The 288358-nt window shown below is 36.1% G+C and overlaps 1 long non-coding RNA gene and 1 pseudogene across 1 annotated transcript; both read left to right on the top strand.

The window, feature by feature from the left end:
- Positions 1–74299: 74299 nt before the first annotated feature.
- On the top strand, positions 74300–220382 carry LOC116663262. The gene is made up of 4 exons (XR_004319483.1): positions 74300–74611; positions 201568–201712; positions 219373–219459; positions 220120–220382. It is a non-coding gene; the product is annotated as an uncharacterized LOC116663262 (long non-coding RNA).
- A 12945-nt stretch (positions 220383–233327) lies between these two features.
- Positions 233328–239593, top strand: LOC116664031 (annotated as a pseudogene).
- Positions 239594–288358: the final 48765 nt, after the last annotated feature.

Here is a 288358-nt window from a genome sequence, read left to right as displayed (position 1 = left end):
TTATACAACAATTCTGAAAAAAAATTGAAATACTATTTATTTCCCATTTTATGGTCAAATTCACATTTCTAAGTTAATTATATCTCAAAACATGCCTTCTGTAGGCAGGCCGTATCTGTTTAACTAAGTGGAAAAACAAAGGCATAGCAAAATTCTAATTTTTGTGTGCTTCTAATTCAACGCTTAGGTTAGAACTGATGTTCAATAAATGTTTTCTTAATTTTAAAAAGAATTTATTTATTTATTTATTTATTTATTTATTTATTTATTTATTTATATTAATTTGATGGGAGGAAGGAATTAATTAGGTTTATTCATCTATTTATTTAATGGAGGTACTGGAGCTTGAACCCAGGGCCTCATGCATACTAGGCATGCACTCTACCACTGAGCTATACTCTCCTCTCACCTTCTTAATGTTTAATAGTAATTTTTTGACAAGTAGTGTTGAAATAACTCATTTGGTTGGTTAGAAAGTGTTGTAGATATAATTTATCCGAATTGTATAAGTATTTAAAAGTTATTTTAGCTGAAAGGTGGAAATATCTACTGGGAAATAATACAGTTATGTATCTTGGTAACTGTCTGAATGCTGCTTCTTAAGGTCAAAATAGAGGCCAGACCGCTGTTCTTCTTGGTATTATTTGAGTTTGCATTTTAGTTAAAAGAATACGTGAGTAAGTGAGAGATGTAAATTGAAAAGGACATGCAAACAATGGGGCTGTGACTATGTGGGGGAAGAAAAATTGTCCTCTACTCTTTCATGGTTTCTGAATGAGCTTGAGAATTAAATTGTTATAAAACAGATTAATAGGAGAAAAGCACACAAGATTTATTAAAATTTTACCTGTACACAGGAGCCTTCACGGGAGGTTGGAGACCCAAAAAAGTGGCCAGGGCAAAAAGCTTTTATGCCTTTCAGGCAAGGAAACAGTAAGTTTGTGAAGGATTGATAAGACAAATGGTTTGAGCTACGGGTAGTTAGTTGTGGAGAAGTGACTAGGAAGATGGGGCTAGCTTGACAAGGTTTTTTGTATAGATTTCTTGGCCTTCAGTCACCTCTCTGGTGAAAGGAATATTTTCCTCTCTCCAGGTACAGGGAAGGCACCTTCTGTCTAGGGGTTTTCTCTTTTGCTTTTAGGAAGAAAAAATAGGGGTCAGAGTGCTCTTCTTGCATCTGATATTTCTCAAGTCTTTGAACTCAAAATTGTCAATATGTCAAAGCAGCATATTTTGGACGACATGCTCCGAACCCCTTTAGGGAGAAAGAAAAGAAAGATAAGGTGTACCAGTGATGTATTCAATGGCCACATTCAGGATCTCAAGAACTATTAAAGTCTTTGGATGAGAGGCTAAATCTAATGATGAAATCTAATAAGAATCAATATACTTTGGACCTAAAAGTATCTACTTTTGAGGAGTCACAATTCAGAGTAGTACATGTAAAAAAGTTAAGATAAAATAAACTATAGATTATAGACTCAATGAGTCAACCTTTTTAATATGATTTCTAAAAATGCTATTGCCGCTTTAAACTGCTGATTCAGTAGAGGTATGGAGTTCTAGTTCAACTAATGATAACCTTATTGCACTTTGCATAAACAAATAAATCACAACAATATTGCTAAAAGCATAGAGAGAATTATGTTCAGTTGTAGGCACTAAAATCAAAGTAAATTAAAATGTCCAAGAAAATATTAATAGGATGATAATGGTGATTGAAAATCATGCTTTGATTGAAAGACGATGACATTAGAGATATGTGTTCTAGAGATGAAAAAACTCAAAGATGGAAAATATCATGATTTAAAATATTTGAAATAGAGATTAGCTGTGTTCTTTGTGACTCCAAAAAGGCAGGATGAATTAGATCTGCAGAAATGGACTTTTTAGCCGGATAGGCAATTTTTTTTTTTTTGAAAATGTGAGTTTTCATTTGTCTATCAAACTATCAAAGAATGAAATAATGCTATTTGCAGCAACATGGGTGGACTTAAAAAGATGATCACATTAAGTGAAGTAAGTCGGAAAGAGAAAGACAAATATCATATGATATCACTTATATGTAGAATCTAAAATAAGACACAAATGAACTTATTTACAGAACAGAAAAAGACTCACAGACATAGAAAACAAATTTATGGTTACCAAAGGGGAAAAGGGATGGGGAATAGATAGATTAGGAGTTTGTAATTAGCAGATACAAGCTACTGTATATGAAATAGATAAACTACTATATATGAAATAGATAAGCAACAAGGTCCTACTATAGCACAGAGAACTATACTCAGTATCCTGTAATCAACCATAATGGAAAAGACTGTGAAAAAGAGTATGTATACATATGTATAACTGAATCAATTTGCTGTTCACCAGAAACTAACACAGTATTGTAAATCAACTATATGTCAATAAAAAATAAAGTAAAATAAAACAAACTATCATTTATTGTGCAAAGATTGGTGTGAGTTCCTGGTATAAGTACCAAACTAAGTAAAACATGCATGTTGCCATCAAGGAATTCATAGTCAAGAAAGGAGCTAGTCTTGTGTTTATAAAATACAGCATGAGCTGATTCTGGAAGTAACAAAGTGGCTGTTAAGGAAATATTCAAATATATGTGTGGCAGGCAGAATTCTAAGTTGGCCCTCAGTATCTTCAGTTACTAGTTCTAAGTAATTAATTGCATCAGTTATTTAATCAAACACTGATTTAGGAGCTGTTGTAAAGGTATTTTGCAGATATAATTAAGGGCCCAAATCTTTATGAAAGGAAATAGGAAATTTATCTGCACCTGACGTAATCAGATGGGCTCTTAAAAGGGCCTGGGCTCTCCCAAGAGGGAGAGATTCAAAGCTCTAGGAGGATTTGACACACCATTACTGACGTGAAGTTGGAGGAGGCTAAATGTCAAAGAATGTAGCTCCTGCTGACACATGGCAAGGACACGGGGGCACAGTCCTCCAACTGCAAGGAACTGAATTATGCCAATAAGAAGAATGAACTTGGATGCAGATTTTCCCCCAGGGCCTCCAACTGCAGATTTAGACTGGTTTGATACCATGATTTTAGTCTTCTGATTTCAAGATGAGAATCCAGTTTTGCCATGCCCAATCTCTGACTTACAGAACTGTGGGTAAGGATGTGGAGAAAAGAGAACTCTTGCGCACTGCTAGTGGGAATGCAAATTGGTACAGTCACTATGGAAAACCATACAAAGAATCCTCAGAATCTTAAAAAAATAGAACTACCATATGATCCAGCAATTCCACTTCTGGGTGTATATCTGAAGGAAATGAAATCGCTGTCTCAAAGAGATATCTGCACCCCCATGTTTCAGCATTATTTGTAATAGCCAAGACATAGAAACAACCTAAGTGTCCATTGATGGATGAATGAATAATGCAGTTCCATATACATATATAAAAATATATAATGGAATATTATTCAGCCTTGAAAAAGAAAATCCTGCACTATGCAGCAACATGAATAAACCTTGAGTCATTGTGCTAAGTGAAACAAGTCAGAGAGAAAAAGACAAGTACATATGATCTTATTTATATTTGGAATCTAATGAAACCAAACTTGTAAAAAAAAGAATAGATTGATGGTTCCCTACGTCAGAGAGTGTGGGTAAGTGGGTGAAATGGGTGGAGGTGGTCAAAGGGTATCAGTTATAAGACAAATAAGTTCCTGGGATGGAATGTACCACATGGTAACTGTAGTTAACAATGCTGTATTTTACATTTGAAAGTTGCTAAAAAAAGTTGACCTTAAAAGTTATCAAATCTCTCTCTCTCTCTCTCTCTCTCTCTCACACACACACACACACACACACATTATAACTATATAAGATGATGGATGTGTTAAGTAATGTTATTGTGGTAATTCACAATATGTATATATATGAAGTCATCACACTGTATACCTTAAACTTATGCAATGTTACGTCAATTATATCTCAATGAAGCTTGAAAAAATTCCTGCAAAACTTAAAAAAAAAAAAAGAACTAATACAATATGCTGATTAGCAATTATCAGGTATTTCCAGACATCAATTGAGGAACTGCCAAGTCAGGCTTTGAGAGTAAAGATCCTCTCTTCTTTATCTCTGAGTTGTAGAATGGAAGTCAGAGTCACATAACAAAAGAAATGTATTCAATTTCTTACAAGAGTACAGTAAGATCTATCAGAGCCTCAAGTCCAGAGATGCACATACAAAACTATTGACAGCATACAATGCCTGGAGGCACTTAAATATCACACCCATCTCAGGTGGCCGCCAGAAAGAATAATACATATATTAATGAAATACGTAGCTGGTAGATTTTCAGATTAAACTTCTCTTGCTCTATGACTGTAAAGAAAGTAATTCTGATCAGACACTGTCTTATATAGCACTTTCATAGGACAAAAGAAGAAAGTATAAAACTCTAAATCCATAGAAAATTTGCCCTTGAACTATGATTTCTGTCTTTATTTCATACATTTATAGAACATGTCTGATTGCCTAGAAATGAATGCAGTATTAAGATCTTCCTATTCCTGACATAACTGACCTTCATATATAACTTTATCTGTTCTTTTAAACATTTTTTGGTTTAAATTTAAAAATACTAAAAATATTAATCCTGGCTCTTTCAAGAGGGAAATGTCAGAAAGAAACCAAAAGGATCCTTTTAACCTGCTTCTCCAAGATTCTTGTCTGATGGGAAATTGTGTTGCAAACCCTTTAGCTATGCTACTGTCATTCCAGTGAATTCAGTCTGAATCTGTGAGCATAAAAGAGCTCATGTCAGATATACTTTCAAAGACCTCAGACCAAACATTTGTAATTATTTTCTATTCTCTGGGAAATTTTTTTCTTAGAAGGAAGTGACAACCAAATGCCTGACTCAAAGAAGATCCCTACCCCCACCAAAAAATTCGTGTTTCCCTGTCCCAGTTATCCAAGTTGTAGAAGAAAGGGTCATTTTTAAATTTCGAGTGATGTAGAAATACTTCTATTATGAGAAGAGAAACACTAACTATAATAAGGACTTTCATTAATCAAAACAGTAAAAATGGTTTTATTCCTTGTTACTTGGAAAAGCATGTATATTTCTATATAAGAATATATATGAATACATACATATGTAACATATATACACATGTATAAGATTTTTTGGTAGTATGAGAGGTTGCAAATGAGAGCTTCTGAAAAGTCTTTTTATCAATTTCTATTTTATTCAACTTTTTAGGGTGTATTAGAATATAATAATATACTACCCATTGTCAGGCCTGCATTTTGCATAATATTCTGCAACGTGAATTCTTTTGCCATGTTGGGCATAAGTTGTGAGTCACCAACTCCATTTACAAGGTGAGATTAAGCAAGTGTCTCTTACAAGCACACTACTCATAAGCAAGCATTCAGCATTCCTCTTCTCAGTTGTGTGCTTACCCCAAGATGAATTTCCATTCAGTTTGAAATGTTTTGCTGTTTCTCACTTTGCTCGTTAGCCTGTAGAGATTGGCAAGTTACCCTCCAGCCAGCACCATCTTCTATGCGTCGATTTAGGAGCAAGCACCCAATAAAGCATAGCCAAAAGGAAATATATAAATCTGTTTTGAAATTCAATAAATTCATAAGGCACACTACTCACCAAGGCCTGTGGGAGCATATACATCGTAAAACACCACTGTAAAACCATAAATATTTCAAGCAGTTAGTAACGGCTGAGAGCCCCCATCTGAAAGCCTGGGCAATGCACGATGCCCTAGTCAGAGATGTTGCAAAGTCTTAGGAGGAGCAGTTTGTTTTTCCAGGTAAATGCAAAAGCACAATCCCAGCTGCCATGTGGCACTCCTTTATTTCAGGTGGCAGTGGCACTGGAAATCATCTCAAGCTTAGCTCCCAGTTCTGTGTGCTCTCTCCTTCTTTCCTTCTCTCACCCACTCTGTGGGTCCTGTTTTGCACCAGCTCAGATACAAGGAAGCAGTGACCTAGGCAGGTGTGGTAGGTGGACAAGGACACAGCAGGACTGACTTGAGCAGTTCTTGGGTTATTGTGTCTCCGCCCTCAGCTTTCAATCTAGAGCCACCACATTCAATCGCTTATTTTATTCTTGGATACTTTTGTGTTTTACTTCAGAAATATTTGCTCTTTGTTTTTCTTCCTTCTGCTTTATGTGGATATAGTTGGATTCTTTTTCCAATTTCTTAATTCATCTATTCCGTCTTTTTTAATACGAGCATTTTAGGTTTCAGCTCCTTTTTATGAGTATATAGTTTTTTTTTTTAGCATATCAAATCTTTTGTGTTACTGAAAAGATCCAGGCTTAGTTTATGATCAGTTTTGTAAATTTTGTCTATTTTCTCATCACTTTTTTGGAAGTTATACACTTTCTTTTAGTATCTTTTTTTAGTATTGTTCTAGTATCATTTAGCCTATTAATATTCTTTTAGTGGTTATTATAGAAATTTTGATACACATTTAAACAAGATCTACAATTAAGCACTATCATTACTATCTCCCTGAATAAAACAAAAATCCAAGAGTATTTTAACTTCATTTAATTCCTTGCAATTTACATGCTATTTTGGTCAAATATTTCTTTGCTATTTTTTTCTTTGCCCCACAAATTATACGTTATTGTTTTATATTATTTATGTTTGTTAAGGTTTAACCAAATAAATAATGTGATTTTTGTTCATTATTATTCATTCTTGAATCTTATATTTTCCTTTTGAAATCTTTTTCCTGAAGTACTTACTTTAAAAGTGTCTCTTAGTGAAGGTTTTTTGATGGTAAAGACTCTTTGCAATTTTGCATAATAATGTTATAAAAATAATACGTCCTCTCTTCACTCTGCACTTTAAAGGTTTTTGCTTATTGTTGATATTAAAAAGTTAAGTAACTGTCAAATTGCATTTTCCTTTGGTTGCTTCTAAATCTTGACTTTGCTTTTGGTCTGCATTTTCACCCTATTGTCTGGTGGTGGTCTCTGTTTTTTTCTGCACAGGACACAGAAATCTTGAATCTGATCATTGATGTTTTTCATCAGTTTCAGAATTTTCTTAGCCATTATTTCTTCTAATATAACTACTCTGTCCTTAGATCTGTGTTGAATCTCCTAATCTGTTTCTCTGTTTCTTCACCTCATTTTTTCATATATTTCATTTTTATTTGTTTGTTTCTGTGCTATTTTCATGTTTAGATATTTTTTCCAGTGTTTTGGTGTCATGTTCACCTGTGTTTCAATATGTCATGAGACATATTTTTGTGACTATATTAGTATTTCTATTTGGTAAATGGCTAGGGGTGGGATTATGGGGTCAGAGGTAAGGTAAATATTTAAGAGTATGAGAAACTGTCTCATAATTCTCTTTAGTGTTGATACTATTTTGCATTCCCATAGTAATTCTCTGAGCGTTTCAGTAGCTTTACCATCCTATGGTGCTTAGTATTGTGATTACTTTTTATTTTAGGTATGCTAGTAACAATATTTTATTTCATTGTGATTTTAATTTATGGGTCTTGTAACTGAATAACATTCAGTACCTTTTTTGTGTATATTACTATTTTTGTCTTATTTGGTAAGTGCCTATTGAAAACATTCACCTATTTTTATTGCATCATTTGTTTTTTCATCATTGTATTATTGGTGTTCTTTATATGTCCTGATATTACTATACTCTTACATATACATATTGTATATATTTTACCCAATATTTTTGTTTCTCTTTTCATTTCTTAACATTGTCTTTTGAAAAGAGAGTATTTTTTATTTTTATAAGGGCCAATTTATTGATGGTTAGTGCATTTTGTGTCCTTAGAAATCTTTCAATTTTATTTTTCTTTTATAATTTTGTTGTGGCTATTATATGTCTTTAGTATTTCTATCTACATTTTTAAACAATTTTGCTATTTTCTACCAAAAAAGTTGCTTGAATGGGCATGAAACCTACAAATCAATTATTGATGATTAATACATTAATAATATTGAGTCTACTAATCCATAAACATTGAATATCTCGTTATTTATTTAACTATTCTCAGTGGTTATGCTGATAAATGTTTAGGACACACAGCTCTCATGTGTAGCATTTGCCAATTTTCATGACATGAATTCTCCTATGATTCATTTCTAGTTACTGATGTGGTGTGACTGAGCATGAGGTTGGGAAGGGCAGTAAAGTAGGCTTTAGTATATACCATGAGGGTTTCACTGATCTAGTGGAGTGATCTACTTGTTTGTTAATTTATTTTGCTAATAATTCTGTGTTTTGAGGTTATCATAAATGGTATATATAATCTAATTTCATTTTGCAAATGTTTGTCTCTAACATAATAGGAATATTATTTAATTTTACATTCTGTTTTCTGTTACTTTGCTTTATTCACTTATTAATTCTGGCAAGTTTTTCTATAGTAAGAATTCTTCAGGTATAACAGGAATTACATAATTAGTCAAGACATCTTTATATCTTTTATATCATGTTCAGCTTTATGCTTTTGATTTTTCTTGCCAAAATTAATCCTTACACACAGAATTCACAGTTTTTATCTATCCAAGAGTAAGTCCAATAAAAACTACCTTCATTGTTTAAATTAAATTTTTATCTTTTTTTGGGGGGGGGTGAAATACAGGTAGTATAATTTCTAACCTCAAACATATAAATGAAAATTTATTATTAGAAGTTGCCAAAGAACACATGTACTTCTTTAATACTTCCATTATTTTTAGTAATACTTTCATTATATTGTACACTCATCATAACTGTCTAATTTTGGAATATTTCCATCACCCCAAAAAGAAACTCTGTTCATATTAGCAGTTAGTCTCAATTCTTGCCTCCTCTCATCCCCTGGCAACCACTAACCAACTTTATATGTCTATTGATTTGCCTATTCATTTCACATAAATGGAATCATAAAATATGTGGCCATTTGTCTCTGCCTTCCTTAACTTAGAGTAATGTTTTTAAGGTTCATCTGTGTTGTAGCACAGAACAGTACTTCATTCCTTCTTATAACTAACTAGCATTCTATTGTATGGAAGTACATGTGTTTTTCCATTCATCAGTTTATGGACCTTTGAGTATTCCCACTTTTGGGATATTATGAATAATGCTGCTGTGAACATGCACGTACAACTTCCTTGAACATGTTTGCAATTCTCTTGGGTATAAAACTAGGCTTGGAATTGCTGGGCCATGTGGTAATTTTACATTCAACATTTTGAGGAATTGCCAAACTATTTACTACAATAGCTGCACCATTATACATTCCGACCAGCAGTGTAAGAGAGTTCCAGTTTCTCTACATTGTCACTGCTATTTGTTATTTTCTGTTTTGTTTTTTTCTTAATAACCATCTTAGTGGGTGTGAAGTTGTATCTCATTGTGGTTTTGATTTGTTTTTCCATAGTTAATAATAATGTTGAGTGTCCTTTCATGTGCTTGTTAGTCATTTGCAGTTTATCTTCTTTGGAGAAATGTCTATTTAAGTCCTTTGCTCAATTTTTAGTTATCTGTCTTTTTGTTATGAGTTGTAAGCTTCCTTTATATATTTTAGTTATTAAACCCTTATCAGATAAATAGTTTGCAAATACTTTCTTCCATATTTTTTTTTTTTTTTGCGCTTCCTTGGTCGTGCTCTTTGAAACACAAAAATTTCAGTTTAGATGAAGTTTAATTTTTCTTCTGTTGTTTTACTTTTGGTGTTATATCTAAAAGACTGCTGCCTAAATCCAAGCTAATGCAGGTTTTCACCCATGTTTCCTTCTAAGAGTTTATAGTTTTAACATTTACATCCAGTCCTTGATCCATTTTGAGTTAATTTTTACACATGATCTGAGGTAGGGCTCCAAATTTATTCTTTAGCATGTGGATAGCCACTGGTCCCAGCACTGTTTGTTGAAAAGACTGTTCATCCCCCATTGAATGGTCTTGGCATCCTTCTGGCAAATAAACTGAACTTAAATGTATGAATTTATTTCTGGACCCTCAATTCCAGTCCTTGTGCCATTGTTCTGTATGTCAGTCTTAGTGTCATCACCACCTTGTTTTGATTACTGTAGTTTTGTACTAAGTTTTGAAATTGGAAATGTTAAGTCCTCCAACTTTGTGTTTTTCAAGATGGTTTCAGATAGTCTGTATCAGAGGAGACATATGCTTTTAAAAATTCTGTTTTTCTGGAACTGAGACCAAGGCTGAAAAATAATGCCACTAACTTTCTGCTGGTTGTGTTTTTGTCCTGGCTAACTCACCAGGGAGTGCCCTTCTGTGCCATATGTCTGACCCCCGTGAGGCCCAAGACTTTTGCCTCCTCCCTGTCATATTGCCTTTTAAAGCCCAGGACCTGTATGTATGAAAACTCAATAGCACACTTCATGCTTCATGGTGAAAGACGAAGTGGTTCCCCACTGCATTCATTTCCTAAGGCTGCTGTAACATGTTACAATAAATGTGGTGGATCACAACAGCAGAAATTTATTCTTTCTTAGCTTTGAAAGTCAAAGCCTGTAATCAACATATGAGCAAAGTCATGCTTCCTCTGAAGGTTCTTGGAGGAAACCTTTCTTGCCTTTTTCAGCTTCTTGTAGCTCTTGACATTCTTGGGTTGTGGCATCATAACTCCTGTTTCTGCCTCTGTCTTCACATGCTTGCTTCCTTGTGTGTCTCTCTGTGTGTCATTTTCTGCTTCCAATAAGGATGCTATCATCAGATTCAGAGCTCACTTTATTCACTATATTTCATCTCAATTCTTATTACAAATGCAAAGATCCTGTTTCTAAATAATGTCATAATCTGAGATCCCTGGCGGATACGAATTTTGAAAGGACACTGTTTAACCCACTACACACCCTAAAAAAAACAAGAACAAGGCAAGATAAATGTTCATTATACTAGGGGTCCTAGCTAGTACAATAAGACATACTAATTAAAAAGGAAAAATAAAATTGCTTTTATTATGAATTGATCATGTATATGAAAAACATAAAGAATTCATAAAAAGAAAATAGAGTGAGTAAGTGTTTAGGAGAATTACACAATATAAATCAGTACTTTCAAAAATATGTTTCTGTAGTATAGCGATGAACAATTGGAAATTGGAATTAAAATTAACATTTACAGTATTATAAAAACATGATAAAAATTAACATTAAATTTATCAAGCATATTAGGTTCATGTAGTGAAAATTATGTTTCTTATACTTAGGACTAAACATTGAGTTTATGCAAAATATTCAGCATTCAGAGTTTGGTAAATGTTGTTAATACCAATCTCAACACATTTATTAAATATTTTAGTATGTTTGCTTTAGTCTTTTTTTTTTTCCTTAGGTTACTTTTTTTTCAATCTCTGTTGATTTCCAGTAACTACTAATGCATTAACAGAATCAGGTGGCATTATTATTTTCCACTAAAATAATACCTTGCCTAGTTCTAAATGTGAACTGAGTGTGAATGTGAACAGGGCATAAATAAATATATTAAAATACTGTGTAGAAAAAGAAACATAGTATGATTTTCATTAAAAATGTGTCACTTAAATTTTTTTCCATCTGTATTGAGGTATAATTGACAAATAAGATATTTAAATGGTGTAATGTGATGATTTGATATGTGTATGCATTGTGAAAGGATTCCCTTCCATCAAATTAACACAACCATCACTTCCTTCCTACCTTCCTTCTCCTTTTCTTTTTTCTTTCCTTTCCTTTTCTTTTCTTTTCTTTTTCCTTTTCCTTTCTTTCTTTCCTTCCCTTTCTTTTCCTTTCCTTCCCTTCTTTCTTTCTTTCTTTTTCTTTCTTTCTTTCTTTCTTTCTTTCTTTCTTTCTTTCTTTCTTTCTTTCTTTCTTTCTTTCTTTCTTTCTTTCTTTCTTTCTTTCTTTCTTGAATATTGAAGTCCTACTCTCTTAGCAAATTTCAGTTATTCAGTAATATTATCAACTGTTGTCACCATGTTATACATTAGATGCTTGGACCTTATTCATCTTATAACTCAAATTATGAACCCTTTCACCAACCTTTTCTACTTCCCTCACCTCTTAGCCTTGCGTACTTTTTTACTCTCTGTTTATATAAATTCAAAAATGTTTACATTTTTATAGTTAGAAATGCTATTTTTGATTGTATACTATCAAAGAAAGAACATAATTCTCAGAAATTCATGAATTAAATATGTAGTTATTGCCTCCTATATCCTAAGCACTGAGCTAGAACCTGAGCATTCAAAGGTAAACTGAAGGAGGTTATAGGTGAAAAATTCAGTATATAAAAATAATGTCATTAAGTTTTATTTTAATGAGAATATACGTAAAATAGAAAAACTGTGATGGGAGAAGCTGAAAAAAGAGGTGAAAAATATAGTTCTTCCTAAGCAAGGTTGCAGACAAAAGTATTCACTTTAGTCCTCTGTTTTATTCCATAAGTTTGGTAACAAGTAAGTTAAAATGAAATTCTCTTTACAAATAAGTAGCTAGCATCTTACCTTGAAATAAAGTGGATCTTGGAGAAAAGAAAAAGAAAACAGATCCAAAGCATCTATTAAAATGCCAAGAAAAACTGGAGAAACAATTCAGAGAAATGCTTTCCTATTAACTGAGAATTTTCACATTACTGGACTTCTCTTGAAGCATATGGATAAGCTTGCCCATTTTAGTGCTACCCCATCTCAGCAATGTCAGTCTGGCTTCCAAAATTTAGGATGAGAACAGAAAAGACAGTTCCTGAGCCTGAGCTATAACTTCCTACAATTCCTCCGGAAGCCAACTGCCTCATAAAATATTCTTAAGATGACAGGTTGTTTGTTATGACACTTTTATGAGCTTTAGTGTATCAGGTTACAGGTACACAGGCCATTTGGATGACCTGGTCTGTCAGTCATAGATTTTAATTGCTCCCTGTACTTAAACTGAATTCCTCTTTGAATTGGTTAAGAAAATCTTTTTTTTTTTTTTCCTTTTTGCTGTTTTACATAGTCATAGATAAATGGCTAGTTGGTGAATCTTTGACTGAATTGATTCTAGGCTTCATCTTAATGTCCTGAAGTGTGATAAGCAGGAACAATTGTAGCACTTAAAATATTGCAGAACCACTTCTCTAAATGTGTCATTCGTTTAGTTGGAATCTAGAAATTAGACGTAATTTTGATAAAATGCTCAAATTACAATAATAGATTTTATTTTTTATTAGTCACCTAATAAGAGTACCCAGTTGTTTCCAGTTCTCACCATTAGCTACTTATTACAGAAGTTGGTAACGTGACAAAATTTGGATTCTTGACTCCTTTCATCAGTTTTCAGTTTTGATAAATCTCTCCCATCTTGGTTCTTTTTCAACCAGATTGTTAACAGCATTTTAGGCTTTCTATGGAACATTTTGCACATCTGTAAATTGTTCCATACTTTGCGTGATGTCAGATGTACAAATGTGTGAAGCATGTAAATATTTTTTGTAAATCATTTTCAGGAGGCAATGCAAGCTGAGTTGTATTTCCACTGTGGTTGATGGGATTAAAGCTGAAATACACATTTAAAAATCTGCATCCTTGTTAGCTGATGCATACATTTAGTGCATGGCAAATTGAAGGTGGAGCAGCATTCACAACGAAAGGTCAAAAAGGAGTGTGGTTTGATCAGTCCCTTTTACTGCAGACCTGATCCTAAGGAAACACAACTCCTCACCCAGCACCAGGGCAGGCTGAGAGCTGAGTACATGTGAAAATGGGAACTCCGCCCAACTCCTCAGACTCCTTGATTTCAGGAAACAGTTACTGCCCTGAAACTGGCTCATGTGGGCTAGCAAGTTGTCTTTTCCTGCTTGTCAGTGACTGCTGTGGACCCTTATTTCTAATATTCACTTCTGTATGTGTCGTGAAACAGAATATTGGGATGCACACAAGAAGAAGTAAGGAGAGCACAGGAAGACATTCTGTTTAGTCAGAGCTTGTTTGGCCTTATTCTCATCTCCAAATGGTGTCAGACAGAACTAATATTTAAGGTTTAGAAAGTGAACTGGTTGGATTATCCGTCCGGGACACCATTACTTTTTCCCCACCATGGGCATAATAGATGTGCCTAAGCAGATTCTCAGTCACCTCTGGAAAATCCTTACTAGCAGGAATTCCATACCCTCTTCCCCAAAGTTAGTTAGACATAGATGAGGATATTAAATTGTTGGCACAAGACACATTATTTACACAAATTATGTAACTTTAGAAATGATACAAAACATGACTGAGGACTGAAGGCAACCACAGGCACCTTGTTATCTGTCTCCCAATAATAATACAGAAATATACAAGAAGAGAAAATTCAAGCTACACAAAAATCATCCCCTTTGAATAGCCTGAGGTCAGAGAATGCTGAAACTTCAAAGTAAGCATGAATAAAAAGGAAAAAAAAATCACCAAATCCTGGTCTGTGACCTTTCACATTTCTGACGTATTCCTGTCCTGCTTCTAGGTGTTTTGATGAGCAAAGGTAAACCATGGAAAACTGCAGGAATAACAGAAAAAGGAAACGAGAGAAGGGACCCAAAGTTGATCTAAAATTATTGTATGAACGACTAGCGCACTCTAAGCCTGTGATTACTGAGAAGACTTCTGGGCAGTTATGAGCATGAACTGTATAGGGAAGGGGCCACAAAATATTCATGAATTAACAGAGTATCTTTGAAAGCTGAAAGGTACAGCTTCTAGGGGAGAAAAAGTAAACCAAAAAGGGAGAAATACTTTTTAGCGATTGGGTGGTGAAGGGAGAAAAAGCAGAAGATGGAAATGCAGGGATCTGTGGAAAAAAAGAGAACTTGCCAGCCCTTTCCCCACCACCAAACAAACAAAAATCTGCTAAAATATCTAGATGTTGCTGAAATAGGAAACTTAAAAAAAAATAACTGGGTACCATAGGAAAGTAAATAAATCCATATAGAGCCCCTGGTTCTCATGGGAGAGTGTGGTTGGCTTGTTTGAGTAATTCCTCCGCCTGGCAGGGAGCTGCACCGGCTCCTTTGGTGAGGAGATCACTTGGTTAGAGCGGAGGGTGAGGAGGGAAACTTTTTCTTAGGCTCTTTGAGTCATCCTGACTTCACCGCAGGTCAAGGCAATGCATAATATTGGGCCTTACTTTTAGGTTGTCCACCACGCATACCCACATCAGAGAGAGGTGGGAAGACATGAACTAACCTAGAAAACTTTGGAAAAGAGCATTTTGACTCTTATACTCTAAGACTAAAAGAAACTATTTCAGTGCTGCACTTGAGGAACTAATTTTTTTCTTTGTAAGGGTTCGGGTTATCAATTCTGAAAATATTTTGTGTATAGTAGGGCTGAAGAAACAGGCAAATTTATTGTAGATAATGAGAACCAGGTATATCTCCCTGGTGGAAGAAGATGATATATATAAATAAGGAAAAGGAGAAGGCTTGAAAGAACTCTGATGAATTGGAACATGAGTGTCAACTCATAGGATATGTAGATAGGTTGATAGGTACATAGTTACATAGGTAAAGAATTAAATGCAGATGTAGATGCATGGCTTGGTTAGTGTGTATACATTTATTTATTAACTTTCTGTGGGAAGTACCTAGAAGCAATGCAATAAAATCTCTGTAGTAAGGAGCGTATTTAGTGTTGAGATTTTTGCTTTCTAAAATCCATTCTCTAATAATGGAAACCAGTGCTCCTTGGAGAAATGATTGATTCCAGGACTAGGGTGAAAAAATATGAGAAGCTTGGAGTATCTGGTAGTGCCAGAAAATAAGGACGTGTTGAAAAAGGTAAAAGATGGGGCATTCTGAAAGGAACTTCCAACTGCCAAAGTTAGAATATTTTGAGCAACAGAAAAACAATAATGATAGTATTTGTAATATAATTATAACATGTAATATAACTTTACAGTGGAGATGTGGTAGAAATGGTCCTAATCAAGTGACAAAGGTTAACATGTATTGACATCATCTACATTATATACCTACAAGTTAAATAAAATAACAAGCCAGTACTCTTCAAATGTATCAAGGTCATAAAATATAGGAACTACCAGATTTGGGGACACTAAGGAGGCACAAGTAAATACAATGTGGAATCCTGAATTAAATACTGGAAAAGGGAAAAAAGGACATTTGTGAAAAATTAATGAAATTTGAATAAGATCTGTGTTTAGTTACTAGTGTTGTATCAATGTTAGTTTCCTGATTTTGATAATTTTTTGTGGTTTATATAGATGTTAGCATTAGAGGAAACTGAGTTGAAAGTATACAGCAATTCACTGTACTGTATTTGAAACTTTTCTGTAGGCTAAATGTATCAAAATAAAAAGTAAAAGTTTTTTCAACTCTGTAATGAGTTTACATAATGTCTCATCATATAGTAAGTATTTCCACATATAGAAAATAACTATTTCCATTAAGCTTGTCACAAATATGGGAAAATTTTTGTGTAGGGGGTTGTAAGTGTTATTTATATAAATTACTACTCTGTAAGTAATATTATTTCACTAAAACTATAATTCTCCTTCAAACTAAGATAAAAGCCAATATGGAAAGGAAAAGAAAAAACCAGCTTTGAGTCTAAAAGTGGACCCTTAAGCTCTGATAAATCCATATATGTATTAGAATTATAGAAGAAGCTCTTATCACTTGCAGAGATTAGTTTAATAATTGTACGTCTATGGCATTGCCTCTTAGGTTGTATTTTTTTCCAAAATAGCTTATGATAGAGGTGTGTCATCTGTCTTCATGATATTCAAAAGTTGCAACATATCAGCCCCATAAAGATAGTGAGTGGTGGCTAAATTTAAGAATTCTACAATGTTGTCGCTTTCTATATGAGGCCAGTAGTAGAGAGTAGATTTTAAACTACCCATATATCCTTCCTATCTATCTATCTATCTATCTATCTATCTATCTATCTATGTATCTATCTATCTATCAGTTACCTTTCTATCTAGGTGGATAGGATCTACATAGTATGTAGACAGATGATAGGATATATGGGATAGATAGAATATAGATATAGATTGCTATAGATATCAATGTATATAGATATATATATCTATAACTTTGATGTATGGTATAGTCCTCTAACTTTTCATTATTAAATATCTCTGTGAATCTCAATTCTTCAATTTTTCCTCCAGGTTTTTTAAGAAAATCATCATCTTACTTGCCCTCTATAACAGTGCAGTAGGCTTTTTATTACAGCTCAGGAAATCCTTCAAATTACTGTCCCAATCCTTAAAGGGTTTCACCAGCCAGTATCATTTCAAGCTCTTCTGCATTTGTTGCTTGGCATACATTTGTACTGATACTGAGTGAAAGAGCAAGTGAAATTTAAAGAAAATGTAAATGGCTCTTCCTTCCTATCCTTCTCTCTTCTTTGTCATTCTCTACTTCACGATCTCAAGTTGTGCGGCAACGTTAATGACACAGGAAGACTCCTGAGGGTTACTTTTGTCTTTATCACAATACAGAGTACCCATTACTTTGCATGTTACCAGTCATCACAAGTTTCTGGAGCACAGATAATTAGGGTTACCGCTTTCTGTTACTAGACCAGTCCAAAGATGTAGATACTGTACTATGAGCCTAAGGTGGTGTTGGCATGTGGAGGTATGTCAGTTCCACCAGGCCCTCCTTCCTATGAAATGCACCAAGTTAGAATTCTTTCCAGTGGCCTTGTTAGAGAAAAGGTTGGAAATCTCATTTATTCATTATATGCTAGGCACATAGTAAATGCTCAATCAATGTCAACAATAATGATAAGCATTGTTATAGCTAATAGAGGATCACAACCCTTGTCTAATTGTCTGCAAAATTCTACAAGTGATACTAAATTCTTTTAAATGTGTTGGATGGCAAATACAGCAATGCCGAATTGCCCAATTTACCTTCTCAGTGGATATGTCATTTGATAGTTTGGTCATCCTTGTTGTGATGGACAGTAACATAGCAGATTAACTTTTCTCTAGATCCATGTCCTGACCTTTAATGAAGGTATCATTCTATTTCTTTTGATCTGCCATAGTAAGTATCTGATTCCATGGTAATGGCATTTTTAGAGTTTCTGCTATAATGATAAGAACCAAAAATCTTAAGGAAATCTTTCTGTGAAAAACCTCTCCTTTTTTGGAATAATGTAGTAATAAACATCATTCCTCTATCAAGGCCATCAAAATGTGTCAAGGGAAGGAGTAGCCAATATTTCATAATTTAACTTCTGGTGAAGTAGAAATGGTGAGAATCTAAAGTAAAATAAATTCTGTAGAATAAAACTTTGAAAAATTCATGTTTTTAAAGCAGGTCCTTGAATTACTTTTAAATATTTCTTCATTAGATTGATAGGATCTAAAATTCTTTGCAAACAGACTTTATAGCAGTCTCATGTAATTCATCATTGCTCTTGCTCTCATTAATCTTTTTTTTCTCTTCTCTGAAATAATACCTTCTGCTTTAATTCATACATTTTGAAAACAATGAAATGATGTTCCATCAAATTGATCTATGTGTCTCAAATGTGTTTAAGGTACTTTAAAGTCTTTGTCATCTATCTATTTTATGAATGCTTTTTATCTAAGAGGATAGAAGAATATATATTCTCAGCTACTTTTTTTTTCAAAGGATGATTATTATCTGATTTATAAAATGAAAGATAGAAAAATGAAGAAAGGGAAGAAGGAAACTGAATCCCATTAAAATAGAATAACACTTTTTAAGAAGAAAGAAGGAAGTGAGTGAGAGAAGGAAGGAAGAAGGGGGAGGGAGGGATAAAACTTGAGCATTAAATTGAAATTGAGCATTAAAATAGAATAGTAATAGGAAATGAGAGGAAAGTACCCTTTTACAATTCCTTCTGATTGAATAGTTATGGAAGATAAACTGCTTGAAGATGAATCATTTAATAATTTTTTTCTTGGATATGATGTTAGTACTTTAGAACTATTTTCTGTATGTTACATTTGCACATTAAGAAGAAAAAAATCAAATTTTTGTTCAAACTTGTGTTATAAATTTGCATACACACAAAGTAGACAATAAGGTCCTCATAATTAGGTGGTAAGAGGGTGAGCAGTAAGACTTTTGTGCATGCTCATTTGCATATGGTGATCTTTAATATAATTAAGGAAAAACATTAGAACAGTGAATTACAAGTAGACATAAGGAAAGCTTTACTGTTTAAAATTTTAAAACAATCATTTCTTAAATATATGTAATTAATTTAGACAAATGGGACGTATGGTCAATATAGTTGTCTCTAGGTATCCACTGGGTGTTGCTTCCAGGACCCCCTCAGATGCCAAGATCTGCAGATGCTCAAGTCTCTTATATAAAATGGTGTAGTATTTCCTTATAACTTATAACCTATGCAAATCTTCCTGTATACCTGAAATCATCTCTAGATTACTTATAATACCTAATATAATATAAATACCATGTAAATAGTTTTAAGTACATTGTAAATACTGTATAAATAATTGCCTATATGTGACAAATTCAGGTTTCACCTGTTGGAACTTTCTGAAAAAATTTTTAGTATTTTCTATCCGTGGTTGGTTGAATCCACAGATGCAAAATACGGGAATACAGTGAGCTGACTGTATATAAACAATTCTCACAAATTAAAAAAGAAAAGAATAACCTACTTAATATAAGAATAATCACAACAGGTAATTCAGAAAAAATTGAATGCAAATGACTAATTAAAGATTACCAGCAGGCAACAACGTTGTTGCTGTGTTCACTTTTAAGATAAGCAAAAATGAAGAAAATCATGCAAGCATTGCTGGAGGGTGTAGGAAAATGGCTCCTCTCATGCGCTGTCAGTGAGAATGCAAGTCAGCATGAGAATTTTTGGGAAGAATTCTGTCAACATTTAAATTAAAATTTAAACTATCATACTCTCTCTAACCCAGCAACACCACTTTGAGACTCTAACTTGTAAAACTAAAAATAAGATATATAAAGATATAGGATAAGTGTAAAAAGATTTTTCTTTAAATGATTTTCATACCATAAAAACCTGCAAAAGTCTGAATAATAGTAAGTAAGGAATGGTTTACCAAATAATATATTTCATAATTTCTCCACCTCTCCAGGTCTATATCTCAATCTCTAGCTAAGTATATATTAATCTAAAAAAAAGGCAAGATATTTGTAATCACAGAAACAAATTGAAGTAAATAGATTGGGATATTATCCTGTTATTGTCAAAACCAAATATGTGTATTTGTACAAAAGATAATGATCCTCACTTCCCACATTGAAGTATTTCTCATAGTGGGGTAGACTGCAGAGAAGTATGGGGAAGGGTACCAAGTTTTTCTTTACACATTCCTATATTATTAGATTTGTCAAATGAAACATTATTAACTTTGTAATTAATTTTAAAACCTGACATTGTTTAAAAGCCACAGGCTTTCTCATCTGCATTCTCATTTCTTTGGTTAATTATTCCTATCTTAGTCTTCTGCTATCCTAGAAGCTACATAATGACTTCATTTGAGAAGGCATATTCAGGCTGCACCCTGGAGTAGGTTTATCTCTAATTCTGCCTGTTAGGGTCTCTTCTGATTGCTTGGAAGTTCTTTCTTTGACACCTTTCCTAGCCTGTATGTTTCAGTAGGTAAATTCAATCTATAATAGCAGTTCTCAACATGGTGTGAGAAGGACATATCAGAATCACTTGAGGAATGTGCATGCACATGTATCCCTCTCTGCATTTGACACCTGACTGTCCCAACCCATAGGCGCACATACTGTCAATACTTTATTGAGCCACTGTTAGTAACAGGAATGTGCTTCATGACTTAGTATGTTGGGTTGGGAAAAGTTTGGGATACACTGGTCCATAAAATGCTCTTGCAGAGCATCCAGTGTCAGAGGTGCTCAGTTCTCTTCACAGAATTGATCCCTTCACTCCAAATATAAAAACATCAAATTTAAAGATAAGAATAATTTATTGCTTACTGCTATTTTAAAGCTTTCATCAGACTTTTGGACTGAAAGAGAACTCTTCATTTTACAAAGGACAACTGTAAGTCAAGAGATTCAAGTGACTTGGTCATTTTCTCATAAATTAATGTTTAACTGGGATATGATGTGATTCTAGAAACTCCCAGGACTTCCCTGAAGAAGATGTGAGGAAGATTCTTTTTGTCTGAAGAGGAGGCCCAATCCAATCACAAAGAGGAAGGAGGACCCTTTAGTTACTCAGAGTGGTCTTCCTTAGCTGTATCTTCCTTAGCTGTTATCTTTACTTCCATTGTTTTTTTTTTTTATATATATGTATATAATAGGGAATTTCAGGGAATTTCTGTTTGACAGGGAAACACTTGGTGAGCTGAGTGCTCATTACCTTCCTCCCTGATGCTGTTGGAGTTTAAGAGCCCAGGCAGTGTGACACAGGCAGTGTCACTGTGATCCAGACATTCTGTCATTAGTATGGTCTGTACCATTTCTAGTATGTGAGCTGCTTCTCGAGAACCAGTAATCCACTAGAACTGCTCCCTCCACTCACACCTGTGCCTTTGTGCATGTCTTAATGTCTAGGATTTGAGTCCCATGAGAAATGTATTCCCAGTGCTGTGTTCTGTGTAGCTCAGAGTCTTGAGACCTGGAGCAATGCAGACTGTGGCAGGCAAGGTAGATGAACCTTCTGGCCAGCTGGTGTGGATAGAATTCAGTGTTATTTCAGGCATATGCAACTCAAACAGCTCTTCACTGTGGAGACCACAGCACTGAAACTGGATTCTTGGCAGCTGGCATTCCTACATTTAACCCCATGGATGTAGAGAGACAGAAATGTTCAGTTTACTTTCCATAGCCTTCCCCTGGCCAAGGGTCTGGGGTTGGGTTAGTAGTTGCCTAGTTGGCAGGCAGAGTATTGTCCCAGAGCTGGAGCCAGTAGAGTGACCTTGTGGGTGGAGTCAAAGGTCAGCCCATGAACACAGCCTCCTATGGGAGTGTTGAGTCTGAGTCACAGGGAGCCATGTGACATCTGCTATTGAATGGGATGGGGCATGGCAAAAGATAGGTACATCAAGGCACAAAGTCAAGAAAGACCAGACATAAGGGCAGATACTGACAAGGGGTTATACAAAGAAGGAGGGAAGAAAGTCTAAAACAAGACAGAAGCCAGTTTATAAATGTCTGTAGCAACTGGGTGAATATACTCCATCGCATGCAAAGGAGTATTGACGTTAGGAGTCCTTTCACTCTTACCGTCTCATTTTGCTTCTCCCAGAAACCCTTCAAGACAGAGCAGAGAGGTTGGGTAACTTGTCCAAGATCATCCAGTTGACAAACAGAAAACAAAAAACCCAAAGCCTAGACCTTCTGATTTCAGGCAAACCCCTCAGGGTGCAGTTCCCATTTGGGGACATTCTTCTTCCTCTCTTCCTCTAAAAATTTTCTCTAACTTTTGATTAAGAAAAAACTTGATTTAATTTTTTAAAAAATTCTGCTCTTTTTTGGACTTTGGGGTGGAAAGAATAAGGAACAGACCCTGAATATGCTCCAGGTCTGTCATCTTCCTGAGGCTGGCTGGTTGTGCAGTAAGTTGGACAGTTGTGATTACAAATATCTGTGAGTGTTTTAGGGAAGATATCACACTGCTTATAATCTCCTTAAGATAACACATTTTAGCAATATATGAAACAAATAGGTTTTCTTCCTCTAAAAATTAAGCCTGCACATCTATTTCTTTTAAACTCTCTTGACCAGTACTATCCTATGTCTATATCCCAGTGTCTCTGGCTTTTAAGTTTTAGATCCAAATGTTCATGTTCAGAGTTAAGCAATGGGACTCTGAGTAGATTTGATCCTCAGTATTCTCACAATTCTATCAGCATAACCCCATAGGGACCCGCAGGGAGGTGTGCGAGCTCGCACAGGCATTCCTACATGTGTTTCTTCTACCTGGTAATCAGAGCTGTTAATCATCTCTGATATTTACTGAGCGTTTTATCTGAGCTAGACCTCACGCAAAGAAGTGTTCATATTTTACCTCATTTAATCCTCGCAACTGCGCTATAAAGTATTATTTTCCATTTATGTATAAGGAAACGGAGGCTCAGAGATGTGACATAACGAGTTACCAAGTAAGAGAGATTAATTTGGCCAGACAGGTTTTGAAGCATATCTGTTTAACTGCAGTCCATCTTCCATCATGCTTTTTGAAAAGAAAGGAAAAAAAAATTCACTATCATAAAAACCAGCATTATATGCAGAAAGATACTTTAAAAATGTGGGAAAATATCTTGAGACGCAAGTGTCATCTTATTCTCTTTTAAACAACAGAATAAAAGAAAAGAACATATACATTACTTCCTTGGAATGTTTTCCTGTAGTGATCTCTGATGATTTCTCCCTGCCTTGTGTAGAGAATTAGTCTGGTGTCCTAGTCCCTGGAGGTGTGGTTTTGCCTTATGGTTTTTTCTTTCTTCTTTCTCCTCCTTCTCCTCCTTCTCCTCCTTCCTCTCCTTCTTCCCCTTCCTCCCCTTCCTCTTCCTCCTCTTCCTCCTCTTCTTCCTCTTCCTCCTCTTCCTCCTCTTCCTCTTCCTCCCCCTCCTCCTACCCCCTCTCCTCTCCCTCTCCTTTCTTCCCCTTCCTCCTTCTTCTCCTTCTCCTCCTTCCTCTTCTTCCTCCTCCTCCTCTCCTCCTCCTCTCCTTCTCCTTCCTCTCCTTCTCCTCGTTCTCCTCCTCCTCCTTCTCCTTCTCCTCCCTCCTCCTTTCTTGTTTAGAGTAAATTTTATCCTCTAGGTGAATGAAGTGATTTGTAAAATAGCAAAGAGCTGTGCGACATTCCAGAACAGCAAGGGAATCCTCTACATATGTGGGGATTTAGTGTCTGTGAGTGAAAATAAAATAGTGTCTATATCAGCGTTTGTGTGAAATTGTGAGATGATCATTGGACCGGGAAATTCCAATTCATACTTTCTGGTTTTTTTTTTTTTGAATACTGAAGAAAGAAAAGAAATAAATTAGTATTTACTGAAGGTTTTCTGGGCCTGGTATTATACTAGATAATTTTTACAAAAGTTTCCAACTTACTGCAGTCAAAAAACCTTTTGTGAAATGCCTTTTTACCACTCTTTTATCAAAGAGGAATGCAACATTTTGCAGCTAGAATATGACAAACCTAGGAAACAATTGTATGTCTTTCTGACCTCAAAATTTGAAATTATTAGCCATGGGAAAACTTCACAGATGCATAATCTGACTCTCCTTCAAATTATATCAACTTCAGACTTCTCCTAGACCTTGCTATCCTGAGAATCTGAACAACTAACAAAAAGAAGTTATGCAACATTCTTCCAATTTCTCCAGAGTTATTTGGCTGAAATATGACACATAGAAAACTATGCATATGGCTATTGATTTTGTTTATTACATTGATAAAACCCAAACCATTACATTGGTAAAATCCAGTTTCAACAGTGGCTCTCTCCATAAGTTTTAGACTGCCAGTAAGATACTCAGGCATGTAGAAGGTGAGATGTCAGTGTTGTTAAAACTGAACTGAACACAAAATTTCTATCTTCTAAGAACTGCTAGTCTCTTTGATAAAGGAAAGATTTGAGAACCCATGTGTGATCTGGATTGCAATTTTGACTTCCTTTCTAAATTCAGTCCATCTAACAGATTTCTGTTGCTCTGCAGTTTCTTGAGTTCCACACTTCTCATGCTACTTCTTTATTCAGAAACTGATAATGTTTGTCTTCTGCCTAACTACTTATGTTTAAACACCTTTTCTTAGATTTCAGTCTTTAATAATCTATCCTACCATAACCAACCTGAGGATAGAAGAATGAAAGGAACATTTGGGTGAGAATAGAAGGAAAAAGAGAAGCCTAACACTACAATTATGGAAGTTTTGTGGCTCTAAAACTGTTGGTATGAGTCATGGATGACTGTTTTTAACTCTCTGAGTGATATTTCTATGCCTTGTTAGTCTGTAAGAAAAATTTACTGCTTTTATCATTTACTCTCCCTCACTGTGTCCATCTCCAATCCCGTACTTGGTCACTCCCTGTGGATATCCTGCCTGAGCTCCTGTCCACTAGTGGAAGGATCCTGGTCTATCCCCAAATTTGTCCTTAGATTCTCCTCCTGACTCAGTTCTCCAGTATCCTTCAGTCAATATGCTTGGTCTATCTGGTCCCTGAATGCAGGTTATAAAGAATGGAGCTTTCATAAACTCAGGTGTAATATAGGTAACAAAAATAAGATGGAGAGATACCATTGCAGTAAGAATGCAGTGCTGTCTACTCAAGAAAATATAAAGCCAAAATTTAATCCAGAATTATTTTTAACTCTCAAAGTTTCTTTAAGAACATTAGTTCTGAAACAAAATTATTGGTTCCAAGAAGCATTTCCAGATATGTATCAGGAAAAAAATGAATGAGGCTGGAGACATTCTTTTTTCTGGTATTTTTGTTTTAACAGTTATCATGAAACATTAGTGTAGTTTAGCCAACAAGTCTACCCTGTTGATGCAAGTCGCTTTCCATACAATTGCAAGTTGGTGTTCATGTGGTAAGATGTTGGATGGAGGCAAATAAAAGAACACTACTGCTTGGATCTACAGCTCCATTGGTTGTCAGCATGGAGTAAACCAGCAAAGTGGCTTCTAACTCATATCCTCTTAAAATGCCATCCACTCTGGCTCTTTGTGCAGTGGATTCTAGAGTGATTTCGTAGCCACGACATGTGGGCTCCTTTAACTTCTTTTCTAATTTCCTTCAGAGGCCTTAGGTATATGTGGAAGTCATCTATTAAACTACTCACGTTTGGTGAACTTTAGGCATTACCTACACTATGTGGTTCATCAAAATTATATCTCAAAGTATCCAAGAATTAATAGAAATTTCCTTGTTGAAAACTGTTTTCATGGATCATTTATCTCCTATTATTCCTGCTTCCTTATAAATTTGACCTTTGCAGAGTCCTTCCTTTTGTGACGAACTCAAAACCATGTTTTTTAATCTAGCATTTTAGGATTTTAGTTAGGGGAGTCTTTCAGAATTCCTATACTGCCCTCTGCCCCTCCTGGAAATGGAATCTGGGTTCCCTTGATGCTTCAGTGCCTGAGGGGTGATTATTTTGGACCAAACTCTATCTTAGGACATTTCAGTAAAGTGATTAATAATTGGTTTCTCTAGTTAGAACATCTAAATTTTAATTATGGCATCACAGATTCTTGGCTCTTCAACTTACGGAACTGTTTTATTGAAAAATCTCAGTGTCCTCATTTATGAAGTGAAAATAATAATATTACCTTCATTAGAGATATGTGTAAAGGCTAGATATGTGTAATGGGGAATGGGTATGGGGAAAGAAGCAGACTTAAACGAAATTGTATCTTGTTTTTCAAATGGCAGCACCGTCATCTTTCCCTCTGGAAAGAAAGCAACAGACAGGCTTCCTAAAGCATAAGGGGTCCTACTCTGCCCCTTCATTCACCATGGGAATGACTCTACTTAAAATAAGACAGAAGTTAAGAGAGAGAGAGGGAGAGAGAGAAAGGACACAACTAACATTTACTAAATGTTAGTCATATGTCAGAGTTCTAAATGTTTAACAATAACTATTACTAAGTTCTCACGACAGTCCTCAGAAGAGATATGTTCTGTTCTTTCCCCATTACAGAGATGAGAAAACTGAGATTCAGGCAGGTTAAGTAACTTGTCCAAAGTCACACAGTTAAAAATGAATACAGACAACTTGTTTTTTCAAGCCTATACTTCTACTTAACATACAGTCCTTATGTCTGAAGTCATGGGTCATACAAAGAATTTATGTGATTAGTCATCTTTGAATGTTCCTGCTCCCTGAAAGTCATCCCTTCCTCACCATGTTGGTATTTCACATTCCTATTGAAATTCCTTGTTTCTCTGAAGTCTTTCCCAAAGACTGCCAGAATTAAGTATTCCCTGTTCTCTGCTCTCAGAGCATAGCGCACAATCTGATAAAAAAACACGCATCACACTGTTTAGTTATTTCTCCCCTGCCCTCCATCCTGTGACCTCCTGAGTGCAGAAGTGTTGCCTGATTTCCTAACAATCGTTTTTGGTCATCATTATTACTGTTGCTGTTACTGCTATTACTTTAATCATCAGAGATGAACACAATAGCTGGTATCTTGGAAGGGTTCAATATTTGCTTTTTAAATGGACAGTCTTTTAACATTATTTTTCATACAACTAATAGTTTATTGAAAACCTAAGGACTTCTGGCTTCGAATTTTTCAAGACTGACTGTGGATTTCTGAAATGTGTTTGCTTTTGGGTCCACCCAATTCTGCTGCCTATTGGCAGCCTTTCAGGATGCAGGAACCATGCCTCGTCTATCTGTGTTTCATTGGTCCCCAGATCACCATAGGTTCTTAATAAATCTTCTTTCTAATCAGCTTTTGAAAATGGAGCCTCGTGCTTTACTGCAGTCAGTTATGTAGATGGCTGTCACCAGGGCCTTCTCTTTAGCTACCACCTCCTTCCCAGAATTGCTTTTCATTCCTCATCTCCATTTATGAGACTGCAGCCCTTCAGAAACATATGTTGCAGCTGAATTGTGCTTTCTGCTAGTAACAGATACCGTTTTTTTTTTTTTTAACACCATGTTATTTACCGGTCCCTTGGTTATACAAGAAAACTAGGGATCTCACACATGTTAGCAATTGTAGCTCCAGTAGCTAAAGATTTACTACAGGCAAGCATACGTTTACAAGCCAGTTTTCAGACTTCATCCTGGTGATGTAGCAGAAGTATAACTCGGCCTGAAACTAGTGCACACTCCAGAGCTGGACAAGCGTGTGTGCGTGCGTGTGTGTGTGTTTGTGTGTTGATCTGAATGGGCAGATAATTGGAGAGAATGATGCTTTTAAATTTAGTTGTGTCTTTAATATTGTTACTGGTGTTACATGTCTGTGATCATTTTCCCTCTGGAAAACATAGCCTTCATTATACAATCCAGTCATGCAATATGCCTGCTTTAGAGATAAGGCTGAGGCTCTGTCAGAGCACTTAACCACAGGTGTAAAAATGTTGTGATTAAAAAGAGACTGCACATTTAAGTAGGAATAATTAGAAGTGAATTCTTAATTGCAAAGTTACACAAGCATTTATGCTGTGCTTTGCGATCCCAAGCCTTTGAAAGGTGCTATATAAATGCAAATTGCTTGCCACATCATTCATGCCATGTCTTCATGACATTGAAAATGTGCATTTATACTGAACTAAGCTTAATAGTAAAATATGAAATATAAAGTATCTATTAAATAGAGCTACATTTCCATTAGCCAAGAAAAGTGCATTTCTATATTTTCCTTTAGAACATGTACCTGGGCTGATGAGATGCAAGTTCTGGCTTTACATCTGATTAAGAGAATGAAGTATAAAAATAAAACTCATCAGACTGATTAAACTGCAAAACTGTAAACAGTTTTTAAAAATATTATTATTGTAGCTTAACAGCATCTTAATGAGCTGTTTTCTGAATGTGAACTCACATGCTAGTTGTAGTACATTCATTGCCTGTTGGTGACCTAAAGAAGACCTTTCAAGACCCATGGATATGGTAATTTATGAGTTAGTAGAATATTCTGTTGCTATAAGTATTCCAGCCTTCATTTTGACCTTTTGATATAATCCTGGCATCAGAAGTTTGGGTTGTAGATTAAGATTTGTAACTTTTATGAATATCACGGTATTTTAGGATAACAATCTTTGTTGCGATGCAGGTGCTATTGGTCTACAGACTATGCTGGGAATAGTAAGGTTTAGGGCAGGGGTTTGCAAACTTTCTGTAAAGAACCAGATGGTAAGTAGTTTAGCTTTCGCAGGCCATCGGGTCTCTGTCACAGCTAGTCAGTTCTGCCGCTGAAGCACAAAACTGTCATAATTCATATATAAATATATAAGCGTGGCTGTCTTTCAGTAAAACCTCGTTTACAAAACAAGAGGCAAGAGGATTTGGCTCCAGGGCTGTAGTTTGCCCATGCCTGTTTTAGGGGAACTATGGGTGTTCTAAAAAATCCATTTATATTCTAAACTTGCTCCTCTTCAGAGTTAACAGAGGCTAAATTAGATTCTTGAAGGGTCTTCAGTGACAATCTGGCTCTGTAAGTTACAAATATAAATTTATATAAGCCCCATTTACATTTATCGATCTTCCATTTTCTTCTGCGGGGATTGGTTCCAGGACCACCACACCCCATCCCTCCACCCTCCACCAAAATCCATGAATACGCTCGTCCCTTACAAGTATAAAATGGCATAGTAGAGTTGGCCCTTCTGATCCTCCAGTTCTGCATCCACAGATTCAGCCAACCATGAATGGGACCAAAATTGGTTGAATCTGATACTTGGTTGGTCAAATCTGAGGATGTGGAAGCTGCATATCCAGAGGTCTGAATATAAATATCAGATGGTGTTTAATATACTCAGAATCCTCAAAAGTCTCCTCAAAGAGCTGTAGAGTAATAGAGTTATTTAATTCATTGGGTGATCTCTCCCTTGTTCATTTTTCCACCTGCAGTAATCCAAATTCTCAAAGCCACACAATAAATTAACCAGGCAGTGTTGGATACAGATTTGAACTGCCCAGTCAGATTATTCACATCCAATTATTTTTTTAAATTTCAACCAAGATTAGAGTCCTTCTTCTGGACAGACCTTTCTATCTTTCCAATTATCTAGTCTCTCTCAGTTCTTCCAATGGCTGTGTCATTTGACATCTCCAGAGTTGACATTTCATTAAACTGTTCAGGTAGGCGGGTTTACTGTATCCCAGAGTGAGCAACCCCATTACTGATGTCTAAAGTTGCCCTATTTTATTTCTACATTTTAAGGGCAATAACATTAAGGAATGTGCTTAAGTGAGTTAGGAATATTTAACACTGTTAACTATTAAGACTTAATACTACAGTAGGATACTAGGCTATTAATGTGGCATTTTCATTAATTTGCTACAAAATAGTTAAGAATTTTAAAAGAGTTTTATTAATTTATCTTTCAATACAAGATATAACAATTAAACAATTTTAGTAGAAACAATGTATTAGAAGGGAGTTAAACAAACACTAGCCTGAGGGCCAAATACCACTCACTTCCAATTTGTGTGTGGCCGTCAAGCTAAGCCTGTTTTTGTTTGTTTCACTTTTTAAAATGGTCGAAAAGGAAATCAAAAGATGAATAATATTTTGTGACACATGAAAATCAAAATAATTCAAATTTCAGTTTCCATAAATTAAATTTTATTGGAACACAGCCACAGCTATTTGTCTGTGTGTTGTCTGTGATATCTATGTCTACTTTTGACTAAAATGGGAGAAAAAATTCCAGCAGAGACTGTGTGGTTCTCAAATCCTAAAATATTTAGTACCTGTCCATATACAGAAAAAAAGTTTGGCTACTCCTAAGTTACATTAGAACATAAAATGTCTTATGACTTGTATCTATGTACTGCACTAAAAGCTGATTACTCCTAACATCAATTAGTTAAAACAAAGCAGCTAAAATGGTTGAGTGGAGGTGGTATTTGGAAGAATGGAAAAATGAAGTTGGTTGAAGTATCTGAATCTTGTCTAGTTCACAATATATTAACAGTTGTATAAAAATTAACATAACACATACTCACTGTTTCCAGGCTTATGCCAGAACTTTGTGAGTCTTTTGGTTTATATCACAACTAGTCAACTAGAATTATCTCACAACCTTCATTACAGTTTTAAAAGCCCCATTGTTATTGTCATTTTGGAGATGAGAAGTTGAGACTTAAATAACTTACCCAGTGTCACCCAGCCAGCAAACGACAAAGTTAAGATTTGAACAGAGACAATTTAACTCTTGAGATCACTATTTTAACCGCATAATAGAGTCATCCCTTGGTATCTGTGGGGAATTGGTCCCAGGACACCCCCTTCCATACAAAAATCTGAGGATGCTCAAGTTCCTTATATAAAGCAGTTGATTCTTGAACAGTTTGGGAGTTAGGAGTGCTGACCCTCCTCACATTTGAAAATCTGTGCATAAATTATAGTTGGCCCTCCATATAGTTGACATCCAAGGATTCAACCAACTGTGGGCCATGAAGTACTGTAATATTTACTATTGAAAAAAAATCCATGTATACGTGGACCCGAGCAGTTCAAATCCTTGTTGTTCAAAGATCAGCTGTATTTGCGTATAACCTATGCACATCCTCCTGTATACTTTAAATCATTTTATACTACTTGTAATATCTAATACAATGAAAATGCTACACAGATAGTTGCCAGTGTGCAGAAAATTCGAGTTTTGCGTTTTGGAGCTTTCTGGATTTTTTTTTTTAAATGTTTTTGATCTGTAGTCGTTTGAATTCATGGCTGTAGGACCCACTGATATGGAAGGCCAATTGTATCAGTTTTCTTATACACGTATTGATCATTCAGTAATATGTATGTGGGAACTATCCATTTGTTCATTACCTTGTGATCTTCTGGCCTGAATGTGGTCCTGTTCAATTTGAGATGAAGTGGAACTCCTGAAGATTACTATTAATGTCACTGAGGTATACACTTCTTTTAAAATTGATTCTCCTGTTTCCCTTAGTGTCTGATAGACTGTGAAGTAAAATGAAAGAAGGCAGGTTGAAGTTTAATCCAGGTAAGATGAAAGCTTTTGGAGAAGCTGAAGAGTATTTTCTTTACACTGAATTAAAGTCTTCACAGAGCAGAAGTGATTTAGGACGGTGCCTCAGAAAAGAGAAACTTTGCATTATGCTTTGTATAGCATGTAAGTTGTGACCTTTTTCTTTACTTGGTGGCCTCATTACAATTCTCACAGGCTGATAACCTTTACTTAAATACATTTTTTACAGGGCCATGTTTATGCATGTATGCATACGACGTAAAATCAGGTGAGCAAGGGAGCACAGTCAGGGCTCTCAAAACTGAAATCAGATGTATCACCAGCTTTTTCCTCCACCAAAAATTTAGCTAGCACAAATGACAATAGGCCATGTGCAGAAAGCAATAAGTGAGATCAAGGCCTGGGCAGTCACCTAAACCTGTAGCAAGCTGCTTTAGAGGGGATTATTTATTTACCCTTGCCTTACTTTTACTGTGATAGTGAGATTTCTTAGGGCTTAAGAGAGCATTAATTCTGCTGGTAGTAGACATGATCTTTATGAAGTTCCACTGTTGGAATATCTATTGGAATAAATGTGGGATTAATTGTAAAAAGTTTCTTTTGTTTGGAGCTGAGGAACTAACAAGATGAGTGTTTTTAATTCTCTGTTTGTTTGTTTTCCTCTTGCATTACACACAGACTTCCACTGATGACTTCAGGCAGGTCTCTTTATAGAGGCTTTTGCCTAAGTGATTTGCGGGGGTCTTTCAGATGGGTATTTGGGCATTCAGTTGGAAGCTTTATTTTGACAGTAGGCTAATAGGTTAATTCTGTATTCAAAAATACACCCCCTAGTGTAGACAATGACTTTTTTTTAAAATAGTGAGTTGTCAAGCCAATTCCCAATTTCCAGGCATTTTACTTTCTTCGTATGGCAGGCACTTTTGGTGAACAGATCATATTATTTAACTGTATGCACTTCTTCATTCACAGCAGAAACCTCATTTCTCCTCTTAAGGGAAACTAAAATGTGATACTTACGATTCACATGAAGGCTGTGGGAGCTAGCATCAGGTGCTTATGATTATATTCAGATGATTAAAAAATGTAATGAAAGTCTAGTAGATCTTGCTTATTACCATTGGCTTTAAGTGCAGCATCATTTAAATTCAAACAGCACTGCTCTCTGCTCTGAAAAATTGTCCAAGGAGCAAAGAATTGTCTCCTGGGGTATTCAATGATGTACATTAAACCTTGGTGGAAAGCAGATTTCCATTGACAGTATGAAAGTGAAAACCAGAGTGTTTTTTGGAAAACTACTAATTTCAATAAATGATTTCCAAATGATTTCATTAGATAATTGAGGCTTTTCAAATACAAATATCAGAGAATTAGGACAGAAAGACAAGTAGTGACATTTAGTAATGCCTCACCATGAAACAGCCTTGGCTACCACTCTAAAAGTGAACATATAATTATTAAAGTCCCATCACTGTATTTTACTATTTTATTAGGGGTCATGGTCAATTAAGTTTTCTATATCCTGATGAAAACATGAATTTTTCCTTAGCAGTACTGTGAATAATGCAAATCTAATATTGCATTTCATTTTATTACAAAGGAAAACAGCAAACACATAAACAGACACACACACACACACACACACCCCCACATCAAAATGCTCTAAGGGGAAAAAGTCAGCAAACAAAACAAAACAACTGAATAAAGACATAAAACTGGAAGGGGAAAAAACTACTGATTTCTCTGCTTCTATATTTCTTAAATATTGATGAATATCTGTATCAAATGATATCTGACTTCTTAGGCAAAAAGTATACACACATTTCTTGGATAATGTTAGGAAACAGTTTTGAAAGTATAGGTGGGGTAGTAAAAAAACAACAATTTCTTCAGTTTTTCCCCTTGTAAAAAATATTAAAATGACATTTTGTCACTGACTTGATAAATGGTCATGAATATTTGTCATTACGTTTGATTATTTATCATAGTTTTACCTTAATTTCCTTTAAAATGAAATGTGGACAATGATAGTTACCCTGTTTACCTCATGGGATACTGATAGCATCAAAGGAAAGGTCTCTCCAAATAAACCAACTTTATTTCAATATTTTTGCAAGCTACCCCAAAATATTTCAAATAAACTAAATATTGTATTTTTTAAGACACACAGACTTTTTTAATAGTGGAAGGAGAATGCAGGTAATATTGACCAGATTCAGATCAATTCAGTCAAGTGATTATTTCTGATCCTCACTCAAGGGAAATAATGTAACAGCAAGAAAACAGGTATTCCCAGTTATATGCGATTTAAGAAAAATGGGTAAATTTTCCCCAGCATTACAGCACTGCTCTTCAGCTCCTGACCTGTGTCCCCATTATCTCTATGTGTCGCTGAGTCCCAGTACCATCCAAAGAAACCAAATTTCCCTGTCTTCCTTTAGTGTTTTTGCCCTAATGCATTGTATCCCATTAGACTATTCTTAGATAATTAGATAATTCCTTACTTATTACTACCCAGGGTTTGATTTTCCTTCTTAGTCTGCATCTTGGTTTTTCTAGTTAGATCATCAAGCTTCTCTCTCTCCACCCCTCCTTTCTCTCTCTATTCCCTGAAGAACTAGCCCATCTCTACCCAGTCAGATCTTCTTCTCCATCAGTTAACTCAAAAATGAAGCACAAATGAATGCAGTGAAATAGGCATCTTGGATAAGCCAGGTACTTCTTCCACTTGATAAAGTGGGTCTTCCATTTTGAAATCTAGCACACTGCAAATAACAGAAATAAAATGATAGAAGTTAAAAGGAGGTAACACAAGCACAGTGTTTTGATGTACATACAAAATGTGACTTTCAGTCTGTTGAAAACTTTCCATTTTTAAGTAAGTTTTCCTATGGAACAACACCTACAAATAAAATTGTTCACTTTGGTTTAATAACTTATCCTCATTTTCCTTAAAATGGATTTGACATTTGTCTTTCTGTAAACCATGTCATTACTTCAGCATAGTAAATTCCTTTCTTTCTCCCTCCCCTCCTCCCTCCCTTCCTTTCTTACTAGTTTCTGCACTCTCTGTTTCTCTCCTTCTCTGTCTGGAATAAAACTTCTGAACAACAACAACAGTGCAAACAGTTGTGAAGATAATGCACATGTGTAGACTACAAACAGGGAAGGTGTGGGAGGGATTTAAAATCAAATTTACATATTTATCACTTTTGTTACATTCACAAATGAATTTACTTAGCTCATTAAAGGATAGACAAAACACATACTGAGTATCTGTTTTCTACTTTAGCTTTTAGTTTTAGTTTTCATTTTTGATGAAGTTTTAGTACCTAATTTAATTTATAACAATTGTACAATGTGTCACTAACTAGTTGGAAAGGTAAAATTAATTTATATTAATTCATGAGATGAATTCATTGACCAGAGGAAATTGGATAGTCATGTTTCTTAAAACCAAAATATCTATTCCACTGCCTTTTACAATTTCACTAGGTGTCTATTTATATGAAACACCTTAACACCAAGTGGGTAAGAAGAATATATTTGGTTAATTTCTACTCTAACTTTCTTCATTATACATGAATCATCCTAAACTGTTCTCCAAATTTACTAGTCTCTGCTTGAACAGTTTTAGTTGTGAGAAAACCATCCTCCCATTTTTTAGTAACTTAATCGTTAGAGATATTTTTATATCAATCCAAAATTAACTTCTTTCCTATCCCTGGTGATACCAATCATGTTGCCAAAACTAGATGGTGGCCATATCTGGTGGATTATTTTTTCAAAGTTTTCAGGAGCAGATTTTTCATGGGGAGCACTTTCTGATACATTTTAATGTTTCTTACAGGCATATATATGTTTCAAAAGTGGTATTTGTTAGAAGTATTTAAAGAAAGGCATTGCTCCCTGATCTGTGACCAAGATTTGGACATTTACTGCTGCCAGTGACTTTCACTTCATTTTAAATAACAGCAGTTGAAAAGAGGCTCTCACAAGTGTTTGCTCTATTTATCATTCTTTGCTTTTTAATTGCCTATTAGACTATAAGCTTTCTGCCAGTAATGCTCCTGTTGGTACTGCTCAGGTATATATATACATACAGATTTTTATATATATATATAAACTGTCCAGTATGGTACCCACTAGCCACATGTAGCTATGTAAACTTATATTTAAATTAATTAAAATCAAATAAAAAAATTTAATTTCTCTGTCACACCGATCACACAGCAAGTCCTTATTAGCTACATGTGGTTAGTGACTACCATGTTGGATTTAGAACAGTTTCATCACTGTAGGGAGTTCTACTAGTTAGCATTGTTTTAGAGCCTAGCACAGTTCCTAGAGAAAAGAAATACGTATAATATGAATTAACTTATGAATTAATCTTTACGGAGCAGCAGTCCCATTTAATTTGTCTTCATTATGAAGAGGTAGATTTTGGATGCCAGTATAGGAATATGTGTACTTCTCAGGGTTTTGCTATTGTTGGTTTTGTTTCTTTTTCTTTTCTTTTCTTTTTTGTGAAGGAAGTCTTAATGCAATCCCCAGTCTTATATAATGTACTTCCTAGACCAGAAAGGCAGTCAAGAATTAGCACATTGTAAGAATTAAATTTCATGAGTCCTTGTGAATATCAATAGATATTAATGAAATGGTGGTAATAGTGGGGACCTTTCTTAGTGTATTTGGGCTGCTATAGCAAAAATCACAGACTAAGTAGCTTATAAATGACAGAAATTTATTTCTCACAGTTCTGGAAGGGAACATTTAAGATCAAGGTGCCAGCATGGTCAGGTGAAGGCCAGACTGCAGGCTTCTTATATCCTTGCATGACAGAAGAGGCTAGGGAACTAGGTTATGCTTCTTTATAAGGACACTAGTCTCATTCATGAGGGCTGCCCCTTCATAACCTGATCACATCTCAAAGGCCCTACCACCACCTAATGCCGTATCTTGGAGGTTATGTTTCAACATATGAATTTCAGGAAGACATAAACATTCAGATCATAGCAAGACCTTTTACAAATCATACTTCTGATTGAACTGCATTGAAAAATCTCAGCAATGAGAATCTGAAGTTTCAATTGCATAATGATAACTTCTTCAACTAACTAAGATTGAAGGAAAAGCTTTGAATCAAATAATGTGAGTTTAAGATAATAGCAAAGGGACTATAGAAAAATAATTGTTAAAAAATTTGCTTTTTGATTAAATGCTCTTTCTTTAACTTTCTCTCATTCTAGAATTTTTTCATTAAGCTTCCCAAAGCTAGATCTAATTTTAGGCCTGTCACTCTATCTTTGGTTCATATTGTTAAGATAAAATACCACCCTGTGGTACACAATATTGTGCACTGACCACAGATCCCATAAGAATAGAATTTATTGTTTTCTTGTCATTGATGAAATTCAGCCAGACATTGATGTCTATTCACTGTATACAACTGTTTCCTTTTGGGATACACTATTAAAACACAGAGAAGAAAGTGATAAGATTCTTTCAGAACGGTACTTGTAGATTTAACTGAAATGAAAAGAACATCTTAAAGCACAGATTAAGGAGAACCATGATTAAAGCATGACAATTTGAAGGAAAAACACTCATTAGTCTTTCTCTCAGTGTTCTTTTATCTAAGGAATTCTCTAATCTAGCAGAATATTTAAAATTAGACTAAATCGATAGAATAGGAGCCCTGAAGTCATTTAGCCAAAATGCCTTTTAGGTAAAAAGGACGTGGAACCACCAGAGATCTTCCACCAAGTCTCAGCAGCTAAAATTAAAAATCCTTGACACTTAGTGGATGCTAGATGAAAGGGACCTTTGAAATACATTCTTTTGTCAGCAAATATTGAGAATTTATAAATGTCAAGCCACTGAGAGGTTTTATTCAAAGATGAGGCAGACGTAGTTTCAGAGAACACATAGTTTAGACGATTGCATTGATTTCCCCTGTCTCAGAGACATACTCTTTAGAATCTACTCTTATCAAAGATAATAGAATTGTTTGACTTAAAAGAGTGTCGTCTTGATTCTATTTAATTGACATTTTATAAAGTAATACTTATCAGACTTCAACGATAAGGCATGATATTTAACTAGCAATTGCTCTAAACACTTAGCAAAAACATGCCCTAGAAGAATTATATTCATTAATGTCTCCCTGGTGAAGGATTGGCCAGTCAGAAAAGTTACTGACTCTTTACACTGCATCTCTGAAACACAAGGTCAATTTTGATTGGAGAATGTGAAGATGCTTTCATTTATCAGTTCTTTCATTCAACAAATATTATTTCAGTGTCTGCTATTTAGGCTCTGAACTAGATGCTTGGGATTCAACAGTGTTTGTTTTGTTAAACAAACATTCCTGCTCTCCAGGAGCTTATATTTTAGGAGAAAGGTTATAAAATTAAATATATATTTTATATATATATATATATATATTATATATATATTTTTTCTGGTGTGTTAGAAGATGATAACTGGCAAAGTATATATAAGTGGAACAAGATGAGGAATATCAAGAATGGTGAATCAGTGGGGGGATGATATTTAAATAGGATGATCAGAATTAACATTATTATTATTTTCTTCTTGCCAATGCTTACAGAAGAAGAGGGAATCAACCATAGTGAAATTTTGAAGAAGGTTCTGGACAGAAGGACCAGCCGGTAGTAATGCCTTAACATAGGCTGGTACCTAGTTTGTTTGAGAGGTAGCCAGGTGGCCAAAGGAACTGGAGCAGAGTAATTGAGAGGACGATCAGCAAGAGCCAAAATCAGAGAGGTAGCACATGCTAGTTCGTACACGATCATCGCGAGGACTTTGTCCTTATTCAGAGTGTGATGCAAAGCCATCTTGAGGTCTCACGCAGAGATATGGCATCATCATGACTTGTATTTCTACTTAACTTTTGTTGGACAAAATTATCTTTATCTGATCATCCAAAAAAAACCTTACGTAAATGTTTTTTTAAAACAGCTATGGAAGAGTTGGACCTGCATTCAAGTTAAAGTCACAATGCTCATTCAGTAATAAGTATTTATCAAACACACTCTGCATGCCCTAGTAGTGACCTCCTGGTAGAAAAACTTTATGTCAGATTTAATGCTTTTCAAGCATTTTCTTCAAGTTTAGATATTCATATTTCTAATTACTGACTATTTGTGTGGAGCTATTTAATAAGCATGTCTCTAAAGAAGACAGATGAGATCCAACAAAAATCAGGCAATGAGCTCATTGCTGTTCTTACTTTTCCATAAGAATCTGTTTCAGATGAAACTTTGCAAGAATTTAATGTGAGCAGATTTTCAATGCTTTCTTTATGTCCACTCCAAAATAAACTGAAGAAAACTAGTCAGATGGAAAGATACCTTTAGGAAACATAGGTAAAGACAAAGCTAATTTTTTCTTAAGAGACCTATCTGCAAAGCTGGTTTGTATCATTTCTACTGAATACATATTGGGGGAAAATTATTCACACAAAACCAAACCATCACCAACAGGGCAATCTGATAAAATGAGTCTGTTCTGAGACATCTGCAAATTGTTTTCATCTTGAATTTTCTGTCAAACCGATCTGAGGTAACTGGCTATCATTAGCATGACCACATAATTCAGGAAAAGGCAGAAGCAACTTTCTGCAAAGGAAATGTGGATAACACTAACACATCGTTACTCAACAGTTTTATTCCTTATAAATGTGTTGTGTTTTCACGGCACTGTTTGATTTGATCCGATTTCCTTCACGTTGTCTTATAACATTCTTTTATTCCTCTTTATTTTTACTGTAGCTGCACAGTAGAGAAACTTATCACAAAACACCAGTTTTAATTAGTTGCCTCCAGAACTCTGGCCTACATTTAAATTCTGGCTTATTCATGGGCTAGTTTGGGGATCCTGAGGCAATTTTTGAACCTGTCTTAGCCTTATCTTCTCCCCTAGAAATATGAATTATTATAATAGCAGTCTTTAAGTACTTTTAAGATGATACAATCCATGTTGGTCACCTAGCACAGAGCCTATTACACAATAAGCGCTCAGTATACTTAAAGTATACTGGTGGTATTATCTAACCATGTTACTTCTCATATCTAGATTATCTTTTATAACACATTGCCACTTCAGATAAAGCATTTCTCTCTTCCCAAAGATAAAATGCTTTTTCCTTAGACTTGTATTACAAGTCCCTATGGACTAACATGTCCCTGTGGTATAGAATGACCTAAATTCTGACTAGCTTTCAGTAGATATTTCCTAGGGTGTTTTTTTGTTGTTGTTAAAGTTTATTCTGGCCAGATGAATATGTATGCTCTTCCTAAACTAATCCCCTACGATGTGCCTTAATATCAGTTCACACAATTATTCATGCCTAAAATGGATTTTTCACTTTCCTATCCAAGTTTGAATTCCATTCATCATCAAGTGATGATTTTAGGTAAATATCTTGTATGAAATAATACTGTACTTGGTTCCTTAAAAATCTACAGTACCCTATTGCCTTTCTATTCATTTGTCATGTATCATTTTGCTATTTGACTTTTTTGTTATGTTGACCATTAATTTCCAGATAGTTTGAAATCTCCTAAAAATGAAGGACCATATTTCTCTGTATAAACTATATAACCTGGCACAATATTAGACTCAGAATCAAACTCAAATTTTGATCTATCTGTTGTTCCCTAATACCATAACCTGCATAGTATGTACGTTAAATATAACCTTGGTAAAATGATGAGTGAATTATTCTGAGACCAGTGTAGTATGTGTCATAATTAAAACAAAGGCACTAAAGCATTCAGGCATTGATGATGGAAGTCCTGGAAAAGTTGTTTCACTAAAGAGACAGTAATTTTTTTTTTATGGATACTATTTTAGGTATTATTGCTACAACTTTGGAACCAGGCAGATACTGATAATCTAATCTGACTGTGACCTCTAGGATAAATACAATCATTATGAAGCTTGATGTATGTATGTATGTATGTATGTATGTATGTATGTATGTATGTGTGTGAGGTAGTTGGGAAAGATAGAGAGAGTGAGATCGATCTAAACTTTTCTTCCCTCATTATGTGTCTGTGGTGATAAATACATACAAAACAACATGCACTCGAGTTTAATGCTTGCTCTTCCAGTGAAGAGCATTTTGAAATGAAACCCACATTCTCAAAGAAGTTCCATAAGGAGGCGTTAAGGAATATATTTTAGAACACATAAGAATTAAATCTTAAAAAATCTGGAAGATTACGTATTATGTATTTTCTCATTTTCAGAAAAGTCGAACACAGATGGGCTTCTTGTACATGTATACCTGAGGTCCAAAGTTTCCCGGTTTTGGTTGTCTTCCCATTTCTCATATTGATTGCCAGAAAATGCAGATCTAGTACATTTGTTGATCCTGAGCATAAGAACTTTGATTACTACACAGTGATCAGCTAGCACTGTTTACTATAGATCTCAAATTCTTCCGATTGAAAAGATATTTTAAATTTCTCTATCTAAATAGAAATATGAAGTAAGGATATCTAAGTCTCCCTCCCTCCCAGTAAGAGCAAATGGAAAAATACAGTATGTCGTTGAATCACGTTTGTTTGATATCAACAGAAATCATTGGGAATTAGGAGGTATATATCCACTTTGTTCAGTTACTGACCATTTTCAGGGATTTGTGTGATTTTAATGGCTTTAAACATGAAATCATTCAAATGTTTGGCTGATTACTTTCTGCATTGATGACAAATATGTTGTCTTATTTGGCATTAAATAATTTTGTTTGCTTTTATGATGCTGTAAATTTAGGAAATAACCACTCCCATTATTAAGGTTGTTCTAGTAACTTACTAACCTAAAAAAAAAAAATTAAAAATAAGTAAACAAATAAAAACAGTTTTATTTTTATTTTAAATCTTACAGACGAGTGATTGCTATTGTCATTGTGTTGTGCTCTTCAAAATTCAATTCCAAGGTTGATCACAATTTTTCCCAAAGAATTTTCTGTATTTAAGTTTTGTTTTGATTTGTTTTTTACAAAGTTATCATTTATCTTGCGGCCCATTGTTGATTAACTTTAAACTCTTAAAATGGATTATATCTGGACTATATTAAAAATATATTTTTAAAAATCTGAAAATATGTATATGTATTATATTTATTATAACATTATAAATTAACTACACTTCAATAAAAAATAAGAATTAAAGACAAAAAATCATATTTAACTGATTTAATTTAGTCTTAACTAATTTGACTTATAAATATATACATGCTTAGACATAGAAATTTCCTTGCTAAGAATTTACCCTACAGATGCATTCACAGAGGCATGCAATATATATACATATATATAATTATATTATTTATGTAAAAAATTATATATAACCATATCCATATATATATACCATTATGTCAATTGTATAAATATGTATACAATGATCAGCCATAAATCATTAATAATGGATTTCTCCATTTTAATCAGACTCTCCAGATGACCTCGAGAATAGGAATTAGGCAGCCAAGGCTTGGGAATGGAGTCAATTTTAATCTTCAGTTTCTCTCATATTATTAAGTATTTTATGAGTATAAGTTTTTTATAATTAAATGACATTAACATTTTTATCACTTTTCACTATTTTTCTAGGTGTAAGAGATTTCTGATAAATATGAAGTAAACATCCTAACCTCAAGAAGTAAAAAGACAGGAATTAGACTCTAGAATTTTTATCATTGTTTGTAAAAATAAGAGACGATTACATTAAGGATATGAATTTGTCAAATTCAGCTGTCAGAGAAAAGATTATGGTTAACACTTTTGACATTTTCATAGGAGGACTGTAAAAGTATGCAATTTCATAAATTTAGAATGGCATTTGAAAATATAGCCTTCTGTGTAATTGTGTGGCTTTGTTGTCCTACTGTCAGTTTTGAATGACACTTAATAATTATGTGTGGAGATATAAAGGATGGTAAGGTTTTTTTATTTTTTAAGTAGCTTGGATACAGGTGGAAATTGTCAAGTCTTTTTATCAGAATGCGAGTAGAACATCAAGATCATAAACTATCTTTTTACAACTGAGTAAAAGAGGTCTCTATATTACAAAGGCATTTTATTAAAAAGTAAGAACACCAAATCCCTTTGAGTATAAATTAAAGAGCACACCGACCAAAACATTGGTTTACTCTCCTAATATTTAACATTTAGAAGCAAAGTTTATTCATTTTAATGAGACTATCCATATGAACCTATTCTACTTTCATAAATACCTTATTAATGCTGAATATATTATGTAACAATGTTAAACAATGTCCATATTATGTAGAAAATAGGCATTTCTGTTATTTCATGAATCTAAAGAGGAAGAAATCAGAATACAAACTTGAATGTAAGTGAGTTTTTAACACTTGTACTTAAGCATATTAAGCTAATAATCCTTAAAATTCTTATAATTCTATTTCTAAAAAATGTATTTTGTGTATTTTTGGACAGCTCTGTAATGTGATTATGTGGAGAATTCTATTGATGGATCCCATTTTTTTCTATCCAAAGAAAAATAATATTTTTTACTATTTGAAATCTGAGGAAAAGATTTTTTTGATGGGACCATTTCTAAAAGTTCCCCTAGCTTATTATTTTAAGACCCTAGTTAATTGGATTTTTCTTTCGTTCTTTGGTAAAAGAAACTTTACTAAAATTACCTTCTTACTGATTTTTAATAACTTGCTATTTTTATTGGCTTTCAAAAGCCACAGGAAGTACCTTGATTATAACATTTCTGTTATGGTGACCACCTCATATTTATACATTTCAAGTTTTCAGGTTTTTCACTTTCCTTTCTTTATTACTGCATTAAGTAGATTGCCTTTATATTACTATTTTCATTTGTTCTTGATATCTTTCCTAATATTTCCTAATAGTTTGCCTAAATAGTCACTAGGAAAATATTTAGAAATTACTTTAATGTTTAAAAATCAAATTTGCCTAGTAGCATTTAAAAATCTTTTTATGCGTAATATGTAAAACTGTGGTGATTTCTTTTCTGTTGGGTTTAAATCAGAGTTTAGACATGTGTTTTTGCTAATCATTAATATTTGGAAATTGAGAAAGATAAATTATATTTCACATGAGGTACATTGAATACATATTGCATATAAGAAAGCTAAGTTGGATGAATCAGGGGAGAAAAGAGAAAAATGAATTAATAGATTATGTGTCTTTTGTTGAGTACTGGTTGGAAAATCAGAATGGTATCTGAAGGTAGAAGTAACATGAAGTTCAATTAAGTGCAGCAAAAAAGTAATGGCAGTTTTAATTTAAAGCTTAGTTTTTTTCTTAACTCCCTAATATGAAAATAATTGTTGAGATTCTCTCACCGTATTCCAGATTTGAAAATTAGTAAACTTTAATTTGAGCTTTAATTGAAAAAAATCTCTTGAGGATGTTGTGCTAGAAAACATGTTACTTCTTTTTTTTTCCCCCGCTAGATTTTATTTCTAGAGAGAGCCAAAATAGTATAATAATGACATATAGAATTGTGTGAAAGAAAGGATTCCAACCTGGTTATTGAGAGGTTTGGATTCTGACACAATTATGCAACTAGTTAGACTCTGTGCCTTTATGTACTCATTTGTAAAAGAGGTGGCTAGCTCAGATGATTGTCAAGGCCCCTTCCAGCCCTGAGATATTATGTCTCTATAATGCCAGATCTCACTGGGAGTCAATGCAGTGATTAGTATATTCTCATTTAGGTCTTGTTTAAATAGTATGACTTAATATTTGTGGACAGATTACTGATGCTCTTTATGTAAGTAGGAGTCTCATTCATTCATCAATAACTATTTAATGAGTACCTACTAAGCTCTTGTCTCAGAGCCATGGGGAGCTGTTGAATGAAGCATGTATGTTCATCTAATTCTATTACCATCTCACAATTATAATGAAGGATGAAACTTCACATGCCACATTAAAGTCAGAATGATTTAAAGTCAGAATGATACATCATTTCAAAGAATGATAAAGTCAGAAGAATTTTGAATTAACACTGATTACTAAATTATGTTCATATACTAATTTGTAGCTTAGAAAAACACTTTTACATATTAAAACATTTCTGTTTTCACAATAAGCCTTGAAGCATTCATAAAACATGCCACACACACATGCACAGACAAGAAATAAACATACAGAGCTTGCCTTACATCATATGATTAGAAGGCACCCTGATTACCTGCCCTAGGTCACATAAAAGACAGTAAAAATAGAATTTGAACCCAGGTCTTCTCACTTCCAGACTAGTGCCCTTTCGAAGATGTAATATTAGTTGCTTCTCATGAATATTGGGAAGAAGAAAAATGTCCCTGATATGGCTTTCTTTCACTATCCCATAGAATTTTGTAAGACTTGACAATATTTGCTTTGTTAAAAAGTTAACTTGTGCTATACAATTTAGTGATGTTATTTTGTTTCTTAGTGATAAGTTATTTTAAATGAGTTTGAAGATAATACACAAATCTATCCTTTATTGATATAATATATATTTTACGTATGGTTAGTGTATAGAACTATAACACTAGAAAGACGTAATGTTAATTGAATTGAGCTCCTACGGAAAGGCTTAACAATTACATTGAACTTCTTTCCAGTTTACTAATGTCCTTTTTATGCTGTAATGTACTAAATGCAGCAGTGGTGTAGTAGACATTGTGACCCCTCTTTATGAACAAAGGGCTTCCTCCCACCCCAGCTGGTGGAAGAGATGTAAGCTGAAAGCCCTCAGTTATTAGTTCCACTCAAGTTGCCTCAGCTAAGAGAGACACCTCACTCGAGAGCACATCCCCCTCCCTGGGCAGCCTGTATCCAATGACGGGTCAACACAGAGGTGTAAGATTCTGGCTATTTTGCCATGACTTCGAATAACTCTGAAGGGTTATCAAAGCTTCAGAGCTCCCAGTGAGGCCAGCTGAGATCTGTTGTGAGAAACCATCACAGTCCAAGTTTTCCTTCCATACTCTTTACTTTTCTACAGGTGTTGATTTTGAGAGCACTCCTCAGTAAACTTCCTGCTCGGAAATCTCTGTGTAGAATCCTCCCCTTGAATGTCCATTTACTCAGGAAAGGGAGTGCCCAACCATCTGGACTGTTGGACATAGGATCTGAGTTGACACTGATACCAAGGCACCTTCATACTCTCCCACCTCTAAAGACATTTGAATCATCTGGACATCATACTAAACATCTCATTAGTACATTATATTGATGACATCATCTTAATCAGATTGGAAAAGCAGGAAGTGACAAGTATGTTGAGGGTGTTTGCAAGACCCACACATTACAGAGGATGAGAAGATTAGGGGCTTGTTATATACTCAGAGGTTTGGTGGTCAGGGACATGTCAGTACATATCCTCTAAAGTAAAGGACAGATTATCACCCCTGATATCTCTCACCATGAAGGAGGAAACACAACACCAAGTTGGCCTCTTCAGGTTCGGGAATCAGCATATTTCTGGAAAAACTGCTCTGCCGGTAAAAAGTGTGACGTGAAAAGCAGCCATCTTTGCCTGGGTTTCAGAAAAGCAAAGGTTTCTGTAGGTCTAGGCTGTAGGACAGGCAGCTCTGCTTCTTGGGCCTTACACTGTATTGGAGGAGTCTGTGGTGTAAAAAGTCAAGTGGAGTATTTGGGAAGTCCTGGTAAAAGAAACATACAGTTTATTCTGGAGCACAGCTTTGCAGGAAACTATATGCCTTTTAGAAAATCTCTCTCTCTTTTTTCACCACTCAATAGTGGTAGATGTAGAATGTCTCACCATGGAGTCATCAAGTGACTGTGTGGTCAGAGCTTCCTTCAGGAGTAGATCTGTGATTGAAATAAGTAGCCCTATTAGGAATCCATTGTAATATGGAAGTAGTACACCTGAGATCTGGTATAAGCATCTAAATAATGCCCAAAGACACAAGTTAAGCTTGTATCTTAAGCCAATGGCTGAGACCCTGCTCTATCTCCACTAGCACCATGTCATTAACTCCACTATCACTACCACACCTCCACCTCACCCACTACCGTGTCTTTCACCTTTGCACCAGAACCTCTCACTCTGCTTAAATTTATAGAAAAACGGAGATTTGGAGGGGAAAAATCAGAGTTTGGTTCATATAAATGTTGGCTTAATTGACCACGCTATATCTAGGGGAACAGGCACAAATGTGAAATGGTTTTCATTGCATCCTGATGCCATCAGAGAACACCCTTCATGGAAGAGGCACTAAACAACCAAGTAGATAAAATGACTGTCCAATTGATGTCAGTCAGACTGTCATTGTCCACTCCAATGCTTACAGAATGGGCCCATGAATGTAGTAGCCATGATGGCAGGGATGAAGACTATGCATGGATCAAAAAGTATAGGCTTGCACACATCAAGGCTGATCTAGCTATGCCATTAATGGACTGTCAGCCTCTCAGCAGTGAAGATGAACGCTGTCTCTAATAGAGCACTGTCCCTCAAAAAAACGAAGAAGACACTTGGCAAGTTGATTGTATTGAAACCCTTTTACCCAGCAATGGCAATGATTCATTTTAAGAAGAATAGGAATATTTTCTGAGTATATTTTCTGACTGCAGATGTCAAGCAGCACCACTATCTGAGGGCTTACATAATAATCCACCAGATAAGGATCTCACTTTATATCGTATCACATTGAGGCATTGAAACCCCCATTTTACAACAAAAGAGGAGTAGGAGTGGACACATGACCATAAGATCCGCAGGCCACATAATACCACCCAGAAGCTGTCATTCTGATAGAGCAAAGAAGTAGACTTGTCAAGGCAAACTGAGGTGCCAGCTTGGAGATGATTCCTTACAAGGATGGGGCACTAACCTTCAGGATGCAGTACACACATGAGATCAAGTGTTGGCAAACTTTTTCTGTAAAGAGACAGATGATAAATATTTCAGGTTTTGCAAGCCATGTGGTCTCTGTTGCAAGTACTCAACTCTGCCATTCTAGTGTGAAAGAAGCCTTAAGTAATATGTAAATGAGCATGTATGGCTGAGTTCCAATAAAACTTTATTTACAGAAATAGGCAACAGGGTAGATTTGGCCCTGGGGCCATAGTTCACCAATCTTGACACTGTATCTATGACCTCTCTATGGTATTGTGTCCCTAGGGACACAATATGAATTCAAGAGTCAAGGGGTTGAAGGATGGGAAGCCTCATTTATTCTCACTCCTAGTAATCTTGGGAAATTTGTGCTATCTGTCTTAAAAATTCTGTGACTTATGGATTTAAAAGTCCTGATACCCAAAGAGAAACACTTTTAGCAGGGGACACAGAAAGAGACCTACTGCATGTAAGCTATAGCTGTCACCTGGGCTAAGGGATAAACACACAAAAAGAGGAATCAACATCCTGGCAGGGAACTGACTCAGATCATCAGGAGGAGGTAAGGCTGCTGTTACTCAATTAGGACAAGGAGGTCTGGTTGGCTCCCACATGATCTAACTTGCATACCTCTTAGTATCCTGTACCATATTTTAACAATAAATAGATGAGTGCAACAAAAATGGACAAGCCACAGTCTGGAAGGACATGGTGCCCACAGACCCAAAACTACCAAGAAGTGCTTTTGAGATGATAGAGGATCAAGATGATGAACATTAATTACAGCCTTCAGGTCGGCTACAGTGGCATGGACTTTATTCTTCTCACCAATCTTTCTTTCTTTCTTTTTTTTCTTTTTTTGATTGTAGCCTAAAGTTTATTGTTCACTGTTGCTCTTTTCTAGATTCTTTATGTATACTTTCTCTTACATGTAATTTTGTAAATAATTTTATTTAAAAAGATTACACTTTATTTTTTCCATTTTAAGAAATTGAAGAATAGTTGATTTACAACATTTCAGGTGTACAGCAAAGTGATTTAGTTATACCTATATATGTGTTTGTGTGTATCCCTTTTCAAATTCTTTACCACTACAGAATATTACAAGATAGTGAATAGAGTTTCCTATGCTATATAGTAGGTCCCTGTTGTTTATCTGTTTTATATATAGTAGTGTGTATCTGATCATCTCAAATTCCAAATTTATTCCTTAGCCTCTTTCCCCTTGGGTAACCAAAAGTTTATTTTCTATGTCTGTGAGTCTATTTCTGTTTTGTAGGTATGTGTATTTATATCATTATTTTAGATTCCATATGTAAGTGGTATCATATGATATTCGTCTTCCTTTGTCTGACTTACTTCTGCCAATCTTCTTCTGATGAGTCTGACCTAGTAAAAAAGATCCATTATAACCGCAACTCTGGCTGCTGTCAGTCAGAATATATATGCAGGAGTAGATCTGACCAGTACAACCAATGTACTGTAGTAGATGCTGTTTTGTGGGACCTGAGTGCTCCTTCAGAACTGAGGTGTTTATTCCTACATCTTCTGGGACTACTACCAGCTGACAGACCTGACTTAGCTTTTCTTTTTTTTCTCCTTTCTGTAATTGCCTTGGGTTGGAAAGGGCTCCCTAGTATAATATCACATTCCCTTCTAAAAAGCAGCTTGCATCCAATGGCTGGTCAAAGGAAGAGGATTGAGGTCTGGCATCCTCACCACAATGCAGAATAACCCTGAAGGGCTCCGTGGTGAAACTGCATGCAGCCTAATTTCCTTCATTGTCCAGTACTGCTTTTTTCCCTTCCTTTCCCTATCATCCATTCCTTCCACAACTGTTGATCCTAAGAGCTCTCCCTGATAAATATCCTGCCTAATAATACCTAATCACAGAACCTTATTGACAAGGAATCCTACCTGCTTCAGGGAGATACAAATGCCTACAAGTCTCCAAAATTATTTGGTTTGAATATGGCAGAGAAATGACAAGAGTTCCCTCCTGGCTGTTAGGAACTTACTCTCTTGAATCTGCTAGTCTGGTTTTTTATGTAGTGTTTCCTGGTGGACTACCTATTAATGATACTGCACCTGAGAGTGCTAGCGGTGATTTAATGAACACCATCCTTGTTCATATGTGGAACTGTCAAAATGTAAGCTCTTCTGGAGGCTAGCTTGCTTCATTACAACTTCACTGATGGTCTCTGAGTATACCAACTACATCAAGATTTAAAAGTCTCTCCAAATTGGGAAACTAGATAAGGAATACATAAGGTGTTGCCATATTATTTTTTTACAACTGTATGTCAATCAATTAAAATAAATTGCTTAATTTAAAAAGTTTCTCCAAATAGGTTTCCCAGGTCTCCTTCCCCCTCCTCAGCTCCCGAAGAGAATGATATACTTTTCCTAGGAAATGTCTTCTGTGTTGAATGGCTAGAATCCATCATGGCTGAAGACTCTGGGGCCTTTCCTGCAGCTTTGATTGTCTTCTACTTTTCACTTGAGGAGAGTCAGGGGCCCTCTTCTGCAAGACCTAACTCTAGATTGTGCTTCTGGAACCTCCATATCTGTCCATAAGGTACTGGATATTGTGCGATTAAGTAAGAGGTTCTAAAGTTGCATACAATCACCCACTTAAAATTTTTGCTCACATTAGTATTCTGTTTAACAGTTTGTATGAATGAGGCCTACTTTGGAAACATATGCTGCTTTTGAGGGTCATGCTTGTTTAAGATATTCCATAGAATCTTCTTAGTTTGACTCTCTTGAGGCTGTGTTTTAGAGGATGAGACTGATAATACTGCAAGAAACTGAAACTTGGGCAGAGAGTATAGCTCAAGTGGTAGAGTGCATGCTTAGCATGCATGAGGTCTTAGGTTCAATCCCCAGTACCTCCTATATAAACAAACAAACAAACAAACAAACAAACCTAATCCCCCCCCAGAAAAACCTAAAATAAATTTAAAAATTATTTAAAAACTGAAAATGGATGAAAAACAAACTCATGAAGAACATATTCACAATCTGATAAATTAGGCTGCAAATCCCAAAGTAGTAAACAATCCTTGTGGATGCATATCAAGTTTGATCCACCCCAACTCTTAAAATCTATTTTTCGGCAGGAAACCAGTGGGGTCTATCAGTGCATGGGAGGAGAGGGGCAATTTAAGCATAATGAAACTCAGTGTTCATGTGGAGCTCATTGCAGGCTCCTGAGTGCAGGGGAAGGCTTTGAAACAGACTGGTATCACTGCCTGCTCAGAAGAGCATTCCCTTTGAAGAATTGGTGCACTGTTTCCCCCAAGATATTTAACACCACTCTCAGGCTCAATACTTGAGGTTTATTGTTTGCATTCAAAATCTGGTTTAAACCACTGGAGCTAAGGTTGCTAGGAAACCGGCATTATTTTGAGGCTGCTTTACCATCTCCCTCCTAGTCACCCCCTTAATTAGGAAAAACCATCAGGCTACAGAGTTTTGACTCATGCATTTCCCCACTGAGGACTAAAGACCACTTTTCCAGCATTTTCTGCTTTTCTATGTCCAAAAACCATTTGTGTAATACATTCCTTTGTGGTTTTGATTGTATTTGATTTAAATTGTATTTATTAAATAGATCCCTATCTCTCCCATTGTACTTAGCATTTTTAAAATTCGCCCAGTATGGATTTCCACTGTGAACAAAGCAGTGCTCATTTATAAGAACAACTAAAGGGTTAACATTTACACTTGGCAATTTAAATACCAGAGACCTTTAAAGGAGAGTGAATTAGTTAAATAAATCACAATAATATGCTTTTACTGCTTTTCTCACATTGACAAATTTTAGGTCTATTGGATAGATACTTACTATTTCCAGTCTGAGGTTTAGGATAATTTCTTTGTTGCCATTTCCTCTTTTCACCTACCCTCTAAAATAATGTTATTTTCTCAAGTTATTGGGCTGTGACACTACCAATTTCCTGAAATGGTGGGAACATGATCTTCCAATTCACTATTCTTAAAAGGTTAGGCAGAACTTAATAGCCTGAGAAAATAGTATCAGCAAATTATGTATGTTGTCATCTACACCAGTTACACAGATTACAGAATCTCAGATTAGCATTTACCCAAGGCGTAGATGAGATTATAAAGATATGTAATACTTTTCACATCTCCTTACCATAAACATGCTGAATTTTCAAGAAAAGATATGTGAGAACGTGTTCTGAGACCACATCTGTACAGGGCAAGTGACAGCAGAGCTAGGCAGTCTGCGAGTGTTTCAGGGGACCAGAGAATAGTTCATTTATCCAACTAGTATTTGTTGGCAACTAACAGGAGCTTTGCTAGTGGCCAAAGGTAAAACAAAAAAGTAATTTTGCTACTTTTTGCTAAAGGAACTTTTACTCCAGTTAAAGGAGAAACAAAGACATGTATACAAGAAGCATAACAAAAAATAACCCCAAGAATATATTTATTGAGGGTAAGGACTGATTATTTGTGCCCCTAAGCTAGAGGACACTATGGGAATGCCCTGCTTATCCTGGACTGCCATAGATACAATCACAACCTAATATAATCATTTGGGCACAGAAAGAATGAAAACTATTTAAGCATTTATTTTCCTCAAATATTCACCTTAAGAGTTTGTATGACTCTTCCTGTGATATCAACATTGCTCAGAATATTTCTGAGCACTTCTTTGTAAATTATCTTCAAAGTCTGTCCCACTCTTTGAATATCCTTTATCATGGCATATCTACAGACTGAAGTTGTGTTTGGGTATTGGAAACCATTGAATATCATTTAAAGATGAATCTGGTGTATATTATGGATCACCCTTGTGTATGATTTTATTGTAAAACTAGTACGTGATTTAAAGTAATGGTAATGAAATGCTAAAGAGTTTTCTTCTATGCCATGAAAAGCAATCTCTCCTACAAAAAAAAAAAAAAAAGAATTTAAGATCTTTTTCCAGTTGGTAGCATGGTTTAAATAAGCACATAACCTCCAAAGAGTCAACACTTTTATGTGTGTATCAATTGTGCTATTCCTGACCAACTATATTTAATCCCCTTACAGACGACTCTCAATTTAAAAAATAATAGTATTTTCCATTTTGTTTTGTCTATCAGGAAGCTCACAGCAAAACTGATGACTTACATTTAAAGGAATTTTGGTATGCATTTTTGGGTAACCATACCCTGAATCTTATTTTCTGTTTACCTTATTTTTCCTTTTTTCCCTCGTTCTTGTTAATCTATTTCTATGCCATTGCAGTGTTTAAGTCTTATAAATTATTTTAGATCTCTTTGAAAGAAAGTTAGATATAAACACATATATTCTTCAGTGTTTTTTCTTTATAGGTAACATCTCATAATAATTTATGGATCATGATGCATTTTTCTTTTAAATAAGTAACTTAGGAAAGTGAGGATAATTAGATTATTCAGTGAAAAATCAGTGGAAGGGTCAAGGAAGTTAATGCAATCCGTCAAATCTACCTTAATAGTAAATGACTCTATAATTCCTTTGGAATTTATAACAGATTTACTAAAACTGGTAGCATTAGATTAAGTAACAACAACAAATGGATTTACTAGATTGTAAAGATTAACAGTGAACAAATAGATGTATTTCTTAATTTCCAAAACATGAATGTGTTCTGAAAGGCATAAGCACTATTTCACTTGCTTCATGAGTAAAGACATGATTTGAAAGGATCTATTTTCAAAGTAAGAGGGAAGAAATTATACACACACACCCACATGCACGCACACACACACACACATACTCACTTTGTTATACACACACACACACGTTTAATCAGGAGAGCAAGCTACTATTAACCAATTTGGCACAAAGTGATAGGGCTTAGTCTCCTCGAACTTTTATGAAGTACTGGAGTTTACACTTGAATTAATGAAGTGAGGTGCTATCCATGGCAACGTATGATGATGATGATGCAGTATTTGCAAATGATGTCTTTCCAATAAGTTTCTTTGGGATTCAGAAAGTAAATCCAAGTTCAGATCAATATTCGAGATCCATTTTCATCTTACTTAAGAAGATAGTGTTACATGTTGGGGCCATTAAACACTGGAATCCTCACATTTTAAGTTTTGTGCAAAACATTTGCATCAATTGACAGACCTACCCTAAGATCTTGGGTATTAAGATAGCTGATTATACATGATAGCATGAGGATACATTCTCTCTTACTTTCTGTATTCCCCATGGTGACCAGGAGCATAGACTTTAAAGTCAGATAGATCTGGATTCATTATTTAACAGGTTATATAATTTCTTTGTTATTTAATTTCTTTACTGTGAAATGGGGACAGTTATATTCACATCATAGATTGTTCTAAAAATTATACATATGTAAATTGCTTACCTCAGTAAGTCATCAGTAAATATTAACTAATAATAATAGGAGTTTTAGCAGTAGAAGTAGTAATAAAAGTAGTAGTGATAATAGTGATTATTCAAGAAACAATTGAGGATTGCATATTACATATGAAAGTGCCAATATTAAACAATATTTGTCATAGGCAAATGCTATTAATCTTGTAGTGCTATGAAACATATTTAATAGTTTGCCTTATAGGTTCAGAGTATGAAGCACAGGTATACAAGGAAGTGAAATGAAAAGGAAACAGAAATGAAGTCTTAGTAATTTTGATGACATTAACTGTACAACCAGTCTTAGCTAGTAAAACCTGCTTGAGACCAGGGCAGCCATCTCCCACTTCCCCTTCCCTGATTTCCTTCCTTGCTAAGAGAAGTTTGGTTATAGTCAAGAAAAGGAAATTTGGGGAAAACGAAGGTGGGTATTGTGGGAGTGGAGTGCTCACCTATATGTCTTTACCTCTTTTGAGGGGAAAAAGGAAGCTTAAAGATATCTGTGCTTTCATTTAATCCAGTTCATGTGGCCAGTTTCTGTACAGAGCTGTTAGCAGAGGGGGTCTGTGTCACTCTCTGGCCATAGCACTAAATTGCTAAGGTGAACCTTTAACACTCTCTACCTTGTTTTGCCGTCAAGGAGGCTAAGTGCTTCAGATGGTGCAGCTACAGGATGGTGCGTCCCCTTAGTGCAAGTAGGCTTATTATTTTGGAGATTTTCCTGGACCTATAGCAAGCCCTGTGTGACCAAGAAATTAATTTTTGTTGTGTTAAGCCATAAGACTATTTTCTGTTATTGCACCTAGCATATCCCAGTTAAATGCAGGTGGGTAGAAATGATTTCAATTCTCTGTCTCTGTCTCTCTGTCTATGTCTCTCTATCTGTCTCCCTCTCTCCCTGTCTTTCTCTTTAAGTTATATTTTTAATATTTCCTGTGGGGAAGGAAAAGGAAGTTGAAAGGAAAACCCAATTGATATAAAAGAAGCTTTTTTTCCACTTTATAAAAATGAAAGGAGAAAAACAGAAAAAAAAACACTTTAAGAAAACGTGTAGGCTGGTTTATCCTGTATTCTGCTCTTTCCACATACATTGAAGTTTCTCAGTAAAGCATGCTTTTATATTATAAATATAAAGTTACAATCTTTTATCCACTATAGACAATCTAGTGTTTGTCTATTAGATAACGTCCATTTTGATGTGAGTTACCTCAACCAGTAAGAGAAATCCTGAAGGACTTGAAAAGCAAGGAGGCCTCCCACATACTGCCAACTAGGAAGTAGGTAAATTAAAGAAGAAAGGACAGTAGTTAGAGAGAGGGTTAAAGCCCTCCCTTACCTTTGAAAAGAGAAATGACCTAGCTCATAGTTCAAACATCTTTTGTCTGATGCACAACCTTCTGTTACTCGAGAAGTCTGAAAAAAAATGAAATCCCAAAGGAAATTTGAAATGAGTCCAATACAGTACATTTAGAAAGACCCTAGCTTGTCCAAAGCCCACTAATTATAAAAATTTGTGAAATTATTTGAAACTTGGCAAGATAGAACACTGTAAGATGGAAGAATTTAGGAGAGACAGGAAACCAGTTAGTGATACATGGCCAGTGCATGACACTGCATTTCTACCATTTCACCATAATGATGGCAGTTAGTTAGATCAGTGTGCACAGATTTCACAAATGTCAAATAAACATCTTTTTTTCCCACTAGTACCTTTTTACTACAACTAGAACAAGGCAAAAACCTGGGCCCTCAGTCCACTCAATCTTATCTAATAGATTCAGCAAGAAGGTAAGCAGGATGTACAGTTTTGAAGAGTTACTTATTGGATATTTCCTTTTATTTTATATCTCCAAGAAGAATGCAGACATTTCTTTTTAAAAACTAAGCTAATCTAAAATGTTTCCACCACATGACTTTATGTGTAACTGGGCTAGACCTATCCAATGAAAACTTGGTCCTCTCTGAACCAAGACCTGAAGATCCAGGAATCCAGACTCTTCTATGATCCTGACCCTGTGACAATCTCTACATCTATTTCAGTTCTGGATCATAACAGTGATAGGGTAATCTCATAGAAAAATCCAGTTAAAACCCTTCATCTCTAAGTGTTTTTAATAAGTATGTGGCTGAAGAGATCATGTAATTGGCAGAGTGAAGTAGAAGACTGATATGCATGACAAAGAGCTATTTGCAATGATAAAGGAACAGATCTTTGTGTATGTGTGTGTATGTTCACACACGTGAATGTGTGTCTGCTCTGCAATCCAGAATTGGTGATTTAATCCCTGAGATTGCCCATGTTCCTAAGAATACAGTAGAGGATGCCTAATTGAGATATACAAAAACCACTTTACTACAAGTAGAATGGTACAACTAGAAAATTGCAACTGAGATAATTATCTTTAAGATGGAAAGTTGTTTAATGTCCGTCATATTTCACACAGTTGGGACATTTGCTATCTTGAGGGGAAATGATGCTGAAGGTGTACAAAGGAGCCAACAAACAAATCATTCTGGTACAGAGTGGGCAGGGATCCGGGTGAGGGATCATAAGGATGGCAACTATTTGCCTGAACACTCCCTTTATCATCTCTATGTACTGCTTTCTGAAGTTCTTTGTTCTCTATTGCTACAGTGAGTTTTGAATGGCCTAGATAGGAAAAAAAGCCTTGGGGATTCTTAAGAGAGAAGCTTTCATAAAAAGTGGCCTCTGTGGTCGAACCCAACAATCTTGCCACACATTCCATCTTTCTGTCAAGAATACCTTCTTTCACTGAAGCTGGTAGTAAGCTTGGCTGGCAAATCTGGGGGTAGGTCTTCTGAACAGATTCTGAGAAAAAGACAGTGACATCTCCCCCAGTACCTCTACTTGCATTAGAAGAGACATTGGATAGAGCACTTTTCTTTTGTCCTCGCCCCTCACCAGTGAGAAAGCTTCAATGGTGTGGAACCCTGCCTGATTCCTCTATCACTGTGGCTGTGGCCATTCTTACTCTCCCAGCCCCACTTCTTCAGCTGCTGTACATATATCCTTATTTATCAAGGCTTCCTGATTTTATAGGAAATCTCTATGTATTTCTTTGTATGGAATAGTGGCAGCTTGCTGTCAGTACTTGTTGGGATAATTTGCTGCCACCTCTCCAATGGTAGTGCTAGGAATCATGGATAGGAGGCCAGTGCACACCCCATTTCATGAGGTGTCTTGATACATCTGTTTTAAACTGTCTATTGAGCTCAACTTTATGGGCATTGACCCCTAGAGAGTCTTGGTGCCTAGTTAAGTGCATTGACCTAAGATAAGCCCAGAGACTTCAACTTACTTTTATTTCTCCTGATTGAACCTGCTGACCTCAACCCAGGCTATGGATGTCTCCCCATGCTTGATTTTCTCTCAAAGTGGCCACAGATCTGATACATAGATCTACAATCCATTGGAAGTTCATATGTTTACGTTTACTTAAAAAATACTAGAGTGTTGCTTCTAGTTTCTTACCTACAGATTAAGCTCAGAAGCCCTAGTAGGTGCTCAACACATATTTATGAAGTAAATTATTGATGGACTTTTAGGTTGGTGCACCTGTGTTGCATGCCTTAGTTATATTCCTGGAAAATGATGGGTATTTGTGAACAAGAGTTTAGGGATGCAGCCCGTGGCTGAGGAACTGACATACAAAACCTGAATCCATGATCTTGCCATGGTGACTACAAGATAAGATCCTGGCAAAACACTTTATTTATTTATTTATTTATTTATTTATTTATTTATTTATTTATTTATTTATTTATTTATTTATTTGCTAGTACCAGTGCCAAATGCACCCAAAGTGTACTCATCCCTGAGACCCCCATGAGATTTCTTCACCTTGACCTCTTTGGGTTCCCAAACTATAGTTTGAGTAAACCCCCTACCATGGAGTCATATGATCACAGAAACTGGTATAATCACAAGAGGTCAGAGTGTTCTGTTTTGTGGCTGAATTTCAAAATGAGCTGAATAATTTTATGACCAGCAGTAAAACTAGTAGTTATGAGAGCTAAAATAAAAAAGCTAATCAGATCTCATGTTTCAGGACATAAACTTGTCACCATGAGCATTAACGAGATTTTTTTCCCCTTAGATGGCCAAGCAGTATGTTATAAAGGATTTTCACTTTTTAGTCATCTGTGCCATATGTTTCGTCCTGGGGAAATTTAATTTGGCATGCATTTATTAGGTGCTCACTGCACACAAAACACCATCCAAGGCAAGATTTTCGTAGAGTTGAAAGACTTGAAAAACAGAAGTAGACATAATCTTATTGCAGAGGGAAATTTGTGCAACCAGAGCGTTCATCAATGATTCCAGGGCATTGTGTCCCAGGATTCCTAGGAATTCTCATTGTGAAAAAGACCTAATTTGCTCGGAGCAACAGTAAATGGGATATTATGATCAAAAGTCAGTTCTTTTCAAATATTAAAATCTTCATCAAAGATAAGTGTGTCCACCCAACCCGGTGGAGGGGGTTCCCTGTGACAAACCTAAATGCCAGGGAATATCTAAAGAACCAGATTTGAGAGTAGAAGAATGTTAGGAGAAGCCTTATTTGCCTCAGCCTCGTCTGAATTTCTTATCTAAGGGAACTTTAAATCTAAAAAAGTAAATATCTCTTTAGGATATTTTTAAAAATTTATAATATCTTAGAGGTGAATCCATCTGTGTGAAAGCTTTGTCATAGCTCAAAGAAAATTTTCTTCCTTCTGTGGCAGAAGGAGTCATGATTCTAAATGAGAGTTTATCAGGAATACTAGAGAGTAGAGAGGAAAAGCAGTGCCAGGACGCTCAGGGATTAAGAGAGAGAGGTGGAGTAAATCAGAGGCAAGGTCAAATTCTGGATGCTGAAGGGGACCCTGCTAGTGAGAAATACCACTGCAAACATCCTGAATCAAGTTACCCCTGCTGCTTGGAGGGAGACAGGAAATTGTGGGCAATTCCACTTTCAATAAAGCAGCTAGGGAGGAAGAACGCTTTCTAAACTGGGGTGTAGACTAGGAATTCTAAAGGAGTGGGGCAGGGGCTCCCATGTTGCTAGGTTAGCCTAAACTTCAGCTATAAACAAAGATCTTCTATAGAAAGCAGAGTGTCATAGTTGATACATGATAGAGGAGCAATGATTGGGCTGTGGAATTTCAAAAAAAAAAAAAAAAAGCAGCTAGTTTTGAATGGCAGGGCAAGGGAAAGTTTCCAGAGAAGATGGTATTTTAACAGATTTCAAAGATAAGTAGGATTTCAAGTGATGAAGGATTACTGTGTGGGGCATAGGCAGAGAGCACAAATAACAAAAGGAAATAGGTTAACTTCCTGTTTTTCAGCAAAGGACTAATGCTACAGTGAAACTGAACTATGGTGCTCTTTGTTGGAAAAGATGAGACTGGAAACAATCTCACGTTTGTAATTTCTTTAGTAGACAATAGGGAATCTATAAACAGATGATGGCCATGATCTGAGGTATTTTTAAGGATATAAATCTGTAAGCACTGTGCAGCTTGGCACTGAGAGTCAAGAGACAGGAAAGAGGTCATTTCCCTTGCATGGAAAAATATTCCCTCTTTTCTTTTGCTGAATTAGGGAAGGGGCTCACCACTGGGTTTTGGCTTAGATAGCCACTTACTCCAGGAGCATTCCTGATCCTCAGCTCTGGATTAGGGCTACGTTGTAATTATTTGTCATTGTCTACATTAGACTATAAGCTCCATTAAAACTGATACCTTGTCTGCCTTTTGCTCCATTCACAAGTTTCTTTTTTGTGCCTGGCCCTAGTGGATACTTAATCCATATTTGTTGGATAAGTTAATGAAAAAAGGTGTGTGAATACTTTGAACAAATCAGTTGTGAGACAGAGACATCAAAATAGTGATGATGGAAATGAAAAACATGGGAACTATGGAAAATACCATCCGAAAGATTGGAGACAGGGAAATGTGGGATGTGGAAAGAGAGATTTAAAGGTGTTTCCAGTGTGTCTATCCTGAGCTGGATAGTGATGCAGGTAATAGTTTTGTTTCCTCTCACAGAGAATCTCTTAACTGTACAAAAATTTTGTTTGAGGTGTGGTTATGGCCTCCCCATACATGTACCCTCGTGATTCCTAGGATGGGAAGATATGAATAAGATCCTGGTGCCAACTAAATAGGGTCTGATACTCCTCTTGGGAGTGATTCCTTATCATCCCACAATTCTGATGGAAAGAGAAGCCAGAAATTGGGATGCTTAGATTTGATGCTGTAGACATCTGCAGCCCCCTAAATTGTCACTGGACCCCTTCTCTATATTCAAATAATATATCTGAGAAAGGTAAAAATATTTATTGAATCATTTCCTATAATAAAACGGTTCTTGTCTATGAAAATCTGTAGCACTGACACTGTAGTAATAGAAGAGTTGAATAATCCACTGAGATTCTCATTCTACAAAACAGGAAAGTGGTTACTCTGTACCCAGTTCCATGGAGTTAGTTATAATGCCTGCGCTGGAAGTTAAATCTTCCAGGTGAAGGTACCTGTTTTGAAGCAAAATAACTGAATGGGATGAATATATAATGTAACATGTTTCAATATTTTTATTGTAATCAAAATTCATTGTTTCAGGAGAGAAGAAAAATAAAACTCTAAGTATTATTTTAAAAAGAAAGATAAGTTTTATTGAAAAAACATCTGCCTAATTTGGTAGCCAAATATCAGGATGAAAAAAATAAAATTCTCAAAACCATGATTCAAAATCTGAAATAATTAAATTCTTAATTTAGAATGAAATTATTGTAACTGGTCATATTTTCCTGCTCATCAATCTAAAAGAATTTTGTATTTGGATTATTTACGTCTTATGTACCCAGCCACTTGGCGATTTAGCCATTGAATATGCACCTGCTTCTCAGATTGGCAAGGCAACAATTTACTGTGAAGAATCAGTTGTTTTGAATGGTTAATTGGTTACAGGTGCAATAAATTAACCATCTGCCTTTGAGACTGACTCAACTATGGGAAGGAAAATCCCTTTCCTTTCTGTCACTTTGGGAGCACATCAGTGAGATGTGATTCTAACATGGAATTTGTGGATCTTATGGTGGGTGGGGTGAGGTGAGGTAAGTGAGAGGAAAAGAAAGCAAGTTCAGAGGTTAATCAGAAGGATATTATACAGTCATATGTGAGACTAGTTCATTAACTTTATGAATAATCTTACCATCTTTTGAGTTAAACAGATCTCCAAATATCTCAAAGTATGATGTTTTGGGGTAGGTTTTTATTTTCTAGCTGTTCTTTCTTGGTTCAAATAAATTTTCAAAATGTTCTGAAGATTTGTGACATTAATCTAGTGATACAATATTTGAAAGCAAAATTTGAATTTAATCAGGTGACTTTCTGATTGCTCAGCTGAAGAGCAACTTATAAGATTTTTTAAATAGGCAACAACCATTTTTTTTTCCTGGATAGTCACAATCTCCTGACTCCAGCAAGGTAAAATGAAGCTCTTCTTAACTAGGAAAGGCAATCTGCGTTGGGTGACTAGGTGGGAAATGATGTTAGGTAGTTTGGTCTGACTGTACTTCTTTGCCTTCAGGTAAGCACTTTATTTTTCTTGCCCATAACTGAATTTGTGTTTTAGATGTTGTTTAGTTTACTATGCCTAACTTAATAACTGTTAAATATTTAAAGGTTCCATTTGGCTTAACATGTTTCCATGTAACACATTTTCCTCAGTTAGCTGTCTGAGATTCAGAGTCCTGCAGTCTCTTCTGATTAGGGATTTTTCTACAAGCCTCTCTGCCCACCTACATTTATCTTGAGGAACTTTCAATAGAAAGTTATTTTAATTTCCTTTATTCGTTTAGAAAAATACCTTGATGAATTTTACATTCTCTTTGAATGCATATAAAATATTATTGCAGTGAAATCTTTGTACAACAATGAAATAGTCCTGACAAAAGCTCACTCCTTTCAAATACTATTCAATGCATTTTATCCAACCAAAACATTTAGTCCAAGAGTTCTTGAGAGCATTGTAAACATCCATGGTTAATATTATACCTAATAAATTGCTGTAGAAATAATTTGAGTCATTAATTAGCCTTATAGAAGTAATGTTTTTTTACTTTCATAATTTTATTTTCTCATGTATCCCATTCAGAAGGAAAGTTATCAAATAGTAGCATTCTTTTCTACTTGTTTCTAAATGAATACAAATGCTCGTAATGACTTTCTCTTTTAACAAAGTGAAGGCCCTTCATGGCGTATCTCCATCATATTCCCTTCCTTCATTTGTCTTTTAGTGATGCCCATTCTCTGAGGTAAATTTGTGTTGTTGAAAATCCTGTGTCACAGAAGCTATGTCTACAGAGGTTACTTATGGCAGAGCTGAGAATTATATATCGTATCTAAAATACCTATTCCATAATCAGAGCTGGAAGTCACTTTGGAAATCCTCTTCCAGACTAATTTTTCAAGCATTTTACAGGACTCCTTTAAATGAAAATGTAAGATGCAACAGAAAATGCAATACTGCTCTAGCTGATGTAAGGATAAAGTGCTCAGCTCCGTTTTTTTATTGCTTTCCATGTTGTATTCTGTAATTTTTAATGTTCTGTGTAAAATAGTCCTTTTCTAACATATATATTTTTTTCTACTGGGAGACGGAGGCATAGAAAATTTATTTGGCTTATCCAAAGGCAACTAGTGAGTTGTTAATAAAATCAGAAGGAAAATTAAGTTCTCTTGAATTCTAATCTAGAGTTTCTCCACTGTTAAAATATAAATTTTAGTGTTTGAATTATACATATGGTTTCTTTCCATTGGTTAAAATGCCCTGGATCACTTAGCACTTTACTTGACCTAACCTCTGTATATGAAGTCACTGTGCCAACTCCTTCCTAGATCTTCCCTTCTCTGAGCTTGTGATAACCTTAAATCCTGATACTTAGTACTTTCAATCTCTTAGACAGTAGATTATACCAAATGCTTAGCACAGGGCCAATAGCTGGCTCCAGGCTATTGATGATTTCATTAAATCTTTCCCAGTCTATTGTTTACACAATTTCAACTGGAAAAAAAATGCATTGAAATGAAACATCTCATTTCCAGTACTGTCCTGAGGTGAAAAGAGACAATGATACATATCCCCAATTTAGACTAGATGAAGCTAGCCACATTTCAAATAGGGAAGTCGCATTGTAAGTTAAAACCAAGTTAGCCTGAAAGGAAACATTTTCTCCCTGTATATCTGTGCAAACTTGAATTGATATTACTATGAACTGTGTATCTGAACCAAAGGTCAACATCTTTTCTAAAGACACTTTAAAACTAGTGAATTGGCTCAAACATTGCCTTAGACTTTCCTCCTCTATCCGTCTTCCTGTAGTGGTGGTTTCGGTGGCATTCACTGGTGGCAAACAAATGAAAAAATTTCTTATTGAATTATCTTGATTGCCATATTGATAAGTTTTTTTGTTCTTAATTAAGCACAACGGTAAAAGAAGGTAGTCAAGCAAGGTTTCACTTTGACGAAAAAGAAAATAAAAATAAAAAAAGATTTCAAGAAAAGCAATTGGTTCCAGTTAAGAATCAGTTAACAATTTTTTTTTTAAATTTGAAAGAATAGCTTCTGTTTTGTAATGAGGACTTTGCCAGTTAGTCACAAATGAACTTGAGCACGTTTTCTTGATTATCATGCAGCTGATGACTGAATGGATGAGCCACATATATTTTATAGTTTGTCTCTCTGTACTATGTCTTTTCTCTACCTACTGTGTTCTAAGTAGTTACAAATATTAAGCTGTTAATAACTGATCAACATTTTAAAAGAAGGTTTCACAAGAAATGTAATTAGATTTCATAATTGAGTGTTAGCTAATGTGTGTTTCTACAAAAGTTCAGGTGCTTAGATTACATTTCAATTTATGCTTGCCATCTGCTAAAGTTTTTTTCCCCCCTCTCTCTCTCTATATATATTCAACATCCTGATCAGATCTCCAAATTTCCAAATCAGCTTTCATTATTAAAGAGTCACTGTAAATTTCAAATACCAGGTTGATTATTTTAGTCTCCATGTTCTCCATGTCTGCTTATGGTTCTATATAAAAAAAGCTGTTTCTTATTTGCTATGAACAGTGTATTAGGATTTCTTTACTATACAGTATTCTTGTAGTTAATAGCATACTTTTTTAAAAACATCTCATTGGAAATATTTATGCTCTGAAACATTATTTTTTGAATTGTTAAATGTAAATCATTTATACTGCAATGCTTTATGGGAGAAGCATATGCTGAATTTTAATGGTTTTTAGTTTGCAATCCAAAATTCTGAATGCATGCATCCAGAATTATGAAATGGCTAATGAAATGTTTCCATCACTTGTAAGCTGGCTATATAAGATTCTTTCTTTCTTCCTTTCTTTCTTTCTTTCTTTCTTTCTTTCTTTCTTTCTTTCTTTCTTTCTTTCTATCTTATCTATCTATGATCTACATATCTATACAGATATAAAACTTTACAGAAAAAATTCTTTAATTATTAAGTAAATAATGTTCAAAACCCCAAGTAGTATTCATGTAGATGGTACAGAGGTTGAGGTTTTGAGAACACTACTCTAGTTACTAGACAACTTCAGTAAGCATCAGAATTAGAATCACCTAGGGAGCAGCTTGACCCCACCCTGACTTTCCAGACTGAATATCCAGGAATGGGTAGTGACCTTTTGCAATTTGAGTGAGCTGTCCAGGTGACTCTTATACTGAAGTTGATCTAGAGAGATTTTTCTACTGCAGTTGTTAACCACTATATATAAAAATAGGTAAAAACCAAATTTCTTCTGTATAGCACAGGGAACTATATTAAGTATCTTGTAGTAACCTTTAATGAAAAAGAACGTGAAAATGAACATAATGTGTGTGTGTGTGTGTGTGTGTGTGTGTGTATGTGTGTATACACACACATGACTGGGACATTATGCTGTACACCAGAAATGGACACATTGTAACTGACTATACCTCAAAAAAAAAAAAGGAGAAGAAAAAGGAGAAAGAAGAAGAAGAAGGAGAAGAAGAGAGAAGGAGAAGTAGTGAAGGACTGTGCTATGATTGTTGTTTGTTCCTGGATACTCCACATTTTGGTGCTTTAAAAATCATATCTGGTCATGGGTTTTTGAAACAAGCCTTTAAGGTTTGGAGGAAGATAGCTAAATTGACTTTATTTATTTCTACTTGCTTATTTTTTTCAATCATAGGCCATTAATAATATCAGCAACATTTCCTACAAAAGACCGTCCAGCACTCTTCAGGAGATGGACCTGAAGGGTTAATTGTGTGAAACCAGTATGTGTCTATGCTAAAATGTGTAAGATATCAGTATAATACTAGCCTCTGAGATGCCTCACGTGATATTCTGATACCCGGAATTTAGACCTCAGATAAAGGTACTATGTTTCATTACACTTTTTCATTATCTCCCTAGTTTAGAGTGTACTTTTAAAATTTTTGTAAAGTAATTTATTTAATAGAATTGTAAAATAGGAATGAGTTTAAGGAATGAATATCTTCCTTCTATTTGTATTTTCAATATTAGATAGGAATTTACCTAAAATATAAAAAAATAAGTTTAGAAAGTTAACCAAACAAAACTTGAAAATTTCTCCTGACTGTAAATCCATAGACTTATGTACTTTTTTCCATCAAGCATTTCCTTTTCCCTTTGTTTTGAGTAGAAAATGAAGAAAAATCTGTCCTTCGTATGCTGTCTCTGACACAACTCATTTTTTTTCCCCTGTACTTTGTATCATGCAACTTGGTGCCTTCAAGAACATCAGCTTCGTAACTGGTTCTTCCTCAGGAAATTCTGAATCTTCAAATTGTGTAGATATGAGGAAAGGTAGTGAATGGGTTTCCATCGGATGGCTCACCTTGGAAAATTTTAGGGAGTTTCCACTTCCTGTTATTATTCTCATGTTGTGCTGCTGCACGTGAACAAAAGCAGCACCAAAGATATTTATTTGTTAAGTGGCAGTGTTGGCATTACTAGAGACCAAAAGCATTCTTACAAACTAACAGCATCATGTAGTGTAACAAATACAGATTCTAAATTCAAAAGGTAGTTTTCCTGTTCTTAATTGAAGTTAGTAGTTGTGTGGGGTTGAGTCTCAGTCTCCTCCCCTCAGAGGAGAATGTTGGCTAAGAGTACTGATTGCACTGCCAAACTAAGTTTAAATCCTAACCTTGCCATTTAGAAGTTACGTGACTTTGTGAACATGACTAAACTTTTCTATACTTCTGACTTCCTGTGTGTAAAATGGATTCTTATCTCAAGGGGGATGCTGCGAACAATACATTGTTTTAATGTGAGTAAAGATTTTAGAGTAGCCCTTGACATAGTACACATTAAGTAAAAGTTATCAGTATTCAATTCAGCCTCCAAAGTAGAACTTTACAGTTTACCTCATGGGAGATCATATAGCAAAGAAAATGGCCAGATTAGCAGAAGGTAACCTTGGTATCAGACCTAGGCCTAAAAGCATCTAACAGTTTAAGAGTCTGGCTGCCAAGCTGTTCTGATGATGGATCAAAGGAAAATGCTTGTGTTGGGAAAAGTCTGTTTTCCCCAAGATTTTTTAGGGCAAAGACTGCATGAATCATCTCCATCCTGTGGTCTGAAGGGGACTTAGGCCAAAGAGAGTCACTTGGTGGGGAGTTGGCTCAATAGAATTTGTCTGGAGTAAAATGCTCAAAACCAGAGTGTTGAGAGAATATTTACAAAAGGTTAGATGGAGGAGATATTATTTGAATTTAAGAAACTAGACCTTAACCCAAGTTGGAGGCAAGAGTTGAGGACCGTAAGGGGAAGACTAAGTTTGAACCATTTTCCAAGCCTAGCAGGTCAGATATAAACAGATGCACGCAAAGAGGACCAAAGTCAGAATTCATTAATGCTGGACAAATATCACTTCTCTTTCCTCTCGCAACCCCTTCCTTCTCCCTCATCTTTTTTTTTTTTTTTTTTCGCCTCCCACGACCCAGCAGCAGCCCCATTAGTGGAGTGGAGTAGGAAAAGAGATGGGCAGGAAAAAGAAGTCAGCCACACCCACCCTGTGCCACAGAAGCATTTCCAAAGCTAACGTGGGTCAGAACTGGGAGCTTTTCATCATCCACAGAATGACATTTTAATGACTGAACTGGTACTTTTTACAACTAAAGTGATTGGAAAAGTTTTTCTCTGCTTCCTTTTACAGCAGAACTCAAAAGGGCTGAAAGTATCTGCCAGCTCATTCCTTGAATCCCCTCTCCATCAGGATTTTGCCAACACTATTCCACAAAAACTGCTCTTACCAAGGTCGCAAATGACCTCCAGACATTCACAAATCCAGTGGTCTCCTCTCAGTCCTCATCTTATTTGATTCTGAGCCAGCATATGACACACCACGTTTCTTCTTTGTTCACTTTCTTCATTGACTTCCAGCACATAATTCATTTAGGTGTTTTTTTAACAACATTTTCTTAGTCTCTGTAGCTTTTCCAAATTCCTTACCTCTAGATTCTGCAGTGCTTCAGGGACTGATCCTTGCAGCTGGTTTCCCAACTACAGTCACTTCTTAGGAGAGTTTATCCAGTCCCACAGCTTTAAAAAATATTGAAATATAGTTGATTTACAGTACTATATTAGTTTCAGTTGTACAACATAGTGATTCAAAATTTTTATACTTTATACTCCATTTAAAGTTATTATAAAATATTGGCTATATTTCCTCTGCTGCGGAGTTTATCTTTGTAGCTTATTTATTTTACAGACAGTAGTTTGTACTGCTTAATCTACGACCTCCATTCCCCACTTCCCACTCTCTACTGGTAACCATGAGTTTGTTCTCTATATCTGTGAGTCTGTTTCTGTTTTTAATATTCATTCGTTTTATTTTTTAGATTCCACACGTAAGTGATAACATACAGTATTTTTCTTTCTCTGTCTGACTTATTTCACTAAGCACAATACCCTTCATGTCTGTCCGTGTTGTTGCAAATGGCAAAATTTCATTCTTCTTTATGGCTGAGTATTATTCCGTGTGTGTGTGTGTGTGTGTGTGTCTGTGCATGTGTGTTTGTGTGTGTATGTATACCACATCTTCTTTATACGCTTATCTGTTGATGGACACTTAGGTTGCTTCCATAAGTTGGCTATTGTAAATAATGCTGCTGTAAACGTTAGGGTATATATATATATATATTTTTTTTAATTACTGTTTTCATTTTCTTCAGATATATACCCAGGAGTAGAATTGCTGGATTATATGGTAGTTCTATTTTTAATTTTATGAGGAACCTTCATACTGTTTTATATATACCAATTTACATTCCCACTAGCAGTGTACAAGGGTTCCTTTTTTTCTACATCCTTGCCAACATTTGTTATTTGTGGTCTTTTTATGATAATCATTCTGACAGGTGTGAGGTGGTATCTCATTGTGGCTTTGGTTTGCACTTCTTTGATGATTAGGAATATTGAGCATCCTTTCATGTGCCTGTTGGCCATCTGCATGTCTTCTTTGGAAAAAATGTCTCTTCAGGTCTTCTGTCCATTTTCAAATTAGATTGTTTGATTATCTCATACTGAGTTGTATGAGCTGATTATATATTTTGGATATTAATTCCTTATTGGTCATTGGTCAAATATTGTGATTATTTTATCCCATTCAGGAGGTTGTATTTTCATTTTGTTATGATTTCCTTTGCTGTGCAAAAGCTTTTAAGTTTAATTAGGTCCCATTTGTTTATTTTTGCTTCTGTTTCCTTTGCCTTAGGAGATAGACCCCCCCTAAAAATATTGCTGTGTTATATGTGAAAGAGTGTTCTGCCTCTGTTTTCTTCTAGGAATTTTATGCTTTCCGGACTTACATTTAGGTCTTTACTCCATTTTGAATTTATTTTTGTATGTGGTATGAGAATATGTTTTAATTTCATTGTTTTACATGTAGCTGTCCAGTTTTGAATATAATTTATAACTCCTAGATGACTCAATTCTCTTGCCTCCTATATAATCCTAGACAACTCATATGAACTCCATATGTATATGCAGTGTATTCAGCTTGTTCACTTGGATGTTCTTTAGCTCCTCAAACTTGACATGGCTAGAAATTAACTCCTGATTTCAGCCTGCTCACTAAACTTGTTTCTTGGTCTCCTTCTATCCCAGTGTATAGCAACTGCAGTCCTCCAGATGTTAAGGTCAGAAAACTGTGAAGTCATTCCTGATTTGTTTTTTCTCTGACATTTCACATCCAATTCATTAAGAAATCATGTTGGCTCTACTTTTAAATGATATTGAGAACTTGACTACTTCTCAGTACATTATTCATTGACATGCTCATCTAAGTCGCCATCATTTCTCACCTTCGCTCATTTAAAAGCTTCCTAATGGTGGTCTCCTTATTTTGATCTATGTCGCCTACCGTTTACTTTTCAACACAGTAGCAAGGGTGATCTGGTTAAAATAAAAACTGGATCATGTCCTCTCTTTACTTAAAACCATACAAATGCATTCCTTTTGTCCATAGAAAGGTATTAATTTTTTAACCTGACCTACAAGGCCGTACATGAACTGGGGTCCTGTTACCTCTTTGATGTCATTTTCCTCTGCTCTCCTCTTTGCTCAGTCAGGTACTGCCTCCCTAACTTCCTCTCTGTTCCAAGAACACAGGGAGCCTGCTCCTCCTGTACAAATTTGCATTTGCAATTCCCTCTGTCTGGAATGCTTTTCTCCCACCCACATGTTCTGGCTTTCTGACTTGCTCCATCGGATTTCAGATAACAGCTTTCAGGGATACCTTCCCAGACCAACCCATGTGAAATGGAATCCACATAAAAGTTATTCTTTAAAGCCAGTACTCTGGGTCACTTGTTTCCACTGTATTACAAATCTTTTATAAAATTATTTATGCTTTGTGTTTTGTTTCCTATTGTTTCGCCTGGCATATAAGTGATACTTAAGAGGTATTTAAATAAATGAATTATTGTGAGCTGTTGGAACAATCATGGGATGAGTCAGAGAGCTCACGGAGAGGAAAGGAAGAATGTGTTCCCCAGAGCTGGTTTGAAAGGGCACAAAATGGGGAGAGGGGGAATAAAGTTATTTTCTACTGCATCCTTTGGACTAGCTTTTTAGGTTAGTGGATTCATATATATTAAATAGCTATTTGTAATTAAAGCACTGTATATTACTATTGATTAAAGCACATTCACTCAAACAGAATAAATATACCTTTATTTGTACTAATATCTGTTCCTTTATCTGAGCTTTAAATGTGCTCCCCCAACATTTTATGTTTTTGGTTACTATTAGTTTTTCTTGGATCTTATTTTAATTATTTGTTGGCATACTGTCTCCATTCTTAGACTATATTGTCTGCAAAGGTAGCTTTGTTTTGTTTTGTTTTTTAAATCTTGGCACCTAACAGTATTTGACAAATAGTAGCAAAAATGCTTGTGAAATTTATTTTTGATAAATATTCGACTCAATTATCTCTTTTAACATAAATAGTATGTACTACAGGATTCTCAGAACATATGAGCCAGAGATTTTATATACAAGCAAGTTGTTCTCTGAACATAAAGTCTACAAATGCTGAATTTTTATGTAAGAACTCTGAGAATATTTTTTCCTAAGCCCTCCTTGAGAAAAGTCCTTGAGTGCTCCAGCAAATCAAGGATGTTTTAGCAAAAGAACAGCAATAAGCATTGAAGAGATTTAATTGTAAATCTAAGCCAAAAATACAGTGAAGATAAGGATAAAAAGTGAAACGTAAATTTTAAATGCTCTCAGACATATAAATGATGCAATAATGAAAACTGGGAGAAAGGGAAGTAGAACAAGCTTACTGATAACTCACCTGTGAGGATAGGGTTCAAAGAATGTCATTTACCTTTTTTCTTTTTTGGGGGGAGGAGGTAATTAGGTTTATTTACTTGTTTATTAATTTTTTAAATGGAGGTACTGGGGATTGAACCCAGGACCTCGTGCATGCTAAGCATGTGCTCTACCACTGAGCTATACTCTCCCAAGTCTCCAAAGAATATCATTTAAATTGCCTAGTCTAGTAGTGAAAGTGTTAGCACATTAAAGAGAACAAAAGTAATCATTCAGTAAAAAGATAATTGTATGACAAAGGAGCAGGAAAGGATGGGTGGGATGAGGATTGGAGCTAATTTTATTGGTTTTCATAAAAGATAACATGTTTGTTATCTAAAGGAGGAAGGTCTAAGGGTATTATTATCACAGGGTAAGTGTAACATTAACCAGTAGAACAAAAATACAAGACCTCCAAAATTTCAGAGGAACTACAAAAAGAGGCATAGAAAACAAATCATACAGACATGCATGCACACACATACATATATACATATATGTAATTTATACATGTTTACATACACATTCACATGTATGTAAATTATATAATGCTCATATATATTATGCAATACATGTCATTTTGCATGCTAGCTGTTATATAAGATTCTGAAAGATGGTCATGTCTTCTTCAATAAATATAATGGGTTTAACTATTAAAAAGGAAAAGATTTTTAGCATGAGTTGCAACTCTTTGCTTTAGAAAAGTAATACATCTACAACAAATTGATTTGGAATGGTTAAATATAAAAAATGGTCTAGGTAGGTCAGTCAAATATAAGTTAAAGAAAATAACAGGGAGTCATCTTAATCTCAGGAAATGTAGAATCTAGGCCAAAAAACATTGTAATGCCAAGGTACAGGATCCAGTAGGGTCTAATACTTGGAATATATGTGTACAAATACTATAGCAGCAAATTTCAAAGAGCAAAAGTTACAGACGATATGAAAAGGGACTAAAAGAGTAACTTCACAGTGTGGAAATGGAGCAGTCATCGCTACAGCCATGCAGGAAGCTTCCCATCATCAGTGATAAGTCAGGTCGACAGCCTGTGTCTCTGATGTGACGTGATGAGAATGGCAGCTTCCCTCTGTGGTTTTCCTCCCCAAGACTAGTCTAATCATTAGAATCATAGTAGACAAACCCAAAATGAAGGACATCCTTCAAAATGCTCACTAGCACTCCTCAGAACTGCCAAGGTCATCAAAAACAAGGAAAGCAGGAGAAACTGTCATGGCCAAGGGGAGCCTGAGGAGACATGACAACTAAATATAGTATGATATCCTGGATGGGATTCTGAAACAGAAAAAGGGCAGTAAGTAAAACCCAAGGAAATACTAAAAATATACAGACTTTAGTTAATCATAATGGATTATTATTGGCTCCTTGATTGTAACAAATGTGCTACAGTGATGTAAGGTGGTAATAATAGGGGAAACTGGGTTTGGGGTATATGGAAAATTTCTCTGTTATTTCACAATTTTTCCATAAATCTAAAATTGTTCTAAAAGTAAAATCCAACTAAAATTCTTAAAAAAAAAAAACAATGCAGGTTCGCTAACTTAGGTGGAACAAGAGAAATTTATATTCATATTTGCTTGTGTTTACATAAAGAAGGCCTGGGAATTTATAACAGAAACTAATAAAAGAGGCTACCTATGGAAGAGGATGGTGATGAGGAAAAGGCTAGGTGCTCCCTGAGGTGGGAACAGGCCTTCTCAAAAATGTATCCTTTATGTAGTTTTTATGTTTGAAATTTGTGAATGTATTAATTTTTTAAAAATGCACATAAAACAGTAGTAATTTACTCTTAAATCTCTTATTAAAATAGCTCAAATGTCAGCCCACCATATGACAGTTATGCAGATTCTGAAAATATTGATTCCCCAAATACATATTTTTAGTTGTCTAAATTCTATTAACATGTCTGGGCAGCAACTTGGCCAAGTCAGAGTAATTAAGCATATAATAATGTACTCCATTATAACAGTAGTCTTTAAGTTTCACAAAGTGCTTTTACATGTATTATCTCTTTTATTTACCTTTTTAAATAAAGAATAACAAGTAAAGAAAAATTTTTTCTTCCTCCCTTTCTTCCTTCCTTCCTTTCCTCCCTCCCTCCCTCCCTTTCTCTCCCTTACTTTTTCTCTTTCTTTCTCTCTCCCTTTCTCTCTCTCTCTCAATCTGAGTCTTGAAAAAGTAAAGGGACTTCCTTACTGATGTGGAGTGGCAGAGGAAATAGGAGATAAGAGAATCAAATTTCTTCCAGTTCCTACTTCAGTGCTTTCCACCGTATTTTACCATCTATGTAAAGGTATAGACCTTAGGTAACTTACCCTAATGGTCATAATTTCTGCAATAAATTGTTCTCTTGAGAGCGAAGATTGCAATGTAGTTACCTGCAGTCTAGAAATGGGTTAAGTAACATCCCTATGTGCTCTGAGCAGATAAAAGAGAAAGAGTAATAGTTTTTAGATAGGATGGTCTAGATTTGAACCAACAACATGACCACAGGTAGATCAATAATATATTTACCTGCCCTAAGAATTGTCAGGCACTTAATCATAACGTCTGAGTATTTCCTCTGCTGTTTTTTTTTCCATTGTGAAGGACTTCCAGATAACTTTCAAATAAATCATGACTTGTGAATTTCCATTGCTAGCTTCCCTAGAAAGTGTGTGACTAGAGAGCACCACTTCAAGGATAAGAAATCATAGAATCATATAAAGCAGATTCATTTACTCAAGCCTTACTCCCTTTCTTGACTATATTAAATGACCACTATTACTTTTACATTTTCAAGTTGTGTTAAAATCACTGGATGCATTTTCCATTTAATTTCCAGTTATTCATATTAAGATGATATATATATTTTATTTATATTTAAGTATTTTAACACATTAAATGTCTCTTGTTTTCTTCCCTGATAAATATTTTGCCAACCATTCCATTTCTTACTGTAACCACTAGAGAAAAAGTCATTCAAGTTCATCTTTCAGATATTATTTAAATTTTATTTAAATTTTAGTACAAAAAGTATTAATTTGCATAATACTCTACAAAAGAAAGGCTCTACCTCTATGAAGCTTTTAATCTTTTGGAAGAAAAATAAAGCAGACATATGAATAAACATTTTTATGTAATTGCAAATAGTGGCAAGTGAAGGAAAACAATCTTAAGGGACAAAATTAGTATCTGAGATGGAAGTGGAACTGAATCCTAGTAAATAATTAAGTGTGAGCCAGACAAATAGGGACAAGAGACAAAGATCCTAGCAGACCTTCAGCTCTCACTGGAGACCTAACACGTGAAGAGCTCTGCATAATTAAGGAAGCAAAACAAACGTGAATCCTGTAGTTGAAACTGAGTGAGTGAAAGAAATGCTTCTTTTCTAAAATGATCTAGCACTTCCAAAATGTATTCCTGTTAACAGATCATCAGTACCTTTACAGCTATATTCTAGTACAATAGGAAACCATTAAATGGTTCCTAGAAGGGTTGTGGACTGATTGAATCTGTATCTGTAAAACACCCACTCTGGCTGCTCTATGGAGATCACTGCAGAGAATTTCTTGAAAACCAGGTAAGTGGCTCATGCATTAGTCCAGAAGAGGGAAAGAGCATTGGACTAGGGTGGTGTATTAGATGAGCTTTTTGCTGCAGTAATGTCATGTAACAATGATCTCAAAAATCACAGTAATTTATTTTTATCACTCATGGTTTTGCAGGTAGACTGAAGGCTCAAGGGCTCACCTCAAGCCTTGGGTGCAAGTTTGTTCTGTGTATCTCCTCTTTCTTGTGGGACCAGCAGCTTCCCCAGGTATGTTGTTTTCAAGGCAGATGGGCAGAAGTACAAAAGGCTAAGGCAAGTTATGTAAGTATATTAAACTTTCTTTCAGATAAGGCATATATTATATCTGCCTACATTCCATTAGCTAAAGCAGATCCCATGACCAAGCAAAACTTTGGGAAGGGAAATAAAGTCTGGCTACTCTAACAGGAGTTACTACAATATTATATTGCAAAAAATATATACAACCGTGAGTGAAGAATATAATCTAAGGGATTATTATAATAGGTTGGATGTATAATACTTTTTGCAGATAATTTTAAATTACATATGAGGGATGAGAGAGGAAGTTGTAAATGATGATTCCCTCTGTTTTGGCATAAAAAACTGTGTAGATGCAAGTGTCATTTACTGATAGAAAGAGACAGAAGTCAGAGTTGAAAAGAAGACCAGTATTTCAGTTTGGGAGTTTGGGACATGTTGATGAAATAGAAAAATGATAGAGGTAGGTAACTGTGTATTCATCTTAGTAGTGAAGTATGGTTAGGGCTAGAGTTGTTGGCATAACAGTGGTCTCTCTCTCTCTCTGTCCCTCTCTTTCTCTTTTTTCTTTATTTTTTGTTTTTTGGTTGCTTCTTTTATAAGAATAAGGAGAAGTAAATTGTAGAAGCAGTAGTGGGGAAAACTGTGGGCCTCAACTCTGTACCTTGAGGTATGAAATGTTTGGGAGAATAAATGCCTGTAATTAAAAAAGATTTGAGGGGAGGAAAGTGCTCAGGACCAGGCAGTCAGGCCAAAGTAGAGGGAGTTCCAAAGAGTCAATGGAAAGATTTAGGTGGACTGAGATTTGGGTCAGATGGCTTTATGCAGCAATATGGAAATGAGATTTTGATAAACACACGACCAAAGAAATTTAGAGATCCGGTTTTGACAAACTTAAAGAAAAATGTAAGACATCACTCTTTTGTTTATGTTCCCAACTTTTAAGATACGTATTGTAAAAATGCATGACACTTCAAGATACTTGTAAAAGAATAGTCACCATTTTCATTTTTCAGTAACTTTTACTTTATTCATACGCATATATCCCCCTCCATTAGGTTATTATAATAATTGAAATGATATGAAGATTTATGAGGAAAATTAGTTGTATTCTATTTTTTATGGTAACTAATGATAATATTTTGTGGATTCTTTTATAACTTTATGCATGTGTATATGTATGTTTATTTATAGGGCTTTTTATTTCATTCCTGTTTTTCTCATATGAATTTGATTTATTCACTTAACAATGTATCTTGGAATATTCCTCTAAGTCAGTAATGTAGATGTATTTTCTTGTTTGTGACAGTTGTTTAATGCTGTATTATTTGTACAACGTTAGTTCAATTTTTCTCTTAATGATGAGCATACATGTGTTGCAAGAACTAGTATTTTTACTTGTTACTGTTTTTATTTTCTATTTTATTGGCCACTACAAACAATGCTTTTAGAAATGCTTTGTGCATAGGTATTTAAATACTGAAGCTTTTATGTTTGCATGATAGATTTCTGAAACCTCCAGAATTACTGCTCCAAGGAAAGTGGATATGTTTGTTTTTTTTTTAATTTTAGTACATGTTGCTAGGTTTCTTAATCTGAAAGATTGTAACAATTCACATTTCCATCAAAAATACATAAGTATTCACTTATCAGTATCATTTCCATCATTGATTGTGATTTCTTTTTTTGTTGTTAATTTTCTCTCTCTTTTTTAAAACTGATTTTTGATGACTGCATTATTCATTTATTCAAAAAATATTTCTTATGTTCTTAGTGTACTTGGCATTAAGAATACATTGGCAGGCAAGGTAGAAATGATACCAGTCTTCCTGGATTCTAATAAGCTGAGAAATTAGTTTATTATTAATTAACAAATGTGTTAATTGTGACAAATGCTGTAAGAAGAAAAAATATGATGCTAAAGAACACTCTTTGCTAAGGTTTCACAGAGGAAGTAATACCTAAGCCAAAACATAATATTTAAGTAGAAATCAGCCAGGTGAAGGAAGAATGGGATGGGGAGAATATTTCCATGCAGAGGAAGTAAATCAAATGTAAAGGCCCAGAAGAACTAGAGAACCTGGTTAGCACATAGCATGAGAAGTAAAAGAGAGCCCTGTAGTGAACAAGTTTGCCTTTTAAGCCAAGTTAAGAAGAAGAACACAATAACTGTAAGAAAACACTGGAAAGATTTATGCAAGAGTGTGACTTGGCAAGATTTGTATTTTAGAAGGATCTTTAGGTTTGTACTATGTAAAACTGACTGGCCAAGAGTGAATGCAATTGAAGCAATTCAAGTGAGGGACTTCTGGAGTAAGGCAATAGACTAGAAGATGGAAAGAAGCAAATGGAGTTGGTAAAGTGAAGAAAGCTTTGTGTTAAATTGGATGAGCCAATTAAATAGTGAGAAGGGATTCCATGTTCCCAGTTTTCTCTTTGTAAAATTGAGTGGCTGGTGGTTCTGTTAACTAAGAAAGAAAATCCTCTGGCTAATAACCAGAAACCAAGTTTAATGTGTTTAATTTCAATCATACTGAGTTTGAGAGCTCCCAAATGCCCTAGTAGAGCTGTCTAATTGGCATCTGGGTAAATGTATCTGGAGCTCAGGGTTGAACCTTGAGTTGAAGATGAAAGTTTTTCCTTTCTTTGGCTCCTTTGTTGAGAATAAATTCCCAAAATGGGTCAAACAGTCATGAATATTTGTATGGTTCTTGGTGTTGATTACTATAACTTTTGCAAAAACAATTTCTCATTTACATTTCTACTAGCAATATATGACTATACCATTTTCATCTCATAATTCCTCTCATTGAATAATGCTATTAATATAATTTTTCTTTGAATGAGTGACTGAAGACAAATTTGTCTTAATTTCTACTTCTTCGGTTTGTATAGTAAACAAGATATGTTCAATTAGTTGTATTTCCCCTTAGGTGAATTGTCTGTTCCTCTCCTTTACCTAGTCACCACTTGTGCTGTCATCTATGCATGGGAGCTTATTCAGTAAGTAATCGTTTGTTGTGTGTTTATCACCATGCATTCGGCAGTTAAATAACAGTTTTGAGCTCAGAATAAAAATGCATAGAACACTTTCTTTGCCTTCTTGTCCAGAGAAACAGAAACAGTAACTAGAAGAAGATTAAAATAATGTGTATCAGTGCCATGAGAGAGAGATGTCTGGGTTGGTATGGAGGTATCTTGAGGGGTGCCTGACCCAGACTGAACAGTGGTGGGAGAGAGAAGCGAACAACATATGAGCTGGAAAAGGAAGGGTAACTGAGCTAGGAAAAGGTGGGTTGCAGGGAAGGTTGGGGCTGTGTCGAGAGTGAGGTGGGTCAGGTAGAAGTAATAGCTTGTGGAAGGCAGAGAGAGGAACAAGAGGTTCAGGTACAAAAATTATTTCAATGAGATTAAGGCATTGAGTGGGAAAACAGAGAAAGACAAAAATAATAGATAAGTAGAGGTCAGATTACAAGGTTAGCTGTGTGGTACAATTTATTTCCTTGATAACTTCATGTCAGAAACTATTCTATTATATACAGAAACCACACTTATGCCTTATTTCCGTAGAATGGAGTTTGGTACAAGGCATTACATTTTCTGCCCATTTTGACCCATGTGAATGGAGACATCAATGAAATAAAGTGAAATTTTACTGCTCATGGCATAAATATGAACAAAAAATTGAAGCTAGATTATATTCTATTCCATTTATGTTCCAAACTTTTTTTTTCAAAACTCAATGAGTTTGTTCCGTGATTTTTTTTTAAATGTTTTAAGATTGATTGCCAACATACTTCATAGTTTCACAGATTTTTTGATAAGCTAATACAAATTTGGAAATATGGGATTAATAATATAGAACATTAAAGACCCTATTCATGAAGTCAGAATTTACAAAAATGAATATGAAATTTGAAATAAACAGCAAATGAACTGATAGTTTCTTAATCTCATACTTCGGATATTCCTTTATTTTCTTCTAGGAAGTAATAAACACATAATTTTTAGACTGTGATTATTTACCACGAAGTTTGTGAGATGCCAAACATGCTGCCAGTGAATGAAAAAAAAAAAAAAGAAATAAAACCAAAAAACAAAGCCCCCAAACCTCAAATTCTACTCTCTGGTCAGCACAGGAGAATTAGTTGTTATTTCCTATATAATGGGCACATTTGCTTAGACTGGGTTTAATTTTGTTCAAACTCACCACTGATAGCAAAGTCATCAATTTTACCTGGAACATACAGTTTATAAAGTTGAAAAGAGCAATAAAATACCCAGCATTTAAATAGAAAACAATGTTTTAGGATCTTTGATGGCATTGCATCATCTTTTAAATTTGTAACATAAAGCCAAATACTTTAAATAGAAAAGTGTATTTCTGCATTACTGCAAACCATATTTTTTGTGGGAATAAGTTTGGCAACATTTGTTTAGTTCATAATTTCTACTGAATAGCAATGAATTTGACAGCAAATTCCTATTAACTTATTTGTCATGCATCCTTCATGTATGGTCTTTAAAGTGTTTGCAGAAGCTATTTTTTACCTCAGTAACGTTGACTGATAGACAATCCAATCCCATTCATACTCTTAGATTGAAGCATATAAGTGAAAACAAATTATTCACTGTAAAAATAGAGGCTAAAAACTAACAAAATATAATTAGTCATGCAAATAAATTAAAACAGTGTAGCCTAAATAAATATTTAGAAACAATGTGAGGACCTAATGATCATCATTCTAAGTGAAGTAAGCCAGAAAGAGAAAGAAAAATACCATATGAGATCGCTCATATGTTGAATCTAAAAAAAGAAAAAAAGAGGACACTAATGAACTCATCTACAAGACAGAAACAGACTTGCAGACATAGTAAACAATCTTATGGTTACGGAGGGCAAGTGGGTGGGAAGGGGTAAAGTTGGGAGTTTGAGATTTGCAAATGTTAGCCACTATATATAAAAGTAAATTTAAAAAATAGATTTTTTTCTGTATAGCACAGGGAACTATATTCAATATCTTGTAATAACCTTTAATGAAAAAGAATATGAAAACCAATATATGTATATGTATGTGTATATATATATGCATGACTGGGACATTGTACTGTACACCAGAAATTGACACATTGTAACTGACTATACTTCAATTTTAAAAAAAATGTGAAAATCACCTATACTTTGCCTAAAAATAATGCATGTGACCACATTATATGTGGAAGGACAGGAGTTAGAAACCAATGGCATATACTGATAGATGCTGCATTGTTATGCATACAGGTGAGTTGTAACCTTAGGTTCTTTCAAATCTCTATAAATGTTCCAGTTTAATGAATCAATGGAAGTCTCACTAGAATTGATGAATTGATGAATACTAGAATTCAAGTCATGAAAGTATTATCTAAGTGTCCTTGAGCAAGTATTTCTTAGTTTCCTCTGTATGTTAAGTACTCTTTTAGGTGCAAAGGATACAGAAACAAACATAATGGACAAAAACCTTGCCAGAGAGGGCTGTATTCTATTAAGGGAACAGGATAATAAGCAAATAAATAAAACAATAAATAAATAAGCTTATTTCAAACTGTGATAAGCACTTTTTAGTAAATAAAGTAGTGTGATAGGATAGGAAGAATTTTAGATAGAATGACTTCTCTTAGAAGTTAACATTTACAATGAGTCTTGAAGATAAGCAAGAGCCAACAATACCTATTATAAATCACAATGGAAAGGTCAAGTAGACAAATGAATGTATTAGTGTTGTGCTGAGGGGAACAAAACAGAGCTATCAATTTTGTAGTGATAGTTTGTATATGGTGCTGTTTAAATCCATGGAAATATAATTACCCAAGAAGAAAATATTACTAGACTAGAAAACAGGGTTCATAACCAGTCCCTGAAGCACTCCAGTGTTTTGGGTAAGCATATTTTATGTAGTAAAATGCTAAAGGGCCACAAGGAAAAGTTAGGAGGGTATGAAGTCTTAACCCAAAGAGAGGGTAACTTCATTAACTGTGTCGTCTGTAACAGAAATTTAAAACAATAACAGAAATATTTCCACTGGATTGGACAATAGGGAGGTATTAGTGATCATTAAGGTAATTTCAGTGGAGAAGTGAGGAAGAAAACCAAATCAGAGTAGTTTGAAGAGTAAATGGTAGATACAGATGGATTTACTACTTAGTCTATAGACAATATCTTTTAAAAAGGGCTTTGAAACAAAGAAAAATATGTTGGAGTGATAACCGGAAGAGGATATAGGCGTAAGAAAGAGTATACTCACAATGCAGAAGAGAAAGGAGATAAAGTCCTTGAGCAAATGAGAGGCAATAGGATCTAGTATCCAAGTGAAGGATTCAGTATTATATAGGGACAGCTCATATGAAATAGAAGGGAAAAAGATATGAATGCATATTGGGCGATGGAGATATGAAGTAGTATTATGTAATTACTTCTCAGTGAATACGAATTGTTCTCATAGGTTGAAAAAGCACAATCTTTTGGTGGTTTGATATTACCTTCTTATCTTGAAGACTGGGAAAACAAGTTTGCTGGTGAAATGTAGAATAATGGCTAGGTACTGCTAAGTGCCCGCTTGCAGTCTGGGTTCAGGGATATAGAGTGAGTCTAGGCAATAGGTTCTGTTTTCTCCATTTGTGTTCATGTGTTGGGGTATGGGCATGGAATAGGTTGAATATGGGGTTTAATTTGTGTTATTTTTTCAGGTATATTCAAAGGGGGAACTGGGGGGTGTGATAAGTAAATTGAAAAGTATGATTATCATGATGGATCACTGATCTGTAGCTGAATAAGGAAGAAAGTAAGGACATTGAGAGGGGCAAGAAAGCAGTTGGACAAATAGTTTGTAAATACTGGTGAAACTGAAGTTGGAGAACAAGTATTTAGAACCTGTAAAAATAGATGGTAGTTCTCAAAGAGAATGGAAATCAGAATGAAGTAAGAATGAAAATTTAGTTAAATGGTTACTAAAGAACAGTGTTTTCTATCAGAACCCCAAGCCCAGAGATGCACATAGAAGACAGTAAACAATATGAAGTCCTGAATACTTTTAAAAATTACCTCCAACTAAGAACCTAACAGATTGAAATAACACATATCCTAATGAAACAGGATGGTAGGTTTACAAATTAGATTTTTATGTCTCTGTGATGACAAAGTAGGTCATTCTCAAACACAATTTTATAGACGAGACTATCTTACAGCAAAACTATAAAATGACAGAGGAAAAATATTTTTAAAAGACTGAATTTAAAAGAATATTTTGGCCTTAAACACTGAAATCTTTTCTTCATAAACTTACAACATACATGTTGTGACTCTCATAAATGAGTCAGAAGTTTTCTTCTTATTCCAAAGACATAATTGTCTTTATAGATAACTCAACCAATCCTTTTTTTTAAAAATGTATGTTTACATTTAAAAACACTAAAAATATGGATTCTATTTGTAAAAGGAGAAGTCTGAAATAAGTGAATATTTTCACCCACTATCTCTGAGATTCCTGGCTAATCGGTAATTGAGTTAGAAACTCCTTTGCTATGCTGTTGTACGTTTAGTGAATTCAGACTGCTTTTGTAAATATAAGAAGGCCTAAGTAAGATATACTTAGAAACATTAGACTGAATATATGATTGTATTTCTATTATCTGCTACATTCTTTAGAAGAAAGTAATAACAATATCCCTAACGGAAAAGAGATCCAAATACTAAAATCCATTTCCCTATACCAATCACAAGAAGTAGAAGAAAATAGAGCTTTCAAATTTCAAGTAATATAGAAGTGTTCTAATATGAGACAAACATCAACCATAAGGACTTTTGTTATTAACCACAATGGCAAAGATGATTTTATTCTTTGTTACTTTGTAAAATATATTTGTGTGTGTATGTGTGTATATGGTGTGTATGCACATAAATAAGATTATGTGTGCTTGGTATGGAGGAAAAGAGAGGAATGGTTGCAGATAAGTGGTTCTGTAATTTTTTGATCAATTTCTATGTTTGCATCAATCCACTGTGATTATTTGAATATGGCTGTCAGGAAAGTGTTATGCTTGAAACAGATTTCTCTGTGAAGAAACTGGGAGTTTTAAGACTCTGGATTCAATTAGAGAGGGTTTATCATGAAGAGTATTAATGAAGTAAGAAGCAAACTTTGTTGAACATGTTTACAGGATAGTAATTATAATAATGGATTTGGATTTCAACTTTCCTTCTTTTCTAATATTAGCATTTAAAACTGTAATTTTCCATATCTGTACTCCTTTCATTACATCCTACATATTTTGTTGTTTCATTTTAATTATATTTTATTCAAAATACTTTCTAATTTATTTTGGCATTTCTTCTTTAACCTATGGTTACTTAGAGTATATTGATTAATTTCTAAGTATTTGGAGACTTTTCAGATAACTTATGGCTTTGGACTCCTGGTTTAATTCCCTTGCCATCACATTACATACTCTATAAAGTCTATTCTTTTGATCTGTATTAAAACATATATTTCGCATATAGTCTATTTTGATTACCATTCCATCTACACATGGAAAGAATACATATTCTACAGGTATTGAGTGTAATGTTCTCTGAATATCAATTAGATCAAGACAGTTGACAGTATTATTCAGATATTCTCTATTCTTACTGATACCTTTAAATAGTTATTTTATCAATTACTAAGAAAGTGTTAAAATATCTCATTAGATTGTAGGTGTGTCTTTTTTTTTCTACTTCTAGTTCTACCAGTTTTTGTTATAAGTATCTTGAAGCTCTTTGATTAGGTGCATACCGATTGAGGGTTGCTATGTCTTTCTGATGAGATTGACCCTTTTATTCTTAGAAAGTGCCCCCTCTTTATCTCTGATAATATTCTTTATTTTAAAATAGAAATTTACCCATCAGTAAAATCCATAACAACTTGCTTTCATTTGTAAGTCTATTTTGGTTTATTCAGTTTTCTCTTGACTATGGATCACATTTTCTTTTGTATGGCTAGTAAAATTTTATTGCATATTGGGCATTATGGATGATACGTTATACATACTGTATATTTTATTATCTTCCTTTGAAGAGCATTGATTTTGCTCTAGCAGGCAGTTAAATTAAAGGGCTATCACCCTGAACATGTGAAAGATTGGCTTCATGTGGATAAGTTTCGAATGGAAGGATAGCTTGTTTGATTTTGCTCTTAGTCTTCAGGATATCTTTAGTCCTGGGCTGGTATCTTTTCTCTTAAGGCTTTATCTGTTTGAAGCTTTAATGGAATGCCCAAGCTGCTCATGAAGGTCTTCTAACATAAAAAATTGAAACTTCAAAACTCTGTCTCCTTTGTTGTGTACATCAGCTGAAATACATGCTCAAGGCTAACCAGTTGGTAAGTACAGGGTTGTGATTCACAGTCACTGTCCTTTATTTCAGATCCTACATAGTTAACTACTCCTCTAAATTGTTTCAAAGTAAATAGAAAAACACAAATGGTTTAAAAGAGGCCAGTGTTTATTAGACATGAATTTTAGAAAATTTCGCTTTATGGATGTATGGAAGTTCACAGAGGAAAGAGATTAGAAGAAAAGTTACTAAATTCTATACATAACACTTTATAAAGGTATTTAAATTACCCAAAAGTTCATTGCTGTTTGTGGGTTTTATGGTACATAAGGAGACAAATAACGGAGTCTGGAAGGTGGAAAAAGATCAGGGCAGAAAATTCGTATGTCCTTAGATTTAACACCATAATGCAAGTGTCTTATAATTCCTTGCTATTATCCCTCCCTCTTCTCCCATCCCATTTTGTAAAATGCTACATAATATACATTAGGTAGGGAACATTCTAATTAGCCTCAATGACCAAAGATAAATTTTGCATTGTTAGCTATTTTCAGATTAAGTTTTGTTCTAATAACTGCTTCTTCCATCATCTTCCTCAGCCTCGGTGATCATACATAAAGTATGTATTTAGAGGCAGGTTATGTGTCAGTCACTACCTTTGGAGGCATTTTGTAAAAAAAAAAAAAAACTTCAATGGTGCTATTTTTGGACAGCACTGATATAGATCCCAGCTTTTTACACAGTAGGAATGGAACTTAATGTGGCATGAAAAAGCCAAATAAAACATTTAAGAAGTGATGTTTTAAGTCATATACCTAGTTTGAGTCTACTCACATGATCCAGTGGGTCCCTGCTTCAGTTTAAATAACTGTAAAATGAATGTAGCATTTTATGTTTTGGGCATTATTATATTTATTGAGTTCCATCTTTGAAATATTCTTTTTAGAAGATTTTCTGGATAACTGACTTTGTACTTTCCACTTCTTGAATAATGAAGTATCCCAGATGACATAAAATGAATATGGTTAAAGCAATTTTGGTTCAGAACAGACTGCCTAGGTTTGAATATTTTGATTCATCACTTCCCAGTTGTGTAGCTTTGTGTTAATTTTCTTACCTGTCTTCTTAAGTTTCTTCATCAAAATATTGGAAATAATTAGAGTGTTATCTTACGAAGTCCTTGTAAGGACTGAATGAGGTGATAAATGTAAAAAACATCAAACATTGTGAATGTCCTAATACTATAGGTTAAAATGCTTGCAATTTTCTGTGAAATTTACCTAGAGATGCTGAGTTTATTATAAATCTATTCATTATTCGATTACACTTTCACAGATTTTGTTGTTGGAAGTTTCTGGTTCTAGATCCGTAAGATCTTATAATCATGTCAAAATATTTTTTATGTTTGTCTGAAATTTACCTTTTTCAGCAGGAGAGTCACTTATGAAGCTTTTATTAATTTGAAATACCAATTTGAATGGAGAGAAGTCACTTTAGACCCATTTTGAAATAAATTGGGTTGAATAACTCAAATAATGTATTTTTCTGTCTTAAAGGGAAATGTTAATCTGCCTGTGTTCATTTCCTAGGGCTGCCATAACGTATTATCACAAATTTAGTGGCACAGAACAACAGAAATTCCTTTCCTCACAATTCAGGAGGCCAGAAATCTGAAATCAAGATGTCACCAGTTTGGTTCCTTCTGGAGAGACTTTTCCATGCCTCTCTCCTCGCTTCTGATGGTTGCTGGCAATCATTGGAATTCCCTGGCCTATAGATGAATAAATCCAATATTTTTCTCCACCTTCACATCATTTCCTCTTTGTAACCAATCTTCCTTTCATTTCTTTAATAAAGATACCAGTCACTGGATTGAGGGCCAACTCTAAATTCAGGATGATCTCATCTCAAGATCTTTAACTGAATTACATCTGCAAAGACACTATTTCCAAATAAAGTCACAGGTACTGGAGTTAGAGCTAGAATATAACTTTTTGGAAACCACTGTTCCACCCACTACACTGCCAAATGCTAGATTTGAGGAATTGTTATAAAAATATGAATATTCTGGTGGCAGCATAATAATTGACTAGGCACCAAAGATACAGGAATTAAATGTAAATTGTCACTACTGCAGTTGAGTTGTAGAGAAAATAAACTTTATGTATAAAATGATTTGCTATTCAATAGAGCATTTAATAGTACTCTAAATTATTTAGGCCAGGGAATTACACAGTGGGATAGGTGATGTTTTCCACGCAGGAGTCAAAATAGAAACATTCAAATTGAATTTATAAATAACATTTATTTCAACCTAATTCTTGATCTTATCATGGGAGCTTGTGTAAGAGAAACAATTCTCTATATTATGTACTGCATTTTGTATTATTTTAAATCAGCTTGCATACTTGTTTAATGAGCAGAATGTGGACCCTGCACTTCACCAGAATCGGGTTTGAATCTCATATCACCACTGTTAGCTTTGTGATCCCAGGAAAGTAAATTGACCCGTTGGTGTCCTAGTTTCCTCATCTGCAAAACGAGTGTGATAATGCCAATTTCCCAGGTGATTCTAACTTGCTATTTGAACAAGATTGAGAAATTGTATCAAGGGGGCCTGATACAGAAATGCTCATTAATGTGAAATTCTTTCCTGCACTTGGTTGTTCAAGTGGTGCCCAATCTGATCAGGCATTAAACTAAACTAAACTAATGAAAAGCAAAAGGCATTTTTAATTGATATTTTTCATATTTTCTCTGTCCACTGCCACTTGGAATAGTTGATGGATGACTTCTCATTAATCTTACTAACATCTGTTTGTACATGTTAAATATAAGGATGCAACAAAGCATTCTCTCTCTCTCTGACACACACACACACACACATCCTCACACACACACACAAAATCTTAATTTTTCATGAGTTGGGTCACAACAAACTACAATCACATACTATCTATATATACTATCTATATATGGTGATCGCTCTTATTGTAAAAAGTGAAGTCCAATCCAGTTGCTGTACTTATGACAGTTGACTCCTACTGACATTTGTTTTGTTTGTTTTTATAAATGGGAAGCTCAGGCATCACCAGAATAATCATACCTGGACAATCTTAAGTTCTCGTAACAACTCTTGCCAAGTTGGTAGAAACATTTATGTATGTTCCTTTTCAGTCCAGGCTGATGGTGCCTTGTGACAGTTAAGTTCTCAGGAGTGTGTAGAGACTGACTAGCTGCCAGAAAGACTTAGAAGGAGGCTTTTATGTTGGCGATTGCAGAAACTCAGGGTGTGGTCTTTACTATTTCAGGTGCAAAAACTTGATCTTGTTGGTGATCCAGAAATCAGGCTGAGGAATCATGATTCATACTTGTTTACTCAAAAGAGATTGATGTGTATGAACAAAAAGACTAATTCACTGAGTAAATGGGCCATAGTGCTTTTTGATGAGAATTTTAATTGTAAGAAACTTAATCATATACATTTATTTATAGTTATGTGTAATAAGGAAATGAGAGACCTACACTTTCATATAATCATGTTTCTTTATAATTGTATGTGAATTTATTTAAGAATATTCATGTTTATCAAACATTTTTATAACAGAAAACATTAAAGCTTCCAAGTGTTCAAACATGACTGGAACCGTGCTTTCCAAACTATGAGCTTTAGTCCATAATGGATTGTAGAAACATTTTCCTGGATTGCAAAAAGCATATTTTCACAAGTTACCCCAATTTATTAATGAGAGAATTGAGGCACAGAGATACTAAATAAAGTGTCTAAATCCATGTAGTTAGCCAGAGGAAGCTGAGTTTCCTGATTTGGTAGAGTTGGTTGCTTTGGCAGTTCTGGGTATTTTGTGATTCCATATAAATTTTAGGACTATTTGTTCTAGTTCTGTGAAAAATGTCCTGGGTAATTTGATAGGGATCTCATTAAATCTGTATATTGCTTTGGGTAGTATGGCCATTTTCATGATATTAATTCTTCCAATCCAAGGGCATATGATATCTTTCCATTTCTTTAAATCATCTTTAATTTCCTTAATCAGTGTTTTACAGTTCTATGCATATAAGTTTTTCACCTCCTTGGTCAGGTTTACTCCTAATTACTTTATTTTTTTCATATGAGTTTAAAAGAGATTGTTTTTTACTTTCCTTTTCTGATATTTTATTTTTAGTGTAGAGAAATGCACCTGATTTCTGTATGATAATCTTGTATCCTGCTACCTTGCTGAATTCATTTATCAACTCAAGTCATTTTCCTGTGGAGTCTTTAGGGTTTTCTGCATGGAGTTTCTTTCTTCCTTTCTTCATTTCAATATTTATTTCCAACCTTTATGTCAGAAAAGTAAATTATATGAAGGCCTGTGTTTCAGGTTTTGATTTCAGGACAAAGAAAGTTTATCTTCACTGTTCTTTATAATTAGTATGTGTATGTGTGTGACAATGTGTGTTTCTGTAGGGAGTATGGCCTGACTTACAGATGTCCTCCTTTAGAGCTAAACCTCAGCTTTCAAAGCTTCTTTTATATACATTAATGAATAGGCATGAAAAATACCTACATTACCCATACTCTTCTCATATATTCAGAATCTTAATGAAGAAATAAAAATGTTACAGTTGCTTCTAAGTTTTGAAAGACAGGAGGAAAATACTTCCTTATGATGAAATTAGAGAACTTTTTTCCAGTTAAACTTATGTAGGTAAGAGATATGGATACATCCCCACAATCTGATAACTTTTGAGGTTCAGCATTTTTTGGCTCAATGAATTTGCTAAAATCTTACTACAATTATTATAGCATTCTTAATATATTCAAAATACCATTTGACATGGTGATAAATAAGAAACACGTCTCCCCATCCTGAAACTTGCACTAACAGGAGTGTTAAGGCCCAATATAATCTATCCCAATATATTATTTGTTTGTTTGTTTGTTTAAACCAAACAGATTGTATCGTTTATGGAGTTAATTGCTGTGTCAAATTAAAGGTTTGGGCAATTTTAGATAAAATGATCAGGAAAACCTCCCTGAAGAAGTGACATTTAAACAGAAACTTTAATTACTTGAAGGAACAAACCATGGTAGATCTGGGAATGAACACTCTAGAAGGAAGGTTCTGGAATAACCGGTATAAAGGCCTAAGCTGACTGTTTAGGACAGGGCAAGGTGAGCTCTAACAGCCGGGTCATGTGGGGCCTTGTAAGAAGTGTAAGTAAGGAGTTTATACTTTATTCTAAGTGTGATCAAAATCTGTAGATAATTTTGAACATGGAAATCACATATCTGATTTAAATTTTAAAGAGATCACTCTATGTGCTCCAAACAGAATAGATAAAAGGAGGCTATAGGCTAGTGCAGTTGTTCTAGCAAGGAATGTTATACGTGAGTTTGGAGGGGACAGTGGCGGTGGTAGGATTTTGGATATGTTATTAAGATAGACTATTTAGGACTTGCTCTGATTAAGGTAACATTTCTAATAAATGTGAAAGAATAGACTATGGAGGGAAGCAAACTGGATACCCTTCTCATTGACAAAAATAAATGTCAAATGAATGAAAGAGCTAGATGTTAAAAAAAAATCTGTAAACATATCATAGGGAAATATAGAAAAATATTCTTATATATTTGTGATTAGGAAAGCCTATCTTAATTAAGTCACAAAGATCAGAATCCCCTCAAAAAAAGACAAAAGTATTTGAGATTACATAAAATAAAACAAAGGAAAATATTCTGAATCTATGAAGATTACCTATAAGTCAATTAAAGACACAATAAAAGAGTGGCCAAAACATATAAACAAGAGCTTCAGAGAAGAAATATGATCAAAGGATAAGAAAAATTCTCAACTTTATCTCAAATCAGTGAAATACAAATTAGAACAAAAATTTATGAATCATTACAGTAATAGACGTTTGAAAAGTGGCTAATACCAGGTGTTAGTGAGAAGGTGGGTGAAGAAATACTTTCATACTTTGTAGATGTTCATAAATTGTGGATGGGAGGACACACTGGCATAATCTTATTGGAAGGCAACTTTGGCAGAGTCAATCAGAATTCAAAATCCTTTTTTCCTTTAACTGTAGGTATCTGCCATAGGTGTGTAGAAACATGCACAAGGGTATTTATTTCAGCATTAATAATAGCAGTGAAAATCTGGAAACCTTAATGTCCAACAGAAGAGAACAGTAAACTGAATATGGCACATATATGCTACATAATGCTATGTAGTGGTTTAAAGGAGTAAGATACCTCTGTATGTACCTTCAAAGATCACTAAACCATTATTGAGGGAAAAACCCAAAACCAAACAAAACAAATTATAAAACAATTCTTGAAGCCTGACCCTATTTATGTAAAAAAAAAAAAAAAAAAAAGAAAAAAGAAATAAATAAGAAAAGAACTCTCACTTAAGTATGTAATTAGGTAGTAGTATATTTTGTGTTTACATTTATGTAAATGCATAAAGTCTACACATATGTACATAAAATTGTTGACTTGTAGGGTGAGCAATGGATTTGGTGAGGGAGTGAAAAGGTAATTTTAGTTTTTGCTCTGTATAGTTTGTACTGTTATAAATGTTCTTTGAGTATGTACTCATGTATTCATTATCTAATTAAAATTAAATTTTATGTATTCTGATTAGTCAACTTGGCAAGTAATAAAAGCTCATCATTTTGACTGAATTATTTCCCAAATGAGACTATCTCATTTATGTATCTCATTCTTAAGTCTTAACTGAGTACATGGTTTCTATTCACCAATCAAATGTGTGTCTTCAAGCTCACCTGGCCCTCAGCCCTGCCAGGCAGTAGCCACCCAACTTTCTCCAGCCTTTGAGGAAGAATTCATAACCTACATTCTCCCCAGTCTCCAAATTCCCCACTTTTCTCTTCCCCCTCCACGGATGACCTCTGCTTGGAATACAAAGAAAATACATTAATAGGCAGAAGTTTCTCATCTTCCTACTTCTCCTACAAAATTTTCTTCATCATCACCATCCTTTCAGCCATTACGCTTTGTTATGAACCAAGTTATGCCTCCCCTCCTCCCCACTGCAATTTTTTTTTAATTTCAAAGTTGAAATCCTAACCCCCAGTACCTCAGAATGTGACTTTATTTGGAGATAGGGTCTTGAAAAAGGTAATTATGGTGAAATGAGGTTGAATGGGTAGGTTCTAATCCAATATGAATGGTGTCCTTATAAGAAGAGGAGATCAGAACAGACACATACTGAGGAAAAGTTATGTGAAGGCAGAAGGAAAAGGACTGACATCTGCAAGCCAAGGAGAGAGACCTCAGAAGAAACCAACTCTGCTGACACCTTGATCTTGGACTTCTTGCCTCCAGAATTATGAGAACAAAATATTTTATCTTGTTTAAGCCACCTACCCAGTCTGGTATTTGTAATGGCAGCCCTAGCAAGTCAATACACACTTACACTTGAGGAATTTTTCCCCCTCTCTAAATTAGTCCCTCCACTAGTGCTCTCTGTCCCATTTGTTCCTTTCTCCACATATCACCTTTCCCTTTTGTATTTTCTAAATCTCTTTTCTGTTGATTTTCCCCTTCTAACTATAGATGCATTCATACATATATATGTATATATGTTCTGAGATTATACATACACTCATAGTTCCTGCCATTGAGAGAAAAGAAAAAATACTACCAAAAAACATATTTGACACTACATTTCCTTCTTTCTTACCCATTTTGATACTTCAGTCACCTTATTGAATTAGTAGCCTGCACTTTTTCTATCAGCTTACTAATATTTCATTTCCTTTTCAACCTAACTCAGTCTGGATTATGCCCTCCCAACTACAGCTTTGACATTACCCACTCCAAGATGACTAGCTATCCATTTTACAAATGAGGAAAGGGAGGCTTTATAAGGTTCACAGAGCTAGAAATAACCATGCCAGGTTTTGAACCTAACCAAACTCCAAAGCTTTGCCCTTAAAACATTATTTTAATGCATGATGAAGCTCACGCTTCAAGGAAGCTTCAGCTCACAGCCATCTACAGGAAGTAACAGCATTCATGGTGATACAGGGTCAGGGTTACTGCAGATCTGGGAGATAGGAGGCAGCTTGAGCCCTTGCCTGTCCTCTTTTGTGAATACGTGGGAAGACCCTGATTCTGTGAATGCAGTGGGCATTTCATGCCATCTGTAGAATGACCAGTTTAGCTGAAACATCAGCCTTGAGAAAGGAATGTGAGGGTGTTGTAATTTAAAACAGAAAAGATTTAGAAATGAGGAACATTTTATCAAAAAAAAAAACCTGGACTTTAAAGTCATGAGGAATTACTGTAAAAGAAGCAGTATGTTACAGGGCTTTTATGAAGATGTCGTATCATTTCAAATTAAATAAAATAGAAGATGCTGAAAAGATATTGTGAGAAATTATAAACTTCATATAAGACAGGATCTAATTTTAATAATAATAAAAGAGTACTGAGTGCTTGTGGTGTGCTGGGTGCTGTTCTGGTGTATTGCCTGTGTTGTGTTGTGTGCTTTAACTCTCACAACAAACCTGTGGAGTAGATATCGTGTCTAGATGATTCTTTCCTGTATGTTTTGTAGTTAGCAAGTTTGCATAGATAATATATTAAGAAATCATTTAACCTCCTCAAAAATAAATAGATGGATGGATGGATGGGCAACAGAAGAATACATCAAAAAGTCACAGTAAATCTTAAAATCAGCCTAACATAAAACTTTAACCCTGAAACACTTTCAAGACAGAAATATTTCATTTAGCAAAAAGAGAAGCAATGAAAAAATATGCTTGTAGGACGTCGGACCTTTTATTGCTCATTCAAATTGAGTATACTTTTATGAGAAATTTAATGTAAAAAAGCTTATCAAGTCATAGCAAAAATTGGTCTAGAAATTACATATATCAGATGCGATGATGTAATGTATTTTACTTGTTTTGAATCTTAGAGGAAAAAATGGCTCTATTAAAATTTTTGTCTCTAATTAAAGATATTAAATTGCTAATAAGTGGGTGGCAGGCAATTTGGCAAAGGGGTAGAATAATCACTCTAGATAGAGTATTATCCATATGTGTTATGTACAAAAGGTAAGAAGATAAGTACCTAAATTAAAACAGCCAAAGTTTTAGAATTCTGCCTAGGAAAACAGACAGTTTAGCTCATTTGAGGAACAAAATAGGAACTGTGTCTTGGGTCACTAAGGAAAATTGGGTTTCATCAGACAATTTATAGCTTGCCATAGCAGTGACCAAGTAATTATATTAGGGTGCAGGAGTAGATGTAATTTAACAGGAGTTCAGATGGGACTTTTGACAGTCTATCATAGAAAAAGTTAATGAGCAAAATGCTAAACTTCAGTCTAAGTGCCAACCTAGCTAAAAAACTGATTGTAGCCTAAAATATATAGGATAGCAGTAAATTGTAGCAAATCCTCATGGAGAGGTGACAAATGGAGTCCTTCAGGACTGATTGCCAGACCCATTACTTTTTAACACACTGTATGAGTTACGGCGTCTGAATTAGTTGATAATATTAAGAATCCAATTTTATCTTTTGGAGAAGGTATTAGATAGAACACCTCAGTTGCTGTGAGTTTTTTTCTAAGTTAATGACTATTTAGAATAATTTAGAGTTTAGAATAGAACCTTCACATCCTTTAGGCTTGACTTAGAGAATTTCAAGTTTATACCTAGAAAATATGGTACCCCTTCATTACTGTTGGTAATTATGTATGAATTTCCAATTATTGAAAATGTTGGTTAATAAATATTTATCGAACATTTATTACATGTAGGAACTGCCAACAAATTTTGGTAAGAATGCATAGGACAAGGATTATGAGAGTGCAGACAAGGGAAGCCTACCTAGTCCAGAGTTCAGGACAGTCATCCTTAGAGAATATTGGCCTACTCTTGTATAAGTGAAAGTCATTAGGGAAAAGGAATGGTCAAGATGCATAAGAGGGCGCTGCATATGTAAAAACTTGGAAGTAAGAGAGAGAACATGGCTTTCTCAGAGTGCCAAAGTGTATAATCTAGAATCTTGAGTGTATAGAAGATTGTGAAAATGGCTGCAGTTATTCCCCTACCTGGATTTGTGACATTAACAATATGACTTTTCAGCTCTTCTCATCAAGAAATTGAGTCTGTTTACTCACCGTTTGAGTCAGGGGTAGCTTGTGACTTACTTTGGCCAGTGGAATGCAGCAGAAGAAATGGACCAGTTCTGGGCTTAGACTCAAGAGACCTTCACTCTCCCCGAAGCCTGTCTAGCCACGATGTGAGCAAGTATGAGCTGAGCTGATGGAGAATAAGAGACCCTGGGGAGCAAAGCCAACCATTCCAGCCGAGGCCATCCTAAAACAGGCTGCTTCAAGGACCAGGCAGCTCAACACAGATGTGTTGCTGAACCCAGCTGAGATGAGAACTGGCCAACTAAATCCGGTCCCAGTCACCAGACTGAGCGATGCAAATGATTGGTGCTTAAGTCATAAAGTTTGGGGCCATATATTATGCAGCAAAAGTGAGTCAATACAGTAAAATAGGAGGGTGAATAGAAGATCAGGGACAAGATTATGCTGTCTTTCAGACTCTATGCTGAAGGCAGTAAGGACAGGTAGTCCCTCAGATTTCGGGCCTTGATTCTTTCTTCCTAAGCTGATAGTTTCAGAGAAGTCTAAATGTATCCTGCAAGGACCTTGAAACATCACCATCTTTAATCACTTATTTATGGGTGCCCAGAAGAAATGACCATATTTAAATTATGTCTACTGATTGAATCAAATAGCTTTCTAGATACCTAATTGTACGTGTCTAATTCCCAAGATGAACTCCACTGTGCCAGTAAAACTTAACCCTACCCCATGTAAAGGCACTCAGGAAAGTATATTTTGGGGAAAGCAGGTTAGTCCATTTCAAATGGTGTTCTGAAGTCTGTCATAACTTGTGGGTGGTACTGCTGTCCAGAATTCCCTTCCCGACCTTGTTTCTGCCAGCACATCTTTATCCTGCTTCTTCATCCTGATCTGCATGTTTCTAGTAATCTTCTGGTCAGTCTGAAAATTGTAAGTTGTCATAGAGAAGCTAACATGTCTGGCTGATGTATGGTGGTATATGTTCTCTAAAGGATAATGCAGCAGCTACTTTTGACTGAAGCGTGTGACACAGTCACCAACAAGCTATGGGTATACAAGGTTGAACAAGCCACCCCTGCTTTATAAAGCAAATATTGCACCAGGCTAGCATATGCACTCCTGGGGAATTGCTCCTCTGCTGAGTCAAAGCTAGAATGATTGAATGTGGCATTGTTTGATTGTAGGACAGAGGTGAGGCTCAGGGAGAAGAAATGCTGCTTTTCATCTTTTTTTTTTTTTCCCAATGAAGAGGAAGGATCACAAGATGTGTGTCACATGTTCCTGTGGGCTAGGTCTCTATTTGAAGGGTGCATATGTGTCACAGGGTGTATGTATGTGTATTTCAAGATGTTGTGTCATATGTACCCGCAGTATTCATGGATTTGAGCCTTGGCCTCAGTGTCATGTTTAAATAAGTACCAGCTATTCACAAACAATTTATCCTCTTCCCAGTATGATACTGGTTTTGAGATGGACTCAAAAGTAAATAAGGTAGAGTCCCGGACAAGGTACTCATTCGCTGGATAGCAAGGCTAACCCACATAAAGAGAATTAAAGAACAGCACAGCACACTTCAAAGGTCCCATTTTATGAAAAATATAGTAAACTAAATTTGAACAGAGCATTGCCTGGTGTGCATGTTCTGGAATTTTCAAAAGCTTATTTCAGTGCCCAGTTTGGTCATATTTCATACTTGACCTGTTGTGTCTTGTATGATTCTAATATGGCAAAAATATTATCGAAAAATTATTCCCCTTCAGAGGTATTTTTTTACAAAGGGACTAGGAGGCAGGAAACCATTAGAGGTTGTTCACTCAGCAACCTTACTTCATGTCTAGTTTCTGCATCCCAGTCTTCCGTCCCTCCTCAGATAAAGAACTGTGACAAAGTTCATCAGTGGCGAAGTTAATTGGGTTCTCTTGCTCTCTTTAAAATGCCTCCTCTCCTCAGGGATTCTTTAAGTTCCTGTCAAGAGCCCACTTAGCAAAGCAGTCTTCTTCAGATGTTTCCTTCCTCACCGGAGATAATATGTATGTGACTAAATGGTGGTGTTTACACATCAGGGGGCGGTGAGCAAAATTATAAAGCAGGTGAGGTTTGTCTTCGTCTCCCTCACCTCCCCTTTCTGAAGCCTCATCCCTCCCAAGGGGTCCCCAGCATGTGTCCTGGGGTCCTCACTCTGTGAGAGCTTCTTCCTAAGGTGCCCTTCCAGATCTACCTGCTACGGGGGTAGCTCCTGACCTTTCCCTCCTGCTCCTCCTTTCCCAAGCTTATCTAAGCATCAGCCCATTTGCCTCAGGCCTGTCCTATTTTCTGTCAGAAAGTGATAATCCAGCTTAAGGTAGCAGGAGGTTTTAATGAGAACCCTTCATTCTGCCCATCTACCCACATAACACATGACATTTCAGTAGGGGCTGGGGACAGTGGTTTAACCTAAGAGAATGATTTCAGCCGTGATGTGGGATAATTTGGTACCTTTAAGCAGTCATCAAACACTTTGGGAGCCTTCTTTTTGTTACAGTGAAAATTTATTACCTTTCTTAGAGTTGTAGGGAGTCAAGTGCGTTTAATCCTATCTGCAGAAGATGTAAAAATGCTGGAGTCCCAGCTAATTGCCTCACCTCTCTTCTATTCCCCTGTCAAACCCGGCAGCAAAATTTTGAATATAGTTTTTTTTAACCTTTTATCCTAGTAAAATAAAACCACACTGCCTTTTTAAAATTGCATATTTTTGTGCTTTAAAGGAGAAAAAAAGTGAGCATGTGTGAGTATGAGCAAGGTTGTCTACATGTGTGTGTTACTGGGGGCTTGTATTAGATTTCTATTACTGCACAATGAATATATTGCCTACTTAGCTGCTGAAAATAACACCTGTTTATTTTCTCACTTTTCTGTGGGTCAGAAAGCCAGGCATGGTTCAGCTGGGTTCTCTGCTCAGGGTCTTTCAAGGCTAGCATCAAAGGTGTTGGCCAAGGGTTCTCATCTGAGGGTCAGGGTTCTCTTCCAAGGCCATTCAGGTTGCTGGTGGAATTCAGTTCCTTTTAATTGTAAGACCAAAGCTCCTGTTCTTGCTGGCTTTTGACTAGGGCTGCTCTCACTTCTTAGGATGTACCTGTTTATGCCCCCCTACGTGACTGTCTCTGCCACATTGCCGTTTGCTTGGTCAAGGCCAGCAGGAGAATATCTCTGTTGCTTTGAATCTCTGATTTCTTTCTCTTATTTCTAAGCCCTCTTTTATTTTTTAGATTTTAATTTAATTTAATTTAATTTATGTTTTGAAGCAACAATAGTTTAATGATAGGTTGTTGGGGATTGGGATAGTGGACTTCTTCAGGGGCTTGTGCATAGTGTTAACCAAATCAAAATGAGTAGTTTGTTGGAAGATGGAGTTGTCTAAGAACCAGAAACTGGGTTGTCAGTCATCATTTCAGATAAAGAAACACATACATGGAAAGAAATTTATAATAACAAACATACTGAAATATGAATAGACCTGCTTTAAGAGGTAGATTTAAATTGAACTCCATTTTCTTGTCTAAGCCCTCTTTTAAATGGGCTCACTTGGTTAATTCAGGTTCACCCACACTCAAAGGGGGAATCATTTTAGATGCACATATCAGTAGTGGGGATTTTGGAGACTCTCTTAGAATTCTGCTTACCACAGAGCTTTTACTGGTTTTCTTGTAAATATCCAGTAAAACGAAAATATTGAAGGAGAAAATAAATGAATAGACGTAATAGAAGGAGAAAGTAGAGACTCTCCCTGAGGATCTGAGGCTAACCACAGATCCAAATACATGTAGCACCCTACCTTTCACTGGAGACAGCACTGCCCAATAGAACTTTCTGCAACAATGCAAGTGTTCTGTACCTTCTTTCTCCAATAAAGTAACCACTAGAAGCATGTGGCTATTGAGAATTTGAGATGTGGCTAGTAAACACTGGATTTTTAAATTTAATTTATTTTTAAACGATTTATATTTAAAATTAAATAGCCATATGCCTCTGGTGGCTACCATATTGGACATCACTGCTTGAGAGCAATATGTAACTTCCAGTTCCTCTTCACCTTCCTGAGTTACAGGATCATCTCCGACATGCTGAAGCAGTCTGTCTGGTGTTTATGTTCTGTCTTTATTCTCTACCTGTACTTGGGGTTTTAGTTTAAATTCTAGTTACTGTCTTTATATCTATGTTTTACATCTGCCTCTGGCTTTCTGCCAAATTTGCAGTTTCAGATAATGAGTCATTTTGTATATAAATTCATAATTATAAAATGTGAATCTAATGTCATCTAGACTACTATCCTAATCAAAGTAGGAATCCTTTCCCCTGGCTACCTCTCTCACACACACGCACACCAGAATAATACTTGTTACCTTCACTGAGTATTTACTTTCTGTGCAAGACACTAAGCTCAGTGCTTCAGACATAGTCTCGCTCAATCTTCACAATAACCCGTGTGGCATTATTATGATTCCTATGTTATAGCTGAGGAAACCAATAGTGGGAGAAGTTAAGTGACTTCCTGAAGTCTCACAATTACTTGCTGCTGAAGTAGAAATCAACCCCAAGCTCCTTGTCTACAGTCACCCCTGATTTTTGTCTCTAAACTACATCACCATTTCTAACAAACATTCTTGCACAGTGCAATCATGTCTTCTAGTATTATTAGTGACAGTGAGTCCATAAACTTGGAAGATAATATATTCCATTTATAGCTTTAAGAGAGATTTGTTCCTTTCATGGTCTTGTAATGGTTCCTCGAGCAAAAAAGTGCCTGTCATTCACTACTATGCATACTCTCCCTTAGATTTGACCTAGGTTTTGAATGTTGGTTCCCAAACATGAGCTTTAATGAGTTATTCTCTGATCTTAATTGCAAATCTGTATCCCAACAGTTTTTACTCATGGTTCTTTTTTTTTTTTTTTTTTTTTTTTTTTACATTTTTTTAAATTGAGTTATAGTCAGTTTACAATGTGTCAATTTCCAGTGTAGAGCACAGTTTTTCAGTTATACATGAACATACATATATTCATTGTCACATTCTTTTTTGCTGTGAGCTATTGCAAGATCTTGTGTATATTTCCCTGTGCTATACAGTATAATCTTGTTTATCTATTCTACATATGCCTGTCAGTATCTACAAATTTCGAACTCCAGTCTGTCCCTTTCCACCCTCCTTCCCTCTGGCAACCACAAGTTTGTATTCTATGCCTATGAGTCTGTTTCTGTTTTGTAATTACGTTCTTTTTTTTGTTGTTGTTCCACATATGAGTGATCTCATATGGTATTTTTCTTTCTCTTTCTGGCTTACTTCACTTAGAATGACATTAATTTACTTCTTGAGCTGTTCTAAACAAATGGGTGCCCTTAGACTACAGGTGAGAGATTAGGAGCCAGGGTTTGGAATTCAGGCAGCTCTAAGTTTAATGACTGGCTTCAAACTTTATGAGTTGCATGACCTTCTACTTATGCATGCCTCTCTCTTATCTATAAAATGGGATAAAAATACCTATTTCAAAAAAGATTGTTTCAAGGAAGAAGTGAAATGCAGCTGTTGAAGCACCTGGAAGAGCATCTAGCCAATGGCAGACTCTCAGGGGCAGGCAGCTACTCTTATTTTGTCTTGTTACAATAGAAGACTGTGTTCCTGCCCCACCTCCCCTAGTTTTCTCTATCTTAGGCCACAAATAAGACGTAACCATTACAAATGGTTACGTCTCTCACGTGTCTGGTGTTTCTGATCAAGATTCGATCTGGGTTTTAAGTGTTGCTCCACAAATTGTGAGCTCTAAAAATGGATATATTCCGTGAGCTCTCATAAATTCTCTGCTTATACCAAAGACACATAACTTTGTGCCATGTTTGAAGCTAAACCAGACGAATAAGATCATCCCTGCAGTCAGAGTAGTGAGAGCCGCAGAGGCTGTAGTAGGGAAATATAGTCTGTGATAGAGAAGCAAGAATGAGATTCTGACGTGATGCAACAGATACCACTTCTATTGGGGAGGATTTGACTAGGCAAACTTCCAGGTATGGTGCAAAATGAAAACATGAGACCACTTTTTCAAAAAGCAAACAAACTGCTGTATTAAAATTAAATTTAAAGAAGCTTCTTCCTTCCTACTGCAGTTTCTCTTGATTTATCAGGGTTTGTTGTATTTCCTATTTAATATTGTTTTAAGTTAAGAGAAAGTAACACTTTAAATTTTAGTGTAACTTTTGATGTTCATATTTATATCATGTGATGCTAGTCAAATGCAAAAGTTAGAACAGTTAACTCATATCCAGAGTCACCAAAATTATGCAGTTCGCATTTAGTAGCTCACACAGGCAGATGTATTTTCCTTCTGACCAGAACAATAGAAATGCTGCAAAAACCAAAGTCAGCTGTTCTAATTTCACTTCTTGGTATGTGCACTTTCTAATGATGCGTTCTACCTTCAGCTTGCTGAGTAAGGGAGGTTGGGAGGGAAAAGGATCCGTTGGTTGCCCTATTTTTCCTTTTCCTCCTGTGTCATCATTCTCAGCATTAGTCAGTGGTTGGTTGATACAAAGAAATAACATGAAAAAGAAGATATAATAGGATTCCTTGATGGTTTCTGTTTCTTGGAATGTCATTACTGTGGTCAAACTGTGGGCAATGATTAAATTGCTTACTCTGCTCCTTCTTCTGATTAGCTGCATGGATGTCTCTCTCTCTCTCTCTCTGTTCTTTTCAGCATGTTGAATATATATATATATATTTCTATATATATATAGAAAAAACCCTCAAAATTCCATCTAGAATATATGTTTAAAATTTCTTAGGAGTCTATTTAGAACCTTTTACTTACAAAATCCGAAGAGTTTTATTTCATATGACCTCTTTCTCCCTATATCTCTTTCACTATTTCTTTAAAAAAATTCTCCAGATATAAAAAGCTTCTTACTTATATCTATGCCTTTGATCGAAGATTTCCTAGCTGACACTGGCACACATATCTTCTAATTCTTTTTTTGACTCCCACAATTTGTTTTAACATGAAGTAAAGAATTTTCAGTTTTCTTTTTTCTTTGTATTAATATCTAGCAACATCACCTTTGGACTCATCTTTCCTTCCTCCAGCCATAAATAGAACTTTTAAAAAATGTGTGATATGAGTCCACTGTGACATTGATTAAAAAAAAAAAACTCAGCCATTTATGGGGTATCTACCATGTGCCATACACTGTGCTAAGCTTTAAGCTATTTCTAAACTTTTATACAATCTTATCCAATGTATATAATATTGAAGAATCGATAAGGATCCCAGTGACTGACTGTGGTATAAGAAATCACTTTACATAAAGTTCAAAACTATTCTTTACCAGGAAACACAGCCATAAAATCAGAATTTAAGTTGATTGCTTATCTTTTCCTTAAAGAAAATAAAATTAAACAAAAATAAACAACAAACAATACTAGTGACAAGATCCTCAGATTATAGAGGATTTGTTACCATCCCCTTAGATGAAGGTCCTGAAAAGAAGAGACAATATCATTTTTTTTTTCCTAGCTCCAGATGCTAATGTTGTGCTTGGCATATAGCTGGAGCTCAAAATACATTTGGAGATTAAATTCAGAAAATTTAATGAGAATAAAATAAATTGTTATTGAGGTTTTCTTTGTTAAAGAAATGTATTTTAAAGCGCAATTTTTCATTATCTTTTCCTGCCAAAGAACACATAGCATCATACTATTAGAACAATCAAGTTTCAGTTTGAATACTTTTGAAATTTATCAACTTCTCTCCTTTGCACAAAAAAAGAGGCAAAGGTCATAGAAAGACTGCAGATTTGTAGTGCCATAGACTTCTTTACGTTCATAAACACATTTCACTCTGTTCTGCATCTTCATAACCTAACAGTCTTGATTGGAAGCTGAAGTGCTGTGGCAAGAACAATTGTGTAATTAGAAGACAATCATTCACTCTGGCAGCACCTCGAAAGTATGGGCTTTAAAGAACAATTAAAATTTCTGTGTGTTTGATTGGAATGTGTTTATCCTGATTAATAATTTACAAATATTCCTTTCTATAAACCTTCTCTGGGAAAATCTCAAAAACATTTTAGACTTCTAAAGGCTTTTAATTCTAAAATAATCAAAGGCTTATACTGAACGTAATAACTCATTCCATTTTATTTCCCCCATGACAGGAGAATTGCTTTAAATAAAACATTCAATCTATCTATAGTTCTACAGAGAAATGATAAAAGTCAAAATAATTAAATTAGAAGATGAAAGTTTCAAAGGTGACATAAATTGAATAATCCTCACTTGCCAAAGTTGAGAAGTTTTAAAATCATGTCACTGATATAAAAGAAACAGGTCCATATTTGCTCTTTAGGGAAGACAGCTGCAGAGGTAATAACACCCAGCTGCCTGCCGTTGAGAGCATCTGCATTACTAGGACACTTGGATAATGAGATTCTGTACAAAAGAAATAGATGTTTTTTGAGAGAAGTCATGATGTAAAGTGGACTCTTAGCAAGACATGTAAGAGAAGCTGAAATAAAATCCTTGTGGATTGTAGTGGTGAGGATATTTCTGGAATTAGAGCTCTCTAGTTGATAAATTTTTGGAACCTTTTTTAGTTGTAGTACTCATATGTCAACTTATATTTTTTCTGGGACCTATCATTTGCAAAGTGTTTTTAAATTTACCAAAAAAAAATCCTATATGATAAACAACTCATTTCTTCATTTCAGACATTAAGAATTACAGGTTAAGAATGTTGCTTACACTCTGACAAAATTTTTTGCAAAAATAAGGGAATACGTGCCCATCTTCTTAATTTTTTTTTATTATGGTATTATTTCCTGGGCCACAAATCCAAAACTTCACAATCACATTTCAATACCCTTTTACTGTAGAACAAACTAGTTAACTCCTTCCTAATTTCCCTTCATGAGAAATTTATGAATCCCTTTCAGTGAGTGCAGACTGATTGCTGTATCTGGAGATCTTGAATCCAGGGATCTATCTGAACAGGCATGAGGCAGGCTGAAAACACAAAGTAAGATTTAAGTTTAAATACAGTCTTTCATAAGTATGCTCTTAAGGGTTGTAATTCACGCAAGAATGGTGTTGAAAAATTTCTTTTCTTTTAGGTTATTTCCATGATGATAGATTTGGTGATAATGTATTTGGTTTTCTGCACATATGCATTTATAACTATTTATATGTTCTGTATTTATGAATGAAAAATTGAGTTTGGTTTTTTCTTTATACTCACGAGCCTTGTAAATCAGATCAGATGCCTGTTAATCAAATCTCACATACTCTATTCTATTCTACCTCCCACTGCTCTATTGAGAAATAACTTTTAAAACTCTTCTTCCTAATATTGTTCTAATAGAACTGGGGTTGCAGATTTAACAAATAAAAATATAGGGTACCTAATTAAATCTGAATTTCAGATAAATTATGAATAATTTTTGGATTAGTGTGTCCCTAACACTACTTGGGATATAATTATTACAAAATAATTGTTCATTGTCCATCTGAAATTCAGATTTAACTGGGCGTCCTGTATTTTATCTGTCAACTCTTAATGGAACCAATGGGGAATTAAAATGGTTTTGTCATTGGTTCCATGTGTAATGAGTAATAGCCAGAAATAAGAGCAGAGTCACTGAGATGAGAATAAATTATCCCTGAATCTGATTCAGAATACCTTAATGAGTGAGTGATTATTTTTTTTCCACATAGCTAAAAAATCAGAATAAGAAAAAAACAAATACAATATGATCAAGAATTCGGTAATGTCCCCAGTGACATGACTTCCTGATTGCTTTCATCTCTCTGCTGGGCAGCTCTCGGGCATCCCTTCTGGTGTGCAGGTAGCTACGGTAGTTCCTGGGTCACATCAGGAAGTGGCAATGTCCAGAGGCAGAAAAGAAACAATTTCTGCGTTTTTCTCTTATGTGCAAGGAAGTTTTCCCCAGAACCCCTGTGAAGACGTGACTTCGTGACCACATGCCCTCCTCTCCTCAAAACCAGTCATAGACGGGGGTAAGGGGATCATGCATTTTACTCTAATCCTGATACACCTGTGAAAGTCAGTTTCCCTTGATGCACAGGGAAGAACAGCAGACCTGAAAAAAGTATCTTCTATGAGAAGATGATAAAAAGATAATGACACAACCACTATTTTCTGTTTCCTCTGTTGTGCTAAATTCAAGCATTCTCACTTTATATAAGAGAACCTTCAGGGTTCCTACAAAATTAGGTTTGACAACACATAAAATGGCCAGTCTCCTAGAGAAGCTGAATGTTTCCAGCTTTGCTGGGGTATCTTCCAGGGATTCTGAAGAAAAAGGGAGTCTATACTAAAAAGCTGAGCTCATCGCTGAACCATTATTGTGAGAAAGGATATGTTTTAATGACGAGGGGAAAAGGAGACCAAACTTTCTTCCTGTTAGAAGTCTTAAAGAATCTTTCATGTTCCTCTAGAGCGGATCTGGGCTTATTGTTTAAGATCTTAACTTCAAAGACACCCACACAGAGCTGCAGGGAACTCAATTTATCTCAGTGGCAGCATGAAAACAATGAGTCACTGGTATTTGCTGAGAATCTGTGTTTTGAGATTAAAAAAAGAAAGAAAACAAAGACAAAAAGATATTCTTCTTTGTATTTCATTAACAGTTATTCTTAATCGTAAATAAGACTGTAAGTTGAAATTTGACAAAATAGATTGGAAATTGCATTCTTATACAGTAGATAGTCCTACTTTATTTGAGCTGAATGAATATTCTTGGCATTTGGAATAAGTAAAGTACCTATAATGAACTTGACTTACGAATGAACTGTTGTGTTTTTCTTTCTGGCTTTAGCTTAGTATTGAAAGTCCTTATATTGCAAGTACGCGAGACTCTCATACTGCATTAATAGCCTAGTGGTGCTAAAGTGGTGAAAGGCACAGAATACGGAAAGTGAGCAGACACACACACATACCCTTGGGAAATCTTTAATCTAGCTACAAAGGCATTAGCCCTTACTGCTGGGAATAAATCCACTCATGACCAGTGAAAGCAAGGTTGGTTCTGATCCCTCACAATAAATTCCATCAGTTGCTACTCTGGAGGCGGGGGTGAGACAGAGGTGTTTTCTTGTGAACCATCAGGAAACAAGTAGCCTCACTTAGAATCTAAGTAAAAGCTGCAACCTTGGGAAATGCATCATGTTTTAGAAGTGGGGAACTGGGAGTGATAGGAATGTTGCAATGGCACGTATCAAGAGAATCACATTCTAGAAGAGTTTTAGAAATGAATTAAGTTCTCAGGCTCTATCCTACACCACCCCAAAAATTACAAGTTTTAATACATATTTCTTTTGAGCTCAGCAACAAGAATATTAAAGAACAACTATGGCTTAATGGTAATGTTCCAGAGCACCATTCATGTCTCTTTTTCTCTGAGTCTATATTTAGTAATTTTTTCCTTTATTTACTTAAAAACACTTTTATTATTATTTTTTTAACAGAGGTACTGAGAATTGAATCCAGGACCTCCTGCATGCTAAGCATGAGCTCTACCCACTCCCCTATATTTAATAATTTTTAATTTTGAATGTTTTAAAATAGTTTTTCCCTCTAGTGTGGACTAAGTATCAGGATGACTGTCAGTTATATTTCTTGTAACAAATTAATGGATTAATTTGGCTTTTGTTGATTTCTGACGGTACTCTAGCCACTAGAGACACAAAGGAAAAAGAGATGGGGTAGAACACAGAAGTGTGGAATGACAGTACCTTGTCATGGCTCTTCTGGAAGAACGATTGTTGCCTTCAGGGAGCTTACGTTCTTGTAAACATAACATGATTGTATATTAGTAACTGCAGTGAAGGGGACACACTTCCTTGTAACATAAATACAGAGAGAGAAAAGCACCACAGTGTTACTAAGTATAACATGGCCTGGAGATTTTGTGGGGCTTTCTGGGAAGCCTTCATACAAAGTGTAATGGCTCTGGAGGGTGAGGGGACTGTTCTCAGGGAGAGAAGGTAACAGGAAGAAATGTGTGAAATAAAATATTCTGGTCTGTAAGAAATTCTGTATGACTGGACTGTAAGATATGGGTTGTTGAGCCGAGCTTAAAGGCCTTTCTATAATCCAACTGAAAGATGACAAGACTATTGATTTAGTCAACAAATGAATGGAAAGTAGAAACTGAAATGAGTTGTCAATGAACAGAGTGTGGTCATCAAGGAAATGTGAACGATGAGGAAAATGGTAGTTCTTAGTATGGTTTAGTAAATATTTCCCATGTTCCTTCTAAACACTGTTTTTTTGTCATCCCCCTGAAGTGAGGTGTGGCACTGTGACTTGCTTTGGCCAATACATGTGATGTGCATGTATTGCAGAAGCAGAAGTGATGTCCATTGCTTCTAGGTGTACGCTTGTTAAACATGTTGAACTTGGCATGCTTTCTTCCCTTAGCTGTGGTGATCATGGAGGTGTGTGTCAAGGTAGACCATGTGAGCTCAGGCCCCCAGTCGCCTATGGAGAGCAGAGACCTCCTGCCAGCTCATGTGGAACACGTTTTGTGAGCAAGAAATAAACTTTTGCTGTGTAAAGCCACAGAGATTTGGCAACTGTTACTGGCACAGTCTACCCTGCCCAACATGCATATCATCCAGAATTCCAGAGCACACTGTTAATGCACCAGCACTTGCTGACCTGAATAAACTCATTATGTAGACTTGATTCCGTGCCTACATTTAGATTTTGAACAAGTTCTATACATCAAGTCTTACAGGCTAGCTGCTTATTAGGGTCATTGTTAGATGACCTTGTTGGAAGATGAAGGCCCATTTTTTTGCTGTTTTAAATCAGATTATAGCAGTAACAGGTACCAGCAAGAGAATATTTCAACAACAGAAGTAATTGGTACACCAGGCAAACCTTTAAGAACATATGGATTCACACCTTAAAATCATATGTGGAATCTGCAATACTGGACACAGGGGATATGTAACAGTTTCCAGGAAAGGGCAGAAAAATGTTCCATTCTGATTGGAAGATGATAATTGTTGAGGTACATTGAGGTACATTGTCTTTTGTGTCTGCGCTGCAAGGTCAGTGAAGACGCAAAGAGCTGTGGAAAAGCATATTTTGTAGTTAACTCCTGTTCGAAAGTGAGTCCTCACTTTCGTAGCTTTTTCCCTCCTTTGGAGCTTTGTGGACCTGAGGTTGAGTCTGTCAGAGTAGAACACTTTTCCAGGGCTTCAGACTGTTCTTCAGTCTTGTCAGAGGATCACATCTCTTAGAGCAAACCCCTCTCTGAACCCCAGGAGTTCTGTCCCACAAGTTTCTTCAGGGCACCAACCAGCCACATTCAGCATGACTAATTTTTGTTCTTTATTGTTATTGTTAACATTGGCCCTTCCCTGCTTGGTTGCAGCACACTGCCACTGTTTTACAGTATTTTTGCTTAATCTTCATTTTAAAAATGAATTTTAAAAGAGCAAAGAAGTCAATGGAAAAGAAAAGACAGTTTAGTTACTAATTGAAGTTAAGCCTTCAGTGGCCCTCTTGGGACCCACCCATGATGTTGTCAGATCATCTGAAACAGTGTATTTCTAAATTATCTGATGAGGTTCCACATATGAAATAATTTTTATCATCTACACAAATATAAACATATACTTAGATCAAAAATATGTTTTATTAAGCTGTATTTTTCCTTGCTGTATGTTATAAACACACACACACACAGTCGTGGAGATCTTATGTTCAGCTGGTTATTGTACTTTTTTGGAACGAAGAGGGGAAAGAAGCCACTACCTAACTACTCAGCATCCACCAGGTGACCCTGTCATCTGAATGGTTAGCACTGCTGTCCTGGAGCCACGTACTTACTTCTCCTTCTAACATAATCTTTTACATAATACTAGAAGCTTCTGCCGTTTGATTATCTTAGGACATGGAAACTCTGGCAAGGTGACAGTTTTATTGTTGCTGCTGTTGTAGTAGTTTTTGTTGTTACTGTCTTAGTTAGAAGAAATTTCTGTGTTCACAAGAAGAGGTAGTGCTACAGAGTGGACTTGCAGAGTTAAAAAGAAATCTCAGAGCTGTGAGAATTGTCAGAAATTCCAAGAGTGATGTCTAGGCACCCTGTTTCCCTCTTATATCCTGGAGACCTTTACAGCCTGAGACTTATATCCCAAGACTCATTTTTCAAACTGTGGGTCATGAAACAATAATGAGGCATAAAAAATTAGTGGGTCACGATCAGTTTTTTCCAGGAAATCTGGAAAACATAGAAGAATAAAATAGAATGTATTGTTCATCATAAGGTAATTATTATATGATGAAACTTTTGTTTTATTATGCATACAGAGTCACAATGTTAAGTGTGTCCTTATTATTGTAGTAAAAATAGTTTAAAAATTACTACATTTTAACAGTGATTCTTACCTGCCAGACTTTATTCTTAGTGGCTATATGTTAATTCACTTAATCCTCAAACCTGGTCTTACAATTTTCCCCAGTTTATACACTGAAGCACTGGGAGGTTGAGTGATTTGCCTGACTTTACAGAACTATTCAAACCTAAGTAGTTTTGCTCCTGAGGCATCTTAGCTCAGGCTGTCATAACATATCACCATAGAATGGGTGGTTTAAACAACACACATTTATTTCTCACAGTACTGGAGGCTGGCAGTCTGAGACCAGGATGATTGGGACCTTGGTAAGTGCCCTCTTTCTGGTTTACAGAGGACTGTCTTGCTGTGTCCTCACATGACAGTAAGAGAGCTCTCTGGCCTCTTCTCATAAGGGCACCAATCCCATTCATGAGGGCTCCACCCTCATGACCTTATTATCTCCCCAAGGCCCCACCCAGATTACCCAGTGAGATGGTATTTCATCACACTGGGATTACATTTTTGACATATAAATTTGAAGAGGGACACATATGTTCTGTCCATTGCAACAGGCTAATTTCATAACCTGTAAGCTATCCGTATTAATCTTGGAGGACATTGAAAACGTTGTCCTAGGGGACCATTGACATTGGGCAGGAAGGAAAATTTCTTTGGAAAAAGAATGAGTGTAGAGAATGAATCATATGGGCAAAAGTGGGGAATTCCAGGCATAGGTAAAACATGTATGGAGAAAGAGGTGATGGAAAAGGGGAAAAAATGGTAGGGAGAAATTGCAGTGCAGAGGGAGATATTTATGTAAAAAGTGTAAATGGGGATTGCTTGCTTAATTCAGCTGTTAGGAGAGGTCAGTCCATTCTAAACAATCGTGCTGCATAGTCTTTAATTCCCAAAGCAGCTTTGAATATGATCATCCTTGCTTCTATCTGATTTGGAATTTAGATCCTAGAATTTAAACGTCCTTCTTCCTTTGGAAACACTTTCACAATTTTAGGTTGGGGAATATTTCCAGAAAATCACTCTACCCTTATCAGTTCATTTTCCCCTTAGTCCTTTATTTATACCATTTAAAACAACTTCTCTGAAGTCACATATTTGCTGACCATTATCATCCCCTCTGGCCAAACTAAACACATTTCAGTGTTTTCAGACGAGTTTATGAGTCACCCTCCTCCTGACATTTAATCATCCCTTTGCTATCTGTGGTACACAGCACCCCAAGGACCACTGCTCTCACCACACTGGTCCATGTGGTTCAGACTCGCACAGACTCTGCCCAGTACTGCCAGTAACTGTGGAGCAGGAGAGAGGGTGGAGGAGAGGGGCCAGTGGCTGCATGATAGGGAGGAGGGACATTTGTGCTTCCAGTCTCTGGGGATCCCTGGGAAGAGTTACTACCTTTAAAAAGACTCCACTTTAGCTGTCTCCCTTGAGACCAAGAGTTCCCAGCTTCTATCATCGAAGTGATTTCAAACAGATAGTGTTTCCTGTGGACTTTCTTGAAAATGTCTCATTTATTTGTCCTCCAGGACAAGAAGGGTAACTTGTTTCATCTTCCGTATATTTTTAAAAATCAAGTTAATTATCCCATTAGTAAAAACAGGTCATATTCACATCTATTTAGAGACTGATTTCACACGCACACACACATGTGCACGCACACTAAATTCCAGACATAGTGGGAATGTATAAATTTCTTGGCATTGCCTTTTCTTAAATCGAAGAGAAACTTGCTAAAATTGTTTCTTTTATTAAAAGAAAATTTCTATGCTGAGTCCCTTCAAGAATGATATAATTGCATTTCATTGTGCTTTTAGAGATAAAACTATGAAATAAATATTGCGTGACTGAAAAATGTAGCATTTCTATTTCCAGAGAATTTATGGGAAAAGCTGAAGCTCTTTGGTTACCGAATATAGTGGAAACAAACCACATCTCTTCCTAACAAAAAAGGACTCCAGCCGCTGCACCAGCAAAGCCACTGCAGCTGACTGTGGTTTCCCGGGTGTTGCTTATTCCGGACACTAGAGGGCAGTGGCGATTTATTCAACTCTCCGTGGTAACAAGGTGCTTAAAAATTCAGTGTATTGCCAGCATCTTTTCAACTTTCAATGGGCAGGAATGGAGTGGAAAATAACTGTTCAAAAGTCTGTATTTTGAGAGAGAGAGATTAAAAATTTTCTCTGCAGAACCTACCAGGAGAAAACTAGCCAGTCTCTGTTAACATGCTGGTTAACGGTCCTCGTCCAATTGTCCTGGGTTCAGACTTCATCACTTGTTAGAATGAATGCCAGAAATGAAGTGTAAAATAGGAGATGGTTGGTTCCAATCCAATGTTTGAACACACTGTTTTCCTTTTGACTCTTATTTTTGCTGTCACATAATGAAATGGTTCTGTCTGTCGGAAAGACATTCTAGGCCACAAGCACTGATTAAATGGAATATGTTCATTTAGGCATAATGAGGCCAGACAAAGGATTAAATAAACAAGAGCAGTGAATGTGTAAGACACCTTCACAAACAGAGTTTAAAATAAAACAATAGAAACCCTAGTTATCTGTATGATCCATGTTCCCAATGCTTTGAGGCACAGGGGAAAAAATTACATCAGCGGCAGAAATAACTGAAAAAAAATGTACAGAGACACCAATATTTGATGTGAAGCATTGAGGAAAGCTACCAACTGAAAGCACCGACAATGAATCGATGAGATGTGGCCAGGATAATCACAGCAACAGTAGTCAGCGTCCACTGTGCAATCTGCTTGGTCCGTCATTGTTTAATTGTTTTCCCATCACAGGTTTTTTTTTTTTTTTTAAAGTAATACATCCCTGAAGCTTATAGTTGGAGAATTTAGGAAGAGGAGCCTGTTTTCCTTTCAGAATTTCCTCTTGCCCAAATATGGTGGTTCTTACCACACACATGGAGAGAAGAATGAAAGGGAAGGCATTGCATGTCTCAACAGGAAGCACATCCTGAGGCCAGAGGTGGCTGTCTTCCTGCCGCAGTGGGAATGGGACCCCCTGAGGAACTGGGTCCCTGTGGCGCTGAAAGGCTGCTTGGTCCCCAGCCCATGCATCACTGCCGAGAGTAAGTCCACTGCAGTAAGATCGTCTTCTGGGATACTGTACATTGTATGCTGTGCGGGTATGTAACGGTGAAGTTTATTGGGCAAAGTCACGTGGAGTCACGTGGGAAAGAGTGTCTGTCTGTCCAGGACAATAACTACTAACTCAGTGCTGCCTCTGGAACTCAGGTGCCACCTTCTTGCTCTCTAATAAATTAGTTTCTCCTAATCCCAATAAGCTTCCTTTGATCTAAAGACTTACTTGTTTTGCTACCTGGTTTCTACTTCCCGTCCAGATGACTGCACTGTTTGGTGACTTTCCCTCTGGTGTCAGCTTGAGGAGATAATGGTTGTTTACTAACAGTGATCTTGGAAATAGTTTAACCACCCAGGAACTTTCACAGTTTATAGAAAGGGGTGGAGCAACTTACTCTACGTGATGTTATTAGCGAGAGGATTTACCTTTCTTCTCATTAGAACGTATCTTCTGAAAAGTAGGTTGATGAAGAATCCAATATTATTAAAATGCACAGAGAATTATATCTGTAGTATATAATAGCTTAGTTTATGGAACACTTTTAGGTGGGTTTAGGCTTTAAACGGCGCGTGTACATACATATCATTAAAATCTTGGAGACAGTGTTATTGAGGATGCCAGGATCACTGTAGGCTTGGAGGTAGTGTGACAGTTATGTTTTGACTTACAGTGTTTACATTTCTTTTATAAAGTGGCTGTACATTTCTATTATAAAATGAAAATCCTCATAACTGTTTTATAAGCCTCTGCATATTCTTGTACATTTTTATGTTCAGTCACACACACACATTTATGACTGGAGCCAATTTCTAATTTATTTTTCTGGAAAAGAGCTAATAAATTTTAAGCCATTTTTTTGTTTGTTTCTGAAATGACTTGACTTTAGTTTGTCATGATGAAAAGTGGAATGGAGCTTATAAATAGCAGACTTCTTTCTTAAAATTCTCCTTTCTTTGAATAACACTATTTTAACTCTGTGCATATGTATTACTACACACTATTACATACCTTACATATTTTAAAACTTTTAGAATTTATAATTTAAAGCACCTTAGCTCCCTTTAAAGACTTCTTCACTATTTTGTTTAAAGGTAAAATTCTTTTTTGAGGCAATCTTTTTTTCCAGTGGTAACTAGTTTAGAAATTGGGGACATTTTGAGTTTCTCCTGTTTACTATCAAAGATTTTATAGGACACATTTAGGACATGATTCTTCTCTGATGACGGCTACTCAAGCTTCCAAATTCTACATACCTCAGGGTCAGAAGGTGGTTCCTTCTCATTTCTCCCAAGTGCTATTTTAAGATCATTACTCTCTTGCAAAAAACAAAAGAAACAAACTCTATTCTCTCCAAGTATACACTATTGGCACCATCAGTTTCTTCCCTGTCTTTTTTCATGGTCATCCTGTACCATTCTGGCATCCAGCTCACAGTGAACCTCTCAGTTCCAAGTCCAGCCCTGAGGCCAGGGGACTGAAATTTCTACTTGGGCTCACTTTCTTGAATGCTGTATATCCAGGACCTTCTTTCACCCTTCAGTTTTGGCCATCCACTCCGTTATGCTCTGGACCTTGCGTCATACGGAAATAGTTGATGTGACCTCCTGTTTCTTGACGGTGACCTCTTATCTTTCTAGTCAGTCAAAGATTCCTACTCCATCTTTCCTTCCTTCTGAAATTTTCAACTTTTTCTTTAGCCATCAATCTCCTCTTATTTTGACTTCCATCCCAAATCAGTTTTGATTCTATAATCCACCCATGAAGTTTTGTTTGTTGTTGTTAATATTTTAGATTCCTTGGTTGGTTTTGTCCTTTGGAAGCCCTTCTTCAGTCCATTCTTTCTGCTCTTCCCTCTTCCTGAAAGACTTTCAATTCTTTCACTATCCCTCTCTGACACATTCTTAGTCTGGAGAACATGTACTCCACCTTCAATTCATGGCTTACATACTACTTTTTGGGGAAAGCCTTCTCTGAACCTCCTGTACTGTAGGAGCCAGTTGGCTTCATCTCATACAGTTCTCCAAGTGAGTTTCATTCCTCTTGACCACTACTCATGGCAGTAACTGCATGTTCATTGTCTTGTCTTCTCTAGGGTTGTCTAAAAGCAACCCCAACTGAAGGAACTGCAAAACCCTAGCACCTGCCACTGTGATGACTAGTTTCTAATAGCTACTGAAGAAATGCTTGTTGAATGAATGATATATGACTTTGAGAATCTAATCAAATGATTTTCATGTTTCTCAGGAAAAGTTTAATTCTTCTAACTCCCTCGTGTCTCTGTCATCGCCTATTATCTTCACCAGTACTATTGTTTTTCTGGTTTTAATAAAACCACATTTAATATTTGCTGAGTGCTTAGTAAGTACAAGTTATTGTGACAAATGCTCTTTATACAGTATTATATAACTCCTCCAACCATCTCTTGAGATAAGCCCATGGTTTTTTTCCAATCTTTGGGATGAAGGATCTGGATGATTAAGTTGCCTGCACATGATTAAGGACTAACCTGTTAAACTGAAGACAGGAACCAAAGTCATTCTGGCTACAAGCCCATGGTTATGTTAGTAGGACCTCCAAAGTTTTTAAGCTTTGATGGAAATAATTTTTTGATGGGGTCTTTTCCATCTCTAGCAAAGGTGGATTGGCTAAACTAAAAATCTACATAAGGTTTGTATTTCATCCCTGATTGCCTTTAAGGTCTTGAACCCTGATACTTTGTGCTGGCTTCCTCTTCCCATTCCACACGTTCTTGTCAGTCTTACAGTTACGTTGTGATGACTAATAAGAATCCACCTCATATAAATGATGGTTTGTTCACAGGCTGTGTCTGAAGATGTTTATGCTTATCAGTATCCTCTTCTTCCAGGACATATAAACATCTTGAATTTTCACCTTCATTTGTAGTTGACTGAATCCATGTGACTGGTCTTTGATTAATGAAATGTGGATTGAAGGAAATGCTGCTCTGAGAATCAGTCTCTAAAATCCTGTATTTTGTTTGTCTATTGCTACATAAAAATTATTCTAAAACTTAGTGGTTTAAAAAATAAACATATATTGTGTCACATTCTTTGTTAGTGAGGAATGTGTAAGTGGCCAAGCTGGGTGGTTCTCACCCAAGGCCTCTCACGAAGTTGCAGTCAAGATTTAGCAGCACTGTAGTTATCTGAAGGCTTGCCTAGGGCAGGAGGACTCAGTCTCAAGATAGTCCACTCACATGGCTGTCAGGAATCTTCGGTTCTTCACTGGTTGATCTGTTATCACATGGCCCTCTCCATAAAGTGGCTTGAGTATCCTCATATAGAGCTGGCTACATAATTTGTGGAGCTCAGTGCAACATGAAAATGTGAGACCCTTTGTTGAAAATTTATTAATAGTTGAAACATGGCAACCACTGAGCATTAAAACAAGTGTGGTGCCCTTCTAAGTGTGGGGCCTGTGAGAGTGCACAGGACCTATACTCATGAAGCCAGACTTGTCCTCAGAACCTGGCATCTGGATTTTCCCAGATAATGTGGTCTAAGAAAGAGAGAGAGAAAGCAAGAAGGAAGCTGAATGTCTTTTTTATGGTGTAATTTCAAAAATTACTCACCATCACTCCTGTTCCATTCAGTTAGTTAAAAGCAAGTCACCAATTCTAGCCTGCATTCATAGGCAAGAGAATTAGCCTTCACCCTTTGAGGTGAAGATTGTGGAAAAATTTGTGGATACATTTTAAAATCACTACATGGTCTCTACATTCAATATGTTTTTTTCCCTCCTTCTCAGTTAGACAGGTGGAGGGAAAGCAGTGCGGAACCCCAAGGAGTCCCTAGGGAGTGACAGAAGCATAGGATAGAAAATTCTAGATCCCTGAGTCATTACTTAGAAAAGAGCTACCGAGGGAAACAGCCCCATCCTACCTTGTACTGTAGGTTAGGGTAGAAATAAATCTTTATGTTAAGTCATTGAAATTTTAGGGTAGTTGTAACGTCAGTTATCTTTGTAATTCATAAGCCTGGTTCAGAACTTATTGACACAGTTTCTAAGAAGAACAATCCCAAGATGCGCTGTATAGAAAAAGGCTCTGTGTCCAAGTAAGTGAGAAAAAACCTAGATACTACAGTGTGCACTACCAGTTAAGCCTCTGAGAATTCCCATAGTATAAGATCTGTTTAACTCTGTTTAACTCAACACTTGCCAAGTGTATGACTGCACAAACAGGTAAATAGTTCCGATGTTCACAATGACACAATGATACTGCTTATTCAGAATATTGAAATGCTTCATTTTGGTTGATAAATACCATTGTCCAAGCCCTCCAAATGTCTCTGTCCCCCTGGCCCTGCCCCCAGGTCACCTAAATGGGTACTTTTTGTGAGTTGTTCTGGTGCCCACCAGCCAAAGCGCTAGCCCATGGACCCTCCATGACTCCTGTGAGAGGGACTCAATCACCAGATGTACCCCTTTGTCCTGAGCAGCCTCCAACTCTGTTGGGGGAAATAGACGAAAGTTCAGTGCCTTTTTGGTCCCCTGTGAAATATCACTACAGGTAGATATTTCCCCAGATATGTCCTCACATGATCTCTTGTTACATGTGGCACTTTAGGGAAATTGCATCTTCCAAAGTATTGCCTACGAGTGCTTAACCTTTTAAAATTCCTACTTCTTCTAAGAACCACCAGTATTTTAATCAGTTTCTGTTGCAAGGAAGACATTTTAAAAAATCCTGACTTACTGCCTCACCAATGTGTAGTCTGGGTGAAATAAACCTATTACTTACTTTTGTTGTTCAGATTGACTTGATTCATCTTATAGTAGGATAACATTTATTGTATACAGGAATTTTTTAGCCTATGACACAGCATTCGTATAAATTGATATTTATTAATTTTAATTGTAGAGAGCTCACTTTGCCATCATATCACTGTCCTCTTGTTCATTCATTCATTTACATCTTCAATGAAGAGTCAATGAATACTAACATGTACAAAGAACACTAGTAGATGCCATGGATGATAAGGTATATCAGCCATAGATTACGTTCCTTAGGTCAGGTTGTTTGCCCATCATCACCAAGGTCACTTACATGGATTTCTAGGTGCCCTGAGACTACAAAACCTGTGTAGCCCAAACATACTTTTTCAAAAGACCTCAGCTCTTCTAAAAATATGTTCCTCTTTCTTGTGTATTTAGCCATTGTCTTATTCCCTTCAAACTTTCCTATTTCTGGAGACTTGAATAACAGAAGACTTTGTAAATTATATTTTATATATGTCATTATGTTTCTGTTTTGTCTATCTTCATACTTTCTACAACAACAACAAAACACATATCTTTTGAAAGTGTTAATAAGTTGAACAAATTATTTGCTTATGATGTGATAGACATTGTAACTTACTGTTACGTAATAGTCATTGTTATTACTACCAGTTATAAAAGTATGACTGAACCTCAACCCAGAGGATAATTCTTCATTTTTAAACAACTATTATAGCACATGAAACTTTTCCAATAAGTATATTATTAAGGCTTAAAGTGAAATGTCTTTAATTTATAGAAGTACAGTTAGCCCCTAAGCCAGGTTTTAAAGAAGGCATAGCTTCTTTTTCCTACCACAAAATATTATTATTTTTTTAAAAAATGGAGATAAAGATGTGAGAGGAGAGAGAGAAGAGAGAAGGAGCAACAGTGAATCGCATGCTTTATTTTAATATTAGACAAAGTAGACTCAAGACTATTACTAGGGATAAAAAAGGATGTTACGTACTTATAAAGGAATCAACTCATCCAGAAGACAAAGCAGTCCTAAATGAAAATGCACTTATTATCAGAGCTTCACAATATGGAAAGCAAAATACATCTACCAGAAAATCGTAAAATATTTCTAAATTAAATAACACAATACTAAATGATGTATGAGTCAAAGAAGCAATCACAATGGAAATTTTAAAATAGTTTAAATTGAATGAAAATTAAACACAACATTTAAAAATTTGTAGAATGCAATTTAAGCTGTATACTCTTAAATGTTCATGTTAGAAAAGGAGGTGTCAAATTAATGATCTAAGTTTCCACCTTATGAATCCAGAAAAAAGAGCAAATTAAACACTAAGGAAGCATAAAGAAAGTAATAATAAAGTTAAGAGCAGAAGTCAATAAAATAGAAAATAGAAAAACAATTTAAAAAATCAATGAAACTGAAACCTGCTTCTTTGAAGAGACCAGAAAGATCAGGAAAAAAAAGAGCAAAAAAGTTGCCAATATCATAATGAAAAAAAGGATATATCCCAATAAAATTGACAGATACTAAAATAATAATAAAGGAGTATTCTGAACAAATTATGACAGAAAATTCACTAACTTAGTTATACTGGGTTGATCCCTTGAATGACCAAAATTACCAAAGTCCATCTAAAAAGAGATAGCTTTGTAGGGCTAGAGCTATTAAAGATACTAAATTTGTAGTTAAAAGCCTTGTCCCTACCCCCACATCCACACACAAATCTGTGTTTGGGTGGCTTCAGAAATGAATGCTATCAAACACTTAAACAAGAAATAATACCAATTCTTTGCAAACTCTCGCAGAAAATTGAGGAGGAAAATTGACTCCCTAATTCATTCTTGATGTCAGCGTTACCCTAATACCAACATCAAAAACATTATAAGGAAAGAAAACTGCAAAACAATATCTTTCATTAACATTGATGTAAAAATCAGTGAAAAAAAAATTAGCAAATCAAATCTAGCAATCTATAAAAGGGATAACAAATCACATTCAAGTTAAATTCATCCCTAAAATGCAAGGCTGGATCAACATTAAAAAATTAATCAAAATAATTTATATTAACAGACTAAATAAGAAAAACACATGTTCATCTCAGAGACTAAAAAAGCACTGAAAAAAATTCAACATCAATTCATGATAAATACTCCCAGAAAATTAAGAATAGAATGAAAATTTCTCAACAATGTAAAAGCCTATTATGAAAAATCTATAGCTAGCATCATTCTTTGTAGTGGAGGACTGAGTTCCCTGCACCTCCACTCTCCCAAGATTTGGAACAAAGGAAGGACATATGTCCTTTTTTTCCATTTCTCTTCAAAAAATAAAAATTAGAAGATACACAGATTTAAAAGAAAAAGCTATCTTTATTTACAGATGATCTAATTGTCAAACAGTTACTAGAACTAATAAATGAAGTTAACAAGTTTGCAATATAAAACTAAATATGCAAAAATCAATTTTATATCTATATACTGGCAATAAGCAATTGGAAAAGAAATTTAAAAATATTATTTACAATATTATCAATAGACATGAAGTACTTAGAAATAGATGCCACAAAATATGTGCAAGACTAAAAGTTACATAATATTGCTGATAGAAATTATGGAAGAGCTAAATGAATAGTCATACTATTATGGATTAGAAGACTCTATGTTGTTAAGATGGCAGTTTTACCCAAGTTAATCTGTAAATTTAACACAATCCAAATCAGATTTTCAGGAGGGTGTGTGTGTTTGTGTGTGTGTTTTGTAGAAATTGACAAATTGAGTCTAAATTTTATATGAAATTACAAAGGACTTAGAATAGTCAAAACAATACAAAGTAAAATGAAGTTGGCATATTCATACTACCTGACTATAAGACTTAATGCAAAGTGATAGTATTCAAGGAATTGTGGTAATGGCATAAGGAGAAACAGAATACTCTAACCCAATAAAAAGCCCATAAATAGATCGCACACATGTGGTCAGTTGTTGTTTTCCATCAATACCAAGGTAATTAAACTGAGATAGAGATCCTTTTAAAAAATGGTGTGGGGCATTCATATGCATAAACAAACAGACACACAAACCCAAACAACTGTAGAGCTTGCATACAACAGTATGAATCTTAAAAAGCATCGTTCTAACTGAAAGAAGTCCTACATAAAAAGGGTACATACTACATGATTCCATTTATACAACATTCCAGGGATGGCAAAAGCCCTAGAAGTGGAAATCAGATCAGTGCTTGTCAGGAGCTGGAGGGTGAAGGCAGAGGATTGACCACAGAGAGGCATAAGGGCATTTTTAACTATGTAACTTCACATGTTGTTCCAACTACATAGAGAAATACAAAAACAAAATTTCAGTCTTTAATTATTGTCTATTCCACTAGCACACTAGACATTAGGGGAGATAATTGGGATAAGCTGTAACATTTTGAACTGAGTCCTTATAATGTGATCTGCATTACTCACATCTAGACCATCCCTCTAAAACAATGGCTTCTATCAACAGCTGTGAAATAGGCCAAAAATCATTAGTTACTACTCTTTACATCTGACAAATCTTGAGCTTCTATCTTGTGCCAGCTGCTTTTTAAATGCTGGTGATAACAGTGATCAAAACAGAAAGATATGACTTCCCTTGGAGCTCATTTTCTGTTGTAAGGAGACAGAAAATGTAAATAAGATGAATATGATGTATAATTCATTAGAATGTAATAAATATTAAGGATAAAATTAAGGTGGAAAAAGGGGGACTAGGGTGAAAGGGGTTTTGAGCTTTTTGATACGGTGTCTGGGAAGGCTCCAACTGAAACGGTGACATTTGAATAAAGCCCAGAATGAAGTGATGGGGACTTGGTCATGTAAATGTCCCAAAGAAGAGCATTCTAGGCAGAGAGAGTGCAAAACTTCTGAAGAAAGAGAGACCTCGGGTGTTAGAGGAAAAGGAACAGGACTGTTGTACCTGAACCAATAGCATATTTGGGCAGAGCGGTAGCAGTGAACCAGAATGTATAGGGCCTTGTGAGCCACTGGGAGGCCTTGAGTTTTACTCTGAACTCTCTGGGAGCCTTTGGAGATTTTTGGACAAAGGTGTCATGATCTGACTTTCGTTTTAAAAGGATCACTCTGCCACCATTTTGACAGTAGAATGGAAGGGAGCAAAGGTGAAAGTAGGGAAGATGATTCGGAGGCCATTACAATAATCCTGGAAAGAAATGGTAATAGTTTGGACAAGGGTAGCAGCACTGGATGGAGTGATGAGTGGTTAGATTCTGGATGTATTTCGATGTTATAGATGGCAAGATTTACAATCAAATTTAAGATGTAAAAGAGAATGGGTTTGAGAAAGGAATGAATGAAAAAGATTCCTACAATTTGGAACTGAGCAACTGGGAGACCAGAGAAGCTTGTTTGGCAGGTGGTATGTATAAGGCGGTGGACACAGAAGATCAGAAGCTCAGTTTTAAACATGTTAAGTTGGAGATGACCATTAGACATCCAGAAGAAGATAGTGGTTAGGCAATTGAATATTCAAATCTACAGTTCACAAAAGAGGTCTGGGCTGGAGATTGAAATTTGAGAGTCATTGGCAAATAGTATTTAAAGCCATGGGAATAGATAAAAATGAAATAAGGATGAGGGATTAAGTGTGGGTCGGTAAGAGAAGCTGTCCAAGGACTGTATCCTGAGACACATCAATAATAAGAGATGGGGGAGATGAGAAAAATTCACAAAGGAAACCAATAAAGAACAGAGAGGCAATGGAAAATCAGGGAGAATGTGGTGTCTTGGTTAAAGAGCTAAAGTTTGCAAACTCTACAGTCTTACAGATGAAAGTGGATCCAAAGTTATTCCTGTAATAATGTCACTCCCACTACTTGAATACTGATGTGCTTTTTTTTTTTTTTTTTTTTTTTTGAGTAGGAAAGAATTTGATAGAACCTCAAAGTTAGCAGATCATAAGTTGTGGAAAGGCAGCCTGTCTTGTCCCTGCCTCTCTCTAGACCAAGTGATCATTTCTGGCATATGGTTAATTAATATAACATTTAAAACAAAGCAAAACAAACAAGGAACCAAACTATAATGTCGGTTTTGGGTTACTTTCCCCCTTATTCCACCCTGAAACCCAGTCCTTTTTTAATCTTGAAGGAAATATCAAAAACTGGATATATCCATGTAATAAATCATAGTCATGGGCAATCTATTCCATATGCTGAATTAGGAAAAACACTAAGAATCTCAGGTAAAAATTATTGGAGGTAGCTCACTGGTCCCATCTGTTTTAGTTTTTCAGCTGGAGCTACATGTATAAGTTCTCATAACTTCTCAACATGTGTTCTTAGAGTACTTCTTAGTGTAACAGCAATATCAGTAATAAGCTCTTTGCTTTGTTGAGTTTCTCAAACAGCAAGGGGCAAAGGTCTATAGATTAGATTTTGTGGCTCTGTAATGAAACTCTGGCCCTGTGCATTTCATAACAAGTGCTTTTCTACAGTGACTGGCTCATGACTAAAACCAATGTTAATTCATTATACTAACCCACAACTGATAGGTAACTGGTAGTATGCAACTCAGCAGTATCATTCAACTTGGTGTAAACCACAGGGACCACAGGAACCATTTCCCCCAGTTACATCTGAGCTTAGCTACTATGCATTTTTTTTCATGATCTATTACTGAATATGTTATCTACTATAATCAGCTTATGCTTATTCAAAACACAGATTAATCTAACATACATTTGCTGTAACAGTGTGGACCACACTAGCCAAGAATATTAGAGTAATTTAATATTAGGATAGAAATTCTTATTATATAGCATAAATCTAAATTTGTTATTCTCTCATTCTTCTGAAACATAATGAAACCCTAGTTTCTAAAAATGTACACTGAATTAATAAAATTACCTCCAATGGTAAAATAAACAGTTTTGCTTGATATTGCTTGGTTTTCTTACTTAACTTCGATCTTTATCAGATTATATATATATACACACACACACACACACATATGTATCTCAGAGATGTGTGTGTATATATATATATGATTGTTTATTTTCTTATTCAAATATAACTTTCAAAAACTAGGTAGTAGATTTTAACAGTATTTGCTGCTATTTGGGTTTTGTTGTTGCTGCAGTTTTACTGTAATACCTCTATCTGGGCTGCCCTGCACTATTGTTACGCCTGCTGGAATGAAGGCAAGCACATGGCTTTGGAGGTGGCCAGCCTTCAGTTCATATGCCTGCTCTGTCCTTTCTGACTGTGTAAAGTTGCACTAGCTATTTTGACTTAGTCCCGTATATATAAAGGAAGTGAAAATATATACCTCCACATTAAAATACGTGGATATATATGTGCGTACATATTGTCTTTAAAAAGCATGGATGGCACAGTGGCTAATTTAAGCCCTTCTTCTTGTCTTTATACCTTCCTGCCTGTCTTCTATGTCAGCCATTATTTCTCTACCTTTCGTACATTAGTCTTCACTCATGAGGATGTTTGTTTATCTATCTGAACTGTTATCTGTCCGTGTGTTCCTACTGTTGTCCTTCCCTTTGTCTAACCATCCATTAGTGCACCTATTGATTCATTTGTCTCCCCATCTTCTCAATTCATTTTCTATCTGCCTGTGGGATTGCCTTTTACCTTTCTATTTTTATCTAGAAGTATATCCCTCTATTTCCACTATATCCACTATATTACAAAACCAAGGTGTTTTCACCTAATAAAACATCTTGAACACATAAAATCCAATATACTTAGATATAGAAAAGGCCTTGATTTTTATTCTAGTTCGAATTTTTCTACTCACAGCTTATGAAGGTGAACTGATTAATCTATTACTCTCTAGTAAGCAGCCTAGATACTACATAGACTAGTGTCAAGGATTCTCAGCTCCCTTTAAATTGCTTTCTTTAGATAAAATTTTTCCAAAATAGTTTGTATAATTTGAGTTTTTGTTAATTTTTCCTTAATATTTTAGGGTAACTAAGTTGATTTTAGCTGCAAATTTCAGAGCAGTGGAATCCGGATGACTGACCAAGCAACTGGGTAATTCTACTTCTTCCATCTGTAGTTCTTCACCTCTGTCTGTCCCCTTTCATGTCTTAGTTTCGTCTTTCAGATTTTTTCCCTCAGCTTATGTCAATGGCTGGCAGCAGCAACTGGGACAACGTGCATCCTTGTCCATCTACTTTTGTGAACTACCAAACTCTACCAAATATGACATATTCGTGTTTTCTCCTCTCTTCTAATTCAGCCAGCTGAAGTCACATACCTGCCGCTGAGCCAAAAACACCAAAGTGATGCTATGCTTGACTTGGGAAATGGAATTTAAAATTACTGGTTTTAGGCCATCAGAATCTATGCTTGAGCTCCAAATTGGCTCACTTTCCTTGACTCACTTGAGCTGAGGTCTGTATGCACCTCAACAAACTTGGCATTATATATTGTGAGGAATATATAACATAAGACTACATAATATATAATACGGGCAGTTAGTAGTGTCCATTACAGGCAGTTATTATAAAGGTTTCTTTCGTTCTCATCTGAATTTTTTATTGCTTTTTAAAAATTTTTTAATATAATTTATTTTTCTGCTATAGAAACTGTTATCCATTTATTCACCCATTGAATTTTCATAGTATAAAAGCTACTATCCATTTAGTCATTCATTTGATTTTACCTTGCCTAAAACACTGAAATGCTTATAAATTTCTTTTGTATTTGTTCATTTTCATGGTTTTGTCTTGTACTGCACTTAAACTCCCATGAGCAAGAATTGTTTCTTTCAACTTTGCATTTCAGTGTATTTAGCATATAAGTACTCAATAGATATTTATTAGATTAACAAATAAATGAAACAGACTACCTAGCTAAATAATTCTGCTATACAACACTCTAGCATTTATTACAGGGTTATTTGTATGGGGAAATACATAAAAGGAATTTAATAGTTAACAATGCAAAAATGTTTGGGCAGAGTATGGTATATCAATAAGTCTTGAAAATTTTATTTATGAATTTTTATAGCATAAGGGAAAAACCTTAAAATATTAAATGAAAAATTCGTGTACTAAATTATATTCACTTAATATAAAATATATAATTTTAACATGGAGAAAATATTAATAGTGCTTATGAAATATGTTTTTTCTTTAGATTACTCTGTGCACAAATTTCTATAATGAACATTTCTATTGAGGTATAGTTGATGTACAGTATTATATAAATTTCAGGTGCACAATAGAGTGATTTGCAATTTTTAAATGTCATATTTCATTTGTAGTTATTTAAAAATATTGGCTGTATTCCCTGTGTTGTACTTTGTGTCCTTGTTGCTTATTTATTTTATACATAGGGCATTAAGAGGTACAAACCACTATCTCTATCTTGCCCCTACTTCCCTCATCCTACTGGTAACCACTAGTTTGTTCTCTCTCTCTCTCTCTCTCTCTCTCTCTCTCTCTCTCTCTCTCTCTCTCTCTATATATATATATATATATATATATATATATGCAAACAAAAACTAGAGTGAGGTAGCACTGATCAGAATGGCCATCATCAAAAAGTCTAGAAATACTAATGCTGGAGAGGGTGTGGAGAAATGGAAACCCTCCTACACTGTTGGTGGGAGTGTATAAATCAGTGTAGCCACTATAAAGAACAGTATGGGAGTTCCTTTAAAAATTAAAAATAGAGTTAACATAAGATCCAACAATCCCACTCCTGGGCATATAGCTGGAAAAGACAAAAACTAATTCAAAGAGATACATGCACCCCAATGTTCATAGCAGGACTACTTACAATAGCCAACACATGGAAGCAACCTAAATGCCCGTCAACAGATGAAGGAATAAAGAAGATATGGGGTGTGTGTGTGTGTGTGTGTGTGTGTGTGTGTGTGTGTGTGTGTGTTCGTTCAGTGGAATATTACTCAGCCATAAAAAAGACTGAAATAATGTCATTTGCAGCAACATGGATAGACCCAGAGACTATCATAGTAATTGAAGTAAGTCAGAAAGAGAATGATAAATGTAATATGATATCACTTATATGTGGAATCTGAAAAATGATACAAATGAACTTATTTATAAAACAGAAATAGACTTACAGACATAGAAAACAAATTTAAAATTACCAAAGGGGACAGGAAGGAGGAGGGATAAATTAGGAGTTTGGAATTAAGAGATATACATTACTATATATAAAATAGATAAACAACAAGGACCTACTGCATAGCACAGGGAATAATATTCAGTATCTTTTAATAACCTATAATGGAAAAGAATCTTCATGTATCTTTTCAAATTAATGTTTTCATTTTTTTTTTTTTTTAGATACTCAGGAGTGGAATTACTGGAGCATATAGTAGTGCAATTCTCTTTTCTTTCTTTCTTTTTTTTAATGGCAGTTCTGAGATTGAACCCAGGACCTTGTGCACACTGAGCACACACTCTACCACTGAGATAACCCCTACCCCACTGGATCATATGGTAGTGCAATTTTTAAATTTCTATAATGAACTTGTGTTTCAGGATGCTGTGAGCAATAAGTCAATCAGTTTATTAAGGAATACAAAAGTTTACACATAGTGAAATGTCCTGAGATAGAGCAGTTCTAGAGTTACTTAATTCAGCAGCTCAGTGACATCAACCCAGGTTCTTTCTTCTTTCCACCTTGTCATCTTTAGCCCATCAGCTTAGCTCCACCAGTGGTTTCAAAAGGATGCCACAATTCCAGGATCACAGAAGGCATGACACCCTCTAGCCAGAAAGTACCTTTTCTTCCTGTGTGTCTGTTTTTAAGAGCACAGAAAGTCAAACCAGGAGTCTTCCAACAGATCTTCTCTCATACCTCATTGGACATACCTGAGTCATTTGCCCAGTCTAAATAGATTATTGGGACATATGGAAACATCCCCCTGATCTGAGTCTACTGAGCCACTTGTGGGAAGTGGACTGAACAAAATCAATAAGAGTAGTTCTTTTCTAAAGGGAGAGGGAACAACAGGTTTATCAGGGGTTAACTAACATTGTCTGCAACAGCATGAAAACATCAATTACTGAGGTGAATTACCCCTTTCCGTATTTTATTCCATAAGCAGAGTAAATCAGATAGTGGTAGCTTTCAGTTGATTTGTAAAAAATTTTTTTCATTGTTTCTGAGTATTACTTAGAACAACCTTGGGTCTGTACTGGGCCATTTTTAAATTCCAAAAGAATGTGCTAGATTTGTAACTTAAGGTAAATTTATTTCCTTCATCTTATTCATACTAACATACTTTTTTTTATATTTTCCCCACCTTTGAGTGATGTTTTAATCAACTCTTTAATTGCTATGTGCTTTATAGCTTTATAAAGTAGAAAGGCTAGGTATAACTATTATTGATTCTATTATATAGGATTTAAAATGTATGAATTTCTTAAGAGGAACATCACACATGAATAATGCTAGTAAGGATTAGGACACAGATAATCAGCTACAAAATAAAATGGAACACATGAATCTATTTAAAGATTATACATTTGCTTCTACCTACCTAGTTCTACCTGAAGATTCTGTCTTCATCTTGGAACAAAAACACTAGTGAGTAATTATTTCGGATTTTCTTGTACTTTAGAAAATTACCTCAGGTAATTCTAATATACATCCAGGGCTAAGGATAAGACCTTCTAAAGGTATGTGCCTTTTAACAGTGGAGTATTTGAAACTATCACTCAGAGGAAAGAGGAAGAGAGGGAAGAAGGGAGGAACTTTGGAGTGAAGGAGAAGACTGACCTATGGTAAATGCCATGTTCTACAACAGCAACTTACAATTATGCTTGTGATTAGTTTAGAGAGAGTAGCAGAGGGAATAGCAGCAAAATAGAAGGGTTTTCTGTTTCCATCATGCCATGTAGGTTGCTGTCTGATCAATACACTCCTGACATTGGTCCTATTTGAATCTTCCAGGTGAAATATTTTTGTTTTCCAAGCTTCGCATAGCCGTCTATCCTCATTAACTTTATTAGAACATAGTATTTGTTTTCCCTTGTATGAAAATGATTTTACAAATAAATTCCCAGAAGTCTACATAGTTTAACAACACAAAACCTACTAAAACCGATTACAAAGACAAAATTATGTAATGAAAAAGATGACCTAGAATTTATTGAGCACTTACTACATATAGACACCATACCTAGCACTTTCTAATTTATGATCTTATTTAAATTCTTACAGAAATTAACCCACTAAGGAAGCTGATTTTTAGCCAGTCAAATCACTCAAATAACATAGTAGATGTCAAGCACTTAGCATAAGGCCTATCTAAAAAATGCTCAATAAATTCCATTATTACCAATATATCTTTGTCTGGAGTCACTAGTGTGAGATGAAGCCTTATTTAAAATCTAGGAGCATTAGATTGTGAAACATTTTTATTCCCATGTTCTATGATGCAGTTGTTTTCTGAAATGTGCACCTTATTAGCAATTATTTCCTCTCCTTTTAGCATTCTACTCACAAGTAGACTCAATGACTACAAACTGAAGTCAATAAAATATCTGTATAACAGCTCTTCAGTGTTAGTGTGACAAGGCCTGCAAACCCTGCTGGACTGAATTAAAATGTGCTGAGACCAGTGGTTTCTCTGGTAGTAACAGGGGTCAATGTTCTCTAAGGGGTGTACTCTTTCTTCCTGCACTTTTGAGTATCTGAGACTTCCTATAAATACCAAATGCATATGAGAAACCCCGAAGTAATATTTAACCCACTAAATTATTTCTACCATTTATCCAAAATGTTAGGAAATGATTGGCAGTTTACATAAGCTGGTTTTGGTTCAGTATCTGTTCTGTTGAAAAGACTGTATTGGAAATACCCAAGGACTCTCTCATTAATTTTCTAAGACTCATCACCGATGCAGTATTCTTCCTTCAGAAACAAAACTCAACAATAACAACAACGACAATTATAATAAAACTTTATCCTAGCTTTTCTGTTTGTCAAATCTCTAGGACACTAAGTCACTGCTAATTAATATCTAGGTATATGGAAGCTTACGCCATAAGAGTTTACAAAGACAAAGTAGTAGAAACCATGCTCTCAAAGAGATTGTAATTGATCAGGAAAGCAATTCAATCCCACCAGTACGCTAATGCCACAGACAGTTATGGCTAATGTCATAATGCAGACTTGGGAAACTTTAGACTCTTGAGTATGACAATGTCTGGTGTATTATATTTAGGAAGAGGGTATGGTTTTCCTGACAAGAGGTGCAACTTATGCTTTTGAAAAGGGCAGTCATGAAGAAAAGGATAACTAAGAGTCTGGATATGTCTAAAATGTAATTCTATGAAGGGTTTATCAGTTTTGTGTGCTTTTCTGTTGAATTTTGGAGACAATTAAATAAAATGAATTTCTTTCTGTGTAGTACTTACAATTAGTTACCACTAACTCTTCGGTAGAATCTGATAGATCAGCCTTCACAAGGTGTTGAGAACAAAGGTGTGGGGCAATACAGGGAAATGTGGTTTGGCTCACATTTATCTTTCTGTGGTTGCCTCTGTGTAAGCCAGTAGCTTATCTAGACCATCTAGAATTAGTTGTTTTAGCTATTGTCCGGAATTAAGTGATTTGAGGTCCAGCTGGTAGCTGGGGGCCAAAGAAGAAGCATATGACATTGAGGTATGGGGGGCAGCCAAGCAACAGAAAAAGACCCACTTTCCCTTTTCCCAACATTTGCTTGAGGCATTTCTCAAAATAAGGTTACCAAGTTTCCCGTGTCATAGCCTGAAGATACTTTTTTTTTCCATCTCTGGATGTGTTTTTATTTATTTATTTACTTATTTAATTTAATTTTTTTCTGAGGATACTTTTCAATGAAGAGTCCTGAACTTTGGCACAGATTTGTTGAATCAGACTCTCTGGTGATGGCCTTAGGAATACACACCTGAACTCACAAATGGATTTCTCTGCACAGTAAAGTTTGTGAAATACCAGGTGAGAGGACAGTGACCCTTGAAGGGGAGAGAAGGTGTTGCCCCCGACACTGCTTGTGTTAACATGTGTAGGTGGGGTAATGTGTAGGTGCTTGACTGGATCGCAATTCCACACAATCTCCACAGTGACAATCTTTGGTTTGGCTTCTAGCTGCTTAAGAAAATTTTTCAGAGTGTTATCATGTTTCTTTGCTCCCCAGCTTTAAGTTTAACCAAAGCACACCATTTTTAATTTTTGCGCCCCTATTCATTCTGTACATGCCTCTGTTTTTTAGAAGTATGTATATAATTTTTTAAAACATCTCTGCTTCATGGTATCCCTAAATCACATCTTTCGCCTGCACAGACTATGATTCCACCTTTAAAATTTTTTTCACACTCAAAGATATATGTGCGCTTGTACGGAATGATGCCTCTCAGCCTTCTGCTCAGCTTAACTGAGTTGCTTAGTAATGAGCATTGCTCTGGGAATAGCTGACTGGTTATAATCAGGGCCTTTAATGATCCTGTCCTGCCGTCGGATGTCAAATAGGGCTTAGGAGTCGTGTGGTTCAGGCGTTGGAAGTGATGTCTTTGACAACACAGAGTCAGACATGACTGACGAATGTGGCAGTGCTGCTGTCGTCCTGGATCATCCATAGTTGACTTCACAGGCTCACGGAATTTTAGAACTCTAGTGGGATCTAAGAGTTCACACAACACAGAGAAGTATTGTCACCTGGTTAATTAGGACTAGAACACAACTGTGCAGGTTTTTTGATTTCAGTTTTTTTTTAATAATTCGGTGCATTTGAGGACAATGTACTTCATAAGTAGCAGTGTTATTGCAGAATTTAGCTTCAAATTCTTAGGAAAATGCGGAATTAACAATATGATTTCCAGGTCAAGCATGTTCTAAAACCATAATCTTCTACAATATTTGTCAAAATAAAAAGCTGCAATAATCTTTGCAAAGTAGTTAATAATCTGTATGTGTGTCTGGAGGATGCAGTCACATGGATTTTGTCATTCCTAAGTCAGTTTGATGACGTATTAGCCTTTTCATCGAAAAGTTTTACCAGATTAGTACAAAGAATCTGCACAGGTTAAGTATGCCTCTCAGAGGTCTAATCTCAAATAGAGTAACTGAGCTTTGTCTCATGTGATCCTGATTTATTCCACTAGTGATGAGAAGCGGGTTCGGATCATTTTTCATTTGAACAAACCTTGAGTACCTACTGTTTGTAAGATGTGGTACCAAACATTATGGTGGATCCAGTGATTAGGGAGAAAAAAGACATGATTCTCACGGGGAAACTAGCTTCTCCATCATTAACAGAACTTCTTGTTCTAAATGCTAAATCTGACTGATAAAAGGTAACTGTCAACTCTTCACTCACTTGAAAATACCTCATACCCTCTTTATAAATCTTCAATGTCAGTGTCCCCTTGCTCCTTTAAACAAAGGCTCCTCAACTTTAAAAAACAAAACATACATTTGGCTTCTTTGCAAATGTATACTCTCAGATTTTTTTTGTCTTTTCCAAAAGTGTTTTTTTATGTTTGGTCACTTAACTTTTTTAGGTGTGTTTCCTTTATGAAGTCCTCCTTTCCCTGTGGATCACAAAAAGGGCATTTCTTGTGGAGGCGTGAGAATGAAGGAATCCTCAGTTATACTCAAGTAACAAAGGGAACCTATGACACTGAGCCGAGGTAGTTACTCAGCCTCAGGCGGATGTCATGCGTCTCTCCAATAAAAGTGAAACAACATGCTTTTTCTTCTTTTCTTCTACAACAATCCTTAATCCTTACACTAGAGGAGTTTATGACTTAGTTTGGGACAAATGCAGACACTTACACGCTCAAATAGGTATGTATGTGTATAGACATATATTTACAACTCTGACCAAAGCAGAGTATGTTAAGTGTCATAGAAGGATAATGTGTTATGGATGTAAGGAAAAATGGTAACTTCTCACTTGGGAGAATATATTTTTGGTATAATTTTTAGAGCACTAAAATTAGTTTCAAACTGTTGGAATTCAGCTCTGTTAATGGTGTTGATAGGGACTGAGTCCAGAAAAGTCTGTGAATTGTTTCACTTCTGGTTTTCCGTCTACCTCAGGGACCCATTGCCTTCCTGTTTTTTTCTTCATTTTGCTTGTAAAATCTTTTCTTGCATGTGTATTTTATGTCAGTTTCTGGGTAGTAGGGGAGAGACAAGAAACTGTTGCTGACAACGTGGTGTCAAGGCCTTGGACAGGGGTTCTGGCAGGGCAGTGTGGGAACAAGAACAGAGGCCTCTAGGGAGGACTGGCCGCTTAGGAGCACATGGCAGTGAGAGGGGTTCTTTGCTTTCTTTGTGCCCTGCACTCTTTGGCAGTCTGGTAACTCTGTAACTCTGTCAATATACAGGCCCCTTCACAGAAGAATATATTTAGATCTACTACAGTGAAGTATCACCTCACCCTGCTCAGAATGGCCATCATTGAAAATTCTACAAATAATAAATGTTAGCGAGGGTGACGAGAAAAGAGAACCCTCCCACACTGTTCGTGGGAATGTAGATTGGTGCAGCCATTATGGAAAACAGTATGGAGGTTCCTTGAAAAACTGAAAATAGACTTACCATATGATCCAGCAATCCCACTCCTGGGCATATATCCAGAGAAAACTCTAATCCAGAAAGATACATGCTGCACCCCAATGTTCATAGCAGCACTATTTACAATACCCAAGACATGCAAGCAACCTAAATGTCCATCAACAGATGAATGGATAAGAAAATGTGGTATAAGTATACAATGGAACACTACTCAGTCATAAAAAAGAATGAAATAATGTCATTTGCAGCAACATAGATGGATCTAGAGATTATTGTACTAAGTGAAGTCAGTCAGTCAGAGAAAGACAAACATCATATGATATCACTTCTATGTGGAATCTAAAAAAATGAGAAGAACAAACTTATTTACAAAACAGAAAGAGACTTATGGACATAGAAAACAAACTTATGGTACCAGGGGAGGAAAGAGGAAGGGAGAGAGAAATTGGGAGTTTGGGATTGGCTGATACAAACTTCTATGTACAGAATAGATAAACAACAAGGTCCTACTATATAGCACAGGAAACTATATTCAGTGGCTTATAGTACCCTGTAATGAAAAGGAATAGGAAAAAGAATAAGTATTCAGATATATATATGTGTATATATATGTAAAACTGAATCACTATGCTGTACACCAGAAACTAATACATTGTAAATCAAAAAATAAAAACTAAAAAATAGATCTACATAATAAAATATGTAGGAATTTAAGGAAATCAAGAATAATAAAATACAGTTGTCAAAATATTTTTAAAAACACATTTGTGCTGCTTTATTAAAACAGTAAATAACAAGATCGAGCCGCAGACATAACAACTACTAAAATTTTGAAGTGTAATGTGCGTAAATAATATTTAGAGGTAATTCAACAACTATGATGTTATATAAAAATATCTGTGTTGTCTTTGATGGGAAAGTTAGTTACCACTGATACAACCATTGTTGTTGCCAACATTTTTCACTGAAGAAATGTTAAATTTCAATGAGATTTTGATGAAAATAGAGAAGCAGCTCTTTGCTTATCCAAGTTCATAAACTTCCTGAATTCTCTCTATTCAGTAATGCTTTGGGGAGCTGTGGGCCCCAGGCTCAGAACCCTGTACTAAAGCTCAGAGCTAGTGCAGTTTAGGAAGAAAAAGGAGCAAATGTTCTTTGCACTGAGGCCTTGGGTATCTAAGAGAGCGACTCAAAATTCCTGAACATTCTAAAGGACCTTACTTCTCACTGCCCCCTCTCTATATTTGCCAGTCTTGTTTCCTTTCACTCAAGAGGTCTGCTCTGTGTTAGACTAGGAGCAGTGATCCCTGTTAGCTACTTTATGTCTTATCATAACTGATACAGATATTTTTATTCTAAACATTCCTTGTTATTCTTACTGAAATATTGTTTCTGTTTGGAAATTTTATGTGCAGCAAATCTGAGGGTTAGGAATTCCCATCAGATGAGCTAGGGGAAATTTTACGTACTTTCCTCTGTGGTGGTTAGTAAGTTCATTCATCTTTGGTTATCTAATTCTATATTCTCGAATTTTTCTATTGCTTTTCTTTTTTAAAAAATTACTTATGTAATCCAGACTTGTTTAAAAACATTATTCATATTTAATATGAAAAATGAAGCATAGTATAAAATTAGTTATGCTTACCGAAAACAAAGCTCTTCTCTATGCCCCTACGCCTTAGAACAGCCAAGATTTGTTAGCCTTTTTTGTGTTCCTTCTTTCAGAGTAGATGCATAGTTTTTCTTTGTATAAAATATATGATCATAATACATAGTCTGACAATCTAATAGACTAATTTAATTGCATTGTTCCTTCATAACATCTTAAATGAGATGTCTTAACATTTGCTTTGTTTATTTTTATTTCTCAGAGTAAAGCACTATGATATTTTTGATTGATTTTTGAATTGAGAAAATTCTTACATAATCGTTGGTTGGCATACTTGAATGTTTTCATCAAGACAAAACTGGGCCTGAGGCAAGGAAAAGTACTTTTGGGGATCATGTGGATTTAGAGATGTGGCATTTGGTGGAGGGGAGAGGGACAATAAAATAATTTGGAAGACAAGTGGTTAATTTTCAGGAAGATAAAACTAAGAGAGTGAGGAAAAGCAGCTGCTTCTTTGCTTCAGTCACTGCTCTGAATTTCACACAGCAAAGTGTCAGAGGAGAAAGGAGAATAGGTTGTCAGTGGCCAGACAGATCAGGTTTTTATACCTCATCAGCCACAGTATATTATCTCCTAGGTGCCTGTATATCTTCCTGATTTCCTTTTTTTTTCTTTTTTTTTTTTCTTTTTGGTTGTTGCTGATAGTCACATGTTGCAGTTGTTCTGCACCAGTGGAAAAGTATCTAGAAAACAAATAAATACACACACACACAAACACACACTCACCTTTCCCCTATTTGCATTTAGTGATAACTCTGTTACCAACATCCTTCGGTGAGCTGTGAAGGTTAGTGAATAGCCCTGACTACTTCATTACCACTCAACCTTTATTTCAAGCGAAGCTTAAAAGATTATTTTAGAAAGCAAGAAAGCATATTTTTAAGAATAGGTAGATGACCTATTGGTGAGGTAAAGAGGAGTGTGAAAAATGTTTAGTGAGCAATGTTATGCTCCCACGCTTTTGGAATTTAAACCACAATCACTTAGTAGGTGGTGCTTAGCCCAACTGATGTCAGAAGCCTTGAAGACATCGCTCTCAGTCAGAAAGCCACAAACACAAGGCTGTTTTTTTGTAGATCACATTGACAGCTCTAGTCTTGGCAGCCATGGGAAATTTATTTCTCATTACTAAGTGATTTCAACACATATTCTTTGGGAGGTAGAGAATGACCATCTGTTGTGGGTAGGTACCGTTGTCTGTTGTGACTTTTTTTTTTTTAACCTACTGTTTCATTGGTTTGGATTTGTCCCCAGATTACTACCATTGATAAAAAGCTACATTTTGACTTAACCAGTTACCTACTTAGCAGGTTAATATGCAGATGTATGCCAGGGGAAAAAGAGAATGAACTTTAAAATAAAGGATGAAAATTATTAAATGAAGTAAGAGAGAAAATTCTGTGAAGTTCTAGCTTGATTTTAGCATTAGTGTTACACTCAGTAATAAGTGAGCTTTGTCTGCTGCTAGGTGTCAGGGGAATTGGAGGTGACTTAGTGCTGTTTGCTTTCCCACTGCGTTCCTTTATTATGTGTGCATCCACAGTCTTTGTTGATTCACCTGTCCGATAGCTGACATTACACTGTGACCTTCTGCAGTAAGGACTGTTCTTTGGCCTTTGCATCAATACCGCCTGAACCATGCATGGCACTTCTTTCTAAAAGAAATATGAAGGTAAAACAAGTTCCTAAAGTGCAATAGTTTTTCTCCGTGAGTTTTACACGTAGAGACCAAAATGACTCTGTTTGAAAAAGAATCTTTAACTACTCTTAACATGTGTTATGAATCATGGGATGACAATGTTATCATCTTAGCAGCAGGGACTTGATCCCTCAGGTTTACCTCTGAGCACTGTGAAGTAGTCCCTCAAAATGCCTTTACTTTGGGATTAGTAATGTTTGCTAAAAAAAACAAACCAAAGACAATCTCAATGAATATGACAAATATGTTTTTAAGTTGGAGATTCTATGTTATTTGCATTTTATGACCAGAAAGCAATGATGCTCCAGTGCTATAGATACGACCTAGGATATGTCTTGTGATCAATAGTGGAATAATGTAGAGAAGGGACAATGTAGTACCACTCTGTCTTGCTGTCTTTTCTTTCTCTTTGTCTCTCTCTCCTTCTTTCCCTCCTAAAAACAAAGGTAATCAAATCCCTGGGAACAAAAACATACATTGACAATGACTAGAAATGGATAGAATAAAAATAATGGAATTTAGACTCCGGTGCCAGGCTAGAGTACTTTTTTGCTGTTTGATCTTAGGAAATTCATATCATCTCTCTTAACCATACCATCCTCATTTGTAAAATGGAGATATTAAGCAATTCTGTTTTGATTACTTATGAGATTGTTGTAAGATTCAAACAGTGGGATATCTTTAAGAACTCAGTAACTGTAAATCACTAAATAAATATTGGTTTTAAATGGTTTATGAATTTCATTAGTTCCTTTTGTAAGAGACTTTTTAAAATGAATAAATATTATCAATCATGTCAGATTTTTGTTGTATGTAAGAACCATGGTGGGACTGTTTTAGAAACTCGTTTAGAAACAGAGTGTATTCAATCTAAGTACCTAAATTACTCCTGACAAATGATTCATATAGAGTAAGAACTCAAATTAATAGACCTTGGTGTCCATAAAATGTAGCATACTAGAAAACCCTGTATTTGTCTTACTATGGAATTAAAAGTAAGAATATTCTTAAACTCCATTATGATTTATATTACACAGACAGAATATTGAAATTTAGTTTCTGAGTCCTTTAAAAATTTGTCTGTAAAGTCTGTATAAAAATTTTTTATGGAATGCTTTTGAAATGTAGGCAGTTAAACTTATCAAAAATCCAAGAATGTAGGACAGAAGGACAATGGAGCAGGAACATTGGAGATATTCATGAATGTAAGAGACACGTTAAAATGATGGCAAGAGAATTCAAGCTGAGAAGGAAAGAATATAAAAATAATAATGATGGCAAGCTCTACTGCAATGAGTTCTTACTTTGTGCCAGGCACTAAGTGCTTAACATATGTTAATGCATGCTTCCTCTCACAGCCCTATGAAGTGGGTATTATTATTATTACCCCCTTTTATGAGTGAAGAAAGTGACTCACTAAGATGTTAAGTCATTAGATGTCACACAGGTAGACAGTGATGAAGCTGGCATTCAAACTTAGGCAGCTTGGCTCCAAACCCAGTTTGCTACATGCCCCTTGATAAGAAAGGAGAACATTTGTATCCATTTACACCCCCAGGTTTGAAAATAAAATTTGTATCATTTTTTTTAGATTCCACATATAAGTGATACATGATATTTGTCTTTCTCTCTCTTACTTCACTTAATATTATAAATCTCTAGGTCCATCCATGTTGCTGCAAATGGCATTATTTCATTCTTTTTTATGGCTAAGTAGTATTCCATTGTGTGTGTGTGTGTGTGTGTGTGTGTGTGTGTGTGTATACATATACACATATACACCACATCCTTTTTTAGAGCCTTTTGTACAGGAGGCATAGTAGTTCTTTTTTCAGACACCATATTTTAAGTTGCCCCCCATATTTTATCTACACTGTATGACTCTTTTTCCTGTAGAAAACTTCTAAGTTTGTGTATACCTTTATGTATCCATCTTTTCCTTTATAGTTTCTGGCCTTCATGTCATTCTTAGTATGGCTTTCCCCATCCTAATGCTGTATCACTGTATCATTTATATCAATTTAAAGTATTTTTACAAGTTTTAATTTGTAATTATTTACACTTCTGGTATAGTGGGAAATTTTACTGGTATAAAGAAAGAAGAAAAGTCTATTTCCTGCATACATGTTCCCATACAACTAAGACCCAATACCATTTATGAAATAATCCATCTTCTTTGCTGCCAATTTAAAATGTTGCTTTTATCATAAAATACAATCTCATGTATACTTACATATTTTCGTCTAGATTCAGTGTAATTTGCATTGATCTACCAATTCTTATGCCAGAATTAAATCATTTTAATCATTACAACTGAGTAATGATTTTCCCATGAAATTCTGTCTCCTCTTGATGTCCATGGCGTTGCACCCTGGTTTCTTCTCTGCTCTGGCTTCTCCTTTGCCGTCTCTGGTGTAAGTTAGTTACCCTTACTCTACCTGCCCTTTAAATGCTGGTGTTCCTAGAACTCCGTCTATCACTTTCTTTTCAGTTTGCACATTCTCCACGGACAGTCTCATCTATTCCCAAAGCTTCACCATCCTTAAAACTGCACTGACAACTCTAAAATGCAAGTCTCTGGCTCAAAAGTCTTTGCTAAGCATCAGCCATATTTCCGAAGTGTCTGTCTACATGGATGTCTCAGAATCATCTTAAATTCAAAACATTGAATATTCACTCTCTACTTCATGTCCTTCACCCCAAACTGTTTTTTCCGCCAGCATCTCTTGTGCTGTCTCCTGACCAGCACCACCATCTGCCCACTAGGCCAAGCCTATTCACTCCCTCTTCCTCACTTTCTTTTTGCTGATTGAAAAGTTTGTCATGCCAATAATTACCACTTCCTCTTTTTACCTTTTGATAATGATCCAGTCCTTAATGTTAAGCTCTATCTGGGCTGCCATCACCTTTTCCACAGACCATGTCACTAGCCTTGACCCTTCTCAATAAATTTTCTAGATTGTCTCCAATCAGATCTTCCTGAAATGCAAGTCTGATCATTTCACTTCGTATACATAAACTCCTCACTGTTCTTCTCTATATTAAGATAGCCCAACTTTTAAAGATCCTTTAGAAGGCCCATCATGGTCTGGCCCTGGCACACTTCATCTCTTATCAATGCTCCCCTTCTACTAATACTCTCAAAATACTGAACTTCTTTATGTTCTTCAAATACATTTTATTCGCTGTTGCCCAGATCTTTGCATCGGTTTCTCCCTTTGCTTAAAATACCCCTACTCTTCTTCTCCTGGCTAACTACTGCTTTTCATCCATCTGATCTCAGCTGAGACCTGACCTCCTGCAGGAAACCTTCCTCAAACTCTCCTATGCATCCTTGGTACAGTAGGTGTACTCCCATCACATCCTGTGCTGCTCCATTTTAAATCATTGTTTTGAAATTGCCAGGCAAAGTATTTCATATTGTAAGCCAAATTGTAAAACATATAAAAGGAGGAATTTTCCTGATATATTCACCACTGTATCCCTAGTACCCAGGAGAATGCCTGGGCATTCAGAGTGCTCTCCAAATATGTACGAAAAAAGAAACAAAAGAGGGAAGGAGAAGTATATTATTTACAAAATGTCTTTCTCTTATACACACATAATAAATACACAGGCACAATTATACACATACATACAAATATGCACAAAATCCATAAAATATCAAGAGCAAATGCCACAAATATTACTGGTTATCTGTAGGATTGAAAGCAGTTTTATTTTCTTCTTTAGGTGTTTGTGTATTGTATAACACCAAAAAAATCGGAAAATCTGTAATTAGAAAAATTTATTAAAAAATAGATTTACAGTTCTCTTGATTACAACTCATAAAATGCATTAACATCCTTGAATAAAAATATCTGGGTTTGTGTGGTATTCAGTCCTAGGGTGCTATAACAAAATGCCACAAACTGAGTGATGTAAACCGACGGAAGTTTATTCTATTATAATTTTGGAGTCTAGAAGTCCAAAATCCAGGTGTCAGCTTATGTAAAATGTTGGTGATAATAAATGGCAACTTTTTTGTTTTGCTCTGTATTAATGTTCCTCCTCGGGGAAAAAAAATGTTGTTTGATCTTTTTTTTTCATTTTATGTTTTTAATTTTATGCCTTATCTAGAAATCTGAGAAGCAAAGGCAATTATTCAACTTGGTGTGTATTTGGTACATATTTTGTATAAATGTCTATAAGTATTTATATTTTAGTAGTTACATTATCCCTCATCTTTGAGACGAAAATGGTTGAAGACATAACCTTGGCTTTCTTGCATTCATTCCACCTTTATCTTGCCATGCTCTTCTAAAGAGCATGGGGCTTAGGAAATGATGACATGGTGAAGATTAGAATACGTAGCACAGTCTATTTTGGTTGGATAGAAGACTAAGCACTTAATGTGCTTCTTCCTCAGTGTCCCCTAATGGTGGTACATACGATTTCAGGGTCCCACAGATAAAAGATCTGATATTCACAGACTTGCCAAGAATTCACAGAGGGTAAAGGGAAAGTGAGAATTCAAACCTAGTTCTGTCTCTTTCAACAGACCAAGTTTTGAATCTATTGAGAGAAAACATTCTCCTTTAATTACTATGGGTGAAGATATTCTTTTATTTAAGATAACCCTGGTTTTGTAATTCCAGCCAAACTATTCCTGTGCCTAGTATGGGAATATTTTCTTCTTCAGAGATACTCTTCTACAGAGGTCAGTCTGTCCCACATTTTTTTTTCCTAAGTTGGGTGTTTATGAAAAATACAATGAATATGTTACTAACATTTAGTGTTGAGTTGTGCTTGCCCTTTCGAAGTAAAATATAACAGTATATTAGCTTCACCAAATTTTTAGGACATGGACAGCCATTTAGATCCTTCAATGCTCAAGTAGTCGAAATAAATGAAAGAATACAGGCATGTGATGGGAAAAGGAACTGATTCAGTTTGGGAATAGCAACAGGCAGGGTTGAGAATTGGGGCAGCTGGCGGCTTCATGACCCACCTAAAGAAGGAATTTGCTACTAATCCAAGCAGATTATTGTCCGTATGATTATTTTTTCCTAGAATCTTAGATTTTCAAGAGAAGCTTGAAATGTTGAATTTTATGTGCAAGCTTTCCATTTTCAAAGGCTGGCTAATACCTGAAATTTAAAATACTTTACTGGTCGGCACTAGATGACCAAACACTACTCTGGGAGGAGAGTGAGCGCAAGAGCTGAGAGCGTGCAACTTCTGATTCAGGTGTTCTGTTTTTGCTTTTGTTGTCACACGCACGTGCAGTCAATATGAGCTCGGACAAAATGATTCACCAGTCATATCCGAACCTGTTGCTCCAAAGGAGAAGGATAGCTCTGCAAATGTGAAATTTCAGTTTGACTTAAAATGAGAAGGGACTTTTCCTAAGAGAGAATTTTAAAACTAGTCTCAATGAGCAAGCATGCGGATAAAGCAGACGAGTTCCTTCAGTGAGAGGAAACGAGCTGTCATGTAACTCCACCATTTTCAGATTTAAAAAGAACTTAATAAACATGATAAAAAAAAAAAAAAGAGCTTCGCTTTAGAATTGCTAAGGCCCTGGGGCAAGAAAAGGGCATTTAGAACCCACTAGAATATATAGGGACAACAGGAAGTGCTATACACAGAAGATGATTCCTGTGCAACAAACAGGGACTGCTTCCTTAGCAAACTGGTTAAGGCTCACGAAGTTTCTTACTGAGGAGTTACAGGAGACAGTATCAGAACTCATTGTACAGGCTGTAGATTTCACTCCAGCTTTCTCATCAAATACCTTGTTAGTGCTTCCAGAATGCCAGAAACTGTTCTAATGCTCTGGGGATAGAATGAAAGAGAAAGCTGCAACTCTCAGAGAGCTTACACTCACTAGTAAACAAGGAAATCAATCAATCAGTCCATCGTATTGTTTTGGATGGTGATAGACACTCTACAGATGATAGAAGAAATCAGAGTGACAGGGTCGAGGGAATGCATGGCCCACGGGGTTGGGGAAAGTCTCCTGAGCTCAGACCTCCATAGTGAGAGAGCCAGGCGAGCTCTGAGATGTGCAGCAAAATGGTTCAGCAGGAAGCAAGAGCAACGGCAGAAGCTTTGCAGCAGGGATGGACTTCGCAGACTATAACTTGAGGGTGGATCTCTCTACAGGGTGAGGTTCCAGTCACTTCCAACAAAAATTTTATATTTATTTAAAGATGCTATGAAATATGAACACCTACACTGATAGAATCATCATTCAGTTGCTCAGAGAGCAGAAACAGTTAAGTCCCACCCCCTCTTTGCACATGCACGCAAACACACACACACACACACACACACACCACTCCCCAGTACTCCATATAAAATGCTATTAACTTCTGTGAATGGATTTTTTACATCTGTTAAATCTCTGTTCATTTAAGAAAGAATTCTGTAGGATGCAAAGTTTCCTTCGCTGTCTTTCTTCTTTTTTTAAAAAAAAATTAATAAAAAGTCAGTTTAGTGAAAATCTGTTTATCCATAATAAAAATGGAGTGGCTAAAATAGGGGAAATAAAGACAGAACCAGTTCAGTGTGTTCAGTGCTTCCTCTAATAAATTCTTCATGACTCTTGTTTTAATGATGCTGGGCCTGAAACAGACTTTGAAACAGGATCTGGCTACCACAGATGCATTTACAAGAAAACCCAGAGGCCTCAAAAGAGGCTGTGCTTCATGGGGAAGGCAGGAAACATCTGTGAGCATGGGAGGACTATGCAGCTGTGGTCAGGTGGCCCTGCCAGCTTTCCATGCCGTCTCATTCACCCCAGTCTGAGGAATATCTTGAACACATAGCACACTGCAGGAGTAGACTAGAAGAGTGCTTCCCCATTCTGGAGTGCAGCCAGCCCTGATGGCTCTTCCACGCCTTAGAGTGAGCCTGTGTCCAACAACCCCTGTCCAGTGTGGTTAACGATCATATATAACTGGCATTTCCTCTGCCAATCTGTAAGTCCCTTTGGAAACAGGATCCCTGTCACCTTTGTGTCTCCATATATGGGGTTTTTCTGGTTGTATTTCAGAAGATGAGTTATTGTGTGAAGTACACAATTTGATTTTCCTGATCTCTTAGCCTCCTACTTTGAGATAACTTTTTTTTTTCTTTTTGGCTATCTACTCTTAAAGTCCCATTATTCTTATAGTTTTACTGCTTAAAAAAAAAAAAGTAACCCTTGGAAAAGACCTGTTAAATTTATTTAAACCAGGGAATAAAGTATCATTCTCTTGAAATGTTCCTCTTGCTCTCTTCTCATGAGATTTTGCATTTTAGCTAGTGCAAGAAAGATTTTAGTGGAAGAAAAAAAAAACAGTGCGAGGATAGTTCAGTCTGTAGGTCTCAGGTACTTATGTGTACAGGGAAAGTAAGATTTATATATTTAGTGTTCGCATAAAACCAGTTAGGCAAATGCAAATTCGATATACACATTACTAGAATTTAAATATTTCCAATCTGAGAAAGCCTCAGGTGCCTTGAGTTTCATAAGATATTTATATACGTTCTCTTCAAACGCTTTTTATGTTTAGCTTTTCTGCCTCTCAGTAGCACTCCCTCAGTCTGCCCCTCCCTCTCTTCCTTCCTTCCTTCTTCTCTCTAGCATTTCTTGAGCATTTGCTGTGCTGCACTAAATGCTATGAGTATAGATATGAATAAGGTACAGGTCCTGCCCTTCAGAAGCTGGCAGGCTAGAGGAGGATGCTAAAAAGTAAGCAAATAAAAGGAATCTAATAAAAAGGGGATTGTAATAGAAATATGAAGGAAAACGCTCCAAGGAGAAAGTAAATGACTCTCGGGGAGATGCAGCAATATTCTAAAAGAAAGGACAATTAAGTATAGCTCTTGAAGGATGACTAGACATTTCTTTTTAGAAAACAGAGGAATAGCATTTCAGATAATAAGGGAAAGTATGTAAAGGAATATCAGCTTTAATAACAGTGGTGGTGTCTGTGGTAAAGCACGTGGCTTGTGGGTTAGGGTGTTTGACAGTGGAGTAGGAGACAAAGCTGGAAATTAAAGTTAGGTCATGTGATTAACTTGACAGCAACAATCATTGCACTCCTCCAATGTAGTGATGGCAAAGAACCCATTTTCTGAACCCTTCTTTCAGTCCTGAGACAGATTGTGTGGCCTCCTGGCTTTTGGCCCATTTCACTGGTTGGTCTTGCCCAGTCGTCTGTTGGACCCATAACTGTTGGCCTGCTTTAGGCTCAGCCCCTCAACTGTTCTCCCCTGGCATTTTCTGTTCTCTATTGCAAGAGGCTCCTTTGCAAAATATCCAAGAGCTCGCCCATCAGCGCCAAAATGAGTTTCAGTTTCCAACCTCTTCCCTTATTAGCCGACAATGCTTTCCCCTCCTGTTTCCTCATCTGTAAAATAAAGATCTTAATAGCACCTATCTCAGGGAGTAGTTGGAGTCTGAAACAATTTAAATGTGTGCAGAAGAGTCACCAGAGCAGGCCTGGCTGCTCCTCTTTAGAAAGCCTTCTGACAAGGTTGGCCTTGGACTGGCATTTGGAGACTGGAATGTGGGAGGGTTCCTACCCACCTAAATGATAGAGGTGGCTCACTGCACCTCAACTGTTCAAAAAATATGGTTTGTGCTGAACACCTACTTTCCTTCTGAGAGTCTGGAATTTCAGTGACTACCAGGCAGCAGCTAATCTGCCCCTAATCAGATTAGCCCCTAATAAAAATCCTGGGCACTGGGTTTCTAGTAACCTTCCCTGGCTGGCAGTATTTCACAGGTGTTACCACACTCATGGCTGAGGGTGTCAAGCATGTTCTCTAGGATGCCACCGAGAGGACTCTGCCTGGTTTCCCTTGGACTTCACCCCATGTGCCTTTTCCCTTTGCTGATTTTGCTTTATATCCTTCTGATGTGACAAATCATGGCTGTGATTATGACCACATGCTGAGCCCTGTGAGTCCTCCTAGCAAACCACGGAACCTGGGAGTGGCCTTCAGGACCTCCCAACATAGCATGCAAAAAGCATTTAGGTGAGACTTAAGACATAAAATAAGCATGTAATAAACACTTTCTATTATCTACCCTCTTTCCTAAGATGAAGGCTTTAAGTATCACCTGTGTGCTGATGATTACCAAGTTTATGTCAGCAGTTTAACCCTACCCCTAACTCCAGATTCATGTATCAAATGTCCGGTGTAGTAGACTGAATATGCCCAAAAGAGACTCTGGGTTTCTGCTCCAAAAACATCTCTGACCCCTCATCAGGACAGTTAAACTCACTACCGTTCACCCCATTGCTTGAAGTCTCCACTGTTTTCTTTTCTTTTCTTCACCCTCTACATCCAATCTATGAGTAAATCTTGTTTGACTTACTTCCAAAAAGATATCTTAACCCTTAAACACAGGTCATCAAATTGTCATTTTTCTCTTCCTGACTCCTGGCAGGGATACCCTAACCAGTCCCCTTGCCTCCATGCTTACCCCCTGCAGTATACATCTAGCAGAGCAGCCAGTATTGTTTCTTTAAATCAAAAGATATTTGCAAAGGTTAACCGATATAGATATATATATATATATATAGATATATATATCTATATATAGATCTATATATCTATATATCTATATATCTATATATCTATATATATATATATATATATAAACCAGATTTCTTCTGTATAGCACAGGGAACCATATTCAATATCTTGTATTGTAACAACCTTTAATGAAAGTAATACGAAAATGAATATATGTATATATATGCATGACTGGGAAAGTGTGTTGTACCCCAGAGACTGACACATTGTAACTGACTATACTTCAGTAAAATAAAATTTTTAAAAGAGAAAAATAGTAAGTAGAGCAATCTCTCCACTACTTAAAATCCTTTGATACCTTCCCATGTTAATTAGAATATGACCCCAATTTCATGCCATGAGCTATAAGGTCTGCCCATCTAGCCCCTGCACACCTCCCTGGTCTCTAGTCCAGTGCTTCCCTTGGCTCACTAAGGCCTCCTGTCTCTTCCTCCAATATGCCAAGCTCGCCTCTCCTGAGCACCTCTGGATAGGGAGCCCTCTCTGCCTGGAGCACAATTACTCCAGATTTTCTCTTGGCTGCCCCCTCTCATAAGCCAGGTCACTCTTAGACCACGCTATTTAAGTGACCATCACTCACTTATTTTCTAGCCAGTGATTGTTTTATTTTAGTCAGCTAGCTCTACCATAGTTTTGCTTTATTTACTTTTTATTTTTAAAATGGTTACCAAAGTCATGAAAATCATTCTCTGACCTACCCATTCTGTCCTCATTCTTTTCCCCAGAAGCAACCACTTGGAACTGTTTCTTCTCTTCTTTCTTCTCATAGTAAGCGATTTAATCCTAAATGATATATATTTCATCATTTATCAGCTTTAGTCATATCTGTTTTCTTCCCACCTTGAAAGATGGTTTAATTCATTTGCATCACTCTTAATTTTCCCTCATCCATAACTGCCAAAGCTGATAAGTATATTATCAATTACTTCTACTTTTTGCTTTTAAACTTTTAATAATATACAGAATTTTCAATGTCCTCCCCCATCAACCTCAGACATTATCTCCTGAGTCCCCACCATGAAAAATGATATTTCTGTCCCTGCTCTCCTTTTCACATCTAATCACCTCCCAGTTACTGTATGTGAACAGTTTTCCTTTTATCGGGATTTATAGCATTGAAATTCTATTCTGAACCGTATTTTTTTCCTGTTCTGATATATTTAAAAAACCAACTATGGTGGAAATAAAAAAAAAAAAAGGAGTCCAGATTCTTCTTCTTTTTTCTTTTCTTATCAAAATATGCTCCCAAGAAAGTATTTGATTACTCATTCAGACTAAAATGGAATTGACTGATTATATCATTGTAAACATTAGGAATGAAGATGTATTGGCTGAACTTGAGGCTCAAATCATATTCTGGGTTTACAATCTCTTATCTAAAATTCTTATATTCAGATTATTTCAGAGTTAAGCCTTTTTTGAACTTTAGAACGTTTGCATACAACATAATTCTATATCATATAGCACTTCCAACAGGGCTTGAGGCAAAGCTATGTAGTCAAAAAATGTCTTCATTAAAATATATGAATATACTAAGTAGTATAAACAGAGACTATAAATACCTTTACATCAGTTCAGACCAGATTTTCTTGCCCAATGAATATGTGTCCAACTTACCAATTTTTTTTTTCAGTTTTCAGAGCACTTTGGGTGATGAAACTGTAGATACAGGATTATGCAACAATATAAATGACAGTTTAATCATTTGGAAAACTAACTTGCATTTAGTTTCTCTTCTACTAGTTTTTACTCTTATATGACATGAATTTGTACCTTATACTTTCATATGATTCCCTGTAAGCCCATTAGCTTTGAAAGAGCAAGGTACTTGCGTAATGAGAAATATTGATTTTTATGTTCACCAGCATTTTGCCTTTGCTTGAATTTATGTAGTTTACAGTGATATAAACTTGTTAGCTTAGTGAGTTGATTGAGAACTAGTAGATTTCTTTAGGTTGAAATTTAGAAACATTAACTTTACCTGTCTTTTCACACTTAATTTCTCCTGTTAAATTTGGATGAGTGAGAAGTGCTTTGATATCATATAAAAGGCCACCCCTTCTTTACATTTCTGGAACACTGTAGGCAACATACTTTATGGTTAATCACTCAGGCTGTAGAATCAGAGATTATTCATTTGATCTCTTTTCTACTTTTTGGGTATACTTTGGGAAAATTATTTAAATTCTCCAAGACTCAATTCGCTTATTTGCGGGAAAAAAAAAATGATGCTATTCATTTTACCATATGGGTTGCTATAAGATAAAATTGAGACACAGCTATAAAGCATTTAGCACAGCCTTTAACAGGGGCTGTATTTTATTTTTACTGTTAAAACAAAACATCCTCTGAAGGTACTTGTTATATGTGTCTCTATGAAAAAGCAAGCCACAGTATAGATGTTTATGACAGCATCTGGGAATTTATGTGTAGTTGCCTACACTTGTTCCAAAATATTAACGTATTTTTGGTTTCCTAATCTTTTTGTCAACCAAATCAGAATGTGAGTTCTAATGTGACTGAATAGCATTGTGAGGGAGTATCTGAATTCCAACAGTTACAAAGGTGAAAGTATAGGATAAATATATCAGTTAACTTTTGCTGAATAGCAAACCACCCCCAAAACTTAGTAGCTTAGAAGAAAAGCTATTCATTTAGCTTACATTCTTTGTGCCAGCAGTTTGAGCTATGTTCAGCCTTCTGGTTCTTCTGATCTCAGCTGGGCTCACTCTTGTGACTGCAGTCAGCAATCAGGTTGGCTGGAGACAGGCTGGTCTGGGATGGCGTCTGCTGGCATGGCTCATCTTTGCTGCACTTTGTCTCCCATCACAGAACAGGCAAGCCTGTTGAAATAGTAGTTGAAAAAGAGTGAAAGTGAACATGGCCTCAAGAGGTTTTGATTCAGAACTGGCATAATGACATGCCACTGCCCAAAGCACATTAAAATTCCAACCTAGACTCAATGGCAGAGAATGAACTCTACCTGTTAATGGGAAATGTTGTAAAGTCACATTGCAAATAATACGGATATAGGGACAGGGAAGATTTGAGGTTATTTTTGTAATCATTGTGAATATGTCTAATTTTGCTGAAATACCCAAACATTGAATATTAACATCAAGAAAATAAAAATGATTCATGTGGAGCACTGAAGAAAAATCAATGGTAAGAAAAATAATGACTTGATATTTGAAGAATATGAGAATGAAAAACTGGAAATTAAAAATGACTGCATCTAATCTATACTTCCCCTGTGTATTTTTTTTAACATTTTTTAATTGAGTAATAGTTATTTTACAATGTTGTGTCAAATTCCAGTGTAGAGCACAATTTTTCAGTTATACGTTAACACACATATATTCATTGTCGCATTTTTTTCGCTGTGAGCTACCACAAGATCTTCTTTATTTTTCCCTGTGCTATACACTATAATCTTGTTTATCTATTCTGTATTTTAAAATCCCAGTCTGTCCCTTCCCACGCCCTGCCCCCTTCGCAATCACAAGTTTGTATTCTATGTCTATGAGTCTGTTTCTGTTTTGTATTTATGTTTTGTTTGTTTGTTTTTAGATTCCTCATATAAGCGATCTCATGTGGTATTTTTCTTTCTCTTTCTGGCTTACTTCACTTTGAATGACATTCTCCAGGAACATTCATGTTGCTGCAGATGGCGTTATGTTGTCGGTTTTTGTGGCTGAATAGTATTCCATCGTATAAATAAACCACTTCTTCTTTATCCAGTCATCTGTTGATGGACATTTAGGCTGTTTCCATGTCTTGGCTATTGTAAATAATGCTGCCATGAACATTGGGGTGCAGGTGTATTTTGAAGTAGGGTTCCTTCTGGATATATGCTCAAGAGCGGGATTCCTGGGTCCTATGGTAAGTCTATTCTTAGTCTTTTGAGGAATCTCCATACTGTTTTCCACAATGGCTCTCTTTGCTTCCCTCTCCCACTCTTAATGATTTAGACGTCTTCTTTTACAATTTTGTGTTTATTCTACTTGTAATTCATGGCAGTTATCTCCTTTCCAGTTATGAGTTTCTTATTTTTTAGCATCCTGCTTCTTTTCTATTTAGAGTCGACCTGTGAATATTTCTTTTAGCATGGGTTTAGTGTTGCTAAACTCTTTTAGTTTTTGCTTGTCTGTGAAGTTCTTTATCTCTCCTTCTATTCTACAGGATAGCCTTGCTGGATAGAGTATCCTAGGCTGCATCTTTTTTTCATTCAGGACTTTGCATTATCTTGCCACTCCCTTCTGGCCTTTGTTTGTGTAGAGAAATCAGCTGAGAGCCTTATGGGGCTTCCCTTGTAACTCAATCTGTTTTTCTCTTGCTGCCTTGAGGATCATTTCTTTATCCTTGACTCTGGTCATCTTGATTATGATATGTCTTGGTGTGGGTCTGTTTGGGACCCTCTGAGCCTCCTGTACTTGGAGATCTGATTCCTTCTTTAGGTTTGGGAAGTTTTCAGTCATGATTTCTTCAAATACCTTTTCAATCCCCTTTGTTCTTTCTTCCCCTTCTGGAACTACTATTATGCGTAGATTGGCACACTTTATATTATCCCATAGGTCCCTTATATTGTTTTCATTGTTTTTTATTTGTTTTTCTCTCAGTTGTTCTGATCGGGTGCTTTCTGTTGTCCTGTCTTCTAGGTCACTTATTCGTTCCTCTGCATTATCTAGCCTGCTTTGTACAGCCTTTAGGTCAGCTCTCATCTCAGCAAATGAGTTTACTAATTCTACTTGGTTCTTCTTTATAGCTTCTATTTCATTTTTGACATATTTTATATCGCTAAACTCTTTCTTTTAGTTTCTTCAGTACTTTGATCACTCCTTTTTTGAAATCTTGATCTAGTAGGCCATCCATGTCTGTTTCCTTGCTCATGCTTTCAGGGGATTTCTCTTGATCTTTTAATTGGGAGTGGTTCCTCTGCTTCTTCACATTGCTCATATCTCTCTGGAACTGTGGCTTAAGGAGTATCAGTTATCTAGTTCTTCTGGAGCTGGTGTGCTCTTAATGATTTTGTCAAGAGGTCTTTGTGTCTTCGCCCTGTTTCGCGAACTCAGCTTGCTGTTTCCAGAGGCCCTCTGTTGGCACCCTAGTCTGTGCTGCTCCTAGTGGCTGTCAGCTAGCAGATCGCGCCCCCTCCTAACACTGGGTCAGGAGCTGAGCTCTTACCTGGTGGGTGGGCGGGTCACTCCCCCTCCCAATGCCGCAGTCAGCTGCTGCACTTCAGGGGGAGGCAGGTGGGCGGATCGCGCCCCCTTCCAGCACCGTGGTCAGGTTCTGCATTCCTGCCCTCTCCCGAGGCTGGTTGCTCCGCTGCTCTGTGCAGCTGCCCGCTTCGCCTCTGGTCAGGGCTCTGAAGGCGGGCTCGGGGAAGACCACTGTATGGCCCCGCCCCAGCTCCGAGCCGAATCTCAGCTCGTTTGTCTTGGCAGTGCAAGTTCTCTGAGGTGCCAGGGCAGAAAGATCCTATCTGCCTCGGGCTGTAAACAAGTCTCAGTCCTACCTAGGAGGTTGTGGAGCCCCCACAGGCGGATTCAGGTCTTGGCCCTGCCCCTGCCTGGGCCCTGCGCACAGGAGGAGATGGTGGCTGTGGCTGAGCCCTGCCTCTCTTCTCTCGAGAAGCTCCAGTAATGGTGGCGCAGGTCTGAGGAGGCAAAGGCTATGGCGCCCTTCCCCCCAGGGCACACCAGCCGTGTTGCTTTGCTTTTTTCGCAATTTATGGGGGACCGAGGTTGTTCTGCTCCATATCCCCTCCCAGCCACGGTGCACAGCCCCTTGCAGTCCCCGGGGCTGCCTCAGTGCAGCCGCCCCAGTCCTCCGCCCAGCTCAGGTGGCCTGTCCCGGGCCCCAGCTGCTGGCTCACGTCTCGGGCTGGGTGTCACGGTGACCCTTTGTGCCCGTTTAACTCAGTTCTGTTGGTCAAATGGTGCTCAGGGCAGATCTGAGCCTCGGAGGCTCCCCTTCCGTCCTGCTGGCCTCTCCGTTGGAGGTGGGGGATCCGGCGAACGAGCGCCAGTCCTCCTTTGCCGCTCCTTCCCTGCGGGACTGGTCCTGAACTGTTTTGCTTTTTCTCCTTTAGTTTTTCCTTTTCTCCTACCAGATTTTTGGCATCTTTGTCTTTTGAAAAGGGCGATGTTCTGTCGGAGTTCGGCAGGTGCTCTGGTTGATCTTGAATAGTGCTCATGACTCTAGACCTGATATATATATATATATTTAAGGCAGTGCAAAGGTCCAGAGAAAAATCTTTATATGCTGGTTGCATTTCCGTTTCCTATTCAACTGCAGTTCCTCTCTTAATTTTAGTAAGATGGACAGTTTGTTGCTTTAACTTTCCATAGACAAACTCTAGGAAAAAAAACCTCACATAATGAAAGTGATAAATTTCCATCTCCTGCTGTAATTTGCTGATTACAATCCTTCTTGGTGACCGAGGCTAAATAACTCTTCTCAGGTACACCCAAATTAATTTAATTTTTTTTTTTTTTTACCAATCATGTCACCTCATTCATTCATTCATTGACTCAGCTCTTCAGTCTCTTTATTGGCTTCATTATTTCTCAAATACTTATTGGCTACTCTGCTCCATTAAAATATAAATATAAATATTTAAATGTAAATCATGTTATAGACATAATATGTGTAGTTTACACATAATATGAGTTTACACAAGGAAGGACAATTTAGAAGAGCCCTCCTCACAAAAGCTGGCGTTCAGACCTCATTGGAAAAGCTGTGATTATAATCTACTAGTTGGCAGACAAATCGCTGTGTTGTCCAGACCAGAACTGGTCCAAAGTTGCCAGCAAAGGAGGAAACAGCCATCTGGGTGCAGGCAGGCAGATGCCCATAGGCAGGCATGGAAAAAGGGTCAGCTGTTAGGAGTCCACCACGGGTAGTGGCATGTGGTCTCAAGAGCAAAGTAGCTGAGTCAGGAGGACTAGAAGAAACAGTTATTTCAGCCCAGGTTTGCTGAGGCTGATGGGAAGGGGCTCAGGGGGAGACACTGGTCTGCTGCTGCCAGCATCAAGCCTGACACAGGCAGTGGTCCCTGTGCCCCAACCTGGGCAGCAAGGCAGCTGGGGAACTGTACACTGTGGGTGTGAAGTTGGGGCAGCATGACACTGGATGCATGCACACACACACACACACACACACCCCACTGATGGATTATACAGGAGCAAAAAGGCAGCACTCCAGAATCAGGAAGAGAAGCCCCTTTTAATGTCCTTCAGTGCCCTCTATTTACAAAGCTTAACATCACACTCACAGTAAATGAGAAAGGCATAGAGTCCAGGTCTTTACAGCGGAGCAGGTGGGAGGGGAGAATGTGGAGCTGACAGGCCGCGAATCAACTGAGAACTAGCCCAGACTACTCCTTTAGCTACTCAGCTACCATCTGCACTCCTGCACGCACACCTGAACTCCAGCAAAACAATAAAACAAGGCTAAATGTACAATTAGACCATAATGCAATAAGAAATAAACCCCTCTAATTCAGGAGGTTGTGAAAAATAAGATTTATTCTTTACTCATGTTTATTTCTTACTTCATGCAGCATAACTCTCCTTCAAGCTGTGAATCAGGGACTGGGTTGCTTCCTCCCAAAACTTTGAGACCCATGTGGTTTTTTGTTTGTTTGTTTGTTTCTAATTATGAAGAGAGACAGAAAGGGGTGGAAGGAGAGACACATTTGTTCTTAACTGCTTTAGTGGAAGTGACTTATCCCTACATCCCTCCTTTTGATGTTTGTTGCAAGAATTCATCACATGGCCACACCTAGAAGCCTTGGGACAGAGAAAATATAAGAATATGTAGATACTTGGTGAGCACCAACGGTCTCCATCACAATTTGTCAAATATATAAACATAAATTATTTTGGTACTTCATAATGCTCAATAAATTGATTAAGTAAAATAAGGACTGAGGGCCATGAACAGAAGGGTATGTATAGTTCTGTTGCTTTCACAACATACAAACTTTGTTGTTTAGCACAAGATAACAAAGTTGTTTTCTGAATTCTACTTGGGGCTTTTTAGTTTCCTTGAGCTGTTATTTATTGCAAACCATTTCTCAGGGGTGTATCCTGAAATGGAGGCTTAGTCACTTGTCTCCAAGAAAAAAGAAATAGGATTTGGCCTTTTCTACTTAAATAAGATGACAACAGGAAATGATTTGTGTAACTTACAAAAATATGAAAGAATGAATTTACAATCAACAGTGTTTACATGTAATGCACATTTATTTCAAAGTATTTTCTAATAAAGCCACTTGCAAGCAGAGAGCTGCTAATAAGAACAAAATTAAAACAAAATATAGAAAGATGCTTGTATATTCTGAGTTTACTGTAAAATTATCCCCAGAGTGAGCCTCACTTTTTGCCCCATAGAATCATCAACTCACACTTTATAAACAGAAGGCTGAACATATTCAATAATCTTCATGCTTGGTGGCAGAAATACACAGAGCCATGTTTTAACATTTGTAAAGTACCCAAGTTACAGTAGAAGAGCATATAAAAATACAGAAGTCAACAAAATAAATGCATCAAGAAAAATAACTAGCAATGTATGCATTGAATGTCAATACTGCTTATGGTGATGGTGAAATTATGGATGATTTTTTTCCCTTCTTGTAATTTTCTTTATTTTCAAATTCTATTTGTACTTTTTGTCTTTTCCAATAAACATGTATAGTTTTAGAATTAGAAAAGAGATGATAAAAGCTTATTTTGGTACATGTAACATACGTGCCCTCATGTTTTATGAATGTACCAAACATTAAGAAATCTGACCTGTATTAGGAGACTCATGCTCTAGTGCTGATGATATGGTGCAAGGACCTTAGTGAAATTCATGAGACTGCTTTGGAGGATTTCAAAAAAGAAGTTAAAAATGTGAAAATAACTATAGACTGTGTCATATGAAATCTAATACCATTAAAGTTGTATATTCAGATTAATTTGACCTATATGTGTATGGGGAAGACAACATTTTAAAATACTGCATTATTCCATCCATGAATTTGGAAGCTCCACTTATTTATGCCATTTTTATTCTTCAATGAAGCTTTACAAAAATCTCTAAAATTTTTATTGTGCTAACTTTTTAGATTTATTCCAAGAATCCCCACATTTTTTTAAGTACTACTACATTTTCAAATTGGTTGTTTCTGATATCAACAGAGTGCTAATTACTTTTGTATATAGACCTTATATCATGCAATGCTGAATTTTTAAAATTATTTTCAATGTTCGTCTATAAATTCTCTTAGACTCTCCTTATAGGCAGGTGTATATTTGGAGTATCACAATAACCTTGGTTCTTTCTTTCTAACCATCTCTTTTATTTCTCCTTGCCTCATTGTGCCAGTTAGCCCCTCAAGGAGAAGGTAGGAGTAGTTCTGACTATGTTTGTTTAGTGTCTTATTTCCATGGGAACGCTTCTATCTTCTGATCACCCATTATAGAAATGCTGAGGAGTCTTGGTCTGTATTCTTTATCAGGTTCAATAATTCACATTTGATTCCTACTTTGCTAAGAGTTTTGAGCACAATCAAGCGTGGTATTTTATCTGATTTTTTCGCTACATTTTTGGTATATTTATATGATTTTCCTATTTAATTTAAGCAACCCTAGGATAAAGCTAAATTTGGTTGTGTTATGTTCTTTTTGAAATACATGGCTGGATTTAGCTTACTAATTATTTATATCATTCATTTCTGTGTGAAATTCACCTGAAGTTATTTAATCTTAACATTATTTTATCTAGTTTTGGTGTAAAGGTTCTACTAACATAAAAGAGTTTTGTATCTTACCCTTTATTATTTACTTGGAAACAGCTGCATCTAGCAGTATCTACTCTTTCAGAGTTTGGTAAACTTGCTTATAAAATTATCTGGAAATAGAGTTTATTTTGTAGATATATTCTTGAGTACTAGTTTAATGTTTATAACAGTTACTGTCTAATCAAGAGATTGGCAAATTGGGGTCTGGAGAGACTCACAGACATAGAAAACAATCTTGTGGCTACCAGAGGGGGAAGCGGGTGAGAAGGGATAAATTGGAGTTTGAGATTTGCAGATACTAATATATATAAAATAAACAGCAAGTTCACACTGTATAGCACAGAGAACTATATTCAATATCTTGTAGTAACTTATGGTGAAGAAAATGTATGTTCATATATGACTGAAGCATTATGCTGTACCCCAGAAATTTACACATTGTAAACTGGCTATACTTCAATTATATATATATAATTTTTTTTTTGCACACAAAAAAATAGGGTCTGAAAACCAAATCTAGCCCACTGCCTATTTTTGCAAGTGAAGTTTATTGGAAAAGCCACACATTTTTTTAACACATTGTCTGTGGCTGTTTCCATACTACGGCAGTAAAGCTGAGTAATGGGACAGAGACTATAGCCTGCAAGGCTGAAACATTTATTATCTGGCCCTTAATAGGAAATGTTTTCCAATCTTCAGTCAAATCAATTCTTGAATTCATTTTGGAAATTGTTTTATTCTGTAAAATTGTCCAATTAATTGGAATTCCAAATAATTAACATAATGATCATATTATTTTATGATATATTATTTATAGTGTCTCCCTGGTAATCTCTCATATTATCCTAAATATTTTATCTGATCAATTTTGCAGATTCTTTTACCCATGAATTGCTTAAAAGTTTAGTTTTCGTACTTATTTTCTTTTTGTTTTACAGTTCAGAAACTTTGGGACTATCTAAAACCTGGCAAGAGTACAAATTTCTTCCCATAAAAGATTAGTTATTTTGATATTTTTTGTCACTGTGATCAAAGCTAAGTGACATACTGAAAAAAGGATATGGAGACAGATCTGGACTTGAATTTCTAATAAGCCATTTAATTTTCAGTGTGACCTTGAACAAATTAATTTAACTCTTCTGAACCCTAGATTTCTTCTCTATCTTATAAGAATTACAGCAGTTATCCAGTGGGGCTGTTTTAACTATAATATGATGTGTTTACCTCTAACTTGGGGATCAGGAGAAAAATGAAACTGATTCATTAAGTCAAATATAAGTACAAAGTAAGAATCTTTCCCTTCCTTTCTTGCAGTCATCCTCTAGAAGTCCAGAAACCAACCCTCCATGGAAGGGGATAGCAAAGACATAAAAGTATATTTTGCTGGTGCAAAGTGGTAGGTAAATTAGGTTGGAATCTTTTGGGCAAAATATTAAAAAACAACAGCAAAAAAACAACAAAGAGCATCAACCCTTCCACACAGTCAGCTAGTACCATGTTGGTGCTGTCAAAGAGAAATCCTCAGTGGAAGCAACTAGAAAGGACAATTAATGTATTTCCTAGGTGCCAGTGATACATGTGCTCACACAAATGGAGTCCGGACAGTTCTGAACATGAATTCTGCTCCTACAGAGCCCCTTGTCACTGGCAATAAATGGTGTCCTTGGAGCAGAAGTTAGAGGTCCTTGGATGATGACACATTTCCTTTCCACAACCTTCTCCTGTATCTGGGCTCCTTATCATAGTCTTGACCAATCTCCATTTCTCTCTTTGTATTTCTAGCATCTCTTCCCACCTCCTTCCTTCATTTTTTGTCCCTAGATGGATAGATTCTTATTCATCAATTTTACTGAATTTATTTATGTTATATGAGTTCCTCATGTTCCTTTGAGAATTAGAGAAGTTGGGCATTCAGTAATCTTTGTGTATTTGTTTCTGTGATCGCTGATGTCTTCTCTTCCATGAGGAGGGAACACAAAATGACTAACTGACTCAATAAGGAAGTGGCCAGAAGGTTGAAGGAATTACTGAGAATAGAAATCTTATCAGCTAATGTCCAAAAGTATCTTACCTCATGGTAATATGAAGAGGTGATAATTGTACAGTGTTCAGCACAGTGCTCACCATATAGCACATCTCAATGTAATATCAGTTTCCTGCTTTAAAAGATGATGTTTTGCAGAGTCTGTTCTAGTATCAAGACTTTGGACTGCATTGTGCCTAAAGTCTTTGACCTCATACTTTGCAACTTCACTTAAGGGTCTGCTTATTACTCCTTACCTAACCCATGTGATTTTTAACTCAATTCCATTTGCCAGCTTATCTTTAATTTTCGAGTCAGAGAAGATAAATAAATGCATTAATGTATGAACAGGTTGTGGTGAGGATAATATGGACACTAATTGTTCTCACTAGATTAGGTGAAGGACCGTTCTGACTCTGTTGTAAAACAATATTATTATATACCGTTTTTAATTATATTTTTTAAGCGTATAGGCAAAAATAAAGGAGAAGACTATTGTAAGTTGATATTGGAGGGACAGATATAACTGCTACTTATTTCCTGGTCATAATTGTGTGAGGAGAACAGGTGTTAATTTGCATTTGAGAAATGCAGAATGTGTTGACTATGGCATGCAGCTTAGCAGGATCTGGGCACTAACTAAAGAAAGAAGTGCTGTCAGGTCAACAGAGAGGTTGCTTTTAGTTGGAAATAGATGTTAGTGAGCATGAATCTTTGTTTATGCTCCCACCACGGTTCCTTAAATTATGCTCTGACCCAAGAATGACCAGAATTACAGTGCTTAAATAGTTTTTATAATATATTATACTGAATAGATAGTTCTCAATTTATAAATGGGTTAAATACACAAAAAGTTAATTTGTAAAGATTTGTCATTCAGATTACAAAACAATTTTTATTAAGCAAGTATTTTAAATACAGGCATCCCTCAAAGATACTGCAGGTGCAGTTCCAAACCAACACAATAAAGCAGATATTGCAATAAATCAAGTCACACCAATTTTTTTGCTCCTCGGTACGTGTAAGTGCTACATTTACACTATACTGTAGTTTATTAAGTGTGTAATATCATTATGATTAAAAAAACAAGGTACATACCTTAATTAAAAATACTTTATTGCTAAGAAATGCTAACCATCACCCGAGCCTTCAGTTGAGTCATAGTAACAACATCAAAGTTCATTCTGATCACTGAGACATGAAGTAAGAAAAACTGTTGGAAAAATGGCACCAATAGACTTTTTAGATGCAGCGTTGCCACAGACCTTCACTTTGGAAAAAACAGTATCTGTGCAGCTCAGTAAAGCCAAGAGCAATAAAACAAGGTATACCTATATCAATATCCTCAATATTAACCTGAGAAAGTTCACTGAATCACATATATATATTTTTATATATATATATACTTAATGCATACAGTCAATGGAAATATTTTAAACAAATGTAGTCACCATTCCTAATGCCATTTAAATGGGAAAATGCACTTCAACAAACAACTTAGGATTTAATTTTTCTCCATAACTCTATTAGATTACTAAGGACCACTGCAGTTCTTGATTCAAGGGGACATTACATGGAACATAGCCACTCTGGGGAAATTACTTACTTATTAAGTGGCTGAATATCCTAAGAAGATATGTATTTGCATAAGATAAAATGTCTTTATTAGTTACCTACTCTGCAAAGTTCCAAATTGAAGAATTAAACAGAGACATAAGTCAGGGATGCCCAGCAATAAATCATATTCTCTATTTTGTTAAGTGGGGTCTTTGCTTATGAATTGCTTAATGTGAACAGATGGGATTGAAAAAGGGTCTTTGATTAGCTTATGAAAATGGAATCATCATCATCATCATCATCATCATCATCATCATCACTGGCTTGTGAATTCAAAAATAGAGAGGTCAATATTTTGTTCCTTTTTAAAAGGTATTACATTATTTTAAGTAGCTAATAAAACCTAATATTTGTTGCATTTGTTACAGTTTTTAAGTCACTTTCATATACATGTGTCTCATTTGATCTTCAAAGCCCAATGAGTGAGAAATGGAAAAGTTGATTATCATATATATCCCATTACTCATAAATAGTACAAAGTATATCCATTGGAAATTCACATAGCTGCTAAGTGTTCAAGGTATCAGCAGTACGAAATTGCAGCAATTCCAGTTTATTTTGTCACAGACACCAATTACTTAATACATGCAGTAAGCCTTAAAGACTTACCTGATAACTCTTTAGAGTTTGTACAATACATTATTGTCTGCGGTTTATTTATTCTGCCATATTTATTTAACAAAATGCACAGCAGTGAAGCCTGTTAAGGCCTCCATTAAAATGAAGGAATTTCACAAGTCCCAAATATAAAATAAGATTATGGATTATAAAGGTAATAATAGCTTCTGCTTCTTCCCCTCTCCTTTAGTAACTGAAAACTTGCATTTTCAAGGCAGTTTAAGAATGGGTTTACTATTCTATTTTTACTATATTTTTTCGTAAAATGTTTCTTAGAACTCATTTTGTATTTCATTTGTTCCATTCATTTCTTCTTTACTCTTTTTTTCTTTATGCTTGCATTCAATTTCACTGGGTTTTATTTATTACCATTTCAGTGCTCTTTAAAAAGAATTTGTCACCTAGATGCCTTCTCTTGTCTATGGCAAAAAATTAAAAAATAAAAATAAAAATAAATCTTTAAAAGGCCAGTAAACCTGAGCTCATGTCCTGAAAAATCATGCTGGAATTAAGGCTATGGTTCTGGCTCTTGAATGGGATATCTAATTTATACGTATAAATTTTGAATAAATAAAATTGGTCTGCAAACAGACAAGCTTAAAGAGATCAAGTCCAAGCTTTCTAACTGATAGACAAGCTGGAGAGAAATGCTGCAGTGTGTACGTTCCTTTTTTCTGTGTAAAAAGGTTATCCATCCCGGCAAACCTTTTAGGCTAACTGTAATTAAAGTCAACGGATGGAAAAGCATAAGCATTTAAAAAATGCAACTTAAAATTGGCAGTGTTGGAAATTTTGATTATTTGTACTTCTGGAGGGTGAAGCGAAATGGTTGGGAGATTCTCCAGTTTCTACAGGCAAGCAAAAGGGAATTGGCCCAGCCCTAGTTCAGTGCTGTCCCCACCCGCCAAAGCCAAGCTTGGTAATTGCTCCACTGAGAACAGAGCAGGGTTGAATCTGCTTGTGATGTGTTTTATTGTGATTTGCATTTTTCTGCATAGTAATTGATAACCTTTAATAAAACATTGATTTACATGCTGTTACAAAGTACATCATCTTTCAGGCTTTAAATTAAGCATTTCTGCAACGTGTGTTGGTGGGGGTGAGGGTAGGGTATAGATTAGCATTATTCTCTGCCCTAGGGAAAAAGTCTTTTCTCCCCCATCTGGCCTCTTTAAATGCAAAGCCTGAGTTGAGAATTTTTTACTTGTGAGTAGTTTGTCACTCTCTTATTTCTGTTAAATTTCATAAGACCTGACACATTTACAGGGCTGTTAGATAATGTTTAGCACTTTTCATCTTCAAAGTGCTTTATAAATATTAACTAATCAAAGCTGCCAGCACACCCATGAGTTAGAGAAATACTGGGTGGTGGTTGTTTTATCTTACTTGGTTTACCTTATGAGGAATTTGTTAGGTTGCTTAACGTTAGTTTTTTTATATCCAGTTTTAGATAGCTTTTCTCTATTAATAATAAAGAATTGCACCTTTTCTAGGGTCTGAACATGAAGGCCTGTGATTCATGACCTACCCTGTGTAGCCTTGAATAATTACTTGAATTTATGCATCTGTCTATTGTTTTCTTCCTTAGACTGTAAACCTCATTGCAATAAGGATCATTGTTTACACTTATTTTTCTTTTACACAGTAGCTACCTTATACTGTTTTCATTTATTCATTCATGCATTCCAAAAACATTTAATAAACGCCCACTATCTTCTAGGCATTGTATTTAGCACAGAGAACACAGTGTTAATGAACACCTAAGTTCTACTCTTTGGGAGGATACTGGCAAGATTGAAGTAGAAAATGTACTGCACACTCAGAAGCTTTTGAGAACATTAGGCGGAGGAGATATTTAGCAAACATAGACAGTCTTAATAGACCTAAGCGGCATTTGATGAAGACCTGGGGACTAGCAGGGGGAATAAGAGCTGAACTGTGTATGAAATCGGACCATTCCAACCAGAAATGTGGTCTTAGAAAATGAAGCCATTCCCAGGACTATGGACAAATAAGGAGGCATTGGAGAAAGAAGTACCCCTAACTCTCCATCTTCCCATCCTCCTGTGTCCTGCCAAAGCCCTGTGAAAGCTAACCGGAAACAAGAGGTAAAGGGAGCCTGGTTTAACATGGAGGTCACAGCATACATCACAGAGCACAGAAGGGATGGGAGCTGTGCAGAGGCTAACAGACAGTATCTAGCACAAGAATCTTGCAAGGTAAAGACTGAGCTAGGCAAACTTATATGTATGTAAATTTATATATGTATATATATGGGAAAAAGCACAAATACATTTCTGTGTACTTCAGAAGTGGAGAAAAGTGTTCTGTCCTGTAGGTACTGGGAAGGCATTTAAGGGAATGTAAACTCTTATCTAAACCTTGAAGGCTGAGATTTTGATTGAATTAACTTGGACTGTGAAGTCTTAGCACTGTTTTGCTGGATGAACAGGGACAAATGAAAGAACAACTGCCCTTTTACTCTGTGGTACTCATTAGATTTCAATTGACTAGTCTTTCAAATATTTAAAATCACTGAAGATTGACAGTGATCCAGATAGCTTCTGTGCTGACCATTTATTAAGCTGTTGATTTAAAAAAAAATCTCTACAATTAAAATTACTTCCTTGGAATGTTCTCTTTTTTAACCATTTAGTTTTTTCCTTTTCCTTAAATATTCTATCATAACACAGAGGAAATTCAGCTTGGGGGTGGCTGTGCCATCAGTGCTTTCCCAGGAGTATTATCTAAGATCCATCGTCTACGCTTGGTGATTTCCTATCCCATTTTCACTTTTTTTCAATTAAAAACCCAATAAATAGATAAAAGATGGCTAGCTTCATTTAAATAAGAAGTTTCTATAGAAACCATTGATTTCTTTATATTTCACGATCATACAACCATATGAAATCCATCTAGATCTTGATTATACTTTTAAACATCTTTTTTCTCTATGTAATTTGAAAGGTTTTGCTTTCTTTTTCTCCAAAAGCAGAAATAAAAAAGATTTTTCAGAATTTATCCCTTATCATTATACCTTAACTCATTTTCATAGTACAACTGATTCTTCTTGGTGAGAGTGCTATGGTGAATAAACATGTGCAAAGTAGAGCAAATTCAGGCCGATCCCTCAGCTTTATATATAAATCTGCCTCACTCATTACCCAAAGGTGTTTTCAAGATTTTTACTTCATATTGTAATTTGGTTTTCTGTTGGGCAGCAAGAAAATGTCTCCAAAATAGTGATTACAATTTGAATTACTGACCTTTTTATGCACTCTTTTCCCTCGATTCTGATGATGTTCTTTTTCAGGGTCTTATGCGATGGATTCTGTGTAACATTTCCTGTACAAGGTATGAAGGCAAAACAGAAGACAAGTGGAGATGCAGTTCTTAAAATTATCATACATCTCGTCTAGATTGAACATTGCTGGGTGTCAGGGTATTATTAGAGGCAATCATATTATAGTGTGAGTTTGAAGGTACATTTTGAACAACTCAGACATCTATTTTACTTTTAGGCTAAGCAGCTGTTTCTAATCATTTTATGCTTAGGATTGTTAAATGCAAAGACGAGTTTCCTAGTCAAAAGAGTGAATTTCTTAGTGCCATCAGATTACATAGCCCATAAACTTTGAAAAATGTAAATATTCAAGATACAGTCTAACATGATGTGAATTGTCCTGTCACTGCTTCAGAGTACATCATGGAATCTGAGACAAACTTAAAGATCCATTATGAAGAATATTTTTGTAAGTAAATGACACTAGCTAGTGAGTAATATATGTACATAATTACCATTCATGATTACAAATAAAGGGTACCATATAAGAAGTGAACTTCTCTCCCACACTCCCCTGACCCCAAATGTAAGCATTATTCTCATTTTTCTTCATAACTTTTATGAAAAAAATGCATATGCCCACAGTGTTTTTAGCAAAGGGAAATTTTATTAAGTTTATGCTTATTTTTATTGTGCTTTTTCCACTTAATTATCTACCTTGGAGATACATCAGTGTATGCATATATCATAATTCATTTAACCACTCTTCAAATAATGGAGATTTCCTTTTATTCCCAAAGTTATTAATATAGCAATGTTAAAATAAATATACTTGTGTGTATGTATGTATGTACATGTATATATTTATATGTGTATATATACATGTATATGTATGCACAGTGTATATATTTTTAGGTCACCTTTTACCATTATATACACATAAAATAAATCATTGGAGTGAAAATGCTGAGTCAAATGATATATCCATTTTACATTTTAATGGCTATAACTAAACTGCCCTACAAAAATATTATAATTTATACTACCACATACAATGCATACAAATACTTATTTCCTCCATAGTCTTGTTATTATCAAACTGAAAAATTGCCAGTCAAGAAAGTAAAACTAGTATCTTCTATTAATTTCAACTTGCATTTGCTTACTTTTAGTGACCTGATCTTACACATTCACAAGGAAATATGAATGCTGTGCCTTATCATATATCTCACATAACCAAAAACATTTGTCTCCCACATTTTAAATTCTGATTTGATATTACTAGAACTTAGATGAGAAAGTAAATGCTCTGTCTCTTTTTGGAAACTACAGCAAAAAAAATTTACTTTTCTAGGCCATTCTAGTGGAATTTTGTGCAGTTGTGTAAAAAAAAAAAAACAGTAATAAAGAACAAAAATAACATAAAACTGAGAATCCAGAGTTTGCATCCCCTGTACCAGCTATGTAGCCTTAGGCAAGTCACTAAATTTTCCTTATTTGTAAATAAGGTGAGAATGAACTTAGAGTGTTGTTATGAGTACCCGATTAAATACTGGGTGAGAAAGGAATTTTATGCTGTAGTGCTCTTCATAAATATTGGACTTTAATACAAGGAAATAAATTATTAAATGGGAACTTAGTACTTTACAAGAAATACAGTTGGCGGGGTGGGGTGTCTACCCCTGGTGATGGTGGTCAGACTAGCTCTTGACTCTTTAATCTCGAGGGGTACCCAGTCTGATAGAGCTGGTGCACCAGTAGTTCTCCCCTTGCTCTTTCGTGATCCTGCATGTGGAAAATTACAGAATGGACTTGTCTGAAACGCTGAAAGGTTAAAACTGCCCCCAGGAGCCTGGAATGGTAACATCCACATGCAAAGAGAGTGTTCATTTATTTTATATAACACCCTATCCTTTTTCGGGTTTTCCTTTTAGAAGCAGTTCTTTTTACTCATTGAAAAAAAAAAAAATTCTCTAGTCACATCATCAAGTCTACATACACCCAAACTTGTATTTCTTAAACCTGACACTTAGTGACTTTGTCCTAACTCTTACTACTTATTCCTTACATTTTTATAGTTTAAAGTCAAAAAACAAAGTTGAGAACATATTCATTGATTTGAATTTTCTGAATATTATTATTACCATTGAATTTTGGGAGCCTAGACAGCTACTGGTCTCTTCTGTAGTCAGTTATTACTCAGCGATTCTGTTAGTTTAGTTTTGCACCAAGTTTAGCTGCTGAAGGGACATCTAGCACTGATGCATTTAGCCTCAGATAATAAACCTAGCTTCAAACCTTATAACCCCAGCTGAAGCGATTGCATTTCTGCAATTACATTAGGCTTCCCTGAAGCAGGTTAATTGAACTGCGGTGTACTGTTTTGTCAAGATTTATCCCCTTGTATAAATCGACTTGTGTCAGCTCTGTAGCACACTGTTCTGAAAGAAAACAACCTGCTCCTAGGAAAACCCTAAACAAGGCTCGTAATTAAATAGAATGTGGAGACAGATTCATCCCAGCAGTGGTTTGAGGGGAAAAGCGTCATCCTGTGGTTAGAAAGTTCCCAAGCTGAATTACTGAGTTGTGGTTTTTGTGTGGGAGATCTGTTGTTAGGTAGAGACAAAGGTCATTAAGAAATCTTTGTTTCATCTCGTGGAGAACAATGAGTTGGAGAGGAGTGAACGCTATAATTGTATTAAATGCTTTGTATTTGGAGGCTCAAAATCTAGGCTGGTCTTGTTTGTGATGATGATAGATATTTTGTTATCTGTTATTATTTGCCCAGTTCTAAGAACAAATTTATATGTATATGTATATGAGAGTTTATTATATAATTTGTTGTTTATAATTATACATAATTATAAAATTGTATGGTTTGTATAAATTCAGCAGCTGTAACTAGAGTTTGTCTTAAGCAGTGGTTTAAAATAATATCTTAAAAATTATTTGGGGATAAAATAGACTAGTAGGCTAGTTTGATAGAGGGCAAACTTAAAAAAAAAGCTGATCGACAAATTAAACAGTATTTTCTGGATAGAAGCTATAAAATAGAGGGTAGAAGAGTGTGAACAGAACTGCAGGAGCCCAGGGCCTGGGGAATCAGGTGGGGATTAAGAAATTCACACAATAAAAGTTAGCTACTGTTTTATGACCACAAAGGACTTCATGATCTGGTTACTGGCATCACAGAGAATGGTATACAGAGCTCATTGTGATTTAGACTTCAGAGGAGAGAGGTCGTTTGGAATTGGAGGTGATTGGAAAGACTGTGGAGAAATCTGAGCTGGATGTATGGAGAAATTAAGTGGGACTTGACTACGTAGAAAGGTGAGTTAAATTAGTCATGGAAGCCAGGAACAACAAAATTGGCGTAAGAGACGGTAGGACAGGAGCACTGAGATGTGAAACTACATGATGTTAGAATTTGACGGTGGGGGCCTGGCTTATAGGTCATTGTAGTTTGGGCTTGATCCTACCGACCATATGAGTCCTCCAAGACTTGTTAGTAGGGGTCTGAAGTGATCAAAGGCATGTTTATAGTCATTAATGTGGTAGTATTTTATAAAATGGAACAGGAATTATTCACGGCTTTCTCAAAAGATCCGAAGGTTGAGCCTTCTAAAAAGTAGATATTTTGTCACAATAATGTTCCAAATTCAGTATTTTTTTAATTGAAGTACAGTCAGTTACAATGTGTCAATTTCTGGTGTACAGCACAATGTACCAGTCATGCATATAGATACACATATTCATTTTCATATTCTTTTTCATTAAAGGTTATTGCAAGATATTGAACATAGTTCCCTGTGCTATACAGAAGAAACTTTTTAAAATCTATTTTTATATATGGTGGCTAACATTTGTAAATCTCAAACTCCCAAATTTATCCCTTCCTACCCCCTTTCCCTGGTAACCATAAGATTGCTTACTATGTCTGCAAGTCTGTTTCTGTTTTGTAAATGAGTTCATAGTGTCCTTTTTTTCCCTTCAAATTCAGTATTTTGAATTGTTCATTTTCAAAAAATCTGAAGCGCACGCCTTCTAAAGGGTGGATATATTGTCACAATACTATTCCAAATTCAGTATTTGCAATGAGAGTTCAACTCTGCCTCTTTTAACCTTCTTAATTGTGCTAGACTATGTAAACCAAGGCCTGAATAGTTTTATACTGAAGGAAAGTACAGGTAAAGTGAGGGTTTTCTTTATTATTTTATCCACATTTCAGCACTTAAGGGATTAAGGAGAAAATACCTTTGTGTATAATTATTCAGTACCATGGCTAATTTATGTGTCTTTGCAGTTGCATTCAAAACTATCATCAGTAGTGAAGTATTTGATACATCATCTCTACAGACAGTTTTATCAACTTCCAATACAAACGCATTTCCCTGGTTTCCCACCTATAAACGAATCGCAAACTACATAAAGTCATTGTAGCAATCTGTTGTCAGCTACGTGTAGTCTTGGCTTTAGAAAGGAACTCTATCTGCCACGTAAACTTGCTAAGACTTCGCTTTATTATTCAACAGGTATACATACCATTTTTAAGAGAAAGAGCACAGCCTGTGTGAGATTGTAAGTTGTGATGGGATCAAGGAATACAATTTAAGTATTGAATCTTTTGATGATGTTGGAAAACTTGCCTTTGGGAAGGACAGTCAAGGGGGGCAGTGGAGTTCCCAAGAGGCAGTTTTGGGATTCTTAGAAAAAAGGGTTTTTCCTACAGAAGATTCAACCTTTTCAAAATTCAATTTTTTCTTGATGATTCTTCAACTACTGTTGGTTTTTCTGACCTTCTTAATAAATAATGTTTAGAACATCTTACCTGGGAAGTCTTCATTTACCTTTCCAGAGACAGAGTGAGTTCATTTTCCTTAAAGATTTTATAACCCTGTTGGGGGCTCTCACACTTTGTAATTAATTGGTTATTATGCTCTCTCCACCACTAGTCTGGGAGACCCTGAGGAGAGGGGGCAGATCTGTCTCCTACCAAACGGCTGTATCTCCAGCACCTAACAGAGTGCAAGACAAACAGTCAGCACTTACTGTACATCAGTTAAGTGAATGGATAAATCAATCACTAAGTTCATGGTGAGAGGTTGAGTACTTCTCATTTGTAAGGCATCGTGTCAAATTCATGGAGAAATATGTAATTAGTATTTTTGATATCTGCCTGTAAGGAGTTTAAACTTTAGTTCGGCAGCTAAAACTTTGATATAAAATTAATTGATCATTTTTGGTCGTTTATGCTCTCTGCTTCCCTTTGCTCTCATTGATCACCTGACTTTAGTCTGTATTTGCCTCCATCACTATGTCTTCTAAGTCACCTCCTATTTGTCAAATCCAGGATTTAAATTTTCTTAATCGGTCTCTATCTAGAGATCAAGAGCACTAGAGAATCCAACCTTCCTTTGAAATTCTCTTTTCCTATTTGGCCCCAAGACACTGAAGTGGATTCTGATGTCTCTCTCTCTCCACCACTATGCTGGTCATACAGCCTCATTGTCACAGTTGTTCAGCATCCCCACCCAATGCATCACGTGCTTCCTCTTCTCTTCTTTTTCTACACTGTCTCCTAGGCTGATACCTCTGTTCACGATTTAACATGTGTACATAAAACCTACTTTTGTCACTAAGTTATCATCACTTGAATGCCACACTATCCTCTCAAATTCCTTGTTTTTAAGACTAAAAATCATGTTTCCCCTTAAGCCCTTTTTCTCTTCTAATTTTCCTTCTCTGTCATGGTATCAGCAGTCTCCTTGTCACCCAGCCTTGGTACACATCATTTTCTCCTCTTCCTCACTTTTTCTCTTCAACCTTTTCCTGTTACAGAAAAGACACATAAATTCCTTTTCATTGTCACAGTAACTACCAAGGCACTGGTTTTCCCTGCATCCAAGTTTTGCCTGCCGAGTCACGTTCTACACTATGTTGAACTGAGCCTCGTAAACTATCTGAATTACCTCAACCTCAGAATCCTTCCATGAGGTTTATTGCTTGTAGTCTGCCTTGCTTAGCCTGGAGTTCAAGGCCCTGTACAATATGACTGACAGAGCTCTCCAGCTACTTCACCCCTTCACAAACCCAGTGATTTAACAGCAGTGCACTCGTCAACACGCCTGATTTGGTACATTTGCTTGCACTCTTCCCTCTTCTAGATTGAGCTGAAACTCAATAATTACCTGAACTCTAGCTTTGTACTAAAGTCCAGCTAAAGTCTAAGGGATTCCCTAGAGCTTCCTGCAGAGTAGTGTTTTCCAAAGTGTGGGGGATTATAATTTTAAGTTGTGCAATTAAAAAAGGCATTAAAAACATGAATAGTTAAAAAAGTTATCCCCTTTTCTATTTCCTTTCACTCTTTCTAATTTTTTCGAGGAGGGAACCTTAGTTTGGTTCTAACTTTTTTAACGTCACTTTAACATTTGATAATTTTCTTTTAATCAGTGAGAAAGCAGGGAGATAGCTCAGTGCACTGGGCAGTCACCATTATCTAGTTAGAAATAAATAACGTTATTTTGTATACATTTGTTTGTTACTTCTCATTTATGGTAAAGATACTGCTTTTTCTTTAGGGTGATAATATTAAGCTTCCATTTAAATCATGTTTTACTTGAATATTCAGAAAAATGTCAGGTAAATAATAATATGTGAAATAATTATTAAGAAATTCAAGAAGGTGAAGCACCGGGGTACATAGAAATCATAAAAGCCGCGCGTGAATGACTGCAATCTAGGGAACCCTCAATTACCATTTTAGCCTACAGTTTTTGTTTTTTTTTTCTTTTTAAACTGAAAGTTCAGGCACTCGTCTAAGAGGTTTTTCCATATTAACTAATGAACCCTATGTAAGACACTGTTGTTTTCCCTATTGTATAGACGAGGACATGGAAGATGTAATTTCCCCAGCTTCTCTCAGGTGACAAAGCTGTGGAGACAGTTCTGAACCAGGTCTTTGGCCAGAGCCTGCGCTGTTCACCACAGTGCGAGTCTGCGTCAGGACAAGCACACCAATCTTTGATTTCACAATGACAAGTAAGATTTTTTGTGTCCCCAGTCGTTCATCTGTCTCTTTCCCCCAGAGGGAAAAATTTTACTCAGACATGAAGTCAAAGTCTGTAGAAACCTCCTATGGGTAATCGTATTTAGAGCTGATTTCCATCTCTACAGACAACTTGAAAAATGCTTCCTTCCAACAGTTAAGTTCTTAAAACTCAGGGAGTGCTCAGTTAACTGCAGGTTCAATAACAAATAGGAAAACGCCAGTCTCTGCATGAATAACTTTTATAGTTTGTTCATTAGGAAGTCCAGGAGCATGATGACCAAGCACAATTTGCATCTGCTTCCTCAGCAGACTGCCCGGGAGATGAACAGCCCACGGCCGTTCGAGTGAAATATTTAGTAACTAAACAGGGAGTAGTATGAAAGCGAATTAGATACAATGGAAATGCCTCTCGGGAAATGTTATGCTTGGGCTTGATATTAGAATGTGTTACCCTTACATTTGCTTTCAAGTTCTCTGAAAAACTGAGGGGGCACTTTTCTGAGGAACTGCAGGAACCTAATTTTATAATTGCTATAAATCATAATTTGATAAAATGATTCTATAATAACCAGATATATTCCCAGCATCTATATATTTAAAATAGAGGTTTCAGAGACAACTAAGAAATATTTAAGATAGAGATTTGCTCTTAAACACTCAATATTTGTTTTTTAAACACTTGTAATATAATCAAAGTTGCTGTATTTCTTTCATAATTCTATCTACTAATTAATGGTCTAACCCAGGGGTGGGCAAATCATGATCTGCAGGTTAAATCTGGATATGGCCTCTTTTTTTGTGGCTCAGAAGCTATAAATGATTTTCATTTTTAGGGGTTATAAAAAGAAAAAAAAAGAAGTATGCAACAATGACTATATATAGCCTGTAAAGCCTAAAATATTTACCGTACAGCCTATATAGAAAAGTTTGCCAACCACTAATCTATCTTCTATATTCTTCTATAACAGGCTTCCAGTTTTTATTTTGCTATGAAATTCTTAAATATCTCTGATTAAATTCTAGTTTCTGGTAGTACTTTGTCTTCCAGTTTATAATATGTGATTCCTTTGTAAAATAAAGCCGATCAGTTAAAGTCATTTCATATTTTATGTAGACTAGTGTTTGTTATGCTGAAAACCTACACTTTAGGAAATGCACTTGAGGAGCCATCTCCAGGGACTTCTGTCTAGGCCAGAGTATCAACACTGAGCCTGGTACTGTCTCAGATGAGACTGGTGTGGTGGGGTGGTGGTCATTGGGGTATAGCCTATTTTGCCTGTGGGAGGGATGTAAGTCATTGCAGCCAGAGAGAAGACTGTTATCTAGAATCCGAAGATGGCCTGCATACAAACCATGCCTCCTGGTATTTACACCCTTGTATAGTCCCCTTCCACAGTAAATTTGAGTTTGCGTTTGGTAACTAATAGAATGCAGCACAAGTGACACCACATTATTGCCAAGCCAAGTCCAGAGAAGTCTTGTATTTTCTGGCTTGTTCTCTTGGAATGCTTGCTCTTGGAATGCTTTCTCTCAAAATCCAAAAAGTTAGGTAAAAATCTCAAGTCGCATGAAAAAGACACATGGAGACCTTCAGCCCCAGCTGAGCTCCTACACAGCAGTCGGCATCAATTATCAGTCATTTGAGTGAGCTGTGCGGAATATCTAGCCTCAGACCATCAGATGATTCCAGTACCAGTTGCCATTTGTTTGCAATCATTGGAGAGATTCCCAGGCAACAAACCCCAGATGACCTTCTCTTGCCATGAGGTATAATAATAAATTATTTGAAAGCATTAAGTTTTGAGGTGATGTGTCATGCAGCAACAGATAACTGGAACAACATGTTCTTGTCATTCTTTGGTTTTTGTTCTTACTTACAGCCTTAACTTGGAATTCCCTGTGACAGCTCTGGAATCAGCCATTTCTCCAAGACACCCTAATTTCTATTAGTGGAAGATAATATTTAGAAACTAAAATATGGGTGTTTGATGATCTCCTTGCTATAATAGTTCTCTACTCTGAGGCCCTTTTGTGCGCAAGTGCTGAAATATTCAATGTAAGTTACTTATTTATTTATATTATCTAACCATGAGTTCACACTAAAAAACCTCAATTCTAAAATGACCACACCGAGATTATTGTAACCATTCCCTTTACCATATGTGTAACTCTTATTGCTGACAACACATCAATGTCTCATACTGCAGACTAACTTCATAGTAAAGGAGCGCTTTCCTCCCTCAGTGTGTATGCCCTTCTTACTCTACTCAAGTTTTAACTTCATACCCAGCAAGGACACTAAGGCTACACCCAGCTGCTACATGGGCTTCCATTTTATTGCCCATCTAATGACTTTTGGACAGAATGAAGAAAGAAGGAAGGAAAGAAGGAAGGAAAGAAGGAAGGAAAGAAGGAAGGAAGGGAGGAAGGAAGGAAAGAAGGAAGGAAAGGAGGAAGGAAGGAAGGGATGAAATTAAGAGGATATTTTTAATAGTGATTTGGAGGAGAAAATCTAACATATATTAATTTATATTGAGATTGGGGTATGAAGAGAGCAGTGTACAACTGGCCAAGAGGATATTACAAAAATCAGGCAGCGGTGATATGAGAAAATGGAGAAAAGTCATTTTGAAAAGAAATTTGATTAAGCCTGAGAACTGAACAGGTCCAGGAATTGGTACAGAAAAATAAGTAAAGGATGATTTCAAAACTCAAGCCTTTTTTTATTGGGATATGAAAGGTAGGGCAAAAAAGAGATGTTCATGTTAGCGTTCTTGGGACTGAATAACCAATAAGCATATTGCTGCATAACTCTGCAATTGTAGATTTGTGATGAAATATGAAAAATTAAGTCAGATTTTCATGTGGTTACTGTCAACAAGAAGAATCAATAGAATAACATATAATTTAACAATACATTGCAGACTCAGATACAGTAACTATGTTCAACCATTAAATATAACACTGTGGCTTAGTGTTTTACATGTAAAACAGACTCAGAAGAAAATGAATTCAGTATTGGCCACATCATAGTTTCATCTTGTGAAAAAAGCAAAACATTTCTCAGATGGTATTTTTAGCTTGCAAACGGATTGCACTATTTTGCTAAAGCATACTTAAATCTGTGTTATGAAGCTCTAATAGGTTATGCCGTAGTAAATTTTTATCCTTTAAAATAGAAACAATTACTGCTCTCAATCTTATCCACCAACATCTTCCACATATCGTATGTCTCAATTTTTAAGAAACCAGTTATTTATCTATTATTCAGAATATGATTTTCAGTATCCACTATTCTCACTAACTGTGGACAAATAGTTTTTTTCATTTCCAGATTTTATTAGGTAAATATTTTCTTCATGGAGAAAAAAATCTGTCTTTTAATCTGCTGTGTAATTTATTGACATTGTTAGACTATTTTTTAAAAATATAAAGCAAAACTAAACAAATCAAAATAGACAATCAGCAGGCTGGATGCTCAAAAGTTATCTGAATTCTTCAAAGGCAACTAGTTGCATAATTCTTTTAAAACAATACTAGTATTATTAAAGATATATTGTTTATAATAAGAAGTAATTAAGTTGTAATACATCAAGGATGTTTGTTGAAATATTTAGAGAGCCCAGGAAAAGAATGCATAATTAACTACTTAATAGACAGAAAAATTTAAAAAGTGAAATTTTTGATAATAATAATATGTGATCAGTCTAAAAGATGAACAAGAAGAGGGAAAACAGACCATAAAATATAATAGGTCAAATAGAAAATAAATATTATTTCACATTTAGATGGTGGTGAGACAAATGGCTGATTAGTCAGGGAAATGTAAATGTATATAGAGTATATACTCACAAATGCGTAACTGAAATAGAAGGGAATTCTATAAAAATTATAACTTTCAATGAAGAAATGAACTCATGAGATATGAAGATATTATAAGTGAATGTTAATATAACCTAAGAGACAGGGAAAACTTTTCTCTGTTTTAAGATTACTGATGGAATCTCTAATGAGAAAGAATTGTCCACGTGTTTAAAACATCTTTAAACCAAACTGAAGTATATAAACAAATCAACAAACATAAAAAAATAGAAAAAGTTTTAATATATTCCACAAGATTATATTTCTTGATACAAATAATGTCCTCAAACAACAATAAAAAGCGTCCAAGTGCTCCAATAGAAAAATGGGAAAGGATGTGAACAGGCAGTTCAAATGAATAATAGTAGACATTTATAAAATATGTTACCTCAATAGAAATCAAAGACATATTTATTTAAGACTCATTTTAAAATTATTATATTGGAAAATGTTAATGAATAATGTGTGGGACAGGAGATATTTTCATATGCAACTATAAAATTGTAATTTTGTATAACTGTAGAGGGCATGATGGAATCAAAAGTTAAATGCGTTTCTTTCTACTTCAGAATTCCATTTTTAGGAATATTCCCTCCTAGGCAAGTAAGTGGATAAGTGCAAAAAATATAATTATGTAACAATATAACTTTAACAATTTTGTAAGTAATAAGAAAAAAGATACTTATAATAAAAATTTCTTCTTAGCTTTATTTCACCTCATTCAATCATAGGTCCTTTAAGAACATGTGAATGGAAAGTCTTTTTACATATAATTTTGATAATGGAAATTCCTTAGGGTTAAAAAATCTCCTCAGATTATTTTTATCCCAATTTTTAAGTACTCTTGTAGCCTCCTACATTCCCATGTGTGCCTGTTTTCAATATACATCTATAGGTATGAACCCTGGATTGTGAAAAGCCCCAGATATGATTTCAAGTATATAAAATTCATTAAATTGTGCTGATTGTTTATTAAATTGTTCCTTTTGGCCTGAATGTCTGAGATTGATTTCAAGTAAATGCAGCAACAAATCAAGTGTTTTTCCCTGGGAGGAGATGGATGTTTTGCTGCTTGTCAATCTGACTAAGTTCCATTACCATTTCTTTCTCTTTGTGTGGAGTTTTGATTCTGTTTGTTTTAGACATTTTATGTCTATCTTTCATATTTCTTGTACCCTGAGTATTCTAGAATAAAATCAATACTGAAGATGAGCTCTGAATTTGGGAATGCCAGTCTCCCCACAGTCACTAGGGCAGCGTGCACGATTATCAGCACCATCATATGTCAAAATCCTATCAGGTAGTCTGAACTCTGCTGTAAAGGATGTCTGAGGTGGCTGGTAATAGGACGTTGGATAAGTCACTGAACGTTCTCCCTGGTCTTCACTGTCTTATTGTAAGATGATTAATTTGATTGCAATAGATGGCTTTTGTAAATCCCTTTTAGTTCAAAATCAGTGCAGTGGTTAACACACAGACTGGATCAGACAGATTTTATTGGTGTCCAAGTTCCAATACTTAATGGCTATATAACCTTGGGAAAGTTACTTAACTTCAATCACTTTATCTCTAAGGTGAGGATAATTGAAGAAAAAAAAAAAGACACTAACTTACAGGTAAATTTGACTAAGAATGTAATTAAAATATGTAGCCCAGTGCCTGATGCCTGAATGAAGTGCTTAGTGCTAATCTTTCATTTTCCAGCACCTGCACCCTTTAAAAAAAATCTATCTACCTTTCTATTCATTCTATTTGTTTAAAAAAATGAAATATAATTGGTTTACAATAACATATTTGCTTCAGGTGTACAACATAGTGATTCAGTATTTTTGCAGATTTTACTCCATTAGAAGTTATTATAAGGTAATGGTTATAATTTCCCATGCTATACAATATATTCTTGTTGCTTTACTATTTTATAGTAGTTCGTACTTCTTAATCCCACACCTCTCTCTTGCCCCTCCCTCTTCCCTCTTCCCTCTCCCCAATGGTAACCACTAGTTTGTTTTCTATATCGGAGTCTGTTTCTGTTTTGCTATATACATTTGTTTGTTTTGTTTTTTAGATTCTACATATTAGTGGTATGCAGTGGTTTTTTTCTATATTTGAGACATGTCCTACTTTGTTATTCTTAGAACTGTTCCCACCACAGAAGCAGCTACTAGTTTTTCTAGTCTCCTTTGCAGCTACTCGCAGACACGTGTACTATATGTTGCTAACCACATCCCTAAATCTAGTGGCTTGTAAAATAAAGGTCTATGTTGAATTTATTAGGCAAGGATTATGGTAAAGGTAGAAGCTACACTTAATTTCCAGTGGCAATTAAAGAGCTTCACTGTGACTTTCTGCAGTATTCCTGAATGTTTTATCTTCAGGAATTTTTTGATTGTTCTACAGATTATTTTATATTTTATTAAATAACCCTCTTTTCCACTTAAATTAACCAGCTTTTTTTCTATTGCTTACAACTAAGAACTTTCATTAAAACATTAGCACATAGTACTTAGTTTTCAAATGGTGGTGGTGGCAGTTAATAATAGTTATAGTAGAAATTGTCATATTATATTAAAATATGCACGACTAAATGTTGATAATTGCTGAAGCTAGAAGATGAGTGTACAGAACTTTATTACACTATTCTCTCTTCTCTTATGTATGTTTCAAATTTCCTGTGATAATTAAAAAAAGTTTACATAAATATATGCATGACAGCCACGTGATGACAGATGGAAATTGATTCTTAGCAGATGTTTTACAGTTTATTTTTAAAACTATGTGAAAGATATCTGCAAGAAATGACAGTTCCAAAATGAGGTTTTATTCAACTTAATTTTTTGTTCAATATTGTGAATACTCAATTGCCCCACTTGGAGGATGCAGTCACAGATGATCTGAGGGATGATGAGAGACCTAAATTCTTCATCTCATCTTAATGTATTAACCAGCAAAAAGTTTTGTGTTTCAAATTTTGATCATGCAATTTCTCCAAAGAATCATTTTTTTACATTAAAATATATGATGAAATAGGGTGCAAAAGAAACAAATTATAAGTAACTTGTTAAAAATTGTGTTTGGAATAGATTGCCAATAAAATTATATTTTTTGTCAAATGATCTGCTTTGAAGTATACAGTATGGTAATCAGTGTCTTTGAAGTTTTAAAGGTTGAATTTAATTATTATAAAATATGAAAATAACCAATAACATGCTTGGTTATTGATATTGGACATATATGCATATCTAGAGATACTAATGCAAATAAGATGTTTTCTTTAACCCACTAAAATGCATAGCAAGAAAACATAGTGGGGATATTTGAAGGTACAATTTGTCTATATAGTCATGAAGTGGAAGAGAATAAATCTAAATCAATAATAGAATAGAAGAACAATTTTGTAATGAATTGTAAACTATTATTATCATATTTCATGAGCGTATTGCTTTAAAACAACACTCCCTAAACTATTTGTAGATAGTAGTATAGCCAGAAGTGGAGGTCCAACATCAGTGTTTAATTAACAAATGGTAATCAGTTGGGTGGAATGTACTTTTTGCGCACCCTAATAATATCCTAATATTGGCAACAGATTGAACTGAATCTGTGTAAATCCACAAATTCATTAAGAACTGTGAAAGCATAAAAAGTTCTTCAAATTGATGATAAGAGCTTCAGTCTTTATATACATACCCATTTGTAAGTTTGTGTTGTTTGTTATAAAATGATCTTTAACAGCCTCCAGAACCTTTAATATAAATATATCAAGAGAGTATCTTTGCTTAGGTTTCTTTTTGTTTTCTTTTGTTTTTTCACTTTAACTATCCACACAAGTTTTGCTTCCTAGGTGCAACTCAAGTTCCTTCTCATGTATCTACTGTTAACGTTCTAGTATAGGTCCTTGTCATCTTTTCCCAATACAGATGTCCTGTAGCCACTTTTCCTAATTATTGCATATCCATTTTCAGTTCCAGGGACCATATCATTTATTGATTCTAAGTACACAACTTTTCATGTCTTAATTTTTTTTTGAAATTAGTCTACTTCTTACAATAACTGTTAGCCAGATGGCAGTCATAATGGGGTTATCAGTGTCTTCACCCAAACATCAAGTGCCCCAGTCTCATAATCTGCATGGATGTCAGTGACTTAAAACAAACTCTGGTGTAATGATAGAACAACATTCCTAAAGACAAAGTCAAAAGTAGTCTAGTTTTACATGACTGCCCACCTAGCTTTGAGCACTAATGGCTTCTAATTGTTTTATCAGTTCTTTAAGAAATGTTTTACCAACATTCTTGATGGGACAGGGAAAGATTTAATATGTAAAATCACAGATACTGACCACTCTGAGTTGAAAATGGCTCAATATTTCATATGAATATATTCTTCATATGAAGAGGCTTTGAAAATACCTTAACCATTTCTTTCCATTGAAATACCCTTTTTAAATGTGTACACAAAAATGATAACTGATAAAAATCAGTGTTTAATTCTAAAAGTAGTTCTTTCAACATCTATAAACTAATAATTTAAAGTGACAAGGAAACATGGCTTTATGGTTTAATTAATAGTATTATTTTTTTTTTTTTTTTAGTGTACCTTAAAACTTTTTTGGCATCTTGGTTCAGTAATTCAGTAATTACCTTAGGTCACCTTTCTAATGGGCTTAACTTCAGTTGAAAAAAAAGTAGCCACCAGCATCTCCCTGTTGGCTTTGAATTACAGTCACAACTCCTTAGCATGATGGGGCCTGCTTTAGATTAGATTATCTAGAAGCAGAGACCAAAACAGAATTCCTGCGCATTTGATTTGCTTATGTGATGCTTCCAGGTGAAATCTGCGATTGTCTGGGATACAGAATAGACAGAAGCAGCATCAGGGTAAGAATGTGTGCTCAGCTGAAGTCTGTGTGAAGTCTAGGTAAATACTTGTGTTCAGGGGTCCTGTGGGGACCCCATGGTGGCTCCGTACGTTGTCAGTGTAGTTAAGTTGAAACTACATTTCTAGAGTCCCTTTCTCTTTATGGTTTTGGGCTTATGGTTGGCCCCAAGAGAAATACACAGGAGATTTATAAGGTGGAAGTGAAGCAACAGCCATTCTACTCTGAATGTCAGTGAGGGTCACCAGGTGCTGTTGTAGATCGTTCCGGCCGTTGCTGATAGGCTGGCTCCCATGCTTGGCAGGAGGCAGCAGCTGAGTCCCTGGCCACTCCAGCTCCCATTTAATCTGCTTCAGTTTCTCTAAGTCCTGAACCAGATGAATGTGCAGCTCCATGGTGTAGGTCTTCAGCTTCATCTATAGGTCAGCTGCACCGTCGTGGTTGGAGGCAGTGGGATTCAGACCTGTACTTCAGTTTGTGCTGGCTGGTTCTAGACTGCCTTCATGAGTTCCAGTTTGCTCTTGCTCTGTTCCCACCTTCCCTTCCTACGTACCATTCTGCTGGCTCGGCAACTTCAGATCTACTGTCAGATGCAGAGGCAGCAGGCTTCCGCAGACTTCTTCACCATCACGCATAGTTGCATGGATCTACAGGGCCCTACGGTTTACCGTGTATGTGATTTATACCCTCATTTCCTGATACTTCAAATGGGCCCTAATTTTGATGGTGAGTCTTTTGTCTCTTTTCTTAATGACCATTTCTTTTCATACTTCAGACACAGACAGATTTTCTTCTCTTTCTGCCTGGAAAGCTGTTAATGCAACCTACTAGATTATTCTCCAGTGTGCCTTTCTCTGGGCTATTACATCACGCTGACATGCCTCTAATATAGCAACTATTTTATTTGCATTACAGCTACATCTTTGTTTTTAGGTTATTAGACAACTCTGGGTTTGCTGTTATTCAAAGTAGGTAGGATTATCTCTGAAAGGTTAAATTGCCTTTTATCTTGGGTAATTGAAATTAGAATGCTAGCAGTATTACATTTTTAAATCTTAATATTTATAATGTATGTTTATATTAAGAGAGTTCTAATTCAGCTTTGTACGAATTACCATTTTCTTATGGGCAAAGTTAGGGCAAATGACGTTAGCTCTTCTGAGGGCAAAAACTGAATGTTACTCATCTTTATGTCTCCTCTAGTAGTCAAAGGTAGTAGTGCCTTATTCATTTAGAGACACAATTAATATTTTCATTTTCTTTGGTTTAGCAGAAATAAAAAAATTCCCCCAAAATTAAAATTACAATTGGCTGCTTTATATAGTTACTTATTTAGCTTTATTTAGGAGATTATGTTAAAGCTTAGCATATATTCTAATAAAGTCATAGTTTAGAAAATGCATTCCAAGCATGAAAGAGTGATGGCATATGTGTTGCAGATGGAAAAGAACAAAAGATGCCGCTTACACTTTCAACATGCTGAAGATAATAATGAAGGCTCTTATTTATAAATGACTGTGCTTCTCTCTTATAATGAGGATAAAACAATCCACAGGAACAAAAGGACAGTTTTAGAATGAGTGGTAAATGTAATAGAGCTACTTAGGAAGGAAGGGAGTCATTACTGAGAGATGAAAGAGAAAAACAAATTGAAACAATGAGATTATATCCCATGATTGTTTTCACATTTTTACTTTAGGAAGGTAGATGAGTTACAGAACTCATCTTGATTCTGTTAAGTATTTAAAGTAAAACTAGGAATAGAATTTTGAAAATGTTCTTTAAAAAATGTGAATGCCACTATTGACTGATGCTGGAGGCTAATTAAGGAATCTCTTAATAATGATGAGAAAACTGGCTCATTCCCAATTCAGACTGATTATCACCAAGACAGACAACGTGAGTGATGGCTGTGCAATTCTATTATATATATCAAAGAATCTGTGAGGGAAACTTTGATATCTACAGTAAGATTGTCAATCCATGGCAAAATATAGCCAGATCAGATCAATTTTCAATTTTTTTATTTCATAAGAAGATGTGTGGAATAAATGATCAATTGATGGTATACCACAAATGAAAAGTTGGTTCAATGACATTGTATATTCTGTTTAAAAAAAATTAAAAGCCACCTATCCAGAGCATTGGTGGATCTCATGTTTAAACCTTAAAATGTGGTTGTAACACAGAAGCATGAGATGAAACTTAGACTGTTAAAGTGCTGTGTTTTATTCCAAATCTAACCATTCTATTAAGGAACTTAATTCAGTTGTATTTAATAAGTATACTTTGGAAAGTTTTAAGTTATAGCACTTGGCTATAATGGAAGTTGTTGTTCTATTTTAAGAATAGAACAGAATTTAAATTTTAAGAATAGAGCACTTACATACATTGTCAAGCATATTATTACCTAGATTTGAATAAATTGCAGATAAGAATATGCCCCTGAAATGTTAAAAACCTTACCCACTGATTTCCATTGCCTTATAAGTGGTTTAGTCACTACAGTAGCATTCTAAATATTCTATCTTATTTGGTGTGAACACAAGGTCTGATGACTGCGATTAAAGGTTAGCATCATTATTTCTGATGAAAAATGTTGGCTTATTGTTCCTGACAATAATTGAGATAGTTGGGCAGACTCTGTCTCCACCTAGAAAATATGTATTTTACTTGCCAAGAGAATATTAAATTTGCAAATGAATCTAATATTTAGTTTAATAATATTTTGAGATAATGACAGAATTTTGTATTTTCTTACAAAGACCAAAATTTTCTCATCATCTTGAGGCTATTTGCCCAGTGACTCAGTGGTATTTATTCATTCTGGGAAAGAGTTGACAGAGACTAAAACAAAGAAGTCTGTTGAATTTCTGAGCACATTTTTAAAATGTAGAACTGTCTTGGAATAGGATAGAGTCTCTAGTGCAAATACTAGAATTTTTGTAGACAAAAGGATTTGGGCTCCATTATGTTAAAAGGCTAGTGAGCTCAGAACAGAAAGATTATACCTACACCACATAACAAAGGAAATGTATGAATTTTATAAGAGCTCTTTTTCTTGCTACAGCAAATGGAGAAAACAGTAGAACCAATCAGATGGAGAGAGAGAGAGAGAAAGAGATTTAGAAGAGATATGGCTAGAGCTTTAGATGCTCCTTGAGTTCCTTAAAAAAGACCTAAAACTTTCTCCAGGACAGATTGCAAAAGGTGGATGTGAGAGTAAGTTTAGTGGGGTCTGAGACAGACAAGACTTGTGTCTCCTTCCTAGCCTGTGGCATGGAGAAATTAGACTCTCTTAGAGTGATCCCATGTCCAGACTGAATCCTGAGGGTGGTTCTAACAATGCATAAGGGTGGAGTCAAAGGGGATGGACCTAAAGTTAGATTTGTTGAGTCCTTGCATCCCATCACTAACTGGGAGTGTCTATGAAAGTTCCCGGGGTCCAGTTGGAGAGTATGGTTTTGGCTGAGAACAAATGAACAGAAGCAAAGATATACATGGATGCACAATGAGACATAGACCTGGATCCCAGAGGTCATGGGAGGATCATGGACATTAGCAGTAGAGGTTATACAATGATGGAGACCAAGCAGAATGAGTTACTCTTAGTGGAGGCCAGAGCAGATGAAAAATAATGGTAGAAAAAATTGTCCCATGATGCCACTCTAATCCTGCCTGTCAAATTTGGATCACTTCAAAGAGAAGGACAAAAGAAAAGAGAGGACTATTGAGAAAGACTCATAATTGACTGACTAATTATGTAAGTATCTAACCTAAAAACTGAACTGATTGCCTAAAAATGAGAGGTATTGAGCAAAATGAGGATTTCTAAAATATGCTGAGTATAAAGTATAAAGTCACATAAGCATAAGCCCATTGTGTTGCTAAAATCTTGTGCCTGCCATCTGGCTATTATTATTTTACAAGTAAGAATTTTAACATATTCAATTATATTTATTTAACAAAGTGAAACGCCAAATTAGAACTTTAACAAAGGCCATATTTTAGTCAAAGTACTAGCTATAAACTTTGGAAGATCAAACTCCAACTGATTAACAGTTCAAGAAAAAACAAGAGAAGATATAGTTGGGAAAAACATACATACCTACCTGGAACTCAAAACTGAAAGTTTTCTTATCTTGGCAATCTTCTCCAAGATGCATTTGCATTTTGAAATCCCCTATTGCAAAACTGTATTCAGTAAAAAATAATTTCTGATGTGCTCAGTAGGAGAAAACTAGCCTCATACATGTCCTGTGATGAGTGATTTAAGCCCTGATCGACTCATAAAACACCCTTTTGTACTTATTCAGGTCTGCCTTGAATTACTGAATATATCCTTTTAATATCTTTGCTCTGCTCCCATTTAAATAGTGGGATAGATGTAAATTATCCTTTAAAGGTGCTGTAAGAAATGTCTAATAAGCCATGAAAATAAAATATATCTGATTATGAGTACTTTAACAGCTAATTGGACAAAAATACAATCTGTTTTCTCTTCCATAAATAATTTTAGGTACAAATAATGCCAAGGTATTTGTAATAAGTAGCTGGGATAAAATAGTTATTTTTTATTGGTCACCAATGTTATCACAGTTGGAAACTAGAGAGGAGCAGTAGAAAGTCTCATGAATTATGGTACCAGAGTACTGGGTCACCTTGAGCACATCACTTATTTGAGTCTTTATTTGTAAAATGAGAGTTTAGACATTGTAAAATGAGAGCTAGAGTTGCTAAAGCTTCTTTTTGTTTTTTGATCATGTAGATCCTTTGATATTCTGAAAGAGGTGATGCCTGAGCTGAATATTTGAAAGATGAGTTAGAAAGAACAACAAGGATTTTGGAGAAAGGCATATGAGATTGAAAAAAATAAAATGGCAGGCACAAAGATGTGGGAAGAGAGTTCTTGGAGTATAGCAGGTACTGCTAACCGCTCAGTATGCCTAGAATATTAAGTGATGAGACTGGAAAGGAAGAAAAGCCACACCATACAGGCTCAGTGGGTGGCATTAGGAGTGGAAACTGAGGTTTAGATGCCAAGACACTTGAGTTTAGACCAATCTGCACTTAAGAAGCATTGGGGAGTTGGGCAGGTGAATTAACTCCTGTCTTTTAATGTATGAAAAGGAGAGGTTTAGAGTTGATAAATTTTATATTTTCCTTATTATTTTAGAATTCTTTCATTCATACTTTTTCTTTACATTTTTGTGATTCTACAGCCTTATCAATCAAAAGTAATTTCTCTTACTATGTATATACACATTCCTTTAAAGTTTAGTTTCATGTTTATTAGAAATACAGGGAAAATATTAATCTTAAAAAGAAGACATTAGAAACAAATAAATGCTATTCAAAAATACTTTTTAGTTTTATTTATTAACGTAACAAAAGACATCTTTTTTCACTAAATAATACAATTAGCAGTGGAATACTTTTCAATAATTTAAAAAATTTAGGTTTAACATTCTGTGATGCTGCAATATGTTCCTTTACTTTAAAGAGAAACATGAAGGACATTTTTAATAGATTCCTACCCACACCCATTTGTTATTGTAAAGGTTAAAAAATGTGAAATTCTTATCTTTTTGTAAAAGAAAAAAAAATTTAATTGGTATCTAAATTTAACAGCTCTTCTATGGTCTTTGCTGTGAGTTAGCTTATGAAAATTCATGTACTACAAAATATTTTCATGGTCACTTGAAACTTGATAACATTACAAATTTTTGTAAAGATTTTACCATTTAAAGGTCTTGTTTTTTATAAAATTAACCACATTAGAGTTCCCTTATGCTTCCCTGCATATATCATTAGTGACAACCAAGTGAAGGAATGAGTGCCAATTTGGGTATTAAAAATAAACATTTTTTTTAAATAAACAAAAACATAGAAAGAGAAGTCCTATTGTTTTCATCCTACATCCCAATATACCACTTTGGAGCCTGTTTCTTTAATTAATTTAGAAAAAAATTTATATGAACAACTTTGAACAACTTTTTAACTATTATTCACATTGGTATTATAAGAAGATCTTTAATTATTAAGTGATTTATAATTTAACATTAAGAGCAAAATGTTTCTTGGAAAAGATTAAATTCTAAAAGAAACTTGGTGCCAATGCCTTTTTTCTCTGAGCAATTATGAAGATGTTTTTCTGGAAAACCTAATTTGAAGTTTTATTTCTTAGGCTATCATTAATTAGCATAAGTTGCTTAGAGGATGTTTGGGGAGAGGAAGAGAAACAGGAAAGGCCACCTGCGGAACACAATAATCAGAAGTTGTTACATGGAGGTTTCAGCATTAAAATTTTTACAAAGGAAAGGCACATACTGTAGTGATTATTGATTGCCTGTTGGGGAAGGGAGGGTGGGGGTGAAAAAGAGAGCAGGGGACTTTAAGGGTTTGAACATCTGATTAAGAAGCACAATTAGAGAATCCAGGAAGGGAAATACATTTGTGCAGATGGCTGTGAAAGGAAAACGATTGTCGTTGCTGTTATGAGTCATAAATTCACTCTTTTTCCTCATAGAAGAGATAATTGATGCTTCAAAAATTATGGACCAAAAGTACAGCAGTGAATCCAGAGTTAGTCTTGGGTTCATATTATCTTTTCTTAAATGTTACTGGAAGAATGGCTTTTAGGACATAACGAAATTCTATTCCTAATGATAAAAAATATTTCAAAACAGGGAACCAGGGCAGTTGTTTCCCCTTATGAAGTGATCTATTTTTGAACTTCATGCAATGTTCATTTTCATCGAAACTTGTAGTTTTTTCAGAAAATGACAGGGATATAATTAGAGAAAAATGGATCAGCTTGCTTTATTTAAAGGTTTAGTTATTTATTTTTAACAAGAAAGAGGAAGCAGGCAGGAGAAGAAATACCAGAACAAAGACCACATATGGGGATAATGTGTGATTTCAGTTTCTCCCAAATGGTCGTTATTTCCTTACTTGTACTTTCTTTACAGTCATCCACCTTCCTTTCCTTGCTCAGCGAAATGTGTTTTTCTTCTCTTGTTGAAGCAAAACCCTTATCCCTCTACTTTCTTGGGGAATTTCATAGTTGAATTTTCTATGTTATTATTATTTTTATTTGCAGTTGAGCAAAATTATCTCCCTGAGCTGCAATATTTTTTTCTGTAAAATGGGAGCTAATAATTCAATCTTTTCATTATAAATCCTTAAGAGGTAGAAATAGTTGGTTTCTCTCCTTCTACTTGCAGTATATATCATGATACCTCACTCATGATGGTAGCTCAATAAGTATTAATTTTTTCTGAATAACAGACTGGCAGTTGTTCCCCCAAATGGCCATTATTTATTGAGCTAATATGTGTGAAATAACTTTGTCAAATAAGGAAATACATAAATATATTTTTATAAATTGTCACAAAGGGATTTAATTATTCCCATGTTATGTAAATCATACCAAGACACAAAGAAGACTCAAGACCAAGTTATATAATAATCATCAAAGCAGGAAGGACTCTTATTATGGACAAAACACTGTGCTATTATATATATTTAACTCATTTATTCTTTACCACAAGATTTCACTTAGGGTTGTCCACACTAGACAGCAGAACTTTAACTCCAATTATCATATATGTACAATCCTTTTAGAACACTTATGTACAACATATGTAACATCAAGATAATTTTAGCTATTCTTTAATGCAGGATTTAGTGGCATGCTCAAAAAGAATTTGTTGATACTAATATCTAAATATACACTGTAAGAAGGAATAGAATTAGCTCACTGTACAGACATAAACCCTAATAGTTTAGACATCATTCCCCAGATCTTTTCCCCCAAGAACTGGTGGTAGCTCTCAGTGTAGCTAAGGAGTGTAGCCCAGTATAGATCCATTTCTGTATGTTTTATATTGTTCTTGTCTCATGCTGAGATGTCTGCTTCTTGTGTGTAGTTTTGTTTTTGTTTTTTTTTTAGTTAACTTCCTGATTAGCTTGAGGAGTTCACCATGGACATTTTTTGCTATGACCTGAGTTTTTACACTGTGTTTCTTGTGAAATGGAAGAGGGGACAACAAAAGAATCATCCAAACGTTTCTGTCAGTGAGACTCTCTTTTTGTTTGGGTCCTGAACTCAAAATGGCATCCCCGTGAATTAAAAGACACCAATGACATAATGGATTCTGTTCTGTACCATTAAATGGCATCTTGTCCTCGAGTCTTGTGGGACAGACAGTCAGTGGAATCATACTATTATGATTGCTGAACACCAGTTTCTGATTGCTGCCAACATCCTGTGGTCCTGTGTTCTGTGGCTGAATTATTCTGCAATAGCTCTTTCCAGATATACCGTTCCTTCTTCTCTACCTTTCCTACCACACTTATTGACATGCCACTTATTCCCCTGCTATTCTTGCCTCAAGATGCTGTCTTAGATTATTTCCAGGTTGTATACACCTTTATCATTATTAATTTAGCAAGTAGTTATATTTTGTACGTTAATCTTTGGTTTAAGATTCCATAGAACATATACTCAAGCCATTTTATAAAGAGAATTCTTGCCCAAAGACTGCCAGATAGCAAAACTCCAAGAGAAGTGGTCACTTAGAAAATGGTCGGCCATGGGTTTCTTTGCATCTCTGGCAAAGTAAGTTCCCTTTGAAATATTACTGTGAATAAGTCATTGTGTAGGCTATAGGCCAGCTCTAATATTTCTGTTCTCTGAAATGCGCTAGTGGAATGTCATGCAAGCCCAGCATATAGCAGGTGGGGCTTCTAAGGGCAATGCCCCTAAACAGCTTTCAATGCTACAGACTTCCACATTGCTTCCAGTTGAACTGGCATCCTGCCTAAGAAAAGCAGAGACTTCATGGTTTAGGAGAGCAGCCTTGACCCATGTTATTTAGTTTTTGACAGTGTCTTTACTGAGATATGAACTCAAAATATGCTTTTGACATTGAGTATGCCACTGTGTCTCTCTCTTTTTCTTTGCATCTGTCGTATCTACCAGATACAGGAATGCCAATGATAAATGACAAAGAAAAAAGAATGACTAAGCAATTGAGTGTATTAAGCATTCATCTCCCAGAGCCCCTAAGCTAATTATTTAGTCTCAGGTCATTCATGTTAGGTTCACTCTTCCCTCACAGTGTATTTTCATCACCCAGGTATATTACTTCCTATTTGTCAAAATCAATATAAGAAACAGTAGCAGTAAGTTCCCAAGAATATTGTCCTCATATTTTTCGTTAAAAAATTAAAGGAATCCCACCTGTCCTCCCAAAGTACTATATTATTTAGCAATCAATACATTTACCCATCCATCCATTCCTTCACTTGTTCATTCACCCACATATTTAACAGGAAGGTTTTTTATGCCAAATTAATTTCCAAGGACCCTGCTGGGTTCCAGGGATATGGAGGTGAACAAGCCAGAACCCTTTTCTGAGGGAGGGATCACAACCTTATGGTTTAATCAGATTTTTTTTAAAAATCAAAGAATTACAGTAGGCAGGCCTATGCTAGGATTTTGACAAAGACTATTTTAATACATCATAAGAGCACCTGATTAAATTGAGAAAGTCAGGAAGAGTTTTCCTGAGGAGGTAGCACTTGAATTATGTCTTGAAAACAAATAATCCAATTGGATAGAGGAAGTAACTGTGCTCTGTGCATATGCAATGTCCTCCAAGCATGCAGTGAGCACGATATATTCCAGGGCTACCTGTGATCAGTGAGGTGGCACTGGGACGATGTGTAGGTTGCAGAAGCCAACCCTTGTTTTTTTAAAAACTTCTATTTGATTCTGAAGGCAGGGTTTATCCGATGAAGTGTTTTAAGCAGTAGATTCATGCCCAGGCTTGTGGCTTTATTAAATTCTGACATAAGGAATTGATTAGAAGGGTTGAGGCAGTAGACAAGGAAGTAAATCAGGAGGTCCTGACACTAATGACCCCTTTACCTAATTAAATTATTTTCTTCGTATTGACCTATTAACTGTCTCCTTATCATAAATTGTCTTACCTTTTACCAGTCTGCCTGAGATATCTTAGAGTATATTTGATTAAAATGTTTATTAAAGATAGTATGTGCACAATACTATAAGAAACTAGAGTAATAAAAGATAAATATGGACATTTTCTCTTTTCAAGATTTTTTTGTTAAATTGGAAATATTCAGGACCTAAGTGTCTTTAAATAGACAGGTTGGAAGAAGAATGTTCATGAGAGAGGTTGAAAAGGAGCGATAATACCTATTTGAGATAGAGGAAGATTGTGAAAATCTTCAACAGGAAAATTATCAGAAGAAAATGAATAGAATTTCAATCACTGAAACTAAGAAAGAGAAGAATAAATTTCTAAGAAAGTGATGTTAGGCAGATCCCCTGGCGTGCATCTTGTAGCATTTTTTTCCCCTTCTTTAGGGAGTAGAGGTAATTAATGGATTATGACTCATACTTAAGAGACTAACCAAGGTGGCTATGTCCTTTTGTAGGTTATTTGTATATTGTATAGTGACAGAATAAATGAAATATGCCAAGTTTCTGTTTCAGTTCATTCAAGCAAACATTTATTTTGTTTCTTCTATGTCCCAGGTACTATTCAAGGTCCTAGAAATATAATGGTGAAAAAGACAAGCAAAATGCATGTCTTAAATATATTAACATTCTATCTGGGGAAGACATATGATAAACATATAAACATGTCAATGAATTAAGTTATTTCTGTGTTACATTTTATAAAAGAAATAAATCTAACTAATGGGACAGACACTCAGGTGGGTAGGGCTTGGGCAGCCTATTCAGATAAGTGATTGTGGGAAATTTCTGATTAGTTTGGCTTTTAAAAAAGCTTTTTAATGAGGTATAAATATACGCAAAAAGGTGTATAAGAATCACTCAACTTATAGACATGGCTTCATCTTTTGGGGGGCATGTTTTTGCTTGTTCACCATGTAGATCAAGTTATGGACCATGTCCAGTACTGCAGAATCTTCCCTTTAGCTCCTTCCCTAGCAATACCCTGTTGTTGAACTGCCTGTTAAATATTTAACTTTTGAAATAAGACCTGAGTAGTGAGAAGAGATCAAGTCTGTGAAAATTTGCAAGCAGGATATTCTAGGCAAAGGGAACAACAAGTACAAAATGCTGAGGCAAGAAAACGCTTCCTTGTTCAACACAAAATTAATGTCAAAGTGGCTGTAACATAGGGAAACAGAAAAATGGTAGAAGATTATATCAGAGGGTTATGCAGCAGGCAGGTTATATACGGCTTTTTGGTTACACAAAAGAATCTGATTTTTCTGCTTCCGATGTGGAACCTGTTGAAGGAATACAAAAAATGTCAGAGATCATTGATTGTTGTAAACATTCATTCCAAAAAAGTTTACGTGGAAAGTTATGTGGAGACTGAACTATGACAGTGGGCATGGAAGCTGGGAGCTCAACAGTGAGATTGTTTTCAAGAAAATAGATGATGAAATCTTGAATTTTGTTAGTAGCAGTGAAAATGGATAGCATTTGCTAGTTTCAGTCAAAATGTAAAGCCATAAAGCAAGGCAGTGGGGCAGAGTAACTGGCTGTGGCATATTCAAAATAAATAAATTGAGGAGGATTTCTAGGCCTAAGCAACTGAGTGACTAACGGAAATATTCATAGAGATGGAGAATATTTGGGGAAGAATAATTTTGGCAAGTGTTACAGGTATATGTCAAGACATTATTCTGTTTTGACCACTTGTGTTTGAGATGTCCAGGGGAGATAGTTAGACAGACTTTGGATTATATTTGGGGATTCTGTGTTAGATATGGTATTTCAAAGCAGAATGAAATTACTCAAGGAGGGAGTACAGACAGAGAAACAAAACTGAAGGATAGCAGCAGAGAAGTAAAACTAGCAAGGAAGATTCGGAAGGAGTAAACAGAAAAATAAGGAGATAAGTAAGAGAATGAGATACAGGAAAAGCCAACTACAACAATCTCTTTCAGACTCAGTGTCAGAGACTTTGATAACACAAAAGGTTGAGAATTGGCCATAGAATTTGGCAAGATTAGAGAACTCTGGGGAACAAAGAGTTTCTATTTCTTGTTAGTCCAAAATTCTTTTATCTATTGATTTAGTCATTATTGAGGAAGAATTTACACAAAAGCTGTGGTCTCTTTTTTCTTTTTTTCTTTAAAATTCTTTTTAATTGAAGCATAGTTGATTTACAATAAGTCTATAAGTTTCAGGGTACAACATAGTGATTCATAATTTTTAAAGTTATACTCCATTTATAGTTATTATAAAATATTGGCTATATTCCCTGTGTTGTACAAATATATCCTTATAGCTTGTTTATTTAATGTCCTTATAGCTTATTTATTTTCTACATAGTAGTTTGTACCTCTTAATTCCCTTCCCCTATCTTGCCCCTCTTCCCTTTCCTCTCCCCACTGGTAACCAATAGTTTGTTCTCTGTATCTGTGAATCTATTTCTTTTTTTGTTATAGTCACTAGTTTGTTTTATTTTTTAGATTCCACATGTAAGTGATATCATACAGTATTTGTCTTTCTCTGTCTGACTTATTTCATGAAGCCTTATACTCCACAAGTCCATCCATGTTGTTGCAATTAGTAAAATTTCACTTCATTCATGGGCTCCTTTTTAGGGGAATATTCACAAACTTTAGGCTTTCTTGGTTCTTGAACCATGTCAAGCAAGGCCACATCCTCACTCAGAAAAACAAACAGCAAAAAAGATAATGCTAAGATGACCCTGAGTAGTATATCTCTGAGTAGTATATTTCAGCTTCTCAGCATTTCAAAAATTCCATTACCCTCAGTCACCGGTGTTTCTGATTTAATATTCCTTTATATATGTTGTTCTGAATTTAAACAGGGAAACATAATCACTAATCCATTTTCCCATAGCAGTTCACCTCTTACTATATCATAGCTGGCTACTGCCATCTTTGCACTGCAGGGAAACAGGCTCTACATCTCCTTTTCAAAGAATGTGGTTAAGATATATAGTTCAACCCATTTTTTATTAAGATGTTATTTTTAGAGCAGTTTAAGGTTCACAGCAAAATTGAGAGGAAGGTACAGAGATTTCCGATATACCCTCCCCACCATGCTTGCATAAACTCTCTCTGCTTCAACAAAATTGTAAAGTTGGTGATACAACACAAGAGGAAAAAAATTAATACAGGGGAAAATGTGTGCACAAAATTTCTTCTTTTCAAAACAGAATATTTGCTGAAACCATATACATACACACACACACACACACACACACACACACACTTTTTTCCCTTTCCCTAAAATAAAAGAGCATCTCTCCTCCAAAGTAAAAAGATTCTCTCTCACCTGAGAGACAAAAACTGTGTGAGAGGACGTACACTTCTGGCACCACACTGTGACTAGGAAATGTGGGCCAGTCTCCCCACCACGAACAAATAGAAAACCTAATCAAATTGTATATTTTTAAAACTACTTGAAGGTATCATAAAGGTAACAAGGCACTGAAAAATGAGGACTCCAAGGTCTTGAGTAAGAAAAAGCCCAGAAAGAGATGCCTAGTATATGGAAAATGCCAAAAGGCAAGTGAGAAACTGGGTAGACTTTTGATAATCTTATGGGATTGGGAGTGACACAGTTGGAGTCCAGAGCCTGCCAAGGAAGCAATGCCTGTGAACACACAGAATAAGGGCTGCACTCTGCAAATCAGTGTGAACTTGAAATGGTCCAGCCATTGTGAGTGGCTCAAATGTTTGGAGATGACTGGTATAGCTTGGCTGGAACCTTATGTCTATGGCCTCAATTTTGGCTGTCAGCTGGGTTTTTCCATTCTCTTCCATGGGGTCTGTTGGTGTTGGAAGAACCAACGTGGTTCTTTCTTCATGTCTGGTGCCTGGATTAGAATGGCTAGAAAAGCTGGGTCAAGCAGTTCTTTTCCTCTTTCTGAGTGGCCCCTCTCTACAAAGTCTCACAACGGCTGAAATTCTTTCATGGCACTGAACTTCTTTAGAAAGCCATCTTAAGAAACTCCAGTAGAAGTTGCAGGGCTTGATATGACCTAATCTTGAAAGCCACTCAGCATCACTTCTGCATTATCTTGATTATACATGCCAACCTAGGACCACTATGGAAGAGGACCACAGAAGGGTGCAAAGACCCAGAACTTTGATTCATTTGGAGACCATATTTGGAAACTAGCTATTACACAGTCCCCAGTGAGTTATGTATGTGCTTACTGACTTCTGGAAGACACTTATTTTTCACTCAAAGTGCACTTCCTGAAACACAATTTCATCTGTGTCAGTGGGATAAATACAATTTATTGCAATGGTTTTGCAGTTGTAACTAAATTGGAATGACCTTCATAAGGCATAATGATACCAAAGAAACTAGATAATATCATCTTCATTTCCCAAAACCAATAAGTTTTTGGTTTTACTTAAGCACCTGAGGAGCAATTTTATGGGCATTGCTTATGCACTTAAGACTTTCATATACTATTCCTTGTGTGTTCTTCTGTGGTCCCAGTGCTTATGTATTTATTCTGTGAGAATTGGTTATCACTTTTAATCATACAATTTCCCTTCAATCACAAAAATGTAGGTGAAAGCATTGCAGTGAGTGGATACTCTGTATGTTTGTTGATGCTACTTTCTATATAAAAATATGTATTAATATGCATATATTTACTCAGTAAACAAGTGATAAATACCTCTTTCATGCTGGCTCTGCATAATATTTTTATGGACGTGCACATCCTTGAAACAGCTACATAACCCTCTCCTCTCTTCTCCCCACTACCTTCCTTCCTGGTTACATGGCTTGGAGTACTACTCTGGGTAATTAAATTTTCAAGAGCACTGACAGTCATTTAAGTGTAATGATTTTATATCTAACAGTTTTCTCCAAACTGTCCCTGAGACAGGTATAAGATTTTAAAATTTTCAAGGCAGTAGAATAAAATACATTCTAATTGCCTTCAAAATAACAAGAGCAGCGTAAAAAGATTATCCAGTGTGCAGTCTTTAGTAAATCTTCCCTCCTTCCCTCCTTTATCATCTTTCCTTCCTCCCTTACCTCCTAATACAGGATTGCCAAGAATGTCACTTTCTCTTCTGAGAGACAAGTGTATAGTCTGCAGATATTTTCTTCCATGCCGTAGGTTGCATTTTCACTCTGTTAACTCTGTTAATTATTTCCTTTGTTGTGCATAAGCTTTTTGTGGCATAATTCACGATAGCCAGCATATGGAAATAACCTACAATATCAGTGACAGGCAAAAAGGTAAAATCCAGCTGAGAATGAGGTCTTCTCTGATCATTGTTTCTGAAGTGGTATCTTGCCTTACCATCAGTCACAATGTTTTCTTTTTTTCTTTGGCCATACTCACCACAATCTATAAACCTATTCATTTGTTTGCTTATTTCCTCTTCCCTCTTGAAAGTACAAGATCAGGGAGAATGTGCCTCCTTTTATGTCTAGCATACCGCTGAATCTTTGGTACCTGGTTTTAAGTTAGCAATACATGAAGACTGGTTGCATAAATTAGGGAAATAATGTTATTCCAAGTGGCCACAGAAACTAAGTAATGCAATGTCCATTGTGTAGTATTGCGGATGCCTGCTCAGTACATGCTCTCCCTTCTCTTGACAACTACCCCTATTTTCATTCAAGTTTCCATGTTTCCACTGTATGATCCAAATATTTTAGGGGTAACTACTCTACTTCTAGCTCTGGAATGCGACATTTGAACCAGCCAGACAAAGGAAATCAGAGAGTGACATTCCCCAGGCTCTGTGAGTGAATGGTTTTTGAGCCATTTGAGCCAATGAGGAAATCTAGGAAGCAATTTCTTCTCTTCACTGTTACATAAGAAACGATACACATTTTGTGTGGCCTGAAACTTACCTTCATACTAAGGAAAAGAATACACCAATGACTTCCAGCAGGCTTGATGCAGTCATCAATTCTCAGATCTTGACTTACCCTGCCTCTCAGCAGCAGTTGACACCTTCTGTAAAACATTCTGTTAATCATCCATTTGTTGGTCTCACTACTATTGGCTTCAGTTGGAGAAGATTTGGTAATTGAAAGTTTTCTTTTTAATGAAATCAACTGCAGGCTTTGCATTTCTAAACAAATAATCATGGTTTATTATCGTGGATTGTGTGCCAGGAGGCCAGATTCAAGCTCTGTCGCTTTCTAGCAACATGACCTTGCTAAATAGCTTAATCTCTCATTAAGATTATTATTTTTATCTGATATTATGGAGCAAATGCAATAATCCCTTTGGATGCATACCCAGAAGTGGGATTGCTGGATCATATGGTAGTTCTATTTTTAATTTTTAAAGAGACCTGCATAGTGTCTTTCATTGCAGTTGTGTGATTTTACATTCCCACCAACATTATACAAGTTTCAAATTTCTCTGCAAACTCACCAACACGTATCTTTTTCATGTCAGGTGCTATCTCACTGTGGTTTTTGTTTGCATTTTCCTGACAATTAGTAATATTGAGCACTTTTTTTAATATACCTGTTGCTCATTTGTATGTCTTCTTTGGAGAAATACCTATTCAGTTTCTTTGCCCATTTTTTAATTGGGTTATTGCTTTGCTTTTGAGTTGTAAGAATTCCTTATATATTTTAGAAGTTAACTCCTTATCAAATACATGGTTTGCAAATATTTTCCTCCATTCCACAGATTACATTTTTACTCTGTTAATTATTCCCTTTGGTGCACAGAAGCTTTTTGCAGCATAATTCACAATAGCTAACATATAGATATAACCTACAAGATCACTGACAAATAAACAAAGTATGGTATATACAATGGAATATTACATAGCTGTAAAAAGAAGGAAATCCTACGATTTACGACAACATGGATGAACCTGAAAGATGTTATGATAAGTGAAATGTTAGTCACAGAGGACAAATACTACATTATTCCACTTACATGAGTTATCCGAAATTGTCAAACTTATAAAAACAGAAAAATGATTGGTGGTGTCCAGGGTATGAGAGGAAGGTGAAATTAGAGTTATTGTTCAATGAATATAAAGTTATAGTTATACAAGGTGAATGTTCTAGAGATCCATGCAACATAATGCCTATATGTAACAATATGGTACTGTGCACTTAAGAAACTATTAAGAGGGTAGATACTACGTAAAGTATTCTTATCACACAGACACACAAAAGACACAAGGAATCCTTTGGAAATAATGGATAAGTTTGTTACCTTTACTGTGGTGATGGTATTATGAGTGTATGCAAATAGTCAGCAGGTATATGAAAAGGTGCTCAACATCACTAATCATCAGAGAAATGCAAACTCATCAAATTGCATACACTAAATATGTGCAGTTTTTGTGTATCAGTTACACCTCAAAAAAGCTGAAAAAATATAATGCTTGTGAAAATACTTTGAACACTGACAATTTTTGCTCATTTAAGAAGTCACTACCATTATTAATATTATAATTAAAAATGTGTCAGGACAATAATTTTTTAGGCACAAAAAAGGATTATGACAGATATAAGTATGAGGAAGGATATTGGATATGTTGTAGAATCAATGGGAAGGCTTGAGAATTGAGATTAGGAATTGTAGGAGTTCAGTAAGTAGGAAACCCAGCCAGGAACACATTCCAGGAATAGTCTGGTGAACATGCTACCTTGGCACCACAAGCATACTTACTCCATCTGTATCAGTGTCTCAGCTCTGCTGTAGGATACCACTGCTACCATGGTCAGTGTCACAGGAAATGAATTCCAAACTTCATCTCTAGATGACTAATTCAAGTTTAAAATATCTGACTATCTTAGCTTTAGTATTGGGTCTACATCCTACATGCTAGGGTCTGAAGAGGGGTCTCTTAACCCAATTCGAATTTTGCAGTAGAAATCAGAGTCCACCAACATTCCCTGTATGAGAATGAATTACATCAATACCATTTTCTTAATAAACTATGGGTAACGGGTCATACAGGGACAAGGGAAACTCCCCATGAAGTTCTCAAAAGCCATCGCTGTTTATCAATTACCCCTATAGAAGAACAACTTTGACTAACAAATGGCACTGGGAACTATGCTGTAACTGTAGGTCTGTATCTGTAATAGTTACTTTCACAGAAATGAAAGTCAAATAATGGAGCTGGCAAGGATGAAGTAAAAAACACAAAAGAAAAGAAAAATGCCTTTGTAATCTTACAGCGTGCCAAATTACTAGTGAACAGTAAGGAAAATACACAGTTCTAGTCAATGATAATTACTTCAGATGCGTATTATATGGGTAATTTGTGAAAATGAGCTGAATCATTTATTAATTATATATTCAATGGGCTAATTTTCAGAAGAAAGTATATATTTATCCTTTATGAAATCCTAAGATTTATTTATAGTCTTTGTAATAACTTGAAAGTGAATCTTACTTTCATAGCTTTTTATTCAAAATTTCAATTTTGTTGACTGATCATATTGATTTAATTGATGGCCATTGGAATTTTTCCTATGCCTTGAATGGAGGAAAATGAGAAGAATATTTCAGTCTTAAAAGATGATGAAAGTTACCTTTGGAATATATGTTCAGAATGTAAATATATGTTATATATATAAAACTTCATTTATCTCTATATGAATATATATATTTTTTACTTCATGACAACATTTCAAGTCACAGAAGTTTCTCTCCCTGAACGAAGATACTGGTTTACTGTATGGAGGGATTGAAACCAGCGCATTAAGATTTTGCTGAGAGAAAAGACGTGCATAGATTATTTTGTTTTCTTTTGAGAGAGCTCAATCTAAATTTTTCTGAAGTTTATCTTTGACACAGTTTGTCTATGTTGATTCACCATAAGAAAGCAGGTGAAGTGTTAGGAATAATTCCCTGTAGGATATTTTATCTGTGATGAGAACTTGGTTTAATTCCACTGTGAATCCGTTTACAGAGATTCTGTAAATTTTAGAAAGTATAGAATTGGGCCTGGAGTCAGTTTACAGGTCTGTCTCTGTGACTGTCTGAGAAGCGTGGGTGACTGGCCCTTTTCCTGGTCTGTAACAGATGAAGCTGGTGCCTGCCATGTCCCCCTGGATTCCCTGAGCTCACCTGCAGCTTCGATGGGAAGTCCCCACACAGACCTATTGCTTTCCCTTGAGCACTTGTGACTCTAACTGGGAGTCTGGGAGATTAATCTGACCCCATGAGTGGGGCAGGACGAAAGTGCTGGAGAGGTGATGCCTCAGGAGCAGCTCACAATAAATGAGGGCTTGAGGTCTGTGGATAGACGCCCAGCTTCAGGCCCTTTGCGTCCTGGAGTTTTGACATATGCTCGCTTTGGTTTCTCAGAGGCCCCTCGTGACACTCAACCGAAGTTGCTCATAGTGGTAATCTTGTCGTTAACACACACTTTCTTTACTAAAATTTTTTATTAAAGTACAGTCATTTTACAATGTAGTGTCAATTTCTGGTGTACAGCATAATGTTTTAGCCATACATATACATACATATATTCCTCTTTATACTCTTTTCCATTATAGGCTACTACAAGATATTGAATATAGTTCCCTGTGCTATACAGTATAAACTTGTTGTTTATCTATTTTACATATATTAGTTAGTATCTGCAAATATTGAACTCTCAATTTATCCTTTCCCACCCCCTCCCTCCTGGTAATCATAAGTTTGTTTTCTATGTCTGAATCTGTTTCTAAGTAAGTTCATTTATAGGTTTTTGTTTGTTTGTTTTGTTTTTTAGATTCCACATATAAGTGATATCGTATAGTATTTTTGTTTCTCTTTCTGGGTTACTTTGCTTAGAATGATGATCTCCAGGTCCATCCATGTAGCAGCAAATTACATTATTTTATTCTTTTTTGTTGGCTGAGTAGTTATTCCATTGTATAAATATACCACAACTTCTTCATCCAGTCATCTGTCAATGGACATTTAGGTTGTTTCCATGTCTTGGCTATTGTAAACAGTGCTGCTGTAAACATTGGGGTGCATGCATTTTTTTCAATATACAGTTCCCTCCAGTTAAATGCCCAGGAATGGGATTGCTGGATCACATGGGAACTCTATTTTTAGTTTTTTAAGGACTGTCCATACTGTTTTCCATAATGATTGCACTAACCTACATTCCCACCAGCAGTGTAGGAGGATTCCCTTTTCTCCACACCCTCTCCAGCATTTGTCATTTGTAGACTTTTGAATGATGGCCATTCTGACTGGTATGGGGTGGTATCTCATTGTAGTTTTGATTTGCAATTCTCTGATAATTAGTGATGTTGAGCATTTTTTTCATGTGCTTACTAGCCATTGACACACACTTTCTGATTCTCCTCCCTCCCTTCTCTGACTTACTTCCCCCTCCCTCACTGTGCTCTGTGATATCACCTCCCAAATAAACTCCTAGCACTTGTCTCAGGGTCTGATTTTTTGTCTTCCTGATATAAATGTTCACCTAATCTTATTTTTTTTTTAAGCCAGCAGTGTCACTATTCTGGAGACACAAGATTGAGGGAAGAGGAAAGTCTCTGATTGCATTTATGAGGAGCTAAAACCATCTAAATTTTTACCATAGTGGCCATGGCCTGCTCTAGTGATTGCTTCTTCCCTTTTACTTGTATGTCTTCTATGATTTGAGACCCTCTCTCCCGGCATGGGCACAAGTAATATATGAATGAAAATCATTTGTTAAGCTGTAAGAAGGAGTGGTTTCTTTGAGATAGTTATTCTGATGGATTGTAATCCTTCCTTCCTGTTAACTATACATTCCTTGGGTTTTTTATGACTATTTTAAACAATTGCCTGTGGAAATGGGGCTTAAAATACCGAAATTCTGTGGTCCACAAAGCTTATTATCACTTGCCCTTATTTTTCCTCTGCCCAGTCCACCCCAGTGTTCCAGCTTCCGTGAGATTAGGGACCTTGTTTGTTTTGTTTGTTGCTCTATCACTAATAAAATAACAGCAGAAGTGCCTGGAAAACAGTAAATTTTTCATAAGTATTTTTTGAATGAATCAACTTAACCAATTGAATTACTTGATAGCCTTACAAACTTGGACAAATTGCTTAACCTCTCTTTGCCTCAATTTTCTCATATGTAAAATGGAGATAATGAAAGTCCCTCTCTTAAATGATTAATTTTGAGGTTTGAATGACATTTTATATGCAATACACTCAATGTAATTCCTGACACATAATAAGTGCTAAGAAGCATAGCTTTTATTATTATTAATGCTGTTAATGTAATATATATGTATTGAGGAATGACTTAACAGATTTTATTAGATGGGATTACAGCCGTGAAATATTACACACAAAGTCACTATGCTCATGAAATTGTAGTAAAGTAAATTTGTCATGATAAATAGACAACACTTATATAAATATTTTAACTTAAGGAAATTCCTTTTTTCTTTTCTATAGATATTGAAGAACTACAAATTATAAATCAGGGGAAAGATTTTTTTTAAAAGCACATCTTAATGACTTCAACAATGTGAAGGTAGATTAATTGGGGGAAATATTGAAGACATGGTGAATTCTTAAGAAACTACTTCAGTATTTCAGGCAACAGATAATAATAGTAGTAAAGTGAATGCATCTGAGAGACTTTTCTAGAGGGGGAAGGACAGAGCTGGTAGATGGCCACTCAGTGAAATGACAGGGGAAATACAGGAAGAACAGGTAGGGAAAGGGACTTGGCATAACTGTGTGTTCCCTAAGATCTACTGAAGAAAAGCATTGCAAAAGAATTGGGAGCCAACAGGAGCTGGAGAAGATGAAATGGTTCTTAAAGCTTTGCAGAAAGTGATAGGGGAACAAGACCTGTCCTTTTTTCTGGAGCAGTGAGTTGGGATTAGAATTTGGGGGTTAGGATGAGAGGATGAATAAGAACTGGCAATGTGGCTGGACAGAGGGAGATTGTTTATAGAAGTGAAAGAGGAGGTCAGGAATATTTTCTCAGTCTTTCCACAAGGTGGTGTCTCTCCTTATTTAAAGGTTGTTTCTGTCATCACTTCTGTGTTCAGAGTGACTCAGTTTCCGATTCTACCCAGAATGCCTCTCTACAGCTCCCAAAGGGGAGCAAAGAATCTTGGTGTCTCTATTTAGTTAGATAGGCATCACCTTATGCTGGATGAAATATTCTTATTCCATCAAATCAAGGCATGCTTTCCAACCTTTCTGTTTTCTTCTTAATCACTAAATGATAAAGATTATTTCCTTTAACAGAAACATAATACCATCATCACATTTAAAAATATATAAAAATTCTTTAACGTCCTCATATGTAGCCAGTTCAAGTTTTTTGTGCGTGTGTGTGCTTTTCTGACTCATTCATTTCTTATTTTGGCAATGTATCAGCCCTAAATTTTTATTATTTCCAGACTTAGTTCTCTTCTTCCTGCCAAAGTTAAAAAACAAATAAAAAATTGGATTTTCATAAAGGTTCTCCCACTCCTTTGGGGATTTAAACAAAATACCACTAACTCAAATCATCTGAAACAACCAGTTTCTATGATCCTGAAAATGTAAACATGTCAGCAAAATCAAACATGACTCATATATATGTAGCTCAAAGGTATTAAGGTCTAAAATAAACCCTGGGGTGTGCCTGCTTTCTAAGAGAAAAAAGGGCATTGCAAGTTCATGACTAAATGAAAGACTTCAGTAATTTGAATATATTTCCCAGAAGCCAGAGGGCTGAAAAGGTGGCTGTGCAAGATGTGTGCAAACCTCCAGAGTATGAAAATTAAATATTTTAAAGGATAGAAGTTGTTTTTCCACTAAGATAAAACATCCTATGAAAAATACTTACTTTGTGGCAGTTGCTCTGTTAGGAATTTTACCTGTGTGAAACAATCCTCACAGTATTGTACAAAGTAGGGATTATGAAGCCCACATTACAGATTTGTAAAGCAAGGTTGTCTTATGTACTTGTTAGACTTTAAAATGCATGGTCTTCTCATGACTATAACAGACTTTATCTTCTGGTGTCATCAAGGTATGAGGTCACCAGTGTAAAGATGAGGAAAACCAAATTTGAGATATACTTATGTAAACATGATGCTGAGCTGTTGTCAGTGGAGAGAATCTACTCTGTGCACCTCAGTGGCAAGTGTGGTGATGCATGCAATCTTAGAGCAGCTCACCACTTGCTGGAATTTGGTCATCGCTAAGTTTCCTATGCGCATGCATTTAATTAGCACTTTCCCCTTAAATTGATACCCTGTATCCTTCAAAGTTCAGTCAGGAAAACATAGCCCCAGTATGAATTATATGAATGAGGGATTTATGATATTCATAAATGAATGTGTGCAATAACCTAGGGAAGTGAAAGTCTAAAAGGGGGAGTGCTAGGCACCAATCGTTCCATACACAGGTATGAGTCAGAACTGCAGGATTAAGTTGCTATATTTTGCAACTAAAACTGCGTAACACCCAGTTAAATTTGAATTTCAGATAAATAACATAATTTTTAGCATAAGATATCCCATGCAATAGATGAAATATACTTACGCTGAAATTTTTTTCATTGTTTATCTTAAAATACAGGACACCCAGTTAAATTTTTATTTATCTGGCAACATGATAGCAGGAACATCTGAGAAGCCAAGTATGTTCACTTCTGAAGTGGGACTGCAGAGGGGAAATGTGTGAAGAGTCTATGGAAATAGGTACCAGCTCTTTGGCTACACAAGTAAGTATGTGGTGATGAGCCTGGGGCTGCAAAATGTCAACAGGGTCAGGGTCAGGGAGAGGAGCTGGGTAATGAACAAAGGAGAGCAAGGATAACTGGGTACCTCTGTGATGGACAGACATGATGTCTAACTACAACCACCTCTGGGGAATGACAACTTCGTATCTAACTTCTAAATTGCACGGGGACCTCTCTTGGCCACACAGAAGGCAGTTTCTTGTCTTCGTGAAACAGTGTAACTCTGTGTAATATATCTGTCATTTTTGCCTAAAATACACACTCTTATCTAGCTCTCTCACTCTCTCTCAATCTCCTGAGTTAAAGTGCATTTAAAAATGCATGGATTTTAAATATAGCAAGTTAGAAGCATACAGTATGCAGTTTTTTTCTTTTGGATCTGGCTTTTGTCACACAATATCATGTGCTCATCAATGTTGCTGCATGTACCTGTAGTTTATTCCTTTTTATGACTGCATAGTAGTCCATTGTATGAATATATCCATTATGAAAATTGAAATAAGTTTATTGAAAGGGTAACTTTATGCTAACACTTGAATAGAAAACCAGCATTGTTGTCATATGTACAGGTAAGCATGCAAAAAAATTACCATGCAAATGTAATTTAATACTAGTACTTTGTACTTATTTGTCAAGTGCTCTGAAACCCCTCTCATTTCCTTTTTTTCCTAATCTTACTTAGAGTGGTATCAAATATATATAGACACTGTCCAGAGACTCTTCTTTTTAAGTGATCAAAAGTACTGGTGGATAAAAGAAAATTATTTTGATGTCCTAACCTCAAACTATCTAAAATAATTTTACTCACAATCAGTGTTAACTGTCACCACCTCAACTCCTCATGCACATTATGAGAAATATTTACACTAGAATGTGATGTATAAATCATTCGAAATCAGGAAATTGGGATATTGTGAGGTACCTTGTGGCCCATACTCCAAACACAACTCTAGATATCAGCTCTTCCCAATGCTGAGCCTGTGGCAAGCCTAGGAAAGCTTTTAGCAGGGCCTGGAATACTTCTCTTGGCCAGAAGCCTGAATTGACTTAATGATCCAGAGAGGGATAGACTTGGACATGACTTTGGAAAAGCCAATGTGTGTGAGGGTTTATCAAACAAAGGACACTTACTGAATGCTTAAAATCTTGCTCTGTACTGCTCTTAATGCCTGCCTGCCTGCTTCTGTGATCTATCTTCTTGAAGCTGGAAGCCATGTCCTTTCAATCTATGCATCTCCATTGCCTAACAGGGTACATAGCATTTGCAGGATACCTGAATGAATGGCAGTGGCAGTACCAGTACACATCATGAAAACAGAGTATCATGGCACAACCTTGATGAAGTTGGTGGAGCAGAGAGATGGAATGGAGGTGATGGAAATTCAGGTTGCCGGGTTCATACTGGCTTGTAGTGGGACTGCTAGACTTCAAGATGCTGTGTTCTGTTCTGCTCCAGCTGTCTAGGGAATGGATGTTTCTTAGGGTGAAGGTTTTCAGACCTTGCTTGAGTATTTCATCTACCAGTTAGCTGTACCTGAATGGAGTTGCCCAAAGAGACTCATTAGTGACAGGTGTCCTGGGAGAGGAGTTTATGATGCCTGAAGAGGAAAAGCCTCTTATTTGGGGGATAGATGGAGAATAGGGTTTTAAGAAAATGTTCTGTCACCTAGTTAAAAGACACTACATGACCTAACCATGGCCTGAAGAAGACAATAGTGTGTCTAACATTTGATAGAGTTCTTTTATAAATTGGCTGAGGACCCGCATGGGATATAAGTATCCTTGCTCCCAACTGGATGGATAGAGGGATAGATAGATAGATAGATAGACAGACAGACACATAGACAGACAGATAATACATATTATATTAAAATAATAATAAAATCTTAAAATATAACTTTAAGAACATTTTATAGGACTGGTACATTAAGAAGGATTTCTTAAGAAGTATTACTTAGTAGTAAGGTACAAGAATGGTACCCTCAAAGGTTTCTTTCCTGATTCCATGTTGGACAAGAAAAGTGAGACCTAATGACACATTCATGGACTATATCACATTCTGTTTATGCTATTATCAGAGAAATATTTCAAAGATAGGAAAACATAAGGCACATTGTGAAGTAATCTATAAAAGCTCCCAGCATGATATCTGGCTCAGTAAGCAGTCAATAAGTATTAGTGTCTCTTCATCTATTAAAATCTCAGGATTAGGAACTCTTGTGCAGCCTGGAAAATGGAATTGATAACTATCACTGATAAAATAGTTTTACTTTTTAAAAATGCTTAAGACTGATAGAAGAGATACTAAAACTCTTTTTGAACTTTTAACCTAGATTAGATCTATAATAATGAATAAATGGCAGAAATGGTTTCAGTGTAGAATAAACAGTTTTGTAGTGAATGAAGAGGCTGAATTTACCTCATAGTTTCTCCAGAGGAATCATTTTATTCAAGCCATGTGTCCACAAAGGAAGTTTTTCAACCATATTTTGCCATTTGGCATGAAAATTGTTTTCTGACTCTGTATCCTTTGTTTATAAAGCCTGCGTGTTTTGATTTGCCTATAGCAGTGTCTAGCAAATGTTTGCAGGCTGCATGAAAGGAAAATTGAGCAATATGGGAGGCAAAGTGGGCAGGGACGGCTCCCCTTACTTAGCCAGAATCACCGTCAGGAAAAACCTGTGTTGGAAACTTCCCTCAGTGTATCAGGGGAAAAAAGTGCTAGTACTTTGAAAAATCACTTTTACAATGTAAGACCGACACTCAGCAAAACCAAGTTGTTGCTGGGTTGCTTTCCCTTGCTCTAAGTGACCTTCCCCCTTCCTCCCAGGCCCTTTATCTGTATTCGTTCCATTTCTCTTGGTCTTGATCCCGTGCCCTGGTCAGTGTAAACTAAACAATGGCTGAGGTGGATTAACCTGTCTGCTGGACCACACCCGTCTCCCTCAGGCTCCTGTTCCCATCAGATCCAATCCCCAGAGCCTAGAGAATTGTCTGGTGTACCTACCAGTCTTCGCTATACTAAATTGAACGTCTTGTCTCCCCAGAGTATTTGCTTTTTATCAGAACTCTTAAACAGGATCAGAATAATACATCATTAATGCAAAACTTCAGGATTTAGGAGAGAGATTTTAATAAGACGTTCTCCCCAGCACTTTTCATGTGCTTTTCACGGAGTTTTGCTGCCTCTGCTTCTGGATGTCATCAACTTATTTTTCTCTTTAAACTTGAAGCCTCATTGCCCCTTTGAAATCATTTCTACCAATTGATTGTACATAGCCTGTTCTGCCAACCTATACTCTTGGCCCTCAAAATATCACAGTCTGGCCATGTTCAGACTGTTCTGGGGGCAGGGATAAGTGCGTGTTCTAGAGCATTTCCCATGGGGAAACCCAGCTTGCTAGGAAGTGGAGAAATGCAGCTTGCTGGGGAATGAGCCCATCAGACTCCACAGGATGCGTGTACTTTGGGATAAATAAATCTTGATAAATTGGTTCCATCTGAAGCCTTCTTTCTCAGAGTATGAAGAAAATTTACAGTGTTTCTCTTAAATAAATGAATGACTGGTGGACAGGAAATAAATAGCAATTTTGAATTACCCTTAAAGATCATAAAAGTATTAACTCAATATCTTACTGTATATTTATAATCTATGAAATGTTTGCATTTTTCCCCATGTGGCTTTTTAAACTGGGATATTTATATTTACATCAGACCTTTCATTTGTTCTGCTAATGATGTTTGTTCAAACTTGATGGTCTTGAAAATGCATGACTAACCATGGTGTTGCACTATCATTCTTTCAGTTGCCAGTGGTTAAAAAAAATCAGCACTGGCTTAAGCAGAAAGAGGATGTATGGATGGTTTCATGTAACTGAAAATTTCTGGCAAGGATAGAAAGAGATGGGTGTGGGAGAGAGAATTGCCCTGAAGACAGAAAGTGTGTCTCTTATTCTCCATTTTCCCCAGTTTATTCCAAGATTTTGGTACAAGGCTAGGCCCAGAGTACATATTCAACACATATATATTGAACTGATGTTAAATTAATATCTGATTCGGTTCTCACAGTACCAGTTTTTCAGTTTACTATTTTGTTCGATTATTTTAATTCTGCCAAGACATTTTAAATTTTTTTTCAACTTTTATTTATCTAACTCTAATTTCATTTAACTTCTCTTTGCATGTTATTGTTATCTTTGTATCACAGCTTCTTATGTTATAGATTCATGCTTCTCTTTTAGAGTGACTATATCTGTTAGTATCACATTAGGTAATCGTAAGCTTTCTAATGTGTTGTCTCATGAGACGAAAGGGGTGAGGGAAGGGACAGTGGAGCAGGAGAAGAAAGCATTGAGGGTTTATGATGGTTTTACATGCTGTATGTGTATTGGCATCTTCAGTCCTAAGAGCAAATGCTTGAGGTAGAATAATTATCCCCATTTTACAGATGAGAAAACTGAGGCATAGAATAGTAAGTTATTTGCCCAAGTTTTCAGAGTAGGAGTGGAGGAGCCATATCAGGAAATCATTCATGTTAGTAAATTGTTGATTGGTTGGTTGCTTGGTTTTGGAGCTGAGGGAATAACCTATCCTGTCTTCCAAGGTGCAGTTTTCCTTCAGAGCTTCTATTTTAATCATTGGTGGGGTTTTAAATATTGACTTTTTCTTTTCTCTATTAAGGAGAAGTGTATTCAAACTAAGCACATTTTGCAGATGGATATTTGAGTACTGGTTAAAACCCCTTCTCCGGTAGATAGCTTGAGAAGAAGTTAGTGCGCATGTTTCCTGACTGAACCTGCGTATGTAGCAGGTATGTCGCTAGCAAGCCTCATGTTCGTAGTGGGACTTTTCCTTATCCTACTAGCTATTCCTCTTAACATGCTGTGTAGGAGAGTGTATGAAAAATTGCACTCATTGCCTTTGGCAGTAACTGCTTGTGCAGTTTTCCATTGGAGTAGACCCTGGCTCCCTGGGCAAGAGCTGCACATTAGTAAGAAGCCTGCTGTGTGTCCTCATGTTCCTTCCATGGGAGGGCGTCATGTCTCATGGAGAAAACTTGGAAGGAAAACCACTTCCCACCCTTCATCTAGCCCCTCCTAACTTAAATTTACTAGAAATCCCTCTTAACATACCAGTAATACATTGTATGATCATCTTAATATTTAGATTTTGTGAATCTTTTTCTGGATCTCAGATAATTTTTTGGAAATTTATAAGGCTATTAGCCAGAAACCATTTTAAACCAACTTATGCAGTCAGGTTCATTGATTTTTCTAACTTAACTGTCAGAGGGTGATCTATATTTCCCTTTCTTATAAGTTATTGGTGGGAGAGAGGAAATTCGTTTTTCTCTCTTGAACTCTAGCATTATTATTTTACAAACAATTCAATAATATAAAAATTAAGTAAATAGGAGGAAAAGGTTTTAACAAATGATAAAAACATCTAAGTATAAGCTATGATATTCATATTTAAAATCAATCAATGTCACTCACTACTTATTTTAAATTTAATATTGTTTCTACTTTAAAGTTAACATTTATTTATGTAATGATTTACTTTGCTTCCAGGAATTGAGACATGGAAGGGCCTCAAAGGATTCATAAAATTCATAAATTCAGCAAACGTAGGTACTGACTGAAAAACAGTTGTAGTGCTCTGGGATTCTGAGGTCAGAGTACTAGGGCCTGAAGTCACAGTACTAGAACTGTGCTCCTCCATAAACTGTTTTTCTGCAAATAAATCACTTGTTCCATTAAGCCTCAGTCGTCTCTTCTTTAGAATGGGAACAATAAAATATTTTATAAGATCTATAAAATTACATAGAGATAAGAGAGTATAGATAGAAATAAGATTCCAGATTTATAGATAAGAAATGATCTTGAATAATATCTAGGGAAATGATTTGAAGTAACAAATACTATAGAAATGTAGGAATTATCCTTATTAATCATTATGAAATACTTATTTTGTTTTCTGTTGCAAGCTATTTTAAATAATATTGTTTAGAGATAACTCAGGTGCTCAATTTTTAACAACTATTCTCAAAGAAAATGTCACCATTAGTTTTAAGGATGTCAATTCCCCATCTTACTTTTGAACTTTCACATGCAGATTAAAAATAGAAGTAGTTCAAAATATGTCACTTCACATCTCTTTTTTCCATTTGACCAAAGTCAGGGTCTATACTTTGGTATTTTTGTTTTCCAGTAAGAAGAGTCTACTTTCATGACCAAGTTATAAACTATAATTTGAGCAGTTTCATCTCTTCTTAAAGACAAAACTGCACAGTAAAGTTTTGTTCATTTTTTCCCTGTTAATTTAATAGCCTTTCTTTAAAATGATATTTTAAAGAAGATCTTAACCTATTTGAATATAGCCTAATATTCTATTACATAAAATCTAAGATTTAAAAATTCTCTGGAGAATACTCTCCATTTCTCCATTTAACTCTCATCTCCCGCTGATGTCATCGTCCATGTCAGCCAGGATGGCTTGTTTGTCAACAAGTTTCACACATTCAAATTTCTAAATCAACTCACCTGTCATTTCTTATGAACAAATGCTCTCTCTCCCTTTTCTTACCTAATCTTACTCCTCTGCTAAAAGCCCTGTCTACTCTGTAAAGCTCTCCAAGCATAATGACATCTGACTCCAGGTGTTCAGCAGTCCACTTCTACCAGCTTTCCCAAGAGAGTGTATTTGAATTTTTCATATTTCACTGCAATATTAGCCGGTACTTTTACATACTGACATATGCATAACTGGTCAGATCTCAACTATGCATTGTTTTTCAAGAAACTTCTGAGTGAAATCACTGATTGATTAATTTTAGCAGGTCATCTTTTCACTTTGTCACCTTTGAGCCTATTATTTCTTTTTTTTTTTAACATTTTTTATTGATTTATAATCATTTTACAATGTTGTGTCAAATTCCAGTGTAGAGCACAATTTTTCAGTTATACATGAACATATATATATTCATTGTCACCTTTTTTTCTCTGTGAGCTACCATAAGATCTTGTGTATATTTCCCTGTGCTGTACAGTATAATCTTGTTTATCTACTCTACAATTTTGAAATCCCAGTCTATCCCTTCCCACCCTCCGCCCCCTTGGCAACCACAAGTTTGTATTCTATGTCTATGAGTCTGTTTCTGTTTTGTATTTTTGCTTTTTGTTTTCTTTTTCTTTTTAGATTCCACATATGAGCGATCTCATATGGTATTTGTCTTCCACTTTCTGGCTTACTTCACTTAGAATGACATTCTCCAGGAGCATCCATGTTGCAGCAAGTGGTGTTATGTTGTCGGTTTTTATGACTGAGTAGTATTCCATTGCATAAATATACCACCTCTTCTTTAACCACTCATCTGTTGATGGACATTTAGGCTGTTTCCATGACTTGGCTATTGTAAATAGTGGTGCTATGAGCACTGGGGTGCAGGTGTCATCCTGAAGTAGGGTTCCTTCTGGGTATAAGCCCAGGAGTGGGATTCCTGAGCCTATTATTTCATACACAGAAAAGGCATTTAGTAAATATTCATCTTTTCTTCTGTTATTTCTCCCCTCATTTCATGAGTAAAGAGCCAGACTTTGATCTTTATCCATTACAACACTTGAAAAAAATAATTTATTTTCCTTACCTATTCCCTTACAGCATAGTTATGCTCTAATTTTACAAATGGCTGTTATGTTTATGTGTCCATCTAATGCCTGTAGATAACTCTTTGATGAGGATATAAGGCATCTTTTTATAGATGAGGAAACAGAGGCTTAATTAGTCCATGTAACTTGACTGAAATCACACAACTTGAAGCATGTCAGTAGGTATTCGACCTGGTTCTAGAATGACTGAGAGGCAGATCAGTGGCGGTTTCAGAGCAGGCTCTGAGATTAGGCCGCCACGGTTAGAATTCTGGCTCTTGCACCTATGAGCCGTGTCACATTGAACTGACTGCTTGACTTCTTCTTCCTTATCTGCGGAAAGTTGAGTGTAATAGGACTCACCCCCTAGGACTGATGTTCTGATTCAATCAGTTAGTGTATGTAAAGCGCTTACAACACAGGGGTGCCCCCTCCGGAGTGCTCAGTCAGTATCAGCTGCTGATCTGAGTGAACAGGAAGGATAAGTGAAGGCTGAAGGAATAAGTCCTTCACTCTAATTCGGCTGAGCTTGCTTCATTTAACACAATAAACTATGAAAAAAATGACAAGAAAATACAAAATAGAAGAAACCTACTAGCAAGCAGGAGAACAATTTTATAGGAGTAGGTTAAATTAACAGTAGCTCTGTTATGTCCACTTGCATGACATAAGGCACTAAAAATTATACAATGAATTGTAGGGGCAGGGGATGCTGACGCAGCACCCTCTGAGGATAACACCATTGTCCTGCTGAGGATGATCTGATGGCCTCTCTGACTAAGGATACAATAGGAAAGTCCAGTTCAACTGCCTTTTGAGTACATTTCCTGAGACTTTGTCAAGCTCAACTGCACAGTGACACCTGTTAAGTGTGAGAGTTGTTGACTCTTTCCTTGGGAATAAAGCAGCAACCAGCATGATCTGTAAAATTTGTTGACAACTGGATCTTCGTGTGCCATTGGCCAGCCAAAGGGCTGGTTCTTCTGAAGGACACAAGCAAAGACAAGCAGAATCTCAGAATCTTTATAAAGTGGTTAGAATCTGCTATATTAGCTGTCTACTTTAATGGAAATTCTTATTGTTTTGTGCAAAGGAACTTATTTTAATTAGAATCATACCAGATAACTAAAAAAATTATGTGATAGGTACGATATATATTATCATGGATTGGAACTCCTTAAATAAAATTGAAGGATTCATTTAGGATAAAAATGTTCCCCAATTTATTGAGAAAACAGTCCCTCCAACACAGAAGATACACTAGCTGACAAGATTTACATAGTGGGTTGTTTTTTTTTTTCAAGAGAGCCTGACATTGTACAAAAAAAAAAAACCCTAAAAATATTTAATGGATTTAAATTTAATAGTTTTAAGTCACTGTGTTATAAGCAGACAATTCTGGATTTCTGTTGTAGGGAAGACTGTCATAATCATACAATGATAATGATTTATCCACATTTGGCAAAGTGCTCATCAATAATATATAGAAATTAAATTAAGTATAAGATATTAGATAAATACTTTAAGGACTATTACCCATTCATTTCTCTTGTTTTATTTTCCAAGTCCTATTCCTGTATCATTTTAGATAACCAGAAGATATATCTAGACTTTCTTAGCTAAGCTCACAGTCCATTGTTCTTACAATTTTTCTTGGCTTTTAGTAAGACTTACAAGAAACAGTTAAAAGATGGATACATGTTCTTCTGCTGAAAAAATATGTTAAATTTTCCTTAGTATGGAAGTTTCTAAGAAAACATTTTTATTCTGTAGAACTTGGCATTTCTGTTTATCTTACAGTGAGAAACATGTAAACCCATGTGGTTTCATTTTTACTTTGATTCCCCCATGTTCAAAATAAAATTGAGTGTTCAAATATAGTAATTATTGCATCTAAGTTCTTGGAAGAATTCTTTCTCTTTCTGTCTACTGCCCTCATTTAATTTTACAAGTACAATGGCCTGAGTGTCATGATATTTAATAAGGGTTTGTTTTTAAAGCAATAGAAAAAGAAATGATAATAACATAATATGATAGAGGTGTTAACTAATGCTATAGTGGTAATCATATTGCAATATGTAAATGTATCAAATCAACATGTACATCTTAATTACACAATATGCTATGTTAATTCTATCTCAACTTTTAAAAAATTAAAAATGAAAACCAATAAATTTGTAAATCATCTAAGATCATTTGTGTAGTTGACATGGTGAAAATTAAAAATAAACAAATAAATAGTAATAAAAAATTTTAATTCTAAGACCATAGGCTACAGATACCAAGAGAACCAAGAATACACTCGATTTGTGATAAATGTGATTAGAGAAACTGAGTAAGCACTGCCAAGCAATTGATATTCAGAGATTGAATGCAAATATTAGTGAACCAATAGGACTTGATTTTGTAAGAGAACAATAGGACTAGTAATTACCATGGAAATGTATAAAAATGGTTGTAATGAGATTATTGATTTTTTTACTTTCTCCAAACACGTTTGTAGATTTCAATATCCCTTGAGTGATTTTTCCCTCTTTAAATCTACACCCAAAACTTACCATGAGGAAAGACTAGGCAGTAAAACCAATTCTTTGCCCCGAAGAATGCTTCTTAGTAAAATGGAAAACTTGTTACTAGATGGCTCCATCAATATGTGTCTTATGATAGCCTATGTTATCCCAGCTTTAAAGTCAATATTAATTTAGAGCATCCAAAAAAATTGCTGCTGTTTTTTAAGAACAAAATAATAGCATTACTGAACTTTTGTAACTTTAATAACACATTCTAATACAACTTCACACTTATAAAGTCACATTGTGTTCAACTTCAAAATAATAAATCACATCAAAATATGAATATCATTTACTCCTTACAAATGAAAAGATGTGATTTATAATGTCATGCTTTGAATGTAAGGGCAGGATACCTTTATCAATCATCTAAATAAGCTACATTATTTAAGAGCTTTTTGAAGGCAAATACTTTGAAAACATTTTGCTATTTGGCTTTCCTAAACAATGAAAACTTCGTACACTATCTCAACTACCCATACATCCATATTTTGGCATAACAGGCTTTGTCTATTGATTGCTTGATATTTGGAGGTATATGCCTCATAATAATTCTCATTTTGACAGCATACTGAAAACGTCAGGAAAAAAACAGAAGACTAGTGAGCCTAGGAATAAATCATACTAAACGGTTAAGTCTTATAAGCTTCCCAGGCTTTCACATGCTAGGTCATTGGGTCATTTATATCTGGAAACAGAAAACTATTTGTCCTGTGGACAAAATCTGATATACCACCTGCTTTTGTAAATAAAGTTTTGTTGGAACATTGCTGTGCCCATTTTGTGACATTATCATCTGTGGCTGCTTTCTCATTACAACGGCAGAGTTGAGTAGCTGTGGCAGAGACTTACGGCCCTCAGAGTTTAAACTATTCACTGTCCTTCCTTTTACAGAAAGTGTTCACTGATGTAGAGCATCTTGGGAATGGAGCCTTCATTTTTTTTCAGTGATAGTTGCTTTAGGAAATTTTTTCTTAGATTCCAGGAACAGAATAAAGCAGTCATTGCCTTTCTGTTTAATAAACATATTTTGGACAAGAAGATAGCATATTACAGTCCTAGATATTAGGGTGGTAACTCTGGTTCCTGACCACTTTTTATTATGTACCCGACACTATACCAAGACTTTTACGTGGATTAATTCTCACATCATTGCTTAGAGGTTGTTGTTCTCAGGTGAAATTATTGTATTAATGGCCCCAAGTAATAGCCTCTCTTTGTGCTGTAACTTTGTAGTTTCCCTCCATTTTGACTCTGGGATAATCCTGTGAATTTCTTTAGCAGAGTAACACTAGCTAATTCTGAGCCTAGTCTTCACAATCTTAAAGCCCTGCCATTGATATGAGGACTAATCCAGGTTAAGAGACCATGTACAACAGAGCTGAATAACCCAACTAAAGCTATCCTAGACCAGCCAATCCTCAACTAACCTACCAGCTGAGAGCACCTGCCTGAATAAGTCATGCTGAGATCACTCAAGTCCAGCCCAGAACATCAGATCAGCCCAGATAACCCATAGAGCCATGTGAAATAACAAATGATTATGCTACTAAGTTTTTAGATGATTTGTTACACAGCAAGGACCTACTGATGCAGTATTATTTTATATCCAACCTTCCATACAAGTAAATTGAGGCAGCATTGGTTAACTAGTTTGGTTAAGAATGAACAGATAATTAATGGAGAAGGCAGGATTAGTAACCAGTAATCAAACTCCAGAGACTTTAAAAACCATTAAGATCAGGGTAAAGGAAACTATATCTGAAATGAGTGGGTGTAAGGACTCCTTCCTATTTCTTACTGGTGAAATGTGGTTGGAGGAGATTAGACAGATCCTATTACCACTTCATCTGTGAGAGTCAGTAGTGCAGGGACTAGTCAAGTAATAGCATTGTCTGACTGAGAGGCTGACGGATAAAGCAATATGTTCCATCCTTGCTGTAGTAATAAAACTCCTGAAACGGTCCGTAAAGCTCAGTAGCCAAAGGGGAAAAGTAGATGAGCCACATGGAGATGCAGCAACCGTCCCAGAGAGGAGCTGGAGCTAATAAATCAGAGGTGGACACTTGGTGCTGAGAAACTTACACTGACAGAAGTTTGCTAAGCAGAAATTCGCCAATAAATTTCATATTTTGAGTAAAAACATATACCTTATTATACTCAATGTGAAATAATAGGCAGGAAACAGTACAGAAAGATTCCCTTACTGTTTTCTTTATGATTGCCAGAGCATCTTTTCATTGCCTATGTGAAGTGAACTTTTCTTTGTTTTTTTGTTTGTGTGTGTGTCTGTTTTTTGTATATTGGGAATTCTGTGGGAAGTGAGTATGATGGTAGAGAATGTAAAGCAAGGTCCAAACTGCAGAAATGGAAGGAGAAAAGAAACCCTGCCCCACAAAATACCATGAAAATTTCCCCAGTCATAAACAAGGCTAAAGAGACACATGTGACCTACCTCCTAGGTGGAACCAAACAATGAATCTTGCACAGTGTAGTCACTTCCTTTGTGGATTTAATAGGAAATTAAAACCTAGACTTTGTTTCACATGTAACAGTATCTGATGACAAGAGCTAAGCAATTTTTCTAATAGTGAAAAACAAAATAAAACAAAACTGGAGGCACTTTAAATGTCCACTGAGTAAATATTGAATAAATAAAAATTGTGATATTTGTGCAATGGAATAATATTCAGCAGTGAAAATAAAGTAACTCTATCATCTAAGTGAATGGGCACAAATTATATTAAATAAACAAAGTAGATGGCAAAGTGTATGATTTCATTCATTAAAAAAATTAATAAACATAAAATTAAATACTGTTGCTTAGGGATACAGACAGGGGATAAAACTCAAAAAAGGAATGGCCTACCTCTGGATGTGAAATAAAGGAGTTGCTATTTGGGAGAGTTGCTTGGTGCCTCAAAAGCAGTGATAATTAGTTCCTATTGGGAGAAAAATATACCCATGTTCATTTAAAAATACTATATATGCCTTACGTATAAGCTACATGTAGTGTAGATTCAACATGTAATAACTGTAAGATAGTGTCTTCTCAGGACTGATTAGTACATTTGTTTCCATAATAAACTACAACTTTCCTTGGTTCACATTGCCTTCATATGAAATGGTGTCACTGACATTCTTATGTGAGTGACAGTGGAATTGGGACTCTTCATCCATTTTCAGAAATTACCTGTAAAAACAATCTTTGGTCCACAAACACTGAACTGAAGGTATGCCAAGATATGAGTCCATTTTGATGCCTGCATGTCAAGCACATCATAATAATTTAGTTTTCTTTGAGACATCTTGAAAATGAAAGTGATGGAATATTGAATTAAAAATAGCAAAGAACATGAGACAGTCCGTTAGTAGGTTCAGTGTGCGTGAAAGAAATGGAAAGGCTTCCAGTAATATAGCTGGGCTTTACATCGTAATAAACGCATGACAAGGGTCTCTTTGTTGCCTCCAGAAACTACAAAACTCTATCGCCCTGGGCAGGGTGGGTCCTGCTCTGAGAGCCGCTGGGCGGTGACAGGAATAGCTGCATAAATGATGAAGATTGTGCTTGCTCCCAAACTGCTGAGGACACTAGATATTGATTATATTTTCTTGCCTCCATGGCAAATCCCGCCCCCTCCTTTTTTTCCTGTGTCTTTTTTGGTCCTTATTGTTCCTCTCTCAAAAGCATGAAGAAAAGATCACATACACACACTCCTATACATGAAGAAACTCTGCAGAAGTGCTGGCACACTCAGAGAGGAGCACAGGTCTTTTCCGGCACTGGAAGTTGAGCCAGGCTGCTGGACAAATCTGATAGAAAAGCATTCCCTCTCACAATGCAGTTCTTACAGAATTTGTGACAGCTGTCTAGAGTAGCCAAGTGTCTGAGAGGAGAGAAGTTTTCTCTAATAAGAAAGATTCATTTATTGTTACCAAATGGTAAAGGGAGATGGGAAGGATTAATTAGGAGCTTGGGATTAACAGATACACACTACTTTATATAGAATAAACACCAAAGTCCCAATGTATAGCACAGGGAACTATATTCAGTATCTTATAATAACCTGTAATAAAAAAGAATCTGAAAAAGATATATAAATAACTTAATCACTTTGCTGTACATCAGGAACTAGCACAGCATTGTAAATCAAGTATACTTCTCAATAAATAAATGGAAAGAAAGGAAGGAAGGAGAGAAAGAAAGAAAAAGAAGGAAAAAAAAGAAAAAGAAAAGGCTTAGGGACAGGCTTCTAAGATCCCCAAGCATTCCACACTATCTCAAAACTCCTTCCAACTTCAATTTTGAAATCAGAAGGTGCAGGAAAAAAAGGTACTTTGGAGGGCAGAAGGGTAGTTTATGATGTTTCTCTTTTGATGGATTACCTGCTCTCTGGTACAGCAACTGAGAGAGACTGCAAGGTTACGGGGAACATAAAGCGAAGAAGAGCAGTGGCATTTCCTGAATTCTACACAGGTCCTGCAGCTTTGATACATGACTGCCCTGCACAAAGCCATCAATTCTCTGTGCAGCACCACACAGAGTAGAATATGTAATTTGTATGATTATAGTTATCATTATTACATCAAGCTGAACAACATTTTCAGCTCTGTGAACTAGAGGGGAGGGTGTTGGATTCAGACTGACAAAGAAAGAGTGCAAAGAAAGAAGAGAGTTTTAGAAATTCCTTTTATTCTCTTTTCTGCTGGTTTCCAATTCTTGACAATGGAGTGTATACCTGGGCTGTAATCTGATAGATTCTGATTATGGCAAGTGGGCCAAGGAATCCGCATTTTATAAGTACTCCCAGGTGATGCTTAGGAAATATTTAAATGATGCAAGACTGAATACATTATGAGATTTAATCCCTCAAAATCATCTATCTCTTTACTCTAAGCCTGATGTATATTGGTTAAACTATTGGATTTTGTTAGATTATTGGATACAAGTTCCTTGAGTGACAGGACTATTTGGTTCTCCTGCCCCTAGAAAAGTGCTCAACATGAAGGAGGCATCAATCAATAAGTACAAATTTATTGCATGGGGCTATGCATACTCTGAGTCAACGTTATTGCTATACTTTAGTTGCTCTTGGACATTAGCTTCTCTATGTGGCATCAATTTTGGGAGCTGGAAGTACAAGATTTTCCTGTAATGTCATGAGAAATGTATAAAGGAGGCTCATCGTTTGTTCCACAATCTTAGATTGCGATTTAAGAAAATGTAGTGTAGATTTATTTAAGGGTGCATCTCCTAGAAGTAAAATTAGGCCCCTGCTTCTCTCCTTAGAGCATGGATCCCATTGACAGCAGCTTTATGGGCGTTATCTTTCTTAGTAACAAGGGCTAAATTTTGATTTTAGATACGAGTTTTAGACAGATCAAAAGAATATGTCCTCTGTGCATTTCTGGAATTTCCTGTTCTACAAGAAGAATTAATATTATTAATAAAATGGAGGTTGCAATTAAATTTTGGAAAACAAGTCTCTGAATTGGTAAAAGTCAAGGAATGTTGCAAACATTTCAACTTTTGGATTTGAACTGAATCAGTTAAAGCTGGCCATCTTCAACATGGGACTAGGCCTTCCTAAGCTGCTGACTCTTGCATATCAGCATGTCATGTCTTTTTAAAATGTTTCCCAGTAACATTTGGGAGTCCTATTGAGGACTCCATAGGGAGTATAGGAGATGTATATAATGAATAATGTCAACAAGAAGAAAAACTTACATCATTATGTCATTTGAAAATATCTACTATACAATATTTTGAAAATTCAAATGAAACAAACCTCTGAAAGCATTATAATGTTAGGTCACTTGAAAATAGATCATTTCAACTTGCTTTGCTGGATAAATGAATGGAGATGAATTAATTTCAAAGAGTGAATTTTCTTGTTTAGGAAGATGAATTCAAAGGTCAAAACCGAACTGGAATATTAAAATTATGGAAATATTAGTAATATCTACTATGAGCTTAAATGAACATCCAGACAATTCATAGCATAGTCAGTTATGTAAAAGTTGAAAGCTGTGGCCACCGTGCAAGATGTGATATCATGTAAATTTTATTTTTCAAAATTTGTTGTATATATTATATGTATATGAAGTTGTAATTGATGTGTATGATTATGCGTCAAAGAAAAGATATAGGGCCTTGAGCTTCATACAAAATGACATTTTGATTGGTTCTAACATTAGGTGGAGACATTAGGGAAGATGAATAAGGTTTAGCTCCACTAACGACTAGATTTGAATGACATGCTAGAGGAAGATCACTAACATTTCTGTTTAAATTATTTTGTTTTTGTCTTTTGCTGTTTTGTTGGTTTACCTGTTTGTTTTCTTAGTCTACTTCCTGAAAAAGTGCTGTTATTACTTCTAGTATGAGGAGACCAGGCTACTCCCAGTGAGAAAATCTGAAATGTGTGTTCTTCTTTGTGAATGATCAAACCTAACATTGTGCTAAACAGTCAATGACTCTTTGAAGGTGCTTTGCTCAGTATGTTTCTTAGCAAAAGTTGAAATTGTTTCAGTCCATGGAGTAAGTTAGTTTAAATTGTTTCTCAGGAAATGAAGATAGCTTCTTTTTATACAGTCTGTAACAGCAGTTGTCTCTTGATGGGTGAAATTGTAGCTGCATTTTGTTTTCCTTCCTTTACATTTTTACATTTTACACACATGTGCACACTTGCACATACATATTTCCTTATAATGAATGTTATACTTCCTTTTTAAAAGAAAATAACATTTTTTTTAAAAAAAGAATGAAAAATAGTCTCATTATACAGAATTAAACGATAAAATTGCTTTTGTCAAAACAGTATTCTATCTAGATAATGCTGTGACTGTTCTTGGCAACTTTTATTGAAATAAAAGTTTATTCGTGTGTTTAAAAAATGGTTATTTAGCTCTTATCAAGTGCCAGGCACTGGTCCCAGGTGCTAGGATGTAGCAACAAATGAAGGGAAGCTCCTGATATGGAGCTCATATCCTTGTGGATGATAGACAATAAATTATGTAATATATCTGGTGATGACAAATACTACGAAAAAAATAAACAGGGTGAGGGGAAGGGAGTTATGCAAAAACTGCTACTTTGTTAGGCTGGGCAGGGAGTCATGAATGTATCTGAATAAATAGGGGCATTCCAGTAGAAACCTGATTGAAGCAGGTGAGCCAAGCAAATATCTCTGGGAGGAACTTCAAAGGCAGAGTCACTGAGTGCAAGTAGCCTTGGCGTTTTCAACATCAGGGAGGCAGGGTGGATGGGGTGGACTTTGAGAAGGAAAGTAGTGCAGAACATAAAATCCAGCTGGTTAGTAGAAAATCAGATTATATGGAGTTTTAAAGACCATAATGTTTTGAGTAAGATGAAAAGTTGCTGGAGGTTTTGAGCAGAGATGATGTTCTGTTTCCTAATTAACAGGATCATGCTGGCCACCGTGTGGACAATAGACAATAGCAGGAAAGAAGTGAAAGCCAAAAAGCCAGGTGGAACCAATGAACCGTTCAGGTGAGGCGTGGTCTCACTTTCCAAGTTTCTTGGGTATGGAGAAGTCCTCAGCTTTTCTGAATGTTTTGTATCTCATGAGATTTCTTCTGTGGCCTAAATGGAAGTCTCATTTGGTTACTATCCAAAGAACCTATGAACAAAGCTACCAGCCTTGGCTTGAAATCATCTCCAACTTATGGCCTATAATGAAAAAAGAATTATAAAATTTGACCAAAAATATTCTTTCAATTTTATTTCCATCATCTTGTATATAATTCTGCCCTATTGAAGGGACATTTTGAGAGGATACATATTAGCATCTAAATGATTTACCTGAAAGTCTGTTATACCTTTTCAGGTCTAAAACTGATTTTTATTCCTATGAATAAAATGGGGGAGAAGAGAACAAAAGGTCTTAGATTATGAATTTGGAATTGTTGAATCTTATCTCTGCTGGAGGCGATGTTACTCATATACAAGGGTCAAGGGAGTCCAGAAAACTAATGCAGAAATAAGGGCTTAACTCTAAGGAAAATTTACATCTAATTTTGAATCTCTCGTTGGCAGCATTAAAAAAGAGAAATGAAAACAAAGAGTAGAAAAGGGGAGATTAGATAGCAGAGTACATTGTTTACTTGCCTTTGCCTCCTGGATTTTCATTCTTTTCTTTTATCTCCACAGGCCTGAGGAGTTATTGGCACCCATTTCATTTGTCTTTCTCCAGGTTTAAAATTGAGGTGATGAGATGGAGTATTACCTGTGTGCTTCAGAACATTCACGAGTGACATGTGATAGTTGCCTGGGAAACTAAGATGAAATTCTACAGGCCTTTTGAAATGCTTTACATTTGAGAATAAAGCTCAGCTGAAGTTTAAGCAGCATACTGACAGTGAGTATTGATCTCTCATATTATCTGTTAGGATATTTGAGCCGTAGATAACAGAAAACCCCCGACTCAAAGTGGTTTAACCAAGAAAGAAATGTCTTATCTAATATATCTAGAAGTCCAGAGGTAGAATGGGCTCCAAATGTGTTGTAATGAGAAGCCTAATATAATCAAAGATCCAAGTCCTTTTCTTATTTCTCTTCTTTGTACTCAGCTACCTTCTGAGGCTGGTTGTCCTCATGGTTTCAAGATGGCTGAGCATGACAATCTGAGCACCGTTAAGTTTTATTTACTGCTAGTAGGAAAGGAAAGGGGAGATTTCTCCCTTGAACCTGGAAAACATTCTTTTCTTTAATCTGATTGAGAAAAATTAATTCACATGTCCACATCTAGACTAAGGAATGCCATTATCTAATTGGCTCAAACAAATCAAAATCCCCCTTGAGGACTAGCTATATTGTGAATCTCTGAACTAAAAGGGCTTCTACTAGGAAGAAAACAAGAGGGAATTGGGAATTAGCTGTCATATATATCACACAATGGGGAGACAACGCTTAACAACAGACATTACACTGGAAAAACTTTCAAAGAATGGGGTCTGCCCCCAAGTTTTGTTATCCTAGTCCTTGTCATCGATCGTGTGGATACGTATCTCCCTCACTCAAGATAAAAAGAGAAGGAGAAGGAGTTCTGGTGAGTCCAGTGTTTGTCCTTTCTGCAGTATTTTGAAGCACTCCATTAAAGAACTTAGAAATAGTCACTTTGAAACATAAGTGATTCTAAGGCTTCATTGAGTATCCAAGAGTCAAACTCCATGAATATTTGTGATGTTACAATAGTAGTTTATTGCTTATAGTTTCCTGTGTTCTGAATTCTTTAACATACTGGTGTAATTTATTTCAGCATCTATATTAGCTATACCTGTAGATATCGGTATTAGTAAGCAATAAGACAAGTGTTCTGAGATATTTTCCCTTTCTTTTTGTAATCATGAAATTTTCTTTGTTAAAAAGAATTTTAGCGTATTACAGGCCAACCAAGCAACAACAGATATGTGAAAAACTTGCTTTTTTGAAGTTTATTTATGAAGAATGTATTTATTTTCTGTTGCTGTATAAAAATTGCCATAAGCTTAATGACTTGAAGAAATGCAAATTTATTATCTTAGAGAGTCTGTTGGTCAGAAGTCTGGGCATGGTGTAGCTATGTTCTCTGTTCAGAGTTTCACATGGTTATAGTCAAGCCAGCAACCAAGTGTTGGTTACACTGTCATTCTCGTCTGAGTCTCCATGTCCTCTTTCAAGCTCATTAAAGTTGTTGGCAGAATTCAGTTACTAGTAGTTGTAGGAATGGCCCCATTTTTTAACAGTTGGGACCAGGGACCACTCTTGGCTCCTAGAGGCCACTCACAGTTCCTTACTAGTGTTTGCTTTTTTCTAGGCCAACAGGAATATCTCTCTCTGACTGAGTCTCCGACTTCCTGTGTCTCTAGGCTCAGATCAAAGGGCACATACAACTAGGTCAAGTCCACCTGATAGTCTATCTTAAATTCAGTTGATTGAGAACTGTAATTTGATGTGCAAAATCCCTTCACAGTAGCACCTAGAATTGTATAACTGGGAGAAAGTAGGAGCACACCAGGGAGCTTCCAAACATAAAGGCTGGGCTGGCAGTGAAGCTATTCCATCTCTCAATGGAAGATCCAAATACTATTTGTTCAGGTCCCATGTGTTGGATGCTAAATACTTCAAAAAACTCTCTCTCCCTACCTTTCTCTCCTCTCCTCTCCTCTCCCTCTAGCTAGATACAAGTCAGTTGAATTTCTTCCCTGCAGGATATATAGAATAGATAGATATATATAGAATCATCTTTATAGGTTGGAAGGGCAGGATGAAAAGGAAAAGAAAGATAATAAAAGAATAGCACTATGTCTGAGGAAAATGAGGAAAAGTGTAATGAGAAGATGTGAGAAGAAGCAAAAACAAAATTGAAAGCAAGCATCCATGAGAGAGTAGAAAGTTGGTGTCAGGTTTCTATGGGTTTGAGTTAAATTTAGAACAAAAGAAAGCATAGGAGAATGAAAGGATGGAAAAAGCAAGGTAGAAACATCAGAGTTGAAAGTAACAATAATGATGGCATTTGTGGCTACGCATTTGCTTTGAACAAGGCACTGCTTCTTTTTCCTAAATAATTTCCTGTGGTGAGGGAAGACTGATGGCCCCACATATTTGCATATATATCTTGATCTTATTAACAGTATTTCTCAACCCTCACTTTGTTATGGTCTGGCTGCTGCTTTGAGAAGCCAGACAAAGCAGATAATATTATACTTAATAAACACATATGAAGGCCAAAAACATAGCTACAAATAAAAGAAATTTAAAATAGTCCAGGGTAATCTTTTAGTCCACTTGCAACAAACTGGACAAGAAAATGAGAATTTTTTCTTTTCTCCTTTCTCTTTCTCAATATATAACAAGGATAAATATAATTTGAAAACAACTTCATAAATCCATTCTCCCCAGAGCACCATAAAGAAATATTCCATATGGGTACCAACTGGTTCTTAGTTACTAAATCAGAAGTGATCAAACAAAGTTAATGATAGACAGTTGGCTAAACTGAGGCTTTCAGTAGCAAATTTGTGTGTGTATGTATGTGCATGTGTGTAAAATCCGTACAGATGTATTCCAAATGCTATCCTTTAAGCAGGCCAAATGCATCTTTTTTTAAAATAAGTTATGAACTATTGCAGAATTATTTTCATTTTAAGAAGCAGGAATGTGTCATATCACAAAAGTAGGCAACTTCATTTTGGCTTCTGATTTTTTTGATGCCCCTGAACCTTTTAGGTTTTTAGCTCCATAAAAGAAGGGCCTTGGCAGAGGTTGAAGGTTCCTCTGATACCAGTAGTCAATAGCAAATGAAATGAGCATGTGTGCCGGGCTGCTTCTAACGTTCTCTGTGAAGATTCACGTTTCTCTTTGACTGGACACTGCTGACCATGAGGTTATGCAGTTGACTCATGTCCATTTTCTTGTAGGGATTTGTGACAGTGCTACAAAGAAGGGAGATGAATTGAGAAGAAACATCCCTCTTTCTGTCTCTGCCAAGAAGCTTTAGAGCATAGCAGAGGGGTGATTCAGAATCCGACATTCTTGTGACTGATGCCCATTCTACTTAGATGACGCCTTGTTGGGACGTTGTAAGACATCTCCCACCAGAATGAATAGGAGTTTTTCTGAGAATAGAGGCAGAGATGTATTTGCAGGATTGTTGATAACAGCTGCCAAAGACAGGAAAGATGCTGAGATGAATAGCCTAAAAGGAAAGATAAAATTTAGACTAGTATTTTTAAAAATTAATTTATTAACTAAGTCACCAACATTGACCTCAGGCAGATACACCTACTTTTCCTTGCTTTCTAGATCTGAATCCTGGCATATGAGTTACCAACCATGGATTAACAGGCATCATTTCTCTCATGAAGTACTCAGATTAAAAAAAAAAAAAAAAAAAGCCTGTGTTCCATTCCTCATGGTGTTCAGGTTTAAGTGTTTGTTACTAAAGTACCAGAAAGCAATGACACTTTATAGCTTTTGGAATACATACGGCTTTTCAAAATGTAGTTCATGAAAGCTGCCAGTTTCTGAAGTAGGTTGTGATATTTTTCATCACAGGGTATCAGTAGTCCTATGATTTTGTTTGGTTCAGGAAAACTGGCCATATTTTGCAAATTATGACTACAAAATACTGAATGTAATCTTGTCAAGAGAATGTGTTCCTTCTGTTACCTGAATTTTGTCTTGGTTGGGTCTCAACTCTAATGAAGACTGGTATGAATGATTCTGGTTTGAAAAGGTCACAGTTATACCAAAGTCTATATAAATATTTCCCTCTTATTATGTCTCTGTTACACAGCTGTGATTGAATTTTCCTGGGAAAATGTAGTAGGAGGGCCGAGATCAGTGAACAGTTCATTGACAGTAGTTCTTAATATATATATTGCCCTTGGGGAAAGGAAGTGATTTAATGCATAATAGTATTCACTAATGCATAAGTAGAACCAAAATTAGCTATTACTAAATTGTTAATAAATCAGAATTTCACATAAGAGTGAATTTTACTTTAAATATAAAATAATAACCATACATCATTATGCATACATAAAATGTGTGAATGTAACTGACTTGATCATGTTCCTAGAGAAAATCCTTATGAGTGATTTTTTTGTTTGTTGCTATATCTTCGTTTGACAGGCCAAGTTGCTAAGTCCATATTAATGGGTTAAACTGATTGTTTTAATTACATCTGGAATGCAAGAGTAAATGAAGAATTTATTAAATTAATTGGGTTATTTTATTCAAATGCTTCCAGGGTGATTATCATGATACCTAAGTAATCAGACTCAATCTAAATAAATTAATTCAATAAAATATTAGCCTAATTTGTGCCTTAATGGAATCATTTCATTAATACTGTCAGGAATGAGCAGAAGTTTCCAGGCATTTTAAAGAGCACAAGCAAGGGAAATGTGATCAGTACATTATGGCTGGCAGCGGAAATTATCACATTAAGGAAATTTTGTGACTGATAAGAAAAGGGGTGATGGTATTACTCCCTAATTTACTGAGAAATGGAGAAATGTAAGGCTCCCCACATGCAAATACTCATCTCCCATCTTTTTCATTCTTAAAATCACCCCACAGCTTCTCCCTCTCTTTTCTACTTTGCAGCCTCTGAGAAGGGATAATCTTTTTTAACCAAGGCTGGTCCTTCTGCTTGTGCTCTAATCCCACCCATTGTTCTCTCTTCCCTAGGACTTCGGTTTATCAATTATGGCCGTTTAAATTATCTATCAATTTGCACATGTTTCTTTAAATTTTCATTTCCAACTATTTTCTTTCCCTCCGTCTGCAAAGGTGCTTGGGATGAGCAACAAACAACTCCCTGAGAAAAATAAACAAAAATACAAACTTCTCCAAATGTTGCTGCCCCAAAACTGCTTACTGTTTCATCACTTTCTTTCCATTTTCTTTCAGTAATCTTAGAAAAGGAATGTATCGTAACGGCCTTATCGTCCACATAGTTAACTTATTTTAAATACTTATAATTCTATACCTAATGAAACTGTGGTCTCATAGATTAATTAACAAGTTTATTTAATTCTTCTTCAATTCTGATTCCAGTGTTGAAGCTTTTCTGGTGTATTTTCCTGGCCAGTGTTTATCATTGCCTCCTAAATTTCTGAATTCACTGATTTTTTTCTTCTTACTTTCCTTTTCCATTCACTTTCACCACAAAGCCCTGACTCTACTTTCGAGCTAAATTCAGGAATGTATGAAAGCCCTGGCTTTGCTTTACTTCACTCTTCTGTACTTACTTTCTTGGTGACCATATGCATTCTCTTAGTCACAAGTTCATTCCTATTCTTTTGCATTTCAAGTGTATTTACTACTGATCTAACTTATTCCTAAGATGCTAACATTCATTTTTAGATATGAATAACTTGCTAATAGCACAGTTTCAAAATCTAAAATTTAAATGGATAGACAATATCTAAACCTAAAGTTTTTAATTTTTTAAACTTGCTCCTTTTTTTTTTTTTTTTTTTTTTACTCCCAATCAACAGTCCCAAGATACTAACTTGAAATCTTGGTGATAAAGCTTGCTTCTTCTTTCCTCTAACCTTACACATCAACTCAGATATCCTGTCCATAGATGAATTCTCCTGTGTTTCATTTATATTCTCCTTCCTTTTCATGATTACAGGCAACATTTGAGTTCAGGATTTTGTTACCTCCTATTATGTTGCCTTATTTAATATGAACATTTTCTAATAGGGTTCCCTCATTCAATCTCTTTTATAAGATTGGTTTGTACTCATACCCTCTACTTCTCTCTGCTTTGTCTCTAATTCCGTGAGATGACAGTGCCTTTCCCTATTCTGATACTTCTCTCTCAATAACTGCTTTTTTTTAATTCTTAAAGTGGTTTGATAATACCACATTTTTTTGCCAAGAAGACCTTATAGATTTTTGATTTTTAACCCAATTAAAGAAAAACTCTTACCCCTACATCTATTTGCCATAATCATCAAAGCCACCAACATCATATCTGAAACCACTTCTATACTGTAATTTTTCTAAATTATAGATCTGTGCTCATTTGATTGGCAACAACTCTATGAAATAAGTATTCATATTTCCCCTTGATAAATGGCAGAGCTGCAACTCAGAAAGTTAGCTACTCAAAGCCACAAAAGTGTATCCTTCAGGGTAGGGAGTGTAATTGACCATGGCTTCAGCTGCTGGGCTCTGAAATCCATCACCATGTATGCACCAAAGTCACAGTTCCTAAGGGCTCCCATTCAATGACTGGGAGATACAAGACTCCTCTGACAAACAACTTTGACTCAAGGACTTACTACTAATGTTTTATAAGTTTTCCTGAGCTACACTGCAGTCTAAAACCATCCTTCCTTCCTTCTCTTTCTCCTTAACAAGTGACGTAAATCATGGTCTGACAACTTTCTTGATCTTCTCTAGCTCCCTCCCATTTTCTCTCATGAGCATTTACTTCAATCAACTCTTGCATGCCTAATGCTGTCTTGATATGTGCTTCTCAGAAGACCCATACTAACAGAGTTACACCACCACTTAGAAGCTGAGCTAAAACTTGTACTGTAGAGTATCCATCTCCAAACCTAGTATACTTAACTAATATATAGGCTCCATCCACATTCACAGATTTTTCACCCGTCTTTAATCCACCACTCTCCACCCAAACCAGGCTGCTGTCCATTTCCATTCCATTACCTTCCATTTTGAATGCCTTTCAATCTCCCTCTCAACATATACATTTCTTTTCAAGGTCTATTTCAAATAGTGCCTATCCTTCGAAGCTTAAAAAAAAAATCATTTTCCCTAACTTGAATTCTCTCTTCACTGCATCTCTATTTGTGCTTCTTTTATTGGTTTAGGGAAGATTTTAACATGTTGTCTAAAATAGTGCTGAAATATATATTAGCTGCATTCTAATTTCTACTACTGACTTCGTATTGGACTTTAATTATAGGTCCGTGTGACATGGTGCCTTCCATGCTTCACTTTATCCAGTCTTACTATAAGCAGATACAAACAGAAACAATTTCCAGACTACAGAAATAATCTTTATTGTGTTGAGGTCCAATGGGGCTTGAAAATATATAAATATCTACTATAGCATTGTATCAAAATAGTGGCTTTTATTCACTAGGATTTCTATACCATCAATGAAATAACTTGCCTGATATTACTGGTCAATTATAAGATTCCTAAGAGTAGTTATTTCTTTTAATTAGATCATCAATTAAATGATCTCTGATGACCTCTCTTTCTCTGTGTCTCTCTCATTCTTGCTCTAGCTCTCTCTCTATCTCTTTCTTTCTAGAAGAAATACTATATGCATCCATTTTTCTTTTTCTATATTCAGTTGATGGGAATATGAAGAACAAAAGGTTTCCTTCAGACATTGTTGCAAAGATAAGTTGATTCTTCTAAAAGTAATTTAGATCTAGGCATTAAGCATCTATAGCTGCTGGCATCACAAAAAAGGATGACTAGAGGCTGTGTCTCTTGATAGAACTTATAACTGTGACATAATCTTGTCAAAAATGAATAAAATATAGGAGAAACTGAATTTAAAAGAAATCTTTAGATCCAGATGTTAATTTAAAGAAAATACACATGACTAATGAACATGTCAGGTGACACTACAAAGATGCAGTCAGTACCACGGTTCTTTTTTCCAACATTTAAATTGCAAGTAAGGAAAATAAAATTGAAGGAGATCCTTATAAATTAAAAAAGATTTAAACAACATATCGACAATTTGCAATATGTACTCCTTATTATTATCCTGATTCATTAAGAAAAATAACATATATAAGACAATTAGAAATTTGAGCATTTAAGCAGGTATTCAATGATGTTAAGATGTTATTGTAAACACTTAAGTAATAATTGGCATCAAAGTTATATTTTTTTAAAAAGAAGCATTCTTCAGAGATACATACTAATGTATTTATTGCTGATGGACTCTGGTTACATAGGGTGTTCTATTTTCTATGTTTGAACATCTGTAATAACTGCCTTGTACAATTAGTATAAAATAAAGAGAAAGACAGTGGCTGACTGAATAAGCAACAAAAGCTAAGTGCCCTTCTTGCGGACTCTGTCATCCTCAGTCTTGGACCCTCTGTGTTAGTCTCCACTAGTCTGCACTGTTCCGCAGTGTGGGTTGTCCCGTGTTAGTTCCTACTGCAGTGATGAGGCCTCAGAGAGTAGTCATAAGCCCTAAATCACAAGCTCCTGCTTGGTCAGACGTAATATTAGGTGAAAATGGGGATTAGAACAGCCAAGAGATTCAGGACACACCTGTTTTTGTCAATCCATTTTATTCCTAGGTGGAATAGTGAAATTACTGTCAGAAAATGTTTTTAATGAGCAAAGAGTTAATATAAAGATACTCGATGATTTTATGAAATAGTGTTATCAATGCTGATCTATGCCTGTCTTTACACTACGATAGGGATAAAACTGCTAAGCAAACCAGGAAACCTGTGATAGTAGCCAGAGCAGCCCATTTCTATTCAATAAGGCCATCATTATACTGAACAGTTTTTGCTGTTTGTCTCTTGTGTTTCAGACTCAAGGCAGAACATTTTTGTTATTACAGTGTGATGTGTTTAGGTGCACAAGGCATAGCTTGCTTATCACTGCATCTCTCCACCAGCACAATTTTGTAACATGTAAATGGTTCTTAATACTTATTGAATAAGTAAATAGATAAATGAATTCATGTGACTTTTACATTATATTACATTCATTACATTTTAAGTTAACATCTTTTTGAGGGATTTGGGATTCTAAATAGTGAGTCATTAAATGCAGTAGTTAGTTTCGTCAGTTTTATATTAATACCATTAGCTTCAGTGACAAGGGGGTATTTTCTCAGTAGGTCTGCTTGCTCCGGGCTGTAGCTCATACGGACTGCATAGCATCACATAGTATAGAGGAAACACTGAGTTTAAGTCCCAGCTCAAGGTAACCTTTACCACACTGACCTATTTGCTCTTCCTCAATAGCGACAGCTTTGTGTCTTCCATGTCTTTGTCTGTTCTGTTTCTTCTGCCCTGAATGCTCTTTTCTCCCTGTTTGTTTGGCCAACCCTCACATTTCCTTGAAGACTCAACTCAGGCCATGCCTCCTCTAGGGAGCCTTCTCTAAGCACCCCTGGCCTGGATGAGGTGATGCCTCTCTTCTGCACTAAGGAGACCCTTCAGGCTTGCCACCGCAGAGTTCACAGCACTGCAACACAGTCATCTGTTCATTTGTTTCTCCCCCAGCCCTGTGTCGCTCCTCCTCTTCCATCTCAGCCTGGAACACACGTACACACACACACACACACAGAGACACACACACATACTCACTCAATAATAAAATATCTAAGAGTAAGAACTATGCCTACTTCTTTTTTTTTTAATGATCCTATTTGATTTTTTTTTTTTTCGAGAGGGGGGTAATTAGGTTTAGTTAGTTAGTTAGTTTTTCAATGGAGGCACCTGGGATTGAACCCAGGATCTAGTGCATGCTAAGCATGCGCTCTACCACTTGAGCTATACCCTCCCCCCTTGCCTACTTCTTTGTATCCTCAGTGCCTAGAATAATGGCTAGTACGCAACTGGTGCTCAATGAATCTTCAGTTGTTGACATGACTTAAAATTAAATAGTTGTATGAAGTTATCATTAAACTTTCATTTCCCATGTAAGTGGAAAATTTTTCTTTGTCATGAGATGAAACAAACATACACCTCAAAATGATATGACTCCTACTGGTAATGAAAGGAGAGTCACCTTCACAACCAGTTTGACATCACAATTACCTGGTATGATTTAGGGAGCATCTAAAGGACTTAGCCTTCCTACTTGTAAATAACATTCTGGCTGTGACACAATGCCTGAAATACCATAATTATTCACTCCTATGATTTAGGTATAAATGCTGCTGTTACAGTAAAAAGTTAACTTTCAGAGGAAACTCGTTTGATAGTTTGCCAGGTAGCATGGTATTTAAGTAGTGAACATAGGTCAGATAAATTTGAAGAGAGGAAATGAATTCCAAATATATAGAGAATGGTTCCTTGGTAACCCAAGAGCATCATGAGGACACAGTGCTAGTAAGTTGTTACTGGAATGTGGTAGGTACTAAATATAACCTCCCCAGCTTCCCTGAGTACCAGTTCTGAATAGCACCCACTTAGCAGTGCTACTGACTGGAGGTGCACAATAAGTCGTTACAGGATTTCCTAAAGTTCAGTCAATTAAATTCCACTTTCCTGATGTTACTATGTCTGGGTATCATTTATACTATTATTTAATATTTCTATTTAGATTAATTCACTTTAAATTTAATGTCTATGATAGTCTCCTCTCAAAATCCTATCTGTGAAATCATGGGTTAAATATGCTTTTTTTCCTAATACATATTAAGATAATAACATAACTACTAAAATAATTGAATTCACCTGGCATTTTAAGTTGGAAAACACTTAAGAAATTATTCTCTGAAATTAGGTTGACCAAGGTTTAATTAGTGTCTAAAATTTACTTACTATATCTTCAGACAATTTATTTAAATGATCTGAGCTTCAAGCTGTTTATCAGTAAAACGGGGCCAATAATAATGCGTACACTTTAGAGTTCTGAGGATAAAATATAAGGAAGACTGTAAAGAACTTAGCACACTGCATGCCTTGAGAATATAGCAGATACTCAGTAAAGTTTAATGCTTATTTAAAACTTAATCATCAATAATGTCGTCTCAAATGTTACACTCAAACAGTTATTCTCAAAGAACTCCAAATACATCACTTTCTTTGACATTGCCTGATTTACACTTGAGGCCTTGAAGCGGCAGTTAGTGTTATCTCTGCTTTATGAAGCCACATTTTACTGAAACAGAAATGAACTAGCCTATGGATTCCCAATAGTTCATGATTATAATGCTTTCCTGTTTAGTTTTTCGTGTAATCAAGGTTGACTTGAGTCATTGTATAACGAAAGATTTAAGGAATTGTTGTTAATAAATGGGTTAAATAAACAATACAAGGTAATTAAATCACTAGAAATACTTAATTTTGAAAATTATAAAATTAAACAAAACTTGAACTTCATAGATGCTACTGAACAGATACATAAAAACAGACACGAATGTTTATGCACATCAATATGGGATCTGAGAGAGAAGGAGATGGGGAGAGAGAGGAGAGAGAGTTCTCTTTCTGTGTGGGGTCCTGCAAGCACAGAGGGAAACAATAACTTACTTAAGCAATATAGATACTTTTTTCAGCACTAAGAAAGTGATACACTAAAGTGCAAAGTAAATTCAAGAAGTCTGTAGTGGGAGAAGGAAATGAAACAACTTACTCTAGCAATTTAAAGTTTTGGTTTTTTTTTTTTATGATTTTAAACAATCAGTTTTGTTATTGGTATGAGCTCACTATTGAATAAATGAAAATAAAATTAAAGCGCATAATCTCAAGTTTGAGTTGGACAAATGGGAGCTACTATTTTAAAGCTTAAAGCTTTCTTAAGTCATAGCATTTTAATAATATCAGAGCCCCCCAGTTTTAAATTTCTGTGGTTTGTTGAGTCTGGTCTATTGAGCTCAGTCTCAACAAGTGACATCTGAACATCTGTGGCCCTGTTCCCACACATCATAGCTTCATTTAGCATTTCAGTTTTGCAACATGTGGTTCACACTTCTTTTCACCTCTGCATAATATGAGCTACCCTGTTATTTTAACTGTTTATCCCTCAGGGTGCTTCTGTCAGTCAGTAAATATTATTTAAAGATGAAGATGATAGTTTTCAAACATCTATCTGTAGAGTATAGTGTACGTTGGCCATTTGGATAAATGTGAAATCTGATTTTTTTTAATATAGTCTCTTTGAGTTTCTCTTAAGGTGAAAGGGAAAATTGAGTTCAGCCATTTTTTCACATTCAATTTTTGTTCTTTCTTGCCTTTCTCATCCTCCTGTAATAATCTGTCCTATTTTGTCTTTAGATTTTTTCCTTTTCCCTCACCTTGCACTTTCCTGAATGCTTGTGTTTGCATATTTTCCAAACTGAATTTCACTACTGCAAAAAAGTAAATCCTTTTCAAAATACTAGAGTTTTGCAAAAAAAAAAATTGCAATTTTTCCTTGTAAATACCATAATATTTTTGGGAAAAATTTAATACAGGAAGCTGGGTGGAACATATCTACTGAATAAGAACAAATAAAACATTAGACTTCTTCAGCTTGGAAACATAAAGTTTAAAAGTGACCTGTATTTGTTTCATAAATGTTGATTCAGTACCTTTTATATGTCAGATCCTGTATAAGTTTTGCTATATAGCAGTGAACAAAAGAAAAACAATTCCTGCTCTCATGAAGCTTGCATTCAAGCATCAGTAAAAAGTACAATGATATTTCTGGTCACAGGTTTAGAAGGCTTGGAGTGTAGATAATTGGCACAGGGTATTTCAGAAGAAAAGAATTCAAAATTAGAAATACAAAATTGGATATATAACTAAATATTTATTTAAAACTAAAAGCATTTCATAAAATTAAAAAAAATTAAAGCTGATACATGCCACAGGCATTATAAAATTCAGGAAAATAGCATAATACTTATATCAATAAACTATCTGACATGCTTCTATAATACTTTGTTCCCTAAAATTTTGGCTGTACAATTTTTATAGCCTCTTTACACATTAATGATTTTATACCATTTTCTGTAGAGAGTATAGAAAAAAATTCAGGCATTTTGTCTAGAATGATTGAAATAAGTTTGTTTTATTATTGATAGTTTAGAAAAGTTTCAGTTTCACAACTCAATGAGAAATATAATGCTAAGTTGCACTTTATTATAAAGCAATGAAAAATACATGGTTAGCACACTGACATCCTCCATGGATACCTACAGGTTCGTTCTCTAAAAATTCAAGAATTCTAATTGTTAACATTTCATGGAAATAAAAAAGCTATTTATTGTGCATTGACAGTAATAGATACTGTATTATTGGGTATATATGTAATAATAAAAAGAGCATATTTTCACTGAATAAGCATCAAGCAGAACTGAGTCTTCTGCTTAAATGTTTACGTGTCTGATGATTGGGAGAGGTTCCCACATACCACATTCCAAGCCTGTTTCCCCTCCACGGCCCACAGATTGCTAGTGCTGAGTACCGTAGGACTCATTCATCTCACAGTGTGACTGCTTACCATGCACATACCATGGATTGTGTGCCTTGGCACCACAGGAGGCCAGCACTGACCTAACTCTTCATGGAAGGAGATGTGACCACATACATAAATCTCATTAAGCCCAAACTAAATATATCTTCAATGCAATTTCCACTTAGCTGGATTCACCCTTAATTGAATGCTAGGACTCAAGGGGAAGTCTACTGAAGGAAAGTCAGAGTGGAAAGAGGCAACTGACTTATGCAACTGTGGCTAAAATCTACTTTTGCAAATCTTACAAAAGCATTACTAGAACACTTTTTGGAGCTTTGGAAGAAGCTTGAGCAAGTCAAAGGCTCTGGGGTTCAGCTACATTAGATTTACCATAAATCCATTTCTGTGGTCACAAATGAATTGAACACAGCTGTTTTATTTCTCTGGCGCTGACATTTCCAGAGAGACAGCATTACTCTTACCTATCCAAGGTAAACTCAGTTGATATCGAGTTTAACACTTAGTTAACTTAGCGTTTTCCTGGGTGGAGTTCTCTGGAAGTGATTATATATGACTCGTGCATTAGAGGAATATGGATCCAGAATTGTCCTCTATCTACACAAGCCTCCACTGAGGGTAAATCTCACTTGGTTCCCACCGTCATATGTTTGCACCAATTGTTGCTATATGTGGTGTCCAAGTTTACACTATATTCACCCAACTGAACCGGCTCTCAACCTGGTGGCTCACTTTTAGTCATTTTCAAGGTTCTCTCAAATGTAATAGAAACAATTCAGGTGTTTCCGTTCACCACAATGGGTGGTGCTGACAATAACATGCTGACTGGGAGCTCACCCACCATCCCCATCTCTCAGCACTTGCAATTCCACTACTTTGTTACCTCAATTGAAGAAGAATATGTCTAAGAAGCTTGTAGTCTTCCTGGTCTTTGCTCTGAGTTGTTTTCTTTACTCTTGGATCCCCCTTAACATACTAGAATTTCTAATGCCTTTGTTCCTCTAAGTCTTGGCCTGGAAGTTTGGGCACTGGGTCCTCATCTCAGCTTAGTTTTACCATTCAGATCAACCTTGTTTCATAGGAGAGTCAAATTTTTATCTCCTTCTAGGACAGATTTAAGTCTTAGGAAGCATTCTACATTCTTTCCAATTCTGTCTATGTCTAATAGTTAAGATTTAGGAAAATTAAAAAGCAATTTTTCTGTGGACTATTTTCTTTTGCAATTGAAAGTCCTGATTTCAAGATATGTTTCTCTACCATGAATTAAAAAATATTGTGAGGCAATTCAATGGATTTTTTTCCTGGACACGAAATACTTTTCCTACTAGGCAATGAATGACATGGGAGCAATTAGTAGGGTGTCTTGAAACCATAAAACAGTTTGACCATAAAAATGTCTCTTTAAAATTTCCAGTCCTCATTCTACTATAACTAAAACTGATGAAAATGAGCAATTTTAACAAGTGGTAATATATTAAATAAAGTAGATATCTTTAAAAATATTGTAACAGGAAAAAACCATGGTATCTCTATGGAAATAACATGGTATATTACTTCAACTAGATAATAACATTGAAAAGTCTTGTTTTTATCAAAATTAAAATTGCTTCATTTTAATTATAAAATAACTTAGTAATTATTTTTAAAATATTGTACAATGCATTATAAAATTGCCTGTAATTCCACTACCAAAAGATAATGCTAGTAATATTCCATGCTCTTATTCAAAACTTGAATTACTTATTCTAAGAGCTAATGTAGGCAGAAAATGAAAATAAATTTTACAAGTCCTTACAGTGGTTTACAAATGAAAGAAACAGATCTACAAGTGGAAAATGGAATATGTTTTACCATAAGTAATAACTACTATGACTTCCTGTTACACGTTTCTTTAGCTTCTATTGACAATATAGTCCTGGGCTGACCCATGGTCAGCATAAAGTGGTTAATCAACAAAGCTCTGAGAAATATGGTGAAAGAGATTTTATTGAAGGTATCAGAGAGATGAATTGTTCACAGAAACAGGAGGATTCTTTTTATAACTGGAGCTGGAAATTGCCCCAGACTCCATAGCAGTTTTTATAACTCTTCCACTGAAGGAAGCAAAGATAAAATGAAGAGAGGAAATATGAGTGCAGTGCAATGAGACAGGAAAGAAAAAATCCTGGGAAATCTGGCAGCTATCTTGGGCACATTGGAAAATATATGTTGGAGGACAAACATTTTCATGTTTCAGCATTACACAAATCTCTAGAGAAGCAGCAAATTAGGGAAGGCAGTAAATTGAGCTTTAGCAATAGAGTTGATGACAACTCTGAACTCAAAGTCTGACTTTTGAACACTTGCAAAAAGCAATATTGAAAAACTATCTTTCACATACTCATATAAAAGCCCAGAAACTCAAATATGCCCACTTCAAAACAATCTAGAGTGACATGTGGAATAGGAAACCAAGTCTTGCCATGATGTTGGTGAGAAGGTCTTGGCAAGGCAGGATGGTAATAATTCTTTTAGCTTCAACCAGTTTTGTGTGTTAGCAGTTCCTTATGTAAAATTAAAATTAGTGTCACCTACTATGAAGTATTTATAGGACAAGCAATGTACAATATAATTATATGATAAATGCATAATGTAGAAAGTAAACCTGAGAGAAAAGTCAGGCATAGAAGAGTAGGTAATGACCTGCAATTTTTGTGGAAAATATCTTAAAGCAAGTGTTATTTGAACAGGACCTGAGAGTTAGAGAACAGATAACCAAAGTGGCTTTAGAAGGCTTTCAAAGCAGGGACAACAAAATTAAGTTATACAGATGAGCGTATTGTGACACGAAGCAAGAGATACATGCAGACAGTGGGAAGGAAGGTAGGTAAGGTGAGTCACACAAGTTTTGTATAGTAAAAAAAAAAAAGTATTAGTGTTGAGTTTAGTAAGTCGGGATTTTACTCTTAGACCTGATCCCAGCTCTCTGATTGACTGTAAGCAAAATTCTTGTCTGCATCTCATTTTCTGTGTAAAACGATGTTAGACATAGCAGTTTTAAAATATGTTGTACATAGTAAAAACTAAAATATAGTAAATGCTTACTTTGTGAGCAAAGCCATGCTTTTAGCATCCATTTCATACTTGCAACTTTATGAGATAGATTATATTATTATTCCTATTTCAGATGTGGCAAAATTGATCATTGAAAAAAATTATTCAAGCTTATTTTGTAGCTAGTTGACTAGGCAAAAATACGATGAAAGGAAAAAATTTTAAGGAAAATGGGTCAGGCTGCTGTATATGGGAAACAGTATATAGGGCTGGAAATTTTGTAGGGAAGCAAATCAGTTAAGACCATATTCTAGAAATCAACATACGGATTGATGAGAGATTAGAATTAGAACATGAAGGAAGAAACACGGAAGAAAGAATTAGCCTAGGAGGCATTTCAGTAAGTCTTACTGAAAACTAGTTATGGATATAAAAAAGAAGATGGGCAGATTATGGCTTTGGAGTCAGGAATGCCTGAATTTTACAGCCAATTCTGACACTTTCTATCTGGATCTTGAGCATTTGCTTAATCTTCTTGAAACTTAATTCCCTCACCTATAAAATAAGAGTCAGGATACCTACCATGTCAGTTGTTTAAAGGATGAAATTAGATACCATACAATGTACCAGTGCTGTCCCTCGCATTCCTTCATTGCTGTCTATTCCCATCATGCTGATGGCAGGTTTAGAATTTTCATCAAAGCATATTATAAACTGAAATACTAATGATACCATTTATTTTTTACAATGTCAATAGTAAACATTTACTGAGCATCTGTTATAAGCAGTCCACTGCTAGCTTTGGGAAAATACAAAGAAACATATGATGCTGACCCTTTTTACCAATATTTTACAATCCACCAGGAAACATAAGAAACGTACATAAAGAGAGAACAAAACTTCAAACCACCATATGATAATGCAATAAGAGAAGTACAAAGTACATTGAGAATTGAGAAATGAAGGAGCTTATTTCTGGCTATGGGATGAGGAGCATAAAACCATGATCTGACTCTTGCAGAGTAGGATTTCAACATACAGAATTGGCGTAACACCAGGTTTTTGAACCAGAGTGAAAAAAGGCATGTTGATAGGAAAATTACAAGAATACTGTGTTTAAAGTGGTGTGTGTATATTAGGGGAATAACAGAGGAAGAGTTATATATAGTTTGCAAGATTTTGAATGACAGGCCAGCATTGAATTTTATGCTTCAAGAAGCAGGGAGGGAGGTGACATTTCTTAAAACGGAAATACATAATAAAATTGGTGATGTAAGAAGACTAATAGACTAAAAAAAAAAATGAAATTGTGGTGCTGGGGCAAGGTAATAAAGTAACTTGTGAATTCAAGATAAAAAATACAGTTTTAGCCATATCCTTTAACACAAGGTTCCTTTATTTCAGGAGAATTTCAATATGTTCCCTCTAAAGATCTTTTTTCTCCTTTATGACCAATTGTTCCTAAGGGTAAATGCAGAGTGCCAAAGATATAACTGATATCAAAATTCTAAGGAAGGACTGAGAAGGCTGTGAAGAAAACCAAGAGTCTGGTAAGGTAGGTGCATATGAATTTGTGAGGACAGTATTTTAAGTTGGGATTTTGTTTTTCTCTTTTTGGAGGCTTGTAGACCAGGAATGTCTGCTATTGTTCTAAACACATGTTATTTAGATGAGAGAAGACAAAGAAGGGAAAATAGACATGTTATAGCATAGTTGTTCCTTCTCAGAAATCCTGGGTTCGAGTCCTATCTTGCAGTAGTTCTATAATAGTGGGCAAGCTTCATAATTTCTTTGTTCTTCAATGTTACCATCTTTAACATAGAGATAATAATACTTCATAGGGATATTGTGGAGGGTGAATGACAAACTGCATTGAATCAACTAGAAGATACCTACCACATAGTAAATATTACATGATATTTAGCTTCTGTTGTCTTTAGTATCAATTATTTTTAGGTAAAATCCATTGCAATTGTTTAAGGAAATGTTAACAATAATTCAGACTAGAATGTGTAACAGTAGAGCTGAAAAAGTTGAGAAAAAATTAGAGTATTGTGGTAACAAAAGGAGGGGCAGTTAACAAGATAATATGGGACAAATAAAAAAGAATAATAGCCCTTGAATTCATAGAACTGAAAAAACAAAAATAAAACCTATGGGCCAGTCCTAAAAAACCTGCCAGTCCTAAAATCAGCTAAAATAAAAACTTGTGATTGGGATAAGTTCTTAGAAATTGATAGGAAGTCATCACCAAAAAGTTACTGTTTTATCTGTGATCCTCAGAAGGACGAATGCTTCTCAGGCACCATCAGGCTTAAGTCCACTCCCTGCCCCAAGTTCTCTGCATGTGTTCTGGGGGACCAGCAGCATTGTGATGAGGCCAAGGCTATGGATATCCCCCAACATGGACATCAAGGTTCTGAAGAAACTCAACAAGAATAGGAAACTGGTCAAGAAGTTGGCTAAGAGTCTCTGATCAAGCAGATCCCAAGAATCCTGGCCCAGGTCTGAATAAGGCTGGTGAGTTCCTTTCTTTGCTGATCCACAGTGAGAACATAGTGGCCAAAGCTGATGAAGTGAAGTCCACGATCAAGTTCCTAATGAAGAAGGTGCTGCGTCTGGCAGTGGCTGTTGGTCACGTAAAGATGACAGATGATGAACCTGTGTACAGCATCCACTTAGCTGGCAACTTTCTGGCGTCATTGCTCAAGAAAACTTGGCGGAACGTCCGGGCTTTGTACAGTAAGAGCATCATGGGCAAGCCCCAGTGCCTGTGCTAAGGCACAGCTTAATAAACCATACTGCCACCACTTAAAAAATGCAGCATAGTCAGTTTGTTGTGGGAAATGAAATAGAAACAATAGGGTGCAAGATAGCCTTGAATAACACCCAAACATACATAATGCATTAAGAAAAAAGAGAAAGAGAAGATAGGACCAGAGGATTAAATGGAAACCAAAAATAGTCTATTTCAAAGCCCAAGTGAAAAAATAAAATCTTCGTGGTGATTTACATGGACTTAGAGTTCATTGTTTGAAGTTCAGGAAAGTGGGAATTGAAGGGACAAAAATAACTGGGACTGGAAATTACAAGGCTAACGATGCTTCCTTAAATACACAGTATCATTAGAGTCATGTGGAACAAAGTCAGATATGGAGGAATATATGGCCAGCAGATGATAAGAAATAGACGGTCAGTCATCTTTGCAAAAGTGAAGCAGGCAAAATCTGGATTTAATGGTAGCATTTGAAAGTTTTTTTGGGAATATTCTGGGGAAAAAATGAAAGAAAAACACTAGGCCAAAGCTTATTTGATACTAGATACCATGAATTTGTAGTGGGCAAAGGCCATGTGATTTTGTTTTGCAGCCCTGGCCAATAAGGAGAAGGTAGACTAGGAGTTAATCCGAGGTTCAGAATGGGTGCTCTCTGAGTTAAAAATCATGAGACAGTCGTAGGGAGTAGCAAATATGGCATGAAAATAGATGTTCACAGAGGCAAGTTAGCACCCAAATAATCTTTAGAACTAGTCTTAACTTCTTTCAAAATAGAACCAAGCAATATCCTGGCAGCATACATTACAGTGGTGGATGCCTGATATTTTATATAGACAACTTGATTGTTTCTTAAAGTTGGCTTTGAGCCTGAAAACAATATGCATTTGGAGTCTAAGAGGAAACCAATAGCAAAAGTATAGCAATTAAATCCAGGTTCAGCCCTCTGCTAACCCTTTTAGCTGTCTCAGCCTGACAGTCTGAATTTGGCAAGGGAGCTGCTCAGTCTGCTCCGCCCTCTTGGCGAGGCAGCCATCTGGCCAATTGCACCTGTTTCCAACAGCCCTACTACTCCCAGGAGCCCTATGTTGGTTTAAATGAAGTGGGAGCTAATGGGACTTGAATTACATGTGGAATGGGATGGAAATGTGTGAAAAGGAAGGCGAAGCAAAGCCAATTAGCTAACCTGGAATGGATAAACTAAACTGAGTAATTGGAAAGAATGGCAGAACAAGGTTGGACAAAATAGCAACCAAGATGATGAATGTACTTTAAAAAAAGAAGCAGACAAGTCCATGGTCTGGGGGGGGAAAACGAAACTCCATCTGCCTATTCAAGTGGCTCCAGCTTCTCATTCATATTAAAGATAATTCTGAACTATGCTCTGGCAGCACCGCTGAAACAAATTGCTTCGGGGAACAGGCTTCCTCTCTCCCAACCTCCGCCTGATGACTTGCAGTACATAATGAGCGCTGTGGTGCTGTCAGAGGAGCAGAGTCTGCACCTAGAAGAGATTAAACTGAAAGAAGGGGAAGCCTCTAAAATAGCATATCTTTCCTCCCTACAGAAATAACGAAGATATTTTTTAGGAAAAAATTGCTGAAATAGTCTAGATGTGAATTTTGCCTCATTTTACATATCATTTCAGATTTTATCAATCTCTTAGCATTACTTACTGTTTTAGCCGTACTTACTGCTGCACCTCCTATTTGTACTAGTTCACACTAGCAAAAATATGTCACAGGATTAAAATTCCCTTTATTTTCTATATTGAAAAACTAAGGATTGTATGACATGCCCCATATATATATATATTTTACTATGATAGTTTGTGAAATTTCACAACCATGTAATAGCTCCAATTGCAAAATAATTAACCTTAGATGCCTAGAATATGAAGACCTAAAAACCTTTTGAAATCACTTGCCCCAGAAGTTAATCAGCAAAGAAATAGTATATTGAAATTCTGCACGTGTGTGCATATGAGTGTTTAACTATTTAACTCATTGCTGACTTTTACTCAGAATTAACAAGTTACCAGAAAATACCTACATGTCTTAAATTTAGACTGTTTTTGTTAATCAGCATGTCTCTGAGCTAAGCATTTCAGAGAAAAAAAAAACGGGGGAAACTATTTTCTATGATGCCAAAGTTATATAACAAATCCACACGTTCCCCTGTGTTCACTGAGTTTTGCTTCTTCATGAAAGGTCAGGGAAAGAGTAAATACATTCTGTTAGGAAAGGTCAGTGGTGGCCAAACATAGACATTTTCCATATTTTCAAACATGGCCTGTCCCCACATATTCACTCATAACTCATACAAACATTTGGGCACTTATCAAAATTAATAATTTTGGTACAAGGGGAAAGTTTGAGAAACTAGGAAGGACAAGTTTCAGTGTGTGTCTTTGTGGGCATGTGTATGTGTTTAATGCCAGATACTGAGCAGATAGTGGGCTATGAAGTTGGTGATTTTATGTCCATTTTCACATTCTATTTCTGTACTTCAAGTCTCCAACTCTAAAGATTTTTATGTGGGTATCATGGTGGCATATAATAAAACTCAGGGAGATTAACAAAAAGTCATACAGTGGGTTTTCTTGGGGGTAGTTTGAAATATATAGGTTTTGCTTTGGTTTTGTCTTTCATATGAACTCCTGAAGTACATCAGGAAGGAGAGCGCACTATTAATGCTTATGGAAACCACTATAATAAAGAAAAATAAAGTATTTTGACTTCAGGAATCTCCCACTTACAGATTATCTTCCCTTTATTTTATCTGCCCCATTACACACACACACACACACTTGCTAAGTTGACATTGCTTTTCCTCTTTCAAATTGGCCCAATGTGTTTCTTTTATCAGTGACTTATAAAAAGAAGTCGTTGATTTAGAAATGATAGCAGTCACCTAAAAAAAAATTCATTTATTCATTGTAAAGATCTCAAAATAACCCTACTCTTTCTGGGATGCTCTGCAGAAGGAAATAAAATGAGATTAACTGGGCTAAATGCCAAGGGAAAGTAGTAATTAGACACTTGCCCAGAAGAGATGCCAAACCTTCAACACTACCAGAAAAAAGTGAAGAGAAAAACTGAAATGGCAACGTGAACACTGCATTCGAACTTCACAGATTTCAAGATTCAAAGATTTCATTAACATTAGGGAGAATTTAGGGAAGCCATGTAATAAAATACTTATTTAGAGGTCAAGAGGCTTAAATTCAGGTTTGAAAGAACTTAATGTAGATATGTAGATTAATCAGGATACTTAAACTCAGAACTATGTGTTTTCTTTCTAAATTCTCGCTTATTTTCTGCAACTTACATCTTCTCTGTATTTGTAGATTTCAAACTCTCTCCCTCCCTTTAGCTATTATAAGAGATGAATTCTGTGACATTAATGAAAGAATTTGTAGAATTTGAACTTCACAAAAGCATGTTATGATTATCATCATCTTCGTATTCAAAAACTTCCAGACACACACTGTGGCCTCAAAATAGAAGCAACATGGAGACAAAGGATTAGTTGACTTGCAAATGAATAAGGGAATTGTTTTAGAGAGGCAGTTGTATATCAGCAGACCATGTTATTTCAAGCATGGGCTTTTCTTGAAGACAGTGTATGGAATTTAAAAATTAACTGCAATAGTGCCAATCCTATTTTTGCTTGTGGGGAAGGAGGGCAAGGTTAATATATTTAGCAGTGTTACATAGAAACCTTCATTGCTATGTCTTCTGGTAATTGTGCGTCTTTCCTTCTTATTCTTTAAGCAGATAGAGACTTTACAAACATCTCTTCCTCTGTTGTTCCACCAAAATTTAATAATAATAATAAGGATGATGATGTTGATACCACAAAGAGAACAAAGCCACCAGCAGACGTGGGTGGCGCACACAGGTTAATACAGTGCTGCAAACCTCAGACCCAGGGCCAACATTTTGCAAAGTGTACCCGGGGGTCACATAACCAATGGTTTGATAAACTACAGTCATAGAAAAACGTTAATAACAAAGATCTCAAAATATAAGAAACTGCCATCCCAACATAAATGATGTGGAACAAGGCACTGTTCTGACAAGAACTATTTCATTAACCATGGTTAAGGGTTATTGTCAGTTGTTTAGAACAGAAAACTCAAGACTGAAATCCAGCTCCTGTGTACAGACTTTTTACTTCATTCAATATGAATATTCCTTAATCTCCCTCAACAAAATGTTGTTGTCTCCATGAGGTCTTGATTTAAATAACCTCTTCTTTCTGTTACTGGACATACCTCATTTAGTAAAACCAATGCAACCATTATAGTTAAGTTTCCAGTTTCCAGTGCAGGAAAAAACAAGAGTCCCCCTTTCCAAATTTTCTTTCAAAGCTTATACTCATTGGATATGGGGCATCACAGAAAAAAACAATCCAGAAGAATCTTCTAAACTGAAGATATGAAATATTATAGTCAAGATTGTGGTGATGGAGCATATTTTAGAAGTCAAAGCTATTAGGTAGTATCAGTTCCCACTTTTGGCATATCTAGACATATTTGGCAGCCACAAAGTTGTTAAGGAGGTAGCAAGTTTTTCACTCCAATTTGCTGTTTGGCAATTTCTTAGTCACATTCTCAAGCCAGAGATTTCTCTCATGCCACAAGATGAAGAGTATAATTACCAATAAACCCATCAACTCATATTGCTTCTAACCACTGAAGACAATTTCTTCATTAAATCCCAGCCCTCCTTTTGGACTAGGTCTTTTTCATAACCAATCAAATGATAAATGAAGTCTCACATTGTTTAGAAAACTATGCTTGTCATGGAGTCGATATTTGTCCGACCATCCCCCTGGAAAGTCCCATTCATCAGGCCTTGTCAAGTTGCATTACTCAGCCCCATTAATGCCACCTCACAGGCCGTGGCGCTGTGTCCCGCCAGAGCTGCCTGATAGGCTGCTCCACCCTGCACAGACTCCTAAGGGGCCCTTTGAGAAATGCTTTATCGAGGGCTCTGGTGAAGGAAACAGCACCTTAATGAAAGACATGCACCGGAGCATAATTAACTCCGGCTACAGCCCATTGCTATTGTCACCAGTCCTTTCATCGAATTTGTCACCTGTGAGGATGAGAACTAACCTTTTCTCAACTGAAAGCACAGGTGATAGGAGAAGCTATTTAAGTGAAATTAGAGGAGAGGTGATTTCAAAAGCTGTTGTAATAGAAATGTTTTCTATTCTCTCAGCTGAAAGAGGAACCAGTACTCGATCTCTCGGTGTCGTTAGATTCAGGAGAACAGAAAACAAAGTCAGAAGAAAAGCCACAGATTGTCAAGAAAACCATTTGGCACAAGAGGTAAATGTTTATTTGAATTGTGACAAACACTGTTAGTAGAACATCAAGATGTGGTAGATTTAAGCCCTTTGTCTTTGCAAACACTCTGAACACAGAATATGGGGAGTGGAGGATCACTGAAGTCATGACGATGTATCTGGAATGAAAAGCAGACTGATGACAGCTGTGCCCTTTTACAATGCTCTCCTGTTCTTTCCTTATTTTTTTACTGTCAGCTTCTTTGAAAGAATTAAATGAAAAGATTATTTACACCTGCTTTAAAATGCTATACAGGCACACATGTGTGCATGCACACACACACACACAATTCAGCATTATTCCAGAATTATATGCAGCTTCTGGCCTAATTGCCTTTGCAGAGCAACAAAAGAAGTAAATGACTTTTTTACTTAAGCTGCAAATTGGATTCCTCTCAGCTACGGCAGCACCTGTGGGTGGAGGCCTCCCTTTAGAATGACAGTGTCCAAATACGAACAAACCTTGCTCTTCTCCCCAAGGGAAACAGAATTCAGAGGATCTGTGAGACAGCACATGGCTAAATAATCTGATGATCTGGCTACTTTTGTGACATTGCAATATTTATTTAGTGCTAATAGTGGTAGGATATACTCCTGCCCAAGTGGAATTCACAATTTGAAAGGGCAGCTTTAAAACACCAAGTGCTAAGCCTGGATGAAAGCAGTGTGTCTAGTCAAGTTCTCTCCAAAAAATTCTATAATTAACTGGAAAGCCCTGTTGTCAAGATTTTCTTTGTTCTTTATGGAAGTATATTACTTTTTTTATCCCAATTTTTAGGATCTCATTTTTTGCTCCTAAAAATACCTTCCCCTGAATGTTTACCCACAATCCCTTATTAAAATTTCAAAATCTAAGAGCTCCCAAATTGTAGAGTTTGTTTTAATGTGTTTGGTGGTAAACTCTGCCCTAACTTGAACCAAATAGCAGTCAAATTTTACCTGAGCTTATATTCATATTCTTTATTTGTCGACTTGGTGTGAATATTAATACATTCCAATGTCTTTGATCACAGAACACTGACCCAGGCTTAGGAAGGGTGTTATGTAGTACGTAGTAAATGCCCTGTATTACGTTTGTCAAACTGGAAAAGTGATCAGTTCTGAACTGCTTGTCTCCAAGGAATTCAGTTAAGTGACTGTGAAACTGTTCTCTAGTCTCATTCTACCACCTGATCCTGGTTTTTCTTATAATTATATGTTCAGACTGGAAGTTTTGGCATAGGAACTTAGCCTTTTTAAAAAAAGGTTAATTGTAAAAATTCTGAAAGAGGTAAGTGGACCTGGACCTGGGATCCTTTGTAAAGCCAAGAACTGCCTGTTTCTTAAAAACAGGATTAGTCACATTTCATCCACCGACTAAAGAAACTACAAGGAAGAATGCTGCCTGCCAGGGGGTGAGGGTAGAAATCATCACACAACAGAAATTTAAACCCAAGCCCGGGTCACTCATAAGTTGAAAATGAAGTTCACATTACCCATGGTGTGGAATATCAACCTAAGACATCAATGTGAATACTGGTCCAAAGTACTTCTGTTGGTTTTTTATTGCTGTGTGACAAATTACCACAAACCTACTGGCTTAAAACAATGTCCACTTATTAGTTCACAGTGCTGTAGGCCAAAAGACGTGGGCAGACTCAGCTGGGTTCTCTGCTTAGGGTCATTTGAGGCCAAAATCAAGGTGTCAGCCAAGCTGAGCTCTTATCTGGATGTTTTGGGGAAGAGTCTTCTTCGGGGCTCATTTAGGTTGTTGGCAGATTGGTTTCCTTGTAAGTTTAGACGAGTTACTTTTTCCTTTTCTATCTTTTATTACACTGAAAAATTTCTTTTGCCAGTATGTCAGTGAGTGTTCAATCAGAGAAAAAGAAGAAGGGATATATATTAAGGGATTTATTGGAAAGAATTGGCATATGTGAGTGTGGGGACTGACTGGGAAAGTTGCAAATCCATAGGATACGTTGGCAGGAAGGGCAAGCTGGAACTGTAGTCCACAAGCGGAATTCTTCTGAGAAGCCTCAGTTCTGCTCATAAGGCCTTTCAACTGATTAAATCAGGCCCACCTAGACTAGCTAGGATAACCTCCCTTACTTAAAATTAGCTAATTATGGATTTTAATCATATCTACAAATACCTTCAGAGCAAATCCTAGATTACTGTTTGGTTTAATAACTGGGGACTTTAGCCTACCGAGTTGGCATATAAATTGACCATCACAGCCAGTAATATAACATAATCATAGGGTAGGAGACAAAGGTCGTGGGGGCCAACTAGAATCCTAGCTACTGCACCACTGAACCTCCTATAACCACAAAAGATGTAAACCAGTCTACAGAGAACTTCAGATTCCCCAGAGTCCAAAGAGTCCTACTAAAAATGAAATCACATTAAAAAATTGCAGAACAAATGAAGGAACTGTCACCTGAAGTGGGGGTTGGTACGTATAGCAAAGAGAGGAACTAACACCAAGAAATGGAAGCAATATTACAATGTAGAATGAAATTTGAATACTCTGCTAGTAAACGATTAAGAAGATTTTTTAAAAAGAATAGAAATCACATTGAAAGTACTAAACTGTGAGGGGAAGGCAAGTTTAAGGTAGGAACAAATCTAACCTTAAGAAATGAAATATATAGCCCCTCAAATTCAAAGCAATAACAAAAATAAGTACATTTTAAAGACTTAGATAATAAGTTCCATTGAGAAAATAAACCAGGAGAAGGGGAACCTTGAAAAAAAATCACAGAAAACAAAGCTCAAAGAGATAAACTTATGGGTCACATAAAAAAAAAAAAAGTTTTGATCATAGAGGTTAGATTCAGTATGTCCAACATACAGCTAATAAAATTCCGTAAGAGAAAACATGAGAGGCAATGTCCAACACACAAAAAGACCCGGGTTTTCTTGAATTTAATAAATATGAGAACATCAACAATATAGAAATCTTAAAAGTAAATCAGAAAAAATTAAAAGACAACCAAAAAAAAAAATTAGGGTAAAAGTAAAAATATTTATAAGGAATAACGAAATAATATCCTGTGCTGAGGTAAAATGATTGTCAACTTAGAACTTCACTCATTGGTAGGGACTCAAGAGAGATTGAATAATGCTTTCAGTGTGAGAGTTTATCATTTTCAAAAGGTTCTTTACTAACAAGGACACTGACACAAAACCAAGAGTGGAATGTGAAGAGAAATGGGCAGAGAAATTGATGAAAATGTTTGTGAATTTAAATAATCATTGATGGGTGCTACTACGGTTACTGCTGTGACTTCTACTACCAGTACTAACACTAACCAGTTGGGAAAAGGCAATAGTTAGTAGCAAGCTGAGTGAAATACAGAACGTATATAATAAGGAAGATGGGAAGATGGAACAAATACTACAAAGTATTTCAAATAAACTGTATCAACAGAACTACACCTTCCCATGCTGAATGAAAAAAATGCTGAAGTGATTTGAAGGAACACTGAGTAAAGAAAGTAAGATGCAGGAGAATATGCATGGTGTTACACCATGTAGCTTTAATTTAAAAGTACACAAAACTATATAGAACATAGCTTTCTATGTATACATACCTGACACAGTTTTTTTTTTTTAAATCATAGGTGGGAAGGATGCACACCAACCTCAGGGGACTAAGTTTGTTTAGTAAGGCTGGGAAGAAAATGAAAACAGAGAAGGGTGAAAAAGAGTTCGGTTCATCAGCAGCATTTTTTTAGAAATAAAAACTTCTAAAACAAACATGGAAAATACTAACAATTTTTAAATATAGTTCTCTGTTATACTCTGTAATAATCTTGTGTATTTGAAAGATTCATTTCTTTAAATGAAAGAAAAATATATTGAATATCAAGAAATAAGATTAATTGGAAGGGCTCTGTGAAGTAAAATCAGAAAACTGTTAACAATTCTGTTTCAGTAATCCATGCAAGAGATGATCTATGACAGTGGCTCCCAACAACAACAATAAAAAAAGAAAGTTAATGAGACTTTTCAAATGTAGAATCAATATGACTTGATGAACAATTTTGTATGAGTGGCAAAGGAAAATGTTGAATCAAGAATGACTTTGTTGTCTTGAGAAATTAAATGAATGTTGACACTTCCAATTTTCTAAAAGGCAGAAAGTTGTAAAATCTTGATAGAGTTGTCCAAAGGATCTCTGGAAATATGAATCTATATTATAGACAGAGTTTGGAGTCAAATAGATGGATGCATGAGTGGATGGACTGACAGATGAATAAAAACCACTATATCTATTTATCCATTCTTCCTTTAATTCTTCAAGCTGTTTGTCTTTACTTTCTAACGACCCTAATTGCCCATACTGTTACATTCCAAATTATCTTCTTTTATATTAAATTATTTAATGGCATTTTATTTTTCTCTTGAATTTAACTTTTCTGTTTACATTCTCCTTCCATTTTTCTCAAAGCTTTTAACGGATAAAGAAGGAATGATGAAAGGAGCTATAGATGATTTTAAAAAGCATAAAGATAGATTGTATAACAGTCATAAAAAACCTCATAACCACAAATAACTGAATTTTTACAATTTGACTCAATCAAGTTTCCTTATAGTTAGAATTTCAACTTGAAGTTATTATTTTTCCCTCTCTACTCTCTTTAATTATAGGAAGCTTTTACTAGCTTATAATTTAGAGAAATTTGCCCTAAAAAGGAAATTTTATTTACCATCTGGGTATTCTCCAGATTATAGTTTATTGATAGAAATTGATACAAACAGTTGGGGAATACAGTTCTTTGAAAGAGTTGATTATAAAATTCATCACAAACAATCTTAAAATGCTCGCATTCTTTAGAGTTGTAGGAATCTTTAAATACCAAACTCTGCTTTCCTCTGCATGTAATCTTATTAAATTCCCTCCTTCTCTTGGAAGGATACTTCCCACATCTTTGTCTTTTTGACTTCTTTGGATCCTTCAAGTCTTCACGAGTACTTATGTTCCTCTATGAAGCCTTTCCAACTTTCCAGGCAGAAAGTCTTCCACAGCGCTGAAATAGTGAACAGTAAATAACGACACACTTTTGGAAATGAACTTGATACTTGTCATCACTGTTTCTGTTGGCTCTTTGGGTAGGAATGGGGATAGTGCAATTCCTTTATAGCAATAGTAAGATGCTTAAAAGATGCTAGTAACCGAACAGTGAAACTTCCTAAATACCTAGAAATATAACTGACATTTATTTTATATTGATGTAAGTTTTTTTTTTTCAGGTAAAGAAGAAGTCAAGAGAATCCAGTATTTTTTTCTGATAGGTATTGATGAAGGGACAGTAAGAAAGAAATGACTGAAAAGGAAAAAACATTCATTCTTCCTAGAAATTTAGGCAAAGTTGCTAAATATAAGCATGGGAATTGTTTCTCATTGTAATATTTCATTCATTCAACACACTGAGTACTTACTGTAAGTCAGGCCCTATGCCAGACCCAGAAATACGATGGCAGAAAACTCAGACCAGCAATCTTGCAATAGATGGTAGAATATGTTGAGCAGAATCATCTCTGCTCCCTTAAAATGCTTCCCCAGTGTCTTGCAGACTTACTATCTAGGCCTTACACACTTTAAGAAGAAACGTAGCCCTTCCTGCTTCCCTTTGAGGTAGTTCAAGCTTCACACGCTGATCGTGTTACCGACCTTGCGGAGTCCGTCCCCACCAAGGGTCTTCCTCCCAGTGTTACTCACAGCACTAGGAGACCAAGTTCAGTTCAGAAGCAAAGGAAAATTTTAGTCCTTTTTCAGAGAATGGAGAGGGGTGGGCTCGCCCTCAGGAGCACATGCTGTCCCTGACGGCGGAGGGCGGGGCTGCTTTTTATGGGTCTCAGCAGCGGATGGGGGTGGGAGGGGGCGGGGGAGGAGGCAGAGGTCAGGGCGGGCACAGGTGAGCTGCTCAAGCTCCAGATCTGGGCTTGCGCAGCGCCTCCTCCCCGCACGAGACCCTCCGCCGCCGCCGCCGCCATCTTGAATTCTGCGTACGGTCCGACCAGCTGAGGCGGTGGCGCAGCCGTCTGGCAGGAAGAACTCCGGTCTGAAGCACTGGGTGCAAGGCTTCTGTGTGGCGCCGTGTGAGCACGTGAAACTAGAGGAAGCACAAAGGAAAAGAGAAAAAAGGTTAGACTTTACTGATTACCTTGTTTGTATTTTTATTTCCCAGGAGATGTTAACGGGCTTTGCTGGTGACATGTATACAACAGGCACTCCAATTTTTAATTACATTTGTGAAAAGTAATCTCGTTTTTCTCCATTGAACATTTTAGTATTTTTAGAAATCCTTCACTGTCAGTTGGCTTGAGGCAGCTGCCTGCTTCTCTCCTAACCATCCCCGACCCCGGGTCCGCGGGCATAGAGCTCATTGCTGTTTCAGGCCACGTTCCATTGGCTCCCAGAGTGTGTCCCAAGAGCACCTCTGCCGCAGCTTACTTTGCTTCTTTTTTGTGGCAACCAGGGTGTGTCAGGGTGAAGGATGGAGCATGGTGGTGGAGACTGTGAGCATCCGAGTCAAAGCAGGATACGCTTCCAGTGACCTGATGTCATATATTCCCTTAGGGCCCAGCAGCAGCATTAAGGGTTTAGGCCTGTCTGCTCCCACCTCCAGCCTTCCAGTCCACGAAATTACCATCACCACCACACCCCACCACCAAATCTCAAATAGATTCCTCTTTTACATAAATATTCAAATATGTTTGATTTGCCTCAGAATATTAATCACAGTTTAAAACTAAATATTTCTACTTGATTAATGCATTTCTTTTCGCAAACTGTAAACTCCATGAGTCCAGGAAGTGTATCTGTGTGAGCACCACTGTATCACCAGGGCTGTCAAATAGCTGGAAAAAATACATTCTCATTTAGGATATTTTGAATAAACTCTGATGACTGAAACATTACAGGCTATTAACTAGGCTGAAAATTTAACAAAGAGGTGACATCGTATTTATTTTTCAGTCTATTACTATCTCTAGACTAGTTTTTACGTAAGATGGGCACTTAATGTATTCAGAATTGAAACAAAGGGAGAGCAGCTGTGATTAAGTCTCCTGACTGAGAATTTTCAGGGCCTTCTCTATGTGGTAGAGTCATCATTACCAGCAGCTCTGGAATCACACTTTTTATAGCTAATGATTTAAGGGAAAGATAAAAGTTTTCCTTTAGTGTCCATATAAAGACTCTAATTTGCAAAACTTGTGTCCTATGATTTCCCTGAGCCAGTTTCTGTGGTCAGAAGGATGAAGTATTGTGATTGGTGGTTAATTGTAAACCCATGAGAAAGCTGACAGATGTGCTGTGATTGGCAGCCCATAGAGAGTCAGATGGAATGAGCAACAGGTGATTCCCAGGGAAGTAGAGTTGCTGTTCAAAAAAGAAAAAGATGCAAAATTTCTACCGTGTACACCACCACCACTAACATCTTCAACAACAACCAATATTTACTGCACTGTATATGGATATATATAAAATGGGAGAATAGAAAGAGGAATCAATTATTTATAATTGGCTGGGCTATACTTTCTTAGTAAATGAATTAACGTTTTTAATTTACTAGGGACAAATTCTTTAGGCAAAAATTAGTTTCAGTCAAGCTTTACAGTTAATGTTTAAAAAAAGACTGAGAAAACTGTCAAGGCCTAAAGTTAAGGGTCTTCTGAGTGGTGATAAGCTCGTCTCTGCTTTAGTTTCAAAAAGTCATTTCACTTTGGATTCTCAAGAAATACTGAGCTTCTCTAAAAACATTTTCCCTTAAGTGAAACAATCGTGGATTTCTAAAAGGCACTTAAATAAAAAGTAGGGTTTTTTTTTTCTTTCCTAAATGGGATCCTTATATTGTACATTATAATGAATCTGGGTTTAAAGTGATTCTTTTTGGTAGGACTACCCAGGGAATCAGATAAAATAAAAATGGAAAGGTTAATATTTTGCAAAAGCTAAATGAAAGACCAAGCATCAAAGTTTCGAATTATGTTTGAAATGATTTTTGAATGGATTCAGTATGTTCTTAATTGAGGTTCTCCCTCAGTGAACATGAGGCTCCTCATCTTTTCCCTGTTTGCTTCACCTCTGTTTTTAAAGACAATTTAGTTTTCGCTAATCCTCAAAAATCAAGATCTGCTAATCCTTCCAACTATCATTCCACTCCCCACTGCACATGAAAGCTTTCGTTGAAAAGTGAATACACTCTTGTCTCCATTTTAATTCATTCAACTCCTTCTCAAAACTTTTTGTTTTTTTCCTTTTCCTTTTCCTTTTTTTCCCCATCTAATCTATCCATAGCTCCTTTGAATAGCTGCTATATCTTGGCACTTTTTCAGTCATTAGTTTTAGAACTGTTATGCTATGTAATATTTATTACCAACATACCCATAACTGTAGCCACTCTGGGCATCCCATTATGCTGTTATGCCTCAGTTTCCAAAGAGATGTGTCCCTAGGTGGCCAGAATTTCCTCTTCTACTTTTCTGCTTGTTATTGACAACCTCCTTCAGAGAAAAATACTTTCATTTCTTTTCAGAGTCCACCTGATATATTCACATCTAATTACTTCTAGCTCAATGTTTGCACTTCTACACACTAATTAATTCTCTCCCCAGAATTAACGTTGTTCAAAGGATACCGTCATGTGGTTGATTTATGGTGTCAAATTCTGAAATGAAATGGAGTGTGTTTGTAGAATGCCCTTATTTCTTGAGTTTGAATGCTTGCATCGCTCTTTTGGTGTCTCCCTCTCATGTTAGGTCTTCACTAGTTTGAGTGCATTTGGAAATTCTGTAAGAGGCATATGAAATGGCATCTCGGGTGTCCAATTTTATAAACAACATGGGCAGTGGCAGCAAGGAGTAGCCTGTGCTTACATTTGTTCTGTTTTTAAGGTCTTGCTTTATCTCTGATGACAAAGCTTATCCCACCACAATGTTTGTTCCATCCCAATACAAATCCTCATGTGTTGCTGAAGAAAGATACTATGCAGTATGAAGATTCCATAGCTGTATCATTACAAGGATAGTTACAGAAGACATTCTGAAATAAATTCTGGATACTGTATTTTATGAGACTTGGGAGTAGTTATGTCCATCTTATTTTCAATAGCTATGTGGAGTTATGTGGTTTCATTGATGAGTATTAAGAATTTAAGTTCTTTGTGGGCTGAGATTTTTGTTCTGTTCTCTGCTGTATCCCTGAAACCTGGAAGATTGAAATGTTTTATATAGTCAATGAATATTTTGAAAGAAATGTCTCTTCCTTAATTTACCTTGTTGCCAATAACTCAATGATTATATGCTGCTTTATGTGTATCCTGTTGTATAACTAGAGCAGGAATTCTCGACTTGTAGAAGTCATGCCGGAGTTTCACTGGCAGGGAGGAGGTTTACCATGTTCCCTACTCTCTTAACAAATTTGGCAATTAACACTCCAGCTGGCGCTCTTCTCTTTCTCTCTGACCACAGTGTTCACTTGATCACTACCCCTTCATGCTCAGAATGTGCCCTGTGATAGAGGTTTGGCCATGACAACATTTTTCAAGAATAGCTGATTCAAGGACTAGAGTCATCTGTATCATGATCACAAAAGCTAACTAGGTGTAGGTAAATACAATTTTAAGAAGTTGTGCATTTTCATGTATTACTGTGAAGTGTTATTTTCAAGCATTAATTTTTTTTGAAAAGAAAAATAAGGTATAGATTAGATTAAGTATAATCTCAGTCTCTCTTCTTTCTTTTTGTCTCTGTTGCTTTTAGAACTATTATCATGACCCACAAACTTAAAGATTTAGCACAAAACTATTGCTTGAGGGATCCATGAAATAAAAGCTCTTCTTTCCTCAACTTGAGATTAAAATGTTTAAGAATTTGAAAAGTTGGAAGGGTTAACACTGTTGTGATTTAGTTTCAAATCAAAGTCCAAATGTTGACTTCAGCTCTTTTCTTGTTTAGCCTTCATTTATCTTTATCTGGGCTGAAATATAAAGAGAAGTTTCCACTGCCACCCAGTATGTCAGAATAACTGCACATCCAGACACCTGAACAGAAACCCTGGTTGGGAATTCTTCCAAACCTAGGAGCTGGCTAAGCTCACTTGAAGAAGCAGCAGAGGAGCAAGAAAATTTTAAGCCAAGAGTAATCAGTCGTTTCAGAGTGACAATTCATCTTTCAGCTTAAGCCAGGGAGCTGCGTTCCCAGCATGGGTGCTAAACAGGCAGGCCTCCGCTGTTTCATTCCTAGCCATGCCTGCCACTTGCTTGTTATATGAATTTGAATAAGTTTTGTACACCCTGTGTGCCTCAGTTTCCTCGTGTGTAAGACAGAGACAGATCATTGAAAGGAGCAAATGTGTGAATATATGTGTTTAGTACAGTGCCTGACAGTAAGTGGTAGCTCTTACTGCAGAGGTGGCTGTGTTAGGCAGTCTTAGCCTGACCCATGAAAGACTTACATAAATAACTCCCCTCCTCTGAGCCTGCGTTCACTAAGCCACCTTCTGATAACGTGGCTTTCCTAGAGGATATAACATCCATAGAAAGAGAAGATATTTTAGCTGGCCATAAACATCCATTCTTCTTGGGAGTTTTATTTATCTCTTAAAAATATATGCATGAACCAGACACCTAATTTTATACCTTATTAAAATCCTATGAATTAACTTTCTTATAATAGATTAGAAAATTGAGGATAACATGGGTAATATAATTTGCTCAAGGTTCACTTAACTGTAAGTGATAGGGACTTTGTTCAAACCCAGAGTTCTTCCCTTTTTTCCATACATCAGGTGGTGCTTCTTGTGCTGTGGTGAGAGGAAGTCTTGTGGGGTAGTAACCAGCTTCTCTGCTACTGTCAGTTGGGCTGTGTGTCTGTCTGAGGTTAGGAATCTAGGTAAATTAATCCCTTGTATTTCAGTGAGAATGAAGACCCCTCAGCAAAAGTGGATCTAGGTTGCATCCTCTTTGAGGAATAGAAAACAAATTCATATAAAAATACTCACTTTGAGGAGTCCCTACAAAGCAGCTTCTTTGTTTGTTTGGTTTTGCTTGTTTTTTTCCTGTAGTACAACCTCAGAACTTTAGTGTGCATCGGAATCACCTGAGGACTATGACCAGACACTCATTGCTGGACTCATCCCCGGGGTTCCTGGTCCAGGAAACCTAGCTGGGCCTGAGGCTACATTTCTAACAAGTGTTCTGGTGATGATGCTGTAGCTGGCATTGGCACCACACTACACTGACTCTGTCCTAAAATCAGTGGAGTCAGTGCTCTTGAATTGCTGACGTGCAAACTCAGGAAAGCTTAGCTGATCTGATATTAATCTTTGTCTAAAATCCCCTTTTCCCATTGTTAAGCACTTCAGGTTTTATTCATTAATCAAAAAATCCTGATACAAACCATATAGACCTTGAGTTACCCAAATCAGAATTGAAGACATCCATGTAGTGGCTCACCAGACTCGGGGGGTGTAATATGTACACCATTTGTATCCTTGTGTCATTCAGGTCATATAATTATTAATTCAGTGACTGTGTACATTTCTTCCTTTTATTATCTTTAAGAGGGCATTTTATATAAGATGCAGTATTATACAGTGTGTCTGATCAAAGTAAGGCAGAAACTTCATACAGGGATGGTTGGGTTTTGTTTGTTTGTTTTAGTACTTGATGGAGTTCACTTTAAGGACTTGTCCGGAGTTGCTAATTCTGAAGGGAGTTCTGTGAACAAGGAAAACATCCCTAGAAGAAAGTAAACGTTTGGATTTAAATGGTTGGAGATACTGTACAATGCTAATTAGCAAATTGTCCTTAATATGTCACTATTCCTGTGGCATTTTACTTATGTGCGGAATTTAGCACTCACCATCTTGCACTTTACAACTTTATCCCTCCTCACAAGCAACCACAAAGTATCCCCCCCCCAAAAAAAGTTGAATGGGAAAAATGACTGAGTTCAGATAATTAATAACAATAATAATGAGAACAGCAACCATGTACCTGCTTACCATAGGCCAGGCCTGTTTAATGCACCTCATAAGCTGTATTCCATTTAATCTTCACAAAATCCCTATAAAGCAGTATCTCAACATCAGCACTGTTGACACTTCAGGCTGGATAATTCTTTGCTGTGGGGACTGTCCTGTGCTTTGTACGATGTCTTGCAGGATCCCTAGCCTCTAGATGCCAGTAGCACGCTCCCAGTTGTAACAACCAAAATTGACCCAGTTAAGAACCACTGATATAAAGTATATAGGATTATAGTCTCTATTTCTTAGATGTGGCATTGGAAATTTAATTTGTCCAACTTTTCACAGTTCATTAATATCAGGGTAAGTGATTCAAGTCCAGACCCTCAGATTTGTCCATTCTTAGTAAGTTGACTAACAATGGGGGCCGCAAACTTTTGTAGATCAGGATAAGAGAAATCAGCTGTGAATAATTCCTCCTAAATCCATCTTCTCTAAATCAGTTTTGCCCTACTTGGGCTTTAAATTGTACAGTCTATGTTTTGTCTTAATTTTTATTAGACAAGTCACAAGTCCTTGGGTACAATCCAGCACCTGTTCTGTTGTTATGGAATCAGATGCCTTTGGCTTGTGAGTTAAAACAGCTGCTAATATAAAGCAGGGTTCTAACTGATATGGCTGGATGGGTCCCCAGGTCTCTGGTCACCACCTAGCTGGGGCAGGACTTACATCTTGGATATGCACTTACTGTGTTGTGTATTTCCTTAGCTGGTCTTAGGATATTGTTCATAGGCCTCTCCCTACCCCCCTTTAAAGTTAAAAAAAAAAAAAACAAAACAAGATCAAAACTTGTTTCTTGAGTGATTCATCAGAAAAATAATATATGTATAAATTTCAGTTGAAATTGGGATAGATTTTGTATTTTAAATCAACCACATATGAATAGATAGATGACAGTCAGACTAGACAGACAGGTAGAAGTCTGCTCTGTGAAGCATGGAATCTGCATCACTTCTAAGAGTCAGTCAGGTGCTCATGTCTTGGTTCTGAATGAAAAGAAATGGTGATTTTAGCAACTCTTTTGGAAAAGAGGACTATTTACTAATAAGGCAAGTGGGAGTACCTAGAGATGAATATAGGGTCATTTACTCTAGAATAGAACAGGTTGAAGAGATGTGGGATAATAAACTATATACATTAAGGTAGTTGTAGATAGGAGAGAGGAAAGACCCATAATTTACATTCAGACCATGATATAAAGCAAATGGATATGCCTTCTCAGCACAATACACACAGACACAATTACATATTTGACTTAGTGGATTCCATAAGATTTGCTGGGATTGAGTAATTTATGAAGTGTACCCATGTGCTTTTGTGTCCTTAGGGAAATATTTTAAAGGTTTAGGATTTACATAAAGAAAAATTTTAAAAAACTGTGAAAGGGTATAAAGCAATTTCTTAACAAATGAAAAGACAAATCAGGTTTTTGGATGAGAATACAAATAATTTAAAATTTTTATGTCTCTCAAACTAATATGTGGACTTAATGTCAGTCAGAATCCCAACTAGGAATTTTTAAAATTTAAAAAAAGTTACCTAAAATTTACATGCCAGAGTAGACCAGGTTTTAGAGCTCACGTGCTCTCTCTCCCTCCCTCCCTCCCCCCCCCACGCATACACACACACGCACACACACACACACGAAGGGCAGTAAGAGAGCATAACATAAAAAATCTTGTAAAACTCTGACATTCAGCTATTCTTTTATAAGAAAGACGTAGATAAATAAGTCTATAGAAGAAAAAGGGCATCTAGAAATCAACTGTAGTTAGAAGATTTTATATTTGATGAAGGTAGTATTTCATTTCACAGGGAAAAGATGGATCATTAACAATTAGCTCTGGCACAATCAGCTGTCCATTTGCATCTTACATTATGTACAAGAAATAGTTTTCAGATTGATTAAAGATTTATTTGTAAATAGTAAAAATAACAGTTTTGCCAACATCCAGGAGACCACTACATGTACAATAGCTAGCAGCAAGTGTGACCTTCTTAAGACCGAAAACCTAGAAGCCGTAAGAGATAAGGCAAATGCATTTATAGCAAAAGATAACACAGACAAATATCAAAAGATGTATAGTAGGTTTTGAAAGAAAAATACGTGTATGAGAGTATGGTGACAGAGTGTTGTTTTTATATTACACATGGGACACTGAAAATTTGTCAAGATGAGACTAGTAGCTCAATTTAAAAAAAAGGATAAGAATCAATTCATAGAGATCTTCAAAAGATCAAGTATATGAAAATAATGCTCAAACTGACTGTTATTTTTTCAATGCAAAATAAAGTAATGAAGAGACATCACATTACAGCCATGAGACTGACAATAATTTGAAAGAGTAACAACCTGACTGACAAGTGTAAAACCTAAAGTATTAAAGACATTTTGGAATGCAGTGTCTGTTAAAATTAAAAAATGCATTTATCCTCTGACACAGAAACCGCTCTTGTTGTTAGTCGAGCCTGTAAAATAAAGCATCAGTAGGAAGGATATTTATTGCAGTGTTCATAGTATCCAAATACTAAATAGGAATCAATGGCTTTCCAATAGGAAAATGACTGAAAATATGGTAAATTCATAACACACTTTTGGAGTCATTAAAAATGAACTAAAGCTAACAATTGATTAGAATTATTTCTATGATTTATTGTTTAGTGAAAATTGAAAGATACAGAAAAGTGGCTATTAAACGATCTTTTCAAGTAAAATAAACAATGAAATAAAATTCTCCATTTGTACATATGTGTGAGTGTTTGCATGAGTATATACAATACATACTTGCCTGTTACCATTTGAATATGGAGAAAACATATGTAAGGGTACATTCAATAGTGAAAATTTTGTTTAAAATGTAGAGAGGAAGGTAGGAATGTGGGAATGAAGAAGGCCTAACATTAAAATAAAAGAAAATAAAGAATGGATAAATACATGAAAAATGTAAAAATCCAATAAAAAATGAATGTTTGGTTCCCACTTGTCAACTTATACAATATTTTAAGTGTGAATTAAATTTATGTTGAAATTATTTGGGATTGCTCTAATTTGAGACTTAGGTTTTTTTCTAGACTTTAAAAAGAGACTGTTTCCCAAGATTTCAAATATATATATATATATATAAAATTCGTATTTCCCATAGAAAAAAATAAAAATTGCAGATGAGCAAAAAGAGAAAAATATCCTAGTCCCTCCTGTTTGAGGCTCTTTCTGTTGACTATTTTCCATCCTTTACCCAGAGCTCTGTTCACTGGCTTCTGTCTCTTCTCCCGAGTCTAGTTTAGGTGCCACCCCAGACTAACTGTGTCCTCTGTTGGCCTGCCTTTGTCAGCTTCCACATCTATGTCCTTTACATGCCCAGCTTCAAACAGACATAGCTCAGCCCCAAACTAGAACACTTCACGAAAACAGCCTCTGATCCTGGGGAATTTCACAAATTCCAAAACCTGGTCTTTAATGACATATCCTCAGTGAATGTCCTGCTAGATGCTGTGACAGATAGAAATGCATAAGAAACAAAGATCCTTACCAAAAGAAGCTTAAAAATTCATGGAGGAGCTAAACCTTACATTTATTAAAATTAAATAGATGTATTTCTGCCCTTGACAAAATATGATTGCTTAAATTAATTGTAAGTTGGAGAGCTGAGGAGAAATAAGGGGCTTTTATTCAAAAGAGCCCATTACACCAGGTAGAGAGAGATGTAGAGATGCAGCAGGTGGAGGATTCAGTACTTCTAGCATTTGCCTCACTTCTGGTGCTCAGGCTTTTCTTGGTCCTGTATAATTCTGCAGGAAAGAAGGGCCAAGTCTGAGCTAGTAAAGGAATAAAAATTGATATTTCTAACCATGGAACACAGCTGTAACTAAAGTGATACACAGTTGAGGCTTTATGGCTAGAGATGCAGTTTAGCTGATTGAAAAGAGACTCCCGCCTGTGGAAGAAGCCAATCTATTGTCTCCAAACCACCAATTCTTGATCTGGACATGTTTCTAAAATAAACCACATGTTTGGGTCTTTTTCACAAAGAACCATTTTCCCTACTTCTCGTTGTGTTAGTGTGGGTGTATTAAACTGAAGTGGTTTTATCCAGATGCCCAGGCTAACCCACAGCCGATACAGAGACCTCAAGGGTCCTGGGCCTCAGAGGCCTGGCTGGAAAGTGACGGTCATACTTGGCAACAGTAAAACGCTCCGACGCCCAACTGATAGGTAAAAATGCTTAAATAGGAGAGCAGGAGCGTGTGAGAACTGTCAGAAACCTTTGGGGAGCTCCGGGTTGCGCTCTGGCTTCCTGTTACCTTAGTCGCAGTCACTGCCTGTGTTGCTGCAGTAGCTGCTGGGTGGAGAGGACTGCTTCTGAAGGCATGACTGAAAAGCTTTCAGTCAGGAGACACAAGGAGCCTCTGTGCTCTCTTTGTCTTTTGATTTCATGTTTATTTGTTTTCCTGTTAATACGCTTCCAACATTTTCCTCCAGGTAAGTTGTGCTCCAGACTAGTGTTCTGTTCTTAGGAGTCACCTGAAACTCTTAACTTTTTCAGTCCTTCTGTGTCTGATCTTTCTGTCTTCTATCTAAGCCCACCCAATAGAATAGCCCACAAGGTTGCCACAACACTGGATACGCCACAGTGATGTTTATGAATTTTATGATAAACCAGAGCAGAAAAACAGAAGAGAAAAAGAACTAGCACAGAGAAGTTGCAAAGATCTCAGAATCTTGCTACGTTCTTATGGTCATCACCTTTCTTTGACAGTTTCCAGCTTCCTTACATAGTGATAATGGGAAATCCTCTGAGACTTGGAGTCTTTAATTTTATTTCTGATTCTGAATCTGAATCAGAAACATCTCTTTTTACTACCCTAAGTCTCATCCTACCCCCAACACCTGCCTAGATGCCTGTGTGGTTCTCTTTCTTTAGTCACTTGTTCCTAGCAAGTAGGTTCAAGTCTACTTGCAACAGAACAGAGGTAGGTACTATCATTTCCTTTTTCCTCCAGGTTATCCTATGCCCTCTCCCCTGCCGCCACCTCAGCCCCCACCAAGCCAGTTTGCCATAAATGAGATATCTGCACTTCTCTGGATTTCTAGTTAGTATATCACCTCGCGCCACATTTTATTTGTGGTTGATAGTAAATATTTTTATTTCAATCAGTTAAGAAAGATCATGTGCTGAATAGTATACTTAAGAAGAATGTGATACAATCTTTATTGTTGTAGAATTTAAAGCCTTGGAAGACCAGAATAATGGTTATAAAATCACTAAAAACAGTAAACTCATTCATTTATCTAGTTTAAGACTACCAAGTACACAGGATATAATTAAGGCTTTGAAAATATTTAAGACAAAGTACTGTAGATAGTGAGAGATGTTAAGTCTTCTCAGAGGAGCTGACATGTTAGTGTTAATTCAGGAACCATTTTCTTAACTGTATACACCAAGTTGTGTTCAACCGAAAGGTGGAAGGGTCACCGATGAACAAATTCTAAGGAATCTTGAGAATACCATCTAAGGTTTCTGTTTTAAGTAAGCCCATTATCATTTCCTAAGATGCTCAGCCATGCCTGCATCTTTACTCTTGGATTCTTACTTACGTACACAGACATCATAATTTTAAATGAAATGTTATTTGATTACACTGGACTTTTTATAGCCTGATTTCTATAGCAGGAAACAATAAAGTTCTTAAGCAAATAGCCATTTGCTCAGTAATAGCCCCCACTTCCAGAACCAGGCCTGTGCAGTTTCCTTAATGCGGAGGCATTTTGATGGAGCATTAGTTCTCATTCTACCTAAGAAAGGTGACGATGACGGTGGGCTCTGTTGCCTTAGATAAGGTGGAATAGTAATATTTGAACCTAATGGTTTCAACAACATTCACTTGACATAGAAAATAACGGCTTGAAGGATTAGTTAACAACCTGTGGTGGTTTAAAACATGTCCACAAATTATTTGACCCTCTTCCCACTGAGAGGTGGGAACTATATCCCCTCCCCTTAAATCTGGCAGGGTACGTCTCTACTTAGACCCACAGAGTATGGTAGAATTAATGTAACTTCCACGGCTAGGTAAGAAAAGGCCACACAGCTTCCATCTGTTTTGTTGTTGTTGTTGTTGTTGTTGTTGTTTTAATATTCCATATTGGAAATCTGAGTTGCCATATAAGAAATCCTACTACCCCGAGGCTGCCATGCTGTGGGGAAAGTAAATTCAGGACACATGGAGATGCCATGTGTAGGTATGTCAGTCATCAGCCCCCAGCTGACAGCTGACATCAACCACTGAAATTGTCTCCAATGATTCAGGCCCCTCCCTACCTACCAGCTCATCTCCATGGAGCCATGAAGTCTTCCCAGTCGAGGTCCCAGACCACACAGAGGATAGACAAGCCAGATTCTCCAGCCACAGATGCTGTGAAGGAAATAAAATGATTGCTTTGAACTTGTAAGTGTGGGGTAGTTTGTTAGCAGCACAGTTACTGGAGTGGTCCCCTAGAGACCTCTCTTCCTAGAGATTTCTTTCAATGATGGCTACTGAAAATAGAGATTTGGTGGAAATATGATACTTGGAAAAATGTTTTGAGTATAGGTAGTTGGAGGTAATGATTCTGAGGAAGAAAATAGGTGGAAGATGGAAATCCATGCTTTTTTCTCTTTAGCTCTATCCACTCTCTTATTTTATGCTTCTCCCCATGTTACTCATAGATTGTTTCTCTGTGTTCTTTTTCTTTGTGATTGTGGCAGCCAAGATTGAATGATGGAAAATGGGGGTTACTAAAAACATGGAATGGGGGGTAATTTTTGCAAATCAGAAATAACCTTGTAGGGGGGAGGATATGGTTCAAGCACTAGAAAACATGCTCAGCATGCACAAGGTCCTGGGTTCAATCCCCAGTACCTCCTCTAAAAACAAACAAACAAACCTAATTACCACTCCCCCCCAAAAAGGAAGTAACTTTGTAAACAGAGAAGAGCCTGTTTTGTTACAAAAAAGAAACCTTAAGTTTGAGTTTACATTAAAAAAAAAAAAAAAAAAGCAAAAGGAGATCAGGTAGCAAAGTAAATTGATGGCAGTGGGAAGAGGTGGCAGGTACCAGAGGCAGCAGGTACCAGAGGCAGCAGGTACCAGAGGCAGGAACATCTTATCCATCAGGTTAAGTAGACAGATTGCCTAGGATTCACAATACTTTTAGAAGCCCAAGAATGCTTTCCTTTCCTTTAAAATCAGAAGAAAAGAAGTGGAGTTTTAGAAAGAAGGAAATATTACAACATAGAACATTCATGTCTTTGTCTTTACATCAACTCAGTCAAAAATAGAACCTTTAATTATTTTTTAATGGTGTAAGAGTTTCATGATACTTAGGGGCTGTAAATGTCATAATGTGAGCCTGACTGGAGAACCATGTGGGACAGGACCTGGAAGAAATGGGTATATTGATACTTCTGTGCTTGCCTGACGCAGTAGGCTCCATATGTCTACACTTGTAAGCCTTGGGTTTGGAGTTTCAGCACAGTACTAACGATGCTTTATATAACCAATTAGTGCAGTTCCATAACATAGAGGCTTTATTGCCCTACTCCTTCAGACTTGTTATCCAAATTATAGCAGGGTTAGGTGTTTGGAAGGAGGAAAGACACAAAAGTGTGACCTTTCCTGAGTTACTGCTCTCCCTGGGCACCAGTGGGTGCCAGAGCAGTTCCTGCGCTCACAGAGGAATGGGAAGCCCCCACTGCCTGGTGAAAGAATACCCTTGGCTGATCCTCCTCAAAGACAGTCTCTTTAACCCTTTCTTTCCAGATAATCTCAAAGTAATGTCCTCATTTGGTCAAAATTTTTGCTAGGATATTCAAGAAGGAGTGTGGGTTTTTTATCAGTCATGTTCACCTGCCCATTACCAAAAAGGAAACCATTAGGAGCTGTACAATTCAAGAACAACTTAAAATCAATACAATTTGAAAGTGTCACATGTTAATATTGGCTGTACTGTGCAAATACAAACTCAGAGCTAACGTAAAAATTTACGTATTATGCATTATTACTCATAATAAATAAATAAATGTAACAGACCCGCAAAATTAAAAAAAAAAAAATACCCAAGAGACTCAGCCTCCCCAAAGCCACCAAAAAGGGAGGTATTGCTGCTGCCTCCTTAGAGACATTTTCCGTCTACAGTTCTCTGTGACAGTGCATAGTAGACAATAGAGAAGGAAAGCTATTTAGAAGGTCCATTTTGTTCACCTGTACTTCTCCAGAATTCAACATAATGACTGGTATATACTAGGCATGCAATTAGTATTTGTTGAATAAGGAATGAAAAAATGAATAAATACAAGGGCTCATTCTAGTCCACTCATTGTCCAGTCCTGCCTATTTTGCTCGTTCTGCCCAGCAGCACAGTAGCTTCCTCAAGAAGAGCATCTCAGAAGAGCCCTGGGTCCCTTTTACTCATTCATGCCTCCTTCCTGTAACTTCCCTTTTTTGTTACTACCTTCCCTTTTCTTTCTTCTTACTGCCAGCCTCTCTCCTCCTCCAGTGCTGCTAACTTCTCATTCTGATTCCTCAGTTCCCTGATTTCAGTTCAGCCTTCATAGCTTGATAGACTCATAGATCTGCTTGTAATGACTTCTTTTTCTGATTGATGATTCTTGCTTCATCCTCTCCTGCTGTCCTGACTTTTAGGTAATCTTCAATCCACCGGGACAATAGAACCCAATCAGCTGTAACTTCATAATGAGCTCAGGGTTTAAATAGGTGGTTTCTCCTGTTTCTCACTTTCCTCAACATGCTGCCTCTAGAAACTTTCTCCAAGACGTTATAATATAGTTCATTTGACTCTCAGTTACTGGCCTTCATCTAAAATTGCAGTTCTTACTCAGTCAAAGCTTTGAAATTTCATATTAACTGTCTATGATCTCACCTTTTACATTAAGGAAATAATTCCTGTTACCTCCCAAACTTGAAAGATCTTGGAAAGTTACCCATGTGATAATATGCAATGTAAAACTTCAGAGAGAGAGAAAGAATGCTTTTGACTTTCTGCAATAATATATATATATATTCTGATAGTGAGGAGAAGGGGAAGTTAGAATCAAGTGAAATTTTTATGAATTCTTTGCAGGGGATCACTACATAGTCATGTTTGCAATGTCAGGGTAAATCATGTCAAACCAAGCAGATAAATGTTCTATTTGGGTACTTCTGGTATAAATCTTAGCAACTTTTTAAGTGTTTTGTTTACATATTTCTGTTTCCTGTGTCATTGTCAAATCCACTAACCTTTCAAACATGCATGCACACACACATGCAAACACACACACACACACACACAAATAATCAAGTAAATAAATCTGGGGAGTGGTAGATTTAATGAAATTCCAGTTGTTTTAACTTACTTGTACTTTGTCTCTACTCTCAGACACTAAATCTCAAAGTGAAATAGATGGAGTTGGTTCTTGGTAGGATTTGGTAGGATTCTTTCTTACTTACTTCAGCTCATCACAAAGTAAAAGATCCGGACCTTCTACTAGGTCCTTGGAACATGGCTTCACATTTGAAAAATCTGAAGGAGCCTAAAAACATTACTGATGCCCAACTCTTACCCAGAATAAATCTTTTTAAAAAATCTCTGGGTTGCAGGGGAAGCATGCCTTTATAAACACCTCCTTGTTAATTCCCATGTACAGCCAAAGTTAAGAAGTACTGATTTAGAATGTGTAGTTGCTCTATTATTTTCTTTGCTTTTGTTGAAGAAAGGCAATTTAGATTATTTTTATATGATTCTGGAAAAAATGAAACAAAAGTATGCAAAGCAAGGAGATACTTCAGTAGGCCCAAGAAAGTGGGGCAAAGGATTTCTGTTTTATAACTTGATAGGCTCTTGTCAAAATATAAACAGGTCTAGAATCCACTCTGAGATCCGTAAAATTTGCAGCAAGCTCCCACCGCTGAAAAATAAGCACATAGGCTTTCTCCTGGTGACACACTTCCCCAAACTCTCAACTACATTCTGCACTAGCTGTTTTCTGAAGATAATGCTGTTTTTATTATTTGCTGTTGAATGTCAATTACTTTTGTTCTTTAGAATTACTCACAATACATTTTGGAAGCCTGTGAATACTTTAGTGTCTTAGAGTATCAACATTTCTTCCAACTTGTCCTTCATTATTACAGAGCTAAAAACCAGTTATAAAATAGAGTCTGTTAAATGATTTATTTCTCATCCATGGAAATAATACTTTTTTTTGATGAAAGGGAGGAAATTATTTAAAGAATTTAGTATAGTCAAGCAAGGGATTCCAGAATCTGTGCATAGAATTTCAAGTCCTTGTAAACAGGTGCATGACATTTGCAGAGTGTGCGTAGATGTTTGGCACTATAATAGGAACCTAAAGTAAATAGTTGAGATTAGACGTGACTTATGCCCTGAGAACTTTATAATCTTTCAAAAAAGATGAGTTAGGTTGTCATTCAATTAATGTGAATACGTACAAAGAAATATTCTGACAGAGAGAGATAAGAAAGGGATTGCACAGATCAAAGAATGAGCCATAGTTAATTGAGAGAAATTTCCCATGAGACACTTTCCTTAAATGGCTCTGAACTTCAATTTGAAGTGAAGGATATGGTTTGTAACAGGAATGTCGAGGCTGTTCCTTGTATATGTGATAAATTAAATGAAAGCTCTAAGAAGTGAATAAAACAGGATGACATGGCTGAAAAAGAAAAAAAATAAGAAAGCTCCTAAATGTCTATAACGTCTGTGAAAAGGGACATATTGCATCTTGCTCAGCACGTTTTCTTTCAAAATTAGCGATTTACGACAGTTTTCTGAATTAAATGCTTTGTATGAACATTTATGGATGGAAAAACATGTTTCTCTGATGATTAAAAATGCTTTTTTCCTATTTTGAAAGTTAAGTAGGCTTTCCATATGAAATATTCTTATTATACCTCTTACGTTATAAATATTTTTTACCCCTCATTGAATTATTCTAAAGCTGGCTCCTTGTAGCAGACACATTTACCCTTGCCAGATATCCACGATCTTTTCCTTTTTTCAGCCCCCACCCTTGAAGATAAGTGGGACCATTTAACTACTTTTGGCAAGTAGTCAGAATTGTGTGCAGAATTGATGTATGTAACTTTCCTGCCAAGGCATTTAAGGGTTAGTGTGTTCCCTCAAGCTCTCTCTTCCCCAGCTCATCACCTGTAAGCTGATGCAGAGTAAAGATTCAAGCAGAATGAATCTCTGGGTCACTATTTGGATAGGAGCGACCAAGAAATGTCATTGCATTATAGCAAACTTTATTAGGGTATGCTACTGAAATTTTTATTTCTTTCCCAGGTATAGCCTAGTGCTAAACATCTGTGCGTACGCTGCAAATGTCATAGACCTGTTTACAAGGACTTGAGATTCTGTGTATAGATTTTGGAATCCCCTGCTTGACTGCATTGAATTCTATGAATAATAAATCAGCCTTATCATAAAAATGTTTCATAAATAAATAAGGGACATTGTTTTTAAAGACCATTCCTAATTAGCAACATAGTTGATACTTGTCTATGTGTGCAGAAACGTATGTCTGAAAATATTCAGTATAAATCAGACTTTATAAACCAAAACAAATATAAAGGGAAATGGTTAACAGTAATCAAAATATTTTCATTTTTATAGAGATTTTGAGTTTCCTTAATGCAGCCATATTTGTACTTTTGCATAACCTTCAAATACTATTTATGTGTTAGACATAGAATTAATTTTATCAGTGTACATATGATTTGGGCCATACTTGAAGAATGCTAAAATATATATATTTATAAATTCCTACTATGTAGACTATAGCTGAGAGCTAGAAGATAAGCAGAATATAAAATGAGGTGCTCATGTTTTCATAGGTTGTCTGTTTCCTCTGATAATAGCAGATGAGGTGCATTTAAATGGAAGGGAAGACATGTTGTGGGACTATGGAACTAGCAAACACATGGCATTTACTTTGGATCCAGATAGACCCAAGTTCAAATCTCCACGTTAATTCTTATTACTGGGGAATGGAGGGAAGTCAGTTAATCTCCATGAGATTCAATTTCCTGTTTTGTATCGTGTAAAGAATCACATCTATCTTGCAGGATGTTGTGGAAATTAAATCAGTAATAGGCATAATATGTCATGTATAACATCAGACTCAAACTGAACTCTGGAAATTGTAGGGTCATCTTTTATATTTTTTTTCCTGCAAATGTTGAGTAAGAACTTACTGTATGCCAAAGACCATGCTCATTCACAGATGAATGAGAAACAATTCTAGTTTAAAATCTAGCAGAGAATCATTGTGGCTGACCCCACTGAAGCATCATTTAGCCGATCCTGACTTGTATGTAGACATATAATTTAGTAATAACAGGAAGGGACAGTAGAGAGAGAGAAAAGAAATTTGCAAATTCAAAACCAAAGAAATCCAAGCCAAATGGTGTTGCTAGTGAAGTACGTCTCATCATGTATGAGGGTATGGCTATACTTGTCAGCCAACATAATGGTCTTGAGTCATGAAGAGTGGTTAGTAACATAAAGATATTAATAAAGTTTTTAATAATTTTTTTAAAAAACTGCATCCTAAAACTTTAGAATGTAAGTGACTAATAAGGATAAAATTTCACTTATGTGTAATAAAATTACACTTAGGTGTAATACCCCATCCCTTCTTGATAACACAGCATGCATTTATATATTCACAACAATAAAGATGGTTCTATGTAGCTAACACGCTGTAGGTACTGCATCAGAGAAGGAGGTAATGGAGACACTGTTGTATATTTAAATGCCTTTAACAAGTTTTCTCTCCGACCACGCGTGTACCATCATAGGAGTCTTTGCATCTTCCTGCAATACTGCCCACCCCCTCCCTTTGCTATCTGTCAAGTTAACAAAAATATCCCGATAAGAAAAGGCTACCTGCTTTTCCTTCCCTTATCAGTACTTCAAGTTCCTTTTATTCAATAAGGATAATACCACTGAGTCTTGACAAGGTGTGAATTGAGGCTTGTCTGCCGCAGAGGAACAACATCTTGAGGCAGTCACAAGCACAGCTTTGTTATTCTGGTTTTTTTTTTTTGGAAAATGCATCAGGAATAAGTTTATATTGTCATTTCTCCCTTAGAAGTGAATAATATCTTAAATAAGAAGGTCACCAGAGGAACACATTATCAACCAAAAATTTAAAAATGATTCTAAATTAACTACTTCTGATGTGTTAATAGCCGTGCTGTACCTGAGAGGGTGGAGCACAACCTGAGTATGTTTTTTAAAGTTTTTGTAATTTCCAGTAGTGCTTATGTTCCTGTTGAAGTTTGCCACATGCTGATAAACAGTAGATGAAAAATCAGAAGAAAATATGTGGCTCTAATTTATTTTGTTACCTCAGTAATTCCAGGTTGAAGGGCAGACAAATAGTTTCCTTCTTTTGAGGGAAAGAGATTTGTCTTCAAGTCTCTTTCATTTTGTAAATCATGGCCGAGACAAGTTCAGAGGCTTAAAGGATGTATTTCTTTAAATATTTACTGAGGAAAAAAGGTATGTCAGATTCACTTCCCATCACCCAAGTCCCCTGAGGACTTCCCATATGGCAGGCTTTTCTAAAGAAAATATTTCATCCCACCATTAGCTTTTGTAGATGCACACACTTCATGGAAATTTTTGAATGAGAAGGAACATTGCATCATAGAAAGATTGGTCAGACATAGTGGCTAATCCTTAATTCCAAGCATATCATGATATATTATGTGAAAACAGTTTTGACTTGAAGTTATAGCAGGTGGCTTATTATATATACCATTTATTTTAAAGCAGTAAACAATGTCTATGTTTGAAGTAAGAGGACAAGAATAAACCAGGGTTTCTAGACTATCAGTGCTCCCAAACAGACTTCTTTAGAATTTCTCTGCACTGGAAAAGAATTTACATAATCATTTGACATTGGTCTTTGAAAAGAGCATGTCTGCATTTATATGGCCCAAATACACCTACGTCATCGCTTCTGACTACTCAAGCGGTGTCATTATCTTTCAAAACTGTGTCAAACTTTTACTCAAGTGAATGAATGCTGCTAATTACGTTCTTTTAACTGGATGGCTACTCCTGAGCAGCTAAAAAATAATCCACAAATACTGGATTGAGAAAGTTTTGAGTAGAGGAGTAATAAACTACTAGGCTACTTACCTTTTTAACCTGACTCCATTATCAAATGTGTGAGTTAAAGTCAATAGGAAAGTAAGGTGTACACACAGACACACAAACACACACACTCCACTATTAGGAATATAAGGAACCTATAAGATACATGTTCTCTCTTTTGTTTTCTCTTAGCCCCAGTTACATTGTGGTAAAGGACAATTTTCCTACTTCTGCTCTTAGCTTCTCCTACTTTTCGCGCTTGGGAGAAATCAGAAGTTGCGAGATTAATTGCTACATTAGTAATGCTGCGATGCACATCTGCACTGGGTAGTCATGTCTCCAGGGATGAAAGCCACTCACTGCCTGGCATTTTCTACTCATTTCTCTAAATGTTCTTATTCCCATTCTTTGGCTGTAACAGAGATGGCGTATGGCTTTTCAAATCAACAGATTAGGTGAGAGTGTTGCATTTGTTGATTTATGAAGTTTTTCTTCTGCATCCCAGCAGTTAGCAGAGTTCCTAGTGTATGTCAGATGCTCAATATGTTGAAAAAAAGTAAAGGAATGAATAAAAAAAGTATTTTAAGTACCTTATAAAGTATACAGTTCAATTTAGCATTGAAAAAAAGTATGTAACTACTCTGTGAATATTGTACGAGCATAATGTCTGCTCACCTTAGGACCAGTTGCTGGGCTAGAAGCAGGCAGTACTAGACACTAAAGGGTGCCTGCCATCACCACCTTCCGTATTCCTCTTAGACTTTATCCCACTTTGTCTCTAGAATTCTCAATGTCATTATCTTTCAGATCCCTTCCTGAGAAGAGTGAAAATACACCAAAATTGCTAAACCTAAGGTGTCTCCCATCGAGGAGTGAGTGCCTTAATTTTAAAATAAATAGTAAAATGCTATAGGTGTACTAGATCACATAACAAAAAGAAAATCTTCCCATTTTTTTGATGAAACTTCAATAACATTAATATCAAAGCTTGAGAGAGAGCCAAAAAACAAAAAGAAAAGAAATAAAGAACAAAAGAAAATGGCAAAACTCACCTACAAATACAAATACCAAGCAAAAATTTCCAACTGAAAATTAGCAAACAGATTCCAGAAGCAAAGTGAAGAATAATAACATGATGATGGCAAAATGTGTTGAACTAGTGATTCGACATTAAAATCTATTAATATAATTCAAAATATTAATACAGTCAGGAAAATTTACCCTTTCCACAGATGATGAAAAGTTATTTGATAAAATTTGACATCCATTATTTATTTAAAACATTAGAAACCTTCCAAATATGATCAGTAGCAAAGTGGCATAAATTTATCACTACTGCTGTTTAACTCTCCTAATTGTTAGCGGATGAAGTTAAGCAAAAAGGGGGAAAAGTAGTTATGAAAATATGAAAAGTGGAGATAAAATCACTTATTTGGAATTACTTATTTGGATCATTTATTTGAATGAAAAAAGAATCAACTGAATAATTGTTTTTAACTGTAAAATAATTAAGTAAAGTGAAAAGAAAATTGATATCCAAAATCGCATAATTGTCATATATACTGCAACAACCATTTAAGTTATTTGTTGAAATAAAAGGTTTATGTACAATAGCAACAAAAAGATAAAATATCTATGAATAAACTTGGACAGAAATGTATAAAATCTATGAAGACAATGTGAAAATAAAAGTTAAGGACGTGTAGTAGTTTAACACATAGAAATTCGTAAATGTTCTACAATAGGAAGCTTAAATAGCATAAAAATATTAATACCCCCTGAGTTAATTTATGTATGTCATGACAGTCTTCTTCTAGTCAAGGGCTTCTGTTTAAAGTGTCTGGAAGGGCTAATTTCCCTTAATACAAAAGAAAATAAAATGTTTTTTAGTACACAAATTGCTTCTATAGTTCAGTTAATACATAAGTAGGAATAGCCAATTAAGTTATGAAAAGAAGAAAACTAGATCATGCTATAAAGCTGTTAGAATAAAATCAATGTAGTACTTTGTATGCAAATAAACAGACTAGTAGAATCGAATAGAATGGAAAATACAGAAATAGATGTCTATATATGAGACTTTAGTAGATGATAAATGTGGCTCTTGATACATTATATGCTGTTGGAATAACTAGGCAGCCATCTAGAAAAATATATATAAAATAAATTCCAGATAAAGCAAAAATGTAAGCATTCAAAAATTGAAGTATAAAAATAATAGACTGAATATTGGAAGATTTTAATTAAATAAGGCCTGCCTTAGTATAAAACAAAACCTAGAAATAATTTAAAGTAATCTATTTAATTAAATACTTACAATTATTTTTCAGAAAAAAATAAAACCACAAATAAAATCAGAGACAAGTGAAAACCAGGAAAACTATTTATAACTTTTACTATAGAAAAAAATATTGCTAAATTTCTTAATTTATAACAACCCCCTACAAATAAGTAAAACTATATCAACAACTCAGTAAAAGGAGCAAAAGCTGGCTTAAGTCCACAGAAAAGAAGGCATAGCCTCCTAACACAGGAAAGTATCTTCAGTCCTACTCATAAGAGAAATGCAAATTAAATACCGCATGGAGATATTTTTCATCTACGAGTCAGGAAAGATAAAAAAGTTTAACAACATTCTGTTTTATTAAGAACTTGGGGAAAGAAGTTCTCTTACACTATTGGTGGGAGTGTAAGTTTTTATACCTCTATGGAAATAAATTTAGCACAATCTATAAAAATTTAATATATATAGATCCTTTGCCCCCAAAAGTCCATATTTAGAAATTAATCCCGCCGATAAACTTATGAAGGTGACAGCTATAGAGGTAAATTCATTGTAGCATAATTTGTAATTAAAGATTGGCAGTAATTTAAATGTCCTTTAATAGGGAATTGGTCAAATAAATAATGGTGATCCCCACATTGGAAGTCTATGTAGTCCTCCTAAAAAAGCTGAGATAGAACTATATGTACTCTTGAAGACTATCTCCAAGATATGTGATTTAATATATATATTTTTAAAAGCCAAGTTCAAGACAAGGCATGTGTCAAGAGCCCCAGGGTTAAGGCTGTACATTTATTTCTACCCTAGAAATTGGAAGAACTTTGTCAAAAAGATATGACATAAGAGGGGGAAACTTAAGGAAACCTAATTTGATGTTGGCATACACATCATACTTCCTGGTGACATATTTCAGAGACAGGTTTGTGCCACAAACCAGTCGAAGGGGAACACTGAGTCAGAAGAAGAAAAACCTTGTCTCTCTTTAACCCTGCCCATTCTTACTCTACTCTTAATGCCTTGGTCTTCAACTCACCGCTACCCACCCGTTAAAAAGAATAGCTGTTTTGCCTGTCATAAGTCATATCTCTATGCTGCCAAGCCTGGATACTATTTACATTCTTCAGACCTTCCTGCTTATTCAGTTAATGAGAAAAGGAAAGCTAAAGAAAGAATGACAAAAATATACAGATTCATCTACAGTTTCATCCTGGAATTGCTAATATCAGGACTTCATTGCAGCCAACAGCCCCTGTATTTACAGTCAAATGAAGACCAACTGTGTTTGGAAAAGCAGAACATGGACCCAGACCATAAGTGCTTGGTGAGGAAGATGAAAGAGTAGCCATTTTTTTTTTAATTGAAGTATAGTCGGTTTACAATGTTGTGTCAATTTCTGGTGTGCAGCATAATGCTTCAGTCATATGTATACATATAAATATTAGTTTTTATATTCTTTTTCACTATCGGTTACTACAAGATATTGAATATAGTTCCCTGAACTCTACAGAAGAAACTTACTGCTTATCTATTTTATATATAGTAGTTGGATATGCAAATCTCAAACTCCAATTTATCCCTAGCCAGTGGTTCTTAAATGAACAAACATAAGAGGAAAGACAGAATGTGCAGTTTACTATTATTACTTAGTCCACATGGGAAGCAACTATTTCCTTGACTTAAAAATAAAGTGAATTCAGGATTTGTCTAGTGACATATAGAAAGAAAGCATCATCTCTAAAGAAGTTTAACAAGTTAAAATTACAGCTCAGCAGGAAACAGTGTTTATCAAATTTTCTGTTTGTCTGACACAGATACCACAGTGCTGTTGACTTTGGCGTGGCTAAGAGCTTAGTACTTAATGGCTTGTGAGCTTTCTCAAAGTCAAAAATCAGTGTTTCTAACCACCCCCCACCCCCAACGTTAACACCTGTTCCTTAAATCCTTACGCTAAGCTTCTGCTCTGTAGTTGTGTTTGGATATGCTCTGGATAGGGGTCTGGCCCTTCCAGGCCTTTTAAGTGGACGGGATTGACTGGAAGAAGACTGGCAGCAATTCAACTTTACCACCTTTTATTTTCTGAGTTAGTGCAGATAAGGGAGCTATCAGCTTGGGCACCAGGCTGCAGCAGCAGAGCCGATTGAGGGAGAGATTACAGTAAATTAAGAATTGTTATCACTTATAACAGGCTGTCCTCCTTCCAGGGCTTGGGGGCAAAGTCACAAGCTGATTGAAGGACTTTCTTGTTCTAATAATACCGAATATTTATATTTCTGAGGCTAAAAGGATGACTTAGAGATAAGATGTATTGGTTCAAAACTCAGGAGCTTCCCCAGGTGAAATTTGAAACTGGCCCCCATACAGGGAGGGCAAGGAGAGACCAAAGACAGAGGCAGGTGGGTTGGTGGCAGGTATGATAAGCAACAGAACTTACATTCAAGGCTGGTCTAGGGTGGCTGCAAGATAAGTTAATCTCTGCACCTGCCCACCAGAATCATAAAAGTTTATACTGAGGCCTTAGCAGAATTCAGTCACGTTTTCAGTCCAGATGGTCTCAACAGCACCTTGTGCTCTCAAGGCTGCATCCTTGAAAAGGGCTCCAGCTGTGGGAATGATGGGCAGAAGGTACATTCCAAGGACAGGGGCAGGGATGAGGAGCCATTGATTCCCCAGATCCTGCTCGCAAGTCAACCATCAGTCACATTCTCTTGATGACCTCCTCCAACCCTCCATCCCTCGTGCTGGCTCTTACAATCTCACAGGTCCCCCCTCTTCTACAGTGTGTCCTGAGGAGTCAGCGAGGGGATCCACTAGCATGGAGGTGGTTCGTTAGGTGGCTGTCTGGCTGCACTGGAGACAGCCAGAAATTGAGGCACGTGCACGAGAACACACATGTCACAATGATGATTCCCAAAATAAGTAACAGCTTTTTTTCCACCAAGATCCCCATGATCTGAACCACTGACTTATTAATGATCAACTGCTGGAATGGGAGTTGGATCACTCAGAATGTTCACTTGTGTCTTCAATAAAGATGATACATTAGCAGATTCATCAGGTATGAACATAGCACTCTGTGTGGGTAATGGCGCAGGTGACTCCTTGTGAGGCAGAAATGATGTCCAAGGCCATTGTGTCTCGGGGGACAGCTTTTCACATTACAGATAGTTCAGTGTTCAGTAAAGACAGGCTTTGCCAGCTGTCATTTAGGTTTATTGGGTGAATTTAGTAAGGGCTTCTGTGTGTGGTATAATGACCTCCAGGCCAATGGAAAGGACAAAGACAGCAGCCAAATGTTCCTACCAGTAGAAAACAGAACATGCCCATCTGGCCTTGAGAGGAAGGAAGTTAGCAACTTTTGTTACTGTGGGATGGATTCTCCCCTGTGCCAAAGGAAAACCTAGGGTGCAGTGGCCCAAGGCCACACGACCACTGGATCCCATTCTCCCATTTGGGGCTACCCAGTACATACCTGGGAGGTGCAACCAATCAGTGCCCAACCAGTCATTATCCTTTAATGTGACAGAATAACGAATACACTTCTGGTGATATCTACCCCATATCCCTGTTGTAATTGGGTTGGTTCTGTCATAGGGGTGCCTGGATTCACATCTCCGTTACCCTGGAGGAGCCACATGAACCCATCCCAAGTCTAAGCATAGCCACCCGTGGCTGTGATGGTGGTACTTTTAGGACCCTTCAGGTCAGCAGTTTGATGGGCTGCCTGTGTAGGTTCACAGAAAAAGAACACCCACGCCCACTGTTACTGATACTGTGAAACTCAGGCCAGTTTCTGGATCAGTATTGGTGACATCAGGTAAATTAAGACTACTAGCCCTACCTTGTTCGTCCTCAGTATACTGCTGCAGGGCCTTCCAGTCTCCTCCCGGGAGTGCTGATACCCACCATCAAGTCCTGACGAGCTAGAAAGGGGCAGCTGCTCAGTGTGCCCAACAGCTGGATGGATTGCTTTACCAGGCACACACGTGGGCCCACTGTAGACAGATATTTCCATCAGGTTCCCATCCCGTTACCAGACACCACAGGAGTAGCAGAAGACCAAGGTCAAAAAGACAGATATTTAGGAGGGTCTTGTATAGGAAGGTCTTCCCCTTCTATAAGGATTATACTTGTTCCTTAGATGTAAATATGACTGCAGTTTTAGAAATCTGACCTGGTTGTACATACCGCACATGTTGCCCAGGGAAGGCAGCACTGTCAGGTGTGAGGAGATGGACTGCAGGTTGGAAATGACAGATCAGGACCCTCACCTTTTCCTTCTTCAGTGGTATGTGTTGCATTCTAGGCACAGTGCATTTCAACAGGTCCAGCTTGTAGGAGAACAGTGGGATCCCAGTGAAGATTGAGTAGTTCCTTCTCACCCAGGGGTGCAAAGTAACTCACTCATCCTAGTGGGATGTCCCATTGCAAGTTTCAGTAGATAATGCCTCTCTCGGCTGCGATGGGGCTTAGTGTTCTCAGCAGCCGTAGAGCATTGGTTTACGTCGAGAGTTGGGGCAATGACTATCTCTTGAGGCTTCCGTATCTTTAAGGTGTTGAGTATCTTGGCAAAGGTCCCCAATCTGGCATATGGAGCAACAGCCCTAATGATTGATCAGTCACTCAAATGTATTAAAGTCTGGGACAGTACTTTAGTCCTCCCAGCCAAGGTGGTTTTACCTGTTAATAATTTAATCTACTACTTTAATAATTCATTTTTTTTCTTTCTACCAACCCTGCTATAGGGGAAATGGAATCTCCATTCAATGTCAGGTCCTTTTGCCCAGTCTTTACTTTTGAAATGTGACCCTCAATAACTGTCTATTCAGTGAGGGTGTCCATACATGGTACTTCACTTTTCTAATCCACTAATAGTGGCAGCCTGGTTTGCATGTCAGAAGGGGAAAGCTTGGATTAAGCCAGATGCAGTAACCATGCAAGTGAAGGCATACTTAGAACCCTTATTCAGAAGGAAGCAGCCAGTATAATCAATTTCCCAATCCCTCACTGGTTGAGAACTCTGGTGGATGGCCCCAGACTCCTTTCACATTAACCTTGGCCATTGTTTAGAGCAAATGGGAAATGCTGTCATTGTGTTAACGAAGTCACTCTATTTCAAGGGCAATCTGTCATCCTTGGAAATACAGTTGCTAGGACTTTGTACCCAAGCTAAGGCATCAAATTCCTTATTGCCAGAGGGTATCAACATCTTACGATCCAGGACACAGAAGACAGAGAGGATGGCCTCAGTCTTCTGTAGATGAATCCAAGTGTCTTCCCACACATCCTGACCCCACAACGGCTTATTCATCATCACTCATCCTTTGGCTTCCCGTTGTTCAAGCCATAGAGCTAATCCCTTTGGAACAGCCCACTGTCAGTGCTAAGAGTTAATGGCCAGGGCTCAAGAGCAAATCTTTAGCCAAACTTCTCTGAGTTGAGCGCACAGGCCGCTGCGGTTCATTCCTATTTCCATCCAGATGGTGTCAGTGTTAAGCTTGATAGCAGTTGCAATTCCTGTAGCTGGGTTGCCCCAAATAGATCCATCTGTATAGCAGGCATCAGCAGGAATTTCCCCTGTTCCCTCTCTACAGGCTTCAGGGTCCTCTGCAGGAACAGGGAAGGCAGGGCATTTGAAAGATCTACATATTCCACAGGGCCTAGTAGCACCTGCATTTCTAGAGAGAGACGTGGGCTGATGGACAAGGTGCTCCTCTGTTGCAAGTAAGCCACTCAGTCAACATGGGAGTTTGCACCAGGGCAGAGGTGGGTCATTGGGACATATTCTCAATCTACCCTGTGATAGGAAGGGAAGCTCTTACCATGATGCACAGTTCCTTTAAGAGGCTCTGGGAGCACAGAGCTAGCGGAGCAGCTGTCATTTCATGTCCTTCTCTAACCTCAGCTCTTCTTCCAACTTTCTAACTTAAGCTTCATTCTCTAGTTGTGCATCGGTAGCCACCGACTTGCCCACAGTGGAGGCCAGCCCACTATGGCAGCTGTTCATTTCTCTTCTTTCCTGCAGTACAGTTCCTCACACAAGTGCATCAAACCAGCCAGCTTTTCAGGGAGTCCCCATACTCATGCATTGGTCCACATGCACCTAACATATAAGTTACTCCTTCCACATGCAGAAGTTGATGGCCAACCTGGGATTTCTCCTCAGATGCCTCTCTCCCAAAACTCATTTATTCGGTCTCCTGGCTGGCTGATCAATTGTTGGAGCTTCCCCTAGTGAAATCTGGAACTGGCCCTCATACATAGAGGGCAAAGAGAGACCAAAGAAAGAGGCAGGCTACTCCAGATTGGTAGGTGGCAGGTTTAATAAGAAAGGGAACTTATATTTGAGGCCGGTCTTGGGCTGCTGCAAGATGAGTAGATCTATGCACCCACCTGCCAGAATCTTAAAAGTCTATATAGTGGTCTTAACTGGGTTCAGGCATGTATTCAGTCCAGATGATCTCAACACCACCTTGTCCTCTCAAGCCTGCATCCTGAAAAGTGGCTCCAGCTGTAGGAAGGGTGGGTGAACTTACAAAGACAGGGGAGGAGTGAGGAGTAAGGAGTCTTTGATTGCCAGGGTCCAGCTCTCAGGTTAACTGGAGATCATGTCCTCTTGATGTCCTCCAACAACATGGAGAACCTTGATAGATCAGCTACCTGCCAAGTAAGCAGAGTAAGTGACCACCTATAGTGTAGTGATGTCAAGAGCCTGGGAATGTTCTGGCCCACCCATGGGCTAGCCAGTGCCTAAAATTTAGTTGGCTTTCCTATAAATTAAAGCTTTGTTCTGATAAGTATATATTCTTTTCCCTCCATTGGGAAAATCTTTAAATTATTAGTAGATATTTTCTCATTAGAGTGAAAATTTGTTTCAGATTTTCCAGAGAATATGGTTTTAAAAGTTTGGGGCTCTTAAGTATTTTTGATTTTCCCTCTTTACCTGTCAGACCCTCATCACACTTCATTGTAAAGTGCATGTTTAATTATTTGTTTCCTCTACTAGACTGTAAGGTCTGTGAAGGAAGGGGCTTTTGTCTTCAAAGGGAGTTTATCTTAGTGCCTACCACATTGACTGGTACTTAATAAAATCTCAGTATTTGCTGTATCAAACTGAATTTCATTAGACAGAATTGAATAAGAGGTTGTTCCTCGAAGAGAATAAATTCCTTTCTTCCTTTAATGAAGAAAAGTGGCATAAAATCAACAATTAACATTACTAAAGACAGACTTCACTTACTGAAAATCAGTAAAAGCTTGACTAACCTTGTGCCTTGTTTGATGATCCATCTATTTTATGGATATGGTAACTGATTTCAGTGACTTGTCCAAAGGCACACAGATACTAATTGTCAGAAACAGAACAAGGGTCCAGATCTCCAGACCAATAGTCAGGCATTTATTGCACTATGATTTTTCTTCCTTCAATTTTAATGTATTGCTGTTGGGAGAATATGAAAACACTGGCAGCATGGCCATGGAGGGCATCCAGCAGCAGACTCTGACATGCACATCTATCCAATCTGGTAAACATCAGCTTGCTTATCATTTACTTTTAGGACTGTCTTACCAAAAAGGGCCTCCAAACTGTAGATGCCCTCTGATTCCACTGGCTAGAAGGAAGGATGCTGTACTCTCCTATTTGGAGAACAGTGTATGAAGTAATGAGGAAACTTTCCTGAGCAATCTCCTTGAAGGATTTTGGTACCGTTTACCTAGTGGAATTCTTGTTTCCTGACTTTTTTCACCTTTCTGCCTCCTTTTTGTTGCTGACATCTAGCTGGCATGTTGAGTAGACATCTGCTGATGGTCCCACTAACATGGTAAATTTGCTCAATTAACTACCTTGAACTTGATTATAGTGTATTTGTTAGTGCCATATCCCTTTCCTATAAAGAACAATGTTGTGTTCATAAATGAATAACTTGGCAGGAGAAAGTCTACAAAATTTAAATTCTAGCAAGGGAGCAATGCACTATACCCATGGCAGTGTCATTACTGCATGTCAGATTCAGAACAATTGAAAAGTATCAACTATGTTTTTAAAACTCTGTGTATTAAAAGCAATTATATCTGCAAATCTAAAGGCATAACTGCACATAAGCACTGTACTGTAGTTGATAAAGTTGTTTACCCTAGGGGTAAAGGGTAACAATTCTAGTACTGCTTTGCATGTATATTGGAACTGAATAAGTTAGTAGATGGTGGGTGATGGGAGCTGTATTTCTCACTGCTGAAGAGGCAGTTTACAGATGGACAGGTGCAGAAGGCTGAAATGATCCATGTGGTGGTGAGTTAAAGCTAGAGACATCAGTATGAACTCATGTTTAGTTTAATATAGATACATAATGGTTACATATAACAATGTTTATAGATATATGTATATACATGGGATCGTATTCACACATATATGTAATTCCTTTCTCTGCCAGCAAAAAGGACCTAAAATTAACACGATCCCAGTAGAAACAAGCACACCTGGCACCCAGATCTTGATTTCTAAATATGATCCCAACTTAAAAACAAAACCCAAAAAAACAGATTCCTTGGAGAAATGTTATGAAATGTCTGATTTTAGGACTGGGGATTTAAATATACAAGATAATCCTGGAGCATTTTATAGTCCAAAAAAGTAAAGAGGTACTCAACAAACAACAACACATAAACCAGTCTACCCTGATTAGGGTACATTAACTGGGGCATAAGAGCCAACGGAAAGTGTTTGCAGTGGCCAAAATCAGAACAATTTGAGCAACAAAATTAATAAAGTAGTGTTGAATTATTACCTAAAATACAAAATAAATATTCATGATCCATGCTGATATAAATATATGATTGAACAAATGAATAAATGGTGGAGAAGAGACAAAGCTCTCATTGAAAAGAATTTCAAATAAGTTATTTAGATAGTCTGCCCTATAGGAGGTGAATTATAACTGTCCACTTTTTAAGCAGACTGCACACAGTGACTTCCTTTCGGAGAGTACAGTATGGAAAGGGGGGGAAATGAGTAACTTTACAAAAGTGGACAAATGTGACAAACACTGCCTCAGCTAGATGATCAAGATTAATAACAACAGCTGGTATCTAATTGATAGTGTGTACCTTTGATATGATGTGATGAAAATGTTACTTCTGAGACCTCTCTCCCAAAAACCTATAACCCCAGTCTAAACATGAGAAAAAACATCAGACAAATCCCAGTAGAAAGGCATTCTATAGAAAATCTGACCAATACCCCTCAAAACTGTCAAGGACATCAAATTCAAGAGAATTGAAAAACTCTCCAGTCAAGAGGAGCCTAAGGGGACTTGGAAATTAAATGTAATGTGGTATCCTGGATGAGATTCTGGAAGAGAAAATAATATTTAGATAAAAACTTAGGAAATCTGAATAAAGTATAGACTTTAGTTAATAATAATGTATCAATACTCTTCATTAATTGTAACAAATGAATTATACTAATATAAGGTGTTAATAATAGAGGAAACTGGGTATGTAATACATGAGGGTATATAGGAACACTATGTACTGTCTTAATTATTCCATAAATCTAAAACTGATCTAAAAATTAAAGTTTGTTTTTCAAAAACAAATATATTCTTTTTGTATACTTAATGTAGATATGTTTCTGCCAGCATTTACTCTGTTTCTCAAGATTTTCTATTTCTGTTGTTTATTAAATTTAACCATGGTGTTGTTTTCATCAAGTATTTGAAAGTCTGTCACATAAGAAGAGAAGTAGATAGACTTTTTCTGCTTTAGATGACAGTATTAGGACCATTTCAAAACCAATTGCAAGGCCAATACCAGCTCCCGATAAAGGATTCCTTTTCTGATTCTAACTATGGAAGATGATGACTCATGGAGTAGTAAACTTTCTGTCCGCTCAAACAGAGACTGACTTATACCATCCATCAAGTATGCTTTAGTGGAGATTTCTTCATTGGGTAGACAGTTGGATTAGAAGACCTCAAGGATTCTTCTAACTCTGTTCTAAGTATCTGTGGACAGTTGCCCAATTCTCTGTGTCGTTGAAATTTAGACAACTTATTCCAAGTGTGATTCTGGACTCACAGCCAAGACTTTAAGCATAGTATGTCTGTCTATTGACCACAAATCTAAGTTTAGCTGTTTGCTCAAAACCTACCAGCTGCACCAGTTATCCAGTAAAAGGAAAGTAAATTAGCCTAGTAAGCTATGCCCTTTTTGAGCCATGCCATTTGGTATGTTACCTCCTTGAAGTCTTAAAGAGTCACATGATCCAATTCAGTGCCTCAGCAGGGTCATGATCACTTTATTACAAGTCCTAGAGCCTTGCACACCTGAGTGCCACAGTCCCACAACTTGGCTCAAGCGCTCTGCGGTTAGGCTTTCAGCGATTGCTAGTGCGGTGAGAGGCTTTGCAAGTGAAAGTGAAGTTAGATGGATGGGTGGATGTGCGGAGAAAGAGCTGCATATTTCAATCTTGTTTTATGAGCCCAGCTCTCCCTTTTAATGGTAGGAGCTGGAAAATTCTTTTGAGAACCGGGTAAACCAATCTTTTTGGTGTCACAGATTCCTTGAGGAACAGAATTCCTAAATTTGAGCCACTTCCCAGAAACAATACTAAAAAGTCTCCTGCTGTTTACCAAATCATCCCCACCCCCAGCAAAAAAATTGAAAAGTATGAAAATGTCTCTGTGATCTACCAGTGTTTACCAAACTGTTTTAGTTGACAGCATACTTAGAAAATGGTCATTTCTCTGTACCTGCACTAAAAAGAGATGGTGCTGGGAAATAGAAGCACAAGCCTGACATCTTGTTACTGCAACCCACATAAACGCTGGGAGATCAGTATTTCAGCCTGTGTGTTGAGAAGATCATTTTTTTTTAACAAACCAATATAAATTTTTATTAGGAAAAAACCTCATATTAATTATATGGTCATTTGCAGATCACATACAGTTAAATAAAGGCAGCTCTCTATGGTGCGTCCTAATAGGAAATATGAAACCTCTTGAAAAGTACAGCTAAGAAAGTAAAACATTATGCTCTAATCCCTATACTTAAAGAATAAAATATTCAATATTGATGTACATCAGTATGTTGAACTATTTCCATGTACATATATATACTTCATATAATTTAAATCCTATCACAGTACGTAATTTTTATGACCTGCTTTTTTCCCTTAATATTTAATAATGAGTTATTTTCCCATGTCATTAAGTATTATACAGCATGATTTTCAATGACTCCTGGTATTCCTTCATACAGATAAACTGATTAATTTAAGCAATCTTCTACGGTCAAATATTTAATGGCCCCAGTATTCTCCTTTTATAACTTATGCTGCTTTAAATATGCTTATAAGGGAAAGTTTTGCATACATTCCCAGTTATATTCCAGCTTTGCTGGATCACAGCATGTGCATATTTTCAGACTTTTGATATTTTTCCAGAACACCTCTTAGAAGGCTGTATCCACCAGGAGCATGTAAACATGCATCTTCTCATTAACATTCTGTATTATCATTGTTTTAAATCTCTACTGCTCATTTATTTCTTATCTGGATTTCTCAGGAGAATTTCAGGGTTGTTAAAGTCCTGTTATGTTTGGCATTTATGGTGAATTTTCCACTAGAATTTGTAAGAACAGTTCAGGAGCCTGCTTGGTGTTATGCCTTCCTGTCAGAGATCCCAGCTCAATGCAGGGATAGATTGCTGTGGCTACAAGCAGAGAGTGAAATGCCACAAACAGCAGCCTGGGTCTTTATCCTAAAAGGAACTCTGTGCTTAAAATTACTCATCTCCAGCTCCTGATCTGATATTCTACCTCACATCTAATGTTGAAGTGGAGCAGAGGTCCTACGAAGAGAATGATAGCCCATTACTTATTAGAGGCAAATCCATTTCCTCTTACCAGCTGCTACCATCTCAGATAGATCTTAGACAGAGACTTCGTGTATTAGAACAAATGCTGGGAGGTTCATGGCTTCTAGTAGGACAGACAGTAGTTAAAAATAGACAAGGGAATGGCCTGTTTCAATGTTTAGGAAATAGCCAGTCCTTAAAGAAAAAAAAAAAATCCTCTCTGTACTCACCGTAAAACATCAGAAGAATTATGAGTTTTTTCTACTCCATGGAGGAGTACTTGGCAAATGTGTAAAACACATGGAAGAAGTCTTCAGCTCAACAAGAAGATAAACTTTTAAAATTATTGATACTGTGTAACAATGGAAAAGACTGATTCTGAGTCAACGAAAAATACTGATTTTTTTCCAGAGTACCAGACTCACTGATCACCCCCTTTTAAATAGCCACATTGTATATCCCACATTGTTAGTGGTAGTCACAGAAATTAATGACTGGTTTTACACATTTGCTTCTACTACTAGACCATAAGCTCTTTGTTGCTAACTAATATTCTTTAATATTATAGGAATGAATAACAGGAATTAGGATTTTAGAATTTTAGAGCTTCTGAGTTGCCCTCTTCTCTAGAAAATACTTCTCCAATTAGAAGTGGATTCCTTTGATTAAAGATTATAGTAGCTCTGAATAGTAATAGATAAGGTCTTATTTATAATTCCAAGTGAATGAGTTATGAGATCTTTTCCTTGGGGAGGAGGGTGAAATGAAGGAAGTGGATGCCTTTGTGCAGGGAACACAGGGAAGTATAAAAAAAGGAAGGAAGCTGAAGCGTGGAGTGCTAAAGACAAAATTTGCTGACTGTATATTATTTGCTCTTGTTTTTGTTATTGTTGGTTTTTTAAGGGTCCCTTTAGGATGTAACTGATTTCCTGCAGGATTTAAAGCTGCTCTTTATTTTAAAAAATCCTGCCTTTAGGCAGTGATATTGTGGGAAAAAGTAAGCTTTCTTGCCCTAGAGTCAGTATGGTATGAAAGTCATTCATTAGCTCTGCCAAACCTCCCCACTTGTAAAAAGTTCAAATGAAACTTTTTATTAAAGTAGTGGAAGTAAGAGCAAGGAGGAGGAAAGGATGGAACACAGGGTGTGGTTGAGATCCAAATGTTCCTGGCATTGGTAGGGTGAGCGTCTGTGAATCCAAGTATTTAGGCTTGCCAGCTATCTCAGTACAGTGGCATCCTCTCCTTCGCTTGAAACTATGCCTCATGCATTCATTCAACTATTCACTTAATAAGTACACAGTGAGTGTCTACTTATATGCCAGATCCTGCTTTGGGCTCTGGGGATACAGCAGTGAACCAAACAGACAAAACTTCCTGACTTCATGGAGTTTACCTTAGGGTGGGTTTTCTTTTGTTATAAGAGCACTAAACCCCAAATGAACCTAATTTTGTCAACAAAAGATGAGGTTCTTAATTTAATCCTAAAGCAATCTGAATTCAATAAATCCAATAAAATTTGAATTAACAGTGCAAGTGCTAGTCTGCTCCAGAATCATCCTCCAGTTTCAAGATAAGTGAGAGGACACTCCCTACTAAAACTCCCTCCCCCACAAAAGAAGGCTTTCATCATCCAAGTGGAAAAACGTGAACTGTGGCTAAATTTAGTCAAAATTAGCATCCGTGTAGTCTGTGAAATTTTTCAGCCAAGCAAATTGCATAATCAAAATGCAACCATTTTTTCTTGCACCCTTTCCTGAGAACCTTTCCAACATTCATGCTGCCAGGGCTCATGCTGCCAGCATTGTCAGTGCACTTTGCTGTAAGAGATTAAAGGTTGGCTACAAATAATTTCCAATGAATAACTCTAATTAGCCACTAAAGTTGGCATGTTTCCTGCTATCTGAAATTAGATCACAGAGTTGGGTTGAGATGAAAAAAGCCCTATTAACTCTCTAGACTTCTAATTCCTATTTGCTGGGGGAAATTACTGTTTTGAACTTTATCTGCCACTATCTGAAGAAGTCTGGAGTCAGCGGTAATAAAAAGATATGTGGAAGTCTGGACTTTCTGTTTGCTTCTACTCCACTATGGGGACTTTCCGAAATAAACTCATAAGAGCAACGGCCCCGGGAAATATGTAAGAAGACAAGAAGAAACTATCTTCAAAAGATGTCAAAACTCAACATTTTGTAGTTGTTCACATATGCATTAGCCACTCTAACAAACAAATCTTTTTTTCATCCAATACTATTAATCAATAGATGTATGGATTTTTCTTGCATCCAGTTTTGAATCCTTTCCATTTTAGGTTTATCTTCTAGTGTGCCCCTGCCCTACAGTCAGGGAACTAGTGCACATGCCACTGTCAGGTGTTTGGGAAGAGCCACTGAATATCTAGTGCCTTTTCAGGGCAGCTCCAAACTGAACCTTTTCAAGGCAGTGTATGTGCCTTGAGTCACTTTATAAATAAGCAAGTGAGGGGCATGCTTTTGTTTTGGACCCCTGTCTGCTGTCATCAGCTGTTGTGTGGCTGATCGGCTGGTAGTTAACACACCAGGTGTTTTGTGTAGCTAGTACCCTCTGGAGCTGCTTCTGGGTATGATTAATCATTCAGCTCCGCTGACGCCAGCGCAATAATCAAAACCACATAAAAAAGGGGATGGGTCCTGGAAAATCAGCGCAAGAGTCTTGAAATAGTGAATGCATTGCATTAGAGTAATAAAGTTGCTTCTTTTTAACTGTTGGAATGAATCTGTTTTACTAAAAATCAAATATTCCTTTGACAAAAGTACTTTTAATAATCCACAAATAGCTTTCTGTCCCTTCCTTGGAAGGTGCCTGATAATACATTTTTCCAGAGGGAACATTCAGAAGTGTACCTACCAAGACTAGTGTCTGGCCAGTGGCTGGCTTTTTAAAGTTAAATAAAGAAGTGGTATTCTTTTTATAAGTGATTTCTCGTGAAGTTTTCCTTAAAATGTAAAACCTAAAGTGTCAGAAAAATTTACTTTATAAACAATCAAGATTTGGGTTTTAATCCCTTAACAAATTATAAATTACAACAGTGCTTAAATAATTGACTATATTTGCCTTTTTTGTGTGTGTACCAGATTTTAAAAAGGATTAGTAGCTATTTGAACCAAAATAGTGCAGTTTCTGTCTAGGTATGGCTTCATTCTAAATACATTGAATATTTTAAGATACGTATTCATCTAAGGCAGAAAGTTGACAAGTTTTATTCCTATTACACAGA

The sequence above is a fragment of the Camelus ferus genome, chromosome 1, assembly GCF_009834535.1.
Source record: "Camelus ferus isolate YT-003-E chromosome 1, BCGSAC_Cfer_1.0, whole genome shotgun sequence".
Lineage (NCBI taxonomy): Eukaryota > Metazoa > Chordata > Mammalia > Artiodactyla > Camelidae > Camelus > Camelus ferus.
Note: the sequence above shows the minus strand (reverse complement) of the source record. Positions and strands in the feature narration are given on the sequence as shown.